The 262,050-nt window shown below is 41.3% G+C and overlaps 7 protein-coding genes, 2 long non-coding RNA genes and 2 pseudogenes across 15 annotated transcripts; 5 read left to right on the forward strand and 6 right to left on the reverse strand.

Annotated features, from left to right (window-relative positions):
- Nucleotides 1-1,956: 1,956 nt before the first annotated feature.
- Nucleotides 1,957-104,481, reverse strand: SPATS2 (spermatogenesis associated serine rich 2). The gene is made up of 13 exons (XM_074325734.1): nt 104,118-104,481; nt 50,714-50,981; nt 38,127-38,206; nt 34,829-34,937; nt 33,655-33,704; nt 25,623-25,884; nt 24,257-24,424; nt 21,804-21,939; nt 12,231-12,289; nt 8,561-8,670; nt 5,766-5,868; nt 4,221-4,435; nt 1,957-3,180 (listed from the first exon to the last, which is right to left on the reverse strand). The coding sequence occupies exons 2-13, from the start codon at nt 50,736-50,738 to the stop codon at nt 2,872-2,874; spliced, it is 1,626 nt and encodes a 541-aa protein (XP_074181835.1). The 5' UTR covers nt 50,739-50,981; nt 104,118-104,481; the 3' UTR covers nt 1,957-2,871.
- On the forward strand, nt 28,927-30,586 carry LOC141570101 (large ribosomal subunit protein uL29 pseudogene; annotated as a pseudogene).
- LOC109443823 (coiled-coil domain-containing protein 90B, mitochondrial) lies at nt 79,446-81,103 on the forward strand (annotated as a pseudogene).
- Nucleotides 104,482-104,586: 105 nt separating the features above from the next.
- On the forward strand, nt 104,587-114,266 carry LOC109443701 (zinc finger CCCH domain-containing protein 15). Its single transcript, XR_012493988.1, has 4 exons — nt 104,587-105,972; nt 106,192-106,415; nt 111,557-112,496; nt 112,932-114,266. It is a non-coding gene; the product is annotated as a zinc finger CCCH domain-containing protein 15 (long non-coding RNA).
- Nucleotides 114,267-117,976: 3,710 nt separating this feature from the next.
- On the reverse strand, nt 117,977-121,224 carry DNAJC22 (DnaJ heat shock protein family (Hsp40) member C22). Its single transcript, XM_019724652.2, has 3 exons — nt 121,068-121,224; nt 119,396-120,353; nt 117,977-118,455 (listed from the first exon to the last, which is right to left on the reverse strand). The coding sequence occupies exons 2-3, from the start codon at nt 120,233-120,235 to the stop codon at nt 118,276-118,278; spliced, it is 1,020 nt and encodes a 339-aa protein (XP_019580211.2). The 5' UTR covers nt 120,236-120,353; nt 121,068-121,224; the 3' UTR covers nt 117,977-118,275.
- A 9,941-nt stretch (nt 121,225-131,165) lies between these two features.
- On the forward strand, nt 131,166-135,669 carry C1QL4 (complement C1q like 4). The gene is made up of 2 exons (XM_019724657.2): nt 131,166-132,707; nt 134,854-135,669. The coding sequence occupies exons 1-2, from the start codon at nt 132,171-132,173 to the stop codon at nt 135,031-135,033; spliced, it is 717 nt and encodes a 238-aa protein (XP_019580216.1). The 5' UTR covers nt 131,166-132,170; the 3' UTR covers nt 135,034-135,669.
- A 124-nt stretch (nt 135,670-135,793) lies between these two features.
- Nucleotides 135,794-142,990, reverse strand: TROAP (trophinin associated protein). Of its 5 annotated transcripts, none has more exons than XM_019724654.2 (16): nt 142,840-142,990; nt 142,426-142,580; nt 142,141-142,327; nt 141,296-141,453; nt 141,075-141,212; nt 140,797-140,879; nt 140,235-140,287; nt 139,939-139,986; nt 139,646-139,767; nt 138,568-138,681; nt 138,377-138,460; nt 138,233-138,292; nt 137,849-137,983; nt 137,054-137,687; nt 136,599-136,792; nt 136,274-136,437 (listed from the first exon to the last, which is right to left on the reverse strand). In XM_019724654.2, the coding sequence occupies exons 2-16, from the start codon at nt 142,567-142,569 to the stop codon at nt 136,390-136,392; spliced, it is 2,202 nt and encodes a 733-aa protein (XP_019580213.2). In that variant the 5' UTR covers nt 142,570-142,580; nt 142,840-142,990; the 3' UTR covers nt 136,274-136,389. The 5 variants fall into 5 exon arrangements, with proteins under 5 accessions (XP_074181833.1, XP_019580213.2, XP_074181834.1 ...); XM_074325731.1 differs by lacking the exon at nt 142,840-142,990 and adding an exon at nt 138,875-138,943 and having other exon boundaries at nt 136,282-136,437; nt 142,426-142,597; XM_074325732.1 differs by lacking the exons at nt 138,233-138,292; nt 142,840-142,990 and adding an exon at nt 138,875-138,943 and having other exon boundaries at nt 135,794-136,437; nt 142,426-142,597.
- A 13,211-nt stretch (nt 142,991-156,201) lies between these two features.
- PRPH (peripherin) lies at nt 156,202-159,713 on the reverse strand. Of its 2 annotated transcripts, none has more exons than XM_019724660.2 (9): nt 159,064-159,713; nt 158,644-158,704; nt 158,363-158,458; nt 157,826-157,993; nt 157,600-157,725; nt 157,298-157,518; nt 157,145-157,194; nt 156,848-156,927; nt 156,202-156,594 (listed from the first exon to the last, which is right to left on the reverse strand). In XM_019724660.2, the coding sequence occupies exons 1-9, from the start codon at nt 159,591-159,593 to the stop codon at nt 156,532-156,534; spliced, it is 1,395 nt and encodes a 464-aa protein (XP_019580219.1). In that variant the 5' UTR covers nt 159,594-159,713; the 3' UTR covers nt 156,202-156,531. The 2 variants fall into 2 exon arrangements, with proteins under 2 accessions (XP_019580219.1, XP_019580217.1); XM_019724658.2 differs by having other exon boundaries at nt 156,202-156,597; nt 159,064-159,712.
- A 12,431-nt stretch (nt 159,714-172,144) lies between these two features.
- TUBA1C (tubulin alpha 1c) lies at nt 172,145-208,695 on the reverse strand. 2 transcript variants are annotated; one of them, XM_074325741.1, is made up of 5 exons: nt 208,491-208,695; nt 201,565-201,717; nt 175,566-175,788; nt 175,276-175,424; nt 172,145-173,228 (listed from the first exon to the last, which is right to left on the reverse strand). In XM_074325741.1, the coding sequence occupies exons 3-5, from the start codon at nt 175,684-175,686 to the stop codon at nt 172,254-172,256; spliced, it is 1,245 nt and encodes a 414-aa protein (XP_074181842.1). In that variant the 5' UTR covers nt 175,687-175,788; nt 201,565-201,717; nt 208,491-208,695; the 3' UTR covers nt 172,145-172,253. The 2 variants fall into 2 exon arrangements, with proteins under 2 accessions (XP_074181842.1, XP_074181841.1); XM_074325740.1 differs by lacking the exons at nt 201,565-201,717; nt 208,491-208,695 and adding an exon at nt 178,611-179,245.
- Nucleotides 208,696-218,538: 9,843 nt separating this feature from the next.
- Nucleotides 218,539-241,633, reverse strand: LOC141570103 (uncharacterized). The gene is made up of 2 exons (XR_012493990.1): nt 241,494-241,633; nt 218,539-218,912 (listed from the first exon to the last, which is right to left on the reverse strand). It is a non-coding gene; the product is annotated as an uncharacterized LOC141570103 (long non-coding RNA).
- On the forward strand, nt 241,598-245,664 carry LOC141570102 (tubulin alpha-1A chain). The gene is made up of 4 exons (XM_074325737.1): nt 241,598-241,738; nt 243,776-243,998; nt 244,141-244,289; nt 244,474-245,664. Exons 1-4 carry the CDS (start codon nt 241,736-241,738, stop codon nt 245,452-245,454), a joined length of 1,356 nt encoding a protein of 451 aa, XP_074181838.1. The 5' UTR covers nt 241,598-241,735; the 3' UTR covers nt 245,455-245,664.
- The last annotated feature ends 16,386 nt before the right edge of the window (nt 245,665-262,050 follow it).

The raw sequence follows: 262,050 nt of genomic DNA on the forward strand, positions 1-262,050 counted from the left end.
TATATATATATATATATATATATTTTTTTTTTTTCCCCCCTTAAAACAAAAACTAGTTATAAAAAATGAGAACAAGTGGAAAAAGAAAGTTGATTAGGAGTATGCATAGTATGATTCCCATTTATATGAAAGAAAGAAAAAAGATATTTGCATGTTTGAATTTAGAAAATTTGTGGAACGATATATAAAAAACGTATCAGTGGGACGAGATAAGGGAGGATTTCTTTACTTTCCATTATGCATCCTTTTGTACCTCTTTAAAAAAACTCATCTGTATTACTTTTTTAAAAAGTGAATTTTAAGAACTGCCATAAGTAAGAGGCCTAGTAGGAAATATCTGATGTTCATAATGAAGCCATGCTAATTTACATGTTCTCTCTCAAGTGGCACACAACTGCCAGAGCTAAATAACCTGAGGTTTCAAGTCCTACCTCTAAGTTGGGAAAGGGCAAGACATTTATCTCTAAGAGGAACTGGAAAGGGAAGGAAAAATGATGAATATGTAGGATCTCTCTGAACAGCCAGTGGGAGCTGCCAAGGTTTCAGAGCCTCCCTTCTCTTGGGAAGCCTGGAGCTATTCTGGGGAGCAAGGAATGGGCTGCACTATTCAAACTTATGATAAACCTAACTTCTTTTCATTTAAGAAAGTCAAATGGCAAATTTAGGAGCAGAATATCTATAACATGAGATCCTAAATGAATTAAGGTTTAGACATATCATTTAAATAAAGAATTGTAGAATGCATATAGTATGATGCCTTTTTTATAAAAACAGAACGAAAAATAAAAAACCTATCTATCCATGTGTATATGCACATATGTATATGCTTTGAAAAAGATCTACAAGGGTATACACCAAATTATTAATAGTTATTACCACTGTGGAACAGAATGGGAAGGTGGAAAACTTTAACTTTTTCCTTTTACATTTCTGTATTATTTGGTATTTTAAATACTTTTTTTTAATTAACAAAATGTAGAAAAATCTTCATCATTTTCAAACTTTTTACGGTCACAGAAAAAAATCTTCAAATATGTTTCTATAAGGAGATTTTAATTTTGATTTCAAGGCAATTGTGACAAACAGTGGCTTCCCATCTGTCTGAGTGGTTAAATACCATCTCGCCTAGATACAGGGATAGACCTCATAATCTCTTCAAGGTTGCTTCAATCTCTAGATTTCCTATAAAGTAAGGTAAGCAATTAATCAGAAAAGCAGGCCTTTTTCCTGACATCCAGCAGGCTGATGGTGTTGTTGGACAAATTCCCAAAAATGAGGTGATTAGCCTTTTAGAAAATGGCTTCCCAGCACTCCTTGACTACTGTTTTCATTACTAAAAGTCAGTCAGTCTCTCTCTCTCTCTCTCTCTCTCTCTCAATCTGTTCAACCAACCTGAACCCTGGCAGCTCAGCTTCAGCCAAAGAGCCAGGGGAAGCCCTGAGGCAGCTAAATTCTGCACCACTGCCACTTCCAGTTTCAGCTTCAGACTTGGGAGGACAAATGCTGGAGAAATAAATAGCTCTGCTGTTATTAAACCATAGATTCTGGGGGTGGGTGGGGCGGGGTGGAGGGGTCTGACACCAATGCCACCTGCTATATGCAAGAGCCCAATTATACTGTTACATTCACTACTCCCATCAAGGGACAGGCAGTGGAGGAGAGGGGTGCTGTATAACCTTTGGTTGCCTGGGAGAGCCGTTGGCAGCTGTGGTTTTTCTAAACTGGTAAGCCTTCCTTTAGAAAGTCACCATTCCCTATCCTACGAATCTTTCCCACAGGAATAGCTGCATTTGCTCATCCTGGCTTTCACATTTTAATTTGGTTCTGAAGTTAAGCAGTGGACTAACGACTTAGCAATCAGACACCCTCATTTAAGCCCCAAATGTTCAAGAGGCTTCTACCCCATGAGGTCCAAAGGAAAACAGATAATGAAGTCACTTGCTGCTGGAAAACAAATGTGGGAACATTTATGCAGTTTTTATTTATTCAACTATAAAGATTGCAGCAATTTTTTGATGGGTAACAGATTAACACTAATTATATTGCTATAAATTTGTTCAGGATCAGACTAGGATTCAGGAAAAAGGGAGAATAACAACAAAAATCTTCAAACATTGAAATAAAGAAATACTTCCCCCCTCTTTAAACTTTAATTAAATGCTACTTTCCCATGGACTTCCCTTGACTGGTTTGCAGTCTAAGGTAATAGGAAACAAGGCTTTAGGCATTTTGAAGAAACAGCAGGTTAAGCTATGGGGCCAAGCAGGAGACTGAAACTCTGACCCGAGTGTCAATCTCAGGCACGTTCTAGGAGGAAAGGCAGATTCTCAAATATTTTCTAGTGTTCTTTTCTTTCCACCAATTAAATTTCCCCTTCTCTGGCTAACTCAGTGCAGCACATATACTCTCATTGCCTCTCCTGGTTACACTGTTGTTTAGAGGGAACCTGACAGGCATGTGTGGCGTCTGCCTGGAAAGGCAACAGGGCTAGCTCTGATCCATCTCTCTCTGAGAGCCTAAGCAGTAGGGGTTGCTGAGAAAGGCCTCTTCAGACAACTGAAAGGCCTGCTGCCCTGGGAAGAACACTGCTTACCCTTGGGAAACCTGGCAACAATTTCCTATGATTCCTGGTAGAAATGGCCAATCAGAATCAACCAATATCAGTGGGAAAGGTCAAGGGAAAAAACAGCTTCCCCTCCAAAACTGGTAAAGAGGAAATAAGGAGAGAAGAAACCAAAAATATTTAGAATGGCATAAAAAGTGATATATGTAAACTTCTTTTTGTTATTAAATCTAACTATAAGTTTCCTAAAGTCCAGTTACCAAGTTGAATTGTGTGGGATAGAGGAGAGAGGCCAATGGGAATTTCCCTTAAGAGTTCACAGCTTCAGAATGAGAGGTTCTGGGTTTGCGCTGGGGGAGCCCCTTTTTGAATGAGGGCTTGGGTAGGCTGGGATCCATGCTGGCTCCAGTTCCGATGGTCCCTGAAGAGGGAGCCTGGCCCCATTCACTAGTGTTTCCCGGTGCCTGGGGTGGCACACTCTGATACCTGGAACCGGATGAATACCACGAGCTGTTTCTGTACTGACCCACACTGTCAGGTCGCCCTTGGTTCGTGGGGTCACTGCACTTCTGGCCTTGTGGCCGGTAGCCTTGTCCTCGTCTGGTCCCTGGCAACACCTAAGGATAAAAGAATACGGTGTTCAAAGAACTCTGGCATTACGGCACCCCATCAGTTCCAGTTCAGTTTATAGGAGTATTCTGACAGCATCACTATGGTATTCCATGCATGGGACTCAGTTCTCTCTCAAGATTCACAGAATTCTGTCAGCCAATTTAACCTAGCCACTACATCAGAAATAATACATCTTTCACTATTTTCTTCCCTGCCTTTCCTCCCTAGGCTCTTCTTCACTGAATTATTCACTTTTCTTTAGCTGGGAACAAGCTGAAGAAGAAAGAAATAACATTCTTTGGGTTGTTACAAGCCCTTAACTGGGAAATACCTTATCACGTGTCTGAACCTTGCAGATCATAAGCCATTTGTAAAGATAATGAACATTTGGAATAAAATAAACATCAGTATGATCTGCTTTGCTATATATCATGAACCACACATTAAATCATACTGCTGTGACATGCAGTACAATTTCACATTACAACCCAGAAAGCTGATGGCATAGGATTTTTGTCCTCCAATTCCAATGTAATTCAGAACTACTGAAGAATTACTGACAGCATTGCCTTGAATTCCTCTTGTGTATCTTTTTCAAAGTAAGGAAAAGAAACTAAGGATAATCTTCAACTTTCTAGTGTTCGCTCCACTGCACCAGGTTCGCTGTCTCTCCCTGACAGTCTGTCTACATTGTGCTTCCAGGGAGCTGCTGCTTCAGACACACTCTGGGCACCTGCCACGGTGGCGCTTGTCTACCTGGAGATGTGTGCACAACGCCCAGCGTGACTAATCCTACGACAGCCAGGATCACTGCCAACATCGAGCAAGTCAGCAGCCTTGGCAACAGGAAATCTAACCTGGCTGGTAGTGTGGAACATACATACCAAATGCTTTCTTTCTCTGGCACTAACTAGGGCTGGAGGGATTCAAAATAGGTGTGGAAGGGGAATAAAGAGACGAAGGTAATGTACTGAGCCATCAGCATTCAAATTGTCACAATCTAGTGGCGTTCTTCCTAACTAGCTCATTGTGGAAGCCAGGTTACCTTTCGATGAGGCTGGTAGGGCCGGCCACTGGAGTTTGCTAGAGCTGCAGGAGTCTCTCCGGGTGCTGAGTTTTTCTTGTTAGGACTTGTAAGGCTGGTAGCAGAGGCACAGGTGGAAGAGGAAGCAGCAGAGGCATCACATGAACTACTCAAGGACACAGATGTAACTGAGCTACATCGGGACCGGGCTGAATAGCTGTTCTTTGGATGGGACACTGAAACAGAAATATGAGAAATGTGTAGTCATAGGAAGAAAGAGCATGAAGGGTAAGGTTTTCCCCATTTCTCTATTTCCCTATTTCAGCAATTTAAGATAAACAACTGTCTACTTGAGTAATCCTAATGAAAAGCTTATAAAATGGGTAGTAACAAGAAGGAAAATTTTCCTTCTGCCCTCTTTCTTCACTCCCTCCAACCCCCTGCTGCTTTGTAAAGGAACTCTTAGAGACAGGACAACAGTTTAAGATCAGAGTGACCCTTCCCCTTACCTACTAATGGCTTCGTGGCATGTCCTACTACCTAAATTCCTGGCTATGGCTCCAGCAGCTGACTAAGCCTAGGAACAATAATATGGGCCATATGTTCGGTTTCCTATGCAAAGAACAGACTTTGCAAAGAAAGAAAAAGGTAAAGAGCTAAATCTTTTTCATTTGAATGATGCATGGTATAATCAAGGTTAGTTGATATGTATAGAACTAGTCTTTACAACAAACATGCATCTTCCTAAGATTCGTTCTGAAAAAATAACCCCAAACTCAAAATACTAATCTAGCTGAAAAATATTAACACTTTCAATTCAAATGTTCAGAATTAAATGGTTTAACACTGCCCCCTAGATTTTTTCCTTGGCTTTAAGCCTGGACTAATATTGAGTTCACAATCACTGCCTAGGTCCAACATTTCAATTTTATACTGAGATGGAAAGAACAAAGGAGCTAAGCTTAGGGTTTGACTGGTATCACAACAAACTGTCACCTTAGAGGCACACCACCCCCTTTTAAAAATTATGTTTATTTTTCAATTACGGTTGACAGTATTATTTTATATTAGTTTCAGGTGAACAGCTTAACGGACAGACATTTATATAATCTATGAAGTGACCTCCCAAACCCACTCCCTTTTGAAGCTATTATTTAAGCACCTGTTATGTGCCAAGCAAAGCAGGTTTTGCTAGCTCCACTTTGGAGAGGAGTAAAATGAAGTTCCAAGAGGTCAGTGAATCAAGGACTCAAACCTGGTTTGACTCCAGCGTCCCATGTTCTCTACACTACATATTATACACCTCTCAACTCAACAGAGAGTGATGAAAAACTATTACTGCAAATTTAGGGAGCTAGAAAATACCCATCCTCAGGGCTCAAGATATATGCATCCACTGACTTCTTAAGGATCTCAGAGTTACTTTTCATAAAAACAAGAAAACAAAAACACAAGAGACACTAAGGAAGAATCAGTGGAGAAGCCAACCAGCAATTCAGTCTCTAATTAGTAGAGGGTGGTCTTCTCATCACCATCTCTAGTGCCCCAAATCTCTCACCATCTCACCTTGTCCAAATGAATCAATACTCTTCTTTAGGGTCTCTACGTCACAGGTGAACCGGGCTACTCGTCCCAGATCCTCATCATATTTGCGTTCACTAACAAAGTGCTGGAGAAAGGGTAAAGAAAAGCCTCCAGGTGAGACAAACAGTATACATGAAACCTGTAGCTTGCTATGTATGGATGAAACAATTATTTTCAACGGTCTTTTTACTGCTTCGAAATTTGCTAAATAGCCATAGTATTACCAATGCTGCATGACTGACAAAATTCAGTCATTTTCTTAAGAGCCCAAAGAAAAGTCTATTAGGGGAACTTTATAAAATGCTACATGATGGTCAAAGCCCACTAAGTATCATCCAAAAAAACTGTAGAGAAAGGAGCAAGAATTTATAGTAGAGGGCCATCTTTCCACTATTGGCTACTCTCCACATCGTTCCATTTTATACAGAAGCAGAGGCAGCAAAAATGCTCGTAAGTTACAATGATTCCATTTAAATATGGTTTGATATTCATTAATAGGAACTTCCTTAGGAAATCCACTTCACATCTTTATAAAGTAGGATTTATTAGTCCTTGAAATAGGAACGATTTCTTGAGATGGAAAATCATTCATGTGAAAAGTCAACTTTACAAATGAGAAGTTTACGCTGCAAATAATTTAAACCTTTTAAGCAGACTGAGCTGAGAAGTAATCAACCCCTTGGGTAAAAAACTAACTATACTACAGAAATTGTGGGACTACAAACATGTCAGAAATAAAGTATTTCTGGGGGTCCATTTCAATAAGCAATTTCTAAGGTAGCCTGGAATCATTTTTTCAGATGAAAAGGAGATGAAAAAGTTAAAGGCCTGGATATAATCTCAAAGAATCGAACTCCTCCTCAGAGCAGTCCTCTAACTGGGGATTTTTGGATTTTCAGGGGTAGAATTGAATGCGTCAGAATCCTCAAGATGCATCTAGAAGCAATGAAAGGGAAAGGAAAAATAAAAATTACCTCTGGGCCTTGAAGCCATAAAGCCCCAGAGTACATTGTGGCTTAGGAAAGCACAAGAACCTCTATAACAAAGCCTTCAGACATGTACTATTAGTCTGGGATTAATTCTGAAACAAATTCTAGAGTGTGTTGAGCCAAAGACATAACAGGAATGACGGAAATAAAATGATCTGGAAATAAGACATTTAAATTGCATAGCACCCACTTCAGTACACTGAAAACGTGGAGAGAAACAGATCCTTAGTCAGCCTGCAGAAATATTTCTAGCAGCTTTTCAACCATGTGGGAAGGGGAACAGATGAAGCCTTGTAAGAGCCAGAATTCTTATCTAATTCCAAAGGGGTTCTGGCTTCTCCCAGATAGTTGAATGAGACTGACTGGAACCAACGTGAGGAAGACTTTCTATAAAATTTAGTTCTATAGTTTCAGTTAGTCAGAAAATGGTAATTTAAAATTTGCATTGTTTTGCTATTCCACCCCAATAAAGTCTAAAGGTAAGGAGTGAGAGAAAAATAATGACCTAGGTTTGTGTGAAAGCCTGGATCAGAACAATAACGAGAATTATTGCAAGGGATTAGATGATCTTCCATCTATGTTTTTATTTTACAAAGGCTGTTATATAGCCTCCTCAGTAAATATTCCTCTTAAATATGGCAATAAATCTCATGTATTCAAAAAGAACAGAGGTTAAGGATTCAAGAGTAGGGAGGCAAACTTCCCTTGTTCATATAGTTCAGCTTATAAACAATTCTTTAGAACACCAGTGTCTACAACTACCCATGACTCTCTCAGATTCCCATGCTTAGTCTCAGAAACACTGTTCTTTAGATAAGAATGTAAAATGTATGAGTGTTAAATCCAAGTAACTTTTATAAATAGATCACAATATGATCAACAACTCAAACTGCTCATTTTTCTCTATAAAATCAGAATCAACCAATCATTTAAATATTTACTGAACACCTACTATGTGCCAGGATACTATGCTAGGCATTGGATACACAGCAGTTGCTGCCATTGTAAAGTTCACAATCTAGTGGGAAAGACTTACTTAAATATACATGGAATGTAAGTGCTATGAGGTCACAAAACAGGGGGATATAAAAGGAAAATCGGAATGAGTAGGTTGTGAGTGATTGTATGTGCTGGGAGTGAAAGGGAAGGAAAAGAGTATTTTGGACATATAGAAAAGCATGCGCAATAGCCCTCTCGCAGGAGGGAACAGGATATGTCTGTGGAAAGGACAAGTTAATATAACTGGAGTACACAGGACAGGGGGGCATGGTGTGAAATGAAGGTGGTGGCAGAACCAGACTGTGCAGAACCTTATACCCCGTGTTAAGGATTATAGTCTTTCTCCTAAAAGCAATGGGAAGTTTGAAGCAGGTTACTCTAGTATGAGGCACTGATTTGGGAGGGTTGGGAGGGTGGGGTAATGGCAAAGTGGATGGGTCGAATCAGTGACGAGGCTGTTACAGAAGTCCAAGCACGAGATACTGGTAACCTGATCATGATGGAGGTGGGGGAGCTGTAGAGAAAAGGGCTGATCTGAGATTCAGTAAGAAGTCAAATGGACAAGGTCTGCTGAGAGATTTCATGTGGGAAAGGAGAAATTTCCTAAGGTTTCCAGCTTGGACAACTGGATAGGTGACAGTACCACTTACAGAGAAAGGGAACCAGGTGCAGGGCCAGGTTTCGGAAGCTCATAAGTTCACCATATTAGACATGGCCATGAATTATGGAGATTTGCTACTTCAGTCCCTGAGGGTAAGAAGAAAGGCAGAAAAGAGAAGGAAGTTTTACCTTGATATCAGCTCTGAGCTCAACCAATTGCTCCTCTGACATTCGAACAGCCACATCAGTCATCTTCTTTAGAAGTTCAGCTTTCTTTTGTCGGCTGAGCAAAATTTCCACTGTAGAGGAAAAAGGAGTATAACTCTGATGTTCTGCTCAACAGATGAAGAACTGGAAGTACAGGCCTTGAGTATGTGTGTGGACAGCCAAAGGCTTAGCTGCCCACCCTCCCAGAAAATGAAAATACCAAAGGTCAGTTTCCACCTTCTTGAAGGACTCTGAAGGCAGTTAAATGGTACACTCTTTATGAATCATAAAGACATAGAAATCATTTGTCATTTCTCTTTCTCCTCTACCCAGTCAAAAACATTTTTTATCAAGAAGTATGTAAATTAAAACAGAAATATGCTCACATGGTAAAAAATAAATTCACCTAGAATAAATGAGTGTGAAATGAGGTGTCCCTCCCTCCCTCCTTCTGACTTTGTGGTCCCCTCCCCAAAGGAAACCACTGTTAATATCTTATGTATGCTTCCAAATATGTTCTATGCCTATACAACATATCTCTTTCTCCCTTTTCTCTCCTTACACATGGGAGCATATCATATACATGATCCTTCCTTTACCTGAGCTATCTTTACTTAATACACCTTGAAATTCAATTCCTATTGACATATTGGATGGCCCTTACTGTTTAACAGCCACTTGGTATTCTACTGTGTGGATATACCACGATTATTTACCAAGTTCCTTGATGGATATGTAGGTTCTTTATAGCCTTTTAAGAAGCATCTTCTTTGGCATGCTCCCAGATGTATAACTCAAATATGACTATGGAGGACAACAAACAATTAAAAAAATATACTTCTCAGAGTTGAGAGTCAGGGGCCACAGAGGACATGGGCAAAAGAAATCCTCCTAGGAAGCAGAACTAGGGACTGCCAGATGAGCCAAGGGAACTTCTGTTCCAACAGGGCAAGGACTCTGTTATTTCTGTCCAGTGAGATTTGATCACTGCTTTTCCAAGTGGGAAGTTTTACTATAATTCTCTCTTCTTTCTCTATCTATGTAATATTGGAAGAGGGATATTTAACTTTTCTTTTAGTTTATGGGACCCCAGACCATACTGCAGTATATCCAGACCTGTTGGAACATCTGAAATTCCCTAGAAGTCCTGGACTTTGAGCTGGATATATTAACTAAGACTTTGGAAGTGATGCTATTGAGGAGAAGGTGAGTGTGTTCTCATTTTGGAAAAAGAAGGATGTTGGGTAACTGAGGGGAAGACTGTAGCAAAGACTGTTAGCGATGGCATATCCATGCTCTCTCTTCTTCCTACCAGAAGTCCAGTGTTGTTGGGTATCAATTTGCTTAGGTAAAAATCTACATTTCCTGGCTTTGCTACAGATAAGACAGTCATGTGATACAGTCTGGCCATTGAGATCTAAGCACAACTCACAGGGCGAGGTTTACAGCAAAGCTCTTTAAAGGAGTTTTAACTGGCATGTAACATTTTGCCCCTCCTCAACCGAAGGCTTAGGAAGTGTCTTTGATCATAAACACACTCCAAGGATGGCTAGGTAGCAGGATAGAGAAGCCTGGGTCCCTGGTGTCATTTTGGAGATGCCCTTCAACCCTGGATCACTTACCTCTGGACTTTCCATTTCATGAGAGAAAAATAAACTCACATTTATTTAGGCCACTCTGTTGCATGCATGCAAACTCCTAACTGTTATACACAGAATCCTGTAACCTACTGTGAAATTAGCCAAATTTATGTTAGAAAAAAAGACCTGAACCTCCTTAGCAAGTTTACTTAGCCTGATTGCCACATATGTGCCACCCACAGTTGCCCATACCCACGTCAGGTTAATCAGTAAGGGCACACTTTCCCAATAAGCTAAGAACGTGTCTACAAAAGTTTCTCAACACCAAGGCCCAAGAGCTACCAATGAGCTATTGGTCTGGTTCCCAAGATAAAACCTATTTGCCATTTGTATCAAATTCACTTTCTCTCAGCTCCAGCATTCTAGGATTCTAAGACAAAATTATAGATCTCAATATGGAGAAAATGTGTCAAGTAAAGATTTCTACACATATCAGATTAACTCAAAGAACATAATTATATGACGTCAGGCAAGTCACATTTTTTTCCCAAAGAACTAGTTTATTCGTTTATAAAATTAAAACAAACCAACCAAAAAAGGGAACCCTAACCACCTCATAAAGTTGACATGAAGATCATATATGAATGCATGAAGGACTGTGAAGTACTATGAATGTATAAATTAATAAAACTACCATGTATGAAAAAGAAAAAAGCACCTTCTTGACAGTACTGGTAAATGAGTGATCACATTACTGTCATCGAGAACCAGGATTTTTTGCATGGGAGAAAGAAGATACAGATATAAAATTGATGAAGTTAAGTAAAACTGTAGCTCTGAATTTGATAAAAGAAAATTGGCCCACGAATTGATAATTGATTGAAACTGGGTGATGGGGGTTAATTATATTAGCTTTCCCATTTGAAATATGTTAAAAGTAAGGACTATGTCTTCTTACTAGATCTATGTTATCTGAACCTTCATCCTCAAAAAGAATACACAGGTACATAAATGGACTAAAACTATCACATTTAGAAATTTCAGGATATACCACTCAATTTAAATGAAATCTTACCTCTGAAAAATAGTGAATAGCATCTCTGCTATATATTGTACATTTCAGATTAAAATGGATCAAAACTGAACTCAGCTCAGTGCTTCAAATTTGCCTCCTCTGGCTCATGACCATAGACTCAAATGATTTAATTGTGAGCCATCATCTCAAACTCATTTCCATTCTTACCAGTTTGAGAGCAGGTTAAAAGAAACAACCTTCCTAATTGCAAGTTTGGCATTCAACACATGAAGGTAACATGTGCGGCTGAAAAGCCCCAAATAAATGCCATTGTATAAGCTACAATTGGCATTCCCTTCTTTTCATATAGCTGTATCTCTTTAATCTAGTACTTAATAGAAATCACAAAAAAACAGACACCTGGTTCTTCTGTATAAAACATCACAAGTTACCTACGTTAGACTCTATTCCTCCACGATCAATTTTAGTAAGCTTTCAAGGAACCCTCGCCAAGATATCTTGAACCCTCAATCCATTGACTTTTCTCCTACCCAATGATAACAGATACTGAGTGAAGGCTGTTCTACAAACTGAGAGAACAAAGGAAGTTCTGAGATAGGTAGTAACATGAATATATACACTAAATTGCAGGCAACCTGATGAAATCTCCTCTGATTATGCCAAAGGAATTATTTAATCACTGGGAAAATAAATAAAATAAATAAATACATAAAGTAAAACAAACCCCAGGCACCCGTAGGAGACTTTACTTTCCTAAATCGATGCGGCGGGGGCAGATAACCATGATGCAATCTCTTATACATTGAACTCTATATTCAAAATATTAAAATTTGGAAATATTTTTTAAAAACAGGCTCTTGTAAACTTGTTTTGCCTGAAAAAAATTCATATGCCACTGCAGTACAACTGTTCAAGACTGTTTAAATCCATAAACTCTTGTTGTAGCATTTATATTGAGTAGTATGGAGGTTGTTTTGGGGGTTGAGAGGCAGGTACCTATGAACGGGTAATAGCTCTAATTAAAGATCAATCTTACTTGCTTCAGCTTTCACTTTGTCCATTTCAGCAAGCAATGCCACTTCTCGATCCATTAAACTAGTAAGGGATGACAAAGGAAAACAAGGTTTGATTAGAAACTTGAAACAGAGAAGTGGCACCCTGTAATAGTGGAGAAAGACTTACGGAGTTTGTCCACTAAAAGCATATTACAAAGTAAACACTGCATGGACCACAAGAAAATCCTGTCTTACCCTCAGGAAAGAATATTTTAAGGATTCCAACACACACACACCTAATTTCCTTTTATTTCGATATATTACAGTACACCAGTAGGTGGCAGTAGCAAGCTACAAAACACATTTCTTGGTAAATTGTGCTTAAAGCAAAAGTCCTTATGGAAATGACATATTTCCACATATGAACTCACATATTTTTTTATATTTTGGTCTATAAAATTGGACAGCTTTGCTTCCAATGAATTTACCAGACAATACCCCTGCCAGGGCATGGTAAATTTATACATGATTAGTATTTGTATACCTTCAACATTTTGCCACAGTTGCACCAAGTTTACTGGCAATTTAGTATTTAGAATGCAGAGTAGTCAAAAGAAACACACACACACACACATACACACACACACACACTCACACACACATTGCTTGTTTCGAGTAAACATTTAGTAGTAATACAGAAAATACAGAATCAAAGTGTTCTGGCAGGCTTTTCACAGAAAAAGAACATTAAATGGACAATTAGCATTTTCTCCACTGCAAATGTAAATGGCATGTAAAGCTTTTCCATGTCCTTATAAAAGAGCCCCAATAGTAAGTTGATTGCCCTAGTATTCAACCAGTGAATGCAAATAATTTTCATTACCATATCAGTTTCGCTTAGTGGTGGGAAAAAAAATCTAAAATTTTAATACCTGCACAAACATTAAATGTTCTAATTTGCTTCAAATTTAGAATTCATTCTGATTTCTCCTTTTGAATGGGAATATAGCTACAGAGTTAATAAAAGTTCTCTCTTCTTTCTTACTGTAAAACCAATCATACATACACACATACTAATTCAATTTAGCTCAATGTGTACTTCTGTCAGCACAAGGTAGTTCATACGGGGATTACAGTACAAGATATACAAAAAAGTGTAAGGCAGGGACATTTCCTCAAGCAGCAAAATCTTGCACAGGTAAGTGCCAGAGAACACAGGTTTGATAATCATTATGCATGATGTTAAAAAACAGACTTGTAACGAAACAAATTTGGTTGGCATATTAACCCAAAAGCACCAGACTGGAGAGAAGGCACAACCATCGTAGCAATACTTTGTTAGGAAAGCATTTCCCAAATCTTGGCAATATTTTGCTCCAAGAACTCTGGCAGCATTTGCAATACCTAAAAGGCAAAACAAAAGCACAACAGAGACAGGAGCTGCGGGGCCTCGAGTCTGACATGACCTGTTCTGTTGTGTTGCCAAATCACCTTAAGATGTAGACACCATATGACAAATTTATCTGACAAAGCTTATAAACTATTTATCAAAAGACTTCAGCAAACATGTAAGCCTTTTGTAGCTTACAATCTTCATTATAAAAAGTAGAATGTTGCATGACCTTGCTTTTGGCAAAGAAAAAAATTCTGCACAATCAGACTTTTTTGTGGCTGTATCGGGTACTTTTTTTTCCTGTGAGAATGACTAGCACCCATTTAAACAAACTTTGCCGCTTGACTGACTCATTGGTGATCGTAAGAAATTCTTAGGGCAGCGCATGGACAAACATACAACCACTCCACTAAAAATTAGTTTATGTTTCATGCCACAAAACACTGAACAGCAGTAAATACTTCTGTTTCTTTTTGTTTGTTGTTTTTATGTTGCAATCTATATACAATATCTATTGAAAAGTCCTGTGATATCAGCCAAGCATTAAACAAAGGAATCTATTCGTTAACTGAAGCTGTTGGAATATTTTCTCAGAGAAAAGCTTGATGAATATTAACCATTTTCCCTTAAATTTTCACAAGTCTTTAAAATACAAAAATGAATAAATGCGGACATACATACGGTGTTAAGTGCTTGACATTAAACTTTGAATTGCTGAGGTGTCCACTTCAAAGATATCCATCTCAAATAAACATATTGCCAGCTACACAACTAGATAAAAAGCCAGGTCACCCCACCCATGAAGATCCCCTTTTAGAAAGCCCTGGGTGACCTAGATAACTGACCACTTGAGTGACCCTACTTTTCTTTTCTGCACTTCAATTCACATGCTTATGTTTTAAATTCACAAATAAAGAGTAAACCTACAAAACCCTATGTATTCTTCCCTTGATCCCAACAAAAGCAGAATCCCAGGTGTGACTCCCCCCCCACCCCCACCCCCTGACCTTGCTGTATGGCCCTGGGAGAGCTGTGTACCTTCCAGAACCTGTGAGTAATACATCTTGTTTTTCAAAGTTCCCTGATGTTATTACCGTGGTGCATCTCGCAATTATAATAAGAACCACAAGGGCTGGTCCAGCCACAACACTGGTTCATGTGGGGGATCACCACAGTAGCGGGGGCCCAACTGAGTGCCCCCGGGCATTCCCAGCTGACAGTATCACAATGGAAGGCTGAGACCAACACAAAACTATATAATAACATAATATATTATGGTTGTGTAGAATGACCATATTTTTAGGTCATTCATACTAAGCATTTCGGGGTGATGTGTCATGATGTCTGCAACTTCCAAATGGTTCCACCTAAACACACACACATGCAGCAAATAACACTGATCTATGTACTATCCTTTAACTTTGTTTTTGGAAAGTTTTCATAATAAAAAGTTGGGGAGATATATGCATTAAAAATAGAGATGGGAAGAGTTCAAAAGTGGAAAGTAGTCTAAGCATAAAATAAATAGCAGAGGCATTTTTTACAATTAAAAACAATAATTTACTGAGCTACAAATTTCTAACAATGAAGAAACTCAAGCTACAGTTTTCCATCTGTTCCTAAGCTAAATGGTGCTCCAGTATGGATCTGGGCCAAGAGATTCAAAAGAACCTGTGTTTTGAGGTAACAGTTTTTAGATGCCATAACTGCAAGCAATGAGTCCCCTCGGAGAGTGATGAAAGGCTCATTCAGACTGTCAACTTTCTGCTGCCTTGCTCACTCCAATCTACAGGGTACTAAGCTTGCAACTATTGTCTGAAGGCTTTCCTGAATGGAAACACACCATAATACACATCTGACACTGGATTCTGAAACTGCTAATGAAATTCAGCTAAATATTGCTGGGATTCCGTTCAGAAAGACACTAGGTCTTATTAAACCCAGGCCTTATACAGTGTAGAGAATTTCCAAATCCTTTCTTCATTATGAAAGATGGTTTTAAATGATTGTTCACTGTTACTAAGGAAAAGGACTGGTAAATGTCTGAATGTTCTGTATTTCCTTCCCTCCTTACCAGGACTGTTTACCTTCACATTTGCTCAACTTATTCTAAAGCTTTTGTGCAATGTAGTTGCTCAGAATAGTTGTTTCTGTAGCGTTACCATCCATATCTCTAAGATATGCTGTGCCTATCCCTTTAATTAATATATTTAACATGTAGCTAATTCTAGATATTGCCGTTAGTACCAAAGAATTGTTAACTATCATTTGTTTACGGTTGTTGCATTAGAAAACAATGTTATAATGGAAACACAACTCTGGTAATTCCACAGCCAATTATTTCAAGGGACGATACTCTGAATCACTCAATAATGTTCTTAGAAAACATTTGTACTTGATTTTAATTGCTGAAAACCTAAAACCTGTTTGTTCTAATTCCATTAGGCACTCAAAGCAGAAATCTAAGCAAAGACAATGCAAACACCTTCATTTCTCTAAAGACACTTCCCTCTTCTCATATAAAACAACCAATTGTCAGTAGTTTTTATTAGCAGAGAATTAATGATGCTTCGTATCTTTTACCTAACTCTATACTCCCAGCACTGGTCTTGTTGCAGTATTTTACATATATCTGAGCTCAAAATAAAAACAAAAAAACACCAGTTAGGTAGCCAGGTCATCATACTGAGCTGAAGAACTGGGGTAAAATGAATTGAAACAAAACAAAACAACAACAACAAAAAACTAGCTTATTAAATCAAATTTGGATCTTGTGAACATTTTGATGGTTTCCTCTTTGTCAGGAGTCCTCTACAAAGTATGTGGACATGTGATTTCATATTTCAAGAGTCTAAAGAGCTTTTAAGAAGTTAGAATGTGAATATAAGCTGTACTTGTGAGACAGGTCCTCAATGGATGGTCTTTCTGTTCTTTTGCGGTGGTCAAAAACATCTCAATTTTAAAGTAATAATAGATACCATGATACCAATACTCAATCATATTTTACACTATGTTTAGGGAAAAAGAACCAGCAGCAATCTAGATTACCAGGGAGTATACTGTCCAAGCTTCTAGTTGGTAAGAAAAAATTGTTAGTGTTAAGCCACATAGTGAGCGGCTGACAAGATCTACATTTGAAACTGTGATTTGTGTGTTTTTTTAATCCTCCCTCTGGAATTACTATTGCAATGTCTAAAGGGAGACATGTGTGGACTAGGAAGGCAGAGACCGAAGAGTAAAGGCAAACAGACACCTGATAAGACACAGAAAAAGAAAACCAGAAAAATGTCACTTAACATCAAGTATGACTTTGGACAAATTATTTTTTTCTGTGCCCATCTTTCTCTTCTGTAAAATGAGTGTAATACTACAAGTGACATTTTTATATACATTAGAGATATTGTGCATAAAAGCTTGACATACAATAATAGCTCAATAAGTGGCAAAAGCAATTATTACTCTAATTGTCTGTACTCATCTTGATTTTTCAGTTTCAACAGAATATCTATTTAGTAAAATGCCTTCATATTAACTCTGATAAATCTTATACAGTCCAGATCCACTGCCTAGAAATTCTTAAATAAACATGTATACACACTAATACATTGCAGTAATACAGATGTAAATAAAAAATAACTTGAAATGAAAAGAATACAAAATCACACTCTCACTATGACTACAACTAGTAAGACTGTGTATGCAGCTAGATACGGTACATGAGGGAACACAGAAAACAAATTGTGTTAAGATGGTGGAGTTACATGACTTTCATTTCTATTTTAAAAAACTATTGTTATAATTATGGGAAATATAGTAAACATAAGAGTTCTGGAATAATGGAAGCTTTAAAAAATATACACAAAATTCAGATTCTTTCATCAAATGCTCTCATTCTACCTTGGTCTCTGACTTCATCCTTCACTACTTTCAAGTACAGTGGTACCTCAGTTTTCTAACGTAATCCACAAGTTCTGAAACGTTTGAAAACAGCCAACAGCTAGGCCTTAGGATTTTGCATTTAGTGGAAGCTGTGTGACATGTTCGACTTGTGAGTCGTGTTCGAAAACCGAAGCATTTACTTCTGGGTGTACGGCGTTCATAAACCAAAATGTTCATCAATGGAGACGTTCGAAAACCAAGGTACCACTGTATATGTTACCCCCCTTACTTTAGCTACACCATGTAGTCCCTACATGTCCTTTCTATGCCTTTGCTTATATCGTATTTGCTAAATGCAGTGTTCTATCCTCATCTATTCTGCCAATGTAAATTCCATGCTGCTTTCAAAGTTTGATAATAATTCATTTCCTCCAAGAAATGTTTTCTAATGACTCCACTCCATAGTGACCTTCCCTGTAACCTTCCTACCTTTCCCACAACTAAGATCTGACCTGAAGAATATCTGAATTACAAGTCACTCCAAGTTGTGACTTAAGAAGAGTGATTTAGGACCTTCTGAATTACAAAACAAAAAGAACACTGAATATTTGGATGGAAAATTCCTTCTTATAGTTTTATTTTGAACTGAAAAAATACTTATAAAGGCTTCCATAGGCTCAGTCAAAATCCTGGTCCTCCTCTTCTGCTCCACAATGACTAAATTCCTTAGTCCTTAAATTCTCCTACAGTGGGGTTTCTCTGCTACATAGCCTTTAAGCTGAAGAGGAAATAACATATGTGACATGGACCAATAGTCTCCAGCCTTCTTCCAAGCTTTAGTAGGGAAGTGAGCCATCAATGATGGATGGGAGGAAGATCATAAGATTACTGGGAATTAGAATACATAGATTCCAATATTGAGTCTGCAACTTACAATGTCATGTTAAGTAAATAACTTAACCTAAGACTCAAATCCCTCTTAATAATAAAGTAGAATGAAAAATTCCTACTTTACAGGACAGAAATCCAGCTAAATAAATCAGATCATATGATTGAATATGTTTGGCAAACTGTAATCTTCACATGTTATTAGCTATTTCCACAGATGGTTAAAGAGTTAAGTTTTTAAATCGAAGAACACTGCGGCCCATGGAGGTAAGGACTAGTAGAAATAAGGCATCAATGTCCTAAACATGGAAAAACTGAAGAATAATTTAAAACTATAAACTGATATGTACATTTTTTAGAATACATTACACTAGCCCATTCCTTTATTTCTATGCTTTTCAGACATTTTTTAAAGTGCTCTGGTTCATAAAATGATTCCAGCATCTCTATACAGCCTTTACATTTAAAGATCTAAAAGCCTTTGGTAAGACTACTGGTAGCTTAATATGAGAAAAAAAGAGAAGCTCAAATAAAAGTAATTTTTCTAAGGTCAAGAAGGAATCAGCTAGGAAATTTTTCAAAATCTTAAGCACAGATTCACATTGACTTTATGTGTTGTATAATCTCAAATCTCTTGACAGTCTTTTTCTCTTACCCATTTTCTCCTTTTGTAAGTACCTTTTAACTTTCAATAAAATAGAAATTTTTATTTAAAAGGCAAGCTGAGTGTGCATCCTATTGGTATTTTTCACCAACACATTATATGACAACTTATATATTATATTAATCATATTAATATACTATATTAATGAACAAGAAATGTAAACTTGGGTCCAGAGATGATTATTATTGAATCACCAATATGGACCGATTTAAAATCTGTTACATACTAGAAATCTTCTGATTTTTATCTTCCCACAGGTATGTGTCAGCTTTCATTTGGCCTCAAACTGAAAGCAGTTGTCCATATAATTCCCCTAGTGGCACATCAGGGGTAATTTAATCTTATTGTTGCATATTTATTAGAACGTTTTACTTTGCTTTTATACTATAACCAACACACACACACAGAAATGGCTTCTAAGAGACATGAACTTCAAGTTCTGGTTTGGTGCCAGATGAAGTTACCTCACCTGCCAATTATGTCTTGAGGTAACAACTACAAGGGACACTGAAAGAAGGTAGTTTAAAACCCAATCCGCCAGAGAGAAGGGTTTTATACCAGCAGGAAAGAGCAGGTAATCTCTTTCCTCAAGTTAAATTGACCTGGTTGCTATGTCTACTAATCAATCCTAAATACACAGTTCCCAGGCAGGAAACCATTTCATTTGTCATTTATCGAAGGAGGCTCCCCCTGGCGGGGTTCCAAGCCAACAGGAACTCACAAATCCCTCTCCCGGAACTGTGATTCCTGGTTCAGGTTGGTTCTGAATGGCATCAGATCCTGTGGCTAAGTAACCAATAAGCTAAACAATCATGGAGACCAGAGGCTTATCAAGGCAAAGTTGTAATGACCTACTCTTAGTTCTTTATTCTTTTCCAAATGAGCCAACAATATCTGATATTATAATAATCCAGGATAAAGGGCATATTGCTTCCTCCCAGTGTAGAAAGAGAAATCAGTTACCTAGAAAATTTTCCAGAAGTTAGAACTTAATTTAAGGTAAGTTTGGGAGAATCAGTTGGATTTAGATAGCATATTAGGCTGGGAAAGTGGCATTAGCTAGTATATGTAAGAGGAAATGTGCATGTTAAGTTTTGAAACAATGACTAACCTGGCTGGAGCAAAAATGTTTGCAAAAAAACAGAAGATATGACATTAAGTTTCTCGCTATAAAACCAGAAAGGGGAAACTTGGAATTCAGGACAAAGCATGGGTAGACTAGTAGATGAATTATCTAACCTAAAAGTACTTTTTGGTTATAACGATTTAATGGAAGATTTACACTGTGCAAATGATAAATACAGGGCTCAGTAACTTTCTGGAGGCTTTGTTCTACATCTTTGTTAATTCACTCCCTCCTTCAACTGCAGAGAACAGGAACTGAGACTCCCTCTCTCTCATCTGCTGAGGAATTAAGTAACCAGACTCAGTTCGTGAACAGAGGCAGTGGGATATGTGCCTAGGGGAGCGTTCTTATTCATGATCACTTCCTCTCATTTCTCGGATCCAGGCAAGTTTTACAGATAACAGAGGGGACAGTCCTATATCCCAAAATATCAACCTAGCTGCCTGTCTTCCCATCATTTTACTTAGTTTGTTCCTTAAGTCTTTTCCATTTTCAAAAAAAAAGTCCCTTAAAAATGCGACTACTCCCCAGAAATTAGTTACGGTTTAAATATCAGTTAACACCTAATATCTAATAGTTAAAACTGCTTTCGTATTCTAGAAAACATTAGAATATATTTCTCCCCCCAAAAGATTTTATACTCACATACATTTGAGAAACAGCATAGTATAGCTCCCTCTTACAGATTTACAATGCACACTAACATTTTAAAGGCACTGAAAAGTCCAAAAGTAAAATTTTTAAAAAAGTATTTTCAAGCTTCTTTAACTACCAAACTGTATATTCCCTACAGAATACATATTAGTATATTTGAAGATATGAGTTTCTTTAGAACAGTTTGAAAACACAAAATTAAAACAAATCAATGACTGATAATAAGGCATAGAAGAGATGGTGGGGTGCACTAGGAAGGATGAAAGAAGGTAGGAAAACAAAGACAGACTTTTTTTTTCTACTTTATAATTTTGCTCAAAAATATCATGCTGTGGTTACAGATTCCTGGTTTAAAGTAAGGATGCATGATCTACTCTATACCGATCTACTTTTCCTGAAAATAAGACCTAGCTGGACAATCAGCTCTAGTGAGTCTTTTGGAGCAAAAATGAACATAAGACCCGGTCTTACTTTACTATAAGACGCATTAGAGCCAATGGCCAGCGTGAGTGGCCGGCAGCCGGCAAGAGCTGCTGTGAGCAGCCAACCAACAACTGGCGACCGGCTGCCTCAGCTGGGGGAGCGCAAGGCTCATAACACCAGCGTGGGCCAGGGAGCTGTGTCCTACACAACTAGACTGAGAAACAACGGCTTGAACGGGAGTTGGGGGTCGGCGGAAGAAAGGGGTGGGGGAAAAAGATGCATTAAAGCTGATTGTCTGGCTAGGTCTTATTTTCAGGGAAACACAGTCATTATTTGTCCCTTTCCAAACAATATCAACATCAGGCCCATTTCTAGAGAATCATGAGTTCTCTGTCCCACTCATTCTCACACTGTGACCAAAAGAAGCAGAACGAAGCAGAAAGCTATTATCTCTCATAGGATTTTTAAGTCTCTCCCCACTATGTAAAGTAGTTAGGGAGTCAGGAAGTAAAGAACTTGACGAATGGCTGACCATTTTTATTAATGATAATTTTTATACTACTGATATCAAATGCAACTTAACTTACCAGCTCTGCAATTCTGCAAAAGCTTGTTTCATTTTCTTAATGGAAGCATCCATCTCTTCTTTAACTACAACTCGATACCGTGCAAGAGACACTGTGCAGCGCTGGAGGTCTTTCACAGATTTTTCAATATTGGAACCTTGGAAAGAACCCCAAAGATTAATAAAGTATAGGAAACTTGAAAGATGGATCTGAACTCCTAAGCATGTAAACTAACAAACGTGTGGACTAAGAGTGTTTCCTAAATGGCCACTCTCCTCAAAAAAACAAAAACAAAAAAAACTGATGTTTTCATAGATTTAAAAAAATAAGTATCTTGGCCAAGGCGGAGTACTAGGAATTGGATTTACCCTCCTGCCTTAAACAAGCCCCCTCCCACACACTCGCACACAGTCTGAAACAATGGTTTTCAGACAATGGACAATATGCAGTACTTTTTCACTGAGAACACAGAAACAGAAGTGAGGCTATGATTGCCCCAACTTACTGCCTCAAGAATTCTCAGGGCAGAGTACTGGAGAGAGGTAGGTACACAAGGATGAGAGAGTGGTACAGAGATGTACAGAGGATTCTGAATGGATGAGTGTGAGGAAACCACCCAAGACAGGGAAAAGAAGCACTGGAAAGGGGCAGGTGGAACAATCAATCCCCAGACCTCACCCAGGCAAGAATAGCTCATGTTCATCCAGCCACACGGGGCACTAGGCAGAGCGCCTAGAAGGGTACCGCCTCAGTAATGAGGCAAAATTAGCTCTAAAATAAAGACTGCTCTAGTTCCACCTAACAAAGCTTAAAAGTAAGTCTCAAACTGTTTCCAAGTAACAGTCCCAGAAACAAATCACATAAATATACAAAAATATCTAGCAATCAACGAAGCAAAATTCACAAAGTCTGGCATCCAATAAAAAATTACTGGGCATATAAAAGGCAGAAAAATATGACCCATAATGAAAAGTCAATGAAAAGAAATGATACAGATGCAGAATGATACAGAAATGACACAGATGCAGAATCAAATAGATTAAACGTCCAAACAGCTAATGTAATCAGATATCATACGTTCAAGAAGGTAGAGGAAAGCATGTTAACGAGAGACATGGAAGATATTTTTAAACCTCCCCTCCCCATGAATCTCCACAAATGCAAAAAAAAAAAGTCTAAGATGAAAAATACACTGGGTAGGATTAATAGAAGATTAGAAACTGTTAAGAAAAAATGAATGAATTTGAAGACAGCAATTTTAGAAACTAGCCAAAATGAAACAAAACAGAGAGGGAAAAAAGACTAAAAAAACTATTTGAACAGGTACCAAATTTTCAAAACTCTGTAAATGACAGAATTTAGAATATATTTCACCATGTAGACATTATAAAACTGAAAAGTTCTCTCGGTAGTACAGTTTGAAGCATTTATATGTGGATAAGCCAACTTTGGAGATAAAGATAAAATACAGTATTTATCTACCCAACACATTTTAACCAGTTTCTAAGAGTTCTATTAACCTTTCTACATTTAACAGTTTCAAAGTTATATATATACTGATAGTTGGAATCACAGATCTAAAAAGTTTATAATGTGCCCAGAAGAGATTTTTCAATTTTCATTTAAATTCTTTATCATCTCAATTTGATTTAAAATCTACCTAAAAGCTTTCAAGGCTTGTGCCTTTATTTTGCTTGTCTGAATATTCTCAGACTTGCTTTTCTGCAACCAAACTGAGGGTTATGCTAGAAAGATGAAAAAGGAGAGCTTCACTAATTAAATTTAGCTCATGTGGAATAAATAATTCAATAAAGAGCTACAGGTTACAAGTGTCTTTTACAGTCTATGTTTCATTTGTTTAGTGTAGTGGACCACCATGCTTAGATGTACAACACTCAAAAGGGCTATTATCTCTGTTTATTTACTGATTATTTAAAATGACTATTATAGTTAAATTTAAAAAAAAGCAAAGAGCTACCACCAGTCGATGCTAAGTACTTACTTAAGAGAAAATGATCTTGTTTAAAGCTAGAGTCTGACGGATTTTAGTAAGAGCATTAAGTTGTGAAGATAAATGAAAATATTTCTTTCAAATGTCATGTCAGAGATGGCAGAGCTTTTTAGTGTTGAGTCAACCAGGAGATAAAAATGGGGGAAACAGCACAAACAGCTACAGTAAAGCAAATAAAAGAACAGATTAATGGTAGCATAAAAGTCACTCTGGCAGTAGAGTTTGACACTCATTCGCAAAAAGAATCCCAGATACTGTAACAAGATTGTGTAGCATCTGAACTACTATTACACTACAACTGTGTACAGAGTAAGGGGAAGAGCTGGGTAGTCACTGCCTGGAAATCAGTAAAAGGATTACCTCCTGACCTCAGACTTAATCTATGGGAACAAAGAGATGATTTATCCTCTTTAGCCAAAAACAAAGATGTGTTTTTTTCTCTGAAAGGTAGCCTCTAGCTTACCTAGCTTTTTGTTGGTAGAGGAACGTGGAACATCTTCCATGCCCAGATTTGAAAACTGAGGTTTTGAGAGAGATTTAGCAGCATTCCTATTTTGTTGAGAATTCTGAGTAGAGTGCATAGTCAAAGACTTGGACTCAAAATCAGAGACACCATTTTCCAGCATGGATCCTGTCAGAGAAACATGAGAGTATTTTAGCAAAATTTAAGGGTAAATCAACCAAGCAGTCTTACGTGTACACAAAGAAAAAGGGTAAAAATGTCTTAAGCAAAACTATGCCTCTTAAATGGCTATAAACAAAATCAACTGAGCGGAATCAGTGAGACGAGGCTATCAGTAGCATCTGGCTCAGCTCTACGCAGCATCCCGGATGAAGAACAGGAGTCTCTGTTACCCATCTCTAGATAGGCTAGCTTGTTCCTTGTACCTTGGTAGCTTCCTTGTAACTCTGGGCACAAGGAAGTTGACAGAGTCAACATGACCAACTTCTGGTAACTTCTATAAGTTACACTGGGGAAGAAACAGTTTTACACTGTCCTAGGGAAGGAAGAGTTTTAAAAGCTTTAGGGAATAGAAAGGGCAAAGAGTTAGGACATGAGAGGAGAACTAGCTCCAAAAAAAAATGGAAGCCACTGTCTTTGGTTTGTTTGAGGTCACTGTAGGTGTTATATTTTTCTCTAAATCTTCTTTTGTGTGTGCAAACTAATCAATAAAAGAACATCTGAAAGTACAGCATAATTCTTACATTGGCATTGCATTTATGAAGCCAGCATCAACAGAGCAAGGGGAACTGGATTAACAAACAAGTAATTTAAAAAACTATTTTAAAAGAGATATTCCCAATATCTTCCCAGCCCTCATCAAAATGGTTAATAATAAAAAAATGTACAAGATATGTGAATTTACAACTAACATTAATCTTAACTTTTTATTAGAAAAATAGATGTGGGATTATAAAAACTAATAGTCTACTTCTCATGAAAACCATGGAATTACAGTTATTATATATTCCTCACTGTATTAGATCTTAGAATAATAACATCAACATCAACTCATTATAATCATTTTTCTTATTAAGTGTGCAATTTTTAAAAATCTTAAAGTCACTTTCTATAGTCTCTAAGACTAAGGGATTAAGTTAGAAGATTTCCCACAAGACTGCTTTAGACTAAAATTAAAATATGAGACAATAGAACAAGAATTGTATTTTTCTAGGTCTGATAATTTCAAAATATGACTCTTCCACATGAGGTAACAAAAACTAAAAAGTGAAAGACTAACTAGATTTAACTGACCGCTTTCTCATCCAGGCAACCCCGGTCATTTTCAATAGAATGCAACTTTTCAAAGACCTGTTAATAAACTCACCTGCTCTGTCCAGCATACGTGGCATGGCAGACTCAGGGTCCTCTAATTCTCTGGCATCTACTGACAGTGTCTCCATACCTTCACTGAGTGAGTCCACAGACTCAGTATCATTGATGGCACCGTTGACATGGTAACCATTAATACCACCTTTCTCTGAAGAAGGTGCAGATTGCTCCTCTTGAATGGAAACCGATTTACTGGAATCTGGGATACTGCTACTTGCTTCTGCTGCAGGTTTTGGTTTGCTTTTCTTCTTTTTGTTCTAATGGTTGTTAAAAATTTGAGAGAGAAAAAAAGAAGAAGAAAGAAATAGAACCCTCTCTACCCCCAGAGGTAACTGTAGTTACCCAAAGGCAATGTTACTAATTTCTCATATGCTCTTCCAGAAATTGAACACATTTCTGTATATGTTGAACTACTGACTAAAATAACTATGTAAAATACTTTGGATAAACTCAGACACATAAATATAAGAAATCTGTGCATGGCAAAACCCACCATAAGCAAAATCAAAAGATAAATTACAAAATGTGAAAAAATATGTGCAACTTATATACAAAGAGCTAAATATATAGAGAGCTCTAACATAAAGCAAATAAAACAATAATGCAATAGAAAAATTATATAGGATATAAACATATGAAATGAAATGCAACCTCAGTCTAATAAGAGACATAAATTAAAACTGCATTGCAGAGGATTCTAGGCAGATGGCAGAGGAGGAAGCCTCAGGAAACTGCCTTCCCACCTAGCCTACCATAAATGTGCTCAGAACACTTACATTAGCCTACAGCTGGGCAAAAGCATCTAACACAATGAATACACTGTAGAGTATCTATCAGTTGTTCCCCCTCATGATCACGTACGTGGTGACTGGGAGCTGCGACTGCCCAGTATCGTGCGAGAGTATCACACCACATATTGCTACCATGGGGGAAGATCAAAATTCGAAGTACGGTTTCTACTAAATACTATTGCTGCTGCAATAGTAACATCACAAAGTCAAAAAATCAGAAGTCAACCATAAGTTGGGAACTGTCTGTACAACATACCAAAGCTTATGGGATACAGTGAAAGTGGTGTTAAGGGGGAAATTTATAGCTATAAATGCCTACATTACAAACAAGAAAGATCTGAAATGTGGGAGATGAGGGTAAGGGGGATCAAATATATGGTGATGGAAGAAGAACTGACTCTGGGTGGTGAACACACAATGGGATTTATAGATGATGTAATACAGAATCATACACCTGAAATCTATGTAATTTCACTAACAATTGTCACCCCAATAAATTAAATAAAAAAAAAAGAAAGATCTCAAACGAACAACCTAACTTTACAACTTAAGGAAATAGAAAAATAAGAACAAACAAAACCCTAAACTAGCAGAAGGAAGGAAATAATAAAGATCAGAACAGAGATAACTGAAATAGAGAACAGAAAAGCAAAAGAGAAAATCTATGAAACCAAAAGCTGGTTCTTCGAAAAGATCAACAAAATTGACAAACCTTTGCCTACGTAGACTAAGAAAAAAAGAGAGAAGACTCAAATTACTAAAATCAGAAATGAAAGTGAGGACATTACTACCAATTCTACAGAAATGAAGACTTGTAAGAGAGTACTATGCCGAGAGAGTATGCCAAAAAAACTGGATAACCTTGATGAAATGGACAAATTCCTACAAACACAAAACCTACCAAGACTAAATTATGAAGAAATAGAAAATCTGAATAGACCTCTAACTAGTAAGGAAACTGAATCGGTAATAAAAAATCTGCCAAGGAAGAAAAGTCCTGGACTCAAACAGCTTCACTAATGAATTCGACCACACATTAACAGAAGAACTGGGGTGGCTGATTAGCTCAGTTGGTTAGAGCGTGGTGCTAATAACATGAAGGTTGCCAGTTCGATCCCCACATGGGCCACTGTGAGGCCTCCTTAAAAGAAAAAAAAAAAAAGACACATCCATACGGAAGAACTAATACCGATTCTTCTCAAACTTTTTGAAAAACTTGAAGAGGGAACACTTCCTATCCTAACTCATTCTATAAGGCCAGCATTACCCTGATACCTAAACCAGACAAAGGCACTATAAAAAAACTACAGACCAATATCCCTTATGAACACTGAGGCAAAAATCCTCAACAAAATACTACCAAAACAAATTCAGCAGCATATTAAAAGGATTATACACCACGACCAAGTGACATTCATTCCTGAAATGCCAGAATGGATCAACATAAGAAAATCAATCAACATGATACACTGCAATAACACAATGAAGGAAAAAAGAAAGAAACCACATGATCATACCAGTTGATGCAAAAAACAAAATAATAATAATCTGACAAAATTCAACACCCTTTCATATAAAAACACTCAAAAAACTGGAAATAGAAGGAAACAACCTCAACATAGTAAAAGCCACATATGAAAAACCCACAGAGAGTAATGGTGAAAGATTGAAAGCTTTTCTTCAGAGATCAGGAACAAGGAAGGCCTGGATGCCCCCTTTGCCACTTCTATTCAACATAGTATGGAAAGTTCTAGCCAGAGCAATTAGGCAAAAAAAAAAAAAAAGAAGTAAAAGGCATCCAGATTGGAAAGGAAAAAGTAAAATTATCTGTTTGCAGATGACATGATCTTATATGTAGAAAATTCTAAAGATTACACACACACACACACACACACACACACACACACACAGTTAAAATTAATAAATTCAGTGAAGTAGCAGGATATAAATACACAAAAATCAGTTGCATTTCTATACATGAACAATCTGATAAGGGAAATTACAAAACAATTCCATTTATTATAGCATCAAAAAGAATACAATATTTAGGAATTAAATTTACCATTGTACAATGAAAATTATAAAACACTGCTGATAGAGATTAAAGACATAAATAAACAAACACATTCCATAGTCACGAATTGGAAGACTTATTGTTAAAATGTCAGAATCCAAACAGATTTAGTAATCCCTATCAAAATTCCAATTATATTTTAGGTAGAAATAGAAAAACCTATCCTAAAGTTCATATGGAAATCTCGAGGGACCCCAAATGGCTGAACAACCTCAGAAAAAAAAACAAAATTGGAGAACTCACACCCCAATTTCAAACTTTAATACAAAGCTATAGTAATCAAAACAGTGTGGCACTGGCATAAAGACAGACATACATACCAATGAAATAGAACAGAGAGCCCAGAAATAAGCTCACATACATGGTAAAATGATTTTTGACAAGGATGTCAACACCATTCAATGGGGAAAAGACAGTCTTTTCAACAAATGGTGCTTGTGAAAATTGGATATTCATATGCAAAAGAATAAAGTTAGACCCTTACCTAATGCTATATACAAAAATTAACTCAAAATGAATCAAAGACGTAAATGTAAGACCTAAAACACTAAAGGTATTAGAAGAAAATGTAGGACAAAAGTGTTACAACATTGAATTTGGCAATGATTTCTTGGATATGTATGATACCAAAGGCACAGGTAACAAAAGAAAAAATAGACAACTTGGACTTCATGAAAATTCAGAAAAAAATTGTGCATCAAGAGACACCGTATCTACAGAGTAAAAAGACAACGCACAGAATGGGAGAAAATACTTGCAAATCACTTATCTGATAAGGGATTAATATCCAGAATCTATAGAGAATTCCTAAACTCAATGACAAAAAAACAAATCTAATTAAAAAACTGGCAAAGGACTTCAACAGACACTTCTCCAAAGAAGATACACAAACAGCCAACAGACACGAGAAGACGCTTGACATCACTAATCAATAGGGAAATGCAAGTCAAAACTAAAATGAGGTACTACCTCACATTCATCAGGAAGGCTACTATCAAAAAAAACAAAACGGGAGGAGGCGGCTGCAGTGGGCTGTGCAGCCATGGCCCAGATTAAGGCTGGAGACCGCAGTGAGGAGGAGCAGCTGCTGAAACAACTGGACGACCTGAAGGTGAAGCTGTCCCAGCTGAGCGACGCCCAAGTGACAGGCGGCACGGCTTCAAGCTCTCCAAGATCTGAGTTGCTCACAAACCCATCGCCCGTGTTCTCACCGTCATTAACCAGACTCAGAAAGAGAACCTCAGGAAATTCTACGAGGGCAAGAAGTACAAGCCCCTGGATCTGCCACCCAAGAAAATGCGTGCCATGCCACCGGCTCAACAAGCATGAACAGAGAACCTGAAGACCAAGCAGCAGCAGCAGAAGAAATGGCTGCCCCCACTGTGGAAGTATGTGGTCAAGGCCTGAGCATCATGGTGTCAATAAAGCATTAACTGGCTGATGGAAAAAAAAACAAAAAACAGAAAACAAGAGCTGGCAAGGATGTGGATAAATTGGAACTCGTGTGCACTGTTGGTGGGAATGTAAAATGGTACAGCTGCTGTGGGAAACAGTATGGTAGTTCCTCGAAAAATTAAAACTAGAATTACCCTATGATCCAGCAATTCCACTTCTGAGTATGTACCCAAAAGAAATGAAAGCAGTGTCTTGAAGACATATTTGTACACCCATTTCACAGCAACATTATTCACAATAGCTAAAAAATGGAAACAATGCAAGTGTCTATCAATGGATGAACGGATAAGCGAAATGTGATATACATACAATGGATTATTCAGTCTATAAAACAAAGGAAATTCTGCTATATACTACAACATGGATGGAATCTTGAGAATGTTATGCTAACTGAAATATGCCAGTCACAAAAAGACAAATATTGTATGATTCCACTTATATGAGGTACTTAAGGTAGTCAAATCATAGAAACAGAGTAGAATGGTGGTTGCCAGGGGAGTGGGAAATGAAAAGTTACTTTTTAATGGAGCATAGAGTTTCAGTTTTCTAAGATGAAAAGAGATCTAGAGATGCACATTTGAAAAATGCTATGAGAATAGATCTTAAAAGTTCTCATGACAAGAAAAATATTTTTGTAATCATATATGGTCACAGATGTCAAATAGACTATTGTGGCATCATTTCACAATACAAATATCAAATCATTATGTTGTACACCTCAAACTAATATAATGTTGGATGTGTCAATTATCCTCAATAAAAAAAGAAATAAAATTGATAAGGGGGAAGGTGAGGGGATTAGAAAGCATAATCAGTAACCACAAGATTGCCACGGGGATACGAAAGTCAATTTGGGGAATGTAATCAATAATGTTGTAAAGATTTTATAGGATATCTGTTGGACACTTGTCTCATTAGGGAGACCACCTCAGGGATGATGTAGATGCCTGATCACTGTACTGTACACCTGAAGTTGAAGCTGAACAATAATGAATGTCAACTACAATTATATATATTTACAAGAAGCGGAGTACAGCATTAGGAATAGAGACAATGAAATGTAATGGCTGTATGCGATGTCAGGGGGTAGTAGATTAGGGGAAGGGGGTTATCACTTTGTGAGCGATATAAATGATAAATGTCTAACTATTACATTGTTTTGTACACCTGAAATTAATTTAAAAAAAAAGAAAAACTACATTTAAAAAAAAAGTAACATTAGGTGCCAACAAATCTGAAAAAAAAGATGGAGGATGGTTTTATAAAAAAAAAAAAAAGGAAAGAAAAGAAATAAAATATACGGCCTTCATTGGCAAATAATGGCTTAGAATAGAAGCCTCAAAAAACCCACAAAAAACAAAAACGAAAGTTCTGGAAATGACAGTGGTGATGGTTGCACAACATTATGAATGTATTTAATACCACTAAACTACACACTTAAAAACAGCTAAGATGGTAAGTGTGATGTGTATTTTACCACAATAAAAATATTGGGGGAAAAACATTGCACTACAATATCATTTTTTTGTCTACTGGATTAACAAAGGTCAAAAAGTTTGATAACACTGTGGGGCTGACAGGGTTGAGGGTATGGAGAAACAGGCATTCTCTGGTTATTGTGGGAGTGCAAAGTGGCACTCTCCATGGCAATCTGGTAATACTTACCAAAATTACAAAAATGCATATGCTCTTTTGACCTCGTAATTCCACTTCTAGGAATTTATCCTGGGTCAACACATATGCAAAATGATGTATGTACAAGGTTATTCACTGAAATAGTCTTAATAATAGCAAAGGACTCGAAACAACCTAAATGTTGATCAATAAAAGGACTAGTTAAATAAGTTATATTACATCCAAATAGCAGGATGACTACACATCCATAAAAAATAAGAAAGCTCTTTATATACTGACATGGAATAAGTTCCAAGAAATACTACATGAAAGAATAGCAGGCAAAGAAAAGAATATATATTCATATTTGCCCATATATGCATAAAACATCCTGGAAGATAAATAAAAAATTGATAATACTGTTTACCTATGGGGTGGGAAACCAAATGGCTGGGGAATAGGGACAGGATAAAGACATTTCAGTGCACTAACTTCTGTAGCTTTGAATTTGGAGCCACATGAATATATTACCCAAGCAAATAGTAAAATTAAAACAAACAAAAAAAGTCCTTTATCTTTTTTTTGTCAAACCACAGCTCTACTAGCAGTATTTAATTCTATGCTAAGGCTAAACTGACATGACTGAATCAATTTTTCCCCAAACCCTTCTCACGGCCCTCTCTAACAGGAGCACTACTGAAACTCGGTAATTTTCTCCTCCCCTCAGCTCTCATCTTTCTCTTAAATACTTTCTCCCATGTGAATTGGCTAAGTTTTCATATCACTATCCCATGTATATGATAACTATCCCAGTCACTGCTCATGTTTATCCTATTGAACTAATCCCAACAGTTAACTGGACGGGATTTGCGCATCTGGATCTGCCAAACTGAAGCCATTTTTCTTTCTCCAAAGTTTAAGAAATGTATGTGTCTCCATCACATACTTTTCCAGCTTCATGCATATCTTACACCACTAATAACTTATTATTCTGGGTCAATAAATTAATAAGCTAGTGTCCTCCAGAGCACACCGAGCTATTTATGTTAGGTCAAAGCCATGGGAAGAAGTTAAGCAAATATTCAAAGCTGCAGGTATGGAGAACTTCAGGGAAATCTGTAGTAGTATTAGGTTCTCCTTGGGAAAAATCCTCAAGGGTCACTGGGGCCAAGCCTGGTTTGGTCAAGACGTAACAGAACTCCTAATGAAGTGATTTAGAGTCATCAAGACAGCATTCCACAACTTCAGCAATAACCTAACACAGGAAAAGACCCCAAGGAGATTTCAAAGAGATACCTGATTAAAATACATACTTCAAACATTTCTTAAAGAAAGTAGACTTAGAGTACAGAGCTGTGGTCAGCATTTTCAGACCAGCTACGGCAATATCCTTTGGGGAAAGCATTTTGGTTTCAAGTGGCTAAGGAGGAGGAAATGAGAACTAATGTTAGACATTAGGAACTTGTATTTGTTAGTATTGTTTTCCTGTTTTAGAGATGAGCAAACTAAGGCACACAGAAGTTCAATAATACTCCTACGTCACAAAGCCCCTAAGTAGTGGAAGAGGACATACATCCAGTTCTGGCTGACTCCACAGCCCAAGTGCTTTCTACCTCCCTCAACTGGAACGCTGGACCCCTCTGTATAGCTAGTAGGAGCAAAGCCCCTCTTTGGGCTTTAAGTCAAAGCTCATTAATATTAGAGACTACAACACAGCTGTCTGACCTAAAAATCTGAACTATTTTAACTGATCTATCATATGAATGATGTTGAAAACCACTGGACTAAGATCACTTTCTCTCGAGGAGCTCTGTTTCCCTTGGCACACTCTCGTTTCATTCCAGCCTAATGTTAATGTACCCTCAGCAACTGCACCATGGCAGTCAGTCATTCTATTTCCTGCCTTAAATCACATGGGAGCGATGGTGAGGAACTCTATGTACACAGCTGTGTTTCAATGTCATAGAAGACTTTTTTTTAACCAGGTGAACTGAAGATGCATCTGTAAATCTTTTCTTTCAAATATTTTTTCAGAGTCTAAATTTTATAATATAAATATCAATATCATGCTTTTAAATTTAATTCATTTTTACCTTTTTCTTGCCTGTTACTGTCCATTCTTTGAGTACTTCATTGGCACTACCTGTAAGAGAAACCAATTACAGATTTTTCTCTCCTACCACATGCATGGTCACGCAGGAATTAGTGTCCTTGCATTTTGCAATTCCTGAAGAATTTCAGAAGTTCCTAATAGGAAAAGTTAATGTTCAAGTCTCTGAGCTAATGTAATGAGATAATCATATCATGCTTACCTTTTGGAATACCTGCCCATTTAGATCCTTCTTCTCCATGTACTTTTTTCAGTAAGTTCTTCTAAGAAGAGACTAATGCAGCCTGACCATTTAAAAATTCTTTTATCTACCGGTATATAGCTTAGACCAGACAAAGGTGAGTGGTGTCAGCCCCAGTATGCCATCCCCTCTCCTCCAGTTTACACACCACCTTGGCTGCGCTGTTTTAGACACAGCTGCACACGACCCTAGACCCACACACTAACATTACAGAGAAAACAGATGACGATGGAGAATAACCTTACAGTACTTAGACCTGTTTATTCTGTGCTGGCAGAAAAATAGAAATAGGAAAGCCGAATCTGATGTAGCTGTTCAATGATGCAATAGTTTCAGGCAAAGTTTTTCTCAAACAAGTTATGTGGGAAGAAGTTTGTAAACACTCCTCCATTCTATAAATCTGAAGGTTTGGCTCAGCCCATCATTCTTTCGTATGTTAGATAAGGAACTCAAACCCATACATGTGAATCATTTGCCAGATCCAAACTAAATGGTATTGGAGCCTGGAAGAGAATGCAGAGTCCTTGAGTTTGCCATCTATTGCTGGGTCACTGGATTACTGCATTGTCATTAAGAGTTTTTAAAATGCTTATTCAACCCAAATCCAATCAAGTCCCTTATCCCACTGACCACCTGATTTCTTAAATACCATTAGAGAACATTTTGAGTAAAATGATGGACTTCTTCTCAGCTTGCCCTTTATTCCAGATATCTTACAGCTTATAAATGAAGTCCTTCTAGGGCTGAAAGAGGTATCTTTAAGAGATATCTTTTTAAAAGGGCATGGTACGTTATGTTACCATGGGGCCTGCTATATCATATATGAAACGCCAGGTTGCTGAATGAATGTTATAGAAGTCTGAAGCAATTTCTATTTGAACAAATACAAACTTACAAAAATCTGAGCTAGAATTACCTTCCATAAATGCTTGCACTGTTTTGTCCACACAATTATCAAAGTGCTGCAAAACCAGGATGATTTCATTGTTGCTCTTATTGGGAACTATTGCACGCACTGCATTTATCTGGAAAAAATGACATGGTCATTTAATTTTAACATAAGTAGGTCAGCTGGCAACTGAGGCCTATCACAGAGAATAACGCAGAGTGACATTTCATTTTTAATAGTACGCATCACTCTTTAGTGTCAGTGAGAGTACATACAACCATCTCACTGGGAATGATTAACAGATAAGTGATTTAACAACACATAAAAATTAATTTCAAAACTTAGAAAAGCAGAACATTTCTAGAAATAGAAGGTATTATGCTAGATTTTATTTCAAGAAAGGGTGGTTTAATTTAGATATCAGGAATTAATTTCGCATCAATTTTTAGCATACTTTAGCATACAGGTAAAAAGTTTAATGAACCACCACCAACAACAACTGAGATTTTTTTACAGCATTTTTCAAAACATTTTTACTTCATATCATTTAATTATATAACACAATAAAGATAATTTAAATTATTATTTCAGGCATACAAAACATAGTGAACACTCACTACATGACAGCCAGTTTAATGAAATAGACGCAACTGAAGCCCCCATAAATCCATCATAGATCCCATTTCCCTCCTCCACAGAAATTTCTACCTTCAATGTGGTGTTATTTTGATACGTGTTCTTGCACTTTTATGTAATGTAATCTATCCACAAATAATATACACTATTGTTTTGCATAAATTTTATATCCTACATGTCTATATTCAATTTGCTTCATTCATGTAACAGTTTTTCAGTTTTCACGTTGATAAATATATCTCATTTAACTGCTACATTGCATTTCCATTGTATAAACAAAGTCAGTTTATTCATTCCCCTGTTGATAGACACTTACATTGTTGCCAATGTTTGACTATTAAGAAAAAGGACTTAATGAACATTCCTATGCTTAGTTGCTGCTGAATCCTCAGTGCCTAAAACAATGTTTAGCACCCTGTAACAAAAAAACCATCAGGTCTTCTGTGAACAGTGAGAGAATGTCTCTTATTGTATATATAACCACTAGTCGAATTCCTGAATAGGAGGGCATCTACAAATTAATTAGATAATGACAAACTGCTCTTTAAAATAAATATGCCAATTTGTCAGATTTATTCCTAAGGTATTTTATGATTTTTGAGATTAAAAATAATACAATTTGTATTAACTGCATATTCTGTTTTAATTTTTATATTTCAATTTTATATCCAGCAACCTTGATGAACTCTTATTATTCCTAATAATTTGTTGCTTTCTTGGTTTTTCTATGTAGATAATTGTATTGTCTATAAATAACAGCAGTGTTTTTTCTTCCTTTCCAATCCTTGTAATTTTCATTTCTTGTCTTACTGCACAATGTAAAACTTGTTATTTCTCCAAAAAGATCTGGTTCTTTTTGGTAGGGAGACCACGTAGGTAGGTAGGTAGATGGAAACCAAGATCTAAGAGCTAGGTGTGCTTACTGCTACTGGAGAGTCTTTATTTCTAGGTCCTTTCAGTGGACAGAGCTAGGAGATTTTGTTTTTTATAACACAAGTTCATACTGACATCTTCAATTCAGATATAATGTTAAAAGATTTTTTCTTATATGATTTTAAACATGTATCTCTTTCCTCTAAACTTAGTTCCTAAAAATGTTAAATGATTTACTGATTTGTTTTAGTCCATAATATTCATAAAATAATGTTATTAATAATACCATGATATATTACTACTGATGATAAAACACTGAATAAAATGTAAGATTTATTTGCAATTCTTTTTGTCCTTTAAATATATCCCTCAAGTACAGGAAGAATATTGTGTTCAAAAGTCAGTGGGAAGATTTGTTCTAGTTCACCCTTTCCCTGAAGGTAAAATATTTTTTGGATTTCAATCTTAGATAAGATCTCAGCTCCTACTCCTAACCCAGGACAAGCCTTGAGAATTAGGGCCCTGTGTGGTAAAACCCATTTGTTATTGAGACTGGTAAAACACATCAGTTATCTAACCCAGGCTTACCACTCTGGTTTTTAGTTTCCTCTATAGATATCTTGACCCCTAGGGATTTCCTTTACTTCTTGTGTTCAGCTATGCATTTAAAATGATGTATGTTATTTTTCATTCTGTATTTCTAGGTATTTTACATTAAGAATGTTTTCAGGTTACCTAGGAAGCAATACTGCTTGAAAAGGAAGCCCTTTTATAGATGAGGAGAAGGTATCTTGTCCAAGTAATAAGCAGTCTGTATTAGAACATAAGAGTTTTTTAGTACACTTGCTTTTATATCATTCTATGCTTTTTCTGTTTCAGGCTTAATTAAACAATGATAAAGTTTAAAACCATACAAGTTGGAAGCTATATAATCTATAACCTAAAGAGGGATAATTTGTAATACACATTTTTGAGATGAACAAAAACTTAGCAAATGGACTTTAGGCAAAACTTGGCTAAGATACTGATAACTTAAAATGTGAACGTGTTGGGCGGCTGGATGGCTCAGTTGGTTAGAAGGGGAGCTCTGAACAACAGCGTTGCCGGTTCGATTCCCACAATGGCCAGGGAGCTGCGCCCTCCACAACTAGATTGAAGGACATCGACTTGTAGCTGATGGGCCCTGGAGAAACACACCGTTCCCCAATATTTCCCAATAAAATTTATTTTTTTTAAAAATGTGAACGTGTTTATATTCTTGAACCTATATACATCTATGACTCCATAATCAACAATACACTTTTTTTAATAAGACAAATTTTTTTTTAAAAAAGCACATAAAGCTTTTATGATTTTCTCAGTATAGCTCATTACGGGTTATATTACTAAAAAACCGCTGGTTTTCTTCCAAAGGAATGTTACTTGGAAGATCTATTTCTCTTCCTTTTCCAAAGTCTCCTGGACTTAAAAATACTCTTCAAGTGAATGGGAAGAACCTACACATATTGTTCCTTAAAAAATGTTGCCAAATGAGATACACACTTAGCCATATAAACATTCTTTGTTATAATATTAATTACTTAATATTGTCTCAAGAGAATTTAGGGTGAATAGATATGGAGATAGGCAAAAAAAAAATCATGTTTGTACTTAATAGGCTCTGATTTCTCAAAACCTTCCTATATACTCTCTGATATAGTGGCATTCTGTTTTGTTCTTAAAATTTCCCTTAATGAATTTGTGTAGCCACCGATTGTATTAGTACCTAAATTTTACTATGACATTCAAGTTTACTATCTATAGTAACTAATCATACCTTCTCTTTCATGTTCTCAAAAGCTCCTCCCTGGGCCAGTACAGTATTGGACTGCAAATCAAAAATAAATCCTGATGAATCTGAAAGAATGAGAAGAAAAAAATATATTCAACAAGATCCAAAACTAATATGTGATACATCCCCCAAATAGATGAGCTAACACCAGCTGCTTTCCTCTCATAAACAATTAACAACTTAGTTACTATGCTGCAAATTCTATTAAATAGATAACTGATAACTACATTTGACTTAAAATTATAAAAAAATTGATTTTAACAGAAACTGTCACAGCTTGAGAAAAACACTAAATACATCAACTATATTAGACTGTCCAGTAATCTTGATATCTTTGTTAGCTACCCTAATTTAAAAGGTCCTCTAAAAATGTTGCAAGTAAATGGCTCTCCAAAGTAAAATTTAACACTAATAAATATAAAAATGTGAGTGAGGATGAGAGCTTCTGCAGCATTAATAACAATAATAATACATGAAAGTAATTTCCATCTTTTAGACTGCACCACATACATGTTTTTAAACTATGAACTCCATGAATACATTCATGTATATGTCCTAAACATAATGCTTTGAGGAGGCAATGTACCTGAGTTTACATTACCAGCACAACATGGGAAAACTGAGTTTAATGTGATTGAGTAAAGAAAGAGTTTGGCTTCCCTGAACTTGAAAAGGCTATCTGAAAATTTAATCAGTTTCTTTACCTGTGACTATGTGATCAATAAATTACCTCAGCTTTAACACCTGACAACTTTGTTTTAATCTAATGAGATGCAATCCCAGGAAAACGGTTAGAGTGCTTCTTAAATTCTGATATGTATTCTTATATGGGGAATCTTAAGTTAAAATGTAGGTTCTGATATAGTAGTCTAGGCTATAGCTTGAGATTTTTACTTCCAGGTGTTATCAATATTACTGACCCATGAACCACACTTGGGAGTAGCTTGGGGGTTAGAATTTCAAGAAAGAAAAGGGGAAATTTTTGAGAAAAGAGGTTGCTATGGTCTAAATGTTTGTGTACACCCCCACCCCCAAATTCGTATGTCAAAATCCTAAAGTAATGGTACCAGCAGTTGGGGTCTCTGGAAAGTAAATTAATCATGAGAGTGAGCCCTTATGAATGGAATTAGTGCTTTTTCAAAAGTGATTCCAGGGCTCCCTAGCCCCTGTCACCATGTGAAGACACAATGAGAAGCGTGCGAGCCAGAAGAGGGCCTCACCCGACCATGCTGGCCCCTACCTTAGACTTCTAGCCTCCACAACTGGGGGGAAATTAGTTTCTGTTGCTTATAAGCCACCCAGTTTGTAGCAGCTTGTCATAGCAACACGAATGGACAGGGGTTAAAAAATACAGCAATATTCTAGGATGTTTTCCAAATTCCGTTGCTATTATTACAGATGTGTTTTAATTAAAGCCTCTTTTACAACTCTCTCTTTATCCTGAGTTTTCAAATACCTCCTAGTTGCTATGGAAGACTGATACTTCATGAATTAGAATGTTAACACATTTTGGTACTAAAACTAGAAAAAAAGATATGAATAGAGCTTATGTCATTCCTACAGAAACTATGCTTGCCAATTACCAATGAACCGTGATTCATTTAGATTTAACCTCTGTAATACTGGCAGTTTTGAGACTGTTACCAAATGAAAAGTCAGGTTGCACTTACACAAACTCAATATTTAAGCCTGAGTTTTCCAAATGACTACATAATATGGTAAACTCTCAATTACCTTTAATAATTGAAAAGCAACACAGTATATAAAGAAGAAAATGCTATACAGCCAAAATATTATCCAGCAACCATCTCAAAATTGCTATAGGTCAGCCAAATGACACAACTTGAATGTGTTAGGTACTCTCTCCCAAAGACAGATTAATGAGCAGTGAGATGACACAAAGGAATTCAATAATCTTATTAGAGAATCAAATTACCAATCTTTTTTAGAGAAAAGAGAGGACACAAAGTAAAGCAGCATTTTGGGTCTGTATTTAAATGAACTATTAGTATTAGCTTCTTATCACCCAACACAGTTTTCTGTTTTTGTTTTTCCCCTTTAATAACACACTAGATGAAACAAAGTGCAAGGAAAACAGAGGGTAATTCTGCAAACACCTTCAGTTACTGATCCCCCCCCAAAATCACCATAAGTATTATTAGGATTTATCTGGCATACCATTAGGATAATGATTAAAAATATATAAAACAGCTATTTCAGTCAGGCTCTCAGCAGGAAACAAATGGCATGCTCAAATTAGGAAATCTGAGCAGAGATTAATAAAAAGACTATTTTTGATGGTGCTAGCAGGGGGTAGGGAGACCACAAGATGTAGTGCAGTACACCTTGGCTAATAACAGCAATGTACGCTTCTACCCTGAGGTTTTAAAGAGGCGTAAGGAGACAGCGCGTACTGGAACCCAGAGACAGAGGGCTTTGTCTTTTCTTTCTTTTTTTTTGGAGTTAACTATTTATTTATTTACTTTTAATTTAAATTTATTGGGGTGACAATGGTCAACAAAACTACATATGTTTCAAGTGTACAATTCTGTATTACATCAGCTATATATCACATTGTGTGTTCACCACCCAGAGTCAGTTCTCCTTCCATCACCATATATTTGACCCCATTTACCCTCATCTACCACCCTTCTCCCCTCCTTACCCTCTGGTAACCACTAAACTATTGTCTGTGTCTATGAGTTTTTGTCTTATTCCTTTGTTGTTTTCAGTTTTACATCCCACATATCAGTGAAGTCATATGGTTCTCAACTTTTTCTGTCTGACTTATTTCACTTAGCATAATAATTTCAAGATCCATCCATATTGTCACAAATGGTACTATTTCATCTTTTCTTATGACAGAGTAGTATTTCATTGTGTATATATACCATATCTTCTTTATCCAATCATCTATTGAAAGACACTGGTTGTTTCCATGTCTTGGCCATTGTAAATAATGCTGCAATGAATATCAGAGTACATACATCTTTACAGATAAATGTTTTCAGATTTGGGGGGGAAATACCCAGGAGAGGGATTGCTGGGTCATATGGTAATCCTATTCTTCATTTTTTGAGGAATCTCCATACTGTTTGCTATAGTGGTTGCACCAGTCTGCATTCCCACCAACAGTGTATGAGGGTTCTTTTTTCTCCACAGCCTCTCCAACACTTGTTATTATTTGTCTTGTTGATGATAGCCATTCTAACTGGGGTGAAGTATCTCATTGTGGTTTTGATTTGCATTTCCCTAATGGCTAGTGAAGTTGAGCATTTTTTCATATATCTGTTGGCCATTTGTATGTTTTCTTGGGAGAAGTTTCTGTTCACATCCTCTGCCTGTTTTTTAATTGGATTGCTTGTCTTGTGTTGTTGAGTTGTATGAGTTCCTTATATATTTTGAATATTAGCCCCTTATTGGAAGCGTTGTTTACAAATATCTTCTCCCATTCGGTTGGTTGCCTCTTTGTTTTGTTGATGGTTTCCTTTGATATACAGAAGCTTTTTAGTTTGATACAGTCCCATTCATTTATTTTAGCTATTACTTCCCCTGCCTTTGAGGTCAAATTCACAAAATCCTCTTTGAACCCAAGGCCTGTAAGTTTAGTACCTATGCTTTCTTCAATGCAGTTTATTGTTTCAGGTGTTATGATTAGGTCTTTGATGCATTTTGAGTTAATTTTGGTACATGGTGACAGACTGAAGTCTAGTTTCATTCTTTTGCATGTGGCTTTCCAATTGTCCCAGCACCACTTATTGAAGAGGTTTCCTTTTCTCCATTGTATGCTTTTGGCTCCTTTACTGAAAATTATCTGTCCATATTTATGTGGGTTTATTTTTGGGTTTTCAATTCTTTTCCATTTGTCTGTGTCTGTTTTTCTGCCAATACCATGCTGTTTTGATTATTGTTTCAACAGACGGCTTTTTTATCTTTGTTTCAGCTGGTGTGGAGAGGGCCATAGGACAGTAGCTATGACCTTTGGTCAAAGGACAAGGTAAGCCCTCAGTGACCCCTAGGGGAAAGACATGGGGGAATAAATACTCCTACTTCACTTTCTTCCTTGCCTCTCATCTCCTGCCTTTGCTGCACAATGGCCAAACCAAACCAGAAGCCAGAGGGCAAAGAGAACCATTGAGGTCAGCCTCCTAGGACACAAACGCCAATTTTGTATTTATGTTCTAGATCATGAGTTCATCAAAAAGGGAAAGCAATAATTTAACATAATGTCTATTCACCAGCTAATATGCCTCTTAAACCAAGAACTCAAGTAGATACAAAACTTTGCTTCAATGAACTAGAGCTTAAGTGCCTCTCAGCTTTATAGAAAGTTATTTTTAATTCCCATCATCAATATTGATTTAACAATTCTCTTATTTTTTCATGCAGAGAAAGCCTAAGATTTATTTAATTCTATTGGTAGGAAATAAGGTAGGATCTCATCCTTTGATATTTATTCTGTGATGGAAGAGCATGTATGCTCTATCAGAAATAAATTTTCAAAGAAAAACAATGTGGTGAAATACTATTCACAGGCCAGATTCATAAAGGATATGAGGAACCCTTGAGATTGAGCTTTCTTATTATCATTTATTTCACTCTATCAGGAACCAACTCAGAAGTTTCTTGGAATTATTTCAAATAGCACACATTTAGGAACATTTTGGAAAAAGTATGTTATTTACAGTATCACTGATATATTTGTAAATACTGAATGAAGGCTTTGTTGTTATCGTTTTTGCTGGCTTCAAAAATGAGGCAAAAGTTTTAGGCATTGAGGATGACACAGAAATGTCTGAATCTGATTATCACATGTATCAAACCAACTTTGAACAAGTTTTTGGTTAATTGTAGTATAATTGACATTTATATAACATTATATTAGTTTCAGATGTATAGCACACGTAATTTGGTATTTGTATATATTGTGAAATGATCACCACAACAAGTCTAGTTAACATCCGTCACAATATAGTTACAAAATGTTTTTCTTGTGCTGAGAACTTTTAGGATTTACTCTCTTAGCAACTTTCAACTATGCAATACAATATAATTAACTATAGTCACCATACTATACATTACAACCCCAAGACTTATTTTATTGGAAATTGTGCGTTTTGAACCCTGATTCCCCACCCCACCTCTGGTACTCAACCATCTTTTCTCTGTATCTATGACCTTGATTTGTTTCTTTCTTTTTTTTTTTTTTTTTTATGATTCCATATATAATTGAGATCTTACAGTATCTGTCTTTCTCTGGTTTATTTCACATAGCATAATGCTCTCAAGGTCCATCCACGTTGTCACAAATGGCAAGATTTCCTTCTTTTTTTTTTATAGCTGATTAATATTCCTCTGTGTGTGTGTGTGTGTGTGTGTGTGTGTGTACACACACATACATTTTCTTTATCCATTCATCCATCGATGGACATTTAGGTTTCCATATCTTGGCTATTGTAAATAGTGCTGCAATGAACACGGGGGTGCAAATATCTTTCTGAGTTAGTGTTTTCGTTTTCCTCAGATAAATACCCAAATTGCTGGATCATACAGTTTATTTTTAATTATTTTGAGGAACCTCCATACTGTTTTCCGTCGTGGCTGCACCAATTTACATTGCATAAACGCAAGGTTCCCTTTTCTCCATATCCTCTTCAACACTTGTTTGTTGTCTAACAGCCATTCTAACAGGTGTGAGGTGATATTTCATTGTGGTTGATTTACATTTCTCTGATAATTAGTGATGTTGAGCACCTTTTCATGTACCTGTTGGCTATTTGTACTATGTATCCTTTGGAATTTAACAAGTATCTAAACAAATTTTAAAACATAATCACCCACCAAATATACTAGTTCGCAAGTTGCCATTATTTTAACAGTACCTTGGTATATCACCTTTCTTCTAAGGATCTCAGATTTTTGTTATAACTCACTGATATTCCTTACACATACATAAAACAAGTTGAGTAATAAAATTACTCACATTTCACCATGGCTAACGAGAGGCCACAGAGGTAAGATCCAATTAAACGCAGATAAGCCGTGATGTGAGGAAGCCTAGACATAATCTAACAAGTGTGACGATAACTTGTCATAGTTTCTCAAACTGTATCAACTTCCTCTTAAAAATTAAAAAGTAAATTCAAGAGCCGAGGTTAAGTGCCAATTCTTGCAGAAGTGGTATCTCATGAACAATTTAAACAACCTGAAGTTCTCCTTTAGACTAAACACATTCAATACTCACCCACCTCAAAGAAAATAACCAGTCTCTTGAAATTATTTTTTTCTCATACCAATTTTTAGAATAATCCACATATAACTCACCAATAAAATGTCAAGTGGAGTTCAGTTTCTTGTGTACTAGTCGCCAATATGGGAATGGAGTTATATTGTACAAATGTGAGTGCAAGGAAAAGAAAGTTACTGTCACAGACACTACTGGCTAAAGAAAGCCTAGAGTGTATTCACAACTTCAAAACTAAATATGCCACCAAGTTCAGTTTCCTAGGCAGTAATATTCTCTTCTGCCAATTTACCACCTAAGCTTGGAAGAATTATGACTGTTTTAGTAAGAAATAAGATTTTTTTTTTCTTAAAAAGGGAGAGAATATGTAAATAATGGGGAATCTGGCTTGAAGGGGAGCAAATCGGAGATGGAAATTTTTGAAAGAGAGCTATGTCAAAATGCCATTTTGTAAGATTTCCAGTCTGCTGTAAGTAATTCTACTATAGCGTACTGATGTGGCCTTCTGAAATGCTAACACTTTTGTATAGTTAGTTCTTCAACAGTTATTTAAGAAACCTCATTCTTGGCTGCCAATGGCCAAACACATAAATCCTCTCGGTAGGTTGTAAGGATACAGCCTTACAGTCTCATCAACTGGTCTTCCCAGGCATCTCAGATGGCTACCTGGCTCACCTGTTCAGAAAAATCCACACTTCAACTGCCAACCTGCTAAGGTAGGTCTTCCAAGAAAAAAAGCAGCCTTTTCTTTCTTTTTTTTTTTTTTTTAAAGCAGCCTTTTTTTCCTGTTATTTCTGCTTTCATTTGTCATATAATATTAACAACTGATTAATTTTTTTTCTTTCCTTTGCTCCTTTGAGTGCTTCTTCATCTACATTCTGAAGGATGTTGGGCCTCTTCTTGTAAGATAATAAGCACTTACACTGGGAAATTTCCAAACTTCTAGAATGAGTTCTGATTTTTCCAGGTAGCACTTGATGGAAAATCAGGATTTTTATTAAAGACACAGACAAGCAATTAAATCCTCTATTACTCTGACTAATAGATTTTCCCAGGTTTCCAGCAGGTGCAACAGAATAAGCTTAAATTTTGTTAAGTTCCAAGAATTTTTGAGGGTCTCATTGTTTAAAAAGTGTGCTGGTTCCAATAATAATTCTGTCCATTTTTCCACAAATGGTGACTGGATAGGAAACTCAGTCCACCTTTCAAAAACCATCTTAGTAACATACTCTAGAAAATAGCCAGGAGGCAACAATATTGATTTTAATACCCAATATCTCTATCTCAATGCCATCTCTCATTAGTCTGGAATTAGTTCTCCCACTAATGAAATGAAATACATAGTTTTTGAAAATATTCTTTCCTACTCCTCACCATCCTTCAGATTCTCAGGAATTCTACCAGCTGTTGTAGGAAAGAAACTCAATTTCATAAGTCAAAAAAATTAAAAGCATTTAAGAACTGTGATTAAAAAAAAAAAAAAAGAACTCAAACCTTCAATTACTAAAATCAGTACACATTCTCTGCTAACTTTTTATTCAATAAACTTTGTATGTAGTCCTAGGGATTACATGAATTCAAATAGTTACTTAGAAAATTACGAAACCACATGATGGTTACTTTGATATCTGTTTACAGCCAACATTCAGGCTTTTTAAAGGAATAGGGCACTAAAGTAGAATAAAAATTAAAATATTTAATTAAGTCTGTCTTTATTCCAAGTAGTGAGGATTGATGTGAGTTTACCTTTCTACTTGCTAATCTCTCCCTTTTGCGAAAGGTAAAAATAAATTGTGATGTGGCTAAAAGATGGACAGCCTGTAAAAACAGGGAGAAAAAAGAAATCAAGGAACCTGGATAATCTAAAAACCAGAAAATCAGTCTGCAAATAAATCAGGTCTTATAAAATGCCTCTGTGTTAGCTCGTCAATTTAAGTCTGAAGAAAAACGTACTTTCAGCTACGAAGGGCCTATTTTCAGTTTCTTAGAAGTCAAACCCTCATTTTTAGACTTCACTAACATTTCTCTATTTAATGGGATCTCTATTTTATGGGATCATTATTCTTGGATGTTACTGCAATATATGCCATACTTCTGGGGTTAGATGGATTAAGAAAATTGATTGCACATCCTTTTTTTTTCTTTTTTAATTATTTCCTACTCCTCACTGTCCTTCAGATTCTTAAGAATTCTACCAGCTATCCCAGGAAAGAAACTCAATTTCGTAAGTCAAAAAAAGTAAAACATTTAAGAACTGTGATATTTAAAATCGAACAAATCTTCAATTATAAACTAACTGGTAGCATTCCTGAGAATCTGAAGGAGAGTGAGGAAGAGGAAATCACGTTTTTAAAATTGTACATTAGATGTGAAAGATATTTTTTGTCATTGTAAAAGACTGCTTTGGATGTTCCTTCTAGCCCTGTCAAATAGTCAGTGTCTTCCCTCTTCACCCCATCCCATTGCCTTGCTTCAAAGTACAGAAATGACCAAGTCAATTCTAATCACATGCTTCTCTCTCCAACAGAACCATCTTTCTCATAAAACCATAGCACTGCAAAATCTGTCACTCTTCACTCATTATCCTCATGCAAATAAGAATTAAATCTGTTAGCTTCTTTCTGAAACTGACTTATGGAGCAATCATCTACTTTGATTATAAATATTTCTATTTCCAAATAGTTGTTACAATCATCATAAGGTGAACACTAGCTTTTAAGTGTTAATACTTGTGAAGGTAAAAAAGTCACTACTTAAATAACATACTTGTTTAAAGCCCATTCTTTCCTAATGAAATGTCTTAAAATTTTTTTATTGTGAAATATAACATTTACAGTGCACACTCATAAAATACTATAGCTTGATAATTTATCACAAAACAAACACCCAAATACTACTACCCAACTTAAGAAATAAAACACTTCTGGTACCCCAAAAGTCTTCCTCACATCCCCCTCAATCATTATGTCCTTCCATTTGCCAAAGGTAACCCACTCTCCAAATTTCCTTTCTTTATAGTTAATATCACCTAAGAATACCTACCTAAGTCTTATGGTATAGTTTTACTTTTGTCTATAAAAGAAGTAACTCCATATGTATTTTATTTTTGGTGCACAGATTGTTTTGTTCAACACTGTGTTTGTAAGATTCAAGCATGTTCTTACAAGTAAATGTAGTTTGTTCATTTTCTTTGCTGAATAATATTTCATTATATAATTATGCCACTGTTTATTTCTCTATTCTGACAGAGACGGACAATTGGGTTGCTTCTAGTTTCTGGCCAATACAAACAATGATGTTTTGAATACTGTTGCACAAATCTCCTGGTGTGCAGTGTGCTTGGGAATGCATTTCTGCTGAGTATACCCAGGAATAGAACCTAGTCATAGTGTATGCATATCTTCAACTTTAGTACATAATTTTAGCCATTCTAGTACAAGATTAGTAGTATCTCATTATCATTTCAATTTGCATTTCACTCATTTCTAAAGAGACTGAGTGCCTTTACATATGTTATTAACCATTTTGATATTCTTTTTCCTCTGGCATGTCTACTCTTGCCCAGTTTTTTGGGAGGCAGAATTGTCTTTTTCTTATTGATCTGTAGTAGTTCTTTATTATTTAAACATGATGCAAATTTCTCCTCCCATTCTGTGACTTGCCTTTTCACTCTCTTAACTATATACTTTGATGATCAAAAGTTCTTAATTTTAATGTAATAATACATTGACATTAACTCCTTTTCTTTATGATTAGTGCTTTTTATGTCTATTTAAAAAGTCTTTCCTTGAGATGATGTCAAAAACTTGCTTCAAAATTATCCACTGGGGGATGGGTTGAAGTACAGACAAAAAAGATTGGCCATGTGTTAATTATTGCACCTGGTTATGGGTATAGGGGAGCTCACTGTACTATTCTGTTTTTTATAAGCCTAAAAATTTCAATAATAAAATTTTAAAATAAATGTTATTTAAAACTCCTGGAACTAAAAAGTGATTACATCAAGGTTGTAGGATGCAAGGTTAATAATATACAAAAGTCTATCACTTTCCCATAAAACAGCAATGAACAAGTGGAATTTGAAGTAAAAAACACCACTACTTACATTAGCACCCCCAAAAATGAAATACTTGAACATAAATCTAATAAAATATGTGTAACACCTATATGAGGAAAACTACAAAACTCTGAGGGAAAAAAATAAAAGAACTAAATAGAGAGACATTCTGTGTTAGCGGATAGGAAGACTCAATATCAGCAAGATGTCAGTTCTTGCCAACTTGGTCTATAGATTAAAAGCAATCCCAATCAAAATCCCAGCAATTTATTTTGTGGATATTGACAAACTAATTCTAAAGTTAATACGGAGAGGCAAAGGCTCAGAATGGCCCACACAATACTGAAGGAGAACCATGTTGAAGAACTGACACGACCCGACTTCAGGAATACTATAAAGCTACTAATCAAGCTTTTTTATAGCGCTGGCAAAACACAGACATGAAATAAACTAGCTTTTCAAAGGTCAAAGCAATTTGCTGAAGATAACTTTTTTTAGAAAAAAATCAAATGCTAACCTTTTTAGATGAAATTATTTTAAAGTCTGGAATCCTATTTTTACTACAGTATTTCTCATTTGCATGAGGAAAATAGATACTGTTTCACATATTACTGGGAAAAAAGCAAACTGAATTATGATGACTAAGAAGAAAAAAGGTTATAAAAACTTTCAGTTATTAGTCTTCTCAACGAGGAGGCCGAGCAGCTGCCTCAGCAGGCGCAGAGACGCAGATCTTGTGAAGACCCTGACCGGCCAGACCATCACACTCGAGGTCGAGCCCAGTGACACTACTGAGAATGTCAAAGCTCAAATCCAAGTCCAGGAGGGCATCCCGCCTGAGCAGCAGCATCTGATTTTTGCTGGCAAACAGCTGGAGGATGGCAGCACTCTCAGACGCTAATATCCAGAAAGAGTCCACTGTGCACTTGGTGCTTCCTCTGCTGGGCGGCACCTCCGAGCCTTCCCTCCGCCAGCTCGCCCAGAAGTACGATTGCAACAAGGTGATCTGCCGCAAGTGTCACACCCGCCTGCATCCCTGCGCTATCACTGCCGCAAGAAGAGTGGCCACAGCAACAACCTACACCCCAAGAAGGCCAAATAAAGCCCTCCACCCCCTCCTCGGCCCACAGGGAAGTCCCCTGCCCGAACCCCTTGGCCCTGGGGCTTCAGTAAAGTTTCCCTTTCATTGAAAAAAACAGAACAAACTTTCAGTTAATGAATCTCATTCAATAGAACAGTACAGCTTCTTTAGTAATCTGACCATTCCTTAGAGCCCAGATTTTCTTTATAGAGATTTACTATATACAGTGAAACCACAGTTTTCAAAACCACAAGGAGTCTTGGCTTTATCATTTTCTTATGATGAGGTTTTTGAACTGCCCAGTCAAAATTAAGTTTAAAAGCATTTCCTTCATATTTAACATGTGAGACCTACACCTAGAGCTTTGTTTTGAATTAAAGAACATTAACTTTAAATTGAAAATTATTGAATGAGGTGGGGAGGGGAAAGCCAGAGTAGATATGGCCATTCTTCTTACAAATATATTTCAGTTCCGTATAATAGTTCTAGTGTTGTGTTATTATTAAATTTGTCCCTCTAAGTTTTTGCAGCTATTTGGGGAAAGCTGGCAAAGTAATTTCACAGAGTCTTTGTTGTCCTTCCCCTCTTTATAACTATTCTTGATATTTCTTCAGTCTTTGAACCTTATATATTACTTTAGACAAGAAGCTAGAATAATAATCCCAGAAAGAAAGCTAAAGAAGGTATCAAAAACTAGAAGCATTTACTCTTGCTTCATTTCCTGTCTCCAATGAAACATCAACTCACAGGATACAGAATATCCTGCAGTAAATTATTTCCTACCACTCCCCCTAACATACATTCACTCTCCAAAAAGTGCATTTTCAAGACGCATTTGGCTTTCCTGTAAGTATATTCCAATTTATTAGGTTTATAAGACTAGAAAAGTAACTTTTATATGAATTAGTTCCCAAACTAGTAATACACAAAGCTATAATGTAATATCCACAGATACTTTGATAATTAAGGAGACAGCAGATAAAGTTGTGAATGTTTTGTACTCTTCTAAAATTAACTGCTGTCATGACAAAAAGTTATAACTATCAGTAGTACTGCACTGGGTGAGGGAAACTATAACCATTCAAAACACATTAAGAGAATGTTTTTTTTTAAATATAGATATAAATGGTGATCATTATTCCGAAACTATTCTTTTAACAGTTTATGCCCACATACGAGTATAATCTTACCCTTCTGGTTTTGTTTCCGAGACATTGCAGTTTCTTTGCTCTCGAAAGATACGGAAGAAAAATATTCTTTTGCCTTGTCTGGGTTCTGATTGCAGTTATCTCTGATTTAAAGGTAGGCAAGAGAAGTCTATAGTTAGAGGTGAGAAATACAAAATCCTGGTTATTCAAAATTCTGCTCTCTGGCTGGTGATCTCCTTTTCTTCTCTAGCAACTTCACGTCAGGAAATATCATTGCAGACACATTCACGTCTCTTTTTCCAGGGAGATTCTGGAGGGAAAACACACAAACACATATTCACTGTTACAGTAATAGCTATCTGTACAAAAATTCTAAGAGCTATCCACAGGTTTTATTTTGTATTTTTTAAACAAAACTAGTTACTAAAAGTACTCTGAAAATAATATAGCTGTAAACAGCAATATTTTGTTGCTTTAGAGACTTCAATCTCAGAATCAAATAATCTTCTTAGTTCAGAAAGCATGTTTTCTTAGTCATGTTTTTAGTATCTACCTCAAATATCTTATCCCCATCTCTGCTTCATAAACTAAAATATTACTTCTTAACACTCTGTAAGATCTTTCTTACTAACAGCTCTTCCTGCCCAAATCAAGGGTCTTTTCTCTTCCTGTAGAATTTCCTATATCTAATATCTCCTCAGGTTCCCCAGCTCAAATACAGCTGCAAGAAACTTGGGGAGGGCACAAAGGAATTTTAGTAAGGAAAACGGAAACATCAAAATTTGGATTAGTCGATACTGCAGGAAGCTTCTGTAAGTTGTAAAGATATAAATAATATTTTTTTCCATATTATTAAACATTTAAAAAATATACGCTGAAGATTTCTGGGTAAAGAAAGCATGATGAGGATCACAGAACTTATACCCAGACACCTGATAGGAAAACATTTTACAAAATGCAATCCAAGAAGGAAATGAGAGTAACTTTATATGAAATACTTTCCAATGTGGAAGGAGGAAAATGAAGAGACGAGTAGATAGCCCAGGGAAATTTTTTTTTTTTTTAAATCCACCAAGAGTTAGAGCCTCTACAAAGCACTATGAGAACTAAGAAAGGGAAGAGTGAACTTCTGGGGCTTACCATCTTCCAGAGCATTGAGCCAAATTGGGAGAATCAGCCAAACCCTATGGAAATACATGGGATTTACCACTGGATAGAGTGGGCCTGATAGAAAACATTTTATGAAATTTTAGAAGAATGAAATTCAGATCTTTAAGACAAAAAGATCTTACTAGAAACAGATATGTCATTATGATAAAAGGTTCATGACATCCCTTCTCTGGAGGGAGGGTATCCTCTGAGAATGAACATGAGGGAACTTTCTGAGGGGTAAAATGTTTTATATTTTGATCTGGATGGTACTTACATGGGTATTTACACATGTAAAAATTAACTGAGTTGTACTCTTAAGATTTGTGCATTTTACTGTACATGTCACTCAAAAACTTTAAAATTTTTTCTGTAAAAACTAAGGAGGGGTCAGCCCGGTGGCTCAGGCGGTTGGAGCACAATGCTCCTAACTCCGAAGGCTGCCAGTTCGATTCCCACATGGGCCAGTGGGCTCTCAACCACAAGGTTGCCAGTTTAATTCCTCGAGTCCCGCAAGGGATGGTGGGCAGCACCCCCTGCAACTAGGATTGAACACTGCACCTTGAGCTGAACTGCCGCTGGGGCTGCGCCCCCTGCAACTAGCAACGGCAACTGAACCTGGAGCTGAGCTGCACCCTCCACAACTGGGACTGAAAGGACAACAACTTGACTTGGAGAAGGGTCCTGGAAGTACACACTGTTCCCCAATAAAGTCCTGTTACCCTTCCCCAATAAAATCTTTGGGGGAAAAAAAGGAAAATAATAAAAAATAAATAAAATCCCCTATTCTTTAAAAAAAAAAAAAAAAAAAAAAAAAAAAAAAAAATTTTTCAAACACATGCTTATGCAGTTCCAGTGTCAAAAAAAAAAAGGTAGATTGAATAGTTTTTCTTACCTGTTTCCATTGCTCAATGTATCATCATTATTGCTAGTTTGTTATACTTTCAGATATATAAAATGTATGTATAAATATATTCTTCTCCCCCATCATATTCATTTAACAATATATGTTATTATATCAACATATAAAGAACTTCCTCTCTTTTCAAAAACATTTGCATAGTATTTCCTTGTATGGATGAACCATAAGTTATTAAATTAGTGTCCTATTGATGGATAATTAGGTTGTTTCCAATCAATTCTCTTAAAAACAATGTTGCATTGGGTAACTTTGAGCCATCAGTTCACACATTTGCAGATATAGTGTAAATTCGTAGAAATTATCTTGCTGAATTTAATAGTATATGCATTTTTAATTTTGATAACTAATGTCTAGTTGTCTTCTACAGGTATAGAACAAATATACATTCTCACTTAGATGTGGAGGGCCTGTTTTCCACAACCTCACTACCGGTGTATATAATAACCATTTTGGATATTTGCCAGTCTGAGGGTAAAAAATGGTGTCTTAGTTTTAATTTGCATAAAATAGGTTAAAGTATTTTTTAGTCTAAATATACACATATATGGTATAAGAAGTCAAACAGTATCATAAGGCTTATAATAACTTAAAAAAATAGTCCTTTGTGTCCCCCCCCCCCATTCCCTATTCTAGCTTTCCAGGGGTAATCATAAACGTTTCTTATGCTCTTCATCTCCGTATTCTGAATAACAAGGCAGTACTGACTGATATTTTCATCTTTTCAGGGGCAATCCTATTATGGAAGATGAGGATTTAGTTTTCTTATGTTTTCTTCCCTCCTCACCCATGCCTCCTCTTTCCCTGGTTCTATTGATATAGGTAGATTTTGTAACAATCTGTATTTTAAATTTAAAAATAGCTATAAGTACCTTTAGGTATAGCCCAATTCATTGTTTGTTAGTATGTCAGGTCATTATAATGCATGGCAATGTGAAAAGTTTTATACCCCAAGACTTGAAATCTGTACCCTCTTGGGAGTGCCATTTGTCTGTATTTGCTTTCTTTGACTGTGCTTATTAAGTAGCAAAGCAAATTCAAAATGGTCAAACTGGGAATAGTTACTTCCATGAGTTAGAGCTTAAAGCTAAGAAAACAATAAACCTGATTAAAACAATGAATCTGATTTCATCTTCAGTTAGTTTTGCTCCAAAGAAGTCCATGGTCATAAACCTCACCTGTCACACCAGGTTTACAAACATATGCTGCTGGTTCCTAGGCACCCTGAAACTATTATTTTATTTATCGTTAATTGTTATATTTATTTTTCATTTCAAATCACAACAAAAGAGGCATAAGGTTTTTTTTATACATATCAGAATGGGTTAAAAAGGGACGAGAAAAAGAGAAAGTAAAGGGAGGTTCCCAGGAGTTGTGGGAAGTAGGAAAGGGAGAGTTATTGTTTAATGAATACAACGTTTTTGTTGGGGATGATGAAACAGTTTGCGTAGAGAGTGGAGATAGTTACACAACACTGTGAATGTATTTAATGCCTCTGATTTGTACACTTATGAATGGTTAAAATGATAAATATCGTGTTATGTAGATAATTTTTTCATTTCAGGAATAGACCTTTTATTGCCAAAATAATCTTGAAAAAGATTAACAAAGTTGGAGGCCTCACACCTCCTAATTTCAAACCACATTACAATGCTACAGTAATAAAAATGTGTGGTATTGGCATAGAGATAGGCATTTAGACCAATGGAACAGAATAGGGAGCCCAGAAATAAACTCTCGCATATATGGTCAAGTGATTTTTGACAAGGGCACCAAGACCACTCAATGGGGAAAGAAGTCTCTTCAACAAATGGTGTTGGGAAAACGGGCTGTCCACATGCAAAAGAATGAAATTGGACCCTTTCCTTACATCATATACAAAAATTAACTCAAAATGGTATAAAAACCTAAAACTCCAAGAAAACATAGACAAAGAGCTTCATTGCATTGGATCTGGCAATGATTTCTTAGCTATCACATCAAAAGCACAGTCAAAGAAAGCAAATACAGACAAATGGCACTCCCAAGAGGGTACAGATTTCAAGTCTTGGGGTATAAAACTTTTCACATTGCCATGCATTATAATGACCTGACATACTAACAAACAATGAATTGGGCTATACCTAAAGGTACTTATAGCTATTTTTAAATTTAAAATACAGATTGTTACAAAATCTACCTATATCAATAGAACCAGGGAAAGAGGAGGCATGGGTGAGGAGGGAAGAAAACATAAGAAAACTAAATCCTCATCTTCCATAATAGGATTGCCCCTGAAAAGATGAAAATATCAGTCAGTACTGCCTTGTTATTCAGAATACGGAGATGAAGAGCATAAGAAACGTTTATGATTACCCCTGGAAAGCTAGAATAGGGAATGGGGGGGGGGACACAAAGGACTATTTTTTTAAGTTATTATAAGCCTTATGATACTGTTTGACTTCTTATACCATATATGTGTATATTTAGACTAAAAAATACTTTAACCTATTTTATGCAAATTAAAACTAAGACACCATTTTTACCCTCAGACTGGCAAATATCCAAAATGGTTATTATATACACCGTAGTGAGGTTGTGGAAAACAGGCCCTCCACATCTAAGTGAGAATGTATATTTGTTCTATACCTGTAGAAGACAACTAGACATTAGTTATCAAAATTAAAAATGCATATACTATTAAATTCAGCAAGATAATTTCTACGAATTTACACTATATCTGCAAATGTGTGAACTGATGGCTCAAAGTTACCCAATGCAACATTGTTTTTAAGAGAATTGATTGGAAACAACCTAATTATCCATCAATAGGACACTAATTTAATAACTTATGGTTCATCCATACAAGGAAATACTATGCAAATGTTTTTGAAAAGAGAGGAAGTTCTTTATATGTTGATATAATAACATATATTGTTAAATGAATATGATGGGGGAGAAGAATATATTTATACATACATATTATATATCTGAAAGTATAACAAACTAGCAATAATGATGATACATTGAGCAATGGAAACAGGTAAGAAAAACTATTCAATCTACCTTTTTTTTTTTGACACTGGAACTGCATAAGCATGTGTTTGAAAAATTTTTAATACTTTTTTTAAAGACCCCCTTCCCAGTAAATTAAATCAACGCTGAAAACCCTCCATTGAATCTAAATATTCCAATTCAGAAACCCAATCAACAGGTTCAAAAAAATATGTCAATAAGAACCTACAATCAAATATATGGTGATGGAAGGAGAACTGACTCTGGGTGATGAACACACAATGGGATTTATAGATGATGTAATACAGAATTGTACACCTGAAATCTATGTAATCTTACTAACAATTGTCACCCCAATAAATTTAATAAAATAAAATTAAAAAAAAAAAAAAAAGAACCTACAAATGCTAACTCTTTAGACATATAGAATAACTGAAAACAAGAAAATGGGAAGTTACAAACAAAAATATTTACAAATATTACAAATATTTTTTTCTGATTTTTAAAGGGTTTTTGATGTGAGAAAGTAACCAAGACTTCTTATTCTACAATATCATCAGTAGGCCAATAAATATCATTCTCATTAGCTTTATAAAGAAATAGGAAAAAGGAGGGAGACCCAAATTAATGCATTGATATATTCTAAAAAACAATTGGGAACAAAAAAGATTATTTCCTTAGGTCAAAAGGTGAATGTGAGACCTTTTCAAAATCTGTTTTCTCAACAAATGTCTTTACTCATTGGCATTAACTTTTTGATCCATATGCCACTTTAAGCTAAAATTTCTCCCATAATTATAAGGCCTAATCACCATAAACTTACTTGGAAAAAGTAGTTTTCTTTTCACTTAGAACAATCAATAAATTCTTTTTTATTAATAAAAACCTCAACTTCAAACAACATAGATTTGGAATTGGAACAAAATAGAATTTCTGGAAATGTAAAATACATTCTAAGTAGAAAATCAGAACCCATGTGACACAACTCCTCTTTACTACTATGAAAAGACACAGGACCCTCCAAATTGCTTAACATTAGTCATCAGTGGCAGCTGTAAGTGTGGGAGTAGAGGGGGCTCAGAAGGAGCAGAGGAGGAATACGTATCTGTTTGTCTCTTCCTATTTCCCTGCTAGCTGGGTGGTTAGAGCCATCTGGATGTCCGCTCCTCCTCATGTAGGTGACTATAGCCCAAATCCAATCAAGTCAAATTATCCTCCGCAACATAAATTCTTCAAAAATCATTTTAAACAATACTGATCATTTCATCCCCTGCCGCTACACACACACATATATATAAACTCCATTCCTCCCATCTCCTCAAATCACAGATGCACAAGCAGCGCAAGGGAATAGAGGAAGCTATTAGGCAAAAACAAAACAAGGCAATTAAGAGCAACTTTATTCATCAATTCCAATCCATAAAAGTAGATTCCATGTATATAGAAAGTGATTTCTAATACCCCTGTTAACTAAAAAAAAATTATTAACTGATCAATTAGTATGTATTTAATGTGAGTCTACTATGTGCCAATACTTGTGATAAAAAATTATGAAATATGGAACCGACCTGGTGGCTCAGGCGGTTGGAGCTCCATGTTCCTAACTCCGAAGGCTGCCAGTTCGATTCCCACGTGGGCCAGTGGGCTCTCAACCACAAGGTTGCCGGTTCAACTCCCGCAAGGGATGGTGGGCTGTGCCCCCTGCAACTAACAATGGCAACTGGACCTGGAGCTGAACTGCACCCTCTACAACTAAGACTGAAAGGACAACTTGAAGCTGTGAACGGGCACCCTCCACAACTAAGATTGAAAGGACAACAACTTGACTTGGAAACAAGGCCTGGAAGTACACACTGTTCCCCAATAAAGTCCTGTTCCCCTTCCCCAATTAAAAAAAAGTAAAATAAAAATTATGAAATATGGACTATTATTCAGCCTTAAAAAGGAAGGAAATTCTGACCTATGCTAAAACATGGATAAACCTTAAGGACATTATGCTAAATGAAATAAGCCAGACACAAAAAGACAAACACTGTATGATTCCACATATATGAGGTACATACAGTAGTCACATTCATAGAGACAAAGTAGAAGGGTAGTTGCCAGGAGCTGTGGGGAGAGTAGAATGAGGAATTAGTGTTTAATGGGTACAGACAGAGTCTCAGGTTGGGAAGATGATAAGGTTCTGGAGATGAATAGTAGTGATAGTTGCACAACAGTATTAAAAGTACTTAATGTCACTGAACTGTACACTTTAAAATGGTTAAAATGGTCAATTTCACGTTATGTGTATTCTACACTAATTTAAAATTTTTTTAATGCAGTAAGATAAAAAGCATGAAAAAAAACAAACTGATTTCTTGACCTAGCAATAAACCCCCAGAAATACTGATTAAGAAAAAATTTTAAAAAAGAAAAAATAAATAAATAAAGCACAAATACGGTATCAGGAATTTATTTAAAAAGAATCAGTGTAGCTCTTACAGACAACTTTATATAAATACATTTGAAAATTTAGAGAACAAATTTCCTGAAAAACACAAGTTACCAAATAGACACACACAAAATTAGAAAACCTAAAGATTGCCGTAGCTCTAAAAGTAACTGGGGTCATAATTTAAAATTCTCTCATAATGAAACAAACTGATGGTTGCCAGGTGGGAGGGGGTTGAGAGCCTGGGTAGAAAAGGTGAAGGGATTAAGAAGTACAAATTGGCAGTTACAAAATAGTCACATGGATGTAAAGTACAGCATGGGGAATACAGTCAATAATACTGTAATAACTATGTATTACCAGTGCAGAGGGGATACTAGACTTATGGGGGGAATCACTTCATAAGTTATATAAACGTCTAACCACTATGCCGTACACCTGAAACTAACATAATATTGAATGTCAACTGTAATTGAAAAATTAAAAAATAATTTAAAAAAATAAAATTATCTCATAATGAAAAGGATCTCATTTCTGATCTATTGCTGGTAGGAGTGTAAAGTGATACAACCTCTTTGGAATATAGGCATTATTTTGTATGCCTATATTTATCAATCCTATGACCCAGAAATTACATTCCTAAGTACCAAGAGAAATTCTTGCTCATAGTACACCAGAAAACATGCAGAATTCATAGCAGTAAAAAAATGGAAACAACCCTGACTTCAGCTTGTACTACAGAGCAACAATAATCAAAACAGCATGGTATTAGCAGAAAAACAGACACACAGACCAATGGAATAGAACTGAAAACCCACATAAATATGGACAATTTTCAACAAAGGAGCCAAAACATACAATGGAGAAAAGAAAGCCTCTTCGATAAATAATGGTGCTGGGAGAATTGGAAAGCCCCGTGCAAAAGAATGAAACTAGACTGCAATCTGTCACCGTGAACCAAAATTAACTCAAAATGGATCAAAGACCTAAACATAAGACCTGAAACAATAAACTATATAGAAGAAAACATAGGTACTAAACTACGGACCTTGGGTTCAGAGAGGATTTTATGAATTTGACCTCAAAGGCAAGGGAAGTAATAGCTAAAATAAATGAATGTGACTATATTAAACTAAAAAGCACAGCAAAAGAAATCTCAACAAAACAAGGAGGCAACCAATGGAGTGGGAGAAGATATTTGCAAACAACGCCTCCGATAAGGGGCTAATATCTAAAATATATAAGGAACTCATACAACTCAACAACAAAAAACGAACAATACAATTAAAAAATGGACAGAGGACCTGAATAGACATCTCTCCAAAGAGGACATACAGATGGCCCATAAACATATGAAAAGATGCTCAACATCACTAATTATCAGAGAACTGAAAATCAAAACCACAATGAGATACCACCTCACACCTGTTAGAATGGCTGTTAGACAACAAACAAGTGTCGGAGAGGATAAGGAGAAAAGGGGACCTTGAGTCGGTGCAATGTAAATTGGTGCAGCCATTATGGAAAACAGTATGAAGGTTCCTTAAAAAATTAAGAATAGGATTACCCTATGACCTAGCAATCCCTCATCTAGGTATATACCCCAAAAATCTGAAAACATCCATGAAGATATAAGTGCTCCGATGTTCATTGCAGCTTTATTTACGGTGGCCAAGACATGGAAACAACCAAAGTGTCCTTCGATAGATGATTGGATAAAGAAGTTGTGGTATATATGCACAATGGAATACTACTCTGCCGTAAGAAAAGATGAAATAGCACCACTTGTGACAACATGGACGGATCTTGAGATTATTATGCTAAGCAAAATAAGTCACACAGAAAAAGTTAAGAACCATATGATTTCACTGATATATGGGACAGAAAACTGAAAGCAACAAAGGAACAAGACAAACAAATGAAGAAACAAAAACTCATAGACACAGACAATAGTTTAGTGGTTACCAGAGGGTAAGGGGGGTGGGGGTGGTAGATGAAGATAAACATGGTCAAATATATGGTGACTGAAGGAGAACTGACTCTGGGTGCTGAACACACAGTGTGAGATATAGATGATGTATTATAGAATTGTACACTTCACACCTATGTAATTTTACTAACCACTGTCACCCCAATAAGTTTTAATTAAAAAACAATAATAATAATAAATGGAAACAATCCAAATGTCACTGACAGAATGAGTAAATTGTGATATGTTCACTAAATGAAGCATTACAGTGCAGAGAAAATGAGTCAACTACTACTATATGCAACCATATGGATGAATCTTAGTAACATAATGTTAAGCACAAAAAAAGAAAAGAAAATCAATTTTCAAATTATATACAGCATGATATCCTTTTTTAAAAAATTCAAATACAACTAACACTAGACAATATATTATTTAAACACATACATATATCTAATAAAACTATCATGTGGAAAGAGCAAAAAATAAACTTAGAATAGTATTTATCCTGAAAGACAATGTGACGTTAGAGAGGAGAATACATATGATATTGTTAATATTCAATATTACACTTCTTAGGTGAGATGGTGGGTTCATAAATATTCTATGTATTTTTAAAAACCAAATACGCCACATAAAATGACAAAAATAAATACATAATAAAGTTCTTTAAAGGGCCACTAGTGGATGTGGAATAACTGATTTTCACATACTGCCAAGTGGGAGTGTAAAAATCTGTTGTTTAGTAAAACAGGCTAAGGCTGAACATAAGCATACGTGACTGACCCAGATGCCCCACTCCTAAGTATATACTCAAGAAAAACACATGTAGGATATGTGCATCAAAGACATGTGGACACAAACCAGCACATCTATAGCAGCATTATTTGTAAAAGTCCAAAACTAGAAACAAATCTAAACATCCATCAATGACAGAACCGATAAACTGTGCTGTATTCACAGACTAGAATACTGTACTAGAATACTTTACAATGTGAAAAATAATTTTTTTCTTTTATGTAACATGGATGAATTTCAAAAGCAATGCTAAGTGAAAAATGCCAGATGTAAAAGTGTACATACTGTATGATTCCACTTATATGAAGGTCATAAATTAGCATAACGAATCCATTGTGATAATGGGCAGAACAGTGTGGAAGAGAAATTGGGTCAGAGCACAGGAAAGCTCCGAGCATCCTGGTCACGTCCTATTACCATGATCTGAGTAATATTTACATGGGTGTGTGCACTGTGTAAAAATTCATCAAGGTGGACCTTTAAAGATTTGCATTTTATATATATTACATATAAAAGTTTACCAAATAAACTAAAGACATCCTTTTACCTTTTGACATGACAATTTACCTGATATTCTCCATTCCCTTTACCATGCGCTGACCATTTGTGCTCTCACAACACTACACTGAGTCTGATGTATTTGTTCTCAAACCTACTCAGTACCAGTTGTGCCCGTAATTACAAATACATAATTGTAATGAAATACTAAATACATTAATGAACTATGAATGTAAAAGAATTTGCTATTTCTTTAAAAACTAACACATATAAATCATTTGAAAAACTGTTCTCAATTTAAGTGTGGTGAAACACATAAATAAGCTTGGGGAAAAATTAAAAACTAAGACGAGTCTATATGCATTGCTTCAAGTCTCTCAGAGTGCTCACTCCACTTAGATAAACTGTAATTGGAAGCTGCAAGCACTGCATCCCAGGGTGTAATTAATGCCAAAAAGATGAAGAATGCTAATCAGCCAACTCATACTTAATGCATCATAAGGTTGGTAAATACACATTTACTTGTTTTAAGCAAAAATAAAATGCTTACGGTATGTATGTGTCATTTTTATTTCCTGCTTTAACCAACTTTTCCAATGAACAGTAAACTGTATAAGATAGAATAACAATGGATAAGAGGACTTCTACAAAAATCAAAGAAAACTTGCTCTAATAATTTTTGGCAAATTAATGCTATCTACTAGACAGATGAAGTGAAAATATTAACTGTCAACAAGTCTACTTATTAAAATGGCAAAAAAGAAATCCAACTGACCAAAGCTGCGACTGTAGTATTTAAAAGAATAAGTGCCTCTGGTGCCGTGTTAGGTATTATCATTAACCAAAAGGGCAGCATGGTGACCCTGTCATCGTCTGGTTAATATAATGGAGGTCTTAGAAGAAGATGGCCGCAGAAAGGCCTACATGGGGCTCAAGAACCAAGGTCTGAGTATCACTGTACTGGAAAAAAACAATCGTCTTGAGTTCTCTTGATAGGAAAAAACAGAAAAGATGCTTTTGCTAATAAATTTGCCGTGAGAGTTAAACTCTCTAAAACATACTATTTAAAATTTATTTCTAGAACCTGACACCAACCATAGGTTTCTCAGAAAAACAACAATATTCATGTTATATACATGAACGCCCAGTTAGACTGAATTCAGGTATAAAAGTTTCTTATCAGATTTCTTTAAACCCATTGATTGAAAACATTAGAGAGCTCTCAGTGATAGAACTTTAAAGCTTTTTATTTCATTCATTATTCAACTATTAATAATATTCACTGAAAGCCTACTACATTCTAAGCCTTATGTGAGCTTGAGTGGGCGGCTGCCACTGTTTCAGATTCAGAGGAGAATTATAGTACATTAGAATACAGGAGTTTAATGTGAGGACAGGTGATGAAAAAGTGGAGGCCAAACCCCTTAAATATTCAATTGAGAAGTTTGACATTAAAGGAATTAAAGAAATAGGGTATTAGCCAGAGTTCTAGCAAAGCCAAGCAAAAGGGGTTTTATCCCCATAATAGGTATATTTCATTTGAATACTCTTTCAAAAAGGAGAAGGAAAGATTAAACATACTACAGAGGATAACAGTTGCAGAAATAAAGGAAAAGCAAGCTAGAAAGGTAATCAAAGATAAAATTAACCTTACATTCAGATTCAGTTCATCTTTATTTAATGCCAGGAAACATACTAAGTAATTTCATACACATTATCTTATTGATCCTCACAACAACCCTGTGAGGTAAAAGAAACATACTTCTGAAACTAGACAAGAAGAAATACAGAGATAAAAGAGGGAAATGAGGGAGGTCATACCGAAGGCCTGCAATTGTTTTGGTAACGGCAACAGGAGAGAAAGCAGGAAAGCTTGAGGGTTTGAAAGGAACAGATAAGAAAACGAACATTTACTGCCTGCCGTGTACCAGGCACTACTACATCCTTTATATACAGATTTCATGTAATTTTGTTTGGTATTTATTATTCACTTAATTAAAGAACTTGAGATTGTGAGAATTTCCCAAGATCAAATAGCTGGTAAGAGCTGGTAAGTGGTGGGGTAGTGATTCAAACCCAGGTCTACGAGTCTACAAATTAAATTTTTCCACTATACCACACTAGCACTTCAAAATCAGGGCTGTGCAAGGGAAGAAATATAAGGGGAAAAACAGATCACAGTGCAGCAAAGGTACAGTTAAAATGCGACAGCATGAATTTGGAGTAGACAATGCCAACTCTGTACCCTCTCCTCCATAGGTTCAACTACCCACATAAAAAGTATTTAACATTGGGAAGTTGCTCAAGTTCTAACAAGTTAGTAAGTACTTTTAAGGACTAAAATAGGGCAGGAGAGTTTCACCTACCTTCAAATTATTACTACTGCTCTTTACTAATTAAATATCTACAAAATAGTAGGCTATGGGTAGTCTTACAGAACTTGTTTCCTAATCATTTGAAACTAGTTTAAGTATTTGTCCAAACTTCAACACCAATCTGAGGAAGTGTTCTATGTCAGTTAAAATACCAGAAAATATCCACCTAAGAATAGCTTAATTTTCTTTCACTTTGAAAACTGATTTTATTTACAAGGAATAACAGCAAGGCCCTAGGACTAAAAGACATTGGATTGTTGTCAAAAACCAGAATACAGACTCATTTATTTTGTCCTTTTATGATATGAGGGAAATTGTGAGAAACTTTCAAATGGACCAAAAAGATTACTGGGCATCTTCAATGAAAAACTAGGCATTTGTAATGCGCACCCTTCCTAGTTTTCTGATTCTATAGGGTTTGCATCTTTTATGATCTTTGAGCTATTTTATAACTATAAATTGCAGATAACTGATAGCAATGCAAAGGATTCTTGTCCATACACAAGCAAATGATTCTGTCTAGTGGAGAGAGAAATGATTTCCCACGTCAAGGGGAAAAGGCCAGCTTTGTATCAATCTGTAAACACATTTCATCATTCTTGATATTACAGACACATGGTACTTTGAATTCTCCTTTGAACTACTTCTAACATCTTACTGGTTCTCTCATTAACTAACAAGTTGATAACATCCTTCACATGTGTTCATTTTACGTTCGTATGAAAATCAGGATTTTGCCTTTTTAAGAATCTTTTAACAATGAATTTCGACAACATGTAGTAGATACCATGGAAAATGAAAATTTTAATGAAAAAGCTCAGGGGAAGGAAATATCCTTTTCCATTCATGTATATATTTAAGGAAGGCCAGACAAAACTTTCTCTTATCTCTTTCCAGTTCCAAAATTTTTAAGACTCTAAGAAACACAGTCATTGTTGAAGCTGGTAGTTCTTGAAAGAGCCCATAACTCACAAAAGAATTCTTTCAAATGATATTTCCAGCTGCTTTTTTTCCCCTGATGCATAGTGTAAATAAAACAGTCTCAAGAACAAAAGCTTCATCATTTCAGAAATGCTTAGAATCTTTTTTATCTGAATGATTTTTGTTCATTACAGTCACCAATAAATAGATGGTACATTTTCATATTGAAATAAAAATTTACATTTGACAAATGCTTTTTCTAATCCAAAAGATTTTTTGTCAGTCAACCTCTATACAATCATAAAAATATTAACCTCTGTTATTTTCAAAATAATAGTTGTCTTCTATTGCATGTCAGGTGAAAGGACAGAATGATTAAATATTTTTAATAAACTAACTTGATTCAAATATATACATACAGCTTAAAGAATCCCAAACCAGAAATCAATACACAAACTAAACATAAAATCAACAACATATTCTCAATTCATTAATACACGGCTAGGAAAGAGCGTGTCAATGCTCAGATCTGGCTTTCTAAGCCCCAAATTTAAAATATCTCTAAAACCACTAGTCTCTATGGAATTACTGGTTTCACAAAGCAGCTTTTCTCCTCTCTTAGGATCAAACTAATCCCCTGACACTTTGATGAAAGAAAAAAAATCAAGTTCCACCAAAAATCTTTACACTCAGCATTCATTCAGATCCTTTCAAACCATTCTCATGGCTTAGAACATGCCAGAAAAATATTGCTCTAGTAAGTAATTATTTTGTCCAAAATTGAACAGAGCAATTTAGATCAGATAATTTGCTGTCCATGTCATTCATAAATCCATGCTACTATAATTCTTTCTTTTACTTTATAATTTTTATTAGTGACAATGCTTATTTACATCTTACAACTGTGACCCAAAAGTGTGCTAAAACAATGCACTTGAAAAATCACTGTTCTTGAAATGCTACTATAATTCTTAAACTGAATGCATAATGCATGCAGCATATCATACATTAAATATTCTAAAGGATACGTTTTCATCTAGTTGAAATTAGTTAAGTAATACTAGCAGATTTAAAAACATGAAAAGTTAACTCTTCTTTCTCCCCACCTCTACTCCTGCCAAACCAACAGGAACCTTTCAGGTAGTAGTAATTTAATGTGTGTCAACTGAAAGGAAAGAGAACGCAGATAAACAAAACTGAAAAAGGTACAGAATGCTAATTCCAAAAGGATACGTTACCTCTTCCAAGTTGCAACTGAAGTTAAAGACTTCAGTTCAAGATGGGTATGTATTATCCTCCTCCTTGGGAATGTAACTCATTCCAGAACTTACTTCACTGACTCTTCTTGAGGTTCTTATACCAGTACAAGTTATTAGCATGTGTTTGTAGAATTCTATCAAAGCTTTGTAACAGTATTTTTCAAATGCCAAGCTAAAAAACATAACTGAACCATTTAAAATAAAAGTTAATAGGCTTTTCCCTCTACTCCCAATTCAACAATGTATAGATCTGGATACCAAAAACAATAATACAGGTAAATAATTAAATACAGGCATTTGTTCTTTCCAGAAGTGGGAAGAGTATAAAGCAGACAGCTATTTCTGTAACAACTTTCTATTCACTAAGCTATCTTCTTCTTTTTCTTTTTTTAATTTCAGATCATCAGAGAACTTGAGTGAATCTCTCATGGTGTACAAATCTAGAGAGAAAGGTAAAGAAAGAAGCAAAATGGAAAGAAAAAGAAAACAAAATGCAAAGAACACAAAAATATTCACATTGCCTGTCTGACCATAAACAAAGCAAAACATATTCACTGCCACCTTCTTCCATACAGAGAGAAAAAGAAAAAAAAACACAATCACCTCTACAAAATACGTACCATAAAATACCAACGTTTCTGAGTATTTCACTTCCAGAGCAGGATCACTACGTATGGTGAGCAAAGTCTTTTCAGCCGAGGTCAGGCAGTGGAGCCGTTCTAGAGACCATTCCCTAATGCTATTCGCAGTCTCTTATTACCCGCTTTACCACCTGCTCTAGAGTCCCCAAATTTAAAATGATTTCTATCACCCACCCCCTTTTCAAAATTTCCCTTAGAAGTATCCTTACAGGCATAAAAAAAGCTAGTCAATTAATTCAACTGAAAGTGTAAATGACAAACAAGCACATATACTCTTGAACCTTTGCAAAAATGTTACTCATCAATTCAAACAAATCTATAAATGGTAAAATTTTTATTGAGAGATTTTTTTCTTTGTTTCTTTTTTCTCTTTTGTGATGGAAGCACCATTATGCCTACTCTCATACAAAAGGGGAAAAAATGTCAAGTTCAAAGCTCCCAGGTCCTATCTCTACTGAAGAAAAGAGGTGTTTGCTACTGTGAAGTCTCCTTCCACAGCTCTTAACAAATCCATTCCTGAACATTAAATGAAGGAAGGCAATCTCCTACCTCCACCCCCACGAACTGGGAAGAGAAAGCCTGCCCTAACAAAGCAAGACTCACTACATTCTATCAGCAGCTTCCAAAACTTTTTGAAATGTGTGCGGCATTTTGCATTTTAAAACATGTTTGCAAATTCTTTGATCCAACTCCCATCAAAAGGTAGAGTCAAAAGGTAGAGTCTAGGCAGCCAGTTAGTTCAGTTGGTTAGAGTGCAGTACTCTTAACAACAAGGTTGCCAGTTCAATCCCCACATGGGCCAGTGAGCTACACCCTCCACAGCTAGACTGAAACAACTACTTGACTTGGAGCTGATAGGTCCTGGAAAAAACACACTTAAATAAACAAAAAGTTAAAAGGTAGAGTCTAATTCTCCTCCCCATGAAGAGACTGAAGCAGAAGTGTAACTGAGCAACATCAGAAGTTGGGTCATAAGAGGAATAAAACTTCTGCCTGGTGCTCTCCCAAGACAGGCAACTTTGCAGTCGCACATCACCATGTAAGATATCCAGCTACCCTAATGCCCTCATGCTGGAGAGACTATGGGATGAGGCCTCATAGGGTTAGAGACATCTGAGGACTGCTAGCTTTTCGAGTCTTCCCAGCCCAGCCATTAGACATGGGAATAAGGAATCCTTGAAGATGACTCCAGGCCCAGCTATCACCTGCCTCCAACTGCGTTAAGCGACTTTGGTGAGGAAGCCTTTTAAGTGATTCCAGCTCCAGATATCATCTGACTACACCATCATGAGAAACTCTGAGAAAGAACTGCCTTGCCAAGCTCAAACACCAGAACCATAAAATATAAGAGGGACTGCTTTTTTACACCACTAAGTTTGGCAGGTGTGTTACAACAGATAACCAAGACAGATTTTGGTTTAGGAAATGGGTTGTTTCCATTTATGTGTGTGTGTGTGCGTGTGTGTGTGTGAAAATGTTTGGCTTTGGAAATGGATGGCAGGAGAAGGTAAGAAGGGCCTTGAAAGTGTCAGTAAAAGCCTAAAGGGTTTTAAGGACACTGTTAGGAAAAGCCTCAAGGAATTTGTCAATAAAGATTTAAAACAGCCAACTACAGATTTTTCCGGTCAGGATGGTGGAGGTAAACACTGTGCTTACTTCCTCTCACAACCATATTAAAATTACAATTAAACTACAGAACCACCACCATTGAGAATCACCTGAAGTCTAGCTGAACCAAAGCCCTATGATTAAGAATATACAGAAGCAGCCACCTCGAGACTGGTAGGACGGGCAGAGATGCAGAATGGACTGGTCCCACACCCATATGTGACCATTAAAAATTGGGAGGGATATCTCGGCTGCAGATGTCCCCTCTAGCGGAACGAGGGGTCCCACACCACACCAGGCTCCCCAGCCCAACATTTCAGTGCCAGGGGGAGAAGTCCCCATAACTTCTGGTTGTGAAAACCACCAGAGATCTTGACTGAATGAGACTAGGGCAGCTGCACTCTCTGGCAACAATCTTAAAGGGCCGGTGCATGGACTTACTCGCTGAGGGACTCACTCACTCTGAGCTCCAACACTGGAACAGCAGCCAGAAAGGCACCAGAAACACATGGGGGAGGAACTGAGTTGACTGGCTCTGGGGAGAGAGCTGAAGGGTCAGCTTTCTCCCTGACAGAGGAGCTGACGGAGGCCACTGTTTCTTTGTTGAGCCCTCCCCACTCCTGGCATGCAGATGCAGGCATCCGCCATATCTGAGTCTCCATCAGCCTGGCTAACACCATTCATTTGCCCCACACAGTAAATTCTGAGACCCCCACCCCACCTAACTTTCACACACACCCAAGCCGCTTCCAGTGGCTTTCCATACAAACCGCCTTCCTTGACTCATGCTGCAGACTTTCCTAAATTCTTTCAAAGGTTCACAAAACCCAAACAAGCAGCATCTGGATTCGGCATGTCGCACACCTCTGGCTGAGCAGCCCTAAGCCCAGTACTAGCAACAGCCATTCTTGGTTGGTGGCATGGCCTCTCCAGGCACCTCCAACTACAGCACAGGTGGTAGCCATCTATAGATTGCTTTCGCAGCTCGTGCCAGGTAGCCCCGGGAAGGGTGCAGGCTGCAGCTGAATTTGGCCACCTTCGGAATGAGCTGGATCATCACCTGGCTGCCTCCAAGGATGACACTCCCAAAAGGCAGACTGGGCAAAGCCCTGCTAAAGTGAATCCTGCTCTATAGGGTTAGCTCATGCACCACAACTCCTCCACTGTAGTGACCGCCAGTCCTCACAACCAGTCAGCCCAAAGGTCAATCCCTTCCACTGATGTGCAAACAGCAACCAAAGCTCAATTACAACAGGAGGACACACACAACCCATACAAAGGGACACACCTGGAGCACCCAGCTCTCGTGACCAGGAAGACTGAGCTACTGGGCACCACAGGACATCAACTAGATAGGGCCACTCTACTAGACTGGGAGGCAGAGCAGCCCTACCTAATACATAGAAACAAACACAGGGAGGCATCCAAAATGTGGAGACAAAGAAACATGTCCCAAATGAAAGAACAGCACAAAGCTCCAGAAAAAGAACGAAACAAAATGGAGACAAGCAATCTACCAGACACAGAGTTCAAAAGATGCTCAAGGATGCTCAATGATCTCAGGGAGAACTTCAACAAAGAGATAACATAAAAATGGAGATAGAAAACATTAAAAAGAACCAGTCAGAAATAGAGAATACAATAACTGAAATGAAGAATACATTAGAGGAAATCAATAGATTAGATGAAGCAGAGTATCGAATCAGTGATTTAGAAGATAAGGTTAACAGAAAACATCCAATCAGAACAGCAAAAAGAAAAAAACAATCCAAAAAACTTAGGATACTTTAAGGGGCCTCTGGGACAACATCAAGTGCACCAACATTTGCATCACTGGGGTACCAGAAGGAGAGAGGGAACAAGGAATTGAAAACCTATTTGAAGAAATAATGGTGGAAAACTTCCCTAACCTGGCAAAGGAAATAGATATTCAAGTCTAGGAAGCACAGAGAGTGCCAAACAATATGAACCCAAAGAGGCCCACACCAAAACACATCATAATTAAAATGACAAATGTTAAAGACAAAGAAAGAATCTTAAAAGCAGTAAAAAAGTAGTTATGTACAAGGGAGCTCCCATAAGACTGTCTACTGATTTCTCAACTTTGCAGGCCAGAAGGGACTGGCACAAAATAGTCAAAGTGATGAAAAGCAAGAACCTACAAACAAGATGACCCAGCAAAGTTATCATGTAGAATTGAAGGACAGATAAAGAGCTCCCAAGACAAGAAAAAGCTAAATGAGTTCATCACTACCAAACCAGTATTACAAGGAAATCTTAGAGGGCCAAGATGAAAAACAAAAACCAAAAAAACCATCGAAAATATAAATAATAAAATGGCAATAACCACATATCTATCAAAAACTACTTTCAATGTAAATGGATTAACTACTCCAATCAAGACACAGGGTGGCTGAATGGATAAGAAAACAAGACCCGGGCTAGCCTGGTGGCTCAGGTGGTTGGAGCTCCATGCTCCTAACATAGAAGGATGCCAGTTCAATTCCCATATGGGCCAGTGGGCTCTCAACCACAAGGTTGCTGGTTCAACTCGACTTCCGCAAGGGATGGTGGGCTCTGCCCCCTGCAACTAAGATTGAACACGGCACCTTGAGCTGAGCTGCTGCTGAGCTCCCAGACGGCTCAGTTGGTTGGAGCGCATCCTCTCAACCACAAGGTTGCCGGTTCGACTCCCGCAAGGGATGGTGGGCTGTGCCCCCTGCAACTAACAACGGCAACTGGACCTGGAGCTGAGCTGTGCCCTCCACAACTAAGATTGAAAGGACAACAACTTGACTTGGAAAAAGTCCTGGAAATACACACTGTTCTCCAATAAAGTCCTGTTCCCCTTCCCCAATAAAACCTTTTAAAAAAAGAAAACAAGACCCATACATATGTTACCTACAAGATACTAACTTCAGATCAAAAGACACACATATAGACTGAAACTAAAGGGATGGGAAAAGATATTTCATGAAAGTGAAAAGGAAAAAAAAAAAAAACTGGGGTAGCAATATTTATACCAGACAAAATAGACTTTATAACAAGGGCTGCAACAAGAGACAAAGAAGAACCTAGTAATCCCACTTCTGGGTATCAATCTGAAGAAACCCAAAATGCTACTTCAAGGGGACATGTGTATATGTATGTTCATTGCAGCATTATTTACAATAGCCAAGATCTGAAGACAACCTAGCCATCCATTGAATGGAAAGAAGAGGTGGTACATATATACAATGGAATATTACCCAGCCATAAAAAAAAGAATTAAATCTTGCCATCTGCAACAACAACATGACCTAGAAGGTTTGTGTTGAGTGTAGTAAGTCAGAGAAAAACAATTGTCTTACGATTTCACTTATAAGTGGAATCTAAACAACAAAATAAACGAAACAGAAACAAACTCATAGATACAGAGAACATTTTGATGGTTGCCAGATGGAAGGGGAGTTGGCGGAGTTGGGTGAAAAAGGGTAAGGGATTAAGAAATACAAATTGGTTGTTACACAGTAGTTGGGGATGTAGGGTATAGCATAAGGAATATAGTCAATAATATTGTAATAACTACGTATGGTGTCAGATAAGTACTAGATTTATCAGGATGATAGATGGGGGGGTTTGAGGGACAGGGTGAAAAAAGTGAAGGAAGAAATACAAATTGGTAGTTACAAAACAGTCATGGGGATATAAAGCAAAGCATAGTGAATATAATCAATGATATGGTAATAACTATGAATAGTTCCAGGTGGGTACCAGACTAGTCAGGGGAATCATTTCTTAAATTATACAAATGTCGGGCCGGCCCGGTGGCTCAGGCAGTTAGAGCTCCATGCTCCTAACTCCGAAGGCTGCCAGTTCGATTCCCACATGGGCCAGTGGTGGGCTCTCAACCACAAGATTGCCGGTTCAACTCCTCGAGTCCCGCAAGGGATGGTGGGCAGCGCCCCCTGCAACTAATATTCAACACGCACCTTGAGCTGAGCTGCCGCTGAGCTGCCGCTGAGCTCCCGGATGGCTCAGTTGGTTGGGGCACGTCCTCAACCACAAGGTTGCTGGTTCAACTCCCGCAAGGGATGGTGGGCTGTGCCCCCTGCAACTAGTAACGGCAACTGGACCTGGAGCTGAGCTGCGCCCTCCACAACGAAGACTGAAAGGACAACTTGAAGCTGAACGGCACCCTCCACAACTAAGATTGAAACGACAACAACTTGACTTGGAAAAAAGGCCTGGAAGTACACACTGTTCCCCAAAAAAGTCCTGTTCTCCTTCCCCAATAAAATCTTACAAAAAAAAAAAAAGATACTTATCTTAAAAAAAAAATTATACAAATGTCTAACAAATATACTGTATACTTGAAATTAACATAAAATATTGAATGTCAACTGTAATTGAAAAATTAAAAAAGAGGAAAGAAAGATTAAGGGGAATAAGAGGTTCAAATTTCCAGATATAAAACAAGTAAGTCATGGGGATGTAATGTACAGCATAGGGAATACAGTCAATAATATTGTGATAGCGTGGTACAGTGTCAGACAGTTGCTGGACTTATCATGGTGATCACTTCTTTAGGTATATAAATGTTGAATAACTATGGTGTACCCCTGAAAGTAATATAATATTGTATGTTAGCTATATTTTAATAAATCTTTTAAAAAATAAAAAATAAATAAAACAGCCAGTTATAATCTATTGGTAAATTTCAACCTGCTTCCTGTTTTTGTAAATAAAGTTTTATTAGAACACAGCCACACCCATTCATTTACATATTGTCTGAGGCTACTTTCTCACTAGAAAAGCAGAGTTGAACAGGTGTGCCCGAGATCATATGGCCCAAAAAGCCTAAAATATTTACTATCTGGCCCTGGACAGAAAAGGGTTGCTGATCCTAGGCTTAAAAGAAAGTGAGGAAAGTGTTCATTGGAAGCTGAAGGAAAGGAGAATCTTACTAGATGATGGGAAAATTTAGCAAAGCTGTCACCTGCGGTAATATGGAAAATAGAAAATATAACTAATGAAATGATGGATTTGGGTAGGAAGATTTCCAGGCAGAATGTCAAAAGTGTCAACTAGTTGTTTGTCTGTTTGTTTGTTTTAGTTATGTATCATAAAGTGCAGGCAGAGAGAGATGAGAAAAAGGAATTCTATAATTTTCAAGCAGAATATAAATAACAAGGACTTACTAGGTCCAAAAAGACCTGTTTCTTATTCCCAGCTTCCCCATATAACAAATGTTTCTCAAATTAAGAAATACCCTCTGTGCAAACATCAAATCAAGGCAGTGTCAGGGAAACATGGCCTAAAAATTAAACTTTTGTTTATACTAAGGGTTGGCAAACTTTTTCTGTAAAAGGGTTAGATGAATATTTTAGGTTTTGAGGGCCATATACAACCTCTGTTGAAAATTGTTTTTTGTTTTGTTTTGTTTTGTTTTGTTTTTACAACCCTTTAAACACAAATGCAAAAACAAATCTTAGCTCTGTGGCCACAGTTTGCCTACCCTCAGTTTAGACTCCAAAGAGATTTAAGGTGGTGCCTCATAGATCTTTTCAAACAAAAGGCCTTCTAAGAATCTTAAAAGCATTGACCCACAAAAACCTTAAAGGGAGTTGGTAGGGTTCAGGACATGCTACCCCAAAATACAGCACATTGGCATACTGAATATTTTAAACTGAAAGAGCTTGAGAAAAGGGCATAGCGGGAAGGTCACTCTGACATTCCCCTGCCCTTCTCCCCTGAAGCAAGTCACAAAACCTTCATGCGAGAGGTGCCCTCCTCCCTCCCTCTACAGGGGAAACGGAGCATCCTTATCTCAAAGATCAAAGGACACAGAAGAATCCTCACAAACTGGCCTTGCTCAGTTGCCCTAGTTTATACTCACCTCATACTCCTTAACCTATCAAATTCCTTCATGACTGTCCACTCTTCGTCAAACCCAGCACAAAAGTACTCAGGTTTAAACATTTCTTCAGGTCTTCATTTACTTATGAAGGCTCCATGTCACATAAAACATATTAATTTGTATGCTTTCTCCTCTGTCTTTGTCAGTTTAATTTTCAGACCCAGCCAGGTACCTAAAAGGTCGAGGAAAACATTTTCCTCCTCTACAGAGCCTGAGGTGCAGAAGGCCTTATATTAGTGTCTAATGTGTGGCTTTTGTCTCACAGAGTGAATCCCTCCAAAAGATTCACGGGAAATTTTATGTTCAGAAACACTATTATCTTGGAGTAAAAACGACAGAGACAGTACAAAATGCAAAGAGGCTTTTGGGGACACCCCACACACTCAAACCTCTATGAGCAGGAAACAGGTTAAGAAAATTACTCAGCTGCAAACACTGGATACATTTTATCGAAAAGAGTAATTCAGAGGGCAAAACTCAGAGCTGTGGAGAATGGTTCCTAGGCAGTAGGGCTGATCACAGAATTGGTAATATGTTCCCGGTTGGACTTCAGAATTGCTTTGGACCAGTGACTATTGTGTTCCTTACATTTTTCTTTATTTTTGAACAGGAATGTGGTTATCTTATGCCTGCCCACTGTTGCATATTGGGGCTGGGTAGGGAGGAGATAATGCACATCTTTAGTTTACAGGTCTTTAAAGTGAAAGCAATGGTACTCAAGGAGCTATACCCAAGGAACCACATGCGAATAGCCTTATCTGCACCTGGATATGATTTAGATGACAAGCTCTGGAGGACCCCAAGCCTGAGTCTGATGCTGTACTAGATAAGCCTCTGGGGGACTTGAGTATGTTTTGCAAGTAGGAGGAATGTAAATAATTTGTGGCCAAAGGGAAAACTGAGGTGACTGAAGTATGTCTGCATATTCTTCACACACTGCTCAGCAAGAGGTGGCTTCTAGTTCCCTTCACTTCAAATAGGCGTTGGCCTTAGTGACTCACTCCTAAATGACACTGATTCTGAATTTACGTCATAAAAGACAATATAGCTCTTTTCTGGCTCCCTTACCCCATACATGTGCTTTTGGAGCCCTAAGCCTCCATTTAAGAAGTCTGGCTACCATGAAGCCCCTATGCTCGAGAAACTACACAGAAATAGAGCGAGAGATTCAAGGAGCCCCAGCTATTCCAGCAACTAGATATTTGGACTTCCCTGCTCAAGTGCCAGACATGTGAGTTCGTTCGGAAACCTTTGTGATAGATAACTCCAGGCCCGTGTGATTACAAGTGCATGGCACAACTCATGCGAGAATCACTTAGCTGAGCCCAGTCAACACCCAGAAGCATGAGTTTTATCCTGTTTGGAGTGGTTTTGTTCCTTAGCAACAGATAATGGCAACAACATGCCTGAAGACCCTAGCCTGAAATGCTGGGAGGTCAAACTTTGCCTGCCTTTCTATATTACCAACCAAATAATATCAAACAGTATTGTTATGCTCACCTAGCTCCTTCTTCTTCCCCCGGCTGACATACTTGATTTGAACATGGTAAAAAATATTTTTATGATTGATTTAACATGTATACAATTACACTGCGACAATCATTGTGTTTCAAATTATATACCAGTCTAGGTGTTATTTGAAATCACTTTTATTTACACACACACACACACACACACAAAAGATTTGCTGCTTACTAGCATGTAATTTCACTTATGTTACAAATATTTTTAAATAACTAAGTAATTTGAGACATGGAGTCATACTACCTCCTCTGCAACAAAACGCTAATTTGTAGTGTTTTTAAATGTGTGTACACGTGCAGCAAAACTAGAATCATCATCACTAAGAGATAATAACCGCTATTTCTAAGGTCTCTTCACTTTTTTTTTTAAACTTTCATTTATTTTAAGTGTGTTTTTCCAGGTCCCATCAGCTCCAAGTCAAATAGTTGTTTCAATCTAGTTGTGGAGGGCACAGCTCACGGTGGCCCATGTGGGGATTGAACCATCAACCTTGTTGTTAAGAGCATCATGCTCTAACCAACTGAGCTAACTGGCCGCCCCGAGGTCTCTTCATTTTTAAACACCATGATCTAAGTTCAGAGAAAGTAAATCTTTTGCATCTGAAGATACACCATTCAATGTGTTTTAGATCACTGGCAGGGAATTTAATGTTCTAGCTCTTAGAAGAACACAAGGAATCTGATGTCCACAGATTATAAACATAGTTAATTTAAGCTCAATTTCTGTAGAGAAGCTGAAACAGCTGAGCTAAGAACTAATTGGCCCCAGCAGAATAGCAGAAGGTACTCTGGAATAGGAAGAACAAAGAGGTCTGAGGTCAAGATAACTCACTCTGAAAATGTAATTACTTTCTCCATTGTATAAGCACTTCCAACTAGACATTTTAAGGAAAAAAAGCTTTAATACTCTATGCTACCAAATAACTAAGATATCCTAAATTATTCAGCAGCAGTTTAATTAACCTTCTTTCACTTTTTCCTAGACTGTCAAATGTTTGATTTTTTAGAAGAAAAAATCAAATATAATCATAATCAGTTTGAGAAGAAATTTTAAAGAATAAAATGTGTTGTTTTGTATATGATCCTTTGAACAATGAGTAATACACAGACACACACACACACACACACACACACACACACGTCCAAGTTAACTAAAAGAGGTCAGTGTGCAAAAGTCTATTCAATCCCTAATAATGCTGATTTTATATATTAGTCTAGGTTCTGTGTCCTGATAGCAGAGAGCCATGCAAAGGGAGAAAAAAAGGTTCTCTCTTACTCAGAGGGCAAAAAGTTTAGGCCCTGTACAAATTTTGAAATAAGTTAAGGTCACTTCCCACAGAGAATCCACAACTACCTAAATCATCCTTCCTCATTCAAAAGTCCCATCAGGCCAACAACAAAACTAACTTTGGGTGGCTGCTGGACATGTAACTCTCCTCCCTGTTCTCTTTGCCTGGCTAACTCCAACTCAACTTTCTGATCTCTGTTCAAATGTCACTAACTCCAGAACCTGCACTCTTCCCCTCCCACCGTCTGAGACGAATTCAATGCTTTCACTACAGGCTTCCAAAGAACCCTCACTACTCCTATCATATCATTTACATTAAATTATAACTTGTTTGTCTTTCCTGCTAGATTGTAAAACCCATGTAAGCAGGAACCTGTCTAGTTGCTCAACATGATATTGTGAGATCTGGCCAAGTGCCTGACACATAGTAGGTTCTAGTAAATATTCCATGAAATACATGCATCTAGCAAGAGCTGAGTCTCCCATCCAGCAACAGCTCTTTCAGAACCTGTCAGGACACAGGTCCTTGGGCAGGTTCCCGCCTTCCAAACAATACTTGACTCTCGCCTCCCAAGACACAGGTCAAACTCTTTCCCTCTTCTAACTCCTCTATGTCCTTGGCCATATTTAATATTTAACGAATCTAAAGCCAGCTCTCCCTGAAACCTCTTCCCTTTCCAATCCTAAAGCTAAGCCTCCCCAATACCTTATTGTAATTTGCTGTCATTTCCCCAGCAAGCTAATAACAGCATCATTGACCAGTTTCCAGGATATTTAAGATATTTAAGAGTAGGGTACTGAACACGTCTAGATGTTCTACTCTAAGTTTGCAGGAAGAAAGGGGAGAAAATAGAGGCAGGGCAGGTAAACAACTGGGAATAGAACAGGGAATTCTAGTTTTTGAATAGCTGGATTAACAGCATTTTACTGCAGACCACTTGGACTCCAGGAGAAGAGAGCGAGAAACGGGCTCCCGTGCCTCTGCCTTTCCTGCAGCCTCTATAGCATACTGGCAGGAGTAAAGGAACCCCTTTTCTCTGCAGCTTCTGCCAGTACCTCTATCACTCATCTGCTTACACTACAATTTGCACTGAGACACCACGACTAATCTCATTATTATCTCTATCCCTCTTTGTCCCAGAAACCCCAGGACTCTGGGGTCATTCCAAATCCTCCAAACTCTCATCCCCATATGGCTAAGTGTATCCATGAATTGCCTCCCTCTCCCACTCCTCAGTTCCTGAAATCTTTCCACTATATCCTCTAAGACTTATCAGCGAAATCCCCTGTATCTTCAACTTGTCTGAATGATCCCTCCACCTTTTTGCTCTAATTAAAATCTAATTGCTTTGAGGCCACTGCTCTCTACACAGTCCTATCAGTAGTTTTCGCTCCCACTTATACAACTGGGCCTGGGGGTAAAAGAGATAGGTACTCACCTTATACTTCATTTCTGCTTCCAGATTATTCCCCTCTGTTCCTTCCTAAAAAGCTCTGCTAGACCATACCACCACCTCCTCCACTCCTCTTTGTTACATTCATCTGGATATGCCTGGGTCACTTCTCAAGCCTCAGAGATTTGCGTTACTACCTCACTGGGCTGCCATAATTCCAGGTGATTTCAATGGGAACCTCGCTTACTGTTGTGATACTCAGACCTCTCAGTTCCTTGACTTCCTTGTATGCAATGATTTGTCTTCCACCCTAAATTAGTCACACACTCTCTTAGTCAGTACCCTAGAACTTGTCAATACAGTAACTGTAGTCCCTTCACAATCTCTACTTCATCTGCACCCCACTCACCAATCACCACTTCCTATCTTTGGCACCCCAACTCCAACAAGACTTTGACCCCAGCAGGACTGACAAGCCATTGATCCCTCTGATGTCCTCATTTCCCACCTTAGCTTACAGTTCAAGGTCCATCATTACACTCTTGCCCCCTCCCTCACTTCATTATGCTTTCCTGGCAAAACACAACTCCCTGTCAAACAACTAAACCCTTTAGGGAATTAAAGGGACAACTGGAAATTTGAAAACTGATAGGATATTTTATATTAAGGAATTGCTAAAAAATTTTTGGTATGGTAATGGCATTTTTTGGTAAGCATCCATATCGCTTAGAGATAAAATATGAAATATTTATGCATAAAATATGATGTCTGGGACTGCTTCAAAATAATATGGCAGGGGGGGCAGCCAGATGGCTCAGATGGTTAGAGCGCGAGCTCTCAACAACAAGGTTGCCGGTTCGATTCCCGCATGGGATGGTGGGCTGCGCCCCCTGCAACTAAAGATTGAAAATGTCAATTGGACTTGGAGCTGAGCTGTGCCCTCCACAACTAGATTGAAGGAGAATGACTTGGAGCTGATGGGCCCTGGAGAAATACACTGTTCCCTAATATCCCCCAATAAAAAAAAATAATAATAATAATATGGAAGGGTGGATGTGCGTCAGGGTAAAGATAAAACAAGATCTGCTATTAGTTAATATATGTTAAAGCTGTGTAATATATACATGTACTTCTGTATATTTAAATTTTTCCCTAAAAAGCATGTTAAAAATAAAAAATACAACTGTCTCTCTATGCAATGCCTGCACCGTGCAGCTAAACATGGCTTTGAAAAGAAACACACATACACACACCCATACTAAAGTCTCATTTAAAAGTCACAATCAGTAACTTCAAATGGTCTCTTACCTCAGCATGACAGTCCTACAACTTTTGCCTTATCCATTCATGCTCCCACTCCCTTATAGGTCCATTTCATGTCATTTCCTCTCTTCTCAAGCCATCAATACCTCTCCTCCACCTTCACTCTCAGCTGCCGTCTTTCCTTCCATTTTCTCAGTGAAACAGGAAGCAATTGTCCCCACTCCCAGCATCGGTTTCCATTTGCCTTGTCTTTCCTCCTGGTCATTTCTGTCGATGAACTGACTGCTCCTGTCTGAGGCCAATGCCTCCACTTGGATACCAAATCCCAAACCCTGTTGCCCAGCCATTACCCATTCTCACTTCTGCATCACCACTGTTTCTTTCCCTCTCTACTGGATCTTGCCCTCAGCATTATTCAAACACCCTCTTGGGAAAACTGAGGATATGTGGGGTCGCAGGGCTTGGTGTCTCCCGCTATCTGAAAGCAGCGGGGACTGCCGGGTTTTAATCCCCTGTGGGCATTTCTCGCTGGCCTTGTGGAGAGACTTCTTAACCACCACAACCAAGGAAGGATTTGACATGAGGAGAGTGAACATAACTCCTTTAGAACAAAGGAAATTAACTTTTGATAACCATGCATTGGTTCGGGACTTGGAAACTCATGGATTTAACAAAGCACAAGCAGAAACAATTATATCAGCATTAACCAGTTCATCAAATGTCACCTTGGATACTATCTATAAGGGGATGGTCACTCAAGCTCAACAGGAAATAACAGTACAACAGCTAATGGCTCATTTGGACGCCATCAGAAAAGATATGGTCATCCTAGAGAAAAGTGAATTTGCAAATCTGAGGGCAGAGAATGAGAAAATGAAAATTGAATTAGAACAAGGTAAACATCAACTGATAAATGAAACTAGTTGAATCAGAGCAGATAATAAACTGGACAACAACCTAGAAAAGAGCAGAGTAACAGATACGTTTACAGATCAAGAAAAGAAACTTATGGAAGCAACCACAGAATTTACCAGAAAGGATACCAAAATCAAAAGTATTATTTCAGAGAACAGTAATAAAATTGACACTGAAACTGCATCTTTAAAAACACTAATGGAATCCAACAAGCTTGAGACAATTCGCTATCTTGCAGCCTCAGTGTTTGCTGGCAATGGCACTGGGATTTTATAGAACCTGGAAATAGCAGTGAAAGGACTGTATTATGCCCCTATTGCTGCTGCTGACTGCTTAGGAGCTTCACCAGGATAGATTTACTTTGAACATTGAAAGTTGCAGCAAAACTTAATACAAGATTATTCAAAGTACGTATAGACTAAAAAGAAATGTTTTAGAATGAGAAGATGTATTTTGTCTGTTTATGTGTCTTCATTATGTTGAAAAGCTGCCATTCAAAACCTGATCAATTTTGTCTTCATCCTTTTGATAGTTCATAGAAACTGAACCACAGTTTTCTTGTGTTTGCCTGAACAACTGTGTAAACCATACAGGATTTCTTTGGTATCTGCTGCCCAAATACTTTGTTACTGTATTCAACTTTCCTGACAACTACTGCAAAATTACCTTTTCATATAAAAACAGCAAAGTTGTTTGGATTTTAAAAGTGACTTACCATATAGCTGGAGACTGTTTTGGGTTTTTTTGTAATGAACAATAAAAACAATAAATTTTAAATTAAAAAAAAATAAACACACTCTTATTTCTCCCATTTTTACTTTTTTATTGAGGTATAATTGACATAACATATTAGTTTCAAGTGTATAATTATTTCTCCTATTTTAAAAGGCCAACTCTTAACCCCAATTCCCCCTCTAGCTAGCTATGTACCCATTTCTCTGTTCTCCATGACAGCAAAACTCCTAGAAGAAGCTATGTTCACTGTCTCCAAATTCCTTTCCTTTCTCTTTCAGGATCACCCCTTAAGCTTTTGCTTCCTGATTTTTCTAAGGAAGCTTCTCCTCCTGTCAAGATCAGCAATATCTTCCAAACTGCTAAATCCGATGGTCAATGTTTAGTCATCATCTTATTTGCGTATCTGCAACACCCGGCACACCATATGTATTTTTACTTTATCTCAACAGTCCCCTCCCCAGAAGGTAAGCTCCATAGGACAGGGATGTTGGTTTTGTTCACAGCTGTATCTCTAGCACCTCGAAGAACAGTGTCTGGCACATGGTACCACATTTACCTGATTCAACATGCCTTTTTATTTCGTATTTTAATATCTCTGAAATTCAGACACAATCAGTGACATTTTACAATTGTTATTTGTTTCTTCCAAGTACATACGACACTACCAACCTGAAACAATATTTAATTAAAGTCCCTGCTTGAGATTTTTATATCACAGAGATAGAATGAATTCAGACTGAGAACCAGTTCAAATTCCCAAGAAAGTTTTTACCCCTCCTCCACAACGCTGGGGTTGAGACTTGCTGTCCCTTTGTGTGTGGTAGGTTTAGTTCTCATTTACATTCTCATGTAGTTCCCAGCTCTATAGGGTCTCATAGACTACCCACCATGGGCCTATTTCTCTTTTTTCAGTAGCATATAGAATAACGGTGCATCTTACAACTGATGGTACAAAAATAGCATTACGAGCATGTTATTTAGAGAAATGGAGATAAATATCAAAAAGTGTTAACTGAAAAAGCTCAAGTGCCTCTGAGTAAAGAGAAATAAAGGGGAAAAGGTGCTTTTTTCTTTTTTAACAAACTTTACTGAGCTATTTGATTTTATAAACTACGTACACATATAGCTTTGATAAAAAGGAACCCTAAATAAAACAATTAAATGATCTTTGACAAAAACAAAGGGGAGAGAAAAATGTATGTGGACATGGGAAAAATGCAGGAGTCAGAAGGTAGGAAGTCCTTGAGTCTATCTAGCAAGAGCAAAATAAAGAGGAAGGACAAAAACAAAGGGAAAAAAATCCAAAACTACTTTGCAGGGACTGGAGACAAACATGCTGCAACAGTCTCAGATACAAAAAGTCAAAACTGTCAGCTTGTTTTAATTGAAATTGTAAGGAATAGTACAGAAATAGACCTTCTCAACTGAGCTCCATGTTACCTAACGTACCTCTCCACCTGAATGTACAAGAAACTCAAACTGAAGATGTTTCTAGTAAAAATAATTGCTTAACGCAAATCATTTTCGAAAAATTAAGGGCAGGGGGGTGGGTTTTGTATATTTACATATAAAGGATTAAGTATGTGTGAGAGATAAAAAGAATATCCATACTCCAACTAAATCTACCAACAATCAATAAAATTATATCCAAATTTTCCAAGTTAAAAAAAATTAACATGTTCCCAGTTAAATTCATCCACTCCCCAACCTGCTCTTCTTACAATGCTTACTTTAGGTGGGAGGTGTTACTCAGTCTCCCAAACAAGAAACCCAGGAAGTGATGCTAGATTCTTCCCTTTATTCCCCCATCTTAATCTAATCACACCTAACATTTTTAAATTCTTTTGAATTTATCTTCTCCATTCCAACTACCTTATATCAGTACTTAACCTCTTCTTTGGATTACAGCAATAGCTTTATAATGTTCCAACCATCCTCTATGTAATTGCTGAAGCGATCCTTCTAAATTGAATGTAAGCCTGCTTATGTCACTCTCCTGCTTAAAACCCCCCAAAGTCTAAAATTAAAACTCCTCAGCATTGCAAATAAAATTCTTTATTAATTGACCCCAGTCTGGCTTCCACCCTTATTTAAAACCACTTAATCTCATTCATTCATTCATTCAGTCAGTCACCAAATATTTACTGAGCACCTCTAACACACCAGATTCTGTACTAGGCACTGGGAAATACTCTAATAAACAAAATAAAATGTCCTTCCCTCTCATAGCTTACAGTCAAATGCAGGAAATTGCTCAAATATATTCATCCACTTAAATATTTTTTGAATGTCTACTTGTACTATTTCACTGGAAATAACAGTGTTGAGCAAGACAAAGTCCCTACCGTCAGACAGATTATATTCTAGTGAGACGTTGTGATAAATACCATGAAAATAAAGCTCCGGATGCTATGAGATACACAGGGACAGGGAAACCTAAACCAATCTGAAGAGTCAAGAAAGACTTCTCTCAGGAAGTGATAATGAGATACGATACCAAAGATGAGCAGGCAATGACAAGGGAAGGAGTAGTGGTGGCGAAGAACATTCCCGACAGAGGGAACAGCAAGTACAAAGGCCGTGAGGTGAGTGGGAGACCAGGGCCCTAGGAAAAATTAAAAGCCAGAGTAACTAGACAGTAGAAATGGTGCCAGAGGAAGCTGACAACATAGGCACTAAAATCTAAATCAAATAAATGATGACTATGTTGGGAATGGATTATTAGGGGTATAAGAGTGGAACTTGGGGAGCCCACTTAAAAGGCTATTACCGTAGTCCAAAGTTGAAGCCAAGTGATAAATAGGAATATCTGAATCAGACAGATGCATTAATGCCTAGGAGTTGCAGAGGAGTCTAGGCCATAGGCCCTGTGCCAAGCCCACAACAAGTTGGAACTGGGTATAAATTCGAGAAACACAAAGGACTACTCTATACATGAAACAGGATATAGAAACACTAAGCTCACTAACTGAGAAAAAAGCAAACACTGTATTGGACCTAGAGATGGAAGAAGTAACCCTGAAGAAAATCAGACTCTAGACCTATACCATTCACAGATGTGGAGTCTAAATTCACCCTACACATGTAGTGCAAGGACCCCAAGCTGGCACTTCATCATAACTAAGGCTCAGAACTAAAGAATGAAATAGGACCACACACAGCAGAAGCAAATGAGCAACTACACAGTAGAGATGCTTCCACAATCTGAGACACACAGGACTTAAATTCAGGATTTAAAGAAAAAACAAACACAAAGAAGCAAACCTCACATGGAAATCAGCTGATGCAGCAATCAGAGACTAGAGAATACAAAGTAATATGACATTCTGAAAAAGACATTCTAAAGGAGGGTTTAAAAACAAGATGGGATTCCCTCTAAGATCAGAAACAAGACAAGGGTATCTACTCTTACTATTTCTCTTCAATATTGTACAAGAGGTTCCAGCCAGGGCAATCAGGCAAAAAAGAAAAAGAAAAAGAAGGTATCCAGGTTGAAAAGAAAGAAGTAAAACTATCTTTATTCATAGATGACATAATTATGTGTGTGAAAAATTTGATGAAATCTACAAAAAAGAAAGCTATTAAAGTAAGTGAATTTAGGGAGGTTGCAAAATACAAGTTCAATATACAAAAATCAATTGTATTTCTATATACTAGTAACAAACAATCAGAAATTGAAATTAAAAACACAGTAGCATCAAAAAATATATAATTCTTATGGATAAATCTAGTAAAAGACGTGAAAGATCTGTACACAACATTGTGGAGAGAAACTAAAGACCTAAATATGGAGAGAGATATATCTGTTCATGGGTTGGAAGATGTGATATTGTTATGATGTCAATTCTCCCCAAATTGATTTAATAGATTTAATGCAATCTCAACCAAAATCCCATCAAACTCCTTTGTAAAAACAGATAAACTAGTTGTAAAATCCATACAAAGTTACAAAGGTCCTAGAATAGCCCAAACTTTGAAAAAGAAGTTGGAGGGCTAACACTACTTGATTTCAAGATGTATCATAAATCTATACTAATCAAGACTATGCCGTACTAGCACAAAGATCAATGGAACAGAATAGAAGGTCCAGGAATAGACCCACACATACACAGACAATTGATTTTCAACAAAGATAAAAGGCAATTCAGTCTTTCAACAAATGGTACTGAACAATTGGATATCCATATGCAAAAAATAACTTTCATCACAGTTTGGCATTATATACAAAAATTAATTCAAATGGATCACAGATATAAATGTAAAACCTAAAACTACAAACTTTCTAGAAGGAAAAAGAGGAAAAACTTTGTGATCTTGGGTTAGGCAAAGATTTCTTAGATTTGACACCAAAAGCACAAAACTTTTGTTCTTTTGAAGACATTGTTATGAGAAAAAACAAGGCACAGACTGACAGAACATACCTGCAAATCATGTAACTGATGAAGAACTCGTATCCAGAATTTATACAGAACTCTCAAAACAATAATAAGCAAATCAGTAAATTTTTTTAATGGACAAATAAAACATTTCATCTAAGAAGCAAATAAGCACATGAAAAATTGCTCAACTTCCTTAGTCACTACGGAAATACATATTAAAACCATCAGTTACCACTATGTACCTATTAGAATGGCTAACGTTTTTAAAAAATAAAAAGACTGACCATATCAAGTATTGGCAAGACTGTGAAGCAACTGGAACTCTCATATACTGATAGGCATGTAAAAATGACACAACCTCCTTGGAAAGCACTTCGACAGTTTCTTAAAAAGTTAAACATATACCTACCATTATGATTCTGCCATTGTACGCCTAGTATCTATCCAAGAGAAAAGAAACATTTGTCCATACAAAGTCATGCACACAAATGTACATAGCAGCATTATATATAGTGGTGAAAAACTGCTGACAATCCAAAAGTCCATCGGCCATTGCAGAGTGCATAAGAAACTGGGATAAATCCACACAATAGAATACTACTCAGCAATAAAAAAAAATGAACTATTGATACACCCTATCCAAAAACATGGGTTAATCTCAAAATAATTATTCTGAGTGAAAGAAGCCAGACCTCCCCCAAAATTAGCATATACAGTATGATTCCATCTATATAAAACAGAAAAATACAACCTAATCTAGTGACAGAAAGCAGATTAGTGGTTGCTTTGTGGGACTGAGGGAAGTGGCAGAGGAGAGGACATGACAAAGGAAACGAGGAAACTTGGGGGTGATGGATATGTTCAGTATCATAACCCATTTCAAGGATATATGTCAAAATTTATCAAATTGTCCACTGTAAATACATGAAGTTTATTCTATGTTAATTACAACTCAATGAAGTTGTTTTATAATAAACAAGGCAGGGAAAGCCACAGATTACCGTGTTTCCCCGAAAATAAGACCTAGACGGACAATCAGCTCTAATGCGTCTTTTGGAGCAAAAATTAATATAAGACCCGGTCTTATTTTACTGTAAGACCGGGTCTTTAATATAACATAACATAATACCCGGTGTTATATTAATTTTTGCTCCAAAAGATGCATTAGAGCTGATTGTCCAGCTAGGTCTTATTTTCAAGGAAACACGGTAGGATATCATCTGCAATGCATACAACTGACAACGGATTAGTAACCAAATGTATCAAGAATACCTATAAATCAATTTAAAGCAAAAACAAAATAGCTTACTAGAAAAATAAACCATGGTAATGAATAATTCACACAGAGGAAATAAATGACAATAAACTAATTAAAATATGCTTAAACTCACTAACAATGGAGGAAATGCAAATTAAAACATTAAAATAGTATGACACTCATAAAATCAGCAAAACTTGTAAAGAACCAATAAAACTAAGGATTAGCATAGAACAAAATGAATTCTTATATACTACTGATGGGTGTATATATTGAAACAACCTCTCTGGAAAGCAATCTGATATCTTGTAAAACTGGACATACACATACCCTAAGACCCAAAAACTCTACCCCACTTACTACACAAGGAAACATGCAGAAGGTTCACAACAACATTGTTTGTAGTGGTTATAAATTGCTAACAATCTAAATGTTATTAACAGGTAAATGAATTTTTAAACGCTTTGCCATACAACCAAACACTTATAGAAAGCTTAAAATAAGCTAGAGCTACATGTATTAACAAGGGAAAAGTCTCAAAAACCAAGCTGAGCAAGAAAAGCAAATTTCCAAAAGATAAGCACAATATGATGCTTCTTTTATGGTTTAAAAATTAAAATACCATTTTCCTTCTAATCTGTCACAGATTAGGTACATCACTATCTTACAAACCACTAAAGAAAACTCTCTGACAATTAAACTATAATCAATTGTAAAACACATCATAAATTCAGAGATTAAATGGAGGGTGGAGGAGATATGCATCTTCGAACCAATGAAATACTCCTTCAATGTAGTTTGTGTACACATTGTGTATGTAAATATATATCTATGTACTATATATATACATATATATAGTGTATATATATATATGTATATATATAGTAAAAATTTTCAAAGCGTTCTAGGGCTTAATTGTCACTTGAATATTATAGTCACTTGAATGTTATAGTGGAGGAGTGCAATGTAACTGCCATGTTTTCTTTTTGAAAAATCTGATGACTGAATTGGGGTCTCTAAATACCATTTCCCAATAAAAGAAATCAGGGCTCCTTAGAGAAATGGCTGATTCCAGGCTTATGAAAGGAAATAAACAGATAAGCCTGAGGTATTTCCTTGCGTCTAAAAGCAAGAAAGCTATCACAGACTACTGGAGTCTGATTAAGGACACAGGAGCCTACTTAAATGAGTTCCCACTAGACTAACATGGGGCAATATGAACACCAATAAGAATAATGTCTACAGTGTCTGAAACACATGAAATAAGTAAAAAATCCATTAATTTATAGTCACACTATAACAAACAAACAAAAACTCATTGCTCACTTTTGGAGGTTAGGAGGGCACTAACACATTCCATTATTCTAAATATTGATGAAGAGAAAGAACCAAAGCATTTATTCTGCTTCTCATGTATAAATCTTACTTTAGAGTAATTAAAAAGTTAATGAAAGAAACTTTTTTGTCATTTTGTAAGACATAATGAAAGAATGAATCTAGGTAACAATTATCAATGTCTGCTAAAACCATTAGATGAAAGGTTCACGAAGAACTTCTAGAAAAGGATGGATCATATTGACAGTAGCCAAACCAATTAATCAAAAGAAGGGAATGGGAAGGACAGGTGAAACTAAGAATGGAAAAAATACTGATAATTGCTGAAGCTAGATGAGGGTACATGGGAGTTCATTATATTATTCTTTGCACATGTAGAGATGATGAAAATTTCCACAATAAGAAAGTCAATTTTAAAAAGCTATGAAGCAATTTGACATAATTAAGATGAGACAAAGCATTGTGGTAAGTACACAGGTGTTTCTATATTATAGTAGTCCCCCCTGATCCACTGGGGGATGGGGGGCGGGGGGGTTGTCCATTCCTAGACCACCAGTGGATGCCTGAAATCGTGGATAGTATCAAACCCCATAAATACTATGTATTTTCCTATACATACATACCTATGATAAAGTTTAATTTATAAATTAGGCAATTTCATGGATACAAGATTTGTTTTTATCATAAGTCTAATCTCAGCATACAATTTTTTTTTTCTTTCCTTAAATCAAGAACTTTCACCTTTTCACTTAAAGGAAGCATAAATTTTATGGCTTCTCTTGGGCATATCTGAATTGTTAGCATCACTATTCTTGCACTTTGAGGCCAGTAAAATAAGGGTGACTTGAACACAAGTACTGTGATACCTCAACAGTCGATCTGATAATCCAGACAGCTACTAAGTGACTACAGCAGGGTAGAGTATACAGCGTGGATCCACTAGACAAAAGGGATGATTCACGTCCTGGGCTGGATGCAGCTGAGGGCTCAGGATTTCATCACGTTACTCAGAACAGCACACAATTTAAAACTTATGAATTGTTTATTTCTGGAACTTTCCCTTTAATATTTTCGGACCATGGTTGACCAAGGATAATGGAAACCACAGAAAGCGAAACCAGGGGCCAGGGGGTACTACCATATTCTCCATTTTTATCTGTTCATTTTGCAACAACATGGATGAACCTGGAGAACATTATGCTAAGTGAAATGAGCCAGACACAGAAAGAAAAAACCTGCATGATCTCACTTATTGTGAAATCTAAAAAAAATCAAATACATAGAAGCACAGAGTAGAACGTGGTTGGTTACCAGGGGCAGAGAGTTGTGGGAAATGGGGAGATGTGGGTCAAAGGGCACAAAGCTGCAGTTATGTAGGATGAATACGTCTAGAGATCTACTACAGTCCAGCATAACGATTACAGTTAACAATACTCTACTGAATCCTGGGAAGCTAAGACAGTAGATTTCAGGTACTTGCACAACAAAAGGTTAACTATGTGAGAAAATATTACTTATCCTATTAAAGTCATTTCACTGTGTATATGTATTATCAAAACATCACGTTGTACACCTTAAATATATACAATTTTTATTTTAAAAACTAAATAAAAATTCTAAATGCCCTTCCCCAGGATCTAGGACTCCTCACCTTTCCTTCCCTCCCAACACTTACACCCTCACCTCCAGCTACCTGCGGGCTGTCTACCTGGCCTAATCTCTTCACATTCTGTATCTCTGTTTATACTGTCCATCAAAAGAATCCCCCGACTTCCCATATTCAAGCCCCACATAGCTCTACACATCCCCGGCTCTGTCCCCAGGTGCCACATGCCTCTCTCCAAATTTTGAACCCCTTCCACTTTGCCCTACATTTTCAACCTCTTCTCTGAACACTCCCTTCAACTTCCTATTCTAATTGAAACCTGCTTCTCCTCTGAGGCCATACATCTCTGGCAGCTCTCAAGTAGTGAAAGCTATCTTTCCCCACCCCTCACACCACTGAACCATTACCTCCTTGCTCCCCACTAATGATTCAAATCAGTTTCCTTCCTTCTTCCCTAAAAAAAAACACCTCTACTTTGAATACCATGTGAAAACTCGTTACCCATTACCTGGCTGTGATGGCTAATTTTATGTGTCAACTTAACTCAATGAGTTGCCCAGATAGTTGGCTAAATGTTATGTCTGGATGTGTCTGTGAGGGTGTTTTCTGACGAGATTAGCAGCTGACTCAGCAGACTGAGTAAAGTAGACGGCCCTCCCCAATGTGGGTGAGAACAGAACAAATGAGGGCCTGAAGAGAACCAAACAGCAGAGGAAGGGAGACTTCATCCCTTCTTCTCTCCCTTCTCCCCTCCGCCTTTCCCCCTCCCCACTCTCCCTCTCTCTCTCCCTCTCCTCGACTGTTGAGTTGAGCTATCAGTCTCCTGCCCTTGGACTGGGCTTTACACCATCAGTGTTATTTTTCTCAGGACTTCGGACTTGGACTGGAATTTATACTACCACCAGCTTTCCTGGATCTCCAGCTTGCAGATGGAAGATCATGGAAATTCTCAAGCCCCATAATCTTGTGAGCCAATTCCTATAATAAACCTAATTCCAGACAAATATAGATGTAGATATAGGTGCAGATGTAGATACACAGATATAAATATGAGAGAGAGAGGAAGAAGGAGGGAGCGATCGAGATAGAAATATCCTATTGGCTCTTTTTCTCTAATAGTGTGATTTTCTGTGACTTTCTACAACCCTGCGCTTGTTTTAGGTCTCAGTGGTTTCACATAGATGATCTTTCTAACCCCCATCTCTCTGAATTCCTGTCTCATTTCTCTGGATTCCTTGCCTCCAGTGAGCTTGTCCTTACCCATGCATCCCATAATGCCGCCACGATATCAATTTTTGTATCCCACTGTCTGACCACAACCTACTCTCTTTAGCTCCATCTCTCACATACCCAAATTCCAACATCTTCTGATCCCACCAGGACCTTCAATTCATTGATTCTACCACCTTTTCACCATCTCTTAGCCACTTCATGTCCTTCCTTCCCTCCTTACTTTAAATTCCACATATATTTTGATAATCACTCCCTTGCATATATCCTCTATTTCTTGACCTTCTCATGTTTTGTTCCACTATCTTGGTAAAACATTTCTCTGGTTAAATCCACTCCAAACATACACCCCTGCAGCTGAATGTGGCTGAAGGAAAAAATATACACGTATTGACTAATCTCACTTAAAATGCATGACCACAAACCTCAAGGGGCCCTTAATGCCACCTGGAAATCACACACTATGTCCCTGCTGCAGCCATTCTCCCACAATTTCACACCTTCTCTCTCCACAAACCTCCATCAATCACATCCTCCCCACCCTCACTCTCAACTGAGCACTTGGATTCCTCATTCACTGAGAATATGAAATCAGAAGAAAACTTTCACTAACTCCTACTGCCAAATCAATCCACCTACTTGATGGCTGGGTTTGAGACATACTTTGAAGATGAAATCAACAAGAATTGGAGAGGCATCTGATGTGAGGTATGAGGAAGAGAAAGGAACCAAAGATGAGATTTAAGTCTACTCAAACACTACTTTCTCAACAAGGCTTTCCCTTACTGCTCTCTCGTCACACACACTCACACACACTCTCTCTCTCTCTCTCTCATATGTTCACACTCCCTATCTCCTTTCCTGTTTTTTAGGTTTGTTTTTTTTTCAATACCAGTTATCACCAACTAAAATACTGACCATTTTACTCCTTTGTTTAATATCTGCCTTCCCCTACTAGAATATAAGCTGCATGCAGGCAAGGATTTTTATGCTTACTCAATCCTGTGTATCACACAGATAGTAAGCACTCAATAAACTTTGTTAAAAAAAAATGTTTCTGTATAAAATAAAATAAAAAATGTTTCTGGCATGAGCAAATGAATGGATGGTGGTGTTGTTTACATACAAAAAGAATATTTTTATAGTGAGAAGAATCAGTCTCTGTACAAAAAAAGCTTATAATTCAATGAGAGAAAGATACTGAAACAAACATTTGTAACACATTAGGATTCTATGATTTAACTCTATGATGAAAGGGAAAAAAAGGCTATTCTATGATCCCATTTTAGCAAAAATGGGATCATACTCGTATGTGTGTGTGCATATACACACAACACATACATATATGTTTCTACAGCTATACAGAAAAAGTTCTGGAAGGAAAAATATCAAACTGTTAACTTCTAGGGTAAGAACAGTACTATGCATAGGAAATTAGACTGAAAAGAGGGTAAAGAGACGTTCACGTTTCACTTTATACATGTTTTACAATAAGCATATTACTTTTGTAATTTAAAAAAGAGAAGGAAAACGTTTTCTTCCCAGAAGAAAAAAATACATATATTTAACAGAGGATTAATATCCAGAATACAAAAACTTCTATAAAACAAAAAACCCAAGTTAAAAATGGGCAAAGTAGGGGCAGCGGTTTAGCTCAGTTAGAGCGCGGTGCTCTTAACAACAAGGTTGCTGGTTCGATCCCCACATGGGCCACTGTGAGCTGCGCCCTCCACAACTATATTGAAAACAACTACTTGACTTGGAGCTGATGGGTCCTGGAAAAACACACTTACATAAATGTTTAAAAATGGGCAAAGTATGTAAAAAGGCAATTCATAAAGAAATACAGTCAATACACATAATAAAACACTCAACCTCATGTTCAACCAGGAGAAATAAGTGTTTTAATTCATCAGATAATAGCCAATGTTTAAGCGTGTAAGTTCATTATCCACAAATATTGGCAGGAGTATAAATTGGTAAAGGTTTTTTCGAAGTAATTTAATGAGCAACAAAGTAAATGTTATAATCCAAAGAATAAAATAAAGGTCTGTGAGTCTATAATAATGTAAATAAATTATTAAATAAATAAATGGGAGACAAAAGAACAAGTCTCCTTACAGAAAATGTCTAATAAATACAGAATGAGAGAAATGGAAAATAACCATTAGAATATCACAGTAATAACTGCTGCAGGCCAGATCCACTGATGGATGCTAAAATTAACAGGTGGTACTTTTAAAAGAGAAACAGTGTATCTGCATACCCTCAAGGTATCTCCCTAAAATATTTATTATAGTACTATGAAGGTTTAAACATGTGTCCAAACTCTTTGATATTTCTCCCTCCAGGAAGTGGAACTTAATTCCCCTCCCAATGTGTGTGGGCTGGACTTAGGGACTCGGTTTTAACAAATAGAGTATGGAAGGAGAAAAGCAGGAATTGTACAATAAAGAAACCTGGCAGACACCACCTCCATCAAATATCACCAAGGTTAACAGCCCCTGTAATTAGACATGTTGCTATCTATCCAGAAATGAGGCAATGAGAAGGGCACATGACCTCTGCGGTCTTCTTCCTCAAAACCCACAACCTCTGTTTGATTACGAGAAAACATCAGGCAAACCCATATTAAGGATATTCTACAAAATATCTGCCCAGTACCCTTCAAAAGTGTCAAGGTAGCGAAAATGACAAAACTGAGAAACTGTCACAGATTAGAGAGGGGATGGGGATGGATGGATGGCTCAGCTGGTTAGAGTGCGAGCTCTCAACCACAAGGTTGCCGGTTCGACTCCCACAAGGGATGGTGGGCTGTGCCCCCTGCAACTAAGATTGAACAATGACAACTGGACTTGGAGCTGATGGGTCCTGGGAATAACACACTGTTCCCCAATAAAGTCCTGTTCCCCTTCCCCAATAAAATCTTTGCGGAAAAAAAAGAGACGAGATGGCTAACTGCAATGTGGCATCCTGAATTGAATTCTACAAATCTTTAGGACAGTAGTGGAAAAACTGGGGGGAAAAAGGCTACAGTTTAATACTATTGTACCAACGTTAACTTCTTAGTTTCGATAACAAGTACTATGGTTATGAAAAATGTTAACACTACGGGAAGCTGGGGGAAGAGCATATGGGAACTCTTCTTCTGCATATCTAAAATTATTTCAAAATAAAAAGTTTTTTAAAAAGCAATTTGACAGTATTCAGCAAAAGATTTAGAAGAGTATACCCTTTCACCCAGCAATTCACTTCTAGCAACCTAGAGAAACACTCACATATATCCAACAAGAAGCATATAAAAAAGTATTCACTGAAGCATTGTTAGAAACTACACTGGATGTGTGTGTGTGTGTATGTGTCCCCATTAATTGGGAAATGGTTAAGTAAACTGGTATATGCATATTATTGCACAAATATCATGCAGAGATTAAAAGAATAAAATGGATCGGTACATACTGGTATGAAAAAATCTCCAAGACATATTAAGAAGAAGTTACAGAATATATAAAATCATAAAACCAACATACAAAAAATGTTTTATATAAACATGTAAATGTACCTGGAACAATCCGAAAGAGCTTATAACGGGACTACCTATGGTGAGAGAGAGCAATGTTATTGAGAGGAGTTATTTATTGTTATGTATGAGACGGACAGGGGTTAAGGACCACGGACCTTTCACTTTTCACTTCCGATATTCCTATAATGCTTGAATTTTTTTGACATTTATAAATTACTTTGCAATAAAAAATAAGGAGAGGGGGTGGCTGGTTAGCTCAGTTGGTTAGAGCGTGGTGCTGATAACACCAAGGTTGCCGGTTCCGATCCCCACATGGGCCACTGTGAGCTGCACCTTCCTTAAAAAAAAAAAAAAAAAATTAAAATAAGGAGAAAAATAAGCATTTCATACACTATAAAAATTCCTGTATCAACAGAGAATAACCCTGGAAGGATATAAAAGAGAAAGTACTGTCAGTGATTGCCTTCGGAGAACTAGGAAAATTGTTTTCACCATTTACTCCTGTATTGTTCAATTTTTTGAACATGCACTGATTAAAACAATTTTAATGTGTATTTAAAAAGTACACTATCATAAGTACTATTATGAAAGTATGTAACAGATGTAAAAGCCCAAAAGAAGGCGTGTTTGGTCGGCCTGAGAGACTTCAGGAAGGGGAATCAGCAACAGACTTAGAAGGTATTCCAGGCAGTGTAGGCACATAAAATGAAGCTTGGGAGGAGGGGGGTTCAGGAGGGATTCGAATAATCACCAATTCCTGAAAGCATACACTTCCCAACCCTTTGCTTCCTTTTCCAAGAAAATAACCAAAGTTAGACTTGCATACAGTTTTCTCTATATTCTGCTTAGAGCTACTGCCCCACTCCAAATCATGACATAATATGAGTATGTCTACCTATAAACCTGGCAAAATATATTCATTAGTTCAAGATGGTATAATCCTGACTAGAGAGTAAAACACTAAATTCATAATTACTTTGATCTCCTCTTCTCATCCAACTTCTTTTGACCAGCCCATATAGGCAAGTTGTAATAAGCATAAAAACATGACAATATATCAATTGCATACCAGAAAACATAAGTGACCCAGTTTTCAAAAAATTTTGTGGTATTTATAACAAACGTCTCATAACAGAGTAGAATAAAGAAAAACAAGCTAAATCTCAGCTATAACTAGATGGCACTACAGCAGGTCCTCAAATAATGTCATTTAGTTGTAACATTAATGAGATGCCATAGCAACTTAACTCTTACTTGTATCAATTAGCTTATAGTAAAAGTGGTTTTGTTACACATCATTTCACTTCAAGTCACAGAACCTATCAACAACATTAAGTGAAGACTTATGTACTGATTTCTGCCACAAAGATAAACTGACTTTTGTTAATGTGTTTCTAATTTCTTGATTTGGGGGCATCAACAAAAAAGCAAAGTACCAACACTGACACATTCAAAACTTTACTCACAACACAGGACAGGTTTTGTTGCCTCTCCACTGCTATCTAGAAAAACCAGGCAGCTTTTCAGCCTGACAATTCAGGCCACATGTAGGAAAAATAAAAATAATTGTAACTATACTATTAGCTAATAATTATTGAGTGCATACTATGTGTATTCACTGAGCTAAATGTTTTATAGCCATTAAAGTTTAATGATCTTAACAAAAAGACAATCGAATTAAAAAACAGGCATAGGACTTAAACAGACATTTCTCCAAAGAAGATACACAAATGACCAACAAATGCAGGAAAAGATGCTCAACATCACTAGTTACTAAGAAAATACAAATCAAATTCACAATGAAATAGCACTTTACAACTACTACGATGGCTATAATAAAAATTTAAAAAACACACAAAGGAAAATAAGTGTTGGGAAGGATGTGGAGAAATTGGAACCCCAGCAATTCCATTCTCAGGTATAGACCCAACACAACTGAAACCAGGCATTCAAACAAATACTGGTAGATTATTCACAATAGCCAAAATGTGGAAATGACACAACTCTCCATCAACAGATAACCAGATAAACAAAATGTGATTTATCCATACAATGGAATAGTATTCAGCTATAAAAAAGATGAAGTACTGACACCTGCTACAACATGAACCTCAAAAACACTATGCTCAGTAAAAGAAGCCAGACACAAAAGGTCACATATTATATGATTCCATGTATTTGAAATACCCAAAATAGGTAAATTCAACATCGTGAACGTACTAAATACCACTGAACTGTATACTTTAAAAGGGTTAATTCTGTTATGTGAATTTAACCTCAAAAAAATAAATTCAACAGTCATGACAACTCTGTGGTAGGGATTACTACACCAATTTTGCAGATTCAGAAACACAGACTCACAGAAATTAAATGACTTGACCAAGTCCACAAAGGGAGTAGGTAGATGAGCAGAGATTCAAAGCCAGATCTATATATCAGATTTGTGGGGTTTTTTGGTGAAAGAATGTACGCCCTTCATAGCCCCTCTCCCCAACAATTTTATGCCCAGCTATTTATAATCCAACTTATTAGCAACTCCTATGTGACTAACAGGTTTGTGCTCCTAACTAACATATTACACAGCTTCCCAATTTTAATAAGAAATTAGAAGAAAAATATTACAATATGAGAATATTATCAATATACTATCAGTGTTAGCCTGATCATAACTAACACCATTCAGTAAATCCACATTTCAAGCATTAAAAGTTCAGCGGCCAAAAAGTTTAATAATATACTTGGGGCTATTTCACAGTGGGAACGATTAGCCAGTAGAGTGTGAAAGAATGGTATGTTCTCAGCTTTATTGCCCAATCAAAAATGTAATTGTGTAAAAATTGAATATAATTATACTGAATCTTACTTAAATGTTAAGATTTCAGGTAACAATCAGGTGAAGGTACCACATATCCCTCCTTTTTCAGGAGCTTTTTCTACTTCATCAAATTAGACACCCAGACACAAATGTAATCATCATTGTTGTTGCATTGTTTCCTGTGCTCCCAAATTACATGACATCACATAATAATACCTTGTAGTCTAACTGATAGGATCATCACATTATAGGCACGCAGACCAATAACAAATGTTAAATATCCACGTGTGAAAGACCAACATAAAATACAACCTTTGAGTAGTGGCAGAGGTGAAAAAGATTACCCAACTAAGCCTTGTTTAAAGCACTGTCCCCTTAACAAGGAATTAGATGACCATCTCAAGAAACCTACTGGGTACTGACTAATAAGATATAACAACACATCAACTTTGTGTCTAAGCTAAATGGCTGATTTAGTCTGGGTGGTTCTGTACCAGCTATCATCCAGGTACAACATTTTGGCGTCCTGTCATTCCATCTTAGTTATAGATAAGTTTCACTGTTTTCATAAATTATCAGGGAGCTTCTTATGATGAGACCTGGTACTGAGGGCTTGTACCGCATATGCAGATAAGCTATGAAGGCAGTTTACTGTAAAAATGCAAAAGGATAACCAAACAAAGCGGAAGCGGAAGACTCACTTCTACTACACACTCATGCACATTTTCAATCAATGTAACAGAAGATAACCAGGAAGAGCCAGCAGTGAGCTGACCATACTGGCATGCTGTAATCAGAGACCAAGTGGGTAATTGAAAGAGAAGTATTGCTATACTACTGGCAGTAGCTTTAAAACAACAGCAAACCATTTACTACTGGATCATATGTTCTCAAGAGAGGAAAGACTGCAGGTTTTACAAAGTGGTCTTTTCAGTCTTATATAGGTCAACAGGAAGTAACACCATTGGCTGCGTCAAGTACAGACATCTTCATGTATCTATCATGACTAGTTCACAGTCATGTAACGGCCTCATCACATACCTCCTTCTCTTCAGTCCCAATACCCTTTAGCCAATTCTAAAGAACACACACACACTCCACAACTAGTAATTATGTCATTTTGCTAATTAAGTAATGTGAAAATCCTCCTTACTAGCAATCCGAGGTTATTATTTAAGGCTTGAACTAGTAAGAATTCGTAGGTCACCCCTAACCACAAATTAGTTATGACTGCAGAAGTTGCCTTTAGCTAGTGGCTATATCCTCAGACCCTGCGGACTATTTTAAGGGCCTGGCACTACTACAGAATCTGTGTAGATAATGATGTATATTTCAGGAAGCCACCCCTATAGGCCAACACAGTAGATTTGAACATGGAGACTAAATGCTGGCCTCTGACCAATGCTTGATATCCAGTAACCTCAAGAAAAGATATTTACAAACTTTAAATCTTTAGAAGTATTTCTGAACCAGCAGACCACCTCCAAGGCAAGATGTGGGCTCACTAAGTCTCCTATGAGGTTCCCAGAAAATGGCACATGAGCCTAAGTCCCTTTGTAACCTAATAATCTCAAGAAGCAAGATGCAGGGATAATTAACCTTGTGACATTTGGAAAAAATGAAATGGGAGGTTAGACTCATCCTAAGAGGCAGGTCACTGTCAGTCTGCAGCTATTTCAGCCTACTGCATTTGGTATTATGTGACAACTCTCTCTCACATATGAAGGGAGGGAAAGAAAATGGGAGTCAAACAAGTGACTTCAGCCAATTTTACTTCCTGTATTACAGCCACCTTATTGACATATTTAAAGCACATAGCAGGCACTCAAACTTTTTTCAATGAATGAAGGGATACCAAAGGTTAGCAGTAACCAGCAGCTCATACATGTAAAACATTTTTAAATGAAAAAAGTACCCCGAATTTCAATCCAAGGCAGCAAAGTAAACTGAAAATGCTCTAGTATGTTATTGACTCATTTTTCAGATACAGTTACAGATAATGTTCCTAAGATGATTACCTACATTTATAGTCGTGACTGGAAACGCCTGCATGTAACTAATGGTTCCTTCCACACTGGACACATTTCACACTTTAGAACAGAAACTCCCATTTTCTTCATCACCTGAAATGTCTAAAAGTTTTTCGAAAGTACTTTTATTGATAAGTTGAAATGCATTTTAATATGCTTGCCACATGTCATGATACATATGTATGAGTATGCAGAAGCTAAAAGAGAACCATGAAAACTGGATAAACCATTTCCTTTTGAATCATTTCCAGTATAAATGTCCTGTGAACAGTACAGAAAAAGTTAGAGGAAACATCATCCCTCAAACATAAGGCCAAGTGCTACCTTCAGGTGAACACATCATAAAACCACCATTTACAAGTAACAAAGCTTCCTCAAAAAATTAAACATAGAATTACCATATGACCCAGAAGTCTCACTTCTGGATATATACCCAAAAGAACTAAAAGCAAGGATTCATCAGATATTCGTACACCAATGTTTACAGCAGAATTATTCTCAATAGCCAACAGATGGAAACAACCCAAGTGTCTATTGACAGAAGAATGGCTCAACAAGGTGTGGTATACACATACAATGGAATGCTATTCAGTCCTAAAAAGGAATGAAATTCTGACACAGGCTAACACACTGATGAACCTTGAAGACACTGTGTTAAGGAAATAAGCCAGACACAAATGAACAAATATGATTCCATTTGTATGAGGTACCGGAGTAGTCACATTCATAAAGAAAGAAGCATGGTGGTTGCCAGGGGCTGGGGGGGAAGACAGGAATGGGGAGTTCCTGTTCAATAGGTAGAGCTGAGGTTTGGGAAGATAAAAATGTCCTGGAGATGGATGGTGGTGATGGCTGCACAGCAATGCAAATGTACTTACACCACTGGATTGTACATTTAAAAATGGCTTAAATGGTAACTTTTTTTTTTTAAGATTTTATTGGGGAAGGGGAACAGGATTTTATTGGGGAACAGTGTGTACTTCCAGGACTTTTTTCCAAGTCAAGTTGTTGTCCTTTCAGTCTTAGTTGTGGAGGGCGCAGCTCAGCTCCAGGTCCAGTTGCCATTGTTAGTTGCAGGGGGCGCAGCTACCAACCCTTGCAGGAGTCAAACCGGCAACCTTGTGGTTGAGAGCCCACGCTCCAAACAACTGAGCCATCCGGGAGCTCAGTGGCAGCTCAGCTCAAGGTGCCGTGTTCAGTGTTCAATCTTTAGTTGCAGGGGGCGTTGCCCACCATCCCTTGTGGGACTCGAGTAATCGAACCGGCAACCTTGTGGTTGAGAGCCCACTGGTCCATGTGCGAATCGAACCGGCAGCCTTCGGAGTTAGGAGCACAAAGCTCTAACCGCCTGAGCCACCAGGCCAGCCCTTAAAAGGTAACTTTCATGTTATGCTTATTTTACCACAACTTTTTTAAAGTTACCAAGCAAGAATGATGGTCAAACTTTTGTGGCAATAACGTATCAAGAGAAGTGGTAACAGTCTGTAACAGGCATGCTTCACTGTCATCCCCCAGAGCCTAGAAAGGCAAGTCCTCCGAATAGAAGGATGGACATGCCATGTTCATGTTGCTACAGATATACACCAAGTAATTCAAGAAGTTGAATTATATTCTATAAGAGTTAATTTACTAAATAATGAATGGGCTCTCCTTCCCAACAAGTAAATCAGGAGAAAAAAAAAAAGCTTTTTCTTCCAGTCTCCAATGGAAGCAGCAAGATTGAAATAACCAGTTTTATTTCAAACAGAGAAGCACAGTGGATCCTGAGGAGTGACTTTTAAGTTCCCCACTTTAATATGGTGGCTCTAGAGTGGGAACCTGCAAGCAGCAATCAAAATAATAATTATTATTATTATTATAGGGGCAGCCGGATGGTTCAGTTGGTTAGAGCACGAGCTCTGATCAACAGAGTTGCCGGTCAACAGGGTTGCCAGTTCGATGCCCACATGGGCATCCTCCACAACTAGACTGAAGACAACGAGCTGCCGCTGAGCTGCTGGGGGGGGGGGGGCAGCCGGATGGCTCATTTGGTTAGAGCGCAAGCTCTCAACAACAAGGTTGCCGGTTCAATTCCCACATGGGATGGTGGGCTGCGCCCCCTGCAATGAAAGATTGAAAACGGTGACTGGACTTGGAGCTGAGCTGCGCCCTCCACAACTAGACTGAAGGACAACGAATTGGAGCTGATGGGCCCTGGAGGAACACACTGTCCCCCCAATATTCCCCAATAAAATTTAAATAATTATTATTATTATTATAAACTTTCTTCACTGCCATTATTAAGTGACTTTGTACAAGTTACTTAACCTTTCTAAGCCTCATTTGAAAAATGGGGCTAATGCTTACACCTACCTTATAAGGGTTGTTTGAAGATCTTATAAGATAATACGCATATAATACAGTGAGTTCAGCGCCTAGAATACCTAAATATTCAACAAATACAAATTCTCTCCCCTCATGTATTCACTAACCAGTAACTGCAGCCCTTTGCTACTCCGGGATCAGCCTCCAGGGGCTGTGCTGATGTTTTAGCCTAACCTATGGCTCCTCCCTCAGACCCCAGCTGTTTCTCTCAGTTCTAGCTGTTTCGCTCTGAGTTTCTAAGAGGATCCTGTCTATATTTAGAGATAATACCAGTACCAACTGTGGTCTTGACAGGTGCTTGGGGGGCACTTGAGCACTCAGCAGTTTCCTATTGTTTTCCAGAGTGAACTTGTTGGGGCTCCACAACTGGCTGTCTTGACTTCTACAAGGAAGAGAGTGCCACGTATGCACAGTCCTTCAGCAATACACTAGACTAAACAGAAAATAAAGTGTGCTCACAGGACAAACCCTTAGCAAGATGTTTTAGCCCTATTAGCAGGACCCCAGAAGATCTGTTAAATCACAGGAGCAGTAAACATTCAATAAACTCTACAGATGTAGCCCACTAACCCAATCTTCATCTAAAGCACTATTATCATAGCAGATTCAAGTTTCAACCAATTCATGCTGCTTGTACTACAACCAATATTGGAGAACAGAGAGAGCAGGAAGAACCACCAGGCAGACTTAAAAAAGGCCTCCAGCAGAGCTGGGTCTGAATTCAGCTTTATTTACTAGCTCTGTGACCTCAGTAAGTTATTTCACCTCTTAATTTATAAAGTAGGAAATAATTGTAAGCGTTAGATTAAATGAGATAATGCATGCAAAACAGATCTCAGCACCTTGCCTAGCCCACTGAAAGAGGTCAATAAACAGCCACATTACTAAGGAGGACATTGCACTCACTTCTTGCTTTGTTCCGTTTTTATAACATATAAGAAAAGCGACAATTTTGAAAAATATTTTTGAACCTTTATCAAGTGGCCTAATGTTACTATTTGAAACCTAGCTGAAAAATATCAACTGATGAATTCCAAGAAATCTTAAATGAGTCAGCAAAACTTAATGCCCAATAAATAAAAAGCTATTTATGAACACATAATTGTAACGAATTTCAAAATCAGCAATCTTGTATCTCATACCGTTAAAAACTTAGTCTAGAAATCCAAGTATCAAGGAAATGCAAAGATCATAACCCCAGATATACTTTCCCACAATATTTTCCAATCACCTTAATTCAAACTGGAAGGTATGAGGCAGCCAGATAATTTGAAACCGGCATCAAGAATTTCTTGAGGCAGCACCCAAACTCTCCCACGAGCATAAAATCAGTAGCAGATGGTACATGAACATTTCTCAGTGAAAAACTGCAATTCTAAAAAGTACAGCTAACTTCGATTTTATCAAGGTTATTCATCACCTTTTGGTCTAAATGAAAAACAAACTCTCGGTTCTCCCCCAAACACCCTGAACTCTGCATTATCACTGACAAGACCCCTATTTTTGGTAATCTGTCCTCTCCTGCTTCATTAGCTTCAGGTAAATTATGTTCAGTAACCTGGTGAACAAAGGAGAAATAAGTATTATAGGCATTCTTTTTCATTGAAACGGACTATAAATGACAACCAATTTAGTAAAAGGCAGCTTGTACTTCTACAAGGAAGAGAGTGCCGAGGAACAAGCCTAAAATCTACCGTCTAAAAGAACCCAATCATCGTGGATGAATTCGGAGAAAGATGCCACTCTAGTCCACCTACTCGGTACTCATTAGATCTACCCTTCTGCTTTAATTCATGCCCAAACCACATCTATTTTATTTCTCTGCCCCTCTTTACCTTATTTTCCATTCCTTCCCCCCCCATTCCAAGAATGCCCTTCTATCTCTCATTTCTAAAGCCCACTTTGCCCCCAAATATTAAGGACCTCGGGTACCCGCGCAGATGACCTTACGCATCCCCACTGCATTCCCAATTCATTGTACTTACCCCAAATGACCCATTCTTTTCCATCTCCCGTTGTTTCTTAAAATCCAACACCCCCCACACGGTCACACCAGAGTCCCCCCTCACTCCATTGTTTCCCCGGCCTATGCCTCTGGAAACACCTCAACTCGGACCCGTGGGCTTCGGTCCGCCCTACTGACCCCAGAAACCTTTCACCATCTGGCACTCCACGTCCCAAAGGGCTCACATCTCCCTCCTTTCCGTACCCCAACCCCCAACAGCTACCCCTTCCCCCGTGCCCTCCCTAAAGCCCGTTCTGTGCACCTCTGTGCTCCTTTTATCCCCCCAACACCCCCCGCCACCCAGCACCCTCAGCCTCACCTACGCCGGGCCCCCGCAGTCGCCGCGTCCCTCCAGTTCCGGGCTCTGCGTCCCGGACGCTCCGGGGTCTGAGAAGAGGAAAGGAGCTCCGCCGCCTCCTTGTCGTTTTCTAGAGCCGCCGCCGCCGCCGTCGCCGCCGCGCTCCGCCCACAGCGCTCCCAGAGCTGGACGCCGCCCCGCCCCCACCGCTCCTAACCCCGCTTCCCGTCTCCGCCGGCCCGCGGGCTGGGAATCGCGGCCGCGGCCGGGGGCCGGAGCGCCAGCCCTTCCCCACCGACCCCGCCGGGGCTCGTGCTGTTCGCCCCGCCCCGAAGCCTGCACGGGCGCGTGCGCGCCGGCTAACCAGCGCACAGGGCGCGTGCTCGCGCCGGCGACAACCCGGCACGCCGAGCTCGAGGCGGCTGCGGCCAACCGGCGCGCGAGGGAGACTCGGGCGCGAGGCGGCCCGCGCGCCCGGGACCTGAGGGTGGAGGGGCGCGGAGAGGGAGGTGGACTCGGGTGGGTCGGGTTACCGCTCCTCTTGCGACTGGGTCTCTCGCGCCTCGCATCGCCCGCTGGGTCGCGCGCCTGAGTTAAGGGAGCTCGGGGTCGCCGGGGATTGGGATAACGAGGAAGGGGAGGGGTTGGAAGAGTGGGTCGGGAACAAACTAGATAGAAGTGGGGATGGGTGGGACGCGACTTCGCATCCACGTGCGGAACGGCCCGTGCCCAGAGAAAGCGGACGGCGTGGGGTGGAGGGTAGCGCGCGCTGGGAGTGCAGGGCTCGAACTGGAACTGGCGGAAAGAGCCGAAACTCCCCCGGAGGTGGCCGAAGGCGGGCGCCCCGAGGGGAACCGCGCGAGGGACTTTACTTGCTAGATCCTGGCCGGGAAGCGGTCTTTCAGGCCACCCTCCCTTTAGCCGTTCACGTCTCTGCCCCGAGAACTTAAATCCACTTTCCCCTTCGCCTCCTTCCCGACCCAAGGTTTACTCGAAAGGGCCAGTTCAGAGATACCGGCTGCGGGGAAACGCCGGGACATCTGGACTTGACGGCCTCTCAGCCTCCTGGAAGGCCACAGAGGCCGGTCGTGGATCCGGGGAAGGAGGCGCTGCTCCGGCCTGGCGCAGGGTAACCCCGGGAGCGAATTGAGGGTTCTCTAGGCCACGTCCACCCGACACACGGCCCCAGTCCGTTGCTGAGTCGGTTTTTCGATATGCTCAGCTGTATGCATCCCTCTCTGCGGCTGTGGTCAGTCACACCACCCTTCGAAACTTTCTGTTGAATATTCTGTCTTTGTGGTCAGATTTCCAACCTCCCCCAGGGGTTTGGGGGGCACAATCATCTCTAATATTTGTGCACCTTTCTAGCCAGTGTGCATGTGTGAAGCACTCACTCCACTGTCAACTGGTCAGCCATCTGTTAGGAGTGGCCACAAACTGGGAATTTAGACAATCAGCATTGAAAAGATCAGAATCCTCCCTTACATTTTTACCTTTTATGGCCAAAGCATAAGGGGCTCTGAACAAACCTTAGAGCGTATAAGGGTGTGTATAGCCACAGGCACAATGTAGTTTTGGTTTCCACGTGTTTGTCATTGCAGTGGTAGTACACATAGTGGAGTAGTATAGTAAATGTCTATGAAGTCATCTGGTCCTTTGGGTTTTTATTTTGCATGGGGTGGGGGTGGGGGTCAAAAATCTGGAGCCCATGACCCCTAGTTAATAATGCCTAATCTAATCCAACCATATAATTTACAGATATAAAGAAGCAGAAGAGTAGGTCATCCAGCACTACACCAAGTGTTGCTTACTATTGAATCTTCTTTCAAATAGGAGACCAGCCAAATATCTGCTCTCTTTTCATTCACTAATTGATGTAAGTACCCAAGGAGTGGTAGGCATTGTTCTACACATTGGGTCACTTACAAAGAATGAAACAAGATCATTATCCCAAAGGAGAGTATCCAGTTGTAAAGGAGGATATAAGCTATTAAATAATTAACTATAATAACATGTGATAAGTGCTGAAACACAAAGGTGCAAAGTGGAAGGAGTGACTAACTCTTCCACAATTTCCCTTCGTTTCCATACACAGGTGGAACCAGATGATATGACCCTGGTTAATAGAAAACTTCATACTGAAGAACGGAACCTGAACCAATGGCGTGCAAGATCTTGTTCCATAATGACTGATTTCACCTACTAAAAGTCACTCCAGAAACACCTTCATTATAGGGCCTGTTGCTGCTGCAAAAGCGATATAATTTCTTTGGGAGGAAAATGTAGTCCCCTTTCTTGGAAACCTTATGGTCTATTTAGGTTAAGTCATGATGCCTCTCCTAAGAGAGCCCTCGTCTAATGTGAGAGCGTTTTTACTTGTGGATATCCCACTCAGAGTAAAGGGAGGTGGATTAAGGGGCATGCCTAGGCCCAGTCTAGGAGAGCTGTAAAACATCATTGGAAATCTAATGAGATGAACAATATCATGTTTAACAGATCTCTAAGGGAGAGTTCTGAGTGTGGTTGAGAGGAACATTTTGCTCAGTCCCTGGGATGGCAGTACAGACATGTTTCTCACAAATTTTACTCAAGAAATAACCCTACAGGGGCAACCAGATGGCTCAGTTGGTTAGCGCGTGAGCTCTTAACAAGGTTGCCAGTTCAATTTCCACATGAGATGGTGGGCTGTGGCCCCTGCAACTAATATGGAAAATGGCGACTGGACTTGGAACTGAGCTGTGCCCTCCACAACTACATTGAAGGACGACAACTTGACTTGGATCTGATGGGCCACGAAGAAACACACTGTTCCCCAATAAAAAATAAATAAATAAGAAAATAAAAAACAAAAGAAATAACCCTACAAGGAAGGTGGGTCACATAGAGCATATGTCTTGCTGAGTGGGTTTTGCAGGTACCCCTACTGCATGGCCCACCTTTGTCCTTTCTCCTTGTAGCACTCAGCCTCTCTAAAAGGACACTGAACAAATGTTTTCAAAAATACCTCTTGGACCTGGGTTACAAAGATTAATTTAGTCCTTGTTATTTATATTACCTATACATTTTCCATTTTGTATGCTATACTTCCCAATAAAACAAAGTGATCATTGCCTGCTTTGACATAATTACAAATTGTCTAAAATCTGTCTAGAAATTACACTGGAGGAAAAGAAATGCTGGAGTAAGTTGAACATGTAATTCTTGTGACCTATTCTGAAGAAAGCAAACAACAACAACAAAAAACCCCCCACCAAATTTCTGAAATGATTAGAGTAACTGCTAAGGATTACAAAAGAAGATCGTTTTAAAATAACATCCATATGTCTCAGTTCAGCCTTAAGGGAATTAATTTATCCCAGGTTACCTAATGATCCAGTGGCAAACTAGAACTAAAAATAAATCATGACATAATCTTCACCGTGGCAGATATATTCTGTAGATATTAACCTGACCTAATTTGATATGTTTCATATAGACCCTGGAGATGAGAACTTTTCTTGTATTTTTGTTTTGAGTTGATATTTTGTATCTGAAGTAAATGATTGCCAGATTCCATGTTTTTATTAGGAAGAAAAAGAGGCTGAAGTTAAACTATAGTCTAAGAGGCATAAAAATTTTACTCGTAATCTTGGAGACTTGATAATCAGTGACTATAACTGAAGAACGTGAGTTTTTAAAGTCTCTGTTGACTAAAGCTACAAGCCACACTAGGCATGAAGACTAGCAGAGAATATCTCATAAGGTGTACTTTTCCCTTTGCTTGGACTACCCCTAATATCTAAGATATTCATGTTGGCAGTCCAAACTGTGTATCTTAGAAAATTAGTTTCATGAAATATTAAATAGATGTTATCTGAAAAAACTATTCCAACTCCAAATAAGTTTGGGAAACCCTGGGTAACATCAAGTTAAACTGGCTGCTTTACTTCTCAGAGCACTTACTATGATAATGTGATTTGCTAATTTTTTTTTTTTTAAGATTTTTTATTGGGGAAGGGGAACATGACTTTATTGGGGAACAGGTGTGTGCTTCCAGGACTTTTTTCCAAATCAAGTTGTTGTCCTTTCAATCTAGTTGTGGAGGGTGAGATTTGCTAATTTTGAAGAGAATATGCTATATAGTATGCAGCTCCCCCCGAGGAAACTTTTTTCCCCCAGAATCTTCTGTACAAGATTAATGTTTCTTTGAATATCCATTCTATAAAGTTCTACTAAAGGGTTTTGACTCGGTTGGCATTTCCCATTTTACAGATAACAAAACTGAGGTCCAAAAACATGGATAAGATACCTAAATTCAGTTGTGTATCTGTCAGATGTTTAGAGCTAGAAAAGGTGTTAAATTATCAAAGGTTAAACTGTGGCAATGTCAAAACCAAAACTCAGATTTTAAACACTGAGTTTCATTAAAAACTTGAATTTGATCTTTAGTGAATTTGTTTCTATATGTAAAACATATAACTAATACTGCTTTACTGTAAGTTCATTTACGGAATTTCAGAATGCTCTTTCATTTATACAGATGGTCATGATTTTTCAAAAATTAATAATGTCTATCCTCTGTAAATGTTTTATGGTTTATAAAGCGCTCTCAACACATTGTCTCATTTGATTGTTTCAACATCCCTGTGATGCAGGCATCATTATCCTCATGTGACAAATGAGGAAACTAAGGCTCTAAATTATTAAATAGCAAGTTACCACATTTAGTAAATGTCCTATTGGTTGCATTGGGAGAAGACAGTCCCTGCCTACCAGGGGCTTTGACACAGTTAAGGAGACAAGACTTCCAAAAATGAGACAGAATGATTATATGGCAACATGTAAGAAAATGCTAGATAGAATGCTACAGACTAGACAGAATGCTGAAGGAATTCAAGGGGAAAGATTACTGGCTATGGAATTAATCAGTGAAGGCATCATTTAGGGATAAACTTTAAGTTGGATCATAAAAGAAGTATAAAGATTTCGATGAGCAGAAAGAAAAGAATTCTAGGAAAGGAGTGACATCAGCAAAGGCATTAACATGAGAACAACAAACACACTGAAAAGAATTAGAGTTTGAAGGGAGATAGATCTGAAAGGATCAGTCTCTTAGCTATGCAAAAAAAGTCAACTTACTATTAGGCAATGAGTTTCCAGTCGACGAATATAAAAATAATGGCACCACTTGCTTGGACTAAGCAGTTAATTGCTTTCCAGCCCAAGTTATATAGAAAAGCAGTAAACGTACACTCTCCGCTGTGGACCGTAGGAGAGAAAAGGAGAAAGAAGCAAGAGAAGCCAAGTCCAAACTGGTGGTTATGGATGAGGAAGAAGGGGGGGGAGTAACATAAGCCTCACTGGCAGTCAGACTTGTAAATGGGAAGCACACTAATAGAAGACATTTATATTCCCCCAAGACTCCTCCTATTCTTTTCTTGATACTAATTCATCTGTAATGTGCCTGACCTCGTGATGCTATGAAAAAAATGCCCTTTCAGGTGGTGCTTGCAAAGCCAGGTTCACATGCTAACTCAGTCACTGCCCAGCAGAGGATGTTCCCTGCAACTTGTCTCAGCCCAGAAATGGGACTAAAGTCTGGTACAGAATTAGTTAAAATGAGTCCCTTCCAATTTTCCCACACAAGGCACTACTTTGTTCTGTTGAAACTTGTCAGTGAGGTTTAAATCCAGAACATTCAAGGTCTTGCTTAAAGTTATAATTTGCAAATAAGCAGATGGACTATGGAAAGAGTGGATGAGAGGTGGGGAGAAAGAAGACAGCTGGGAGGGAAAGGAAAAGGAAAATTAAAAGAGCAACAAACTATTGAAATGAAACCTCATTTAGCTGGAACCCTACATATATTTTCTGCTTGTGTTGTTCAAAACCCACCTTAGCAAAACAAACAAACAAAACCAGCTTGTTGAACAAGTTTCAATCCCTTGCAGTGACTAAGAGAAAGAGATGGCAAGGAACATGAAGAGAAACGAAAAATCAGCTTGTCAGGGTATGAACTTCAAAAGCCAAAGCAGTGGCCTGAAATGTGTGTTCAAGCAAAGCTCTAACATGAAATACACTGCCCCAGAATCCCCTAGGAGTTGAAATGACAATTAGAAAACATGTTTCAGTTGGAGTTTACCCTGAATAACACACAAATTCAACCTCACAGTTGCTGTCTCCTTGCCCACAAAAGGGGAGCACTAAACTCTCCTTTTGTAAGGAACCTGCTATAGAGGTGCTGTTACCTTAAAAAAAAAATTTATCTTTGAGACAGGCTTAAGGCGCCATCTGCAGTTCTTAGCTAAGACTGCAATAAACCCATACCTCCTGCTAGCTTGTTAGGACCACCCACTGTTAAAGAAGAAAGAAAACAAAGAAATACTAAATTCTAGTCAGGGAATCCTCAAAAGCCCCTGGGTCATAGAGTAAATGCAAACATAGCTTTAAGACACAGTGCCTAGGAAAAGATCCAAGGGCCTTATTAGCCATAAGCTCAGTGAGCAACCAAAAAAAAGCTAATAAATTCTTAGGCTGCTTGATTTAAAAGATGATATACTGTCCAGACCTTGAGAACTTAATAACCCACAGTACCCTGTTCTGTCTGAACACATCTGAGAATTGCATTTAGTTCTGGGCACCACAATTTAAGAGCAATATTGACAAGAGCCATAAAAATGTTCATACCTTTTGACCCAGTAATCCCACCCATGGGAATTTATTCTGAAATAATTCGAGAGAATAGATGAATTAGAAGCATGAAGATATTGATGCAGCATTCTTTATAACAACAAAAATATATATTAATACCCTAAACGTCCCCTAAACAACGGAATATTATACAGCATTAAAATATAATGACGTTATTTGAAAAAAAAACAATGTGATAATGCATGCTACAACATGGATGAATCCTGAAAATAAGTGAAAGAAGCCAGACACAAAAGGAGACATTGTGTGATTCCATTTATATAAAATGTCCAGGATAAGCAAATCTATAGAGACAGAAAGTAGATTAGTAGCTGCCAGGAGCTGGAGGGAGGAGAGAATGGAGAGTGATTGTTAATGGATATGGAGTTTCTTTTTGGGGTGGTACAAATGTTCTGGAATTAGACAGTGTTGATGTTTGCACAACCTTATGAATATGCTAAAAACCACTACATTGTATACTTTAAAATGGTGAACTTTATGGCATGTGAATTACATCTCAATAAAATACATGTATATGAAGATTTCATAGTTATACATATATATAAATGCTCAAGATTCCATGAGGGGTAAAAAACCAGTATAAAATAATATCCCTGATATGATCCAATCATGAAAAATTAATTATGTAAATTTATGGATGAGGACTAGAAGAAAACATAAATAAATGAAAACACTTTGATAAAGGTGAATTTTTTTTTGGGGGGGGGTTGGGGAATAGTAGCCGTTATATTGTTCTTTGAGCAATTAAATATTTTCTTTTCTTCCCAAGACAGTGTCCACAAGAGTGTAGACAGATGATAAACCAAACCATTTAACACAAGCCTGCACTGAAAAGAAGAATCCAGTGTTGAAAGCAATTTTAGAGGTCATCTGAGTTCAACTTCCTCACACTACAAGGAAAAAACTGAGGCCCAAAGGGGTGAAGTGGCTCATCCAAAGTCAGCTGACTTGCCATGCAAGAAGCGGAAGTCAACCCCATCTGGTGGAAGTCAACCCATCTCCTCACTTCTCCATTCATGCTTTTTCTACAGTGCTTCCTTAATCAAGGGGATGTTTAATCTAGAAAAAGGAAGAGACTTAGTGGGATATGAGATGAAGAGTGGGTTCCCACCAAGAGGTGGTCTTTTGTTGGTTTGTGTTCTTCCCCCCCACCCTTTTTCTGCTTCCCCGCCACTTGGGTTCAAACCGTTGAGCAGTGGGAGGTTGGTGTGGGCTGCTGTGAGCGGCCAACCGTGCAAGGCTCATAATACCAGCGTGGACCAGGGAGCTGTGTCCTACAAAACTAGACTGAGAAACAACAGCTTGAACTGCAGTAGGTGGGGGAGGCAGAAAAAGGGGGGGAGAAAAAAAATGAAAATGTTGATGAAGATGACCTGAACTTTTGGCCAACAATTCATGGCTCTTGCAATGTACCAGCTCCCATGGCACTGTCTGTGAAGGAGTTTTTAGCCAGTAAACAAATAACTGTATTGGAGCACCCTCCCTACTCACCTGATTTGGCCCCCAATGACGTCTTCTTTACATGAAGATAAAGGAAATATTGAAAGGAAGACATTTTGATGACATTCAGGACACCAAGGATAATACAGCTCTGATGATCATTCCAGAAAAAGTTCCAAAATTGCTTTGAAAGGTGAACTAGATGCTGTCATTGGTGAGTAACTTCCCAAGGGGAGTACTTTGAAGGTGACCAGACTGATATTCAGCAATAAGGTATGGAGCACTTTTTCTAGTATAAGTTCGCGAGCTTAATAGTCAGACCTCATATACAAATATCAAATCATTAGGTTGTAACTTGAAACTAATATAATGTTGTATGATAATTATACCTCAATTTTAAAAAATGGCAATAGAAATAAAATGTCATGGCTGATAGCACAAATTTATGTCACAATTGTCAGAATTTAAACCCCAGCTTAGCCACTTAAAAGTCATTGGGTAAGTTACTGAATCTTCCTATGACTGTCTACTAATCTAGATAGTGGAAATAATAACCTCTGAGGAGTTGATGGAATCACTTGATTGACATTACCATATGTATTGTGCTTAACAAGTTGCTTAGAATCTAGAAATAGTTCAATAAAAGATCGTTATCCTTAAAAAAAAAGAATCTGGGGTGGCAGTATCTTCCTCCTTTTCCTGCCACAGAACCAGACACCCTGACAGGGTCCAGCTGTGCTTAAGTCTGGCTGGTGCCACCTGTCTCCGCGATGCCCCCCAAGAAACAGGCACAGATCGGGTGCAGCAAGAAGGCGGAGCAGAAAAAGGAGAAGATTATCAAAGACAAAACTTTTGGTCTAAAGAATGAAAAAGGAGCAAAGCAACAGAAGTGTATCAAGGCTGTCACTCATCAATTTAAATTTGGTCAACAAAATCCACATCAGGTAGCACAAAGTGAAGCTGAAAAGAAATTGAAGAAAGATGATAAGAAGAATTACAAGAGCTAAATGAGCTGTTCAAACCTGTAGTTGCTACTCAAAAAATAAGGAAAGGTGCAGATCCCAAATCTGTGGTATGTGCATTCTTCAAGCAAGGACAATGTACTAAAGGAGATAAGTGTAAATTCTCTCATGACCTGACTCTGGAGAGAAAGTGTGAAAAGCGAAGTGTTTACATTGATGCAAGAGATGAAGAACTTGAGAAAGATACTATGGATAATTGAGACAAGAAAAAACTGGAAGAAGTAATGAACAAGAAGCACAGTGAGGCAGAAAAGAAAAAACCAAAAACTCAAATAGTGCGCAAGCATTTCCTTGAAGCTATTGAAAACAACAAATATGGCTGGTTTGGGGTGTGCCCCGGAGAGGGTGATATTTGCATGTATCATCATGCACTTCCTCCTGGATTTGTGTTGAAAAAAGATAAAAAGAAAGAAGAGAAAGAAGATGAAATTTTATTAGAAGATCTAATTGAAAGAGAGCGTTCTGCCCTAGGTCCGAATGTTACCAAAATTACTCTAGAATCTTTTCTTGCCTGGAAGAAAAGGAAAAGACGAGAAAAGATTGATAAACTTGAGCAAGATATGGGAAGCAGAACAGTGGACTTCAAAGCAGGGAAAGCATTAGAGTGATCAGTGGTCGTGAGGTGTTTGAATTCTGCCTGAACTGGTTGACGATGATGACGAGGAAGCAGATGACACCCATTATACCCAGGGTACAGGTGGTGATGAGGTGATGATTCAGTGAGTGTAAATGACATAGACTTAAGCCTGTACATCCCAAGAGATTAGATGAGACAGGTATTACTGTGGCTAATCTTGAAAGATTCAGCACACATACTTCAGAAAAAAATGAAAACAAACTAAGTGATGCTTCCGGAGGTAGGGCTGAAAATGGTGAAAGAAGTGATTTAGAGGAGGACAGCAAAGGGGAGGGACAAGAAAATGGAGTCATTGATGTTGTTCCTGTTGATGAAAATCTTCTTCCTGGGGAAGATTTGCATGAACTGGAAGAAGAATTAAACACACTTGATTGAGAAGAATGACACCAAACAAATCAATGAAAAAATTAAGCTGGCTCAGCATGAGTTGAAATTGTCTACATTAATTTTTTTCCACCTAGAATTCTTCCACCGGATGTTTATTTCCCACGCTGATATTCTGGAGGGCTCACTCTCCTTCAAAAAAGGAATATCTTCTCTACGTCTTGTCTTCTGACTTTGGCTACATCTCGTAGTAGTAAGTTCGGAGTAGTTCATGATAAATTGAAAATATAATGGTCATTGCAGAAAATGATTGATTGTGTAACTGTCCACTCAAGTAGGAAGTGTAACTGCTTTTCCAGCTTTTGATTTTCATGTGTTGTTACAAGAAAAACATAAATGTAAATTTAAAATACCCTTTTTTAAATTCAGTTTTGAAAGAATGATTTTATTTCTTGTGTATTTATATGTTTAAAGGACTGCCTAAAATCGGAGTGTTCTACTTCATAAAGGAAACAGCATATGCAGATTCAGTATTGTATCTTTTTGAACAATTAGATGGACATTTAAAATGAAACTTCTTTAATCTGACAGGATCAGCTGCAATGCCGTGTTAAAGTGTTTTATACTTTTTCCTCTTTTTTGCCAATAAAATTGTAAATAAAGACCATCATCCATTAAAAAAAAAAAAGTCTGGGCCAGGACAAGAAGGAAGATGAAATCTAAACATGCTTTAATCAGTCTTTCCTATTAAGAGGTGATAAACATGCTTTCACCTCTTTCTCACTTCTTACCTCATGCCCCAGCTCCTACCCACAAAACTCTTTCCTGTGGAAAACTTAATACCGATCCGCACTAAAGTGACCAATGGGGGTAAGAGTTGGGCAGCAGACCACCCATATTGTGTAGCACTTCATAAAATATAAATTGTTCTGCTTTTCTGCATAGAAGGACTGAGACTCCAGATGTCAGGCAACAGTCTCCCTAATCGAAATGAATCTGCCAAAAGATAACAAGAGTTGCGCAAGGAGAATGTGCAGGTGAAAAGGGCCATCTTACAAGCAGTTTTCCATCTCCTTTCCGTGAAATTCATCTCACCCTCAGAGTTGTCTCATTCTCAGGCCTTCTGCCATCACAACTGGCTCAGACGAGCTCGGCCCCAGTTTAAAACTAAAGCCCAAGAAGGGCCAAACCCAAACTACTTCCCTGGTTCCCCATAAATAGACAAAAAAGGCTATTTTTCTCAATTATAAATTTTTCTCAATTATAAAACAAGAAAGAGTCTAGAGAAGAGTGAGGGGGGAGAGGGACCACTTGTAATCCTACCACCACAACACAACCCAGCATTCTTTTTCACTTCTTTCTGATGATTATGTGTAAGCATTCATACAGTGATTTACAGGAAAACGAAGGAAATTTTTTTTTTAAATACAAAATACACTCAGAAAATTCAGCCTTCCAGGTAGAACCTTCATTCTATACTAGTTAACTCATTAGACACTCAAGTCCTATCTCCTTACATAGGCTGAAAAGAGGAAAGGGAGTTATCAGTCATATTTGCTCACTGTACATATGCTATCTTTTTTACCACAGCAACCCTTTAAAAGTACATACTATTATCTCAATTTTAGAGGAAACTAAAGCTAAAGAAACCCAAAATCATAAGATCACACACAGTAGCTAGAAAATCATGGAACCAGATTCAAATCCTAATCCTTCTGACTCTAAAGCCCATGCTCAATCAAAAGACAAGCCATAGACTAGGGAAAAATATCTACAATACATAAAACAAAGGGTTAAGTTTTCTAACAAGCAAAAATACCAACAAAATAGATTTCATGAAGACAAATAGGAACACAATTTAAAAAAAATAGGCAGGTGATAAGATCAGGCAATTTACTGAAGAGGAAATACAAGTGCTCAATAAACATTTGAAAAGATGCTGAACTTCCCTAGGAGTCAGGGAAACAGCAAATTAAAGTAAGCAGACAATATTGCTCACCCATCAACTTGGCAAAAATTTAAGAGTGATAACAAATCCATGTCAGTCACAAAGAAAGGGCCATTTTCTTACTCTGTTGTATGTAAATTGTTACAATCTTTTCCAGAAGTAACCAGATACAATATAAATAAAAAATGTAAATATATGTTGTTTGACCCTACATTAGCACTTTTTGGAATCTAGCCTTAAAAAAACAAAAAAGCACCAGTACACATATTTAAGAATAGTTACTGTAGCCTTGCTCATGTTGGAAAAATAGAAACTGCTCATCAATAGTTCCCATTTGAATAAATTACAATACACCCATATTTTTGTAACAAAAACTAATAACAAAATTTGAGGACAGTCAAATATATGGTGATGGAAGGAGAACTGACTCTGGGTGGTGAACACACAATGGGATTTATAGATGATATAACACAGAATTGTACACCTGATATCTATGTATTCTTATGAACAATTATCACCCCAATAAATTAAAAAAAAAAAATTGAGGACAGTAAAATACTTTTCCAAATCAAGTAAAGACCTTACTCACTCTTTTGCTTTTTACCTTATAGACTATGTTTTAATATATTTATATTTTGCAGTGTAGTATTACATATCATGTTATTAAGGTACTAATAAGTAGCTTATGAAATGCCTCATTAAAATTCCATGTGATAATTTGACAACTTGTGTTTATCAAAGGAAATGTATACCATTTTTTGGCAATTTTAAAAAGGTATGAAAGTTAATTTGGTCTTCAAGTCATGGTATATAAATTAATTTGCAAAAAAATTAAAGTTTTTTATATATGAATGCAAAATAAAAAGTCTACAAATTTCATTGTTCTCAATTGATCCAAACCTTTTTGAAATTTGCAGACTACTAGCCAAAATAATTCTACTTTTTAAAACTATAGACACTGCTCAGAGTTAACTTCCAGAAAAAAGTATGATACACACACACACACACACACACACACACACACGCACACAAAGAAGAGCAAAAAAGCTGGAGTAAAGGTACGAGTATATAATTTTAAAATTGTGTGCCTGCTTGCCAGTCTTCTTCTGCATCCTAGACTGTTTCTTCCACACTTGGCTAGTTACTTGGGAATTAAATAAGGCTCCCTTGAGATTCTCAAACTACTGGTTTCCTCGGGTTTTGCCCAAGTCCCCATAAGGGCATATGAGATATAAAATCATGACTTTTCCATGAGTCCCCGTAAAACAATGTCATCTGTCCCTTCTCCAATATCCCAATGCACTCTATTTATACCTCTTACGACATTTAGTTTAAAACACTGAACAAGACGGACTTTGATATCTGTGTACCTGTGTTATTATCCCCCACCAGATTGTAAGCTCCCAGGGTGTTGTAGCTCAGAATCAGATCCCAAGTTTTGGGAAGATATGAAAAGTCAACCCATCCAACCATCCGTGTAAGGTTAGAGTGTTCTCCACAATACTCCTCCAAGCAGAAGAGCGTCTGATGGGGGATTACCCGCTATTCCCACAGCAGCTTGTTCCTTCTTGGGAAAAGTGTAGCTCCCAGAAAGTTCTCCTATAAATGGAATTTAAATATTTTTCTGAAATGTTGAAATTTAACACCAGTCTTACCTCTCACTAATCCGCAGAATAGATCAAGTCCCTCTTGTCACATGACAGCTTGTGCAATATTAGAACCTTCATATTTTTCCTTCAATTTCCTAACCCAGTACTTTGCACATTAAAAAAAAAAGTTAAATAACCTTCCTCTCTCACTCATCAATGTACCAGGGGTGGGATAAGGTGGTATATTCCATAAAAGATATTTTATTGGTTTTATAATATGTCTTTCATTGTACTATATGGTTTCAAGAAAAAACAGTCAGGAATACAATAGCCAAGCACTCCGAAACTCAATACATAAATACATTCTTCCACCACAATAGCTTTCTCACATCTTTAAGGTTTTCTCTTCTGCACTACAAGCAGACAGTTTCTTTAACGCTGTTGGGTGCCTTGCGTGGGCAAAGCTGGGCTGGGACAAGCTGTCCAGTTCTGCCAGGAAGATCGATCCTTAAGGGGAAGTGTCTTCCCACCTTCAGGATCCCCTGGGCTTCCTAGGCTGACTCAGGACTTCATATGCAGCTTGGATCTCCATGAAATGCCTCTGAGCCTCCTCTGTCTGGTGCCGGTTATGGTCTGGGTGCCAGATTTTCACTAGCTCCCGGTATCTCCGATGTATTTCTTCATTTGTTGCCCCCTCTAAGAGGCCCAAAACCTTAGGGAAACAGAAGCTGACAAATTAGAATTCCATAAGGTGTCAGGGCACCTGGGTCTCTCCCTGCTCCCTTGCTAAGCCAGGCTGTTATATCTCTGGGGCTGGCTTTTACTTGCCAGTGCAAAAGGTCCAGAGCCTCAGATTAGAATTCCAGCCGACTGAACAAGCTCTGAATCTCATGGCAAGAAGCAGGATTTGCCTTTAAGCACAGCTGCCCATTTTCCAACCTGGAACTTTACATCCCTGACAAGATCTCCTCCTTACAAGAGAAATACACATGTGTGTCCACCAAAGACATGTACGAGAATGTTCATAGCAGCTTTATTCAGAATCGTCCCATACTGGAAACCAACCAAATGTTCATTAACAGAGTAGATAAATAAATTCTGGTATATTCATACAATGGGATACTATACAGTAATGAAAACAAACAATTTATCATTGTGTGCAACAGTATGAATAAATCTCACAGACATAATGTTAAATGAAAGAAAGACACAAAAGGATACATACTAAATTATTCCATTCATATGAAACTCAAGAATGAACAAAACTAACCTCTGATAACAGAATAAAGGTTACTTCCACAGAAAGGAATATAGAATGGCGAAGGTGCACAAGGGAACTTTTTTAGGAAAGGAAATATCCCATACCTTGATCTGAATGGTGATTACATAGGTAAATACATAAAATGAGTGTGCTTTATATTGTTATGCCTCGATAAAAAATAAATAATATACACATATTTTCCCCACTCACTATTAGGGCCTCTGCATCTTCACCCATTGCAGAGAAACCCAGAGAAGCCAGGACACCCTTCTGGGGCCTGACCCAGCAGACATGAAACCAGTGCTTCCACATAAAGGACACCAGCTCCAATGAGGCTTAGCCTAACTCCCCAAGCCATCCCAGAGAGGAATGAGAGGGAATAAAACCTTACCTGGTAAGCCAGCTGACGCTTCTCATCCTGAAAACTGCGAACAAATTCATAGAGCTTCTCCCATTCCTGGAAGTAGCTGCTGCTGAAGCCAGGATCCCCCACCAGCAGCCTCCAGACTCGGTAAGGCAGAAGGAGGACAGACTCCAGGAGGCGGCCAAGAAAGGGAAAGAAGCTGAACCAACTCAAGAAGGAGCCCACGGTCTCTGCCACATAGCCGATGGTGGCAGCTGTGTTGCAAAGGGCACTGTATGCTAGCGGGCCCGTGAAAGCGAGGTAAGCTAAGCCTAGGCGGTAGAGCCGCACACTGAGCGTCTCTGACCCAGCTGAAGTTTTATAGCGGCGATGCTTCTGGGCTGTGATGCTGGCCACCAGGCTGATGGGCAGGATGGCTATGGGGCGGCCATAGAAGATCGGGGAAGTAAGAAATGCCGCCCCTAAAGTGTTCTTAAAGTCTGATGTCTGGTTGCCAACAGCAGCCACCAGCAAGACCCCTAAACCAACTGCCAGTGGGAGGCCCACAATATAGAAGCTGGCCATGAAGGAAAGGCTAATGAGAGCCACAATGCCAAAATAGATGCCCACTATCATCTGGGCAGCAAAGCGAATGGGACTCAGAGGGGGTGTCCCCTGTCCTGAGCTCTGCCTCTGCCGCTGGGCTCTGTTGGCCTGAGCTACAAAGCTTGGTAGCTTCCAAAACTCCCAGAGCCAGCCCAGGCCACCCCCACCCAGGGTAAGCATCCAGAGCAGTGCATGGCTGTCCCGTCCCAGGTACAGGTGGTGGAGCCCAGCAGGGCCCCCTACAGCCCAGAGGGCATAGGTCACCAGGAGCCCCTTGGCCATCCTTTAGGGAAGGGGTCTCAGAACAAGTCCAGTGGCACCTGACATTGCTCATAGTGCAGAAATCTGGGGTCCACTGTGAAACTCATAGCCATCATGGCCCCAGAGTTATCCTTAAACCCTAAGAGATGGAAAAAAGGAGCTGTAAGACTATATCCAGGTCCCAACACAGTAACCATTTCCCCTTCCAACAATAGAGTCCAGATCTTCTTGAGTGTCCCTGAAATGCTGGTTCTCCCATACCCTTTGTGGCACCTCATGTCTGTTTTTTACAACCACAGCAACTCCAAATTTAGGGGAGAAGAACGTTTTAAATGCTTTCAGTTGAGTAACTGAGAACTTAGCACCCAGACAAAAAAAAAAAAAAAAAAAAGCAGAAGCTTGAATTTTAGACCGCCCCTCACACCACTGACCCCAGGAATGACTCATGGGGGAGTAGAGTAAATCAAATGCCCTTCTAAAGTTCCTACACATTTTGAAAGCCCCTGCCCAGCCCCTCCACCCCCAACTCAACTCCAACTATGAATGCCTTCATACATTTGGCCAAGATTTTAGCCCCTCTCCAGCCTTCCCAGCTCTCTAGGCCATTAAATCTTCCCACAAGTCAAACTTGAAAGAGGTCCTGAATTCCCCCCACTTAAACAGCTCTGGAAAACATTTTGACCTACCCTGGCACCCCACAGTTCAACCACCTCCTGCCAGGGCATACTTGAAAAGTCTCCCCAAAGCAGCCAGATAAACCCCCAGAATATCAAACCAGATGCCAAAGTGTGCCTGCTAGTCTCCCCTCTACTTAGAGTGGGCTTCATGACCACCTGCTAGTCCAAACCATTACCTGCTAGTCCCAAGGTGAGCGGCCGTGCCTGGGAACTCTGGCTCCCAGGCCGTCACACTAGTCATTTCCTTGGACCCTAGAGTCAAAATGGCCTTTTTCACTCCGCTCACATTTCCATCCAAATGGACTTTGTCTTTCTGTGTTTGCTGTGTCACGGAAGTCGGGCGGTTGGGGCCAGGCCCCTCCCCAAGGCCCTTCCCAGCCCCCTCAGGATTACCTTTCAGCCTCAGGCCCTTCTCGCCCGCCCTCTGGGGGTAAATTCAGATTAAGGTTTTCTGGGCGTATCCAGCCTCCCGGCGGGCGCAGCACCCCATTCCAGGCCGAGGGCACCTGAACTGCGCTAACGTGACCGCCAGGTGGCGCTGCTACTTACGGAAGGGAGGGGCGGATCCTCAGACTCACCTTGTCCCGAAGCCGACAAAACAGCCCACGGCAGTCCCCTATAAACACAAAAAACTGGCCTTTGATCGTCCCTTTCCACGCCCACAAAGGGGAGGGTGACTCCTTTCTCACCTCAGGCTGCACTTTCCCCTCTCTGCTTGCCTTCAAGACTGCCTTGGATGGGTCTACTTCCAATTCCTCTAAAGCAGAGACACCAAGGACAGGCTGTAGACAGGGACCCACACACACATCCAAGTTCGCCTCACTGCCCTGTCTCCAGACTTGCCAGTCAGGGGGAACTACACCTAGACCTGAGCTTGAGACCTGAGGAGACTCCCGATCCAGCAGGAGCTCCGTATCTGCTGTATCCCGCCAGGTCTGAGGGGAGGGGGGGCAGAGAGAACCAGGAGCAAAGGGGGTGAAGGGCATCCCACCAGGAGAGCAAAGCCACAGCCAGAGAATTGTCTGCCTTCCTCCTGCCTCAGTGCTGGGGTGGAGCTGGGATGTAAAATGCCTTCATTTCAGTGTCCTGGGCTCCAATCCTGGTTCTGCTACGTGACCTTGGCCAACAAGTCACGCCGTTTCCTCCTCTGGGCCTGTTTCCTCCTCTGTATAGGAAAAGCTTGGATCTCCAAGATTTCCCAGCCTTGATTTGGGGTGGGATGGGCCTGGTGAGCCTCACCCCAGTGGCTTCTCCCCAATGGGCAGTGTTTCTGTTCTCTCCACACTCCCACCCCCTCCTTAATCCTTATCCCGGCCGGGGGAGGGAAGGCAGCTTTCCATATTGCCCCTTAGGGCGCATAGAAGGGCCAAGACTGGGAAGGGTCCCAAAGCGACAAGGGAGCCGCCACTTGGGGGCGGGGACGTACCCCGGTGCTGAATAATGAATGAGACTTAATTGGGTCGGCACTGTGTGGCGGTGCGCTAAGCTTGGCAAACAGCTCCAGCAGCGCGGGCGCCGCTGGACAAACAAACTAGCTTTGGGCGCAGGGAGGGGGGCGGAGGAGGCAGCAGCGGGTGGGGGAAGGAGGGGACAGGCTGCCGGGACCCTGGGCCGCCGGAAGGACCCAGGAACGCCGGGCTGCGCTGGCCTCCCACAGAGGGGTCTCAGCGCTCGATCTCAGGAGCCGAGGACTGCGGATTGTGCGGTGGGAGCCAGGGTGAAACAAGTAGAGGGCGGAGGAGAGAGAAAGAAGTGAGTGAGGAAAAGGCGCTTACGGGAAAGGGGCTGCAGCGGGGCGGGGCGGAAGAAGAGCCGTTACTGAGAGGAAAAGAAAGAGCGATGGAGGAACAAGCGAAGGAAGGCTCCGGGAGAAGAATTGGAGAAGAGTCAGGGAGAGGGATGGAAGGTGACAGGAATGAGAACGAGAGGGCGGCAGGGCGGGAGGGAGGCGCCCCTGCCTCCGCCTCGGCCCGCTGCGCTCCCGCCCTAGCGTTCTCTCCAGTCGCCCGCGCTCACTTTGTCACAATTACGGGCCGTCACTAGGCCCGAATTGTTTTCCCCAAATTGTTGTTCTATAAACTGGCGTGGGGTGGGGAGTAGGGGGATCCAACAAGCTGAAGCCGGAGAGGAGGTTGTGAGCTGCGCTGGGGGCGTGGTGGTGTATCTACCCACAAACCGACATGGCAGGCAGGTGAATCCAGAGACCCACGCGGAATTCTGGCTGCTGCCTCAGCCTTGTCGCTGATCCCGCTTTTAACCGTCCTGGCCCATCTCAGCCTCGCTTCCTCAGTTTCCCCAACAGAGAACTGCGAGAGGATTGCAGACAGGGGCAGTGGAGGCAATTGTAGGTGGAGCAACATGGTGAGGCTCAGCAAACTTCCTTGCTCACCCCATTCTCTTTTGTTCTTTACTACCCTGGTCACAGGGAGAGGGGAGTCTATCCCAGCTGGGCCGTCCCCAGAGCGCCCTTGAGTGAACGGCGGGACTCCCACCCTCTGCCCCGCGGGCGCCCTGTAGTCCTGGGCTGCGTGTTGCTCCGTGCCACATGCCACTTTACTGTCCCTCCATTCCGCAAACATCTGTTGCGCTCCCACTGTGAGCTAGAGCCGCGCCAGCCTTCTTTTCCCCCCGCCCCACCAACAACTCTCCCCCGCCACCCACCCCTTCCCGGCCCGATCGGCCTGTCGGCTTCGTGACAGCCGCCACGAAGCCCAGGCCCCGCGGGAGCGGCCGCAGAGGAGCCGCCGCATGGCTGGCTCCGACACCGGCCTCCCCGGCGGCTCCAGGGGCAACGGAGAGTGGCGGCCGCTGAAGCGAGACCAGTGCCCGCCCGCAGAATTGGCAGAGCCGGGTGGGAGAGGAGGGGACCCCTCGGCGGGCTTGTGTCCGGATCTCTAAGGCCTGTCATTCCACTGCTCTCGGGTTCACCGGGGCAGGGACCCTGCCTGGTTCCTTGCGCCTGGGATGCAGTTGGCTCCCCGCGCCCCCTCCCCCAGTCCGGGTGATTTACACCCCGGCTCCGCTCAGCGGCCGCTTCCCAATCAGGAATATCGACCCCGGGCGGGGCCCCCGGGCCGCATCGATCCCTCTAAGGCTCGGGATTTAAAAATGTCAAATTTGCCTTTTCCAGGAGGGCAGAGGGGGCGAGGGCCTGAGGAGGGCGGCTTGGAAAGGGGCGGACAGCGGGGCATCGACCAGGCGCCTGTGCCCTGAATGAGAAGAGACCTGGCCATGGCCGGCCCTGACACTGCCGTGGCCATCCTTGGATTGCAATCTCCTCTGAATGGGGGCAGGAAGGAAGCCCTACTCCCTCTCCCCATTCCAATAGAGTTCACTGTCGCCCTGGGGTATTCTCGGAGGGAGAAGCCCCGGAGGAACAGAGACCCCTAAAGGTAGGGAGACAAATTTGGAAGATATCTCTAAATGTGGAGACATGCAGAAACACAAAGAGGGCTGAAGAAACAAAGACATAGAGGCTCCAAGAGATACCCTAGCTATAAGGAAGAGCAAGACAAAGGCAAAGTGGCTGAAAGACACCCTGAACAAAACATGGGACCAGAGATCCAGAATCACCCCAACTCTCTGCCTTATAGACCCAGGAGATTCAGTATTGGGAAGAAGGCCAAGTTCAATCTTTTGGTGTGTTTCAGAGTGGGGGAGAAGAGTGGAGACAAAGCCAGGTGATGAGAGTTATTAGGGAGAGGAATTAGAATATAATTAGCATTATCCTCCCAAGAAGTCAACTAGTAACTAGACCTGAGATCCAAAAGGTAAGGGGCCTCTAGCCCAGGCCTCAAAGAGGTGGGCTCTCTTGGAGGTCTGATGATCTTCCCCTTTCCTTTCTGAGATCCACCTCCTCCTCTCTGACCTCCACCAGCCTGGGGAAGCCAGATGGGTTGGAGATCACATCTTATATTAGAGACTGTTTGTATATGTGATGGAGACTGTGTGTGTGTAGGGGTGTGGACTATAGCCAACTGGTAGTAACTACTTTCTTCTCCAGGACTCAACAACTGGGTCTCCAGACTTTGGGGAAAAAAACATCCTCTACTTTAGGGAAGCTTGGGAAAGTGATGATGTTTGGGGGTGGAGGTGGTGGAAGGGAGCTGTCGTTCAGACCAGCATTCTCACAGTTAATATCTATCCCCCCACCCCTAGCTGCACACCTCAGCTGTCACTGTGCACGCTGCCATTTCCTACAGAACTGAAGACAGAGAGCTGACAGCAAGTGGTGGGCTGGGGGGGGCACAGATATGCAGGTAGAGGCAGCAGCTTATCCTCAGACACTCTCAGCTCACACCTCTACTGACAAGATGAGGCCGACACATCCCTAACACTGACACACACAGTCACTGACCCCCACGCGCGATCCACACCCATCAATCCCTGTCACACACACCATCTCTGTGTGCGCAGACACGCACAATTCCTCCCAGGTCAGGCTGAAGTACCTAGTCCTAAGGCGTGTCTACACCCTATCTTGACATCTCAGGCCTTAAATCGCCTAAAATGAGGAGAGGGCTTAGATCCTGACCCCGCTCCCCAAATTCTGCAACCAGGGCCAGCCTGAACAGCTGAGAGGCCGAGCTCAGGAAGTCGGGTACCAGGGTAGAGACGAAGAACCGGGAACTGAGCAGGCGGTGGGGCTGTTAAATGCCTCCCTTACTCTCCCTCCTGCCACAAGCCTCCTCCCCGCACCTCCACTCGCGGCCCGCCGCCCGCCTGTCAGTGGAGTAATGAATGCGCGCTCGGGGCCCCGCCCCTCCCCCCCAGTCGTTCATCACTGCCAGCATTGCCCACCTCTCTGCCTCCCGCCGGGAGGGTTAAGCGGTACAGCCGGCGAGAGCCCCTCTTCCCCCACCTCGACCACTAATTGTCAGATTGAGATGTTGATTTGTCAGCAGGGAGCTAGCGCCAAAGAATCCGCGGTAAAAAACCTGGACTTCTTGAACTTCCTCTCGGCTCTGCTCTGACTCGCCCAGCCTTGGAGCTTTTCCGGATTTGATGTGGGGTTGGATTTCGCAGAAGACCTGGGGTATAGAAACGCAGTACTATTCTACTCCGATAGGAGGCGCCCCAGGCTACAGACCCTCAGTTTCCCTAAGGGGGCTCGTCCTGCGGGCAGTTCCACTTGTACAGACCCAAGGCCCTAGGCCTTTGTCCCCAGCTTCCCAACAGGGGGCGCCTGGGCCACCAGCCTCCCCTTTCCTGCAGCTAGAGTCCCCGCTTCCGCACTGGAAGCCCCCGCAGGCAGCCGTTCCCCAGCCCGCCTTCAGGGAAATCCTGGGGCCATATCCTGCCTCAGCTCTCCTCCGGGTGCCCCGGGCACCCCCCTCCCGCAGTCCTCCATTCTCCCGCAGGAGGCGCCCTGTTGCAGGTCCGCACTCGCCCAGCCCTAGGCGCCCAGGCTGCAGTCCCACCCCCGCCCTCTTCCCAGCCCGGACCCGGGAGCTCCCCCAGCGGCCCGCTGAGTGACGGGCGGCCGGTGATTATGCGGAGCGGGGAGCGGGGTGCGCCGCGGGCGGCAGCGCTGACCCTTCACATTTCCGATCCGCCGGGACCCTCATCCATCCGAAGCTGCTCTTTGTCTGGCCGCCTAATTGCCGGCGGACAGGATGGATGGCGGGACCGACAGCCGCGGAATCCCTAATAAAGGCCGCGGCCGCCGGGGAGGGAGCACGGAAAGGAGGGGGAGCAAGAAGGAAGGGATGGAAGGAGGTGGGAGGAAGCACCGGGCCTCGGCCGCGGAATCAGAGCCGCTACGTGAGGCGCACACGCGAGCCAGGCCGGCCTAGGGTGCGAGGGACCTCGAGTCTCGGGTCAACTGGTGTCCAGGCACAGTGGGTGTGGGGCTCGTTAAGTATCCTCCGTGTTGGAAAAGAGCAAAGAGCTGGGAGACCCGGGTAGAAAAAGCAACCTAGGGCCGACGTCGCTTAGCCGAGCCCTCGAGCTTCGAGCTTGGCGCTGCCTCCTGGGCTCGGCGCCCTCACCAGCCCTCACCCCTCCCTCAGCGGCCGCATCACCCCTCTGCTGCTCACCTGTCGGTCTCCCAGCGCGGGATCCAATATCCCGGTGGAGAAATGAGGGATCTGACAGCTGTCTGTGCGGCCGCTCGCCACATTTCATTAACTGGAGGCTGGAACAGGAGGACGGTGGGGGCGAAAGGGGCGCAAAAGGAGGGGGAGAGGAGGACTAGAGCGAGGAGCCGCACCTGGCCAGCGGTCAAGGGCTGCGGAAACAAGTCAGCAGCACACTGTGGCCTGACAGACACCTTAGAAGCAATCTCTACCCCTTCTCTGTGGAGCCAGGAGCGGGTCCTCTGCCCTGTGGGGCAACCGCCCCTCTGGAGCGGCCCTTGGGACCCAAGGCTGCACAGAGCTGCGGTGCCGGGGGCTCGTGCGGCGGATGAGTGGGAAGCCCTAGGCCCGGCGGCTCACTTGCCCTCTCGTCCCGCGGCTGAGGCCTGTTGACCCTCTGTGCAAGGGGGCAAAGTGCATGCAGGCTCTTGGTCCATGACTGTTTTCTCACCGGTGGTGGGAGGAAGAGAGCGGTCCTCAGCCCCCTCAGCCAGCTCGCCTCTCTTTCGCCTCTTGAGCACATTTTCCTCTGGTTGGTTTCGTTTCCTTGTCTTTCCCTCCCTCTTTCTCTGACCCTCGCCTCTTCCATTTAAACAGCTCTTATCCGCAGCTAACTTCAGCTGACATCCGTTAGCTAGCAACTGAGCACCTGTTGGGTGTCAGGCTCCATAGTGCTAGGGGTAGAGGGTGGGGAACACGTTGAGCCAAGGCCCTGCCCTGTTGGCTTCACACACAGGTCTCCCCGGAGATGCGTTCACTCCCCACTCCTGTCCTGCTTCTCTTACCCTTCTACTGTCTCGGATGCCATTTCTCTTCTCCAGGGCACTGAGAAGGAAGACAGGAGATCAGAACTCTAGTTCTAGAGCTGCCACTTACAGGATGATACAGGACAAACCGTTTCTCCTTTCAGGGCCCCAGTTTCCTCATCTGTAAAGTGGAGACAATACATCCCCCTCTTACAGGTGCTACGAGGATGTAATGAGAACTTTAATGTAAAAGCCCTAACATACAGTAAGCACGAAATAATGTTATTTCTCTTTCCATGCTATCAGGTGGGCCAAGTTCCTTTCTCTTCACACCACAGGTCTGGTGCCAGGTAACCCAGGCTGCTTCCAGTTCTGTGTAATCTTAGAGATGGAAGCTGAAAGCCAGAGTGTGTGCTTGAGGTAGGGAGAGAGGAGACCCACATGATGAATGACCCTGATAAGTAAGGAACAAAAGAGTGCAAGGGAAAAAAAAAGTGTTTCCTTAGATCTTAATGTAACATCAGTCAGTTGGTTTCTCTCCTCTTACAGATGAGGAAACTGAGGCTTGTGGAGGTTACACTGCAGGTGACAGGGCAGATTGCACTCCCAGGATCTTCCTACCCATGAGCCCTCAATTGCTCCTCTCCTCACCCCCTTTCTTCCCTTGAGGGCATCTGGGTCAGTGAGAAGAAATGTGGAAGAAGGAACAAAAAGAGAAACTTCAAGAAGCCAGGACCTTTCTGCTAGACTTCATAAAATTTTAACATGAAAACTTCCTCAGAGTAGAAGGAACATATCACATGCAAATCATATGCTAATTACATGCTAATCCAAAGTCTGGTCCTCAGAACTCTGAGGCACACCTGGCTGTAAGCCCTGGGGGAAATTCTTGGGAGACCCCTGGGTTCCATGAAAGGACAGGTGAAGATGGGTTCCATTTAGGGTGAGGTTATGGAGTTAGGATTCATTTTAGGATTGGAGAAGAGTCAAGTATATAATTTGGGGTTAGTGGCAGGGTTAGTGCAGAGTCAAGGATGGAAGTTAAAGCAGGATTCAGACGGAGCTGTGCTTTTAAATAGGGGAGCCTAGAGGACTCCTTAAAGTCATCTTCTCCCCTTCCTTCCCCCATCTTCTTTGTCCCCGCCTCCACTCCTCCTATGTCCTGCAGCACACTCTTCTCTGCCTACTTTCCATTCCCAACCATACCACCTCCCTGGGGCCTCCCAGTTTGGTTGCCTGAGAAGATCTGGGTAAATGGTCCCAGACCCCAGCCTGGGCCCCAGCATTTCCTCTCGAGCCTAGACACTTAGCTTCTGGCCCCAGGAGCAATGGCAGGCCTTGACCCTACCAGGTCCCTCCTTGGTCCAATGTGACAGCTGCAGGGGAAGCAGTAAGGACCTGGTGAGCTGGCAGCTTCATTCCAGAGCGTGGGGAAAGAGCAACAGAACATGAATAAATTCATGGAGCTGGCCCCTCAGCTCCCTGTGAGCCAAGCCTGCTCCCCCCACCACACACACCGGCTGCTGCCTGCAGCCTTGCTGGTCACCGCAGCTCAAAGCCTGGGCTGGGGCTAGGAGGAGAAAGGAAGCTCCAGAGAGAATAGGGCTGGGACCTGAAAGGGGCTGAGGTGAGGGGCTCAAAAAGAGGGAGCAGGAGAGCCGGGTGGGGAGCGAGGCTGAGCAAAGGAGGGCCTCTGGTGAACGGAAAGAAGGGGAGGAGTCAGGAGAGGGGTGGCAGGACCTGGGGTCGATGGGGCTTGAGGATTGGGCAGGGGAGGCTGATGTGAGCCCAAGCCTGCTCTCTCTTCTCTGATCCATCCATCATCCAGCCTGGGGGAGCAGATCCGGAATTAGACATGCACGGGGCCGACATGGCCCTCAGCCCCCCGAGGAAGACAAATGGCGACAAAGACCTTGAATAAAATTTGTATTTATGGTTGGAGGAGGAGGCCCCTCCCCCACTGACTGCCAATTCTTTCTCTCCCAACCCTTTCAAGCATGTAGGGGCCTCCCTCCACACAGGCCCAGCCTCAGCAACCTCTTTCTCCTGCATCATTATGGGCTGGGCGATGCAGGGAAGGGGTACGGGAAACAAGAAATGAGGAAATCACCTTCCACCCAATAATCATGCCCTGGTTTGTCTTGTGCCCTCCACTTAACACATCACATTCCTATACATTACAGTCCAGGGTCTCCGAACATCCCCACTTTGCCAGTCCTGGAGCCCCTTCTCCAGGCCCTGGGGTCCCTGTGAGCAAGAAATTTCCCCTAGAGAGGCAAGACTCTGAGGAGGAATGCAGCCACTAGCTTTTCCTCTGGACTCTGTCCCCTTACAGAGAGGGATCTATCAAAGCTTGTGTTCCGTCTTGGAATGGCAGACGCAGTCACCTCTCACAGGAGGGCGCCTAGCACTTAATCTGCATTTTGGTTATGGGCATTTGCATAACCAACTTCAAACCCCTCCTCAAAACATTTATTATGTGGGGTCCAACTTCTCTGGGTTTCCATCTAACTATAGACATTTGAGGAAGGGGGAAGGAAGGTGGCAGAGATCCTAGGGGATGTCTGGGACTAGGGAAGGGCTGGAGCTGGGCTGGGCTAGGCAGGGCAAGTGGGACAAATCTGCCTTCTGACTCTTTTCTCCAGTAGGTTATCTACTCTTCAGTCCTGGGATAGAAGAGATGGCATTCATTTATTCGAAGGGTCCCATATTTAGGGACTAAGAGGAAGACGAATACAAAATCTCCCTTAAAATAGCCCTCACAAATACACAAAGACAACACACAATCCACAATCACACTCACCCAGGTACACACAAGGCCAGGGGCCCATGGCCACATCCACACTTGCCAGCATACTGTCACAATGCACAGGCCCAGAGCTTACCACTCTGCTGAAGAACAGCCCCGCCCCCGCGTCTTCCCCACAGTTGATATGTCACATTGGAGTCCGAACACGGACCTGGGTGTCTCTCTGCAGCGCGCCATTTACATTTCTCTCTCGATCTGTCAACCTGTCTCAGCTCTGGTCTCTCTCTCTCCGTCTCTGTCTCTCCCTCACCCCCTCTGGGGCTGTCAGTCTCTTTTCCACACTTTGTCTCTGTCTCTGTGTCTCTATCTGGCTTTCCCTCAGATTTCTGTCGCTCTTTCTCTGCTTTCCGGCTCCCTCTCACAGGCTGGTCTGTTTTCTCACTCTCTCTTGCTCCCTCATTCTCTCCGCTGCTCTGCGCCCCCAACACTGGGGGGGGGTCAAGGGTAGGGGTGGCTGGAGATTTGCCTTTTCCAGTTCAGGCCAACGTATCTGCTGAACCCTTCACCATTTGTTATTTGGTCATGGGCACTGCGGCGTGTGGGGTAGCGAATTTCTCTTTTATCGCCCTTCTTGGTTTGTTTGTTGGATTTTTATTTTCCTTTTTCTTTCTTTTCTTTTTTTTTTGGGGGGGGTCTCTTTTTAGCTCAGGAATCCACCTGTCTTATCTATATATCTCGACCTCTTTTTATCCCATCGCTCTTTCTGGCTTTCTCTGGGCTCTGGGAATACCTAACTCCGGGTAGAGGGTGAAAGTATGGATAGGATGGGGGCAGTGAACCCCTGCACAATCGATTCAGAGAGCCGGGTAGCAACCGAGAGGCTGGGGGCCCCGCGGGTGGAAGCCGCTGCCTGCCCCGCCCCCGCGCTTCCTGCTCTGGTCGCCAGGGGTCGCTCCGCCCCCGGCCGCTTATAGCGGCTCCCCGCGCGCAGCTGCTCTCACCATCCGCACCGCCGCCCTGGGAGGGAGGGGAGGAAGGTTAGGGACGCAGAGAGGCAGCGCGCTAGCAGGAGAGAGACGCGGGGCCAGGGCTCTAGCAGGGGCTGGGGCTGCGGCTGGGGTATAAAGGAGGGTCAATGCTCGCCAAGAGTCAGAGCGCAAACCTACGAGGTCCAGTCCGGTGGGCACCACCCAAAGAGCAGAGCCCGGGACGTCCAGAGCTCGGAGAGTAGTCCCTTTTCCGGCCGGGAGCAATCCGTCTGGGTAGCTGGGGACCAAGGTGCCGCCATCCTTGAGAAAGCAGCTGTCCAGAGAGCAAGCATCCTAGATCTGTAAGAAACCAGCCGTCCGAGAAGCCGCAGATGTCAGGCGCCCGGGAACGTTAGGCTGAACAGGAGGGTAACAGAGGACCACGGGCTCTGAACCGTCGGGAGCTGCCCCTGGCCCAACTCACGCGGAGTCCTCCGCCTTGACGGAAGGTTTGGGGAACGGCACCGCTGAGGCGGGAGCCTGCAGGGGCGGGGGGGCCGGGCGCAGCCGTCGGGGGGGTCCCAACCCAGGCCCGAGCCCGGCCACCGCCTCAGGGGCCCGCGAAGAGCCCCGGGCCTCCACCGCCATTGCGCCCAAGAGTGAAGAGGATCTTCTGGCCCTGGCCGCGTCGCGTCTGAGCCGCCGCAAGCGGGTGGTGGGCGCGGCCGTCGGGGTGGCCATGGTGCTGCTGCTGCTGGTGGCTATTCCGCTGCTGGTGCACAGCTCCCGCGGACCCGCGCACTATGAGATGCTGGGTCGCTGTCGCATGGTGTGCGACCCGCATGGGCCGCGAGGCCCAGGACCCGACGGCGCGCCCGTCTCTGTGCCCCCCGTCCCGCCGGGCTCCAAAGGAGAGGTGGGCCGGCGCGGCAAGGCAGGTCTGCGAGGACCTCCGGGACCGCCAGGTCCCAGAGGGCCCCCAGGAGAGCCGGGCAGGCCAGGTCCCCCGGGTCCTCCCGGCCCCGGCCCCGGCGGGGTGGCGCCCCCTGCCGGCTACGTGCCTCGCATTGCCTTCTACGCGGGCCTGCGGCGGCCACACGAGGGTTATGAGGTGCTGCGCTTCGACGACGTGGTGACTAACGTGGGCAACGCTTATGAGGCGGCCAGCGGGAAGTTCACCTGCCCCATGCCGGGTGTCTATTTCTTCGCTTACCATGTGCTTATGCGCGGCGGCGACGGGACCAGCATGTGGGCCGATCTGATGAAAAATGGACAGGTGAGATGACCCTTCCCCACCCAGTCCCAGATCCGTGGGGTAGCTTTCTAAATCTCCCTGCACTCATTACACAACCCGATCCCCTTCCCCAAACAGCATCACTGAATCCATAAATGTCAGGCTGCCAAGAACTCAGAAATAGCTTCCTCTAGCCAAAGAGGAATTGGGGTCGAAGAAAGCAAACGACTTGCCCAGGGTCTCGCGGAGCGTTAGGAATGGTATCAGAATTAGAACTCAGGACTCAAAGCGTAATGACTCTGCAGCTACTACCTCACACCCCAACTAGAGGCAACGGTACACCAAACCTCTTTGGTGTCTTGCCCTGCCAATTAACCTCTTTTCTCATCCTGTCTTGGGCTACTCTCTCTTCTGGGGCAGCCCTCGTGGCTTTCGGGTTTCCCAGCCTCGCGATGGGCGAGTTACCTGGAGTCTGGCTCCTTGAAATTAGAATGGAATCTGTGTCCCAGGGAGTGGGTAGTCAGCAGCCGTTCTGTCTGGGGTCATTCAGCTTAGATTTTTGAGGAAAAGGTAAAAAAGAAGGAAAACACTCTCTCATTTGCCATCAGCTCTACTACTAGCCCCAGGGCCTAGGGCCAATTCTAGAGCGCGCCTTACCCTCAGCTAATACTGAGTCTGTAGGCAGAGGTGAAAAATGGTATGGCAGCTCAGCGATCAACCAGGCGGCATGAAAGAACGGGTTTGGGGGAGGAAAAAGGCAAAGGACAGATAAAGCAGAAGCCTTGGACCCCGGCCTTGTCCAGTAGGCCGCACATCCTCCTTGGCAGCCTCTGGCCTCCGGGTTCTGTTGCCCCTGTCCCTGTGCTCAGAATCTGAGTCACTGCCTCCTTGACTTGGGAGAATAGCCCCAAGGACTTAGCTCGAAGACCGGGACACACGTAGAGCGAGTGAGAGGCCTGCAGGAGTGGGGGTTGGGTTAGGTGCCTGCGCAGGGGGTAAGGTTGGGGCTTAGCGGTGATCTCTTAGTGTAATTGGGTAATGTTCACCCTGGCACATCAGGCCTGCTCACCCTGGCGGTCCGAAACCTTGGTCCTGCTACAGCTGCAGCACTGTCCGGCTCCAAGACCCGTAGGCATTGCATGGGGTTCTCCTCCCAGCAGGCCTCCAGGAACCCAGAGAAAGGGAGTGAGAGTGTGTGTCTGCATGGGAGTGAGAATGTGTGCAAGGGAGTGTGTGTGTGTGATGCGAGTGTGTCTGGGGGTGTCAGAGTGAAAGTGCGAGAATAGAGCATGTCTATCTGCATGTGGCACTGAGTAGGTGTGCGTGGTCTATGTGAGGTGTCTGTGAGCGGACAGAGGAGGCAGTGTGTATCTAGAGTGTGTCGGTTTCGGAGGGGGCGGGGGCCGCTTGGCTCCCACTCTGTATTCCGCGGCGTGGGCGCTGCGGGCCCTGAGGATGGTAAACAGTGATTAGAATAATGATGAATAATTAATGAGTTAATAACCAGTCCCCGAGGGACAGAAAAATGGGGTTGGGAGCGGGGCTGTCGGCCCGAGGCGACCAGCAGCAGAGAGGCCAGAAGGGAGGAGGGGGCTACTTGTTGGGGCAGAAGGCGACCCCCAGGTGGGGGAGCCAGAGGCCGCTAGGAGAGGAAATGGGCACCCCGGAGGCTAGAATTCATCATTACAACTTCCCATTTAAGGCCTGCCCCATTGCATACACGCAGACACACCTGTACCCTATATCCCTGGGGGAAGGGAAGGCAAGTTTAGGTGGCCAGATGGGGTTCAGAATTTTAGAAATTATCCTACAGCATAACTTTAATTTTTAAATGATAAGAAGAATTATAGCAAACTCCTATAGCGTTTTCTATGTGCAAAGTACTGTTCTAACGCGTTTGACATGTATTATAGTAACTCATTTAATCCTAACAACCTTAGAAGATAGGCTCTGTTATTACCTCCCTCCTTATGGTTCAAATTGAGGATTAGAGAAGGCGTGAAACTTGCCGGAGTCGCACAGCTAGTGATGGCGGTGCCTCCTGGCCTCTCCTTGTCCTCCCCCGACCCTGTAACCTGCTACCCTCGCGCCGCCTTCCTAGGCCCAGCTGCACCTCCTCGGCTGGACCTCTCTCGTCACCCCAGCTCCGCACAGGGCGTGAGGGGGTTGCTCTGTGCTCTCTCGGTAGGTCCGGGCCAGCGCCATTGCCCAGGACGCAGACCAGAACTACGACTACGCCAGCAACAGCGTCATCCTGCACCTGGACGTGGGCGATGAAGTCTTTATCAAGCTGGACGGCGGGAAGGTGCATGGAGGGAACACCAACAAGTATAGCACTTTCTCTGGCTTCATCATCTACCCGGACTGAGCCGGGCCCCATCCCCTACTCGTTTGACCCCCATCCCCCATCCTGCTCGCTCTATGCCTCCACTCCCCTCCTCACCCACCTGCAGCCGGCACCACCCAAGGCACCACCCCATTCTTTGAGAGCCTGGCGATGGGGCGGGCCCTCCCGCTCCTGGAGGTGGCCTTAATGGGCTGACTGTGGGAGCTCCCGAGTATAAGTGGCTGGGGAGCCGAGGAGGCCAGGCGGGAGGAGGAGCAGAACAGTTTGGGAAGGGACCACCCGCATCCGTGCGCGCAGGGCCTGTGAATGCCGGTCAGAGAGGGGCGGGGGTCGTGACCCTCTCTTCTGCCAGAAGCTGGGGAAATATCATTTTGGGAAGGAGAGAACAGAAACAGAAGGAGACCATCTAGGCGGGAGACATTAGGACGCGGTAGGCACTGGTCCTCTGTCATGAAAACTTTCTCTCACCATCCCTTCCTCCCCTCATCTCCATTTTCAGGCTCCAGGTTCAGGCCTTGGCAGCCTTCCTATGAACTGGAGGAACCAGTGAATTCTTTCCTAGTATTTAAAACTCATTCTGTACAGTCCCCATTTCACCCTCATCCGGGCTGGGACCTGGGGTACAGCTGCTGCTTCCAATAAAGTGAAGTTAGAGAACGTGTGTGCCTCTTAACTGGTGCACAGAGTGGGGACAAGCGGCTGACCCTTTCCCTCACTCCTCAAAGATTCCTACCCTACCAGAGGCAAAAGTTGAGTTCTTCCCAGGCAAGGCCTGACTCTGGAGGAAGAGGGGTTACCCAGGATCCTGTTGTGATGTGGGAAGGGACAAGTGGGGTGGTATCAGCTTCAGGAGAGCTTTGAGCCTTACATTGTAGGGAGACACCAACCAGAATGATACAAAGGAGAGTTCTGCTTTCTGCCTGATGCAATCTGAGGTGCTGACCAATCTAAGAGGAGCAGCTCTAGGGGATGAGGGAGTTACTGATGACTCCTGGAAGTGGCGCTGATCTCAAGGACCAGGAAGAAGGGCAGTTCCCCAAAGGCCCACATTTGTCCCTCAACACACTCAGAGCTTGCTGAGTGGGTGAGTAGGATGACTTCCCCCCTTCAGGACAGTTCCTAGGTGAGGGAGCCTGGGGGATCCTGAGAGCCCAGGGCTGGCCTGGCTCTACGCTGGAGGACACTGCCACCGTGTGGGCAACTGGAGAACAACAGCAGTAGCTGGTCTACATCAGACCAGAGGGAAACAGACATTCTGACACTTTAGAAACTTTATTGAAGGACAAAAGGGTGTTGGCTCCCAATCCCGTAGAACGACAATAAATAGGGCTAAAAGAAAGGAGTAAGGCAGGGCAGCAGTGGGTGAAGACAGATGCCTCATGATGGAGAGTCCTGAGGGGCAGCAGAACCAATTGGAATAAAACACTGGAGAGAGAGAAGACCTTGTCATAGCCCAGCCATCCTTGAACTGATCCAACCCTTCCCCACTGACTTCTGTAAAGGAGCCCAGGTTGGCCCCCTGTCCCACTCCCTACTTCCCACAGGTTTGCTGTACAGGCACAAGCGGCTGTGAATGGGAGGCTCACCAGGGCGTCCTGCCACTCCAGTAACGTAGCCACAGGGTTGGTGCAGACCCGGGAGGGGCCTGGGGGAAGGGCTCGGCTGGTGTAGAAGGCGCACTCATCATCCAGGCGTGCTTCATGGAAGCAGTGGATGGCGGTCAGACATGCTTTGAGGCGCTGCCTCAGGACCAGGGTTCGAGGAGCCAGACTGCTGGGGCCTGAGGGCCAAGGGCCATAGAGTTCAGGGTGGGCTCTGGAGTCCTAAACTCCCACTATATACTGCCCTTTCTCACTCCCCCACTGAGGTCCAAGCCAATAGTAGCACAGGGCTGGAGGCCCAGCTCCTCCGTTCTTCCTGAAGGACAGTCAGACTGGGGCAGGGTAAAAGCCTGGTATCACCTGGGGCAGGGCAGGGGGCCCGCTCCCCGCGAGAGATTAGGACCTCCTTTGTTCACAACCCCTTCCAACCAACTCCTTACCTGCCTGGCCTGTTGGGGGCCTCAGAGACTGGAGTGAGCAGATAGGGGGGCTGGCACAAAGGGGGCGTTGGGAGGAGAAGATCACGCTGGTGGTCGCTGGAGCCCACTGACTGCAGCAGGGCTGTGGGTTGGACTCTGGACACCTAGGTGCCAGGGAGCAGGCTTCTGATGTCCCAGGCTCTACCTTAGGGGAGGGCTCTGGGAGTCCAGTCTGCCCCTGGAGGCAGACCTGAAGGGATCCAGGATCCACCAGAGGGCAGGCCTCTGATACCTCAGGCTGTTGCTGGGTCGTAGGCTCTGGTATCTCAGGCTCCCTCCTCTGGCAGGACTCTGGGGGCCCTGGCTCTGCTGGAGGGCGGAGTTGAGCTACCTCAGGCTCTGCTTCAGGGCAGAGCTGTGGTTGCCCACTCTCCTCTGGAAGGCAGGGCTTTGGCAGTCCAGAGTGTTCTAACTGTTCAGGAAGGTGGAAAGTCCCCGAATTATGCTCTGGGGCATTCAGAGTTCTAGGAATCTCAGCCAGCAGGGGCTGAAGTTCAGCCATATCCAGAGAGGAGCCTCCATTAACGGGGGTACACTTGCCCCCAGCCAGCCCCTCTACCTCTTGTTGCAAAAGCTGCTGCAGGATACTGATGCGCTGCGGGTGGGAGAGAGCACCCCAAGTGTGATGTCAAGATGTGAGTTCAAGTCTCTACCCACTACACTGTCCTCTCCCCACACCCCCTCTCCTCCTGCGTCTCCCTCCCCAGCTCTCTCACTGCCCAGCAGGCATCAAAGCTGTTGCCCACACAGGCCCACCTGCATCTTCAGCTCCTGGAGGTTGGGGGTTCTACTGGGGTGGGGTCCATAAGGAGTTGCCACAGGTGGTTTCCCAGTCCCCTCCTGTAACCTTATACAACTCTCCTGGTCAAATAGCCGGACTGCAATCTGCTCCTGCCACATGGGAAGAGAGGGCCCATGTGAGGAAGCCCCGCTGGGGAAGGAAAACTAGTCTGAGTCTCATCCTCATGAGGAAGGGATCAGGTCCCTAATTGAGAAGCCCTAGACTGAGATTAGGAGAGACAGTAGAGAAGCAGGGAGAGTGGGAGAGTTAGGTAGCTTTCCAGAGAGCCCACCTGCCTCAAACTGCGGGGCCTCGGGCTCACAGTGAGATCTCAGCATGGGAAGGCTTTCAGCACTTACCCAGGTTAGGGCAGGCTCTTCAGGGCAAGACTGAGGGGAAGGGCCACTCAAACATCGGGCCTGGGACAGAAGTGAGATGTCATAATTCTCCCTGTACCCATCCAGTCCCTTCCTCTGCCAGCTACCTCCTGTACCCTCTCTTACCTGCTGATCTCTGGGGGCAGATTGGATGGGCGTGAACTGGGTTTTGGGGCGAATGGCGAGACGCCGCAACACTGAATATGAGGCCTGGGAAAAGATGGGGATGGCTGAGCAGGGACAAAACCTAGATCTAGCAGGGAGCCCAGCCAGACTGTTCTGCCCTTGTCCAGTCCCCAGGAACTGTTTGTACAAACCAGAGCTGAGGGGCCAGGGGAGGGAACACGCTGAGCCAATCCAAAGGGGGATGGACGGGTGACGGATGGTAGCAGACGGCCAGGGGAGGGCATCAGGTGGCAGGCACGGCTATCCTGTGGAAGGGACAAGGTGGAAGAATGATCCTTGGCCCCTCGCCTTTCTAGATCTTGTTCTCACTACAGCAGCCAGTGTGATTCTCTTAAGACCTAATCAAATCATGTCACTCCCTTGTCCATCCCCCTCCCCATGGCTTTCATCTCATTCCAAGTAAAAGCCAAGGTCTTACAATGGTTTATAAATCCTTACCCAGGCTGATCCTCTAACCTCGCTTCCTGTACTTGCTTTAGTCTCACTGGTGTCGCCTTTTTGCTGATCCTTAAACACAGTAGGCACATTCCCTCCTCAGGGCCTTTGCACCTGCAGTTCTCCTGGAATGTTCTTCCCTCAGATATCTGTATGGCTCACTCCCTCAACTCCTTCTGGTCTTCACTTAAACATCACCTTCTCAATGCGATACCCCTGCCCAATCTATTTGAAATTGCAGTAGTAACCCTTACCCCTACTTCCACTTCCACTTTAGTGCCTTATTTTCTTTACAGAGAACTTAGCATTCGACATATTTATACTATATATTTTACAATGCATTTACTTTTTGCCTCCCCCTTCTAGAATGTGAACTTATTTACTACTGTATATCTAGAACCTAGAGCACTGCTTGACACACAGTGGCTGATCAACTAATACTTGTGGAGTGAATGAATGAATGCTTTGGTTAACAAATGTCAGATTTCTCAGTACTGATCTGATGGTGATACAAATATATACCAGACTGTGACTTCTTACCCCCTGGCCCTAGACAACTGGTAAACTGTGATTTCTTACCCCCAGGCCCCACTCTGGAGGCCAGTCCCACTCTGGAGAGGGCTTGGGCCCACTGAGAGCACACCCAAACCCAATTAACATCTGACACTCAGGACTGCCTGGCTCACCCCAATCCTCAGTGCTAGTTGCTGCTGGGGAATTCCTCCAAGCATCACTCCTCCCCACTGCCCCCATCCCAGGAGGGTCCGATCTCACCCTGGTGTGGATTAGCTCTCCAGTTCCTCTTGATGGAACCCACTGGGCCAGACCAAGGGGGCCCCCTCCTCCTTCATCTGGGTGAGTGACAATTTCATGTTCTCCTTCAGGGAGAGAGGAAGCTAGGAGAAGACAGGAAATGTGCTATAGTGTGTGGAACACCCACCAAAGTCGGGCACAGGCTTTGTAACCGCTAAAGAGGGTATGACAGTTTGACAATCCCCACTGCCCCATGCGGCGCCATTCAGCATCTCCTTGGAGCCCAGAACTATCTCAATAATATTATGACTTACCAATCTGAACACCCTGAGTGGGCTCAGTGTGGTGATGGCTCTTCGGGGCTGAGGATAGAAGAGTGAGTGGAAGGTAAATCTTGTACGAAGTGGCAGGGAGAGGGTAGACATGGGGACCACTTCCTTTGACGCAAGTGCAACTGGGCCAACATATGACCTATCAAGGTCTCTTCCTCTCCGGCTCCCTCAGATCTGGCCTTTCCCCCTTTCCCCTAGCCTGCTGAGCTTTCTCGTCTTGCTCCCCACTGCAGGCATCCCACCTGCCCCTGTTCTCTCCCATGGCCATATACACTCACCAGACTGGACTGGGGTCTCCAGGAGCAATCCAGACGCCTGGCTCACTGAAGTCCTGATGACAATAAGGGCAGCAGCTAGCAGTCACTGAGTACCAAGTGTGAGCTGGGTACTGCGCTAACTGCTTTACACACATGATCTTATTTAATTCTCACAACACACTCTAATGAGGACACAAACATTATTCTCATTTGACAGATTAAAGAAATTGAAGCTTGGAGGTTCAGGGAAGCTTACATAACTAGTAAGCGCTGAGAGTCAGGAATCAAACTCAGATTCCGTGTATTACACAGTCTGTGCTCCAGCCACGAAACAAAAAAGAGATAACACTTCTCGTTTTTGTGCCCTTCCTCCCACTACAACCTGAAGAAACTGATGTCCTACTGAGGCCTGGCTATAAGGGCCTGAATCCTATTCCAAAGGTTCACCCTGGGCAGTCACAGGTTTCCCTCGTCCCCTCTTGAGTCGGTAGGAAGTCTTAAAGCTACTGGAAGGCCCCCGTTTTGAGGGACCCCTGTATCAGACATTGGACCATTCTTTTCTAAATGACCCCCTCCTTCTCACCAGCTACTGCCACCTGTCTCTCTTCTTGGCTCCTGGAAGCTGGGGCGAGCTGAGGAGTAAACGGAAGGTTCTGAAGGTGGAATCTGACCCATAAAAGCAAAAGAAAAAAGCAGAGTCAGAGGTGGCTTCCAGACCTTCAGGCTTTACCACCAACCCCATATGCCTCCACAGAACCCCTCTGGCTCATCATGAGGTACCTTCTCTCCCAAGGCCAAGTTTTGTCCCTGGAAGGAGCTCCCAGAAGCCATGAGTATCATCAGCCCCCCAAGGGTACTCACCGGAGTCTCTAGCCTCTGGGCGTACAAGGTCCGGCTGCGAGGTCCTGGTCCCTCCAGCCTCGAAAAGCAGGAAACTCTGGCAGGGTCCAGTCTATGGGTGGGGGTCCTAGGGGCCAAATATGCAGAGGCCCGGGCACCCTGGGATCCCAAAAGAGGCTATCAGCTCAGCATTCCCTCTTCAGTCCACCCAAACTTGATCTCCTCATATCCTGTCTCATTACCTGGCCCCTCCGGATGGTGCCTCCCGGGTTCTCTCGAACCAGTACTCTCTGAGCCAAACTGGGCTGGCGCCCCAGTTGACAGTTCTTCACCCCCTCACCTGACAGGATAGTGGCCAGGGCCTCAGGGTCAGCCACAAACTCTATAACCCCTGGAACCTCTGCAAGAGAAGAGAAGGAAAGGTGAGGAGGAACAGGAAGGGGGAAAGCTGAGCGGTCAGGTACCAGAGCGTGATTCCCTGGAGGTGTAACAGGGAGCCAAAGAGATTCGTATAATTGGACTCGACTCACCAAATGTTCACAGAACTTTATGTAACATACTATCCTAGGTGCTGGGGCCCAAAGATGAATAAGACAAAGCTCCTATTCTCAAGAAGCTATCATCGATCAAATATATGGTGATGGAAGGAGAACTGACTCTGGGTGGTGAACACACAATGGGATTTATAGATGATGTAATACAGAATTGTACACCTGAAATCTATTAATTTTGCTAACAATTGTCACCCCAATAAATTTAAAAAATAAATTTAAAAAGAAAAAGAAGCTATCATCAAACTATAGAGAGGTAAGAGACTCAAGCCAAAGTATGGACAATTTATAAAAGAGTATTGCAAAGTATTAGAAGACAGAACAATTGATTGTGACTGGGGCTGGAAAAGCTTTAGAAGAGATGACATTTTGCTGAAGAAAGGAGAGAGCTTCTAAGAGCAAAGAGCTTTCCAGGAGCAGGGCCCAGGACTCATAGTCAGCAGGAGACTGGAGGAGTGCAGAGCACCCAAAGCCCGCTATGCCCATCCCATTCTCCCAAACAGCCAAGAACTGTGCTCTAGGCGTCCAACAGGTACCTGTCTGGGGAGGGGGCCCAGGCCCCACATTCTGTCTCCTAGGGCTAGGCCTGAGCTCCCCCAAGGCGTTCCGGAGCTGGGTGCTCCCCACCAATCTTTCTGATTTCTCTGTTTGATGTGTGGCTTTCGGCCTGGGGCCTGCTGAGTCAACCAGGGGACGTTGAATACTGAACTTCTGCTCCAATCTCTGGGGGAAGGGAGGACAAAAAGTTCAGCGTTGCAGTGCATAGCTGGTATGTGCTGCCTCGTAGTAGCTACTGTCTTCACCCAGCAGGCCCCTCTTACCCTTGGATCTTGATTCTCCTGGTCCAGGGCGCAGGGCTTGACCGTGGGGAGAGGCGGGCGTCTCTTTGAGCGTACCGGAATCTTGCTAGGGGTGGGTGTTACACCCCGGAGGAGAGGATCCTTCTTGCTTTGGAAGGTGGTCATGATGGCTACAACTGAGACAGAAAAGAAGGCAGGATCAGGGATCAAAGGTCAGGCAGTTCGGAGCACCGGACCGGTCCGGTCCTCACATCCCTAATACTTCCATCTTCGCCTAAATCCATGCGCCCAGAAGACTACGCGCCTGCAAGGCCGCTCTGCTGGGTGCCACCTCCAGGCACCCTGAGCCTATTTTTTCGCCCCAGAACCTCGAACTGCTTCTCCTCTTTATGATCCTCCACAGCCCTCATTCCCTCCAAGATCCCCGCGCCGCACCTTCCTCGAAACCCCTCAGGGTCGCCCCCACTGCTTCGCTTTTTCCCTGACTCGGCTTCTGCTCCAGCTACTTCCCCAGTTTGTAAAATACGCCGAGCTCCGGATTGGCTGGCCCGCGCTCCTGCAGAGGAGAGTGACAGCTGACTCAGCTGTCCAATCCGCAGGCTTCGGAGGCTGGGCCAGAAACAGGACTAGTTGTCGAGCCACTTTCTGGCCTGGAAAAAACTGACCGGGCCCGGTCAGCCAATCGGAGGACGGAGCGCGGGGTGGAAGGCGGGGTAAGAGGAAGGAGGAGGCGGTGCTGAGGCCCGGGAAAGCGTGGCACCCGGAGTCACGGCAACAACGGGCGCCGTCCTCTCGCGAGGTCTCGGGACTGGGGAGGGGAGGGCCACGCTCGCGGCCTTGTGGGAAGGGCGGGTGGTCCCGGCGACCGCTAGTTGTGTGGGCGGCCGGTGGGGACCGTGCATCCAGCTCTCACCTAAGCGCGGCGTCAAGCTTTGGGGACTCCATTCCAGACACAGAGAAAACATCTTCTGCACGTTGTGCCTGGGACGAGGCATCACTCTCCCCCTTATTCCCAGCTTTCTGACTCCACTGCCAGTTTCAGTTCCTCAAATTTGTTATGCGCCTTCAAGTCTCTCTCTGCAATGCCTTTTTTGCTTCCATTCTGCCTGTTCGTGCCTCCAAATTGATATTCACTGTTCCTTCCTCAAAGCAGCCTTCCTTGAACCCCTCTACTCACAACCCAGCCTAATCTAAAAAGATTCCTTGGTGACGTGCTCTCAGAGAACAGTGTTTGCTTCCTCAGAGCATGTGTCTCAGTAATTGTATATTCATCAGTGTGAACATAATATGTTTATTAAACGCGATCTCTCTGGCTTGCCATCATATTTTCACTGTCTCGCATTGCGCCCAGCTTGTAAAAGTACTCAGTATTTGTTGAGTCAATGGATAGATGAATAATTGATCAAATGAATGCATGGAGAGACAAGGAAGATGGCCAAGAAGAAGTGATAGTTGAACTTCCTCTTTAAAAAGAGGACACTATTTTAGTCACTAGGAACAGTACTTGCAAAGGCAAGCAGACATGAAAGAAATGGAGTGTTCAGAGAATACTGAGTCTATAAGAGTAGATGCAACATAGGAAATAAAACTAGAAAGATGGTCTGAATTGAGGGAAAGGGAAGGTCAGCTCATTCCACTGACAGGTACTGTGAATATACCAAATCCTAACCATTAGCTCAGCAGGGATGGCTACTAACAAGCACTATGTGCCTACTGTATGGAAGGCCCTTTGCTAGGCATTAGGGCTACAGAGAGGGAAAAGGGCTGAAGTTTGAAGGATGGGGAGGCACCAGATGAAGGTTGGCTGCACAGTGGCTTTACATGATTTTAAGGTAGTCAGCACAGCACAGGTTGGTCCTCATCTTCACGAACTTGGAAACTTGAATTTGTCAGACGAGCCATGGTAGATCTTCAGACTGATTCACACTAATCAATTCATAAGAGAAACTCAGTGATTTACCATGAATGATATATCTTTCAATACCCAGTAATCACCTTCACAGAATCAGGGAACAAGAGAGATTGTTTTTATATTAGAAAAGTCTTTAAAAGAGCCAGTGCTCAGAGTATCTATCACGCCTACCAAAGCATCCAACCTGTTTTCTACACAGTGGTCAGAATGACCTGCTTCTGTTTGTCTTTGCTGGCACCACTTAAATGTGCTTGATATATGTTCCTTACTATGCATATATGCTTGTAAAATATGTAGAGTTGTGTATTAGTTTCCTATTACCGCTATTAAAAATTGCAAAGGGAGGGAGGCTCTAGAATAGGGTAAATGGGGTCTAATATGTGATGGAAAGAGAATTGACTCTGGGTGGTGAACAATGTGAGATATAATGTATTACAGAATTGTACACCTGAAATCTATGTAACTTTACTAACAATTGTCACCCCAATAAACTTTGATTAAAAAAAAAATTGCCACAAATTTAGTGGCTTAAAACAATACAAATGTATTCTCTTTCAGGCCTGGCGGTCAGAAGTATAGAATTAAGTGTTGGCAGGATTCCCTTTCTTCTGGAGGCTTCAGGGGAGAGCCTGTTTGCCTTTTCCAGCTTCTGGAGGCTGCCAGCATTCCTCAGCTTGTGGCCCCTTCTTCCATCTCTATAACTTCTGGCTTCTGTAATCACATTTACTACTCACTCACTTTTGCCTCCTTCTTATAAAGACCCTGCAATTACATCAGTTCTACCCGGGATAATCCAGGATATTCTCCCCATCTCAAGGTCTTGAACTTAACCATACCTGCAAAATCCCTTTTGCCATGTTCAGGGGATTCACAAATTCAGGGGATTAAGATGTGGGCATCTAGGCGGGGGCAGGGGGCAGTATTCAGCTTACTGCAGGTTGTTCAGTGTATGTGTTTTTCATTTGTATAAATGACATTGTTATTTGATTCTGTTTTTACTTTTTTTCAGTCAACTCCATGTCTAGGATCCATCCTTATTGCTATATATAATCTAGTTCATTGCTTACAACAGCCTCATAGGATTCCATAATAGGCATCTATCATACTATACTTACCCAGTCCCCGTTTCCAAAAACAGTGCTAGAGAGTTATCTTTTTACTTGGTCCCCTTTGAATCCATTCAAGAATTTCCCTGGGATATGTACTACCCAGGAGTGGAATTTGTGGGTGATGAGGCTTATGTACACTTAACTTCACTACCACCAGATTATTTTTCAGAAGATCTGTAGCTGTTTACACACTTAACAATATTACTTGAGAGTTCTTATCACCTCTTATCCTCTCCAACACTTGATGTTACCCAGCTTTCTAATTTTTACATTTCTAATGGACTCTTGATTATTTTAAATTGCATTTCTTGATTACTAGTGAGTTTGAGTGTCACTTCATATTCTTGTTAGCTAAAAGAGCTTCACTGTCTTTGAAAAGCCTACTCATATCCTTTGCACATTTTTTCCTATTGACTTTCCTATTGACTTTTCTTTATTCTTGTTGATTTATAAGATTTCACTGTGTGTTCACATATTAATCCTATGTCCACTTTAGACATTGCAAATATTTCCTTTAGGCGTGTAGAAGAAGATAATTGATTTTCTATCTGGCAACCTTAATGAACTCTTTTCTTGTCTATTGATTCTGCTGGGTTTTCTATAGAGATAATTATGTCTTCTGCAAATAAAAACAGTTTTATATGTTCCCTTCTAATCTTTACACCTTGTCGGTTTTTTTCTGTTGTTGTTATTGTTTTGTTTTATTTTGTTGGTTTTTTTCTTACATCATTGTACAGACCTTCTGATATTATATTAAATAGTAGCAGTACTGGGGGCAACTTGGCTTGTGGGAAACCATCTAAAGTTTTTCCAAAGAATAACTTTGTTTTTCCACTGTTTTTTTTAAACTATCTTAAACGTACAGAAAATTTACATGAATGGTACAAAGAAATTTTTTACTCAACCATGTAAGAATAAGTTGCCAATATATTGCCCCATCTCTCCCCTCACCCCATACTTCAGTGTATATTTCCTGCTAACAAGGACATTTTCCTATATACCATCCCATAAACCAGGAAAAGAACACTGATACATTCCTACCATCTAAACTTCAGACCCCATTCAACTTTCACCAGTTTTCCAAGTGATGCCTTTTATAGCAAAAGGATCCAGTCCAGAATCGTGTTACATTTAGTTGTCATGTCTCTTTAGTCTCCTGGGAAATTCTTCATTCTTGACTTTCATGACCTTGACACTTTTGAGGATTACAGGCCAGTTTTTTTGTAAAATGTCCCTCAATTTGGGTTTGTCTGATGTTTCCTTACAATTCCACTTGGTATGCATCTTTTGGCAGGACTGTCTCAGAAATGATGCTGTTTTCTTCCTGCTGTATCCCATCAGGTGGTGCCTATTTCCATCTCTCCTGTTACTTTGATTACTTGATTAAAGTAGTATCTGCCAGGTTTCTCTGCTGTAAATTACTCTTTCCCCTTTGTAATCAATAAGCATTTTTTTGGGGGGGAGGGGAGAAGAACTTCGGTATTATATAAATATTCCATTCCTCATTACATTTTCACTTTTACTTAATTACATCAGTGTGGACTCATATATCCCTATTATATTCAGCGGATAATAATCCACTGACCAATGTTGTTTATTTTCATACTCAAGTCGTCTCTGATTTGGTCAGTGGCAGCCCGTTCAAGTTGTCTTCTGTATCCTTCAGCATGACTGTATCCTTTTAGCATTCATCATTTTTCAGTTGTATTATCTTTCTGGCATAGCAACATGTTTCAGGCTCAATTTATACTTTCCCTGAATCAGGTCTGGAATCAGCCATTTCTCCAAAGAGCTTTGGTTCCTTTTAATGGAGAATGTTATTTAAAAACCAAGAACTGGACACAAGATGTGATCATTGCTATTAGGATATGGCTGCCTCAGGCCTTCTCAGTGGACAGAGCGAAGGAACATGCTCTACATTCATGAGTGTGCACACACACACGCCACATTTACATTTATATTTATTCTAATCTAAATATATTGAAAACCATGAGTTCAAGACTGGTCTTTCAAAAGCATCATTTACCTGCTTTAAAACACTTCAAAGGCTTTCTATTGTCCTTACAAATATCTTAAAAACATGCTAAAATAAGGTAGGCTCTCTTCTCTTTGCCAGACTCCAATTAATGAGTTGAAATAAAAAATTTTGCAATAAAAAGAGACCAAGATCAACCAAAAAAGCATTTTTCTATAGTTGCTTTATTCTAAAATTAATATACCTAAATGTTAAGTAAGCATCAGACGTAACTTAGGGTGATTTCTTAGCACTCTGCTGGTGAGGTTTATTTTATCCTTTCATTTCAAATATTTGAGGTTCCTTTATCTTAAAAGGGGTAGCAAAGAGAGGTTTGTTTGTGTTTTTTTAATGATCAAGTTCTATGAACATGGCCTGGTAACTGTTTCCTAGAAGAAAGGTATGTCACTATTCCCCTTTTATAATCATTACTAGTGTATCGCTTCTTGGCCTTTGGCCAAGATCAAGTGTAGTATAATCGTTACTAGTGTAGAAATGAGTAACAATGATGCCAACCAATTGTAACTTTTCCTTTCTCATGTGCGGTATTAAGAAGCCAGCATTTTCCATTCTCAGAAATCTTTAAAAGTAGAAATCATACTAGTCTGGGCAAAGAGATATAAGAATTTTGTTGTATGTTGTAAAAATGTATAAATTAGCTCTTAGACTGGACAGACCTTAATTCAGTAACAATACCGCGTTTCCCCAAAAATAAGATCTAGCTGGACAATCAGCAATAATGTGTATTTTGGAGCAAAAATTAATATAAGACCCAGTATTATATTATATTATATTATATTATATTATATTATATTATATTATATTATACCCAGTCTTATAGTAAAATAAGACTAAGTCTTATATTAATTTTGGCTCCAAAAGATGCGTTAGAGCTGATTGTCCGGCTAGGTCTTACTTTCAGGGAAACAAGGTGGTGATAATTTATTAATTCCATTTCTTCTCCAGAAAAGGAAATATTGTAACATGGTTTATTCTAAAGTGTCCTTTACAGTTGCAACCAGAATCAACCAAAGTTTTTCCAGAGTCTTATGGCTTATAAGGCCCTGCCTCTTCTCCAATGTCATTTCTCTCCTCTTTCACTGTGTCCTTCGTGTAATTTTTTTTTGGGGGGGAAGGAGAACAGGACTTTATTGGGGAACAGTGTGTACTTCCAGGACTTTTTTCCAGTCAAGTTGTCCTTTCAATCTTAGTTGTGGGCCATTCAGCTTCAAGTTGTTGCCCTTTCAGTCTTAGTTGTGGAGGGCACAGCTCAGCTCCAGGTCCAGTTGCCGTTGCTAGTTGCAGGGGGCACAGCCCACCATCCCTTGTGGGAGGTGAACCGGCAACCTTGTGGTTGAGAGGACGCACTCCAACCAACTGAGCCATCCAGGAGCTCAGCGGCAGCTCAGCTCAAGGTGCTATGTTCAATTTTAGTTGCAGGGGGTGCTGCCCACCATCCCTTGTGGGACTCGAGGAGTTGAACTGGCAACCTTGTGGTTGAGAGCCCACTGGCCCAAGTGGGAATCCAACCGGCAGCCTTCTGAGTTAGGTGCACGGAGCTCCAACCGCCTGAGCCACTGGGCTGGCCGCCTTCGTGTATATTTTTGATTTATCCAAATGAACACTTGAAGCGCCTTTCAAACTCAGGACATATACCCATCTTGTGTTTTGGAGAATTTTTATTGAAGTCTGGTTCACAGCTGGGCAACATCGTCCACCCAGACTCACTGGGTAAGAATATGCATTTTAATAAGATCTTCACGTGACTTGTATGGCTAAAGTTTGGGAAGTGCTCGTTTTCTCTATTTTCTTCCACTAAAACTCCTGTTGGATAGATTTAGGATTTTCTGTCTCTATCCATACTTTGAACTTTTATACTTTCTGTCTCTTTATCCCTTTGTAAATTCTGGAAGAATGTAGCCCTAGTTTAGTCTTAGTAGGATCATTCTGGGATTCTTCAGATGAACTGTGTAATATGTGACATATGTGTAATTGTTTTTCTTCTGTATATTATGATGTTTTGACATCTGAAAGAAAAAAAACCACATGCTTTCTGACTGGAGAGAGACTGCCTCTCCAGGGCAGTCTAAAGATAGCAAAGGAGCATTCCTTTGATAGGCAAATGAACCAATCCAGAGTCATACTTCCTCTATCTGGCCCACACACCACAGGAGGCAATATTTCTTTGCCTTAATCGTTCCAGGACCAGGTATCAGGCAACTAAGGACCACCTCTATAGTTTAGAGCCTGCCAAAATTGTTCAGACTTGTCAATCCCAAACTGCTCACCCTGCCCTACCTTGCCTTTCCCTCGGGAAACTCCAATAAACGTGGTGACCTAAGCTCTCCTCTCCTTCCTGTCCTCTGCCACTGGACCAAAACCCACAGCTTCCCCTGCGACCTTGAGTGGCATGTGGTAACTCCCCTCTCTAGGACCTGTGAATATAATAAACATTGTCTTCTGTAATCTCCTCTTGTGCCACACCTGACTAACCTTCAAATGAAAGAACACAACAAGCTAAGTTTTACATTTAAACAATTATAATATTTATTTCCAAGATCTCTATATGTTATTTTTTATAACTACCTGTTCTTTTTTATGGAGATTTTATTATTTCTTGTCTCTCTAACATTGTTAATTATATTCATTTGAAATACTGGTTCTACTTGGTCTTTTCTATAAGCTCTTTCTAGTTTTTTGTTTTGTTTTCTCAACTGAGGTAAAAGTCACATAACATAAAATCAGCTACATTCAAGTGAACAGTCAGTGACATCAGTACATTCAGTGTTGTATGATCACCACCTCTATCGAGGTCCAAAACATTTTCATCATCTCTGAAGGAAAGCGCATGCCCATAAAGGAGTTACTCATTCTCCCCTCTCCCTCAACCCCTGGCAACCACCAATCTGCCTTTCATCTCCCTATTCCAGATATTTCATATAAATGGAATCATATATATATATATATATATATGTGTGTGTGTGTGTGTGTGTGTGTGTGTGTGTGTGTCCTCTTGTGTCTGGCTTCTTCCACCTAGCATAATATTTTCAGGGTTCACCCATGTTGTAGCGTGTACCAGTACTTCATTTCTTTTTATAGCTGAATATCATCCCATCATATGGCTAAAGCACACTGTGTTCATCCCTTGATGGACGTTTGTATTGTTTCCACCTTTTGGGAATGGTGCTGCTTTGACTATGAAGGTACACTTATTTGAGTTCCTGTTTTTAATTCTTTGGGGTAATATCCAGGAGTGCAACTGCTGAGGCCTAAGGTCATTCTATGCTTAACTTTTTGGGGAATTGCCAAACTGTTTTCCACAGCAACTGAATGATTTTGCATTCCCACCAGCAATGTGGAGCAGTACCAATTTCTCCACAATTTCACCAACATTTGTTATTTCCTGTTTTTTTTTTCCTGTTTTTTTTTTTTCTTTCCCAATAGCATTCTGGTAGGTGTGAAGTGCTGCTTCAAAGTTTTAATTTGCATTTATTTAATAGCTAGTGATGTTGAGTGTCTTTTCATGTGCTTACTGGCCATTTGTCTATCTTCTTTAGAGAAATGTCTATTCAAGTCCTTTGCCTAATTTGTAATTGATATGATTAAATTAAGGATTTTGAGAGGAAGGAGATTATTTTGGATGATGTAGGTATACCTAATGGAATACCAAGGATTCTTACACGAGGGAATCAGGAGGATCAGAGTCAGAGAAGATATAATAACTGAAGCAGAAATCAGAGTGATGTGATTGCTGGCTTTGAAGATAGAAAGGGCCATAGGCCAAGGAATGTGGGCAGTCTTTAGAAACTGGAAAAGGCTTTCTCGAGGAACACAATCTGTCATCCCATTTTAGACTTCTGACCCCCAGCATTCTAAGATAATACGTTTGTTGTGTTAGGCCACTAAGTTGGTGGTAATTTGTTACAACAGCAATAGGATATTAATGCAGTATGAAAAGAGTTCGCAGCACATGCTCAAGCTTTCCCTTTGAAATAGAAACAAAATTTTGATGTTTAGCCATTGAAGAATAATTGGAATTGTGACCCTGAGTTCATAATTTATGACCAGTCCCCTGTTACTTTGCTGAAGGAAGCAGTTTAGGGGCCTATCACCCCATTCTCCTACCTACAGGATAGCCAAGTCCACTCAACTCTGCATGAATCATCTCATTTAATCTTCACAGCAATCCTATGAAGTAGCTACTATTGTTGTCTCCATTTTACAGATGAGGAAACTGAGGCAAAGAGAAGTGAAGAACCTTTGCCAAGGTCGTGCATCTAGTAAGAAGACCCAAGATTTAAATGCAGATTCTTAACCACTATGTGACCTGTTAAATAAAAATTGTAATTTTTATACTCTTCATTAGTTGTAAAATATTCACTTGAATTATGGGATTATATAACAAGTATAAGTGTCAAAAACAGGTTTAGAAACAAATACAGCCAACATTTGTTATGCATTTAGCAACATTTGCTAACCAATGGGAGCAGAAGTACACAGGGACGAGAACAGCCTACCAGGCCCAAGAGCTTAGTGCTTTGGATATCTGTCAATATGTCTCATAGAAGGAATGGAGAGTGTCAATTAACCTGACAGGCTAGTAAGGTGGGCATCTTCCATGATAGGAAGTGAGAGCAGAACGAAAGAAAGCCCCAGAAGTCAGCATGCAATTGCTATTAGGCCATGGAAGCCATGGGACAATTGAAGCCTATGAAAAAACTATGAGTAAGCAAAAAGCAGGGTAGACGGTGAGTTCATTTGCTCATTGTGACAGGAGCGATAGAAACAGCAGGACCCTGGGTCAGGGAGCAATGTGCTCCTGCTGATGAAGGAGCTTCCGGTTGCCTTTCAGCCTCAGAGAGGCCAGATGGGGCTGCAGAGCCCATTCTTCCTGTGAAGCCCGGGCACTCAGGTGTTTCTGGGTTCTTGTGAAGCAACTCCCACTCCACCCCAGGCAGCTATAATTTTCTTCCTCCTTATTTCCATGTGTAACCTCACAGTGAACTCTCCCTTGCCTGAGATAATTGCTTAGTCTCTGTTCTTTGCAACCCAGATAACTGAACTCCCTCTTCCACCCACTGCAGGTGGCCCCTGAGGAATTACCCCTGGTACAACGGTGGGCACCTCCCTGGGACCTGTAGGTGCCCAGCACAATCTGGTTCTCTCTAGGAATAGTATGAAATAAAGGTGGCAGCATCCTTGCTTTTGAGATGACCTTCTTATAAATGTTCTGCCAACTATCTCCCTTCTCCCTACACGCAGAGGACAATAAAATCAATGTGGTATAAGCTTTCTTAATTACAGTCAAATCCCAGCCCTGTCTTCTTGAGGTTAACATCAGATCCCCTTGATTAAAATTGGATTTTGAGTTTTCCTAAAACTCTTCCATCACAGCCAAGTCTGAGGTTGTGTCATTTCAATAGGTGGCTGGGCCTAGACAACTTGATTCTTTCTATTTCTGCCCAGCATTGAAACATATTCAAGTCCAATCATTTTCTTTGTTTTAAAAAACCACAATCCAATATAAAAAATAACTTTATATCGCAACCTGGTACACATGTATACAAATATATTGAAAATAAAAGTTTCACCACAGCTCTAAATGTTTCTATTCTTTTTCCTTTAAAAATGTTGATCTTGACACAATTTTATAACAATGTTTCATGATGCACAGTTTGAAAATTGTTAGTCTAGTTTATCTTTTCTTCAACGTTTTGCTTCTCAAACAGGTCTTTCTTTGTTCTCTCTGGTTCTCTTTAAGTAGTCACCTCTTGAGAGAGTAGTTTGCTCTCCCCTTTCTCATCTCTCATTCACTCTTCAATTGACCAGGTTTTGTCTCTAACCCTACCCTGCCCAGAAGCTGCCCTCACTAAGTTCTCTTCCTTGCCCACCAGCCCCAAGTTTTCCAACTATTATCTTACCTGGGCTTCCAGCATCCTTTGACATGCTAGCTGCTCCCTCCTGAGAGTGTTCTCTTGCTGTGGCTTCTTGAGGCTGCACTGTTCTAGTTTTCCTCCTATATCTCTGCTGGTTAATTCTCAAGATTATCTTTTGCTGCTACTCTAGGAGTCACCCAAGGCCCTTCTCTTTCCTCACTTTATACTCCATTCTTAGGTAGTTTCATTTCTTCTCATGTAGGACACCTGAGAGCTCCCATACCCTTCTCTTCAGCTCAGTCGCCCCTCCTGGTATCTAATACAAATCACAGGCCACAGACTCTCATGTGAAAATTTCCATACTTGAAATTCTGTTTACTTGAAAACCTAAACATTTAAAACTCTAAAGTTTTTGTCTGCTTTTCTGTAGTGATTGTTCTCCTTTGGGGTAATAAGTGCCACTGAATGAAGGGGAGATAAGGCCATAAAATATGATAAAATACTGCCATTTTTAACAATATGGATGGATCTTGAGAGTATCATGCTAAGTAAAATAAGTCAGATGGAAAAGGACAAGAACCATCTGATTTCACTCATATGTGGGATAGAAAACAAAAAGCAACAAACAAAAACTCATAAACACAGACAACAGAATGGTGGTTACCAGAGGGGAACGGGGTGGGGGGCGGATAAAGAGGGCTAAGGGGTCAAGTATAAGGTGACAGAAGGAGGATCGACTTTGGGTATTGAGCACATAATGGAATATATAGATGATATAAAGTTGTAGACCTGAAACTTATATGATGTTATTAACCAATGTTACCCTAACAAATGTAATTTAAAAAAAGAATGTGAGTATATGTGTACCATGTGTGGAGGGTGATGGTGGTGGGGAGCCTGAGCAATACTTGCAAGGGACAACCTGGTTGGTTCCTAACATCTATTCCCTACCAGACAGACAGCCCAAGCCACTCTGTGCCTTTCCCCTGGCAACTATTACTGCTCCAGGAGTGGACACACCAATGGCTGAAAGACAGGACTTATATCTCATCCCTGGGAGGAGGTTTTCCTCTTTCCTTCACTGGATGCTCCTGGCAGCCATCTTGGGATCATGAGGAGAGCCATCCCAAGGACAAAACTCCCCTCCAAGGAGGAAAGCCAAGAAGAACCACGGACAGAGCTTGGGTCCTTGATGACATTACTGAGCTGCTGAAATCAACCAACTTCAGAGCCTGCCTACCTACCTCTGGCTCCTTGTTACGTGAAATATTTCTTTACTTTCTTTTTCTTTTTATAAATGGAGTCATATGCTACTTGTAGCAGAAACCATCCTGATAGAGTCAGTGTCTCAAGATATCCCATCACACCTGAACTCCAAACCTGTGGATCTAACTGCCTGCCAGCCCTTCCTCTTGGTTGTTCCATAGCATTTCACATTCAATAAGTTTAAAATTGACCTTGTTGTCTTGCCCTCCCACCCTCCGTTTCTGTGAAAGATCCCACCAATCTGCCCGGTTGTTCAAGCCAAAACCTTGGGTCACCTTTGCTATTTTCCTTTCTTTCACCTGCCAATCTCTCCCTAGTTCCTGCAGATGCTACCCTTTGAATATTTCTCAAACCCATCCACTTCTATGCCCACCACCATCTCTGGCCTGTTTCACTGCAACAGCTTCTGAATTGGTCCTCCATCTCCTTCCAGTAGTTTCTGCACATTCAGTCAGAGTAATCGTTCTAAAATGCATGTCTAAATACGTCATTCTCCTGATAAATCCTTTTCTGTCCCCTTTCCTTATATGCCTTGATATGGCCTATAAGGCGCTCATTTCATCTTTCCAACCTCAACACCATGCCTTCCTTTCTGTCTTTCATCCCAGTAGTACAGAACTACTTTCAATTCCCAAACTTGCTCTCTTACCTCCTGGCTGACTTGTCTACCTAGAAAATCCTCCTCCTCTCCCTGCTTCACTTGAATAACTCCTGCTTGTTCTTTGGTGCTCAGTGTGATGGCCCCACCTTTGGGAAGCCATCCTCACCCTAAGGCTGGGTTAAGCGCTCCTTTTCATGTTGCCACAACGCTGTCTCCTTATCTCAGTCATAGCACTCATCACGAGGTTGGAATTGTCTGTTTATCTGTCTATCTCCCCCACCCCAGACAGTAAGCTCCTTGAGAGGCGACTCTGGCTTATTCCCTACACCTAGCACTGTAATTAATTGAAGATCATTATAAATCCAGAAGTGGATTTTGACTTGAAGACAGGGTACAATGGAATGGAGTTGGAAGACAGCATGGAAGGAGACATTTTCAAACAGGGGAAGGGATGGTGGCAGCAGAATCTGATTTGCTGGTTAGGTGTTGAGTAAGCCAGGCCAGGGGAAAGAGACTATGAGGCAGATATTGGAACCCCGACAAGAGATGATGGTGGCCTAGACTAATGTGGTGGCCATGGGGATGGGGAGAATGAGTTAAGAAGTAAAATTAACAGAATTGCTGTTTGTGGTGAGGGGGGAGTGTGGAGAAAGGACAGGGGTGTAAGATGAGAGATGAGGTGGTTCTAATTTGAGCAACAGAGGTGCCCGCTTCTAGGTGGGGAATCCAGATCACAGATAGTGGAGAGGGAGATGAGGGGTTCTGTTTTGGACATGTTGAATTTGAGGGACCTATGGGACACCCAGAGGCATCTGGACATTCTGGGCTGCAAATGGGGAACAGAAGTTAAGAAGGAATGGATCGAGAGGTAGGAGAAAATCCAGAAGGGTAGATAGGAGTCATAGGTGCCAAGATAGCAGGATTCAGAAGAAAAATGACTAGAGACGAGGGGAAAATACTGCTGAGCCTTCTCCCCACAGGCATCCCCCACTTCCATAGACACAAATGCATTGGAGAGGTTTCTCTTGACAGCAGTTTTATTTGATTTGAAAGTGAAACTCAGACCCTGGCCCACCCCACTGATCATGGGATCATGGCAGGAGTAGATTGGACCTGGGGACCATTGGCCTCTTACCAGGATGAGAAAAGGGGAAGATATGGGTCATATCTATATGTAAGGCAGGGAGAAGCCCAGCCACTGCAGGCTGGGTAGGGCTTGGCTACAGGCCAGGGAAGTGTACCATCCCCTAGACACATGCAAAGGGAGAGGAGACCCATTCAGGACTGGTGTTAGGGTGTGGGCTTAGAGTAGGCCTAGGGCAGGGTCAGGGAGCTCTGGACCAATGGGTTCAATAGCTGTGAGTAGACTTGTCCAGTTCACTGCGCTGCTCCTTCTGGGATTCTGTCACCACCTGCTGAGGTCAAGGCATGTGAAGAGCACAAACCATTCAGCACCATTCTCTTTCCAGCTCCTTTGGGGCATGGTGTCCCCCTCTCTGACATAAGCAGCTGAGGCTCCAGTCTGTCCACTTTCTCTATCTCCCCTGCTCCCTCCCACTGGAAGAACCACTAACCCACAATACGCTAAGATCAGCTGCTGCCAGGCTGGGGCTCAGAAATAATACTGGAAACGAAGGGCTCCTGGTCTCAAGTGACCCATCTCACCTCCCCGTCCCGGGTCTCAATGGTCTTGATCAAAACCATCTTCCGGCTGTGGCTGTCCTGGGGAAGCTCCATTTCAGGCACTGGAAAAAACAGGTGAGGGGTGGAAGGGAGGAGGCTTGGGGTTTCCTTTTAAGCCCCCATTCCTGTCAGTGAGGGGCGGGGCTTAAGGATGAGGGGCGAGAGTAGACCAGGACTCAGTAGTTCACCAATCCCAGAGCAAAGCCATAGCAAGAGTCTGGTCAGGGCAGAAGTGGACAAGAGGACAGACAGGTAGGAAGCCAGGTGAGGGAGACTCACCAGTAGTCTTTATATTTAAGGACGCAAAGGAATGCACTGGCACCGAGATCCTGCGAGGAAAGCAAGGGGGCTCAGCTACTCTGCCCAGGGTGCTCCTTTTCCCGGAACACCCAAGCCCACCACGCCCCACCCCTCCCCCAGCCCCACCCCTACCGGCTCTCCTCGCCCTCCAGCAACTTCCGGTAGGTGGCAATCTCGATGTCCAGGGCCATCTTGACATTGAGGAGCTCCTGGTATTCGCGCAGGTGTCGTGCCATCTCCTCTTTTAGCTGTCGCAACTCCTCCTCAAGGCGCGCGGCGCCGGCCTGGTACCCTCCGGCCTCCAGAGCAAACTGCTCCTCCAGCTCCCGCAGCTGTCTGAGCAGGGCTTCGTTCTGGCGGGGGGGGGGGGGGGGTCAGAGGTGGAACAGCTGTCACCGTCCACCCTCGGGTCGGGCGCGCAGCCTGGTACTCACTGTGCCGCGCAGTCCGTCCACCTCGCACGTCAGGCTCTGGATCTGGCGTCGGGACTCGTTCATTTCTTGCTTGGCCTGGCGCAGGGCTTCGTGGTTCCGGTTGGCGGCGTCGGACAGGTCCGCGTACTGTGTGATGGGGGCAATCTGTGTGTGAGCAGGAGGGACACGCCCTCACCCCAGCGCCCGACCCTCCCAGACCCTCCCAAGCTGTCCTGGGCTCTCGCACCTTGGACTTGTACCATTCCTCTGCCTCCTGCAGGTTCTTAGCCGCGATGCTCTCGTATTGTGCGCGTATGTCTCTCAGCGCCGCTGTCAGCTCGGGCTTCACGGTCGTCTCCACCTCGATCTGCTGCACCTGCTGGTTCTCCACGCTCACCTGAAGGTCTCGCAGCTCCTGCGGCCCAGGACAATACGACGTCGAGTTCGCCGCGCAGATCCCACGCGGGCCGCGCAGTTCGCGGACAGAAAAGAGCAAAAAACACTTGAATGAACACAAGGGGGCGCCAGGGAGTGCAGCACACAAGACTGCGCCGCCTGAGCGCCTCGGGCTTTGAGCCTGCGGCCAGGTTCCAGGGTGCCGCTGCGCTGCTCGCCACCAGGTGGCGCAGGGGCGGGAGGCAAACCACCTGTAGACTAGGGTTGAGGGGCTGCATCTACCCAATCTCACTTCGTTTCCCCAGGGCTTTCTTCGCTCCACCCGCCAATTTCCCAGACCCAAGGAGACTACCCTCCGAAGCCTTCCCTGACACCCGAGTATACCCACCTCGTCGTGCAGCTTCTTGAGGAACTCAATCTCATCCATCAGAGATTCGATCTTGCGCTCTAGCTCCAGGCGGGCGAGGGTGGCGTCGTCCACGTCCTTCGTGGGATGGCAGTGGGGATTCAGGAGCAGGGAGGGGCTGCTCAGCCCGAGGAAGGGCCTGGCCCTCTCTGTCGGCCTCTGAAGGCTTACGGTCACCTCCCCGCACCCACAGATGCCACCCTGTACACGCAGGCCCGGCCTAAGGGTGGAGAGATGGAAATCGACTCGGGGCCCAGGCTCACCTTGCGGAAGAGCACAAGGTTGTGCTCAGCGTCCTCCCGCTTGCGTGTCTCGTCCTCCAGCCTGGCGTAAAGAGTGGACAGAGGCTGAGCTGCGGGGTTACCGTCCTCCCCGCCCCCCAGGACCCGGGGTAGAGGCTGCTACTGCCCAGGACTCTGAGGAGGGGTCTCAGGCTGCCTGATGGACGTGCTCTAACGGGCTGGGAGCTGAGCTGGGGCCCCGTTATACACAGGGGAGACATAGTCACTCCCCCTCTCCCTCACCTCCCCAGAGACTCAGCAAAGTGGTAGAGGGAAGGCGAGGATGCCCCGCCCGCACATGCCCGCAGGGGTTGACCAGGGCTGTTACTCCCTCGGGTGGCTGGCGGGGAGGGGAGCGAGGAGCAGCGCTTCTACGGCCACCAGCCGGCCCTGCCCCCTGACCTCTGCTTGAGCGCCGCCAGGTCCTCTGCCAGCCCGTCGCGCTCCACCTGCACCCGGTCGCGCTCGCGGCCCAGCAGCTCTAGCTCCCTGCGCAGCTCGCGCAGCTCCTGCTGGCACAACTGGTCGGCGCGCGCCGGCTCCTGGCCCCGGGCCTGGCTCAGCTCCCCGCGCAAGACCGCGTTCTGCTGCTCCAGGAAGCGCACCTTCTCGATGAAGTTGGCGAAGCGGTCGTTGAGCTCCTGCAGCTCCTGCTTCTCGTTGCTGCGCGTGGCCAGGAACTCCTGGTTTAGGGCTTCGGCCATAGAGAAGTCGAGGCGCTCCGAGGGCAGGCGCAGGAGAGCACCCGCGCTGGACCGGGGGACACGGAAGCTGCCCAGGCGAGCGGAGGAGCTGGAGGACGCCGAGCCCAGCAGGCGGCTGCCGGAGAAGCGGGAGCTGGACGAGTACGAGAAGGCCCCGGGTGACAGTGAGGGCGGTGGCCCGAAGGTGCGGCGGTAGGAGGTGGCCCGGAGGCCCGACGGGTGGCTCATGGCGGCCGAGGATGGGCAGTCACCGCTGGCAGAGTTGGTCCAGGAGCTGCAGACCGCTTGGAGGCGGCTTTATAGTCCTGCGGGCTCAGGGGGGGCACGGGCAGCTCCTCCCACTGGCCTGACTGTGCGGCTATGTGGGGAGGGGGACGCCCCACCCCTGCGGAGCAGCAGGAGCACCGCACCCGCTATCTCTCGTTGCTGGCTTCCTGCCTACTTGGTTCCCCCTGTTGCTGGCAGGGAAGCAAGCAGGGATGGCGACTACAGGCCAAAAGCAGGCAGGATTGGAGGTCAGCACCTTCCAACAAGTATCCAGAGCTGCAGCCTAGGATGGGAGGGCCTGATTTGAGCTGAGGTCCCTGCCTGAAAGAACTGGTAAAAATTGGGGGGATAGGAGGACTGGAGGTTGAAGAACAGGCTTCTGGTACATGCGTAGTGAGGATGTGGCCCAGGTGGATGGAGAGCTGGCCTGGCCAAGGCCCCACAGCCTGTACCTCCAGTTGTCCCCTAAAGGCTAAGCTCTGCTTTCACCTGGTGTCGGCTACTCCCTTTGTCACCATACCCAGGGAGATATGAGGGACAGGAGGGCAGAAGCAGCTGAGGAGGGTGGGGAAGGGCTGATCTCTCTGTAATCCCCAGGGCCCTGTGAACGGTTGCTGCCTGGCGCCAGCTCTGCAGCTAATGGACTGGCTACTTCCCCTCCCCCTCCCCTGGACACTTGGCCAGGGGGTGCCTGCTGATGTCTCAGCTTTAAAGACACAGCTCCCAAACCTGGACCTACCCTGGGCTGCAACAGGGTGGGGACACCAGAAGGGCCTGAGGGTGACTGGGCTGGGCTCTGGGTCCCTCTAGGCAGGGTCTGTGCCCTGCCAGAAGCTGAGCTGAGTGAGCACTAGTGTATGCTGTCCGGCTTTCCTGGATTCTCCCTTCCCCCAACCAACTGCTGCTCAGTTACAGCCTTACGGGAACCAGGGCTATTTGTGAGATAGGAAGGGGAGGGGGCTGAAGGGTGGTACTAGCTGCTGCCAAGGCTCAGAGATGGACAGACTGGCAGGAAGTGGTTTCCAGTATTGGTGAGTTCCAGGTACCCAGGGATGGAAGGGGCTGGATGGGGAAGAGATGGGGAAAGAGAAGGTGCCCATCCCTAATGGTTCAGGGACTGAATGAGGAGAAAGAAGGCCCCAGAACAGATCTACAAGCCTGTGCACAGAGATACATAGATATAGTAGCACTGTATACCTATGTGCACACACATGACACACACACACATCACATATCCCTTCCTACCCTGTCACACCCTGGAGTTAGTGGAAAGGTTGATGTCTGGCCTTTGCATGTCAAATGGCTTCCACTACGCAGGCACAGACTGCCCAGGAGTGGACAGAAGCAGCTCAGATGGCCTGCAAGAGCCAGGGTGATGAGGCCTGCTGGGTTTGCCAGGAGCCATGGGGCTGTGGCCGCTGAGGACGCCAGGGCTCTCCAGTAGGGACGGGTCTGCCTCCGATTGGCCCTGAGGACAAGAGCTGGGTATCTGGGGAAGCAGATTTGGGACTCTGGGTTGGATCTCTGGCTGAGACAGTGAGGAGGGCGGCTCCCTGGCAGCCAGCTCCTTCAGCATTGCAGGGCAGAGGAGCCTCCCTTCTTTGTGTGTGTCCTCTGAGATGGGCCAACGCCTGCCTGCCGGCTCACATCCCTACCTCCTTCCTCTCCTCTCCAGGCCCCTCCTTCCTTCCGGGCCATTAGTCTCTCCCTGCTCAGCTGCCAGGTCCTTCTCCTTGATGGGTCTGGTTTGGTTGCCAGGGGAATGGGAAGAGGGAGGATGGGAGACAGGGGACCGATGGATAAATCAGGGCCTGTCCCTACTAAATCCTGGGAGCAGAGAGAGATAGGGTCCTGCCTGGGCTGGCAGTGGGGTTTTGGCAGGTGTGAGGAGGGAACTGAGGAAGGCGTGGTGCTTTCTGCTGCAGCCCTAGGCTCTGAGGCCCTACTGCTGTTGGCCTGGAGCCCCACTGACTCCAGCCTAGGCCCTGCCCTGCCCCTGTCTGCCATCCTCCAGGAGCAAACTGGGAGTCTGAGCTAGTACTGCGTGCGGACGGGCAAGCAAGGCCTGGGAGGACCAGCTTGGGCCCTATCTTTATAAGGAGCTGCTAGTAGACCTGGGCTTTTGCGAGTAGGGGCCCCTTGGGCTGGGCCTGAGTTCCAGTTGGGATTCCATCTCCTCCTGTGCTTAAGCTCCCACCTCCCCTCCCAGATGCCTCAGAATGGAGGGGACCAGGGCTTCCTCTCAGGGCTCTGGGAACTGTGGAGGGAATAAGGCTGGGGCCTGGGTGGGGGAACCAGGCCTGCTGGCAAGGCAGAGGAGACTTGTCCCCTTATTCAGAAAGAGCCAGGCCTGAGAGGTCTTGAGACTAGAAGAAAAGTAGGAAAGGGTGATGGTTGAGAGCCAGGGCTCTGGTATCCAGCTGCCAAGCTTCCCATCTGACACAACACTAGCGTGTGAATTTAGGCTCATTACTATGGTCTTTCATGTTTTTTTAGTAAAATAGGGATAATGGTAGCTTCTACTGTATAGTGTTCGTGGAAGGATTAAATGAATAAATACATGTAAAATACCTAGAACACACAAAATAACAACTGAAAATGTAAGCTAGTTTTATTACTATCATTATTATTATTATTATTGACTTACCGAGTGATATTGTCAGCTCCCTAATACAGTGAGGATCTGAACTTCTTTTAGATTGTCCTCACTATTGGCTACAAGCAGGTCTGGACCCAGGGTGGAAGGAGCCTAGTACTTCCTGGCTGAGGGAGGGGAAGGTGGCCTCGTCTTCCTGTGTAGGCAAGTAGTACACTGATTAAGATGGAGACTCTGGGTTCGATTAAGGCTGCCTGGGTTCGATCAAGGCTCCTCAACTTAATTAGCTGTGTGCTTTGGGTTTGAGTGAGTGATTTAACCTCAGTTCACCCCACTGCCTTTATCCACAGGTGGGGATGATAATTATAGTACCTCCCTCATAGTGCTACAATACTTACATAGTGCTTGGCACACAGGACTTGCTGTGTAAGTATTAGCCAGTGTTATCAGCAGCCTCCTCCTTCTGCTGCCCTTGGCTGCTCTGGTGAAGTCTTGGAGAGAAATGCAATTGGATGCCCTCAGAGGTTTGCAAGGAAGGTGAGCAATGAAGTTTAGGTTCCTAGCAAGAGAGCTACAGAACCATGGGCCTTGGACTCAAAGCTGAGGGGGGGGGGGCAAGAGAGGGTGGGAGATTGGCAGAGTAAAGAGGTCCATAGCTACCTACCAGGCAAGGCCAAGGAACAGACATAGTACAAAGAAATTGAAAGAGGCACTGAGAGTGTAGGAGGTTGTTTCCAGGGAGCAGGATGCATGAATTTGTGATTCTGGAGCTGGGGTTGGGGTATTAATGGATAAGATTCTCAGGGCATTTCTAAGGGAGTGGGCAATTGAGGTAGATTGGAAGAAGAGGTCAGAGGAGAAAAGAGCAGGGCACCAGCCTAGACACTGATGAGCTGTGTGACCCTGGGCAAGTTACTTGTCCTCTCTGAGCTTCAGTTTCTTCGTCTGTAAAATTGGGAGGATGACACCTTTCTCCCAGCAGTGCTGTGAGATCTACATGAGTTATTGTACATAAAACAATTAGCAGGTTGTGAGGCTCATAGTAAGTGCTCAACACTGTTGATTGCCTTCTTCCCCTCCCATGTGACAAGAAACAGACACAGAGGAGCAAGGCTATAACCCTAATTACTTGTAACTAAGTGTCAGCTGGGGTGTCTCCGCCCCTTGAGGTCTAAGATTGGCTCAACCTCCATCCTACATCCCGGGGAACGTCCAATGTCCTCCCCCAGGATCTCTGCTTCCTCCTTACATCCCTAGCTGCTCCTGAATTGCCCAGCTTTACAGCTGACTCAGCAGTGTCCCAGATACAGAATCAGTACTGCCCCTGGGTTCCCACAGTCCCCCTCCCCAACACAGGTAGGACCTGAGGCTCACAGGTACAAAGCTGCCTGTCTGAGGCTGCACAGTGAGCTAGTGGTGGTGGCCTTTCCAGGAAGGCTCGTCCTGCTGCTGTTCCACGCTCTGGGCCTGCCGGAGCCAAGATGAGCCTCAGCCATAAGGAGTCCAGCTCCGGTCTGGCTGCAGAGTCCCCACTGACAGAGTGGCTCCACCAGAGTGGAATTCCTTCCCCATTATCTCCATTTTGGGACTCCACTCCTCCCAGTTAGGGAGCACTCTGGGTATCTTTTCCATCTCATCACTTTTCTCACCGTATGTATAGTCATAGCTAACATTTCCTACATGCTAAGCATTTTACACATTGCCACTTTTTTTAAATCTTCACAATAACCATATGACATAGGTGTTATTATTATTCCCATTTTACAGCTGAAGAAACTGAGGCACTGAGAGATTAAGCAACTTGTCCAAGGTCACACAGCTAGTAAACTAGTAATCTGTTTTTATGTCCGACACTCCTCCCTGAGGGCAGCGATCAGGTCTTATTCACCTTTGTGTCCACGGTGTCTAGCACAAGACTTGGGTCAAATAACTGTTGGTTAAACTGACGGGGAACCCTGAGGCACCTGAAAAACATCTTCCCCATGGATGTCAGTCTGGAAAATAAAGAGATGTGTTGCTGCCACCTTCTGGTCAGAAGCCAGAATGACATATCTGCAGTCTGAATGCATCCCTGCTTACTGAGTTTAAGACTCAAGGCTAAGGGAACTTTGGAATTTGGAGGATGCTTCAAAATTATTACGACCTCCTTTTTACAGATGAGGAGAATTAACCCCGGGCGTGTAAAATAGAATAGCAGCACTGGTACTTGGATTTCAGAGCCCTGATTTCATTCTTCCCATGGGCTCTAGGACCCTCCTCTGCTCCCACCCCCAGAAGCCAAAAGCCAAGGAAGGGGGGCAAAATCTGCCCTCAGCTCCCCGGTGTCCTCTGCTGTGTCCACAATCTCCAGTCCTGTATTAACCATAAAATCGCATCTCCACCTGCCTATCTGACCTTTCCCACCAGCTACCCCTCAACTGGAGAACAGAGAGCAGCCTATGGTCACAGAATGCTAAGTGGACCTTCCTTCTCATGGTGTGGCTTGGGGACCTCACTTAGAATCACCTGGGGGCCCATTAAAAGGCAAGATTCCAGTGCCCCACTCAGATCTTCTGAATCCCTGTAATCTGCATGTTAACAACCCTCCAGGGTGATTTTAATGCACATAAAAATTTGAGTTTATCTGGATTATGATTTTTTCTTTAAATTGTTCACCTTTTCCCCCATCTTATTTTTATTTTGAAACCCAGAGAAAAGTTGAAAGAATGCTGCTATGAACATCAGTATACCCTTCTTCCAGATTTACCAATTATCAATATTTTGCCCCAATTCCTTTGAAAGTAAGTTTCAGACATCATGATATTTCACCCCTAAATACTTCAGCCAGCAACTCCCAAGAAGGGCATTTTCCTACATAACCATGGTACTGTGTAAACCATTCTTTAACTCAATATACAGTCTATATTCAAGTTCCCCCAATTGTCCCAATAATGTCCTTAATATCTATTTTCCCCAATCCAGATTCAAAGATCAGGAATTATATTTGGTTGTCACCTGAGCAAAGGGAAGAGTCAGAGCATAGGGGTAAGGCTGGGATGAGCTTGGCATGTTTGAGGAATTAGAGAAAGGTTGGTGAGAGAGGTGGGAGAGGAGAGAAGGAAAGGTGAGGTTAGAGGAGCGGGAAGGGGTCAGAACACGTAGGGCTTTGTAAATCAGAGTAAAGAGTTTATAGCTTATTTTAAATGCAATGTTCAAATGTACTTGGGATCCTGGATTTAAAGAAAAATAAAGGCTCTTGGAGAAATTTGTGTGTTATATGCTACGGAATGATTATTCCTGTTTTTAGGTATGAAGATTGGAATGTGGTTGTGTAAGGGAGTGTACTTGTCCTCAGGAGGTTCTTGCAGGAGTGTTTAAGCGTCATGAGGAGCCATGCCGTCTGCACCCTCTTTCGAGTGGGTCAGTCCACTGTCTTCAGCACCACTGCACTGCCAAGCAATGGCTCTGGTTACTGGGTGAGTGACACCAAACAGGAGCAGCTGCAGTTAGTCACACTGCTTGTCAGAATAGAAGCTGGGGTTCGCGTTCTGGTCTCCACTTGATTCTGCAGTTCTTTATCAGAGATTGTGCCTGATGAGAGTTTCTCCCTGTTCCCCGGCAGAGGACGTGCAAGAAACCTGGTCCCAGGCCTGGGCCAGCGACCGGGCCTTGCTCTCCTCATTAGGAAAATAGTAAAATAAAGGGCGTGGATGAAATTTCTGACGTTCTTTCCAGGCATATAGGTTGTTGAGTAGGGGACTAGGGAATCAAAGAAGCATTTAGTAAAGATTGTGGTGGCTCTCAGAGCACTGACGCCAGTGGCTTTCAGCTCTTCCTTTACAGGGTGATGGCCTCAGATCCTCCAGAGGGGAGAGCGGCAGTCCCCATACAGGGAGGGAGGGGAGGGGTGCAGGAAACGGGGCAGCCTGTCCTGGGATGATGTGAGCTGCAACATCTGTGTGATCTCATTCCCAGAGGAAGGGTTCATGTTCAGAGTAGACCACAGTCATGGAGGCCAAGGAGGGCAGGGATTTCTTCCCATACCCTCAACTCCATTTACTGGGATTGCTCGAAGGAACAGACTTTATGCTGCCCCCCCCTGGCAGACACACTCCCTCCCACTACACAACTTCCACGAGTCCCTCAGTCTGGAACCCCAGAAGGTTAGGGCAGGTGGGAAACTCTGGGATCATCTAGGGACCCCTCCCTCATTTTCCTAATGAAGACACTGAGATGGGAGGCAGTACTTACAATTCTGTGGCTGTGAAGAGATATGGCCCTGGCTCGTGGCCCCTGCTAGAGACCTCAGTCACCCCTCTACCCAGGCAGGGACTTGAACACGGAGACGAGATATGACAGGGACTCCTCCCCTTCAGGCCAGCCGCCAGGAGGCTCTTTTCTGCAATCATGACACTTTTGCCATCCATCTCACCCCATCTTCTGCAGGGAGAGGCTAGGTGACAGCTGAACAGACAAGTTCAAAGAGTCTGATGCCCTACAAACTGCCTGGCCTGCCCTCTGCCTGCAGACCACAAAGGTCCTTGTCTGACACCTGGGATCTCCCAGCCAGTGAGGGCCAATTGTCAGCTTCGGTTAGATGCTCTCACTCCCTAGGGGATTTCTCTCTGCAACACACTTCTGTGCTGGTGCCTGGCTGGAGGGGAGGGAGGTAATGGAGGAAATGGAGATGGAGAAAGGGGGAGGGGAGGGAGAAGATGAGGGGTAGGGTAGAGAGGGGAGAAGGGAGGAAGAGTAGAGGAAACCAAATTGGTCAGAAAAGGAGAAAAAGCCTTTCTCCTTTCAAGGACCCAAGGGCCCCACACAGGGGAACAACTAGTAGAGTGAACCCTATTCACACCCTAGAGACCCCAGCACCTGGTCTGGTCCTTGTTCCAAGAGTCACCTGGCACCACCCCCTTGTCTGCAAGGGCAGCTCACAGCTCCTTAGGCCCTGGAAGATTTGGGATTGCATTGGGATCAGGCTCTTTTGGGCCAGGCTTCCTGGAAGGGCTGGTTCTTTCCAGTGGGTCTCCTGGCTCTTCGATACTCCGCAGACTGCTCCCTCCACAGTTGCATGTAAAAGGGAAGGGACATTTTTTTCGGGCCTGCAGATGTTCCCTGTCTGCTTTCAATTTATCGTTTAAGTTCAGCCAAGACTCATAGAAACACGGACAGGAAGAAGCAGATCAATTTGGTTGACTAGGAACTTCAGGCAGAGGAAGGCCAAAAACCGAGGAAAGGGAGGGACGCATGAAATCTTTACTCTCCTGGGGCAATATTTGCACTGGAAAAGAGTTATACAAACTTAAAAGGGTTGGAATATCATTATTTTACTAAACTTTTCTATGCACTATTGTGCAAGGCTTTAATATTAGTTAAAATGCTTTTGGCAGGAAGCAATGGAAGACCCAAATCAAAATGTCCTAAACAATAAGGGGGTTTATAATCTCACATAATGGAAAACCCAGAAGCAGAGACGCTTCAAGGCTGGTTAATTCAGGGCTCAACATCCTACCAAGGACCCAGATTCTTTTCATCTTTCTGTTGTATCAAGCTCAGGGTATTAGCTTTTGTCCTGTTTCCCCCTCGTGGTCATAAGATGACGGCAGCAACTTCAAGCATCATGTACCCAAGGGTTGCAGACAGAGAATCCTTTCCCTGCATTCCTTTTAAAGAGCAAGGAACATTTTCTAAGAACATCTTCCCCCTGGCCCCCAACCAGCAGACGTTACCTCACCTCTCATTCCCATAATTGTACCACATGCTGCTTTCTTAACCAATCCCTGACAAGAGCTGGAATAACCTTGATCGGCTTAGACTAAGATTCACCCTGGTGGTGGGGAGGCCCAGCCCCCGCCAGTGCACATGGGTGCCCAACACCCGAACAGAACCGGGTTATGTTGGCTTTGGGGTAGATGTGCAATAGTGGCTGCCACAGGTGACCACTCTTCTGACTTGTGCCGTATACTGCCTTGAATTAGGGTTGTGCCTATGTGATCTGTCTTTAGTCCAAGGGGGACAAAAAAACTAAATGTATTCTCTGTAGTACTCAGCAAAGTGACTTGCACCAAATAGGTTCTTCCAAAATAATGAAACTTAAAAACTGAAATGATTATTATAAAGGCATGATTGAATATCATTACTTTTGCCAAGAGCATTTCAATATTAGTTTACTGTCAGGCTGGACATCTCCTAGAAGCCAAATGAGATACTTGATAAAAACAGAGTATGGGGAGGGGTGAAAGCAGTGAGATTGAACTGATATCCAGCTCCTTATGAATTAAACTAACTTGTGTAATTACGAAACTAGTAGACAAAACTGTGTAATTATGAAAGCTTTATATTTTGTTCTCATTTTTAAAAGAGAGGAAAAGTAGTCTTCTGGTGATGAGATAAGTGTTTAAAAGCATTTTTGGTTTTAGGACTAAAGAAGACACGTCTCTAGTTCTGGAAGGCTCATTGCTGCTGAATATTTCCCTCCTGCTGCAGACTGCGAGCAATATGAGAAGAAAGAACTGTTTCCCCAGAACCTGCTCGGGGCTGACAAACTCAGGGACACCAGGCGCTTGGAATGAATGGGGCAGTGACAGGCTGAGATATCAGCAAAGGGGACTTTCTATCATGGGGCAGAGGGTGGGAACCTTTCCCACCCGACACATTGGGTCTGTTTGCCCTTCGCCTGCTGCAGCCGTGTCTCCCAGACAGCTGCCTGGCACTGGGCTCCTGGGGCCATCTGCCTGGATCATCTCTGCCGTCACCCCGAGGCCTGGCTGACAGAAGCTAACCATTCTGGGCCCAGTGCGCAGGGGAGTGATGCCCTAGGTGTGAGCTGTCCTGTCTCCATGACGGCTGGTATCTTGCAGTAGGCGTCCAGAAAGATGGTAGCAGCTACCCTGCAAGGACACTGTATCTCCACGATCTGAGCATTGATTCACTCAGTTCAGAGGGAGGCCTGGACAAAAAAGCCCCCTCACTAGGAAAGCTACAGTTTGGCTACTGGGGACCAGCTGGCTTTGCTTCTCTGGAACAGTGTACTGTCACCTGGGTGCTGGAATAGGGCTCCTGGGAAGTGATCTAACAATCAACGGCATAACAAGATCTCCTTTCTGAGGCCGTGGATCCATCCAGTGTTCCACACAAGGGCTGGCCACTGTGGCCCTCGTGCCTGACACGGCCCAGGACCTGGCCCTTCTCACCCAGAACTGGAAAGGCGGCCAGGTGCGGTGACCACTTCCCCTGGCACTGCCTGGAGGCTGTTGGGCAGAGTGGAATCAGAGTTCTGGGGTCAAATTTCAGTTCAGCCATGTACTCTGTAGACTTACGCTAGATACTTAACCTCTCTGAGCTTTGAGTTCTCACTTCCTCCACTACGGAAATGGGTATAACAACATCTCCTCACAGGGCGGTTAAGGTCATGAAAAACTCCCACCCTGACAGAACCTCCCCTTCCTCCCACAGCCCACTCAGGGTTGCCACACATCTTCCGGAAGTCTGAGGCCTGAAGACAGGCACTCCCCGAGCTTGAACCTACCTGACCACCTCTGTGCAGACTGTGAGCTGCTCGACAGATTCCGCTGCAGCAGAAGCATTTGCCAACTGCTTCCCGCTTAGGGTGACAAGTGGGTAGGCCAGCACGCGGCCCCTCACAGCCATTCTCTCCCCTTCACCCCATCTCAGAACAGCCATGCCTGGGGCCCATAAGGCCCTCAGTGGCCAGTGGCCTCCACGGGGTGGAAGCAGATGGCTCCTCAGGTCAGGCGAGGGCAGTCCGAGCCAGGATCTGGGGCTCCAGCCAATCTCAGAGCCTGCACCCACTCTCTTACGCTCTCTCCATTTATCCCCATCAAGCCTCAACCATCGGCAATGGCTACATCTGAGTCCAGACTTTCCATTTGTGCTCAAGGGCAGATCAGATGATTGTCAGATACAAAGCAGTGACCTAGACCTTGGGATATGTTTGTTCTTGCTGCAGGCTAACTTCTATTCACTCTCTCACCAAGCCAAAAGGGAAAATCATCATTGCAAGGACAAATCCCTCCCCAACCACAAGCACTTTGCTCTTCCAATGCCCCAGGCTCTGTTCTACTGGAATATTTTTTCTCAGCTACTGTTCTTTCTCCCCTCTCCCCCACTGTTCTGGCTGCTTCAAGGTTTCCCACCTTTTCACATCTTGGCATGAAGAAATGACTTACCTGTAAGGCTTACTGAAGTAATTGGAAGGGCGGCTCCTGGACAAGGGTGACTGGCCCAGGAAACCCCTGAATCCCATCTCAGGGCACTGTGCTCAGGAAACACTGGCTCAGAGAATGGACCTTTGCTACTGTGGGGTGTCACACTCGGATGAAGCTGGATGCTTCATCTCCTCCAGTGCTCACGCTGTAATTGACAGATTTCCTAGCTTGGGCAGGTCTTTGGGTACCCCTCTAGTGGCTAGGCTGGCTGGCCGGCCTGTACATTTCTTTTCTTCCCAGACCCCCCCATGCTCAGGCTGCAGAAATCTGGTCCATCTGAGAAGCAGCAGCAATAGCTGGCTTTGTACTCAAGGATACGACAGGGCTACGCCTTGCCCCGCTGGGCGTAAGGCCAGGGGTGCTCTTGTGATCAATGAGCTGAGACCCTCCCCAGCACAAAGTTGAAGCATCTCAGGCTGGAAGCAGTGCCCTCAGTGCTCTGTGATAGAATGGGCCCATTTTTTTAGATGCTAAGAGTAAGGGGGTGGAGGTGAGCAAGGCTAAGGGGTAAAAACACCAGTCAGGACGATGATGACTGAGCAGGAAACGTGAACATGTCTGCAGCTATACACCTGCCTCCATCTCCTGCCACTTGTGTGGCATTTCCACTCAGACCACCACCCAAGCACCAAAACTGGTTCCTCCCATTTGCATGAGGCCTGGCCCTTTGGCTGTCCTTGTCCTGTTCTATTGCTCAGGGCAACCTTATAGGCCACACCAACGGTACCCACGCACTAACCTCCAAGCTGTCCAGCACCCCACTTGCCCTTTTTCCCCCACCCTCACCTTACACTTAAAAACCACTTCTAACAGGTGCTTAGAAGAGGGTTCAAATTGGGGCACTCTCCCCTCTCTAATCTTTCCTACACACACATTCTTCAATTTTCCTTATTATTCCCCTATCTCAAACATACACTGGATCAAGTACCAATATTGCAACCGTGACTACTGGTATTGTAATTTTGTGTCTCAGCCAACTTTAATTTCTCCAAGCAGTTAACTTGTTAAAGTAAAAATCTTATCTGCCGTTGTAGATTTTGGCTATATATGGACTGTATTAGCACAATTCCAAGCTCTTTCCATGTGACTAATATTTTATTAAATACTGACAGCAATAGTGAAGGCACTCTTGCTAGTTACTTGAATTTTGCCTGCCCTTGCTGTCACAGATGGTCAGACCAAGCACATCAGACAGAAGCTTGTTAAAATACGTAGTATCTGAAGCGCCAGCTCAGACCCATAGATTTGGATCTGCATTTTAATATCTATAGGTGATTCACATCTGCATTGAAGTTTGAGAAGCACTGGCCCAATCTGTCTGAGCCTGTAGCCTTATGTAAGATGATTTCATCACCATTCATCAAGTCAGGTCTAGGGGCGGCTGGTTAGCTCAGCTGGTTAGAGCGCATTGCTCTTAAGGTTGCCGGTTCGATCCCTATATAGGCCACTGTGAGCTGCGCCCTCTACTAGATTAAAACAACAACTTGACTTGGAGCTGATGGGTCCTGGAAAAACTTAAAAGTTTTAAAAAAACCCATTAATTCCGGTCGATGTGAAACAGACAAAATACTTAGCACAGTACACAGCACAGATGCCACCTGAAATGTTGATCGAATGACTGGGTGGATCCTCTGCCAGCCTCCATCCCCAACTGGCCTTGACCAAGTGGGGAAAGTCTTTACTGGGATACAGAAGTCAACGTGACATTCAAAATAATAACACCACTTTTATTGACAAGTTAGGGACACAATGGACTTCACAGAACAGAAATAAGACAATCCCAACACACTGGAGTGTAACATTGCAGCAGACAGGTTAATACTCTTCACCCTCATCATCTCCCTCAACGCTATCTGCTCCAACCTCCTCATAATCCTTCTCAAGGGCAGCCATGTCCTCACGGGCCTCAGAAAACTCTCCTTCCTCCATACCCTCACCCACGTACCAGTGAACAAAGGCACGCTTGGCATACATCAGGTCAAACTTGTGGTCCAGGCGGGCCCAGGCCTCAGCAACAGCTGTGGTGTTGCTCAGCATGCACACAGCTCGCTGTACTTTGGCCAGGTCCCCACCAGGTACCACAGTGGGAGGCTGGTAATTAATGCCAACTTTGAAGCCAGTGGGACACCAGTCCACAAACTGGATGCTACGCTTGGTCTTGATGGTGGCAATGGCGGCATTGACATCTTTGGGAACCACGTCACCACGGTACAACAGGCAGCAAGCCATGTATTTACCGTGGCGAGGGTCACATTTCACCATCTGGTTGGCTGGCTCAAAGCACGCATTGGTGATCTCTGCTACAGTAAGCTGCTCGTGGTAGGCTTTCTCAGCAGAGATGACAGGGGCATATGTGGCCAGAGGGAAGTGGATGCGGGGATAGGGCACCAGGTTGGTCTGGAATTCAGTCAGGTCAACATTCAGGGCTCCATCAAATCTGAGGGAAGCAGTGATGGAGGACACAATCTGGCTAATAAGGCGGTTAAGGTTAGTGTAGGTTGGGCGCTCAATATCGAGGTTTCTACGACAGATGTCATAGATGGCCTCATTGTCAACCATGAAGGCACAATCAGAGTGCTCCAGGGTGGTGTGGGTGGTGAGGATGGAGTTGTAGGGCTCAACTACAGCTGTGGAAACCTGGGGCGCTGGGTAAATGGAGAACTCCAGCTTGGATTTCTTGCCATAATCGACAGAGAGACGTTCCATCAGAAGGGATGTGAACCCAGAACCAGTTCCCCCGCCAAAGCTGTGGAAAACCAGGAAGCCCTGAAGACCTGTGCACTGGTCAGCCTGTGAAAGAAAAGGGTTTTAATTTTAGCCTTGGTGAAAACTGCAATGACTTCTTTGAATCCATAATTGCGTTGATCAAGATTTTAAAAATCTTGAGTATTTGCTAAGAAAGCAGTCATAAAAAGCCTCTAAAGTGCTAAGTGATTCAGAGAAACTTTTCACAATCAACTCCTGACTAGGGGTGGGGTGGGAATCTGCTAAAACGCTATTTAAAAATGAACTATTTTCACTTATGCAGGCAGAAGAACCACGAGGTCTGGAATGGATGCAGGGCCCAAGTTTTAGTGACTGGAAGGGCAACCTCTGGTGCCCCTGCAGTGACCACAGAACAAAGGCAACTTCTTATCAGTCGGAGAGCTACCAAGTACAGGCCTGGGACCACCAGCCCCGCACAATGGATGTTTATAGATCTGGCAGCTGCTTTCTGAGCATAAGACAGAACAGCCAGACTCCAGTGCCCTGGTACTGGAGTCAGATTGGATCTGGATCCAGCTCTGCTGGTTCCTTGCTGTGTGACTTTGACCAAATTTAATTCTCAATCTCAGTTTTCTCATTTAGTGAATGAAGGAGAATAGTAATCTAGTAATCCACCTCAGGTTGTTGAGAATTTAACAAGTTCTTGGAACAATGCTTGGCACAGCAAACACTAGTTACCAGAAAGCCTATTTGTTCTGGGAAAGGTGACTTACTGTCACAATTCCATGAGACTTTATGTCACTGGTGCTTTCCGCCATGTAACTGAGCTATTCTGGTTAGCAACCTGCAACGCTGTGAAAGAATGACTTTGACTTTTCAAATGAACTATTCTGTTGACAACCCTCACTTCTCAGAGGTGCTCAGAGACATGTGGACATTCTCCACCAACCCCTCAGTTCCCTTTCCCTGTGGGTCCACACACTGAATGAGATCAAGGTACAGGGAAGACCCTAATCTACCAATCGCATCCATTAAGCCTCATGAGGACACAGTAATAACACCAAGGAAAAATGCAACTGTTTTGATTTCACTCCAGAACGCTCAATGGCTTTTACTAGGCTTCTGATTTCCAAGCCAGTGCTTGTAGCTAAAGCTTGAGTTGTAAACAGGAAGCATTAGCCCAATTTTGCTGGGAAGACTATGATAAACATCTGGAAAGGTAGGAAGCCATGAATGATGCAAGATCATCCTTTTTAGAGTAGACCAGTTGTGGCTGGGCTTAGTATGTGATTTTCCTAAGCTCCTCTACCCCAGCCTTCATTCTTGGTGTTTATTTAATTACTTACAAGCTGCATAAATGTCTAAGGAGCAAAGAGTCAGCTTATTATCAGACTCTGAATTAAAAGGACCCAAACAGAACATTATCAACTTCACGGATGTGAATACAGCTGCCACAGGGCCAGTCCACACTGCCCTGAGCTGTAGGAGAAAAGCAAGTCTACTGCTTTTTGTATTTGTATCTCAATGCCTCCAAGTTTCAAGGACTGTAATAAAGGAATGCCCCTGACTCCTCTTTCAATGTTGTTGGAAGTTTCCAGTGTTGGCCATTTCTAGTCAGTCTTATACTGGCTTCTTGAACACTGAACTTTTTGCATTAACGTAAGGCACCAGTTCAGTTTTTTTTTTTTTTTTTTTTAACTAATATGATCAATTAGTTACATGTCAGATCCAGCCACCTACTCACTCAGTGTGACTTAAGATAACCTGAAAAGGATGTCAGCCTGAAGAAGGGAAGCTGACTGATTAATATGAACGAGGATACTTAGTGGTCTTAAATGTCAGTAAAACTGTTAAGGCCTCCCAGTTCTCCCCTTGACTCCAGGTAAATTGTCCTCACTGAATGAGCAATTGACCAAATCTGCTTTGTAAGATATAGAAATAAACAAAAGAAAACCCACCCCTGCCCCCAAGTAGTTGTTCCATAACCCAGGACTGTCTGGTTTAGAAGTCCAGTTACTTAGTGAGCAGTCTAAGGCCCATTTTAGTGTGCAGAGAATGATTCTTGTAGTTTGATCTCTCTTAAAACTGTAGAGAAACTCTCACCCCACTTTAAATAAAGTACTATGTTTACCAGCTTCCGAATTCGGTCCAAGACGAGGTCAATGATCTCCTTGCCAATGGTGTAGTGCCCCCGGGCATAGTTATTGGCAGCATCTTCCTTGCCTGTGATGAGCTGCTCGGGGTGGAAGAGCTGGCGGTAGGTACCAGTGCGAACTTCATCTGGAAAAGGGAAACAAAGCGGCCACCCATCACTAACAACCCACACAACCTGCCCAACCCCAGGGCATCAACAGAGCCCCCAGGACACACATCCTGTCCCAGATCCCTGGGATCTCACTTGGGCTACTGAGGTCAACTCACCAATGACCGTGGGTTCCAGGTCTACAAACACTGCCCTGGGCACATGCTTGCCAGCGCCTGTCTCACTGAAGAAGGTGTTGAAGGAGTCATCTCCTCCTCCAATGGTCTTGTCACTTGGCATCTGGCCATCGGGCTGGATGCCATGTTCCAGGCAGTAGAGCTCCCAGCAGGCATTGCCGATCTGGACACCAGCCTGGCCAACGTGGATGGAGATGCACTCACGCTGTGGGAAGGAAGAAAGGAAAATGTCAGATCATGACACATCAAGTGGGATATTTAGGAATGATTCACACCCACATGACTAATTAAACTTCAGGACAGATAGATATGTTAATGAACTACTAGGCCAGATCAGAGACCAGACCCTTCCTTTGTAGTCACATTAGATATTCAAGGTCAGGTTTCCAACATTTCAGAAAGACAAAGCTGCTCTATAGCAATAGACTTCCCTCAGTTCTGGGGAAACATGCCTCCCAATTCCTTAAAGGCAGGCAAAACTCCCCCTCGTAGCTCTGATTCATTTCTGTGTGATTGTGTAACTCTGAGCTCATTCTGGTCTCTCTTTAATCCTATTCTTTAAAACACAAAAGTTTCTCCCTCTTACTTTAAAACCAGCTTAAACCAGCGAACTACAGCTGTATGACTCATGGAGAAAACACCAGAGAAGCAGCAGTTAGCTGTATGTTAAAAACTGTGGTCAGGGGCAGCTTTTTAACCCTGTGGAAGAATGTAATCTTAAGGGAAGAACATTTTTCGTTCGCTACCAACCTATATTGAGGGAGGGGAGACTGGGGGGTAGACACATGGTGATGATGAAAGCTCAAAGTGTCACCAAGACTTTCCTAACAGTTTAAAAAATTAGCTGTTTCCTAGTAAAGTGTACATATACCTCTGGCACTGTGGAAAAAGTCTACAGTTTTAAGAATTTAAAGATACTATAGGGAAAATGTTCGTTTTACTTGCTGAACAAAATCATTTACAAGTTACCAAACTCATTCCTGCTCAGTAAAATAAGGCAATGAACATATGTACCCACAGACTTGAGGGAAACAAAAGAAGTGTTTATTGTATTTCATCATAAGTTAGATTAGCTACCTTGGAGACTGGCAGAGGGCTTTCAAAGTATTGACACTAAATATCTCCCATTACATTTTCCCCCAATAAGAGGGTTTCAAATTTTTAAAAGTCACTAATAAGAAACGAGTCAAAGAAAATTCAACACCAGCTAAGATCTCAGTCTAGTTTCATAACCCAAGATAATAAAACCCCAATCACTCACAACTTTTGACTTATGGTCCCCTCCTTCCCACCTACACTCCCCATAAAACAATCATGGTCTCCTGACCACATACATCAGCAAGCTCAGGATTCACTATTATCTCCTCACCCCACTCTAGGGCTGTGGGTGAAAAGGGAGTTGTTTGTTCTAATGAACCCATGACTATTTACCATTGCATCATATTTACCTTTAACTGGACTTGGGAAGTTCCACAGCCAGAGAAAGCTGGAGAGAACCAGAGACCTGTCCATGACAGACCCAGGCCCAAGGAGATACAGTATCTGAGAAGATACTCTCAATCTAATGAAGTACTTCTGTTGAAGCCCTTTGAGCCACCCAATTTTCATTCATTGTGCAACTGTCTGGCTTTCTCTTTTAGACTGTGCTTTCCACTCTCCCCTGGCCATTAGGGAGATGGAGAGACACAGGTGATGGAGTCAATTAGTCTAGCTTTAACTGGATAAGCTGCCACTGTCTCTCGTTGAAAAACAAAACAAAACGGGCTGGTTGGCTCAGTTGGTTAGAGCGCAGTGCTCATAACACCAAGGTCACGGGTTCGAATCCCACATGGGCCAGTGAGCTGCGCCCTCCACAACTAGATTGAAAACAACAGCTTGACTTGGAGCTGGGGTGGGGCGGGCCACAACTAGATTGAAAAACAATGACTTGACATGGCGCTGATGGGTCCTGGAAAAACACTGTTCCCCAATCAAAACAAAACAAACAAACAAAACTAACCTGTGATTACTGAAATAGGTCTGCTGCTGCTCTCCTGCCCTTGAAACAGTCACACTACTTTCTGAATCACACTTTTACCAGTATCTTTTTGGTCTTGTTTGGTGACAAGCACTCAAGCAAGTTGTTACAGTCAGACATACTTTTGGTTAACTGTGGTAGTCCCTCAAGAGTTTAACTGGACTATTCACTGTATCCTTTTTTTTTAAAGGATACTATTTTGAAACATTTGATATACTGGTTTAAAAGCATGTTTTATTTTAGGTAGACCACCAACAGAGGTTCTCTAAGACAACTGTTTTCAATACCTCTGCAAACTATATAGAAAATGCTCAAGTTGTGTATAATTTCATGTTTCTTTAAAACTAAGAATACACTGTCAGTACTAGTTTACCCTGTGGTTTTGTAAGGAAATATCCTTTTATGGACTTGTTTTTTAAAAAGCTTCAGCTATAAACAGCCCATTAAGTAAGCACCAGAAATGCGGAATTAGACGTGAGGAGGAGCCTGCCTACATCCTTTAGGTGGATTGGTGTGGTGCAACTGGAAGCTCTCCCCAGAGCCCCACCACAGGTGACTCAGCAGCGAGTCACAGGGCGCTGGAGAGGTGGCGCCAGAGTTTGCACCTTCCGTGCGGAAGCACCCGAGTGCTCCAGGTGCTTCCACTGCGTAGGGGAAGGTGAGGTCATGTGGAGGGGTATGGGTCATTTTTAGTTTCCACAAACCCATGGGGGCCAATGTGAAGGCTATCTAGCCTCTCTTGCACAGTGGCGGGCTATGGGACGATGCCCTCACTAGGATCAAGAGGGCTTTTTATTTCCACCGAGGGCACTGCTCGGGCCGCGTGTTGGAGCCCGACGAGGTGTCTGCCGGGTGAACTCAGCTTTCCCAGTGTGATCACCAGATGCCAATTTGCCTGGAGGGGTCCGGGACACGGTCCCACGTGCAACCCGGGTCCCGCCACCCCTTGGGACTGCTCACTCTTCCCTCCACACCACCACCCGGGCCCCCGCCCACCCCCCACAACTCACCATGACTGAGACTTGTAGGGCTCCGCGGGGCTGGAAGTGGCGAGGGGTACGGCGACAAGAACCTCCCACTGACAGACTACCAAGGAGTCCGGGGGAGAAATGACTGGGCGGCCCGCCCTCAGGACTTTATGTACCCGTTCCCCCGGCCACGTGTCGGCAGGGCGGGCACCGGACCCCGCCCTGGCCCCCGCGGCCCCACCTCCGAGCTACGCAGCTCCAGGCCGGACGCCCGGCCCTAAGCGGCCGGCGGAGAGAGGAGGGGCGCGCGGTGCCGATTGGTGGATTCAAAAGTTCAAACCAAACTCTTCGGAAGGAGCCCCAAGAACCGGGAAGGGGAGGAGACATCCTGTGGCCCGAGAGTGGGCAGGTTGGGTGGGGCAGAGCATGGTGTCGGCGACTGGAAGGAACTGGAAGGCGGAGCGTCTTCACCGTCTGCAGTGGGCTGCGGTGGCAGAGGGTGTCAGGTATACCAAGCCGAAGCGAGGAACAGCGCCAAGCGCACGGAGCAGCCGCCGGAGCCCCGGGAGTGCGCCTCCCCCGCTGTCCGCCCCGCCCCACCCCGGGTCCCGGACCCTCTAGGACGGGACGTGGCCTCCAGCCAGCCCTCTCCGCACAGCTCCCTACAAGGCCCGGCCTGTGAGCCGGCCGCTTCCGCGTTGCCGATTCCCCGGGGCCGGCCGCCCTCGCCGCTGACGGCTTCCGGAGGAGGCTTGTTCCGCGTTCCAGGTCTTAATCACCACGAGCCAGCCTGAAGCCCTTAGTCTCACCTTTTTGGTTGCTTTTCTTTACTCGTTTTCCTACCTCCTTTTTAAAATGACCCTTTTGCTTCCTAACAAAAATCTCTTTACAGTTGATGCAAAGCAGTTGTTTTTTTTTCATCAGAATACTAGCTTCCATTTTGATTGCTTACCCTGCAGAGTAGCTGGGGTTGTTTATGTTTACACTGTATTAGTCACATTCCATGCACGCAACAAACCCAGTGAGTTATCCCTACCTTGCACTGCCTCATTACATACACCGCTTGCACTATCCCGGCTACGTTTATTTCTCAGAAGTGTGGGGGTCTGGAATGAGCCTTCCCCAGAATGTGCAACCCTGGCATGCAAGTTATCTCCAGCTGAAAAAAATTAAAGCCCAACAAACTCAAGAATTTTTACCTCCCCCTTACCTGCCTAAAGAGATTCATATAGAAAAACCTGCTTAGAGAAGGGAACCATAGTATATTCACCTTAGCACATAAACATCAAGTGGCAGACAGGATCCAAGCTCAAAGCTGTTCGCTAGATTCCCCTTTGTGTCCCATTGTTTCTAGGTGGCCCCAAATGTTTGCTCTTTCTCATCTACTTGTGAATTGCCTACTTTCCCGGCCTTTGTCCAAAGTGACATACATCTTATTTTGTCTCACTGGTTTTGGAATTTACATGCTTCTGTGAATTCTCTCATGCACTTGTATTAAAATTTGATTTTCTGTTGTTACTATGCTGTATGTCATTTGAATTATTCGACCAGCCAGAAGAACTGTTACCAAACTCAGGTTTGGTGCCACTTGCCAACCGAAGAGCCCCCCAAAAACTAGAGTGACAAGAGTTAGTGAGGTGAAAAGTGTCCTTTATCCTAGATGCCGGCAGCTAGGGAAGATGGTAGACTAATGTCTAAAACAAACAACAAAAAAACCCACCTTCCTGGAGCTAAAAGTATTAAGAGGTTTTATAGGTGGGTAAATGGGAAAAAAACAAAGGAAAGCAGGCTTCAGTGCTCATAGTTGAGAAGTCGTCTCCTGGGGTCTTGTGAGGCCTCAGGTCAGCCTCAATGTTATCTTTAATCTCAGTGTCTGTAGCCATCTGTGGAAAAACTGCTAGGGAGTTGTGAGAAACTGGTGGAGTTGTGATCATGGGTCTTGATGTCCGGGCATCTGAGGATTAAAGAAGCTGCTCTTTTTAGGTTAGGACGTTGTTAATTAACGAGGTATGGGTAGCCTTGAAAAAGGGAATGGAGTTCTTCAGTTAATCAGTGGGAGGAGAAACAATGAGGAAACCGCTGAATATCAAGATCAGGGGTGTCCAAACTTTTTCAATGTTTTTTTACCAAGGGCCATATACGGTAAAATACACAAACAGCCGGGCCACTCACTCGAGGTGAAGTACGGATGGCCTCACCTGGTTTACTTAAGTAAACTATATTTTTGGAATTTGCTGCGGGACAATTAACAATGGATTGCGGACCGCAGTTGGCCCGCGGGCCACAGTTTGGACACCCCTGACAAGATGGATCAAACTGCAAACTAAGTTTAATTACATTACTGATCTACCAAATTTCACCCTTACAGAACTAAAGGGATAAGGGAAAAGTTTCCCTGCTCCCTCAGAAGCATCCTTTATTTCAATTGTTTTTCTTTCTCTGCGACTTCATCATGTTATCTTAGCTCTTAAATTCCTTAACCAGCTCTGGGTGATAGAGTTTATGGAAATACTCAGAGAACAAAAGTGCCTGCTATACAGAATAGAAGTTAAAGTGCTTTTTCCTGAAGTAGAAAAAAGGCAAAATGAAAGCAAAAATGGGTTTTGAATACAGAACAGGCAGAACTCAAAGTATACTCCAACTGATACACACAAAATGAATAATGTGGAAATATGTACAGAAATTCCTTTTCAATATACAATACATAGTTCATTAAATGTTTACTAAATACCTATCGTATGGCAGGGTATTCTGAAATTTGGAATAACTAGCATTTTAGTCTGTTGCTAAATATTTTAGTCTTAATTAGAACTTTCCCACTTTTTTTATTCATTTCGCAAATATATTTAGCAGTTTCTAGGTGCTTAGGAATATGTATGGGAACCAAACTGACAGATCTCTGCCTTGTGGAGAATAGGGAAGAAAGACAATGAACACAATAAATAAACAGGTTATATAATTTGTTAGCAGGTGTAGAGTGCTGTAGAAAAATAGAGACCAAAGTAAAGTAGAATGGGAGTTTTTAAGTCGAGATGTTGACGTCTTTGTGGAGGTGGAGATGCCCAGTACACAGCTGGATATGAGAGTCTGGATCTCCAGGGAGAGACATCTGGGTAGAGACATACATCTAAATGCCACCCTAAAGTCATGACATTGGGTGAGATCACTGAGGGAGTGAGTATAGAAATAGAAGAGAAGAGGACCAAGGACTGAGCTCTGGGAGAACCATCAAAGGACAGTACGTGAGTTCGGAGGAAACCCAGGAGTGTGAGATCCTGGAAACCAAGAAAGGAGTGATCAGCAATGTCAAGTGCTGTCAAGTAAGATGGGAACTCAAAATATGACCCCCTGATTTAGCCACATAGATGTCACTAGTAACCTCGATGAGAACAGTTTGGTATGGCAATTTAAAAATAACAGGCATTTTATTTTTAGATTCTGTTTTCATATGATTCATTAAAAAATATTTTAATTTTTCTTCCTCTCACTGCCTACCACCTCACATTCAAGCAGATCACCCCTGTGGAATCACAATATGTTTAAGGGCTTTGTAGTTTTGATTACCTTGGTTTGGATTCTGGCTTTTTTTTGTTTTGTTTTCTATAATAGCTGTGGATCCTTGAGAATATTTCTTAATCTCTCTAAATCTCCTCCCTTACAAAATGGGGCGAGTATATAACTCATAGGTGGATACATTGTTATGAGGATTAAATGAGATAAATAATACATAGTACATACACATACTAAGACACTAAGTAACATCTGTAGTTACTCGGAGATGGTCATAGACAAAATTAGAAATGAAGATGCATCCTCTTCCATTTTAAAATCATTTCAAGTACGTATTGGGATCCATATTTAAGTTTGCTGCCCCCTGCTGGATTTTTTTTTTTGAGGAAGTGGGGAATCTTTCCTGGGTGGACGGTTAAAAATTTAACCTTTATCAAAGTAAACAGGTCTTTATGGGTCTAAAAATTACTGAATGAGGAGATGCAGAAACTGATCTTACTTTCCATCCGAAATTTTCCAGAAGTCACCACAAACATGTTGCGTTATTAACAGAGCCAGTGCTCTACCGTTTTTTGGTGACAGAACTGTGGATCGCACGTCTCCTTGGGTTCCAGGTTTCACGGTGCGATATGAAGGGATTGAACAGGATTATCTCTAAGGCCTCTCCCAGCCCTAGTATTTTTGTGATGTTGTGACTTAAGGCTTCTACTGTACATGTGAGCTGTTCAAAATAAGCAAAGTTGAAAACATGCTTCATTCAGTCAGAGTCTTCTAAGAATCACAAGTATATTACCATATTTCCCAGAAAATAAGACCTAGCCAGACAACCAGCTCTAATGCGTCTTTTGGAGCAAAAAGTAATATAAGACCTGGTATTATATATTATGTTATGTTATATTATAAAGACCCGGTCTTATAGATATTAAGACCGGGTCTTATATTAATTTTTGCTCCAAAAGACGCATTAGAGCTGATGGTCCGGCTAGGTCTTATTTTCAGGGAAACACAGTAGATAAATACTTACAGGTGGGGTTTTTGCTGGAGTCTTACAATGCTTTAGGGAAAGAAGTGTTGCATACCTACTCTGGCTTGGGGGAGCTTGGACTTTAAATTGCTGTCATATAGCGTGTCCACAAAACATTAGTAAAGAGAAAAGAATTCAGAGAAAACTGAACCTTATGTGTTTTCAATCTAACTCCTGTTTTCTATGTTGGGATACCAGTAATACTGAAAAATCGGTCTTCAGTAACAGATTACATGTTACAAATAATAACAGTATAGGGATATTTTGTGCTCATATAGCAATTTATAACAAAATATGTTCTACTCCAATAGTGCCTGGAGGAGTTTTCAAAAATAAGTTTTTAATAAAGGTATTTATTATGGAACTGTGGGAAATAAGGTCCTGAGACTTAAAATAATTACCCTAAACCACAAGAGGTAGAACCCAAAATAAATGCTTAAAATGACAGTTGCCTCTTCCTTCTAGGTCCTCCTTAGAAGTTGCTCTAATTCACAGGGAAAGGAAGTTCTAGAAAAGTCACTTATTGAATTTGTTGTCTTAAGGCAAGGCTACTACTAATATAACAAAAAGGGAATTTGTTTGACTTTCAAGACCTCCAAAGGACAGCTAGGACTTGTTGCAGTTAAGTTCAACCACTTTCTATATGATAAGCATCTTTTAAATCTATGTATTGCAAGGAAGTTTGTTTTTTCTTCTTTTACCCGCCCTCCCCTCCCCAAACACAGAAGAGCAGAACATTATCTTCTAGGTAATAAGTTATTTTCTTTTTTGGGAAAAATAATCCTTAGATTCTTTAACTTTCACTTACTGCTCTTTTTATCCTGCAAATATTTGCAAACTTTATAACTTTCTTACACATTCTTTCCAAGTTCTCCTCCCCCGCGATGGGAGGAGCAGTGTTTTGGACTTCTTCCCTTTCCTCAGGATTCTTCATGTGAAATGCTAGCTCCATTCTGGGAGATTACCAGAGAAGATTGGCTTTCATCTCTGAAATTTCACATTTTATTTCCACTGAGACATCATTTGGCTTGTTCTAATCTGCTTTATATTCCCTAAAAATATAGTATTTCGAATTATTTCCTCACAGTGACTAACTAAAACAACTGAGTAGGTTGCGTTTCCCTTGTATTCCCACTGTATATACTACAGCTAGGCAGGCCTTCTTACTCCAAGCTCTTTCTAGCCTTTCTAATTAATAACCATTCCCTTGCTTCCCCTCCCCCATCCCTTTAGGATAGACAGGTAAAATTCTCTTGCAGAAAAGGATCTACTCTCATTCTTCAATTATCTACATTATTTATCTAGTAAGTGGACCTTATCCTGGAATCTGGAAATCTTTTCTATTTATGGTAATGTTTATTTAAAAATTTTATTTATTCATATACCTTAAAAGCACCCAGGCAGCCCAAAGTGGAAGGCCCCTGAGGGTCTTCTTTCCTGTGACTATAACTTCTTGCCAGCAGCCCAGACAGTGGGGGATTTACTCAGAGCTGTGACACTCAGGATAATCTTTCCCCTTTCACTTTTCCAGGTATCTCTCTACCTGTCCCCTCCTCCTCCTCCCAGGACACAGAGCCTGCCATTCTCAAGTACACTAAGTATTTATTTTTTCCTACCTAATTAGTACAATAATACCTAATACAAGGGAATATCAATGCATAAATTATACACAGTTAGGAAACTTAGACGTGAAACAGTCTCATGTTACTCAGGTAGTTCGTTTAATTTGGCTCAAAACATTCGGCCTCTTCCAGTGCCTGTTTCTACCCACTTAAGTCAGTGGGCACCTCCCTAACTAAATCCCTTATGATTCTTTTGTGGTGATTCCCCTACTCATTGGCCTGCTAGAGCCTGCTAGAACTAACTGTTAGATTTTCAGGAATTTTGTGGGCCAGTTGGACATCATGTTGGTAGCTTGATATCAGTAATGGTGGACGTATTTACACCATGGATATCGGTGACTACTACAAATGAGCCTCTCACCTCCAATCCCAGCTGCTTGTTAAACATTTACCAGCACACCACTGTCCCTCCTTCCACACTAGTCCAAGTCAGGCCATTTCTCTTAGTTCTTTCAGTTCTGGCATAAAAATGTCTTTTTTTGGTTTGTTTTTTGTATTAGAGCTTAGTTAATTCCCTGGCTTCAGGCTTAACCCTCTCCTCACGGCCAACCAAAGCCCAAAAGTCAACCTGGCTTCTCCCAATTTGAGCTTCCAGGGCTATGAAAAACTTACCTCCTAGCCCTTCCAATCCCACTTAACTCATTCATCGTTCTTTTCCACCTCTTCTATCTCTCAGGTCCTAAAAGCCCCCACTCCTCTACTGCCCCACACCCTCCACCCAATGTCTCCACCACTGGTACCAGTGTTACACACTCTGGGCTTTCATCCCCAGACTGAGACGTTTACGTGCTTTATTTATTCTTCACAATAACCCTGTGTACAGAAATTATTGTTACCTCCATTTTACAGCAGAGGACTTTGAGGCTTATGGGGTGAAGTGACTTTATCTAAAGACACATTGGCCCAGGCTGCTGGGATCCCCACCCTTTTCCTTGGGAGGTTGGCTTTAAAGCTCTCATTTTTGAACCACTTTTTCCCTCAAAAACATTAATATGAAGCCACTTTTATATCTACAACTCTAATTCAATGTTTATTTCCCCAAGTTATCCACACCTGGAATGATGCCCAAACCCTTCAGCTGTAAGACAGGGAAGGATGGGAGGCTGGCAGAGAGTTCTAACAGATGTGGGCCTGTACTCACAGGCCTCTATTTTTACAGCATTTGCTATTTTGATCCTCTAGTCCATGTACTTTTTTCCCTTACTGTCCAGCTTTTTCTGTTCCGACAGAGTCAGGAATGTAAACCTTTTAGAAACCCCCAGAGAGTTTTGCTTGTTTCTGCTAGGTCGGGAGTTCCTCATTTTAAATTACATACTTCTTTGTATTGATAGGTTGTGGTCCCTACTGACCTTGTAAATGGTTATGTGGAACAGCCTGTAACTACAAAAATCAACTTGCTTATCCTGTTCTGTTTATTTGTGCAGAACCCAAGGGACAGAGCCCAGTTCACATGCTCTGGTGGGGGTGGGGGTGGGGAAGGAATTCTTTGTGTTCCAAACAGAAACAAATTTTACATTCGGGCTGCTATTCGCCTTTACTCTGCCTGAAACGACCGATAGTAAACCAGAATTGTTGCAGAGGAAAGAAAAATTAACTCGGAATGTAGGTCACCGAACAAGCTATGAAACCTGTTTTCTTCATGTTGGTTTGCTTGATTGCATTGGGGGTTTCATGGCCTCTGGTTAGGGCCCAGGCAGCCTGCAATGGACTGAATGTTTGTGTTACCCCCAAATTTTTATGTTGAAGTCCTAACCTTCACTGTGATGGTAATAGCAGATGAGGCTTTTGCCAGGGGATCCCTCATGAATGGGATTAGTTCCCTTATAAAATGGACCCCAGAGAGCTCTCTTGCTATGTGAGATACAATGATAAAATGGCCACCTGCAACGTGGACAAGAGTCCTCACTAGACCTTGGCCATGCTGGCATGCTCACTTCGGACTTCTAGCTTCCAGAACTGTGAGAAAGAAATATCTGTTGTGTGTAAGTCACCCAGTTTATGGTATTGTGTTATAGCAGCCTGAGCAAAGACACAGCCTAACCCCATGAAGTCCAGATATCAGGGAAAGCAGTGGTTACTTAGCAAGTAACAGAGTTATTCTCACCTCTAGAGAGAGGACAGAATAAAATGCAAAGACCCTGGGGGGCAGGGAAAGACCCTAGGGAGTAGGGAAAGTGAAGATTATAATAACAAAATATTAAAGTAAGGACTCTATTGACTCCTCAGGGACAAGAGTGTGAACTCTCGAAGTCATTATAACTGGTAGGAACTGGGAATTCTGGTTTCTGGTGTGATTAAGTAGCACCACCTTTGGCAAAGTACCTAGCTGTATTGCATCTGAGTTTCCCCACTTGCAGTATGAAGATAATAACTGCTCTAAAACAGCCTTGTAAATAGATCACTGGATTAAGATTTAAGCGATCTGGATTCTAGTTATAGTACAACTAACTAAACAGGTCATAGTTTCATAATTTGTAAAATAAGATATAGCCTCTAAGATTCCTTATATAAGTCAGTCATTTTATATAATGCCCTGAAAGATTTTCTAGAAATGTAAAATTACATTATTCTTTTTTTATTTAATAACTATTTATTTGGCTCCTAGTGTATACTCGGCACTGTACTAGGAACTGAGGACAAGACAAGGCCCCTCAAGGAGTTTATGTCGCATTTAGGGAAGAGATAGGATGTAGGAAGGAAAATAAAGCCAAGTAAGAAGTCTAGAGAATAATGAGGAGTGCTATGTTACCTAATGTGGCAAAGAAGGCCTGTCTGATTTGAAGGAAGAACTGAGCTATGTGGGTGTCTGGGGGAAGCATATCCCAAGCAGGGGGAATGGCTGGAGCAGTGTGAGTGAGGAGAAAAAAGCAATAGGAGATCAGGAGGTATATATATATATATATTCCACTATATATACCACTATATGTGTGTGTGTGTGTGTGTGTGTGTGTGTGTGTGTGTGTATATATATATATATATATATATATATATATATATATATATATATAGAGAGAGAGAGAGAGAGAGAGAGAGAGAGAGAGGCGCCCAGACTGTGTAGGTTCCTAAAGTCCACCATAAGGAATTTGACTTTTTCTCTGAGTGAGACTGGAAGTCATTGGAAGGTTCTAAGCAAAGTGATGACAAGATCAGACTTTTGTTTTAACACGGTCACTCTGGCCTCTGTGCTTAGAATAGACTGTAGGGAGGCAAGAACGGAAGGAGGGAACCCAGGCAAGTGGCTACTGTAACCATCAGGGCGGGAGCCCAGGGTGGTAGCAGAAGAGATGGTGAGAAGTGGCCAGATCCTGGGGAGGAGTTTCTGGTGCACTGGATGTGGATTGTGAGAAAAAGAAGAATCAAGAATGACTCCTAGGGTTTGGGCCTGAACAACTGGAAAAATTGAGTTGATGCTAAGATGAGGAGCACTTTGGGAGAACAGATGTAAGGGTGGTAAGGAGCAAGGAGATTGGGGTTTGCTTTGGGCATGTTAAGTATGACATGTCTATTAGGCATCCAAGTGGAGAATTGAAGAAGGAAGTGAATATGCATGTGGATCCCAGGGTGGGAAGGGACCAGCACTTCCAACCCAGATTCTTGAGTTTCTATATTAGGCAGTCCGGTCTGGGTAGACTAGGAGTGCCTGACAATACCCCAGTGGCAAAAAAGGACACTGAGACCCAAAATAAAGTCACCTTGAGGAAAGGGGATGTCTGGGCTAGGGATGCACTTTAAGACAAGACTTCAAATATTGATGTGGGACCACAGTTTGTGCTACTGCACAAACAGCACCAGAGACTGGAAGCCCTTTAGGGCCTAGCCATCCAAGTGTGTGTGCAAATGTGACCTGGGAGAGCTAGTTCCCTGAATGCCCAGAGTTGGAACACCATCAATCTGCCTCACTCCCCCGTGCTCCAATTTGGAATGTGTACACATCCCAAGATTTTTGGACAGTTTGTGAGCCTTTCTAATAGGAGGAGGGACAGCTTTGAGAGGTGTTGTCATGCGGGACGTCAGGCGGGGTCTCTAGTCCCGCTCCCCACATAAGAATGCAGGACATGGTGAGGCCAAAAAGGAACACCCACGGAGCCATAGGTAGGGGAGTTATACCACTATATTCTCGCTGGCGGCTGGGTTGGAGAAATAGGAAACAGGAGCCACATGATCCGCAACCCTCACTCCGCCGCTTGCTAGCTTAGCCACCATCTTCTTGCTAGCCCCCATTTGCTGCTAGCGTAGCCACGCCAGTTATATTAGTGGCCAATGGGTCACTGGTTACAGCTGACGGCCAACTAGCCACAGCTGATGGCCATCCAATCACAGTTGATGGCCATTTACTACCTGAGCCAGCACCCTTCCATGTGAGGCCGAGAGCCTGGAAACTGCACTCCTGGCTCTGTCCCCACAGGTGTTCACAGTGTAGAAACTGGTGTTTAATTGGATCGGAGTGTGAGGGACATGAAAAGGCTCTGATCTCTGGAAACTGGGCTGGTAATCATGATAGGAAATACCTAGAGGGGGTGTGTGTTTGGGGGTTACTTCTATTTATTTTTTTATGTGAGGCTGAAGAGAGTGCTTTTGGCCTTCCCGTAGAGAGTTTGGATTCCTTCAGAACACACAAGTAGCAAAGTCTAGTAAGTATGGGAATCTGGACCGGAAGCTCAAGAGGAATGCAAAGACACCACTGTTGTAGGGCTTTCATGACAAACACTCGTAAAATTTCTATGTGATCAATCTTGCAACCTATGTAAATTATATAAATTAGCCCATATAAATAGCTCATTGTGTTTTCCAAATTTACAGAGACACAGGAAGTTAAGATTCTCATCTTCCTCAAAGACTTCTCACATTCTTCTCCACCCACAACTACTGTATGATTCTTTTACCGAAATCTTTCACTCATTTCCCAGCTGCTGGGAATAGCTGCTCCCAATCTCTCCTATATCCTTCAAGCTCCTAATTACATTTATCTGTTCACTTCTGGCAGCTAACCTAGATTCCTAACTTAGTGACAGGATTAAGGGATCTAACCTGAGCTCTAACATCGTCCATCCTATCCTCAACAAAATGTCTTTCTTGTTCTTGATATTATCATCCCTTTCATCTCATTAGGGTCCCCTCCAATTTTATTAATACACTTGTGCCCTAGTTTTTATTCCTGCTCACAGTCTCTGGGATCTTGCTTTATAAATTAACCTCTTTTCTTGACCCTTCACTCTCTTTATCTACACAAATTAGAACCAAACAACCATAGTGTCATTTCTGCGTGAGTTACTCTCCTGCGTCTCGTCCCTTTTATTCACACTTGTGGCTTTTCTTTCCATCCTCCCATTCACCTCTTAGCTCTAACAGTATCCTACCCCACTGCCCCCCCATCATGATTTTAATTTTAAGCATCCCACTATCCAACCATCATCTCCACCTTTCTAGCAAGAGAAAACCAATCCCAACAACCCTTCTACTTAAGGGGGACTGACAAGCCATTGATCCTCCCACCTTTTCACTGTCCTTTACCTCCTCATGTCCGCAGTCTCTCCTTCCATAGTTATTCTATAATTATGCTCTTGCTTACACCTGCAACTCCTCCTGCTCCATTTTCTTTGTTGGGCTTACTTAGCAGAACCTCAAACCTGATTAAATCTAACCCTGCCTACCCCCTGCCTACAGGCATGGCTGTGGCATGTTGACAGACCATTTAAAATTCATGACTACTAACTCCAGTGGGCCTTACACTGCTCAGCAGACATACTGTATTTCCCTTCACTTTCCCCCTCTCCTAAGTCTTTTTATATCTTCAGGACTCTCACACCCCAATTCCATCCCCATTCTCACTCTCAGTTAATAACTTTGTATCCTTATTTGCAGAGAAAATAGAAGCAATCAGAAGAGACTGTCCACAAGCCCCCACTACTACACTTTCCTTATTAAAATATAATTTTCAAAAAGTTAAAATTGTGACTCATATAGAATAAACACGTGTCCGAGATTTATTAACTAAAGAACCAGTAAAACGATAAAAAGCAAACAGCATATGAGGAACAGGAGTTGATATATTTCATCAGGAAAGTTGCTTTAAAAATATTAGAGTAAGATTGCTAGGTTAGATACAAAACTGGTTAATACCCTACAAGGCAAAAAAAAAAAAATCATAACCTGTATCTTTTCCGTAAAATAAAATCATTTATATTTCTCTCAGATAAGAACTATTTGCATTGCTATAAGCTTTCTTTAAGAAACAGAGTTGTAAAATACCATAATCAACAGTAAGTAGAAAATCAAGCAAAAGTACCTGCCCCTAGAAAAATCGGGTAAGTCCCAGAAAACCTGCTGGACAGAGCACAGTGCTTTACTAAAAAGATACCCAATGATCCTGTTTGCCTATTTCCAGATTTGGGGTGATTTTTCTTAACAATCTACCTATTTGTGACTGTACCCATATATTCTTGCCTGTCTTCTAATTACTGAAGGCAAACTGTCCATGCTTTTATTCAACCCAGCCTTTCTACTTGTATATTAGATCCCACCCACTTTTGCCTGCTCGAGGGTATCACGCTAGGGATTCTCCTTTCTTCAATGTTTAGCATCAAGACATGATCTTCCACCTTCAAAACAACCTCTCTTGATTTCGCTTCTGCCTGTGGGTATTATCCCACTATTCTCCTTATCTATATAGCAAAGAATTACCTACAATCACTGCCTCAGGTTTGTCTCCTCCATTCCTTGAACCTACTGGAATCAGGTTTTAATCCTCACCATTCCTCCAAAACTGCTCTTGTCAGAGTCATCCATGACCGCCATGTTACCAAATCCAATGGTCAGTTCTCAGTCCTCATCTTATTTAACCTATTAGCAGCATCTGACACTTGATCACTGTGAGACACTTCACTTGAAGTACTTTCTTCACTAGGTTTCCAGGACTCCTCTGTTTTTTTTCCTGGTGGCTCTTTTTTCAGTCTCTGTTGTTGTTTCCTCCTTAGTCTTCTAAACTCTTAACATGAAGGGCTCAAGGGCTCTTCTCATTCCTATCTACACCAATTCCTTGGCTGATCTCATCCAGTCTCTTGCTCTATATATGCTCCATACACTAATATAAACATATGTCTCCAATTTAGAATGCTTTCCAGAATTCCAGACCAACATACCCACTGTCTGTGGGCTTTCTCCGCTTGGATATATGATAGATTCCTACAGCTAAGCTCCTAGTGTTCCTGCCTAAACATGCTCCTCCCCTTTATCATCTCAGTTAATGACAATTCCATTCCTCTAGCAGCCTGGGCCCAAAACCCTGGAGTCATCATTAGCTCTTATCTTTCTATCACTCCCATCAATCCATCAGCAAATCCTGTCAGCTCTGCCTTTAAAATATACACATCAATAATTTCAGCACTTTTCACTAGCTCCAATGTAGCCACTTTGGACCAGTGCCTCTGTCCCTGCTTCTTCTACTCCTGCCTACCTACTGTCTACCCCTGGCAGAGCAGCCAGAGTGATCCTGTTAAAATGTCAAGTCACACCACTTCTCTACTTAAAGTCCTCTAATGGCTTCCTGTCTGTGGTAGCTTGTCTCCAGGATGGCTGCCATCAGTTCCTTAATCAATTGCCAACCCTTTACGGACATAGAGCCCAATCAAGCCTGCTCTCTGCCCTATGCAATCACTGATCTGCTTTCAGTCTCTATAAATTTTTTATGGTCTTTTCATAAAAATGGAATTACATAATATATAGCCTTTTTCATCTGGTTTCTTTGACTTAGCATGCTTTTGAGAGGAATCCATATTGTAGCATGTATTGGTATTTTATTCCTTCTTATTGCTAAATAGTAGTCCATTATATGGATATAGCATATTTTGTTTCTCCATTCATCAGTTCATGGATATAGGATGTTAGCTGTGGGTGTTTTGTAGATCTTTCATCACGTTGAGGAAGTTCCTTTCTAATCTTTGTTTTTTCAGTTTTTATCATGAACGGGTTGTATTCTGTCAAATGCTTTTTCTGCATGTATTGGGATAATCATGTGGGTTTTGTCCTTTATCCTATTAATATGGTATATTACATTGATTTTAGGATGTTAAGCCAACTGTGAATTCCTGAGATAAATCCTACTTGGTGACAGTGTATAATCCTTTTTATGTATTGCTGGATTTGGTTTGCTAATTTAGTTAAGGATTTTTGCAATGATATTCATAAGGGTCTGTAGTTCTATAGTGTCTTCATCTGGCTTTAATATCAGGGTAATGCTGCCTTCATAGAATGAATTAGGAAGTGTTCCCCCCTCTAGTTTCTGAAATTGTCAAGTATTGGTATTATTTCTTCTTTAAATATTTCATAGAATTCACTGGTGAAGCCATCTGGGACTGGGCTCTTCCTTATGGAAAGATTTTTTAATACTAATCTTTTCTTTTTCTTTTTTTTACTCAATATAAATCTATTCAGGTTTCTGTTTCTTTTGAGTTGCTCTTGGTAATTTGTGCTTTTTTAGGGATTTTTCTATTTCATTTGTCTAATTTATTGGTATATTCACAATATAACTGTAGTATTTTAATTTTGGTAGGGTAGACAGTGATGTCTCCTTTTTTATTCCAGATATTGCTAATTTGTATCTTATCTCTACCCTCCCCCCCGCCCACTCCCCCACCTCTCCCTACCTTGGTTAATCTAATTAAAAGTTTGTTGATTTTTTTCAAAGAACAAACAATATAGAAGCATTTTTTCCTTCTGTTTTTGTATTTTATTGATTTCTGCTCTAATCTTTATTTCCCCTTTTTTGCTTGGCTTTGGTTTAGTTTGTACTTTTTTTAGCTTTTTACTTTCTTAAGGTAGAAGCTTGGGTTATTGATTTGAGACCTTTCTTCTTTTCTCACATAAGTGTCTCCCTAAAAGCACTTCTTAGCTGCATTCCAGAATCTTTATATGTTTTCATTTTCATGCAGTTCAAAATATTTTAAAATTTCCCTGGTGATATCTTTTTTGAACTGAGGACTATTTAGAAACCTGTTTAATTTCCAAATACTTGGGGATTTACCAGATTTCTTTTTGTTCTTGGTTTCTAATTTAAGTCCATTATGGTCAGAGAATGTAGTTTATATGATTTGAATTATTTTAAATTTACTGAACTGAATACTGGTTTTATGTCCTGACATATGATCTATTCTGGAGAATGTTCCATGTGCACTTGGAAGGGATGTCTATTCTCCAGGCCTTGGTTGGAGTTCTATAGATATCAATCAGGTCAATTTGGTTAATAGTGTTGTTCAAGTCTTCTATATCCTTGCTTATTTTCCATCTGGTTGTTCTATTTGTTATTGAGAGTGAGGTATTGAAATCTCCAACTATTATAGAATTGTCATTTATCTGTTCAATTCTGTCCACTTTTCTTTTATGTATATAATTATTACCTCTTCCTGATGAATTGACCCCTTTATCATTATTAAATGTCCCTCTTTGTCTCTAATACCATTTATTTTTACCTTAAGTCTATTTTGTCTGATATTAACATAGCCACTCCAGCTCTCACGGTTATTATAGCCCTGGTATATCTTCTTTCATCCTTTACTTTTATTTATGTCATCGAATCTAAGATGTAGACATCTTATACTTAGATCTTGCTTTTTTATCCAGCCTGCAAATTTCTGTCTTTTGATTGGGATGTTTAGACCTTTCACAGTTAATGTAATTATTGATATGATTTGATTTACATTTGCCAATTTGGTATGTGTTTTCTATATGTTTCCTTTCTTTTTTGTTCCCCTATTCTTCTTTTACTGCCATCTTTTGTGTTAAATATTTTGAAAGTGCCGTTTAATTCTTATGTAGATTTTTAAATCATATTTTTTAGTTTTTTTCCTTAGTGGCTACTGTAGGGGTTACAATATACACTTAGTTTACCATTATCTATATTAGATTAATACTAACTTAATTTCAGGAAAATATAGAAACTTGGCTGCAATACAACTCTATTCCTGCCCCCCTTTGTGTTATTATATATACTCACATATCACATATATTTATACTAATATTATTTGTTTTATTTAGATTACATACTATATTCCTAATGATTACCATCATATATATCACATACATGTTATAACCTATCAGTATGTTGTTATAATTATTACTTTACACAATTTCTCATCTTTTAAAGAAGTTATGTGAAGAAACAAGGAAATACATATTTATAGAGTATTCTGTATTAACCCACGTACCTACCATTTTCAGTGCTCATTTTTTCTTGTGTATTTGAGTTACTATCTGATGTACTTTACTTTCAGTATGAAGGACTCCCTTTAGCATTTCTTGTAGGGCAGATCTACCAGTAAAAAAATCCCCTCAGATTTGTTTATCTGGGAATATCTTAATTTTTCCTTCATTTTTGAAGGACAGTTTTATGAGATATAAAATTCTTGGCTGTTAGTTTTTCTTCTTTCACACTTTGAATATGCCATTTCTCTGTCTTCCAGCATCCATTGTTTCAAATGAGACATTTCCATTGTTTCAGGTGAGAAATTAGCTGTCATATTGATGTTGCACATGATGGTGGTTTCCTCTTGATGCTTTTAAGATTTTTGTTTTTGTTGTTGGCTTTCAACAGTTAGTATGTTGTGTTTAGGTATGGTTATCTAGTTGGGTTTGTTGAGCTACTTGGATGGGCAGATTAATGTTTTTAATCAAATTTGCCAAGTTTTTGGACATTACTTCTTCAAATATTTTTTCTGACTCTCTCTCCTCTTCCATTACACATATGTTCACATGTTAGATGTTGTCCCACAAGTCTCTGAGGCTTTCTTTTTTTTCCAATTTTTCTTTCTATTCTGCAGTGGATAATTTCCATTGATCTCTCTTCAAGTTCACTGATTCTCTTCTTGTGCCATCTTGAATCTACTTTTGAGCCCCTCCAGGTGCATTTTTCATTTCAGGCACTTCTTAGCTGTATTCCAAACAAGCTGTATTAGCTTATTTTCACCTCTAGACATTATACTTTAAAATTTTTAAAGTAATTTTAATACTTTCTTATGGCGAATCTTTGTTTATGCATTATTGTCCTACTTTCTTTTGATCCTCTAAACGTGATTGCTTTTAGTTCTTGAAACTTATTTATAATATCTGCTTTGATGTCTGCCTGCTAAATCCAACTTCTGGGGACATTCAGAGATAGTTTCTACTGACTTTTGCCTTCTCTGAAAATGAGTCATATTTTCCTCTCTCTTTGTGTTTTTTATTTTTATTTATTTATTTATTTATTTTAAAGATTTTATTGGGGAAGGGGAACAGGACTTTATTGGGGAACAGTGTGCACTTCCAGGACCTTTTCTAAGTCAAGTTGTTGTCTTTTCGATCTTAGTTGTGGAGGGCGCAGCTCAGCTCCAGGTCCAGCCACTGTTGCTAGTTACAGGGGGCACAGCCCACCATCCCTTGGGGAGTCAAACCGGCAACCTTGTGGTTGAGAACCTGCGCTCCAACCAACTGAGCCATCTCAGAGCTCAGAGGCAGCTCAGCTCAAGATGCTGTGTTCAATCTTAGTTGCATGGGGCAGAGCCCATCATCCCTTGTGGGAGTTGAGGAATCGAACCGGCAACCCTGCAGTCAAGAGCCCATTGGCCCATGTGGGAATCGAACCGGCAGCGTTCAGCACTAGGAGCATGGAGCTCCAACCGCCTGAGCCACCAGGCCAGCCAGCTTTGTGTATTTTATTGAAAACTGAATATTTCAAATAATATATTGTAGCAACTCTGGATTCTGATTTTCTCCCTCAAGGCTGTCTTTTGTGTTTGTGTATTTAGTAAGTTGCCTGGGTTAAATCTGTGAAATCTGTCTCCTCTGAAGTGTATGACTACTGATATTTCTGCTCAGTTTATTTTTTGTTTTTATTTTTGAATCTGGTTTCCTAGGGGTTGCCCGTGTCTAAGTAGCCTAATAGTCAGCCAGTGATGGGACAGAAATTGTGCTCAAACCCTTCAAGCCAGTAAGGATTCCATCCTCTAATACTGAATTTGTATGTGGGCAGGGAAGCATATTCAAAGTTCAGGCTGTTTTCAATTCTATTTGAGCTTTTAATTTTACTTTCCATTGAGCCCTTTCACAGCTCCTCTATGCACAAACCCTCAAGGTCAGCCAGAAGTATAGGTCGATCCTAGGCTCTATGTTGTCAGCTGTAAATGTGCACAGCCTCAGCCAGGAATACACTTGCCCCAACCACAACTGTAACCACAGGTTAGAAGAATCACTGGCCTTCTCCTGCTCCAAATCAAGTCAGAGCCCTCTTTGTGGCAGCAAAAACAGATTCCCACTGTTATTTCTGAACTCCAGTAGTTGTTCAAGCACAACCACTTCGCAGATTATTACATGCTTTTGCAGAGTACTAAAAATGGCTGTTTTCATCAAATTTTTCCCCCCAGCTTTGTAGTTGCTTTTTGGGGGAGAGGATTTGCCCACCTCCTCACTTGTCATAGCTGGAAGTCCCACTGTCCTCAATAAATATATGATGAATAAGTGAATAAACCCCATGTAATCTTTCTTCTACCTCTACCACTCTATGGAAACTGTCCTACCAAAATTATCAGTTGCGTCCCAGGCACTAAAACAAGCTCTGGGTAAGAAAGACCCGGGTTGAATTCCAGCTCTACTCAGTAATTGTGCATTTAGCAAGCATACTTATCTCTCCAAGTCTTGTTTTTTCCCTCCCTTCTATTAAATGGTTAAAATAATGCCTATGGTGTTATTGTGAGGAGGGTGGGGTCTGAGTCAGCATCTGGGTGGATACTTCAGGGTTCTTTTCCAACAGTGTTTAGCAAGAGGCCTGAGCTCCCGTTCAGACTGTGAGTCTGGGACACCTCTTGATCTCTTTCATTACCCTTAACTCATTGGAGACATAACTAGTGGGAATGCAAGGATAAGATCATGAAAATCCTTTGAGACTGAATCTATTATACACAACTAAAAGGTATTATTATGCCTTATTATGATGTTCTTTAGGAACTTTGAAAAATCCCTCTCTCTGGGAAATTTTGGTCAGTGTAGAATTTCTAAAATTAGGAGAGCTCCTAAAATTACTCCCCTAGCTGCCTTTTCCCCTGGACATTTTAACCATTATAATGGTGCTACCTTCTGAAAGACCAGGATTACGGATGTAAATCCTTCTTAATCACAAACTCTCACATTTTTAGGTGTTTCTTTTTCTAAGAACAGAAGGACATGGCCCCCCCCACATCAGAAATAAAACATCAATTTGTTGGTTAAAAATGCAGAAGAAGGAACATGGCCAAATAGAATGCTTGGAATTTGAAATGAAAACAGTGTGGTGAGGCCACCACCATTTAGGGCCTTACTGGAAACATAGCTCTTTCTGCAGGAAATGCTTGTTTAAAAACAGAATGAAAAACAATTGCTCTTTCCATGTTCTCTTAAATTTCTTCCTTATTGTCCTTCCTTTAATCAGCATGCACAATTTACCATTCACTACTGTTACTTGTTTTTTCACCTGTTAGCCAGGCTGCCAGCTCTGAAGGCAGGCGTGGTCGTTCTATGTATCCTCCTCGATGCCTGGCACTGTTCCTTGCTGTCACCTGCAGTCAACAATTATGTTCATTTTTACTCCCTTACTCAGAAACCTTCAGTGACTCTCCACTGCCCCTAAAAGTGGTCCTCAGACTTTTTTTTCTTTTTTGGTTGCATGTGCTTATCAGTAAACTAATATATACACATCCTCTCTCTAATACACACACACGTAATTTATTTTAAAATTATTTCTATATTACTGTTCTTCTATTTTATGTAAATTATAAACATTTACCAAAATAGAAAGTTTAAGAGGATGACATAAAAAAGTATAAATGGAGTTTGTAATATTTTATCTCTGCATCTCTTGCATATCTCTTGTTGTAGGACAACATCTACTTTCTTTAAAACTATAGGCTTCAAATTTGAGAGTATACAGCATAGATAAGTGTAGTATTAAGGGGCTTAATTTCCAAATTCTGAACTACCAAGTATCCCGTCTCCTGAAAATGACCTGCCTGCCTGATTTCTCTTTTCCAGCCTCTGCTTCCCAATTGCACTGACCCTTCACAACAGAAAGGCAACCCTCAGCCATCCTGAACTTTGTCCCCAAATGAAGGGATGATTTGAGAATGCATCATGCCTGAGGGAGAATCTCTTGAGAGCCAAGTAGGAAATAATGACAGGATAGTTGGTACCTTATTTCACTCCCTGGACAAATTCCTGGCAAGCTTCTGTGCCTTGGACAATGGCTATCTTAGAAGTCACAAGTGAGGTGGTGGAAGACATTGTACCGATATATTGTTTTTAATTAAAAAATGAAGCTAAACTTTTTCTGATACAAAAATAAGTCTATTTATACACCTGACACTAGTATAAAATAATATTGAATGTCAACTATAATTGAAAATTTTTTTAGAGAAAAAAAAAATCTATTTACTGACTAGTTTGACCATGTAGACTGGTTTTGCCAATTAAGTCATATTTTCCACAAGTGGAAAGAGCTAGATCTGTGGCTCCAGGTTTTTGATGAAAATATATACACTCAGGCTCCTAGGTTCTCTGTCCTGTCTATGCTTGTGGATGTGCTTATGTTCCTCCATTGGAAACACCCTTCCCTCCCATCTCCGATCTGTGTGTGTTGAATTCCTATCTAACACCTCCTTGGTCTGTGAGGCTAATTAGGCACTGAGGATGCAAAATGAACATAATAAAAGCCTTGGCCCCATTTTCATAGGATATAAGGATCTAGTATGGGAGACAGACAGATAAGCAGTGACAATATAGTATTACAGAGTTATGATGGGAAACCATGAGGTGTTGGGAACTCAGCAGGGGCACCCTCCCTTCATGTGGGGGCGAGGGGAGGTCAAGGAAATCTTCTCAGAGGAAGTGGCCAGAAAGCCAAGTCCTACTGATGAGCTGAAGTTAGCCTGATGTTTTGCAGGGAGGGAAGACAAGAGGACTTACCTACGCTGAGAGAACAGAAGTGAGTTGAATTCACATTGTTAAGGCAATTTCTCTGTGAAGTCAGAATTTTGGCCACAAGAGACAAACTTATCTAACTCTAGGGTCCAGATATAAATTTCTACCAAGTTCAAGCTGTCTCATGTTTTTGAGAGAATCGTTACATTTACATTCTCTCAAAAGCCCAATTTAGAAAAGGCTGAAAGTCAAGAGAGAGGTCATCTCTAGAAAAAAATTTCCTCACTTTTTGCCAAACACAAAATATCTGAACCCCAACCTAAATTGCTGGGGGATGGGTAGCCTTTTTATACTGGGTTCACCAGAAATAGTGCCCAGCAAATACTCTTGGTACATCTGTGAAGAAAGTGACAGGTAGTTTGTGTATGTGGCTCTGTTCTGAGGGTAGAAGCGCCCTTTAAACAAACAAGTTAATGAAATAAGGAGAACCACAGAAGAGAAAATATTCAGTTTCCAAGGACTGCCTTTTGTCACACAAGAGGAAGAGACTGTGAGGGTTCAAGGTATCTGCTTCTCACTGCTCCACCTCTGATCCCCAAATGAGAGGCCCTGAAAGCACCTTCACTAAGGGATGTTCAATTCTCCACTTCATGCCACCACTCACAGTGCAGATTTGTTATCAAGCTATTTATTTCTACGAAAGACTCCCCTCTACAGATACATTAATAGAAGGGAGGTGTGACAGATGTGGCATTAGCCATCAAATATTTCCTATACTGGTCACAATTTGGTGCCCAATAACTCTTTGTTCATTCAAAATAGAAAACATACTGTCTTCTAGTTCTCTGATACAGTCCACCCATGCACCATCAGAATGGATTTTTATTTTATTTCTCACCCTGTTTTCTTAGTTATCTCCTTTAAACACCCATATGTAGGGTTAACATTTTCTCTATGACACTATTTACTATGGCAGTAGAATCAGGTAGGTCTCATCCGTGAAGGCTTAGTTATTGAAGCACCAAAGGATGTCCTTATAAAACACTGACTGTATCTGACAGTCACATGACCTTGACCCCAAGGACTACATAACCAGTGAGGTTCCAACAGGCTATTTTGTTGCTAAAGCTACTTCACCTCTTTCAGGAAAACCATTATAAGCTCAACCCAGAATGCAAAAACTCACTTTTGTTAGAAAGTTACTATCAAGTTCCGGAGGGTCAGAACCATGTTTGATAACATTTTTCCATTACAAATGTTTCTTATCAGTGATCCAGATGGGTGGGCCAACTGTAATGTTGCTCTAAAAACTGGATTTCTATCAGTTCCCCAAGCGTTTTCTGATTACGGCCTTTAACAAAGTTTGTAACAGTGGTGTCTGCAGGTTTACGTTGATGTCTATAGATGTGTTTGTGGATGCGTTTAGACTGTTGTGTAGAAAGGGTCTGAAATCTTCTAAATAAAAAAAAATCTTCAAGTTAATCAGAACTGATTTAAGAGTTTGGCAAATGGTAGCAGGGCTTAGGGAGCTTATATCAAAACATGACCAAGGACTCATTTTAACATCTCCCCACTCTCAGATTAATTTTGTCTGTCATCCTCTTCACCTTTAAAATTCCTTCCATTCAGCAAAATCAGTTCCATTCAGGAGAGCAAATACATTGTGACTGATGTTCCTGATATTGCCCTGTGTGCAGTGATGGAAAATTAGTTTTCGTTCTCAGCCCTGCACCTGAGAGACGTGCAGGTGTAATGAAATTAATTATGTCTCCTCTTCTACCAAAGCCACAGGTTTTCCTAAGAAGAGATGTAAAAAACATATGCCAGTTCATTTACACCTCAAAACTGAGACCATTTTCTTGCAGAGGTCAATTTAGTTGTTTTTTTGTTTCTGTTTTTTTGATAGGTGACTGCATGTGAATGCTACCTTGGTGCCGGGGCCTTTCTTGGACAAAGCCTGGGCCTTCACCCGCGACGCGACCTCTCCTTCTCGGACAGGGCCTTGCAAAGCCGCGGCGTGTCCAGCAGATGGCGCCGCAGCTGAATTTTCGCGAGCCGCTCCCTACGCCTTAAGAAGAATCTGGAATAAACAGGAAGGATAATTTTTTGTGTTTAAGCATGCTAGTTTACAACATATATTGCCTTCTCTGTCGGGTTAGAGGATATTTTTATTTGACTAAGTTGAACTGCATTTGAGATATTTAAAAATTCAGTGATTACGCAATCCATTTTTTTTTTTGCTCAGGATTTCCACTCTTACAAAGGACCCAATTAGAAAATTTGCAAGTAGCATAAACTATCACATGAACATAATGGTTCACGTCACCAGGCAGCACTGGGGGGAAACTAGAGGCTTCAGAAAAGACCAGCAAGGCGTGGCAGGCGGAAGCTTCGCTGGGCTGCGGCGGAAGTGACCTTGGTGGCGGGCAGGGCGGTGCCGCGGGCGCCCCGGAAACAGCGCCGCCTGCTGGTGAGAAGAGAGAAAGCTCGGATCTCGCCAAATCCTGCGGCGGCCCTGGGAACGCTTCGACCCGACAAACATTCCAAACACCGTTGCACTCAGGGTGCAGTACCGTGTGCCCGCACCAAACAAAACTGAAAGTCCTGGGCGCAAACACAGCAGCCTTTCTCTTGAGAAGAGAAACCTAGGAGCCCGTAATGGTTTTGGTACACAATGTTTCAAAGGGTTTGACTGTTTTTTATGCTTCCTAAAGCTAAAAAGGATAGATTTAATTTTTGTGGTATAATTGTCATTTAAGACAATCCTAAATGAAAGTGAAAAACAGAACCTGAGAGAGGCTCACTTTCATTTATCCTATCCTACTTTAAGTTATTTACAAAATATGAAAAGAAATGATCAGAAATCAAACTGGAAAAAACAGGCAAGGGGTTGAGTTTCAAGGTGGTTGCCCTTATTTCTCAGTATGGCCCCTCATTTTTATTCCAGGATTGTTGCAATGCCATTTCTAGAGTCCCTCCTCCTCTCCCCACTTCCTTTTTCTCTTCAGTCATTTGACAGGAGCCTCTGCAACCATCTGCTTAGAACACGTCATCGTCATCCACTGGGAGAGAATTGTGGTACCACCTTTCTCCCCCTATGGCTGAAGCGCACAGAAAGGAGATGAGTTGCGCTTCTGCTCTTGCGCCAGCGTGATTGCTGGGAATTGTAACCTGCAAGATGATGTCAAAGTGCAGCTTCTCCCTTTAATGCTGCACACAGATTAATGTTGTCCTTCATTAAACAATCTGATGCTTTCTCCTACAGAGCCCTGGCCTTCACGCTGCCCAAATGATGTGCTAATAACCTTCTCGTCCCTTCTACTTACAAAGACTCAGTGCATTAAGTGTAAGAATCGTACATCTCCATGTTTCTTCTAGTAAGGGAGTGAAGATCCATAGCTGGACAGTTTCATTTGGTCTAGTCATGCAGTTTATCAGGTCCCTGTTCTCTGACATGAAAATTCCCGTCCTCCTTCAGGGCATAACTATAGGCATAAATTATAGGCTCTGGTTTGAAACAGGGCCCTTTCTTTTGTCCAGTAGCAGCAGAATCACCATAATTAGGAACCCAACTGGAACAGAAGGCTTCTTTAGGGTCCTGGAGATGGAAGGTTGGGCCCCCAAGGCCTGTACATGACCATCTAGGCTGTAGCCTTCACAGTCTGGATCCAAGTACGTGAGCACCGAGAGAGCTCAGCATTTGGAGGACAAAGAGCAATGGATATACAGTAATTTAGTGAATCAGGGTGTTAAACAAAAATTTTAACTTCCATGGCTGAAAGTCTTCTTAAGAGAAAGGGTGTATGAGGCCATTGCTAGCAGCAGAAGAAGAAGGAGCAGGAGGAAGAGGAAGAGGAGGAGGAGAAGGAGGAGGGTGGTGAACACACAATGGGATTTATAGAGGATGTAATACAGAATTGTATACCTGAAATTTATATAACTTTACTAACAATTGTCACCCCAATAAACTTTAATTAAAAAAGAACAAGAAAAAGAACAACAACAACACCACTTGGGGCATGGAGTCTAAACCACCAGCAGCATGGTTATGTAGGAAAGACAACATGTCTGTCTTCCCAGAGTTTTGCAAGCACTTTCATACATCAGGTAGGGGGAGAAAGATGTAAGCCAGTCTGAAAGGATTTACATTAGCTATAAACAAAGGGGATGGAAAAAGGTGAAACAGGGCTCATTTTGGGATAGGCTCAACAGAGTCCTCAAGGAAGAAGTGTCTGCTCCTGGGGACTAGCTCTGGGGAGCAGATTGGAAAGTTCATGTGTAAATAAAAAGTGGAGGCTCCTGAGGTTCTATGGTGCCTGGCTGTCCTCTCTTTTGGGTAATCGTGGAAATAGCCACCTGGAAATTAATCCTAAATTCCAACAGACATACAGAAAATGTGAGCGGTCTTTTGTCAGAGCTGCTCCACAGCTATTAACAAGCTAACTATTCTGTCTCGCCAGCCACTGTGATTTTAATTTAGATGATCTCAGAATTTTTATTTATTTATTTTTTTGTCTAGGGACAGGATCCACGATGATGCCTGACATTTCTTTATTCCCAGAGAAACAGAAGTAAAGGAGAGGAATATCTTCCTAAGTGTTACTGTGATATAAAAGAATCCTTCCGGGAGAGGATACATGAACAGGGCAGCTGATAACACTAATACTGTGCGAGCAGGCACACATCTCCCCACGTCCCCAGGACTGCTGAACCAAGTGTTACTAATCAGTAGGGACCCAGCTCTGAGCCTCTCCTGCTACAGTCCTCAGAGGGAGTTGGCTCAGATGGCTTCTCCAAGGGGGAGGGGTGCCCACTTTCTCTGTTCTTCGTTGGAAAATGGGCTCTCTCTCAAGTCTCATACACCAGCTGCTTTCACCTCTTGCAGGAGAGCAAAATAAATTAATTGCCAATAATGATTTGAAAAGCATATTTTTGGAGCCCTGAACTCTGCCTGTGAAAAAGCAGGGTCAAACTATAGAATTCTAACATGTGTAAGTTTTTATTCTGGGTTTCTAGGCAAAATTTTCAGAAATGTGCACCTCTTTATCAAATCAAATAAAAAATAATGGTGGTGGAGATAAGAGTGCTCTGAATCCCACGTAACCTAATAATTACATGTCCTGCACCTTACTCTTAAGAATCTCTTCATTCAATGTATTTTTTAAATTTTCTCTTTGATTTCTTCATTGACCCATTGGTTTTGTTTAATAGCAAGAATCTCTTCTTCACAGAGGTATGATTTATTTTTACTTATTTTTTTAATTCTTATTAGTTTCAGGTGTACAAAACAATGTAATAGTTAGACATTTACACCCCTCACAAAGTGATAACTCCCCTCCCCCATACAGAGGTCTGATTTAATGAGCAAATTCCTTTGTCTGCTAAGAAATCCCTTCAGCAGCATTATAGAAGGGCTCTCTGAGAAATTACACATGATTATTTTTTCTCATTAAGAATTAAGAATTCTTTAACATAGCTCCTTTAAAAGTAGAAACATTGAGAATTGTTTACCCCTGATTTAAGTGTGGAATTAAGACAAAGGGTGCTTGTTCTTATATTAGGAATAGGCATGCCACTCCCCAAGCACTCAGAACATCTGCTGCCTGGACTGATTCTTAAACCAAAAGCCACACATGGCTTCTGCACTTGACAGCTGAGGTGGCCTTTTATGTCCAGTTGGAATTTCAGTTTGGGCTGGCTGGAATGGATTCACACACCCAACAGAATGTGGGCTCTGTGGGTCAGAGAAAACTTACTGGGCTGAGATGGACTAGGCTGACATTTTGGAAGTACTATAGGTTTATTTCCTGGGAATTTACCTCCCAAAATAGGTACTTTCAGTTCCTTCACATGACATCCTTAGGCTCTTTAAGACAGTTCCTACTCTTCGGGGATTTTAATCTGCTCGCTAAATATCAGCTATTTTGTCTGGAACAAGATAGTATCTGCACGTTTCTACTCAACCAAGCCTTAGGCCATATGGAAAGCAGCTCCTCACCAGCTCCTGGCAGCTTCATTTTTTCCAGCACTCTCAAGAGGAAGTGAAAACAACCCCCAGCCAGGAAACCAGCCCTGCATTAGGGTCTGAGGGCTCAGATTCTATAGGTGAGGCCCAGGCCAGCTTCTAAAACAATTCTGAAGCTAGATAAGGAATAAGTAGGTGTTAAAGGTATATATGTGTATAACTTTGTAATTAACAGAATTTTTTTTTATAATGTAGCCACTGGGCATGTATATTCAAAACACTACCCTGTGTTTATGTTTCTATCTGTTACCCAGAGAGCATATTACATAATGTCTTTCTCTGACAGGTTCAAAGTTCTCCCTGGTGTTAACCTTGGACATTAACTGTAAGCACTTTGAGGGCACGAGCGTGTCTTCCACTTCTTTTACGTTTCACACAGTACTCAACAGGGTATAAGACATGCAGTAGGTGCTCAGGGAATACTTGGTTTTAAAAATATTATGGACTAAAGGAACAATGAATGGCTGTGCTTTAATCCTGAGGTTAGGCCTGCTTTTATTGTCACATCTGAGGAAATTAGATAGTGATAATTTATAGACAAAAAATGGAAGTGGGGATATTGCAAATTCTCTGACTTATAATGACAGCCTCTGACTTTCCTATATACCAGAAACTATATAAGTACTTTACATAAATTACCTCATTGAAACCTCACCACAACCCTACAGGCGAAGTTTACTATTGTTACTACCCTTATTTTACATAAGACAAAACATTACCCAAGCTACACAACTAACACATAGCCACATCAGGACTTGAATCCAGAGATCAGTCTCCAAAGTCCATGCATTTAGACACATCCTTGCTCCAGAGTATCTAATAACAACATTCATAACTCCATTTACTAATTACCCTTCTTCGAGGAATTGCCTCACAATGTAATATCTGAAGTGGGAGGAAGAGAGAGGGAAGAGGGTAAGCAAACACAATTCATAAGTTACAGGTCTCAGTCAGTATGGTTTTGATGGTTTTTCCTATGAATTATCTCATTTAGTCCTCACAGCCCCCTGTCAAGTATGTTACTACTATCTCTTCCATGTAAGAAATACATCTCTGGAGAACAGGTGTGTTAAAAAAAAAAAGTAAACGCTAAAATTCAGAGGCTGAGAGGTAACAAATCTACTGATAACACTCTGCCTGCTCTAGGCCTCTCATCTCAGCTCAGAGGGCCGGTGTAGGTACTTCTTACATTTTCTTCCTTTCTTATTAATACTCCAATAATCCATAAAGCTTATTCTGTCTCTACATGTCCCATAAATACAAATATAGTTCAATGTTATTTGCTGTGTCACTAAGGCATTTCAAAAGCAGAGGCAATGTAGACAAGAAAGAATAAAAATGACAGTGCATAGAATGCTCTGTAACAATTTAAAAGAATCAATTAGATTTAAACATACTGCCATGAAAAGATCTCCAGAAGGCATAGTAAATTCAAAAAAACAAAACAAAAAAACCCCACAAAACGCAAGTTCAGAATAAAAAGTACAGCGTGGTACCATTTATGTTTTCTAAAGTCACACAAAACAATATGATACAAACACACACATCTATGCAAACTCACATAGAAAACAAGTTGGTTATACCCCAAATTGATAACTGGTTTCTCTGAGGAGAGGACTGGGTCCAGGGTATAGCATTGGCAGACTTTTCCTTTATCTTTTACAAGATAATTTATTCAGATAACGTATGTGTAAAAGAAAAAAAAAAAGAGGACAGAAAAGGAACAAGTGATTCTGTTAAAAAATAAAAGGTTAGCAACATGCAGTCAAGGCAAGTACATCTCAAGGTATGAATACACCAAACTAAAATTCACTGCTTCATTCAGGTCCATAAAAGACCCATAGATTAGAAGAGAGTCCTCAAATTGGCATTATTATTATGAATTGGATGATTTTTAAAATGTATTGTCTCCTGGCTCTACCAGAAATACAGTGCTGAGAAGTACAGTAGACTTGGAACTAGATGACAGGGGTTCAAGGTCTGACTCTGCATTTCTCTGTAACCTTGGACTAATTTCTCAGGGCCTTTGTTTCTTTTATTTATCAAGTGAAGATAATAGTAACATACTTCACAGGGTGCTTCAAGAAATAAATGAGACTTCGTGTGTCTCGCCCGACCACCAGCGAGAATACAATGGTATGACAAAAAACGAAAAGAAAGAAATGAGATAAACACCGGAAAGAACAGCAAAATCATACAGACTGAGGCTTATAACTTATAACTGTGCTTGTGTTTACTCGCTTTCCACTCTCTCTCCAACCTCAGAGAACGTTTTTTTCTCACACCTTTAAGATGTCTGAATGCTCCACAATGATGCAGAGTTAAATTAACACACCATTAATCTTTGGTGTAATATTTGCTGATAAGAGATAGGCCTCTGTTATTTGAGCCTTTAGATTATGCATATGCATAATTCTTAAGCTTCGATAACCTGTATTCATGTATTTATTTTAAAGAATATATTTATTTGATTCCATTTATAAAAATAAACCTTTTCCCTGTGAAATCCATTTTTGATACTACCTTAGTATCAAAGAACTAAAGTACCCAAATCAGATAGGCCATTTAAAGTATAATCCAAAATTTTAAATTTTTTTTTTTTCATCTTAAAATGTGGTCCTACTGAAATTTTAGGTTGTTCTGAAATTTTGAGAATCCAGTTACAAGCTTATAATAAAAACGGTTACAAAATTAATAGAAGAAACATTAATACCACCAATATAATTAAACACAAAAGAAAAACATGAACAAATGAATAAATATCAGTTGCATGCACACAGCACCATGTCCAGGCTGCACGATGTAACTATTTTCAATTATAGCCTCACCTTTGAAACACAGCCAGCTTCTCCTCTGCTTTTGTGGGATGTACATGTATTAAAAAGCACAGGGACCTGAAGATTTCTGGTGAAGTAAATAAGAATCCAGTTTAAGTTGTTTTGCAATTTGAGCTCAGAAAGGATTCATCTGAAGGAACCAATTCCAGGCACACAAAGCACACAGCCCTCCCAAACCCCTCCACCCCATTACACTGGGCTGTCGTTTTAGAGCTGGGCACCCATTGTTCACTTTCTTCTACTCTAATTAGACTTGACAGATTGCTCTTTCTAGCTAGCCTGGCTGTTGCCGAGAACAGAGAGAAGAGATGAGGCTGACCGTGTCATTATGCTCTTGGGATCACTGCCCGCACCCCCCATCCTAGTCCACAGACATGGAAATGCATCCCCAGAAGTTCAAATCTGTTACCCTTCTCCTCCTCTAGCCTCGGTCTTCGTGCCCTCTGGCAGTCTCCGCACCATTGACTTGCGTTACTTTTAATACTGTGAGATTCAAACCCTCCGTGTAGGCTATGGGAGTGGAATAATTATACTCTAATATTTTTAATGTTAATACTCTGACCTTTTGTTTCCTGCAGGCCTGGGGGGCAAAGCAGACCAGCTTTGGAAAAGGGAAAGATACTGCAGTTCCACCCGGAGCCAAGAAATACTGACTGCTAATGAAACCGAGCTTGGGAAGGATTCAGGCCCTGGAGCTGCCTCCATGTGTCTGAAGCAAATCCTTTGCCCTGCTGCCCTCAGCTTCCATATCTGCAAAATACCTTTAATAATTCTGGAACCTTTACCATATCAAAAACATGTTATACTGGTATTATAAAAGAATTAGATAATAAAATGACACAGCTGGAAATGATCTTAGAGATCATCTAGTCCAATATCTTTGGTTGAAAGATGAAAAAAACACAGGCCAAAAGAGGGAGGTGACATGCAATGTCATAAAACTCGTTCACAGACTTTAAACACCTGGCACTGAATAATAGCCTAGGTAACCAGCTTTGTCACTAACCTGCCTTTCCCCAGTGTATCCTATGCTTGATAATAATCATATTGGCCAGGAAAACAACTTCACTTGAGGAAGGAATTCTCCTCACCCAAGGGCTATGTTTTCAGAAATGCTTCCCTTTACTGAGAATCCAATTGTCTTGTACTAGAACCTGAGTTACTCAATGTACATGACTCTCAACAGGCTGGAGGTCTGGGGCCCTGCTCTCAAACAGGCATGGCCCTGGCCTTGACCTAAATCTGTCTGTACCCACAGCCTCAAGAGCTGTGAGCAGGAGAAACTGTTAGGAATTTCTTCTTGGAACAAATCTAGTGTTTCACAGGTTGTAATGTAAACCCATTCATTTATCATTCTTCACCTACTCATAAGCATTTATTAAAAGCCAATGTTTTGCTATGCCCCCGAGGGCTGATAAGACTAACATTGAGTAGGACACACTCATGAAACCTCAGAAGGAGCCAGCAGTGCAAACACTTCTGTGCAGTGGTGCCCTGTGGGGGCTGGAATGGAAGGAAGAGATGGTCAGTTTTCCTTGGTTGGGATTTAAGGAATCTGAAAAACATCATAGCAGAGGTGATACTTGAGCTGAGCTCTGGGAAATGTAGGTTATTCTCCAGGGGGAAGTGAGGCAAGTACATGATTTTCTGACAGAAAGTGAGCCAAGTGTTTGGGGAAAAAAGTCTTTGGTCTGCATAGTATGAGGAAGCATCAACCAAAGATGAGTTAGAGATCTCAAATTTAGGTAGAGATCAGGGAAAACATCTGACAAAGGAAGAAATTTGGATTTTATCGTGTCAGCGCCTGGGAACCATTGAAGAGTTTCAAGCAGGAAAGTAACATGATCCAAATTGCACTTTAGAAATATAGCAAAAAAGTTAATAATTATTAAATCCAGATGATGGATATGTAGGGGTTCATTGTACTGTATGTATATTTGAATATTTTCAAAATAAAAAGCTAACATTGCAGGCAAAGGAGAATGAGTACCTAAATTAAATAAGTTATAGTGAAAAATGGAGAGGAGGAGAGAGTATGACAGTAAAAAGGCAGAGTTAACAACACTCAGTGACTGGTTAAAAGTGGTCATTGAAATTGAAGAGTTGGAGTGATTTCCAGGCTTTTGCTTGGATGTCTGAGTAGATGGGAAAGTGTCTACTCTTTCCGGCATGTAGAATTGGAGTTTCAGTGAAACGCTGAGTTAGTCTTGTCCAGTAGGCAGTTGGGCTCGAAGATTTAAAGCTCAGGAGAGAGCCTGGGCTGGTGGAGTGGATCTGTGATTTGTCAGCTCACCAACACTTAAGTTGTGATTCAAACCATTGGAAGAACATCAAGAGTGAGAGAAGGGAAGATGGCTAAGGAAGAAGCCCAAGGCACACTTACATTTTAAAAGTAGGGAAGAAGAACTTGCAAAAGAGGCTGAGAAGAATGGCCAGAGGGGTATGAGAAGAAACAGGAAAAAATAATTTCTGGTGAATCTCAAGAAACAAGGGGTCAACAGAATCAAGTACCCCAAGTTAAAATATGAAACCCATTGGATTTAGCATCTAAGTGACAATTACCAAAGAACTTTCAGGAAAGTAATGTGCTGAAAGTGAATGAGGGGAGAGTTCATTGAAGCCTGGAAGATGGGGGGAGGGCTGGATTGCATGGTCCTCACAGCAGGAAGGAGTTGGCAGGGAGGTGGCTAGAAATGGTTTGCAAATGGGCAAGGTCTGGGTCCAATGGGATGACCAACAACGTCTGTTCAAGGAGGCTAAGTGGAAATGGATCCCTGTAAAACCAAGTTCTAGTTAGGCAAGGAGGAGGGTGCATTCTGTAAAGAGATTAAGAATATAGGGACAGTACAGTGAAGCAAAGATTCCAGAGGGCACTGTGGAGAGAGTTTACCTTAAGATCAGCAGTATATGAGCGTCAGGAGGGCAGAGGGGATTCTTTTGGCCTCTGGCTGGCATATCTTAGCAATTTCTTCAATGGTCTCTCACATACAATTCTCTCCACTCCATACCATTTTGCAGGTATCAAATCTGGGAAATCTTTATAAAGTACAGCCTAAATTATATCAAACCCTTGCCCCGAAACTTCCATTAGCTCCCAATACCTACTGGATTAGGTACAATATAGGTATTTAACCTGATCCCAAGCTGCTTTTTTCAGCCAGGTCTTTTTAGTTTTGTTTGTTTGCATCTTTTTATTTTGTTTTGTTTTCCTTTTCATGAAACTTCCTTCAAGAATGCTAGGCTATTCACTATTTTCTGAACATACTAATTATATGAAATATTATAGAAAAAGGGCTGAGAAGTATCTAGCACACAGTAGCATTCAACAGTTGCTAGTTTTTGGATACTGAACTATTTATAATTCCCCTCCAACCATATCATGCAGCTCTCTTTGTCCTAAAGTCTCTTTCTTCATGTCACACAGCCCAGGTGTCGCCTGTTCTATCTGGGAGGCCTTTCCTGGGTTCTCAGGCTGGGCTGTGGGTGCCCTTGTCTGGGCAGCAGCAGCACCTCTACCTCTCTTGACGTTCAACCTATTAGATCTGCTTATGTCTTTCCCTCATTAGAGTATAAGTTTCCTGAAGGCCAAGTCTGGTTTTCTTTGTTTTGCTTTTACATATTTATAGCATCAGTACCTAGCACAGTACATGGTACTACATATGATTTTTTTTAAAATGATATATTGAACAGAAATTCACTCCCTTTCCTCTTTAACTGCATTTTTATATGATATATGATATGGTTTCTTATACGATATCCTCACCTCTATTCCTGAATGGCAATGGACCTTGTTTTTATCACCCCAGTGTCCCTTGCTGTTCTTCAGGCAACAAGCCTGAACTTGTTTGTGAATTCTCTGCTCTTGGTCTTTGTGATCTGTGTGGGGCTCCTCCACCCCTGGCCCCAGGGTGGGGAACAAGACCGAGGCCTAAATCAGCCAGTTATGGTGGCATTCCTGTGCTCTCACGGATTGGTTTGTGTGAAAATGTGCTCTAAGCCTTCCCAGAGTAAATCTCAGGACTGCAAAGGTATTGGAAAAGGGGTTCTCTCTCTCTCTCTCTCTCTCTCTCTCTCTCTCTGCTGGACATGGAGTCAATAGGGGGCAGGGCTGCTGTCATCATTTTGATACAAGGGACAAGACTGTTTAAAAATGAAAGTGATACGTGGAAAGCACACAAGCAAGAGAGAAACAGAGTCCTGGTGATGGAAACAGAGCTGAATTCAGCCATGAATTCAGGGGGGAAAAAATACACACACACACACACACACACACACACACACACACACACACGGTGCCAAAAAAAGCATACACATTTTAAGCAAGGAAAATTGAAATGGTATTAAAATTGTAATAGTCAATATATACCGATAACAAAAGATGAACACAAGTCACATTTGATTTCTGCAATTACAAGAGGTGCTCAAAGTGGTTCCCATCAGCAACTCTGAGCACCTCTTGTAATTGCAGAAATCAAACGTGATTTGTATTCATCTTTTGTTATCAGTATATATTGAGTATTACAATTTTAATAGTTTTTCCTTTCTTAAAATGTGTACACATGTTTTTGGCACCCTCTGTATACGTCAGTTTGTGTTGGGTTTTCTGTCATTTGCAACAAAACCATCTTAACCGATATAATATTTAGGCATATCTTGGCACATGTGAGTTTAATAGATAAATAAGTTGTGAGGAATAGCAATTATTTATTTCTATAGGGTAATTTGGCAATATGTACCTACAGCCTTAAAAAAGATCTTCCTTCTGCACAAGGATGGTGGTGACGGTTGCCCGCAATGTGAATATAGTTAATGCCACTGAACTATACACTTAAAGATGGCTAAAAATGGTAAACTTTATGTTATATATTTTACCACAATAAGAAAAATAAATAAAAGAAAGAAAAAGACCAGAAATAAAGGCTTATAATCTTGTTAATACATGAACACATAGGAACAGGAAAGCTTGCTATGCTGTACCAATAATACTAGTAATCATTACTACTTTTAAAAAATGTATTGAAGGGAAATAATTAAATAAATATACAAAGTGTTTATCTGAGCATTATTTATAACATTAATAGGGACTGGCTAATAAAATTATGATATGTTCAAATAATGGAATATTATGTAGTCTTTAAAATGATAAAGTAGATTTATATGCCACTTCTTATGAACATACATATTACAGTGCTAGAAATATTGGAATTACATTACTATCAAATGGTTTCACAAAAATAAGGCAAGGCTTCTTATATGATTTATGAATTGGAGCCAAATGGTTGCAGGGAGGACACCACTCAGTAACTGGTAGGAGCTCAACTGCTCACTCAGAAAGAATTTACTGTTCCATTGACTGTTAGATACCACTGGTGATAAGATGCTTCCTGATTTCAGAGATGTTAAAATGTGAAGTATTTATCTTAGAATCAACCAAATATAATATGTTTGGGGTAGAAAATTGTGCATGGAGATGAGTGGGATGGAGGGAAACGAGACATGAAAATCATTAAAATAAACTCAAGAGGAAAAGTGTTTTAAGGTTTATAGAATAAAATTATTTTACATCTGCTGAAAAAAGGCTAATGAAAGCTTTGAGGAGGGATCTAAGGTGGCCACAAAAACATGCACAGAAGTTTAATTTTGTCACTAAAGGAAGCAAGCAGCTCTCCCTGCTAATTTGGACTCTATATATTAGGTAATAGTAAGTGTTAATTCATTTACATTTGTGAGGTTTCTTTCTCTATTTTTTCTTAAATGGAGAGGAGGCTTGTAATTTTAGCTCCCCCTCTCCTGTTTTAAGAAGGGGTTTGACAGCTGAAGAGAGAGAAAAAGGTATGGGAACAATTAATTGCTAGTACTCAAGGAGAAGGATCAAATGCTTACATTTTTCATGTAAACAGAATTTAAGAAACTTAAGACTTCCAGTAAAGAGTGGGTAAAGAGTGTTCCTGTATCTCATCTATCTTGTTCAAAGCGTTATTCCGTTGCAAAACTCAGCTACTTCTATCCAAGCAGCCTCACAAGTTAGGAATTTGACCAGCTGTCCATGAGAAAGTGGGCTAAAAAAAATGTCAAGCATTCTCTTTCTCTCTCTGTCTCTCTCTCTCTCACACACAACACACACACACACACACACACACACACATTGCAGTGCTTAGCAATACACCACACATATACTATTTACTCACAAAGCTTGCTCCTTATTTTCAGTTATTTCTCTTCTCTGTAAAGTGGGAGGCATTAGGGAAGGCAAATTGCTCTTCATTGTTACTATGATTCATAGTGAGTCCAAGCCAGGCGCCCAGGACCACTGCCATCAGCAGCTGCTGCACCCATCACATCATTGTAAGGTCCTCCCATTTGACACAATCACTAGCCACAGACAGAGGGACTTGACCAAAAGCCACAGGTGTGGTGGCTCTAGGCAAAATGCATTGGTAAATAAATTCACCTGATAGGATGTCAGATCTAAAAGGAAACCTAAAGAACACATAAGCGCTGAAATTCCTAACCTTTGGTAAGCAAAAAATTCACCTTAGGAGCTTTTGAAACATCTCAGATGAGGTCCCAGGTTGTATATTTCTCAAAAAGCTTCAAAGGCAATTCTGCTGCGCATTAAAGGCTGAGAATCACTGTTCTAAACCCATTCCTCTTATATTACAGATGGTAACCTGGGGCCCAGAGAGGTTGCTGGCTTGCCCAAGATCACGTACCTGGTGAAAAGCAGAATCAAGACTAGAACTCAAACCTCCTGATTCTCAGCCCAGGCTCTTTATTTTTACTCTAGCATCCTGTCCCACTGACTATTTTCCAAATATTTACTATTATTTCTTCCTAATACATTTGAAAATGTGTAGTTTAACCATTGGCTATTTAATTAAATCATAGTTCTAAAATCTAGCATTTATGAAAGAAGCCAGCCACAAAGGACACGTATGATTCCGTTTATATGAAACGCCCAGAATAGGCAATTCCATAGTGATAGAAGTAGACCAGTAAATTACCAGGAGCTGGGGATGGGGTGGGGTGGAAATGGGTCAGGGTTTCTTTTTGGGGTGATGAAAATGTTCTAAAATTAATTGTGATGATGGTTTGCACGAGTCTGTGAATATACTAAAAAACATCAAATCGTACACTTTCAAAAGGTGAGTTGTATGGCATATAAATTATATTCCAATAAAGCTGTTTAAAAAATCTAGCACTAACTCCCCACTTGTTTCTGAAGAATAATTCAAAAAAATTATTTCTTCATTCTTCGACATTTCTCTAAAATTATAGGCAGTCTCCTTAAATTTAGATCCCTACTTAGCTTAATTTCCCAGCTCCCTCTACCCCCAACAACAGATTAGTCTTTCCAGAGCTTAGTCTCACATTTAGGATCCTTGTCCTTCAGGCCACCAGACTCTGTGTCTTTGCCAAGATTGTTCCTTCCACTGAGATGTCCAATTTGTGTGTTCAAGGCCTAGCTCATATGTCATCTTTTCAAGTGTCTTTCCTCTGCACCACACTAGAAGTGGTCTGCCTTCCAGAGTAAAAGAGGTGACATTTTGACCAAAAGTTTTGATATCATATAACAAGCGTCATCAGCCTTCCAATCTGGAATCTTTGGGCCCTTATCACCCACCAGTGACCCCTTTCCCTAAGTTAATGCCGCATTTAAGTTTTCTTATTGCAGCACCAGGTCTAGCATCCAATTCTGTATCTGTTATTTTGTGTGTTGTTTGCTTTCTTCTTCCCACTAAGCAATCCTTCCCCCTCCTGTTTTTCCCACCTCCTCCCTCCCTACTTGGCTTACTCTTCCTAAGTATTCAAGACTCTGGAAAAAATGTCATCTCTTCCAGGAAGGCTTCTCTGACACCTTCCCTCACCCTTAGGATGGTGGCCAAACTAAAGTACTGTAATGTCAAGGGAAGAATAGAGAAATGGATGAATTTGAAAAGTACTAAGAAGATAGAATTGGTAGAACTTGCTAATATGAAATGTATGTAAAAATAAATAATGAAGATCAAACAGAATAAACAGCAAACCTGGAAATAAGAATTGGTAACAATTTAGAGTAATTTCATGGTGTTTTGCAAGCTTTATTTATGTCATCTGAAATTTTAATAAGATGGATCCTCTGTGTCCTGCCAACCATGTCCCTTTGCTAATAATATTACTTTATTGAACCAGGGCCTTTAATGACTCCTTGCTAATGCACCAAGCCTAAGCTCTGCTTTGTTTTAAAGGCCTTCAGAGCTGGTCCAGCCCTTCTCATCAGCTCCACCCAGCTGTGGTCAGGCTGGCTACTTCATCCTCCTGCACAGGTCTTGCTCACTCCTGCTTCTAGCACTTTTGTACCCCTTTGCCTGGGGCAGTCCTTTCCCTATGCACACCTCACTGGCCATTCAAAGCCCAGGTTCATGAACGCTTGCCTGGTCCATGCCTCCCTGTGCCCTCTGAACTCCTGGACCATTCATAGTTGATAGCATCTAATTTAGCACGTAATTATATATGCTCATCTAACATAGTTTATTGTTGTTTTAATGTGTGTTAGTCATGTTTCCTCAACTAGATTATAAATTTATTGAGGGTAGGAACCATGATTTATACTTCTTTAAGATCATACGTTCTGGAATCAAACTATGCTCCACTCCTGGCTCTCCAACTTGCAAGCTATGTGACATTGGGCAAATAGCTTAAACTCTCTATGCCTTAGTTCCTACTGTTTAAAATGAGATAATAGGAGCAGCTGGATGGCTCAGTTGGTTAAAGCGCGAGTTTTTAACAACAGGGTTGCGGGTTCAATTCCCACATGGGCAGTGAGCTGTGCCCTCCACAACTAGATTGAAAGACAATGACTTGGAGCTGATGAGCCCTGGAAAAACACACTGTACCCCAATATTCCCCCATTAAAAAATAAAATAGAGAGAGATAATAAAAGTCCCTATCTCACAGGGGTATTTGTACGGCTACATGAGGCAACACATGCACAGTGCCCACCTGGCACATTGTAAGAACTCAGTAAACATTAGCTATTACCATTGCCCTCACATTGCGTAGCATGACATCACTGAACACGGAGTAGATGCCTAAAATTTATTTTTGCTGATTTATTAGGTTGGTGCAAAAGTAATTGCGGTTTTTGCAGTTATTTTTAACCTTTTAAACTGCAATTACTTCTGCACCAATGATAGGTTGCACGTACATCTCTTTTAGGGGTCTAAGAGAATCAGAAACTCTTGTGTGGCGGCACAAAGGTGCACTTGTACAGACAATAATTATTTTTAAATGTTTATCAGGACGATTCTACTTCCCCAATTTTGAGGAGCATCACATCATGGCCCTCATATTTTCCCTCACCTGGGTCCTGGCACCCAGGTGAGGGAATCAAGAGGGTTATCTCCGTTACTTCATAAGGAAACAGGGACTGAGCATTAGATGGCAAAATAGAACTCAGTTAGATGCCTGGAGTATTCTGGGTGCCAAGTGCCAGTCATCTGTTAAGAATCCATATTAAACAACCCCCATTTATGTGATTTTCTGCATTGGATTGTACATACCTCAAAGAAACAAACATAAATTACTGTATTTACCTGTCGGTAGTTGAGGCGACAGTTTGTCTAGTAGAGTGCAAAACAATAATAAAGGTGCGAAGGAAATTAAAGACCGGAGGCCAAGCTCTAGGCACACACTGTTATTATATTTTATATTATACCAATTATTATGCACGCCTCTCCCCTCAATACTCTGCAAACTGAATGGCTTCAACCAGCTTATCTGGAAGAGCCAACTACTTGAGCCCCATGTGGTCCCCGGATGCATCCTGGTAAAATCCTTGGGACTCATGTGACTATGGGAAAACAAATTACTGCTGTGGGGGAGGAAAATGAGACTGCAGCTGATACTACAAAGATAGTCGTGGAAGCTGTGCAGGATTCATACCATCATAAAAGATCATAGAATGTGAATTGCTTTGTAAAGAAATTCTTTGAGGTTATTCCTCTTCTTTTACATTTAAGTGTCATATTTTCCAAATGAAAGATTGAAAACTAAAAGCTGGTTGAAAAACAGAATTGATTTACTTATTTTAGGATGTGAAGATACAAGACATGGAGGCAAATACACTGAATCACAATCCCATCTGCGGATGGTTCCCTTTGTCCAAAACCTCTTCAAAGTGGTGGATGAGGGGCCGTAGCTGTCAGGTGGGTGGGAATCCGATGCAGATGTGGAGGGAAGCCAGGGTTGTCGTGAAAAGAGTGAGCACTCCTGGCTTCCAGCCTGGTTCTGCCTCCTCCTGGCTCTGCCTCTTCATACAGGTCACTCCACTTTTCTGGTCCAAGTTTCTTCATCAGTAAGATGACCCGCGAAGGACAGGGAAGTCATCTCTAAATCTCTTTCCGGCCCTCACATTTTATGATTCTGTTGAGGCTAAAAAAAAACACCTATGCATTACTCTGCACTTTAGATTTACTATATCCCATCAATCTTTCTTTCTCCCCTCCTCCTCTCTCTCCCTTCTTCCCAAGCCCTCCCAGCAGGCACTTCCAGTTCAGGATTTGAAAAACAGTCCCAGCCCTAAAAATATTGGTTACAACATGCTCCTTACATTTTTTCCCCTGGAGAGTTCTAGAAGGTATTTGCTGAAAGCTTGAATTTAAATTTGTAGTTTCAAAGGAACAGGAAGGATGATGACACCAAATGTCTGGTCTCAGGGCAGTTTCCCTCCATGAGCTGAACAGTAGTCCCACACAAAGCTAATGAATATACTGCTTCTCTATTTCCCTTGAAATGGTTCCTTAGCAGTAGGATTTCTCTCAAGTCTCTGTAATTGTTCTAAACCACACTGAGTCTTTCAATACTGTTCTCTGATATAATTTCTGAACAAGCAGTCAGCATGAAAAAGGACTAGGTCAGCTCTCTTTGTGTGTCAGTGGTTGGCAGCACAGCTCCTCTGGGATGTGTCTCCTGGCATCCACCCAACCCAGCTATCAACAATAAAAGCTTCTCTTTGTGCTGCCCGTAAGTCATAAATAAATCTCCTCAATCCCACCTGTTTTCTGAGAAGAACGTCAACCCTGTCTTTTACTCTGGGTTAGAAAAAAAGACAGGATTGCTGCATTAGGAAAATAGTTTTCAATGTCCACTAAGCAATTGTTCCTTTCATTGTTTCCCTACTGCCAACATTTAGATGTGTAATTTGAGTTACAGTCCCTTTAGTTGCCAGGTTCTGAGACTGAACTGCTTTCCCACTTTATGCTAATTGCCTTTTTGAAGCTGCTCAGCCCTAAGCAATTCTCCTGTGTATGGGAAATTAGTTGTGGAAGAAGAGCTCATTACCTGAGGGGCAGGGAAGGCATACCCTGCAGTGGGGGAACACCATACAAGGGGCAGGGCCAGTGACCCACCTGGCTGTGGCTTCAGGAACTCTAGTAAACATCCCCCAGAAGGCAAGAAGGCCAGGACTACTGGCCTCTGGGAGCGAACCAGGCACCAGGCTGGTACTAAAGGAAGGACAAAATAGAGTTCCTGTTTAGCTAAACAAGAAAACAGTCAATCTCAGTTGCAGCCCAAACAGGTTGGATTTCTTAAACACCTCTCCTCAAAAACCTCCTCTGAAACATTAAGTCTCAAATTACTGTTCTGAGGTAAACATTAATTTTATTTTCCAGCAAGATGTAGAATGAGGTCAAGCACATTATTTTCTACTGCAGTCAATGTTGGAAGTAAAGAAATCTGCTGAATCCATTTTCAAAACTACATGAATGAGTCGTTCCAGCTGATTCATCATTGAGGTCATATGAGCAACATGTTTCCTGGGGCGTTCCAAATGAAAGTAGGGACTTTCCCCCCCTCTCTCACATTCCACTGGCTATAAAAGAGGCCCAGAAGGACCAGAAGTGAATATTACCAAAGAAAGTCTCCTTCAATCTCTATAAAGGGAAATAGATTTCTGTGTTTGTATTTCCTTCTCGTCTAATGCCAAACTCTCTGCAAGAGAACTTTGCACACATTCCCACAATTCAGACAGATTTTTTTACCTGACTTTTTCAAAGTTATGAAATATTTTATATAAACAGAAAAATATATTTTAAAGCCTAATAAAACCAGTGTCCAAGAACCCACCAACATCTCAAGAAGCACACCACCACGAACTGATGAAGCTCCCAGGGGTCCCCTGTATGGCACCCCTGACTCCCCCACGGAAGAATGAGGAAGAATGTGCTTCTCATTCTCTTGTTTTTCTTGATAGCTTTGCTACATATATATGCATCCCTGAACGAAAGTGTTTAGTTCTGCTTGCCGTCTGTATTAGTTTGCTAGGACTATCATAACAAAGCACTACAAACTGGGTGCCTTAAACAATGGAAATGTATTGTCTCACAGTTCTGGAGGTCAGAAGTCAGAGATTGACATGTGGGCAGGGTTGGTTCCTTCTGAGGGTTATGAGGGAAGGAGCTGTTCCAGGCCTTTCTTCTAGGCTTGTAGATGGCCATCTTTTCCCTGTGTCTATTTGCATGGTCTTCCTCCTAAGCGTGTCTGTTTCTATGTCCAAATTTCCCGGTTTTTATAAGGACACCAGTTATATTGGATTAGGGTCCCACCCTAATGGCCTCACTTTAACCTGATTACCTCCTTAGAGACTTTGTCTCTAAAAAGATTGCGTTCTGAGGTACGGGCAGTTAGGACTTCAACATATACATTTCAGGTGGGGGACACAATTCTACACATTAAACTGTCACAAATAGGGTTCCCAGGGAAGCAGGCTCTGAGTGTAGTTTAGCATACACAACGCTTATTAAGGCTTGTGCAGGGGATCAACATCTGGGGAAGAGACGGCAAGGAAACAGGATCAGGCCGAGGAATGAGTCAAGTTGTGATGCAGGCCCAACAACTGCCTTAGCTGACCCCACAGGGTGCTCTGGAGCAACAGTGGCCCTTCAGAGTTGTCCCAAGTTGGGCCAAGATGTCCTAGGCTTCATACTACCACACTAATCAGTCATTGGACCTGGCCATGTTAGGACCTGGCCACCTGGGGTGAGGAAGCTTTCTGCAGCTGAGGTGGTCTCTGCAGGGGCTGACAGCTGGGGCATCTGCCAACTCCCAGCAGCTGGGGCAACAAGCCCTCAGTAAAGGGGGACCTTGGCTGTGCAGCATAGAGCCCAGCACACTAGCTTTGAATTCTACAAAAACGGAATATGCTGTATGTCTTCTGCAACTTGCTTTTCAAAAACTTTTGTGAATATTTTCAAACATATTCAAAAGTAGAGAGAATAGTATAATTAACCCCTATACACCCATCACCTAGATACTTGTACATCAATTATCAAGATTTTGCAACACTCTCTTCAACTATCCCTTTCTTTTTCTTTGATTTATTATTTTAAAGCAGACTTCATATCATTTCACCTCTGCATACGTCAGTATCCATCTCTAACAATTATGGACATTTTCTTACATAACCTCAATGTCATTATCATACCAAATAAATAAACAATTCCTTGGTCCATATTCAGATTTTTCTGATTATCTAAAAAGATTATTTTTATAATTCGTTTGTTTTCATTGGGATTCAAATAAAGGGAACACATTATTTTGGTGATGTCTCATCTCTTAATCTAAAGCAATTCCTTTTCCCTTTTATCCTCATGCCATTGTCTTGTTGAATAATTAAAATAAAAATAAACAAATTAAGAATGTGGTTCAGGTTGTGACAGTCTGAGCCCTCCATTTTACAATGCTCTATCGAGCTTTCTTGTAATGGTATCATCCTTTGATGATCTCAGCCTGAATGAATGATTTGACAGTAAGAATTGCAAAGTGATTTTCTAATTCTGTACTTTTTCTTACAGTAGCTGAAATTATTTTGTAAAAAAGTGCAATTTGGTTGTCTGAAACATAATTCATATTGAAAACACAGGCTAAAGCTTAATTCTTTCCCTTTAAGTTGCCTGTTTCCAGAATATCATGATGAATGTTTTTCGTTCTTTCTCTTTAAAACCTCATTATGAAATCATGATTTAAAAAATATTATCAGGCCGGCCCAGTGGCTTAGGTGGTTGGAACTCCGTGCTCCTAACGCCCGAATGCTGCCGGTTTGATTCCCACAAGGGCCAGTGGGCTCTCAACCACAAGGTTGCTGGTTAGACTCTTCGACTCCTGCAAGGGATGGTGGGCTGCGCCCCCTGCAACTAGCAACAGCAACTCGACCTGGAGCTGAGCTGCGCCCTTCACAACTAAGATCGAAAGGACAACAACTTGACTTGGAAAAAAGTCCTGGAAGTACACACTGTTCCCCAATAAAGTCCTGTTCCCTTTCCCCAATAATAAAAATATATATATATATGATCAGTATGTTTTCATCAATTGCAGTAATTGTTCTTTTAAATGCTTATCTTGTTCTGTTTTTGACCAATAGGAGCAACCTCTTCATGTTAGCTCCTGTGTCCTTTGGACACAATCCCACTAATTTTTTGAGAACTTCCTTGCTTTCTGGAATAACAAGATGTCTCAGGCTTATCTTGCATATTTTATGCCCCAGACCAGGAATTAGCCACTTCTCCAAGGAGCCCTGATTTATTTTTTTTAAGTAGGAAATATTTGTTTTTAAATAAACTTTTGTTGTAGAATAGTTTTAGATTTACAGAAAAATTGTGAAGCTAGTACAGAGAAATCTCATATAACCCACAGTCAATTTCCCCTATTATTAGCATCTTATATTAGTATGGTACATTTGTCACAATTAATGAAGCAACATTATTACATAATTATTAACTGAAGTCCATATTTTATTCGGATGTCTTTGTTTTTTACCTAATTTTTTTTGTGTTCCAGGGTTCCATCCATCACACCACATTACATTTAGTCATCAGGTCTCTTCAGGCTTCTCTTGGCTATGACAGTTTCTCAGACCTTCGTTGTTTGTGATGACCTTGAGTTTCAAGGAGTTCTGATCAGATATTTTATAGACTGTCCATCAACTGGGATGTGTCTGATGTGTTTTTTCTCATGACTGACTGGGGGTGATGGGGTTTGAGGAGGAAGACCACAGAGGTAAAATCAGTTCTCATCACATCATAGCAGAGTACCCGCTATCAACATGACATCACTGATGGTGTTAACTTGATCATCTGGCTGAGGTGATGGTTGTCAGGTTTTTCCACTGTAAACTCACTCTTTGCTTCCCTTTTCATACTGCACTCTTTGGAAGGAGTTATTGTGCACAACCCACACCTAAAAAGTGGTCAATGATGCTCCATCTCCTTAAGTGGAGGAGTATCCACATAAATTATTTGGAATTCTTGTGCATGGGAGCTTTGTCTTTCACCTCCATTTATTTATTCAATTATTTATTTATATCAGTATGTCCTGATAAATATTTATTTTATATCCTAGGTTTTAATCCAACTACTTGACTTATTTGTTGCTCAAATTGCTCCAGCTTTGGCCGTCGGGCTCTTTCAGTTGTCTCCTGTTTCCCTCCTGTGTCCCCATCATTGTGAGGTTTTGAGCACTTCATTACTTTCTAGCACTAAAAGATGCTCCAGGATCCTCTGCTATATTTCTTGCCCTAGTCCTAGAATAATCCATTTCTCCAAGGAGTCCTGGTTCCTTTTATTGGAGAATGTTATTAGCAACACAAACTAGGTGTATTTGTTGCTCTTGGGGTGTCATTGCTTCTAGGCACCGTCAGCTGACAGAGAAAGGCAATATATGTGTATGTAATAATCTGTACATGTACACACAGTATTTCTATATGTAACATTGTATCAATATTAGGCTAAACATGGGTTCATACCAATGTCTCCAACTCTCACATGGATCATTTCTGCTTTCTTCTCTTGCTTGTCTGTAACTTCCAACTCCAATAGTAAGAAAGAAACCTGGCTCCCACCATCCGCCATCCATTTACTTAATTGTTCAATTCCAGTATACATGTATAGTGGTTTCAGAATTGTTCACCTGTACCCTCGTGGGAAACATTATTGACTATAGTGCGTGTGTACAGCTCTTTTGCCTTTAGTCCTACAGACTCCACTCATTTCCAAAGTTACTTAGATCAACACTTTTTCTTCTCATCTTCTTCAGTGAGGTTGTTTCACACATTTGTAATACAGTTATATTATTTTATCACATTCTATTCTGGGATCCACGGGCCTCATAAATGATTTAGGAATAATTTTTAAAACTCACAATCTTGGTGCTAAGGGAGCTCTTTTTTTTTTTTTTTTTTTTAAATAAATAATTAACTTTAAAAATAAATTCTATTGGGGAATCTTGGGGAACAGTGTGTTTCTCCAGGGCCCATGAGCTCCAATTCATTGTCCTTCAATCTAACTGTGGAGGGTGCAGCTCAGCTCCAAGTCCAGTCACCGTTTTCAATCTTTAGTTGCAGGGGGCACAGTCCACCATGCCATGCGGGAATTGAACTGACAACCTTGTGGTTGAGAGCCTGCGCTCCAACCAACTGAACCATCCGGCCGCCCCTCGGCAGCTCGTTGTCGTCAATCTAGTTGTCTTCAGTCTAGTTGTGCAGGGTGCAGCCCACTAGCCCACGTGGGAATCGAACTGGCAACCCTGTTGTTTTCAGAGCTTGCGCTCTAACCAACTGAGCCATCCGGCCCCCCCACAAGGGAGCTCTTTGATCCTGGGATGTCATTATTTTTAGGCCTATTCAATGAACAGAACCAGGAAATAAATTTTTTTCATGGCTATAATCTTTTTTTAAAGCTTTATTTAGATATAAGTAACATACCATACAATTCACCCATTTAAAGTGCACAATTTAATGGTTTTAGGTATATTCAGAGTTGTGCAACCATCACCACAATCAATTTTAGATTATTTTCATCACCCCACAAATAAATTTTATGTCTATAAGCAGTAACTCCCCATTTTCCCCAATCCCTTCCCATACCCTCTCTTCCGCCCCGCCCCAGGCAACCGCTGAGCTACTTTATGTCTCTATGGATTTGTCTATCCTGGACATTTTACGTAAATGAAATCATATAATATGTGGCCTTTTATGTTTAGCTTCTTTCACTTAGTGTAATGTTTTCAAAGTTCATCTGTACTGTAGCAAATATCAGTATTTCATCCCTTTTTATTGTCGAATAATATTCCATTATAAGGATATACCACTATTTATTTATTCATTCATCAGTTGATAAACATTTGGGTTGTTTATCCACTTTTTGGCTATTATGAATAATGCTGTTTTGGAGATTTGTGTACAAGCTTTTGTTTGCCCATGTTATCTTTTCTCTTGGGTATATTGCCACATTATATGGTAACTTTGTGTTTAACATTTTGAGGAACTGCCAGACTGTATTCCATTTTATAGTCCACCAGCACAATGTATGAAGGTTCCGATTTCTTCACATCCTCAACAATATTCGTTATTATCTGTGTTTTCGATTATAGTGCTCCTGGTGGGTGTGATGTGGTATCAGACATTTGTTTTTAATCATGGAATTTTCTGGCATCTATGCTCTTTTTCCAACCCATCTTCTATGGTAGGAAAGTTTATCAAGTACATTTAATTTAATGAGTACAGTTTACTATTGATAAACAACTCTGAAATAGAGGAGAGAATGAAACCTAAATTCCGATATGCTCAAGCTCTAGACCTAAGATTCTTCCTTCTTATGCATATAAAATGAAGATAAGAATATCTATCCCAGATTTTTTTTGTAACTGAATCCTGACCACTTTATTGTTTTATTAAGTTTATTGGGTGACATTTGTTAAAATTATATAGGTTTCAAGTGTACAATTCTATAATACATCATCTGTATATTGCATTGTGTGTTCACACCCAAAATCAAATCTCCTTCCATCACCATGTATTTGACCCCTTTGACCCTTTTCTACTTCCCCCCACCCCCTTTGCCTCTGGTAACCACTATACTGTTGTCCCACACGGTTTTTGAATGAATTGAGTGAGATAACAGATATGAAAGCTCTCTGTAATCGGTAAGGCACTATACACATATCATTAGTACTAGCTATGTGAGGTGGTGGAAGATAAGCTTCTCCTTACTGATGCTCCTTCACACGACGCTGCCCTGGACTTGGAGCTCCTGAAAATGAGAAGCCACGTGTTAGAGTCCCAGTAGAACCCAGCACATGCTTGTGCTACCACCTTCGCCTTTACGTAACTCTCAGGGAACGCTCAGACCCACAGACAGAAATCATTTTCTTGCTTTTTCCTCAAGATTCATTTTTCTACTGCCTTCTCAGCTCATTAGAACTTCTGTAGGCAGGGGCTCTCTTGGGTCTCCAACTTTCATGCTTCATGTTTTGCCTTCCCTTTTGTTTCACCCATTTGGATTTAGCAATTCAGCTTTAGACTGTGGTAACCTCAGCACTACTAGCCTGGAAACTTGATGCGCTATTCCAGCTGGCTATTGCCCCATGGCTCCATACCTTATATTTCACCTCTCTGCTCAGTATGAACACTTAGGACATTATCGATTGTATCATCTGGGGAGGGACACTAGACCCTCCTGTCCTGTCAGTTGCCAAATCTTGAAAATCTGCTTCCAAAACTCTTCCTTTGGATTGTTCCTTTCCATTTTCACTACCACTAGCTTAGCACCAACTTCCTCTCTTGAATCTTTTAAAATCATATGTCCATTTTCAGGTGAATTTGTCACAAGACCGTAGGGTAATTGGAAAAAAAAATAGGGTACTGTTAATTTTGTTTTAAAATAGATACCAGTAGTATGCTGAGCCATGGCATGGGGCCGCATATGTAAAAACCTAGTGCAGTGAATTTCAAACAGTCAGTTTTCCACTGATTAGTAGGTCAAGAAATCAATTTAGTGACTTGTGACCAGAATTTAAAAAATGAAATAGAACAGGATAAAAAATATCAATGAGTATTATGCAAAGGAAGAGTAGTTTTTTGTTTTGGGTCTATAATATAAAAGTAAAATGTATTTTTTACAATGGGTCAATGGTCAAAAGGTTGAAATAACACTGAACTAGTGGTATTTCATATGTTCTGTTAGAAAATTATTGGAAATAACCTAAACATTACTCTTGATCTATATTTAGCAAGAAAAATTATACCAGAAGGCCTATAAAGGATTAGAACTCAGACTTCTTGGGTTTGAACTCTAGCTCTATTATTTACTTGGTGACTTTCAGTAACTTACATAAAAGTTTTGTGCCTCAATTTCATCATCTGTAAAATAAGGATAATCATAGTACCTATCTCTGAGAGTTGTAATTGGGAATAAATGAGTTAAAACCAACTAAAGTACCTAGCACAGACCCCGGCATGTGGTAATAAATTAAGACATGTTAGCTATTATTATAAATATTCTCAAATCATTTAGCAACATGTCAGGATTTTTAAATCCCACTTTTCTAACAATTACCATTCCAAAGTCAGGTTCTAAGGCTTCTCACACATAGAGACCAGGCCTGTGATCTATAGATTTCAATAAAGACTGTTTCAGTGACCATCACAGAATCCAAAAACCCACCTATAGAGGCTGATATGAGAAAACCATGCTGTCTCTGCAACCTGCCTTGTACCTTCTCTCTTGGACACTCCCAGATATACCCAACATTCTGAAAAGATATGGATCATACCGTAGCCTGTCCTGTGTCAAATACTGAACATAACTTCTGCCAACTCTTCTGCTTGAGGGCACATACTGTATGCCCTCATTCACTAAAACTTGGATTAGTGCACATCACTGAGCAGAGACTTCCTTTCTTTCTACTATAATATGAGAAGTCCAGCAACACAATGCCCAGTGACATGAGGACGGACTACATTTCACTGAAGTTACATCGCTCATGCATTGCTCTTTGAGAACTCCTCTCCTAGTGGTTTTTCTGGTAAATATTTAATAACTGTCTCTGAGAGAGAGAAAGAAAAATCCTGATTTGTAGCATCAGCTAATTTCTATGGTGTAAATGCTCCCACCATGACTAATTTCAAGCTACCAATGTGATGTCTGAACACAGATTTGGGAAGAGGTGCATACAATCCGCTCTCATGAGCTCTTATAAGCAGGCCCCAGCACACCACGGGCATGTGACTATTTCAAGTTTTCTGCTCAGTGTGTATGTAAGAATTAATGCTTTAATTTTTTTTTGTTAATTATCAGATGTTTCTTTGTTCTGAAAATACCATTCAGCGGACTTTTTGGTTATGCAATGGGAGAGGAAAGATTTTCTTCTGGAATGAAGATTTTGAGACAATGTAGCTCCAAGGCACTGAACCGAGCTCTGGATAATGTAAAATGTTACAGCTCTCCAGATTGTTCTTTAAAAAAGGCATTCCTTTCTAAATTAGAATTCAGAACACACAGTCCCTAAAAATCATCTGTTCATATTAGATGAGGAAATCAGAAGAGGCAATCAGATGAATTCAGGAAGTTCTAGGGGCAAGTCCGCCTTACACTGAAAAGAACTACCAGGTTAACTGGACTGGGTTGCAGAGCCTAGTCGGAACCATCCATCTAAAGACCCCCTGGGGTGTTATTACATCCCGAATAATCTATACTTGGGGAAATGTGAGGATGGGGAATTGCGGGGTCTGGAGGATTGTCCTGGTGGGGCTTTTATGGCAAAGCAAACCCCAGAGGAAGCAGACATTCTGAGCCTCAACTACCCTACCCTACAAGGGGACGGAAGGACTCCAGAGCCTATGCTATTTACCTTGACACGATGATGTACCTACTACACAATTTATTCCCATAGAAAAAGCATTCTCAGGGCCGCCGAATGGCTCAGTTGGTTAGAGCTCTTAACAACAAGGTTGCCGGTGCAATGGGTAGTGGGCTGTGCCCCCTGCAACTGAAGATTGAAAACGTGAACTGGACTTGGAGTTGAGCTGCGCCCTCCGCAACTGGATTGAAGGACAACGACTTGGAGCTGATGGGCCCTGGAGAAACACACTGTCCCCTAATATTCCCCAATAAAAAATTTTTTTTAATTGTGTTTTAAGAAAAAGCATTCTCTATTAAACAGAATACATAGAGTAATGGTACGGGTCAAATACTGGAGCTGGATAGATCCAGGTTTGAATTTTCATTTTGCCATTTATTAGCTCTGAGAGACCTTGGGTATATTATTTAAGTCCTCTGAACCAGTTTTCTCAACTAAGGGAAAAAGTGAATATAATTGTACCTACTTCCTAGAATTATTTTGAGAATTAAATTAGATAATACAGTACTTAGCCTTGCTTAGGTGCTCAAAAATTAGTAATAATCACATTTAGACACACTTTCAGAGGCTAGATCCCTGATATAAGTAGATATTTATGTCATCTCAGCATCAATCTTTCCTTAATATCAGCCCAGATTTGCAGATGTTCCCAGGTAACTTCAGAGATATAACTGTCTACATCTGGAAAGGCAATTTGCAAAAAACAAAATTTAAAGTCTGCACTTGCACAAGATGGCTTAAGTGGGCTTTACTGATCTATGAGGTTCATCTAAGAGTAAATGTTTAATTTCAAGACATGATGTCAGTTATTTCTGGGGATTATGCTGACATGAATCTTTATCAGAATCTTCTGGACTCCTATTTGAAATAGTACCATGGCTTCTGTGGTCACTAAGGTGATCTCAAGCTCTCAGCAAACATTGATGGGACCTTCTTGCCTTCAGAACTGGAAGTCGTCCGAATGTGACAAAAATGTTCTTGTCTGTGTTCCTTGTCTCAGACTCTTTCTTATGCATTTAGTTAACTCTGGTGACACCAGAATATAAACCTTACTTTAATTAAACCATCCTGCAGCCTCCTCTCAGCGTTCTGTGCTGAGAGAACTGGCGTTCATGAAGCGGAAGCTGAGGATGAACTCTTTGTGTGAAGTCTCCCTTTTGCACTGATTTTCACTGAACACAAGATGGACTGTGTGCAGTAGGACCATTGAGGATAACAGGCACTGGATTTTGTGCAACGATTTTTATCTCTGGTGTTTCTGGCACTGATTAAGGTTTCAGGCAAACAGAGGCACTGAGGACCTAGCAACAATCGCTAGGCAGCTTCCTGGTTGCCAGCAACAGTAAATACCACAGAGACACAAAGACTCAACCTTTCACATGCCCACAATGAAACCTGGAGCCTGGTTTCTTATTTCAGATACAACAGGGTCCTCCAGGTAGAGACAACAGATTCTTCTTTCCCCCATTATATTAGATTTTCAGAATTTTGTACAGAAACACATACTTCCCAGGAGCCTGTATGACCATCTTGCTTCTAAATTTGTGCAAGAACACTTATATTCTAACCTCCCTCTTAGTACTGCCCCTTTTTTACTCTTTTGAGGGAGAAATGAAAGGAAATAGTGTTGTATACCTGACTTTGGAATTTTAAACAATGTATGAATGTGTTTAATGTGTCTGTAATTGCCAGTCTTCTGTAAATTATAATTGATTTCCACCCTTCTGAAAATATTCAGGAATACCATCTAAAAGATTGTCCTCACCAACTTTATTCTCTACTTTGTTTTTAGAAAGATAAAAGCAAACTGAATATGAAATAGAGCCCTGGCAATTTAAGGTTTTTCCATGACTCAGTCAAGGAAATTGCGTAATAGCCTTCCTCTGCCAACCTCACACACTTCTTCTCAAATACCTCGCGAATTTCCTTATTCTATTTCTCCACTCCTATCATTCTTTTTCCATCTTTTCTACATACCATTCGCTTTTCACTTTTTTCTCTAAGGCTGTAAAATTCTCTAGAGTATAGTCATGTAGTATGCAAGGTGATAAGGAAAAACTGAAGTACCCCCAAGGTTGCAAGTCTGTCTCCTAGCAACTGTATATGTTGCTTAGTAACATGAGGGGTTAGGAGTAGTCTCTCTGACATATCTAAACATACTAAAATCATTTAAAAAATTAATAGTGGGACTTACTTATTAAAATATACTAAATCCAGAGACAATCTTACCATGGAGGGGACTTATTTTGGGCCATGCTATCTTGAATAAACCTCTACATCTCTTATAATCTGTATACTACAATAACAGATTGCTGTTCTTAAAAGCAGCACAGCCTTTTCTAATCCTTTCTCTTCAAGACAATGTTTGAGGGAAATAGAGAAATATTTCCTAAATGATATTTTAGGCTGGGCAGATGAAGAAAAATGCAGCCTTCCCTCTCTTCTGCACATGCATAATAGATTTTTAAATCTAAAGGAAGATGGAGAAATGTTTCCTAAAACACCTTTTTAGGCTGAGCGTCATTGAAAGTTGTGTCTTTCTGGATTACGGTTGCCTAGACAGTAATTCTCTGTCAACTTATCCAGGAGTTATCAGAATTTAGAAATAACTGAACCATACCACCCAAAAGCATTAAAACTCTTTAGTTCCAAAATGGTAAATTATTAATTCTAAGAGAATACTACTTAGTAATTCTAAGAGAATTAGACCTACTAAATCAGACTCTCCAGTGCAGGAACTGGGAATCGGTATTTTTAATGAGCACCCTAATTACTTCAGCACATGTAGGAAATACTGGTGTACAGCATGATTCCAATATGTTACAAAGGGTTGTCTTCTACTATTTGGGCTCTTGGATTTACAATACATGTAACGCTTAAAGAAGAACCTTCAAAGACCAAGTCCTAAATATTCTGCCACATCCTCCCTTTGAGCTAGGCCCTTTGGCTAATAAAATTGGTCAAGCTTTAGATAATTAGTCATTTGTTCATTCTGCAAATATTTATTAGGACAATTTTGAAATATAATTGAAAGAATTTAGTGATCAGCTGGAATTAATTTAAATAAGTTAATATACATAAAGTGCTACAAATAGTGCCTGACACATAGTATTATAGAAGGTTATTATTTTAATCTAGCTTGTTAGACTAGAAAGATGGTGACAATGAACCGATAGTGAGACTATAGAAGAATTTAGAATATAGAATAGTGAGGAGGGTAATGGAGAAAAATAACTAATTCCATTTGGATAGACTATATAAATTTGAGATGCCTACAGGTCATCCAGGGGGTTAAAACTAGTAACAACAAAAAAAAGAAACAAACAAACAACAACAACAACAACAACAACAACAAATATATATATATATCTCCAAAATGGGGGCATATTGCATAAAACATTTTAAAAATGAATTCTTACTTTTTGTGTGGCTAGCTCCATATGAAAATGGACCAGTTATAATTCCCTCAGTATTTTATTTCTAACAATATCAATACATCTATAAACACTTTTGGAGATAGTACATTTTTTTATTCACTAGTAAATCAGTCTCACCCTGGTTTATCTGTAATATGGAATTAATTAAGACAAGGATTTGAGAGAAAAAAGAGAAATACACATTGGAATGGTTGGGGGAGGGGATTATGGACCTTCTTTCGATTACTATTAAATCCCTATAGCCAGTGCACCATGGCAACCTTCCCAGTCTGCCACCTAATTTCCATCTGCTTTGGGGGGAAGGGGGGAGGGACAGAGGTGGTTCAGTGTGCATTCTTCTGAGTGTGTGTAATTTGAGTTAATGAAATGCAACCAAATTATAAATTGAGTTTCATGGAAAACTGAGATTATCTGTCTTTTCCACTTCCTTCTCTTTCTTTTCTCAGGATGCTTCTGAGCCTCTTCAAGTTTTGTCCCTTTTTCCAAATGCCAGATTTCATCAGTAGGCTTGGGTAAACCACTTCCCCAATGTACCAGAGCAAAATTACAAATTAAAATGTGTAACTCTGGACATAATATATTTTGTTAAAAAGAGTGGTTCAGTAAATTACTGAACATCAATGAGTAACCTCAAAGCATTTTATTATAATACCAGAGATATATTTTTAATATTACAGAGTACAGGAGTTTATTGTGTTAATTTATGTCTTACTTCTGGAACAGAATTCATTAATATTTATCTCTGTTACATACATAAAATTCCTACCTAAAATAGATGAAATGCAGTTACCAGAAATACCACAGATAATTCTTACCTTCATTATCCAGAAAAAACTAGTATTTAGTAATATTGCATTGTGCTGACCAGTTTGAAAAAGATAATATTAAGCTTTAAATAAAATTCTAAACCCAGGTGTGGGGTCATATTGTCAGCTAAATTGCTAATGTTGGAATTTGGCCAACGTGAATGCAGCAGATAGTCTTTTAAGGCCATATATAGTGAGAACCAATTCACTCCATACATGGATCAGTACTGATGCCTAAAATAAAGATAAATGTAAATTCAGCATGTCAGCAAAATCATCTCCATCTTCTTGTTTAAATTTAGACTTTGAAGTATGTTTTTGTTAGAGAATTTAAGGAAAACCTACTTGCTTAAATGTCTCCTTTTACACTCAAACCGACACAAGGAAGGCAGTGTGAGGTGGACAGGTATGGCCACTTCACAAAGGATGCAGAGGCAGTGATGTGGCATAAGACAGTGACCACCATCGTGGGAGGAAGCTGGGGAATGTAACCCAGTTCTTTCTGTCCGGCAGCTCCTGCGCTGATCCTGCTGTCACAGAACTTGACACAATATATTGAAATAGCAATTTCCGTCCTTGGACCTTGAAACAAGTTTTATGTCTTTTGTATCAAACTCATTGCTGTACATTTATTTCCTTTTCACTAAATCTAATGAACAGTCTTCTGTCCTTATTAACAACCCCTCTGCAGTATTTGATATTACTCAGCACTCTGCTTTGACACTGTGCTTCCTTTCTTTCTGTAACATCAATGGCTTCTGCTTTTCCTCCTCCTTTGGCCAGTCCTTCTTTGTTTCCTTTCCTTTTTTACCCCTTCTTTCTTCCGCCTCCCCCACCCCCCACTCCAGTTCAAGGTGTTGTTTCTCAGTCTAGTTGTGTAGGACACAGCTCCCTGGCCCATGCTGGTGTTATGAGCCTTGCGCTCCCCCCAGCTGAGGCAGTTGGTCGCCGGTCGTCGGCTCACAGCAGCTCACGGCAGCTCTCGCCAGCTGCCGGCCACTCACACTGGCCACCAGCCACTCATGGCAGCACACGGTAGCCCACGGCAGCACACGGTAGCCCACGGCAGCACACAGCAGCCCGCAGCAGCACACGCCAACCTCCGGCTGCTCACAGCAGCCCAGCTCCAGGCAGAGCTGTTGTTCACAGACTTAGCTGTGGAGGGCGCAGCTCACTGGCCCATGTGGGAATCCAACCAGCGACCTTGGTGTTAGGAGCAAGGCACTCCAACCACCTGAGCCACCGGGCCAGCCCTTGTTTCCTTTTCTGACACTTCTTTCTCTTGCAGTCCTTCATTGTCTTTAATTTACTAAGTGTGTTCCCAAATCTGGTAAATTAACCTAAATATCCCCTAAATCCATCTCTTTCCTTCCATTAACCTTAGGCTGTCATCTTGAAGCCTGGATGACTACAATAGTCTCCTAAATAGTCTCCTTGCCCTTCTAGTCCATTCTTTAAAGCTATAATGGTCTTCCTAATCTGGTATAAATTGTGACAAAAAGAATTGAACCTAGGTCTGCCTGACTCGAGCTGGTAACCCCATCCTTCACACTTTGCTGCTCCTTATTCCTACATATCACCAGCCGCTCTAGATTCAACCTTCTATATATTTCCTAAATATGTCTATTTCTTTCCATTGCCATTACAACTTCCTTAAATCAGCTCACCATCTACTAACCAGCAATCTTCTAACCAGTCTCTCTGCCTTATGTTCCCCCATCCCCAACTCTGTTCTATCTATTCTCTCTGCACACAGCAATCAGAAGAATCTTTCTGAAATGCAAAGTTCATTATTCCTCTTTCCTTTAATGGCATTCATTGAATTTAGAATAAGGTCCTTTCATAACTGATTATTTGCATAGTCCTCCAGCCTCATCATTATCTAGTCCCCTTTTCTAACACTTTATGTAACAAACCATAACAAATCACCTTCAGTTTCTGAATCTCACCCAGTTGTCTATGCATTTGCATATACACTCTCTTCCCCATTTGTACCTACTACTATTTATTTTTCAAGACAGTCCCAAGTATCACCTCTTCCAGGAAGTCTTCCTGCATTCTCTATACCACACTATCCCACAAAGACCTGGAGTTTGTCTATAAAAGCTGACCATGTACACACCCTATTACCCCACAATTCCACTCCTGGCAGAAATACATACGGCAGAAATTTGTAAATATATTCACCCAAACACATGTACAAGAATGCTGGAAACAATGCAAATATTCATTAACATTGGGAAATGTATAAATTATGGTATATCCATACAATGGGGTACTACACAGCAATAAGAACAATTTTCAACTGTATTCAATGGTATGAGTAAATTTCACAAAAATATTGAATGAAAGAAGTCATATATAAAAGAGTATATTCTATTGATATCAAGTTCAAAAACAGGCAAAATGAATCTATTGTGCTAGAATTCAGTGGGGATTACCTTTGAGAACAGATAGTGAGTCAGTAGTGGAACAAGGAGAAGGCCCTTCAGATAGTGATAATGTTCTGTTTCTTGATCTGCATGCTGGTCACATTAGTAATAATGTTAAGTTTGCAAAAATTCATCAAGTTGTACATTTATGATTGGTGAAAATTTATGTATGTATGTCATCTTTCAATAAAAAGTTTTCAAAATGAAGAATAAAAAAGAAAAAAAGGCTTCTCACTTGGTAAACATAATTATACGTGAATTGTGTTTCCCATTCAGTGGCATAACTTGAAATTCTGGGTTACACTTGGAGAATTCTATTCTCATACAATACCACTAGTGTATAATGCTGTTGTCAGTAGGTTCCAAATTTACATCTCCACCCCTCTAATCCTGACCTTTATCTGAGTAGTGTCAATCTCAGATTCCCAGTGGCCTCCAGGACTTCTGCCCTCAATCCCTCTATCACCTCAAACAGTGTAACATTCACTTTGTAAGATCACATCGACTGATTGGTCCTGCCCTCAACACCCTCTCCATAACACAACATACACCAACACATTTCCTGCTCAAACTTGCATCTCTGCTCAAAGTCCCTATTTCTGTAAAGAGCACCATTACCGTTTCATTTTCCTAGTTCTTCAGGTTCCAAAGTTTAAAGGTTAACTTTGACTCTTTCCTTTTTACCTCATGTCCAACCAATCACCACTGGAATTCTGCCTTTGGATGGTCTTTTCTATTATCTCTTTCTATCCATTCCCACTGTAATTACTATGGTCTGACACCTTCTGCTTAGATTATTGCAATAACCTCCTTATTGGTCCCCTTATCACATGTCTCCTTCCTTATTCCACTTACCTGTCAGATTAATTTTATGAATATGCTGTTCCCTTCCCTTTATGCTTTTTTTACCCTAAAATTATAAAGGCTTCACACTGTCTATGGACTCAAGCCCAAACCCCTTCAGACTGGAGTTCAAATGCTTTAACTAGCTCCATTCTCCCCATAAAACACATTACTCATAATTCCTTTGCATGCCCAAGTCAATTTCTTTGCTAATATTATTTTCCCTATTTAAAGTACAATGGTATCAGATGATTATTTTTAATTCACTTTTCTTTCTCCTTTTTATTTTCCTTTTCCTCTGTGGGAATATCTTTAGGAACTCATGGGTTTATATTGTTAAAAGTTTTATTATAAAAATTGCATAAATACAGGGCCGGCCCGGTGGCTCAGGCAGTTAGAGCTCCGTGCTCCTAACTCCGAAGGCTGCTGGTTGCATTCCCACATGGGCCAGTGGGCTCTCAACCACAAGGTTGCCAGTTCGATTCCTTGAATCCCGCAAGGGATGGTGGCTGCGCCCCCTGCAAGATTGAACACGGCACCTTGAGCTGAGCTTCCACTGAGCTCCCAGATGGCTCAGTTGGTTGCCACAAGGTTGCCCGTACTAGCAACGGCAACTGGACCTGGAGCTGAGCTGCGCCCTCCACAGCTAAGACTGAAAGGACAACAACTTGAAGCTGAACTAAGATTGAAAGGACAACAACTTGACTTGGAAAAAAAAAAGTCCTGGAAGTACACACTGTTCCCCAATAAAGTCCTGTTCTCCTTCCCCAATAAAATCTTTAAAAAAAAAATTGCATAAATACAAAAATGCATAAACACACAAATTTACAACATAACAAATAATGATTAAGTGAACATTCAGCTTTTATATCCCTTTGCCTCCCTTCTCCCTATCAAAATCAACTCGGGAAATTATCTGAACTTTAATGTAATTTTAAAAAAATATGTCCTCTCGGAGATTTTTAAATATAAGATTCACTTCTATTATGGAATTCAAGGAGCCACATTAAGGATTTGGGCTCTTCATCTTAAAACTAACAGGCAGCCATTGATCTGATTTATGCAGTAGAATGACATAATCTATTACATTATATTATATATACAAGATCACTCTGGCTGTTGTGTGGAGACTGGACTGGGCAGGGGTAGAAGTGAATGTAGAGGAAATACAAGGGGACACTGAGTTTGTCCAGACAAGAGATGATGTATTTACTAGAGTAGAGGTTGTAGAGATGGAGAGAAAAGAATAAGATTTGAGACATATTTAGGATGTAGACTTGACAGGACATAGTGACTGAGTCTATGGTGGTCAGAAAGGAGGGGGAGATGTCAAGAATAATTCTCATTTCGGATGTAAGAAACCAGGTGTATGCTGCTCCGTTTACTGAGCAAAAGAACCTTATAGGAGGTGCATGTTTGCATCTAGTGAAGACAACTCATTCAATTTGGGATACCTGTGAGAAATCCAGCCAGAGATTGAAAGTTTATGATATAATCTGGATCTAAGAAGAGATGTCAAGAAGTCATTAGCACACAGAAAGGATCTGCAGCCTCCGGAATGAGTGCACTTACTATCTACTAGGAGTGGATGCAATCGCATAGAATCAAATGAGGAAAAGGTCTAGGACTGATCCTTGAGGAACTTCAACATGTGAGGATTAGGAGCGGAGAAAGAAACAGCAGAAAATGAGAAAAAAACAAAAAATGTAGGAAAGAAACCCACAAAATATAGAGTTTTTGAGGCCAAGGGAAGAAAGTGTCTCAAGAAATAGGTAATAGGGGGGTGGGAGGGAGGTAGACAAAGGTAAAGGGGATCAAATACATGGGGGTAAAAGGGGATTTGACTTTGGGTGAAAAACACAATGTAATATACAGATGATGTATTATACAAATGTACGCTTGAAACATAATTATATTAACCAATGTACTCCAATAAATTCAGTAAAATTAAAAAAAAATTTACAAAGTGAAAAAAAAAGAGAGATAATAGTCAATTGTGACAAAGCTTTCAAAGGTCAAAAGGATTTAGCAACAAACATGGAAGGCATTTGGTTTTAAAAAATGGTAGGAGCAGAATCCAGACTAGAATGGATTTAGGGATAAATAGGAGGTGAAGAAGTAGGAAAAAAGTGTTAGACACCTCGCTTGTTTCCTACATGAGTTATGATCCTCCCCCATACACACACAAACACATGCCATTCTCAAACCTACATACATGTACTTGTTTTATTTCTTTAATTAGATTGGAAGAGTGTGGTGAAAAGAGATTGTTACTACCTCTAAATTCTCATAGTATATAGAATGGTCCAGGGCTTACTGTGGACACTTAGTATATTCTTATTGTATAAAAAAATGTAAAATACTTTATTAAATACTTTTAAACTACTAATCATGATAATAATGAAAATACTGAAATTAAACAGAGAAGCTATTTAATTCAACAAACATGTATATAACGTCTACTGTATGCTAGGCACTTTGCCAGGGGCTAGGAGTCACATTTTCATGGAGAAGAGGCATAGACACACAAATAAATAATTTAAATTCCACAATATTATGAAGGAAAAAATGTTTTATGCTAATCTTACTGTACAAGAATGAATCCATTAGTAGAATATTTATTCATGTACACTGATATAAGTTAAAGAAATTGGCAGTAAAAATGAGAAATGAACTAGTGAAAACATTTTTTTTGGCCTCCCATAATTTGCATACTATTAAGTCAGATGAAGAACAAAAAGATTATTTTCCCTGCTCTCCCATTTATATATTTAAGATTATCAGTGCTCAAATAGTCTATTTCTGACCTAGATCTTATTGTTACTTATGCCCAAGGGGAGAAAAAAATCCTCATTTACATAAGAAACAGAATGGCTCTGAGATAGAATTACAAAGAAGAATCAACTACATGAACCCTTCTCTCTTTGATTTAATTCTCAGTGTAAATGGCATAAGGAACTGAGGTTATTGGATAAATGACATATTTATTTTATACTGTAAAGAAAATAAAATTCAAGACTACCCTTCATTCCCAAAATGAGATTTGTACACTTTATCAAGGTCCAGCAGTGTCTGATTTATTTCATTATTAAAATTTTGAAAGAAGTATTTTCAATGAGCTACTTATTTAATCCTTACACTCGCCCATGGCGTTTAATTCTTATTTTTGTTAAATGGACTTCTGGATTCAGAAAGAAGCATTCAAGTTGTCCTTAATTTTCCTGTCTTTTTACTGAAATATACTTTTGTTTGCTAAAGAAAGATAAGATGATGTTGAAGATTATTTTCCCTATGAAATATGCAAGAAGTGAATCATTTGTGTGTTGGTTTTTTTCCCCCTAGGGAAGACTCTACTGCAGCAAATTTGAACAAGTAAAGCAGAGCTGTGGATAGCCGGCTAGAAAAATCCACGGCCACCATTGTCACACCACAACCTGCAGCAGCTGTCTCAAGTCCATCCCTCCCACGCCCAGCTCTGCCTGTCAACCCAGCAGGAATGAATAGGCTCTGCGGAGCACTTCAAAAGGTGCTGCAGACCCTGAAAATCTGTCACTGAAAACGAAGGGAAAATACAAATTTTCAACTTTGTGACCATAACAAACCTCTTAACCTTTGAAAATTCATTAGCAACGTCAGGTGTTACCCAGTTCAGTCTTACTCTGCATAGCCCTTCCTTGTTGAAAATGGAGCCTTTCAAAGTAGCAAAAGAATGTTACTGCAATCCATTTCCTAGGGGGTGAAAGCAAAGCCTTTTTGTCCCAAGAGGCAATTGAGCAACCACCAGTCTCTAGTTGAATAGCCAGCGTGTGAGGCTGGCTGCAATTCCCACAGTTAGAAGCCTAATCTCGGAGGAGGAGATTTACCAAATTCAGATAAGAACTACATAAAAAAGAAATGCAGTTATTGAGCTGACATCACAGATTGGTCTGTGGATGGAGGCAACATCCCAAAATAGTCTTCTTTTTACATTGTGCAGCTCTCCTTTTTAATTTGGTGTCTCAGTTATTTTTTTCATTCCAGGAAAGAGAACAATGCAGAATATAACCGCATGCACAGGTAGTATTAGCTTCTGAACTCAATTCTTTCTCTTTATATTTTCTCAGTTCTATATCAGGAAAAACTGATTCATTTTAAGGAAAAATACACTACACAAACTACTATTACATAGACTTCTGGTAAAGGACTATTTCTAGTAAAATTATTTACAGTATGTTAATTAGAGCGTAATTATTGCCACGTTAGAACTACTTGTGTGCTTCCATATTTAGTATGGTTATTCTTTCCATCTTCCGTTTTTGTTTAGCTATTTGGGAAGGGGTACAAAAGAAGATCTGAAAATGAAACTTGAACCTGAGAAACCATTTTGGATGACTCTACTATTAAACTTTTTAAAAACTAAAACAAACAAACACATTTACCTAAGCCATTTGAAGGATCATTCCCGTCTTCTCTCCTACTTTATTTTTAAAGCAATTATCGATGTTGACTCCTCACGGAATGTGGTCGAGTTTAGTATACACTTTGAGGGAGAGACTGGAGCAATTTTCCATTAAATATTTCATCTGAACATAAATTCTGCGACTAAGAGTTGGGAAAAACCTTACATTGGTGATTTTAGTTGTAGTTTGAGGTTCAGGCAGTATAAAATCACCCCAGCCTCTGTTCTCTTTCTTTCCTTTTGCACCCCCTCCTCAGCCCCACCCCATAATGGATGCTCCGCTGACTGTTTTCGCTCAGTCTCTTTGTCTGAAGGATGCAAACAGTCTATGGATGCTAGGGAAAAAGGGGTGGGGGAGAGATTACCTCATCCCATGTCGCTTGCACCAATCACCACTCTTCTGTCGTGGCTTCTCTGGGCAGATTGAGGGGTCTGGACCAACAGGAAAAGGCCCCAGCCCATCCCCATGGTGACCGAGTTGTATATAGGGAGCCGCATCCACCCATGTGCAGCAGGTTCTCTTACATCGACCGCCTAAGAGTCGCGCTGTAAGAAGCAACAACCTTTTCCTCTCAGCCATCCACCCGGCAGCCGCAAAGCAGCAACCATGGTAAGAAAGAATACGTTCTCTCTGGTTCTTTGTGGCCATTGGGTGCGATCAGCCCCCCACGGTCTGCTTGGAAAATCTTAAGCTCTTTTCCTTTACAACTTCTTTGGGTCAGGGTAGGTCGCCTTACGCTTTGTTGGAGAGGTTAAGCTTTGTCTGCCCCAAATCCTTGAGCCTGGCCGCTGCCGCAGTGCGGGGTGCAAGCAAGAGCCCGGCAAAAATTGCGCCCAGGGCGCGGCAGAACCGTGGGGAAGAACAAAGGCGGCGTGGAGGCGCTTGTTATCCGAGGCTTTCAGAGGCGCAAGCAGCCCATCTGTCGGTGATGAGAGGGTCTGGAGCCGGGAAAGGGGATCGCGGCGTCTCCTGCCGGCCCGTGTTTGTGCACACTGTGTTCGTGTGAATCGGGGAGGCTCTTTTCCTTCTCGCGTTGTTCCCCAGGGAAAGGGAGAGGAGGCGTCGCCCCAGAAGACCAGGGGTCTGTGCGTTTAGCTGGGAGGAGTGGGGAGAGACGACGGCTGAGACAAAGCGGAGCCTTGGGTTAGTTAAAAAAAAAAAGTTCCCTTGCCGGTTCTTTGGCATTTTAGAAAGAAACCCGCGTATTAACGGGAAAAAAGTGGTTGGTTTCTGTTGGAGCCAGCGGCAGCCGGCGTCAGGACGGCGCAGGGGCGGAGTTGTTTGTCTCTGGCTTCTCTGGCCTTGGAGCCATTGGGCGGGGTTCGCTCTCGCTAAATCTCTTCTGTCAGGAGAAGACTTTTAATGTCTTTCATCGTTGTAGAACTGTAGGCCTCACAAGGTTTTTCATTCACTGCTAACACTTAGATGAAATGTTTTTTCTTGAGAAGCAAAATCACAATTCACTTGACAAGTCCTTTAAGGTCTGGTCCGGGGCTACCCAGACCTGCCGGACTTGATTGTGTGTCTGTCTTGGCCACATGTTCAGTGAGAAAGACCACTTTGTGAACCAGGGTACCCCAACGCTCAGGACCCAGGGAAACGCCCCGCCCCCCCATATATCAGTGAATAGACAATGGATAGACAATGCAAGTTGTAGCCATAAAGACCATCGAGTAGAAAATACCTATTGAATGTGATGAGTATGTACATTCTGTGGTGGGTAGAGAATCGAACGACTGAAAATACGTACTATTTTGTTTTAAATAAATATTTCATTATCCTTTCACTGGACTTTCTTGTTTGTTTGGTAGCGTCTCATGTGATAGTTTGTTTCCAATTTAGGAACTGATGTTTTAAAGATACTCATAATTTTTCACTTTTCTACAGTGGAGAAAATTCTGGACAAATTTTTAAAAAGTAATGAAATTAATGCAGACAAAGAAGAATTATACTCTGTGTCCAGCAGTCTTTTGTTCGAGCGGATTTCATTAATTCATTTCAATTTAGGCGTATGGTTCCAGCCTGGCTCAGAGGAGCGAAACTGGCAGAATGGCACAATGAGATCATGTGGGTAGTTTCTGGAAATAGAGCTTGCTCTGTTAAATAATGTAGCAGACAGCACAGGCTAGCACCAGGCACAGCAATGCAGCAGTGCAAGGAGTCAGCCCTTGCTTAGCTTCCAACCCCCTCGTACAGATGGGTTCTGCAGATAGACTGCAAAAGGGTGTGGCTTCTAGCCTCAGCTGCAATACAGATGTCCATGTGGAAATACCAAGTCATATTTAGAAGAAATTCTCATCTGTATTTAAAGGGGAAGGAGGTAGTAATATTGATTCCAATTAATAATTGAATTAAACTTCATTCTACAGAATCTGTGTTTTGAATATTTTTCAAATGAAAAATCTTCTATTCAAGCATGGCCATGGGAACAATAGGCTTGCACTCTGCTGTACGGTGCAACATTTTTCAGGCCACGCCCACCTGCAGCTTTTGTAGCAGGTGCGTTTCCTCATTGTGTTAGGGATGTGACCTCAAATAAATTTGAAGAATACCTGTATATAACTAGAAACATTTAAAGAAATCTACTGAAAATTCAAAATGATAACACAACCTAATTTTATAATTTTTCTCTTTTCCTTCCCACAGCGTGAGTGCATCTCCATCCACGTTGGCCAGGCTGGTGTCCAGATCGGCAATGCCTGCTGGGAGCTCTACTGCCTGGAACATGGCATCCAGCCTGATGGCCAGATGCCAAGTGACAAGACCATTGGAGGAGGAGATGACTCTTTCAACACCTTCTTCAGTGAGACAGGCGCTGGCAAGCATGTGCCCAGGGCAGTGTTTGTAGACCTGGAACCCACGGTCATTGGTGAGTTGACCTCAGTAGCCCAAGTGAGATCCCAGGGATCTGGGACAGGATGTGTGTCCTGGGGGCTCTGTTGATGCCCTGGGGTTGGGCAGGTTTGTGCGGGTTGTTAGTGATGGGTGGCCGCTTTGTTTCCCTTTTCCAGATGAAGTTCGCACTGGCACCTACCGCCAGCTCTTCCACCCCGAGCAGCTCATCACAGGCAAGGAAGATGCTGCCAATAACTATGCCCGGGGGCACTACACCATTGGCAAGGAGATCATTGACCTCGTCTTGGACCGAATTCGGAAGCTGGTGAGTACCAGTTTGAAATATACTTAAAATGGGGTGAGGTGGTTCATTGCAAGTTTAGTGAAGAGACCAAACTATAGCATTCATTCTTTGGTGCATGCCCAAATGTGAGATACACTGCTCACTCTATTAATTGAAAAGTATCCCAGTGTTGAAGAATTACATTTTCTTTTTTCTTCTTTCACAGGCTGACCAATGCACAGGTCTTCAGGGCTTCCTGGTTTTCCACAGCTTTGGCGGGGGAACTGGTTCTGGGTTCACCTCCCTGCTGATGGAACGTCTCTCTGTCGATTATGGCAAGAAATCCAAGCTGGAGTTCTCCATTTACCCAGCCCCCCAGGTTTCCACAGCTGTAGTTGAGCCCTACAACTCCATCCTCACCACCCACACCACCCTGGAGCACTCTGATTGTGCCTTCATGGTTGACAATGAGGCCATCTATGACATCTGTCGTAGAAACCTCGATATTGAGCGCCCAACCTACACTAACCTGAATAGGTTGATAGGTCAAATTGTGTCCTCCATCACTGCTTCCCTCAGATTTGATGGAGCCCTGAATGTTGACCTGACTGAATTCCAGACCAACCTGGTGCCCTATCCCCGCATCCACTTCCCTCTGGCCACATATGCCCCTGTCATCTCTGCTGAGAAAGCCTACCACGAGCAGCTTTCTGTAGCAGAAATCACCAATGCATGCTTTGAGCCAGCCAACCAGATGGTGAAATGTGACCCTCGCCACGGTAAATACATGGCTTGCTGCCTGTTGTACCGTGGTGACGTGGTTCCCAAAGATGTCAATGCCGCCATTGCCACCATCAAGACCAAGCGTACCATCCAGTTTGTGGACTGGTGTCCCACTGGCTTCAAAGTTGGCATTAATTACCAGCCTCCCACTGTGGTACCTGGTGGAGACCTGGCCAAAGTACAGCGAGCTGTGTGCATGCTGAGCAACACCACAGCTATTGCTGAGGCTTGGGCCCGCCTGGACCACAAGTTTGACCTGATGTATGCCAAGCGTGCCTTTGTTCACTGGTACGTGGGTGAGGGTATGGAGGAAGGAGAGTTTTCTGAGGCCCGTGAGGACATGGCTGCCCTTGAGAAGGATTATGAGGAGGTTGGTGTGGATTCTGTTGAAGGAGAGGGTGAGGAAGAAGGAGAGGAATACTAAAGTTAATATGTCACAAAGGTGCTGCTTTTACAGGGAAACTTATTCTGTTTTAAACATTGAAAAGCTGTGGTCTGATCAGTTAATTTGTATGTAGCAGTGTATACTCTCGTACAATTACTGGCCTATGCTTTAAAACACGACACTTTGTTACAGATCCAACCTGTCCATTTCTCTGATGGGTTTGAATAAAGTATTCCCTGTCTTAAATGAGTTCAGACTTGTGTTTTCTATTTGGATGTCTGAAAATTTTTATGTATTCAGTACATTGAGAAGAAAGAATTAACTGCTGATGTGGTATATACATATATTATGAAATGACTATTTTACATTGTCTTAGTATATTATAAAACTTATAAATTATAAAATGTATATCAAAATACTATAACATCCATGCTATTCTTAAGTTTTGAGTCCATGACAATAGATACTTAGAATGCTAGTACTTTTTAGAATTGATATTTGCTAACACACTGCCAAAGGACTGATTGGCTGCTGAGTGTCATACAACTAACATAAAATGGTGAGTATTCCAAATGCATCATCAGATCTTATAAGCTTATTTTCATGCCCCTTCATATCCTTGGCATGTGTCTAGTGTCATCATGCTTCCTCTACCCTGGGTTCTCAAAAGAATTCTGCTCTGTTCAACCATCTGTCCCCTATATTAGACCTATTTATTACTTTCTTCCAAACTTATTTGCAGCTGAATGTGACAATGGAAAAGCCTGATAAATTTATTCACTGTGTTAAATATACAGAGGGTGCCAAAATAATGTATACAAATTTTAAGAAAGGAAAAAACTTAAAATTGTAATCATATATACCAATAACAAAAGATGAATACAAGTCATGTATATACATTTTTTTGGCACCCCTGGTATATCTGAATTTTAACTCCAAGAATATTCTTTTTTTAATATGGGCTAATAACTTCAAAGAACAAACGTAATATTGCCTGATACTACTTATACGAGGTACCTAGAATAGTCAGATTCATAGAGATGGAAAGAATAGTGGTTATACCAGGGACTGGGGGAGGAGGATATAATGGAAAGCTATTTAACAGATAAGAATTTCAGTTGGAATGATGAAAAAGTTCTGGAGATGAATAGTGGTGATGGTTGCAAAACAATGCAAATATAATTGATACTGAATTGTACACTTAAAAATGGTTAAAATGGAAAATTTCATGTTTTGTATATTTTACCACAAGTTAACAAACAAACAATGGAAATATAAATGAGGAACTGAAAAATGGTTACCTATAGGGGGAGGGAACATAGTCCAACTAAACTTTGAATGTATTTGTTGTATCGTTTTATTATAGAAACATGTAACTATTACAATATTATTATAAAGAATTAAATCAAGGTGGAAAAATATCTCTAAAAATTAAGCAAAATGAAGCAAATGAATCTAACCAAGTATCCAGTTAGTGTCTTACCTACTAACTGGGGAATTATTTCACGAGACTTGAAAACAGTCATTTGATTGTATATCCATACTGAGATGTATTTGAAAGAAAAAAGGAATTCCAAAAAAACAAAAAACTTCACTAATCATGTTGCTAACAAAAATGTTGATATTATTTTGAAAATATACAATAAAATTCATTAGTTATTAATTACAATACAAAAACCTTGAAAGTTACAATTATATCACATATGTTCAAATCATGGGTGAATTTCAAGTGGAGATACTGGAAAAAATCTAAATCAAAATTCTAGAGATGAAATATATATCTGAGATTAAAAAAATACTGAATGGGATTAACAGTGTATTAGACATTGAAGAAAAAAATAATGAAAAGATAACAAAAATTCCAAATGAAGTACAGAACTAAAAAAAAAGGAAAAAATGAACAAATAAATAAGCATATTGAAGATGACAGCATTTTTAGACAGTCTGTAAAGCTTTAAGAATGAGACTTTAAACCTGTTGGTATACTTTGTCAATTATAAACTGCTTCCAACATAAAATACAGTGCTATAAATTTAAAATAAATTTTATAAATCTAAAGAGGTATTTTTAAGATTTGTATTATGTAATGTTAAAATACTTTGTTTTGTTTGCTTGTATTTAATTATGGTAAAATACACATAGCATAAAATTTACCATCTTCACCATTTTTTAAGTGTATATAGTTCAGTAGGGTTAAGTGCATTCACATGGTTGTGCAACCAATCTCCAGAATTCTTTCATCTTGGAAAATTAAAATTCTATACCCATTAAATAACTGCCATTCGCTGGGGAGGTGAGACTGTTCCATGACTTGACACTGCTGGACCCTTGAGTCAGACCTGAGCCATAACAGAGATTTTTTCCCGTAAATTTCCTCCAAGACTGTCTGATCCACCCCTCCTCTATGCCCCACAGCATGGAACAGGTCATTGCTCAGCCCTGGACGAACATGTAAGGTGTTTTCCCCTTATCTGGGGTGGGTCACAAACCAGTACCCTTATCCATCCAGCCTTGTTCTATATAATTATTTAGTGCCTGCCATGTGGTAAAGTTATGCACATCATCTTGGTGCTCCCAAGATGCACCTCATACAAAGTGTGATCACAACATATGGTGAATGTTTAAATTAAAAAAGTTTATTACAGTAAAAGACACATTGCCTCCCTAAAAACACTCCCCCTTGCTTTGAACATGCTTATCCCAGCATTCTTGCCACTTTCTGAAGCAGTTCCGGAAGTCTTATTTCATCAGTGTCTTTTGCTGCGCTATGGTGGCTGCCTCAATGTCCTGAATCAATTCAAAATGTTTACTTTCAATGGTCATTTTGACTTTGGGGAAGAATCAGAAGTCACACAGTGCCAGATCCAGTGAATAAGATAGATGAGGACACACTGTAATGTTTTTGACAGAAATTGCTGCACCAGAAGCAATGTGTGATGTGGAGAGTTGCCATAATGGAGGATGAAGTAAAGACACTCAGGAAAGAAGACTTCCAGAACTGCTTCTGAAAGTGGCAAGAACGATGGGATAAAGTGTGTTCGAAGGCAGGGGGAGTATTTTGAGGGGGATTAATGGCAAAGTGTATTTTACTGTAATAATTTTTTTTTAAATTTAGTCACTTTTTTTATCACACTTCATAGTTACAATTGTTTTTTTCTCATGATAAAAACTTTTAAGATTTACTGTCTTAGCAACTTTCAAATATGCAATACAGTATTAATAACTAGTCACCATGCTGTACATTATATCCCCATGACTTATTTATTTTATAACTGAAAATTTTTACCTTTTGACCCCCTTCATCCATTTTTTTGCCTACCCCCATCCTCACTATTGCCTCTGGCAATCACTTATCTGTTCTCTGTGTCTTTTATTTGCTCACTTTTAAATTGAGTGGTTAATGTTAAAACACTTTTATCCTGCTATTTAATCTATGAGGATATAAGAATCGAGATAACTAAAATGTGAAAAATAAAAAACTGACAGCAAAAGAATAGTTTATCTTGAGACTATCATACACATTTTATAATTCTGTTGTTTATTAATTCCTTCACATTAAAAAGTAAAAAATAATAATAGTGGCTATCGTGCTCATCCTATCCTTCTAGCTTTAATTGGAATGTAGTTTTTGACCTTGAGACATATGTTTTATAAGTTCTTTATCAATATATGAAAAGGATACATATCAATAACACTTTCTATATTATTTATATATTATTAAACATTTTTAAGTTCCAGTCAAGATGGTAGAGTAGGTAAATGCTGTGCTTACCTCGTTCTCACAACCACATCAAAAGTACAGCTAAACTACAGAACAACCATCATTGAGAATCACCTGGAGTCTAGTTGAACCAAAGTCCTACCTCTAAGGACATATAGAAAACGCCACCTTGAGACTGGTAGGAGGAGCAGAGATGCAGAATGGATGGGTCCCACAGCCGCATGTGACCATTAAAAATCAGGAGGGCTATCTCGGTTGCGGAGATCCTCCTGAAGGAGCAAGGGGTCCCAATTGCACGCCAGGCTCCCCAGCCCAGAGTTCCAGTGCAGGGGAAAGAAATCCACATAACTTATGGCTGTGAAAACCAGTGGAGTTTGTGGCTGAGTGAGACAAAGGCTGTTGCAGTGCTAGGTGCTCCTCTTAAAGGGCCCACACATGGACTTACTCACTGATGGACTCGCTTGCTCTGAGCTCCATCACTGGGGCAACAACTCAAAAGGCATGGGGAACATATAGTGAGAAACTGAATTGTCTGGCTGCAGGGCAAGAGCTAGAGGGCAGCTTTCTCCTGGACAGAGGTGCTGGCAGAAGCCATTGTTTCTTTGTTGAGCTCACCCCCTTCCCAGCCTGCAGATGCAGGTGGCCGCCATGTCTGAGTCGCCATCAACCTGGCTAACATGGTTTGTTCACCCCGCTCTGGTGATTCCTGAGACCTCATCCCACCCAACTTTTGGGCACACCCAAGCTGCTTCCAGTGGCTTTTCCATACAAATGGCCTGTCTTGGCTCATGCTGCAGACTTTCACAAAATCTCTCAAAGATTCACAAAACCCAAACAAGCAGCATCTGGCTTCAGTGTGTCCCATACATCTGCTGTGTAGCCTTAACTCTAGCACTAGCTACAGCCGGCCTGGTTTAAGGCTTGGCCTCTTGGCACCTCCAAACCCAGCATAGGCAGCGGCCATCTGCAGATTGCTTTGTGGCTCATGCCAGGTGGCACTGGGGAGGGTACAGGCTGCTGCTGAACTTGGCCTGCAGCAGGTTCCTTCCCAGGAGGACCCAGGGCTGGCACTCCCAGTGGCCACCTTTGGACTGAGCCGGAGCGTCACCTGGCCGCCTCTAAGTATGAAACACCCAAAGGGCAGACTGAGCAGGCACCAGAGCCCTCTTAAAGCGAACTCTCAACCCATGCACCACAGCTCCTCCACAGCCAGTCCTTACAACATATCAGCTTGAGGGGCAATCCTTCCCATTGACATACAAACAGCAACCAAGGCTCAACTGCAACAGGAGGGCACACACAACTCACACAAGGGACACACCTGGAGCACCTGGCTCTGGTGAGGAGACTGTACCACTGGGCCCCACAGGACATCTACTACATAAAGCCACTCTACTAAGACAAGGAGGCATAGCAGCCCTACCTAATCCATACAAACAAAGGGAGGCAGCCAAAATGGGGAGACAAAGAAACATGTCCCAAATAAAGGAACAGAACAAAGCTCCAGAAAAAGAACCAAACAAAATGGAGAGAAGCAATCTACCAGACACAGAGTTCAAAACACTGGTGATCAGGATGCTCAATGATGTCAGGGAAAATGTCAACAAAAAGACAGGAAACATAAAAATGCAAGTGGGAAACATTAAAAAAAAGAACCACTCAGATGTAAAGAATACAGTAACTCAAATGAATAATTCATTACAGGGAATCAACAGATTATATGAAGCAGAGGATCAAATCAGCGATTTAGAAGTTAAGGTAGCAGAAAACACTCAATCAGAATGGAAAAAAGAAAATAGAATCCCCCTCCCCCCCAAAAAAATGAGGACAGTTTAAGGGGCCTCTGGGACAACATCAAGCGTACCAACATTCTCATCATAGGGGTACCAGAAGGAGAAGAGAGAGAGAGCAAAGAATTGAAAACCTATTTGAAGAAATAATGACAGAAAACTTCCCTAACCTGGCAAAGGAAATAGATATACAAGTCCAGAAAGCACAGAGAATCCCAAACAATATGAATCCAAAGAGGCCAACATCAAATCATATCATAATTAAAATGCCATAGATTAAAGACAAAGAAAGGATCTTAAAAGAAGCAAGGGAAAAGCAGTTAGTTACCTACAAAGAAGCTCCCATAAGACCATCAGCTGACTTTCAACAGACACTTTGCGGGCCAGAAGGGATTAGCAGGAAATATTCAAAGTGATGAAAAGCAAGGATCTACAACCAAGAGTACTCTGCACAGCAAAGCTATCATTTAGAATCGAAGGACAGATAAGGAGCTTCCCAGACAAGAAAAAGCTAAAGGAGTTCTTCACCACCAAACCAGTATTACAAGGAATCTTAGAGTGACTTCTCTAAGATGAAAAAAACATAAAAAATATGAATAAAATGGCAATAACTACAAATCTATCAATCACTTTCTATGTAAATGACTTAAATGCTCCAATCAAAAGATAGGGTGGCTGAATGGATAAGACAACAAAACCCTTACATTTATTTGCTCTCTACAAGAGACTCACTTTAGATCAAAAGACACACACAGAGTGAAAGTAAAGGGGTAAGAAAAATATGTTTCATAAAAATGAAAATGAAAAACAACAGCTGTGGCAGCAATACTTATACCAGACAAAACAGACTTTAAAATGAAGGCTATAACAAGAGACAAAGAAGGACCCACTAATCCCACTTCTGGGTACTTTCCAAAGAAACCCAAAACTCTATTGCAAAGAGATGTGTGCATCCATACATTCACTGCAGCATTGTTTACAATGGCCAAGATGTGGAGGTAGTCTGGGTCTCCATCAGTGGATGAATGGATATAGCGTAGGTGGTACATATATTCCATGGAATATTGCTCGGCCATGGAAGGAAATGTGTTCTTGCCATCTGCGGCAGCATGGATGGACCTGGAGGGTATTGTGCTGAGTGAAGTGTGTCAGACAGAGAAAGATAGATGCAATGGGATTTCGCTTATATGTGGAATCTAAAGAACAAAATAAACAAACTAACAAAACAGAAACAAACTCATAGATACAGAGAACATTTTGATGCTTGCCAGATGGGAGGGTGTTTGGGGGCATGGGTGAAAAAGAGGAAGAAATTAAGAAATACAAATTGCTTGTCACACAGTAGTCATGGGGATGTAGGGTATAGCATAAGGAATATACTCAATGATATTGCAATAACTACGTATGGTGTCAGATGGGTACTAGATTTATTGGGGTGATAGATGGGAGGGGGTTGGGAGGGCAGGGTGAAGAAGGTGAAGTACAAATTGGGGGCGGACGGGTGGCTCAGCTGCTTAGAGTGTGAGCTCTGGGCACCAGGGTTGCTGGTTCAATTCCCACATGGGCCAGCGAGCTGCACCCACCACAACCAGAATGAAGATAACGAGCTGCCACTGAGCTTCCACTGAGCTCCCAGGCGGCCAGATGGCTCAGTTGGTTGGAGCGTGTGCTCTCAAACACAAGGTTGCCGGTTCGACTCCTGCAAGGGATGGTGGGCTGTGCCCCCTGCAACTAAGATTGAACAACGGCAACTGGACTTGGAGCTGAGCTGCGCCCTCTCCACAACTAAGATTGAAAGGACAACAACTTGACTATAACAACTTGACTTGGAGCTGATGGGTCCTGGTACCCTTGTACCTGATGGGTACTATTCCCCAATGAAGTCCTGGAAATACACACTGTTCCCCAATAAAGTCCTGGAAAAACACACTGTTCCCCAATAAAGTCCTGTTCCCCTTCTCCAATAAAATCTTTTTTTTAAAAAAAAAGAAATACAAATTGGTGGTCACAAAATAGTCATGGGAATGTAAAGTAAAGCATAGGGAATACATTCAATAATATAGTAATAACTATGCAGAGTGCCAAGTGAGTACTAGACTAGTTAGGGGGTTCACTTCTTAAATTATATAAATGTCTAACCACTATGCTGTACACCTGAAATTAACATAAAATAATATTGAATGTCAAAAACAGAAATAAATGTGTATAATTTAAAACAAAAAAATAAATTCAGAAAAAAGAATTTTTATCAGAACATGTGTTGAATTTTATTAAATGTCTTTTCAGTAATATTTGGAGATTGACATAATTTTTCTCCTTTAATATATTATAATGAATTACTTTCAAAGCTTTCCTAATGTTGAATCATCATTGTATTTCCAGTAAAAAAACAAAACAAAACAAAAATATGCAGTCATGGTGATCATTCTTCTAATATGCTGCCAAATTCTATTTGATGATGTGAATTTTCATTCCCATCAGCAGTGTATGTGAGTATACAGCTGAGTCTTATATTACTTTTCAATAATATAGACTGTGGCATCACACCAGAGTACATCCCAGGGAAAAAAAGGAGATTCCACCAGAGGTCAATACAGTGCAGGGCAGGCAAATAGGCCTTTGATGACCTAGCTCAATTCAGAGATACAATTTAGAGTATCAAAAGCAGGAGATCTTCTTGATGACTAGAGGTAGGAAGAGCAGATACCCTTGTCGTTTCCAATCCTAGGGAGTGTTTACTATTTCACCATCAAGTATGATGCTAGCTGCCAGCTTTTATAGACATTCTTTATCACACTGAGGATGTTTCCTTCTAGTCCTAGTTTTGTTTTGTTTTTTTTAAATGGATGTTGGATTTTGTCAAATATTTTTTCTGTATGCACCTATTGAGATGATCATATGGGTTTTTTCCTTTTATTTCTATTAATACGGTGAATTGGATTCATTGCCTTTCAAATATGAAACCAACCTCACATCCTGGGATAAACTACAGTTGGGTTATAGTTTAAGGCAGGGATTCTTAACCCAGGGCTCTGGAAAGCATAGGGTACCTCATAGATTATTCTCATGGATTGGTGAACACCCTGATGTTGTATACAGAATTCTGTGTGAATTTCCTCACGGTCAATTGTCTCCAAAGATATCCAGTAACCATTTCTCTCATCCCAGTGCGTACATAGTACTTTTCCCATCAAGAGGTGGCGTCTATTCCTCTCTCCTTAAATCTCAGTTGGCCTTGTGATTGCTTTGACTGATAGAATGTGACAGAAGAGAATTTGTGCCAGTTTCAGGTCAAGCCCTTAAGAGACCTGGCAGCTTGCTTTCATTTGGAGCAGTCATGTGGAAAAAAACTAAGCACCCCACCCAACAGCCAGCACAAAGACCCCAGACATGTGATTACAACTATGCTAGGCATTCCTGCCCCATCTGGGATCCCAGCTGAAAGCAACTGCATGAGTGAACCAAATGACATCATGTGGGACAGAAGAACTTTCCATAATCCATAGAATCATGAGAATAAATTATCACTGTTTTAAGCCAATAAGTTTTGGGGTGGTTAAATACATAGCAACAGATAACTGAAACAAAGTTTACACACACATCTGGAAAGAGTTTTCATCAGATTCTCCACACAAAAACACACACACACAAAAACTAAAACCACTAGAGGAATGAAACACTGAAAATTCTTTAGGAAATACAGATGCTCCTCAGTTTTATGATGGGGTTACATCTAGTTAAATCCATCGTAAGTTGAAAATACCATACATCTAACATGCATTTAACACTGCATTGTAGAATGTCGATTATTTACCCTCATGGTTGTTGGCTGACTGGAAGCTGTGGCTCACTACCTGTGCCCACCATATGAGAGGATCGTACTGTATATCACTAGTCTGGGAAAAGATCAAAATTCAAAGTAAGGGCTCAATGCGTAATCACCTTCATACCAGTATAAAGTTGAAAAATCCTAAGTTGAACCATTGTAAATCGGGAACTGTCTGTACCTCGTAAATATTCCTTTTTTTCAGTGTTTTTAATGGGTATTAGCAGTATTGTTTATATTAACATCAAGTTTTATAATCTTTTGCCCTGTGTAAGTGGAGTATAGTGATTGAATTTGGCAATTAAATGAAAAGTCATAGGCTTTAGCAATCTAATAGGACTGCAAAATGAGAAAACTTACTACACCATCTATGGGGACAGAGCCAGGAGTGCAGTTTCCAGGCTCTTGGCCTCACATGGAAAGGTGCTGGCTCAGGTAATAAATGGCCATCAACTGTGATTGAATGGCCATCAGCTGTGGCTAGTTGGCCATCAGCTGTAACCAGTGAGCCATTGGCCACTAATATAACTGCTGTGGCTACGCTAGCGAAAATGGGGGCTGGCAAGAAGATGGTGGCTGAGCTGCAAGCGCGGATTGCAGTTAGCATGGCGGGTTGCGGACAGTGTGGCTCCCGCTTCCTGTGTCTCCAACTCAGCTGCCAGCAAGACTATAGTGGTGTGACTCCCTTATGTATGGCTCCGTGGGGGTTCCTTTTTGGCCTCACCATGTCCTGCGTTCTTATGTGGGGAGCAGCACCAGAGACCCCGCAGGCCGTCCCGCACAACACCATCCCTCCTCTGCTCTGAAAGCAGAACAAGTTTAGGTAGTATTTTGGGGCTAGACCAAAACTCTTCACAAAAAAATATACACATGCACATGTGAAAATATACACCCTAAAATTACACACAGATAAATGAACAAAAGAAGAGTTCTGCACCCAGAGTTCTACACCATAACTTGTGGTAAAAATGTAGTTGCATAATGAACCAGGTGAATGTATTCTACTATCATCATAAATAGCGCAGCCATGGTGGGAACTGAGTGTAATTTGAAACTGAGTTAGAACCTACCTGGGCAGAGTCTGGATAAAACAGTGACAGAGACAAAGGGCATGGCTTCCAACTAGTGCATGAGGTTGGGTAGGGCAGAGGGAAGCAGAATGACAATACTGTAGACCACCAGATCCAATCCAGTGAAAAACATAATGGAACAGCAGGGTCTGAGATAATATGGCAAAGAGAAGCTAACCCTGGAAAAGAGGAACTTTAAGAGATCAGGCCAGGTACCCAGAAATAGTTCCAAAAAAATGATATATCAGGGATGCAAGCCGAAGCCTGCTAGCTAGGCAGACTGCCTGGCTCCCATGTTAGGCATTATGAGGGAAACAACAGCTAAATGCTCCTCAAGTGTCCCGGATGTTGAAGGCCAAGAAATCCAAGGTCTGACCTGGAGAGGGAAGCAAAACCCAGGATTTTGGATGGCATTCAAGGAATCCTTGCTGCAGCACATCACAGAAGGAAGGTCCTATCCCAGTGACAATTTTCAGGAGAGTGCACCCAATGAGTTACATGTCAGTACTCATGGGGAAACCCTTGAAGAAGGAAACACAGGAAAACAAGGTGAGAGCTAAGAAAAGCTGATCAGTTGCAATGCTACACTGCAAAGACTAGAGAAGGCAAGCAGTTGGAAAGATGAAGTGAGGGTCAGAAATATGAGTGCAGTCAAGATGGGTTCTGAAAAATCTCTCGTGAGGTTTCAATCAATCATGTTGTTGGCCAGGGCTGCAGTCTACTAAGCAAACAATAGCAGTTCCAGAGGAGAAAAGAGAACAGAAGAAGAAAAGGCAATACTTAAAAAAATAATATAGATTGTGGATACAAAAATATACAAAAATCGACTGCATTTTTATACACCAAAAGTAATTAGAAGTTTTAACTTGAAAAGGATATCATTCATAACCGTAGCAAAAAACATGTAAAGTGCCTAGGGATAAAACTGTGTAAAACATAGGGATAAAAATAAGCAAGATGTATTTTAATTCAACTTTATTGGAAAAAAATGCTAAAACACACCTAAATGTATGGAATTATATACTTAGTCCATGGGTTGAAAGAATAACTTCATAAAAATTCAGTTATTCTCAAATTATCTGTAGATTCGATGCAATTCCAATCAAAACAACAAAAGCCTTTGAGTGTGTGGGCATGTGCACGCCATCTAAGCATGCACTGGAGAAGAGCATCTATCATAGATGGCCCCATACGGAGGACTTTTTAAACAAATACAGAATGAATAAAGTCCTGTGGACCATTTTATACATCACAGGGAAGAGTGCATCATGGGACAAAGTGCTTGGGGCATCTGCTCTCCTAGAACAGGCCTCCTCATCCTTCTGAGGCTTGGGTAAATATCACTTATGTAGGCAGTTTGTTTATTTAAACAGTATGCTACAAATTGCCTTTCTTTGTCCTGATAGGAAAGCTGGATAAGAATATTTACTATCAGGAAGCTAAATATGGATGCTTTTTATCTGGCTAATCAGGCTAACGTGAAGGACTTAAGCAAGATTGAATTTGGCTATGTCTGTCCTCTATGCTAACTTCCAGATTCTCTGTTATTATTGACAGATCACGTAAAGACGTAAGGATTCTCTTTTTGTCAAACTATTATGCTATTCCATTCTGGAATGTAGCCCCTTCTAGACTTGGGCTAACTGCAAAATCCTTATAATATGATTTAGAGAATTAAAGAGAGCCACAAATATGTCTAGTAGCGGATTTTTGTTAGTACACAAATTGTACCTGCATTAATCAAATAAGCTATCAAGATGATCCTACTAACTTTATATTAATTTAACCAATAGCAATATACGTTGTATAGATTCTCTAGTTAGAAAAATCACAGATCTTGGATCTAGTTTTCTTTTTACAGGCTTACAAATTATAAACAAGTAAAAGAAATGCCTCTAACAGATTCATAACCAAATATAATGCCAAGTCTTATTTTTCCATAATATACAGTATAAATCTATTTATGTAAAATGTTTGTATATATATTAATACATATATGCATAGAGAGATGTCTAAAAGGGGTTTTAACAGTATTTCTACTAATGATGGGATATCAGGTAAATTTTACTTTCATTATAACTTTTTAAGTTGTCTGAATTTTCTAGAATGAGTATATAAAAAAGGAAATGGGAAATATTTAAAAAGAAAAAAGGAATTTCTCTGGTTTGAACCTAAAAGCCTATTTGTACTGGATATATAGGCTAGGTGTCAAAAAATCCAGGATAGTCCTTAATGATATTCCTCTACTAGTTTTACAAGTCTGTTTATAGCTGATGCTAGCATGTTCTAGATGGCAGTTAAGAAACTCCCCAAATCATGTTATAAATCACTTTGTGGTAATGAGTCAGGAAGCAATCTCCTTAAGAGAACACATTAAAGGTGCTAAGCAAATATCTCACCTGCAACTTTGACTCTGAGCAATTCTCATTCTTTCCTTTCTTTTTTTTTGTAAAGAGCAAAATCTTAACTTTATCAAGAGTATGTGATTTAGGCAATGCAGTCTTTAATAACAGCACCAACTTTAGGAATACTCCAATGTAGATTAAGTTTTCTTTTGATGATTCCTCACATCCTTATTCAGCATTTCACTTTCTGGTATTGGCCACTCTCAACCTTCACCCATATCCTTCTATATCCCATTTTGTTTCTTTTACCAAGAGCTTTAATTTCTTTTCTTTTTTTTAAGAGCTATACTACCAATAGTTCACTAGCAAAAATAGCAGTTGATTACTTAAGATGGCATCTTTCCTTAAAGTACTGGCACTTGTACAGGGATCTTTTAGGAACTAAAGATTTGACTTTTAAAGGAATCAGCAGGAAAAGAATTTCAAGTACCATCTTAGACAAAGCAGATGATATTTTGGATAGCTATTTTAAGTATCTTGAGCCATTAAAATCAGAGTACACATGACAGGCTAATAACCACTTCTCCTACCCCAAGGCTAACCCTGCCTCTCATACTTTATCTTTTACTTTTATTTCTAATATAACATCTTTATTGAAATGTAATTCACATGTTATGCAATTCACTCATTTAAAGTGTACATATCAATGGTGTATAGTATATTCAGAATTGTGTAACCATCATCACAATCAATTTTAGAACATTTCATCACCCCCAAAAGAAACTAACCTATGCAACCACTCGTCCTATGCAACCGCTAATCTACTTTCTGTCTCTACATATTTTCCTATTCTGGACATTTTATATAAATGGAATCACACAATTTGTAGGCGTTTGTAACTGGTTTGTTTCTTTTTTCTTTGTTTAAAAATCAACTTAAGTGGACATATTATGGAAATATTTCCATTTCAGTGATCCAGATTGTTATAGGAAACACTAGTAGGGCATGAAATTTTAGAATATAGAGATTTCTTTGTATTGTTATTTGATATATAATTCACATACCACAAAAATCATCCTTTAGTGTACAGTGTAATGTACAGTTTAATTTTAGTGTCCAATTTAAATTTTTAGTATATTCACCAGGTTGTGCAACCAATACCACCATCTAATTCCAGAACATTTTCATCATTCTAATACCAAAAACCAAAAACCTAAACTCTGTACCCATTAGCAGTCAGTCACTCCTCATTCAATCTTTTCCCCTATCCCAGGGCAAACACTAATCTATTTTCTGTCTCCATGGATTTGCCTATTCTGGACGTTTCATGTAAATAGAATCATACAATATGCAGCTTCTTTCACTTAGCATGTTTTCAAGATTCATCTATGTTGTAGCATATATCAGGACTTCATTTCTTTTTATTGCCAAATAACATTCCATCGTATGAATATACATTCATTAGTTGACGGACATTTGGGTTATTTCTCCTTTTTGGCTAATTTGAACAATACCGTGAAGGATAGCAGAATTTTCCACCACAAAGCATGCCGTTTTAGCATAAGGATTATTTTGAACTGAAAGCAATTGAGAAGAAGTAGTTACAAAACAAAACAAACAAAACACCTCTCTGCTCTCCCCCTCTGCCTAACAGCAGGACACAGATTTGTATGTAAGTTTATCACTGACAACCCTAGACCTTCAGCAGCCCAGACACAACACCAGAGGATTGTACGTAGCAAACTTCACTGACTAGCCCTTATCTTCCAAATAAATGGTGCCTTCTCATAATTTGCCTCCCCTAGACACTCAAGGTCCTTTTGTCTTTATCTTGTCACTTCCCTAAAAATTTATTGTTCCTTTGCTAAGATGCTATATAAGCCCACGTTTTAACCAAAGCTTTGAGTTACTATTCCTGAGTTTCTCCTGTGTATATACTTGTATATATGAGATATATATGCTAATAAATTTATCTTGTAAATCTATCTTTTGTTAGAGAGCTCCAGCCAAAAACCTAGAAAGATAGAAGGAAAAATATTTACACCCACACAGGCAATGAACATTTGTGTGCAAGTTTTTTGTGTAGTTATATGTTTTCGTTTCTCTTGGGTATAGGCCTAGAAGTAGAATTTCTGGGTTATAGGGTAGCTCTATGCTTAATATTTTGTGGAACCACCGAACTGTTTTCCAAAGTGGTTGCAGCATTTACATTCCTACCAGTAGTATATGAGGGTTTCAGTTTTTCCATTCTCACCAAGACTTATTATCTATCCTTTTGATAGTAGCCATTCTAGTAGGTGTGAAGTGCCATCTCACTGGGGTTTTAATTTGCATTTCCCTAATGGCTAATGATGTTGAGGACCTTTTCATGTGCTTATTGGCCATTTGTATATCTGCTTTGGAGAAATGTATATTCAGATTCCTCACCCATTTTTAATCGCATTATTTATATTTTATTATTGAATCGTAAGAGTTCTTTATATGTTCTAGACACAAGTATCTTATAATATTTATGATTGCAAATACTTCCTCCCATTCTGTGGGCTTTCTTTTCACTTTCTTGATAGTCTTTTGAAGCAAAGAAGTTTTAAATTTTCATGAAGTCCAATGTATCTATTTCTTTTTCTTCTGTTGCTTATGCTTTGGGTGTCATATCTGAGAAGGCTTTGCCTAACCCAAGGTTATTAAAATTTATTTCCATATTTTCTTTGAAGAATGTTATAGTTTTATCTATTACATTAGGTCTGTGACCCATTTTGAGTTAATTTTTGTGTATGTGTGAAGAAGGGATTCAACTTGATTCTTCTGCATATGGATACCCATTTGTCCAAGCACTGTATGTTGAAAAGGCTATTCTTCCCTCATTGATTTATCTTGGCACCCTTGTCAAAAACTTAATTGACCACAACTTTAAAAGTTTATTTCTGGACTCTTAATTCTATTCCATTGATCTATTATATCTAACCTCATACCAGCACCACATATTCTTAATTATTGTAGCTTTGCAGAAAATTTTTAAATCAGGAAGTATAAGTCCTCTGACCTTTTCAAAACTGTTTTGGCTATTCTATGTCCTTTGAATTTTCATATAAATTTTAGGATCAGTTTTTCAATTTCTGCAAAGTGGCCAGGTAGGAATTTTGATAGGAATTGTCTTGCAGCTGTATATTAATTTGGAAAATATTGCCATCTTAACAATATTAAGTCTCCCAATTCTTAAACATGAAATATCTTTCCATGTATTTACATTGTCTTTAATTTCTTTCAACAATGTTTTATAGTTAGTCCATGACTTTAACTGCAATATTGTCTATTGTTAGGAAAAATGTAGCAATTATAATTCAAGTCTCTCAGTTCTTTTTCAAGATTCTGGAGAGAGATTTGTCATATGGAAACAAAAACTTTTTGATCCTTGATGGGTACTCAGTTTTAATTTTCTTCGCCACCCCCATATTTTTTCATTTCAGGACCACCATATCTCTATCCCCTGATGGTAGGCTCGGTTTCTTATTTTTGTTTGGTCTTAATTTCCCTGAAGAAACACTATTGTGCTATACAACAAACTCTTTATACTCATCAGGGATCCAGTGTGCTTGTTCTCCTGGGATGGCTTCTTACACCTGTGATAAGATGCAGGGATTTCCCCCCCCCCCCGCCTTGGGTTTATTATTAAGTAGGACATTTTATTCTGCAACTGCAATAGAGAACAGTATTAAGACACTTTCTGTAACTGTGTTAAGTTGGGGCAAGGTATGTTTCTAATTTGTTTGAGAGAGAGAGAGAGAGAGAGTTAACTTTTAAAGAATCCTTATTTAATATTCTGAATCTGAAGTTTGCCAGATGGAAAATTTAAATGCAGCATAAATTTTTTCCCTAATGTTAT

This window comes from Rhinolophus sinicus, linkage group LG02 (genome assembly GCF_036562045.2).
Source record: "Rhinolophus sinicus isolate RSC01 linkage group LG02, ASM3656204v1, whole genome shotgun sequence".
In the NCBI taxonomy this organism is placed as follows: domain Eukaryota; kingdom Metazoa; phylum Chordata; class Mammalia; order Chiroptera; family Rhinolophidae; genus Rhinolophus; species Rhinolophus sinicus.

What these genes read in the sequence shown, in the direction of transcription:
- TUBA1C (XM_074325740.1), bottom strand. An exon ending in CCTGGAACCCACGGTCATTG is followed by an intron (nt 175,425 to 175,565) that starts GTGAGTTGACCT and finishes TCCCTTTTCCAG; the next exon opens with ATGAAGTTCGCACTGGTACC. An exon ending in TGGACCGAATTCGGAAGCTG is followed by an intron (nt 173,229 to 175,275) that starts GTAAACATAGTA and finishes TTTCTTTCACAG; the next exon opens with GCTGACCAGTGCACAGGTCT.
- C1QL4 (XM_019724657.2), top strand. Translation starts at nt 132,171, where the DNA reads ATGGTGCTGCTGCTGCTGGTGGCTATTCCGCTGCTGGTGCACAGCTCC. An exon ending in ATCTGATGAAAAATGGACAG is followed by an intron (nt 132,708 to 134,853) that starts GTGAGATGACCC and finishes CTCTCTCGGTAG; the next exon opens with GTCCGGGCCAGCGCCATTGC.
- TROAP (XM_074325730.1), bottom strand. Translation starts at nt 142,569, where the DNA reads ATGACCACCTTCCAAAGCAAGAAGGATCCTCTCCTCCGGGGTGTAACA. An exon ending in GAGACAGGTGGCAGTAGCTG is followed by an intron (nt 140,288 to 140,796) that starts GTGAGAAGGAGG and finishes TATTGTCATCAG; the next exon opens with GACTTCAGTGAGCCAGGCGT. An exon ending in CACTCAGGGTGTTCAGATTG is followed by an intron (nt 139,768 to 139,938) that starts GTAAGTCATAAT and finishes GTCTTCTCCTAG; the next exon opens with CTTCCTCTCTCCCTGAAGGA.
- PRPH (XM_019724658.2), bottom strand. Translation starts at nt 159,593, where the DNA reads ATGAGCCACCCGTCGGGCCTCCGGGCCACCTCCTACCGCCGCACCTTC. An exon ending in AGGAATGGTACAAGTCCAAG is followed by an intron (nt 157,726 to 157,825) that starts GTGCGAGAGCCC and finishes CCCATCACACAG; the next exon opens with TACGCGGACCTGTCCGACGC. An exon ending in TGGACGGACTGCGCGGCACA is followed by an intron (nt 157,519 to 157,599) that starts GTGAGTACCAGG and finishes CCCCCCCGCCAG; the next exon opens with AACGAAGCCCTGCTCAGACA.
- SPATS2 (XM_074325734.1), bottom strand. Translation starts at nt 50,738, where the DNA reads ATGTCTCGGAAACAAAACCAGAAGG. An exon ending in CAGTAACAGGCAAGAAAAAG is followed by an intron (nt 25,885 to 33,654) that starts GTAAAAATGAAT and finishes AACAACCATTAG; the next exon opens with AACAAAAAGAAGAAAAGCAA. An exon ending in AGCTCAGAGCTGATATCAAG is followed by an intron (nt 5,869 to 8,560) that starts GTAAAACTTCCT and finishes CCCTTTCTCCAG; the next exon opens with CACTTTGTTAGTGAACGCAA.
- LOC141570102 (XM_074325737.1), top strand. An exon ending in CCTGGAACCCACGGTCATTG is followed by an intron (nt 243,999 to 244,140) that starts GTGAGTTGACCT and finishes TCCCTTTTCCAG; the next exon opens with ATGAAGTTCGCACTGGCACC. An exon ending in TGGACCGAATTCGGAAGCTG is followed by an intron (nt 244,290 to 244,473) that starts GTGAGTACCAGT and finishes CTTCTTTCACAG; the next exon opens with GCTGACCAATGCACAGGTCT.
- DNAJC22 (XM_019724652.2), bottom strand. Translation starts at nt 120,235, where the DNA reads ATGGCCAAGGGGCTCCTGGTGACCTATGCCCTCTGGGCTGTAGGGGGC. An exon ending in AGCGTCAGCTGGCTTACCAG is followed by an intron (nt 118,456 to 119,395) that starts GTAAGGTTTTAT and finishes TGTTTCCCTAAG; the next exon opens with GTTTTGGGCCTCTTAGAGGG.